This window comes from Vicugna pacos, chromosome 1, assembly GCF_048564905.1.
Source record: "Vicugna pacos chromosome 1, VicPac4, whole genome shotgun sequence".
NCBI lineage: Eukaryota > Metazoa > Chordata > Mammalia > Artiodactyla > Camelidae > Vicugna > Vicugna pacos.
The window spans coordinates 110463274-110751631 of NC_132987.1; the positions used below are offsets into that span (position 1 = coordinate 110463274).

A 288358-nucleotide genomic window follows, 5' to 3' on the forward strand; every position below is an offset into this window, starting at 1 on the left:
TCAGTTTATCGCTCTCCTCTCCAGTTTTACTATGAGCAGTGAAGAGAAACCAAGCTGCCCTTTCAAATCCTTTGCTTAGAAATCTCCTCGGCTAAATATCTAATTTCATTGCTCACACTGGAACATAATTCAGCCAAGTTCTTTGCCGCTTTATAACAAGGTTTGCCTTGCCTCTGATTTCTAATAACTTGTTCCTCGTTTATGTTGGAGACCTCACTGAAAGTGCCTTTAACATCCATACGTCAACCAGCACTCCCTTCAGGGCAATCTAGGCTTTTTCCAACGTGCACCCCCAGCCACTGACTACTACCCAGGCCCAAAGCCACTTCCACGTGCTTGGTATTTGTTATAGCAGCACCCTACTTCTCAGCACCAGAATCCGTATCAGTTAGCTTCAGCTGCCGTAACAAAATACCACTGACTGGGTGGCTTCAACGAGGAAAAATTTACTTTCTCACAGTTCTGGAGGTGGGGAAGTCCAAGATTAAGGTTCCTGCTTATAGCGCTCTTCCTAGCTTGTAGATGGTCATCTTCTTGCTATGTTCTCACATGGATTTTCTCTGGATACAAGCAGAGGAAAAGAGAGCAATCTCTCTGATGTCTCTCCTTATAAGGAAAATAATCCTATGAGATCAGGGCCCCACCTTATAACCTCACTTGACCTTAGGCACTTCCTAAGAGGCCCATCTCCAAGTATAATCACACCCAGGGGTTAGGACTTCAGCATATGTCTTTGGGGCAAACAGAAACATTCGGTCCATAACACACACCTTAACCAAAAACAAAAAACAAAAAACAAAAAAAAACAAGAAACAAAAAGCTAAAAGTAAAATGATGGATGAAGCTGAAATATGCTGAACATCAAACAAAACCTAGCATAGCTATACTAATTTCACACAAAGTATATTTTCAGGTAAGAAGCTTTATCAGAGAGGAAAAGAAATGTTCACAATGATAAAGATTCAATTAACCATGACTATGCAATTCTGCTGAATCCGGTCATCTATTAACGTAGGTTGAAAATCTATAATGCAAAAATTGATCAATCTAAAACAAAAAAATAGAGTGTTCACAATTGAAGTGGGACATTTTAACACACCTCTTTCTGTAATTGATAGAAAAAGCAGACAAAAAGAATATGTTCGGGCAGAGAAGACTTAACATGAAAGTAATCTTTAAAAGGCTAGAGCCAAAGCAAAGAAAAAGATAATATACGCCCTTAGTGACCCAGAATTACTCCAGATAATATCAACAGAAGGTGTGGCATAGTGGTGGAGGAAGAGAACAAAATGACCTGCGAGGACTCTAAATTACTTGCCTGGTTCAAGGGAAATATGGACACTGAAAAGTTTCAGGACTCAAGAGAAAAAAAATACATATGTATGACAATGGGCTTAAGCAAGGAGAAACCACCATAAGAATAAAAACAGAATGTATCGCTTTTCAGCACAGAGAAGAAAACTAATCTAGCCAATGAAAAGTGGGAAACTGAAATGACAGTCACAAACTTCTCCTCTTAAAAACACACCCTGATGATTTATTTTAAGTAGTAATGCACTTCCCAGCTCCCCTGGAACTGTTTGAGCTTTGGGGGACATTATTTTACCTCTCTGAGCTTTAATTTATTCTTCTATAAAAGGAAGTTGTTATTCCATATAAAGAACTTCGCACAACGTCAGAGTAAAAGGCGTTCAGTAAACATTAACTACCGTTGACTATTCTTACTAATTTTTACTATTATTGTTACTACTGTTTCTACTATCATTATTCATGTTTCTTTATAGTCTCCTGAGTCCCTGACATAATGAACTCATGGTAAGCGCATCAACATTTTTTTAGTTTGACTCATACAAATAGATATAATTAGATCTTACAGACGGGTAGTATTTCTTTGTAAGAACAGATCCAAAGAAGAGTTTGTGTGAACTCCAAAGTAAGTCACAAGTAATAGTATATGGTGGCACGGCTATGGAGCAGAATGCATTAGAAAGTGTCAGTTACAAAGACTGATTTGGGTGTGGAAGTCAAATTCTTGCTCAATTGGAGTAACTTAGAACAGAAAGAGAAGAGCTTATTCTTGTCCACGGCTTGGTGGTAAGGAGTCAGGAAGCACATCACTAACTAGGTCTGTACCTCAAGCCCCTACATCTTCACCTCTGTTTAATTGATAGCAAATTTCAATTTGAAGTCGGCTTTGCATATAATCGGAGCTCAAGAAGTATTTTATCAATTTATCAACTTTGATCACTTTGTCAGTTTAGCAATTTCAATCATTTTATCAACTTATCAATTAGGTCGTACATAGTTTGCCACACTTTTTCAGATACCAAGCATGTCCAAAACTGACTTATCAGTATCTGATCTTTAGAGAGACACTACTTAATGGAGGAAGATTCAAACCAAGGTTTTCTATTATACGTTATGGATGAACAGAAGAAAATTTGCTTTTATTATCAGTCTCTGCAAAGATACAGTGAACTGTTCTTTCAAGAAGCATGACTTGAAAATTTAGTAGAACACTTACTGGAAACAAGAAAGATGAACACCTGAACAGGCTGGAAAATGCATCAGAGATAAACGCCTAAGCTCGTAGCAAAATGGCCAGGAAAGGAATGTTAATGTTAGTGTGGAATACACAATGGATTCAGTTATTAATTTTCCCATCAAAGTTTCACTTCAAAAAACAAACAGTGCAGACTAGTCAGTGTTTCATAATGGAAAAAAAAAAAGGCATACCTTAGGAACTAGCTCACAGAGATATTTTCGTTCCTTTGCTTTGTTTCCCAATTAATCTTTTGACTATTTTGTGCACTTCCTTTCCATCGGGAAATACTCTGAATCTGATCTGATTGTTTTCTTAAACCTATTTCGCGTGTGCAAAATACTTTGGTATTTGCAAATTTACAAAATGTTCTCAACCTCAAGAGAAAATAATAAGTTAGAGTAAATTAAAACAAGTCCAACTCATTAAGCACATTTTTTGAAATCCCTCAAGTGTAGGAAGAATGTAGGTAGAAGAGAACAACAAACAGTTAGGCTTGGGCCAGAACTTAGAGAAATCTCTGAAGATGTCAAAAATGACTTCATGTGAATAGTTGTGTTTGGGTTTGTTTTTTTTTTTCCTGAGGATTTCTTTTTTAAAAAGTTGGGGGGGGGGGGAGAATTGGAGAAGAGTGCGAAAGAGACAAGCTTATCAGAATTCAAATCTGGCAAGGGTATTTTGGTGTAGTGAGCCTTCCCAAGCCCAATGAGCTTACCTTTATAATCAAATAATTCGATTCCTTTCAAATCAACCAGAAGGAGCCATACTAGCACTGGGGGTGAAGAGAAAGATGAACAAGACTGGGTTTTCACCCACACAAACTATTTGAGAAGAAAAAACTGGTTAAAATACACAATAATATTATAATGTTGTATAAGACTATAACAATCATATTACAAAGAGGATTTCCAAGGTCATCTTCTCCCAGAAGTCCAAAGGAGATCACCTCTACTTCTTGCCTGTTAAATCCTTCCTATCTTTCTGTTCCTCAAGGCGACTTTAATCCCACATCTGTTTCATAGTCTACAAAACATTCCAGCTTGCTTGTTGTTAATGCTGCCAATATGATTCCATTACAAATATCCTTTGATTTTAGTTCTAAAAATGTGGAAAGAGTGTCTTTCGCCCAAGGAAGAAGGCAGCATAACATGCAGGGGCAACAGAGAATAGTGACTAAGAACAGACTTCAGAGCCAGATGATTTTGGTACACATTTCAGGATCATCAGTGGGCAACTTTGGGATTGTTATGTAATCTCTCTAAGCCTCAGTTTCTTCATCTCCAAAATGGATATATTAATAGTTCCTACTTCATAAAGCTGTGAGCCTCAAATGAGGTAGCAACTGTATTTGGAAAACTAGTGGGCATAAATGTTAGCTACATAAGCAAAATTAGAAATGATTAATGCTTGATATAGGCACATTCATTCATGCATTCGACAAATATTTCCTGAGTGCCTATTCTGTGCCAGATACTGGTCTAAGCACTGAATACCACAGGTGAATCAGACAGACAAGGTCCAAGGCCTCATGCAGCTTCCATGGTCATCTCAACAAGAAAATGGGCTCCATTAGGAAGAAGAGCATCAAATACTATTTTGTACCTCCCATGGTGCTTTGCACAAAGTAGATAAGAGGGGTTTATGAGGAAATTATAGTAAGTGGAAGAAGAAAGACATGATTCAAAAATCTTGCACTCCTGGGCAAAGAAAATAACAATTATGTAGATAAACCAGTGGTATTCTGCTACGATCTGAAATCTAGTCCTTTAACATTTCTTAAGTCTTTGAGTGAGGGTGTAGCTCAGTAGTAGAGCACATGCTGAGCAGGCACAAGGCCCTGATTTCAATCCCCAGTACCTCCATTAAAAAATAAACAAATAAAACCAATTAACTCCCCCAGTCGAAAAAAAAAAAAGTCAACTCCTTGGTAATTGAGAATATAATGGATTACACAAAGTCTCCACTGCACCATGCCATGTTTTGCTCATGAGGCAGAGGAATGCATGGAATGGAGCATACTTCTGGATTGTGATGTTCAGCCAGGTGAGTCCAGATCACCCTGGGTTTCATGGCCGTTCTGTCTGGAGCACCTGACAGCCAATTGGGAGACTCGGCTTTGCTCCCAGTCTTAGAGCCACAGGAGGTAATCACCTGGCCAGAGTGACTGCAGGAGGCCAGGGAGGCCCTGGAACACCTAGCTAAGGAGTGTTCACTTCTCTAAGATGAGTTATTATGAAAACACATGTTCCTCTAGGACTGTAATTTAGTTCATTTTTATTCACTCTTTACAGTAAGTTACAATCAGATATTTTCTTTTTTAAAAAAAGAACTTCAGGAATTTCTAGTCTAATTTTAAAAATATGTCTTGTTTGTTGAAAAAAATTGGAAGCCATAACTTTGCACACCTGCACAGTCTTTCTAAAGAGCAAGTTTTGGGAATTGTGGAGAAACTTAGAGGGAGTTTGCAAAGCATTGGCCTGGTAAGTCAGGAGACCGGGGTTCTAGTTTTGACTGCAATTAAGTAGCTAGCTGAATTTAAGTGGAATAACATCTCTGGACACCTGTTTCCACATCTGTAAAATAAGAGCTTTTAGGTTCCCCTTCCACCTCTGTTTTTTTTAAGTATTTACTAAATAAACATGAACCATATGCCCATCTCTTTCACACGGTATTAAAAACCACTTTGTATGATGGTTACATTTTACAATGAGGAATTTAGGGCTCAGAAAAGCTTATTGACGCAAAGCTAAAGAATACGGGGCAAAGGTGTGATTTAAGGATATCATCTGACTCTAAGTCACATTCTCTTCTTACCAAACTACAGCTGTCTTTAATTTCCTGGGGTGTAAAGTGGCTCTGGGTTGGAGAAGAAAGAATGGCCCTGACTACAAAACCTCATTGCCTACTTGACCCTTCTGCCCAAGGTGCTCTGTCACCTCCCGGTAGGAAATCTTCTGTTTTACATTTGTGAGGTGAAGAGGTTAAAAAGTTGAGTCTCACCTAGAGACAGTATGTGAGTTTCACTGAATGGACACTCAGAAGATATGCTCTCAAATAAAAGTCTCTGTCTTCTTTCCACCTGTTCCCCAATGGTTGTGGAGAAACAGAATCAGAAAATAGGATGGCATATAGATCAAACTCAACTGCAACAATCTCCCAGGAAGCATCAGACACATGAGTCGTTGTGCCAGTTTTATCTACAACCCCAGCAAAATTAAGATATCTATCCATTCTCCCTGCTGAAGGTATAGTCTCTTCATTACCACCCAAGTTTGGGTTAGGGGCAAAGACCCACCCCATGGCCAGTCCAGTCATTGGACTACAATGTGGCCTGGCCAATAAATGTTTACCAAACAGAGCAGGATGCCTATACTAGGAATCTGAATAGTGAAATACAGAAAAAGTGGGTCATTTGGTAGCCACAGAGAAGACACTGGATGTATAGTGTCTTCACAGGGACGTGTAGCGTCTTCATATTGAAGCAGAGCGTCTAGAGGAGAGGGTATAGCTCAAGCGGTAGAGCACGTGCTTAGCATGCAACAAGGTCCGGGGTTCAATCCCCAGTACCTCCTCCAAAAATAAAAAAAACTACTTACCTCCCCCCCGACCAAAACAAAAATAATTAAGTAATACAATAATAAGGTGGGGCATCCAGAGTGAAATTACTAGACACATAATTCTGAGGATCCCATACTTGTGTTAGGTTCTAAATCATTTCCCAGTTTCTGTTCCATTTCCACAGTGACTTTTCTACTATGAACCCTGCACTTGGGTTTCTGAGACACTATTTTTCTAAACAATATATATATACTGCTACATTAAAACTTTTTTAATTGTTGGAATAAGTGACACTCTAGTCTTTACAACCAAAAGAACTGAATAAAACTTTGCACAATTATCTTATTGTACTATGTACTGCTAAATTCTATTTAGTAGACTATAATTCTACTTAGTAGAATAGAAGTCTATTTGGTAGATTAGTAAACCATTTTTTCACACTATATGCTGCTTAATTTTGCGATGTCAAGTAAGACTGAAATTAATAGGGATTAAGTATCTAGTTTGCTGATTCCTAAGCCTAATTTATGATTGCTGCATTATATTGCCTGTCATTCTTTTGGCTAATCTGACTGGCTCAAATATAATCATTGAGAATCTTAAGAATTTAGTAGGACATACCAAGAAGAGACATCTAGTACCATGCCTTATCCATCAACCCGAAGATTACTTTCTTCTAAAACCAATTCCATATTCTCTAGGAGCAAATTTGGGGCATTTGGCTTTTGTCCATCCATATCTTCTATACCAATGAGAAGCTGGGTTATCTTTTCAAATGTGATGAAACTATGTGTAGAAATATGTGTATTGATTATTTATGAAAGTAATAAATGTTCTCACACTAGGTCAAGCAAGCTTCTCTTTACGGAAACTCTTTGGCCAATAAAGTTGAGCCAAAAAATTTCCAATCTCGGACTTACTCAAGGCACTCAGCCCTGTAAATTTCATTTCCATCAACAATAATGAGTTCTGCATGCTTTAGAAAAGAACAAAACACTTTGTTCTTTCCCTGAATTCTGACTCTCAGTGTCCCTACTGCCCCTAATGCATCTAGCTCTTCTGATGCTCATAGGAACCTTTGCATGTTCCAATGTAATGTTAACATTTCCCTCATTGGCTCATTAACTGCCCTCCAGTGCAGGTTAACCAGTGAACCCAAAAGAGGTCTCCAGTTGCTCTGCAAGAGTGGTGAGCAATTCTCACCCTGCACTTCAGCCAACAAAAATGTTGGGACTCTTTTTACAAGCAACAGAAGTCCCAGAAGGCTACATGATTCCATGGCATAATGTATGCAGAAAAATAATAAAAAGTTTTTATGGCTCTGGGAGAGCCAACTGATCTCAGTAATGCCCCAAGGCAGGTAAATGTGGTGTGTCCTCACGCAGCCTCATGCCTTGACAATGTTAATCTAGAGCCCTGAGGCTTGAAGTGCTATTTGGGTAACCACTTGCACTAGGTTCTGCGTAAGTGCATTTATATGGAATTGGTACCTTACCTAAGAAATCAGGAGAATTATTTATTTGAAGCATGAAAGCTGTTAGTTTAATGAAGGGGATGTTTTTATACCCTTGGTAAGCCAAGAAGTATACCTTCCATTTCCCACTGGGAAAGAAACAGGACTTTTGCCAATGGAAGTCCAGATGGATATTAGCCTCTGGCAGCTGACTTCCACCCAACCTACATGTTCCTTGAAAAGCTTTCCCTACTCCCTGATGGGTTCCCTATATACATACCACAGTGATAAATGTACACAGTGGTAGTATCAGAAGTGGGGAAAACCTTTCAAAGGTTGCCATTTCATCATAGACCATGTTAGATGGTCAATATTTAACACCAAGCAGGAGATGTTGGCTGTGGTAGCCCCTACAAAATAAAGTGAAGAAATGATGGTGGAGAAGGATGATCCAAGTAATTTAAGGAGAAATCCTTCTACTCAGAATCACTTATAACGTTTACTCACTTACTGAAATTTTAATGCTCATATAAATTTCCTTAATATACAGATTTGCTCAGGCTGAGGGTCAAACCGTGAACATCATGTTCTAGGTGATATTTGGCATGCCCAAAACGTCATGGAGTATCCAGAAGACAAAGTCTATCCTTGTCTTTTATCAAATATTCATCACTTTGCTTTTGCATTTATACAACTATATATGTATGTGTATTAGGAATATATGTGTACATATACACAATATGTGTATACATATACATGTTATTACATACCATATTATGTTTTGATATATACATAAATACACATAATACATATGTATATGTATTGGTATATATATTGCTACATACATAATATATGCATATATACATAATATTAATACATAATATATATGCATTGATATACATTTATATATATATTCCTCATACATGCATATAGTTTTTTTCTTCACTGAGCTCTAAGATAACCACCACCTAAAATACAACTGCTTACAGATACTGTTTAGTTTCCTAAGAGTTCTTGAGCCTACAAACATTAATCTGGTCCAGGAAATTACACTGGCTAGATGCCTTCATGAAACATTGACTAAATTTCAAAAGAAAATCTATTTCTTCAGAAAAAAATAAAAGATGTCATGTCCACGAGGTCTTTGTGAAAAGACAAAAAGGTCCAAGTGGTTCAAAACTATCCTTAATGCCTGCAAGTAAAAAGGCACATGTATCCCAAATGTTGAAGCTGTCACTTCCATATTTCTAAACCACATAAATTCACCAAGGTCTAGGCAGCTCTAGCTTATTCGATAGCATGTTCTGTTCTCATCCAGATACAGTTGTGTTAGTGAATCCAGAGGTTTTAGATTTTTCCTAAGAGCTTCAATTGGATGATTTCATGCAGGCAAGCTGCCTCTTCTTTTTCATTCTAAGCCTTCGCTGGGAGTATTCCTACACCAGGAGAAAAATACATTTTTTACTTTACCCTAAAATTAAGATTTTCATAGTACCAATGTCTTCATATTTATAGATCACATTTCCTTACTTGGAAGAAAAGCAACAAAATATGTGCAAATACCACGTTCAGCCACTACAGAAAACACCACCTTTTTTCCATACAAAAATGTCACCTTTGAGTATTCCCTACAATCCCTTAGGCTTTTCCTCCAGATCTTTTTTCAAAATCTTACAATTGAACTCAAGATTATGGAGAGCAGACTTTTGGAGGATGTGACTATAAAAAAATGGAGATATTAATTTTTAAATGCATTAAATGCATATAAATAAACCCAATAATGCTCTCAACTGCATTTATATACTTATTATTCAATAAATATTAATTGGCATGTACATAATCTATATTTTGTTAATCGCATCATTAATAGAATGATCTGTTTAGAGCAGCACTGTCCAAAAAAAATAATATGACCCACATATGTGTGTAACTTAAATTTTCTCATTTCACATTCAAAAAGTACAAATCAATTGAAATTTAATACTATATTTTATTTTATTCAGTATGTCCAAAACAGTAACACTTCAACATGTGACTGATATTTTAAAAATTATTAATGAGATATTTTACATTCTTCTTTACAAAATTCACAGTGTATTTTACACTTGCAGCACATCTCATTTTCCACTGGCCCAATTTTCAGGGCTCAGTGGCCCCAGGTGGGTGGACAGTGCAGATCTAAAGCATCCTGGATATTAAAGGGCTGGATAAGCACTGTATGCCCACTACCAGCTTCCCCAGCTTTCCATGGGGCGTCAGTACATGTTAGAACTTAAACTAGCCAGTCTTTTACATCTGCCATGCTTGGGGCTTTAGAGGTTTGAAACTAGTGTCTAAATAACACACACACACACACACACACACACAAAAGGAAAAGAAAAAATGAAAAAAGAAACACACTGAAAAGGAAACTTAAAATTTTTTAATTAAAAAAAGAAAACAAACAGAAAGAAACTAGTGTCTAAAGTTTAAATTGTCTTTAATTGGTATTAGTTGTACCATGTTAAGAAAACAAAATCGATGGTGATTGAAGTATCGTTTCCCTATTGCTGCTGTAACAAATTCCCACACTCGTTGGTTTAAAACAACACAAATTTATTATCTTACAATTCACGAGATCAGAAATCTAAAATGGGCGGGCAGGGCTGCGTTCCTTCTGGGGCAAATCCATTTCCTGGCCATTTCCAGCTTCTAGAAGCCACCTACCTACCTTGGCTCACTCTCTTCCTCCATCTTCAAAACCAGGACCATAGCATCTCCAAATCTCTCTCTCTCAATCTGACCACTGCTTCCATCACCACATTTCCTACCTTTGCTCTTACTCCGCTCTCTTCCTCTTAGAAGGAGGCTTATGATTACATGGCGCCCACTTGAAGAATAAAGGATAATCTCTCCCTATCAGTATCATTAATTTAATCACATATATAAAGTCTTCTTTGCCAGGTAAGGCAAAAGAGTCACAGACCCTGGAGATTAGGGTGTGGACATCTCTAGGGGACCATTAGTCTGTCCACCATGATTGAATATGTGTGACACAGGTCTACAGGTAAAATTTTGTCACAACACATCTAGTTACGATATAGATCTACATGTGACAAAAACTAGCTATGTCCTTGACAAATCTTTACTGTTTCAAGCAATATTTCATAAGAATAAATACATAGTACAATAAATATTAGACATACTTGGAATCTGTTTTTAATAAGTAGGATTTGACAGTTTTAGAAGCAACTTAAGCTGTGGGGAGGGTTTAGCTCAGTGGTAGAGTGCATACTTAGCATGTGCAAGGTCCTGGGTTCAATCCCCAGTATGTCCGTTAAAATAAATAAGAAAACCTAACTCCCTCCCACCAAAAACAAAAAACAAAAAATAAATCAAAGAAAAAATACATATACCATTTCTTTTTTAAAAAATTAGGAATTTAAGCTAGAATTTTGTACCTTTTGATCTCCTTCACCCAATTCAAAAAGTATAAAAGGTCAAAAGGTGAAAACTTCCAGGATAATGACTCCTAGAAACTGCCAAATCCTACTTATTAAAAACAAATTAGGAGTTTGGGATTAACATATACACATAACTATATATAAAATACGTAAACAACAAGGACCTACTGTATAGCCCAGGGAACTATATTCAGTTCGTGTAATAACATATAACGGAAAAGAATCTGAAAATATGTATTTATGTATGTATGTGTCTAACTGAATCGCTTTGCTGTACACCTGAAACTAACATTGCAAACCAACCGCACTTCAATTAAAAAAAAATGCCAGGCATGAAAGTTCTGGGATGTCATGTACAGCATGACTATAGGTAATAATACTGTAGTATATGTTTGGAACTTGCTAGGAGAATACATCTTAAAAGTTCTTATCACAAGAAAAAAAAACGTGTGACTATGTGAGGTGCATGGATGCCAACTAGACTTATTGTGGTGATCATTTCCCAATATATAGATATATCAAATCATTAGGTTGTACACTTTAAACTTATACACTGTTCTGGGGCCATTATAGCTCAATAAAACTGGAGAAAAAAGAAGTAATTTACATTTATGCTCTGATGACTTAGGGAAAGTCAAGATAATAGGTGCCTGAGAGAAGGCTGGAGAGAAAACTCTCCAGGTGTGTATTGCCTAGTTTTGAGCTGCTTTTCCAAATTTGCCAGGATAAATCCTCACCCATGCTGCCAAAGTAATTAGTACCATATCTAGCATAAATAAGCCATAAAGGTAAACTTTCTCAAAAGAATGCAATAAAGTTTTTGATAGGAAGCCTATTCTTTGCTAAATTTATGTCATGAAGTAGAAAACACTTTAAATCACATCAGTAAATTTTTAATGAGAATAATATGAGGAAGGCATAGAGCCCAGGTCAGAACATTTCATAACTTCAACTATAAGTACAATTTTCTTAAGAATAACAACTACTTTTAGAATACTCCTTTATTAGCGATCAGTACAGGCAAAATGATCGTTTGACTTACAAACTATTCATTGACCCCACTGGAATGCTGTGCTTTTAAGGCTGTCTCTTTAACTTAACCATCTTCTGAGGTTCTATTTGTAAACTATAATTGAAATTTTAAAACATGTGTTCCTGAGCTGCCTGGAACACCATCTGAATTCCCCACCTGACTTTTGGTGTGTGCCTCAGTCTCCAAGTATCTTGTCCTTGGGGGATGTATTAGTAAGCTAGGGCTACCATAACAAAATACCACAGACTGAGTGGCTTAAACAACATCTATTTCTCACAGTTCTGGGCTCTGGAAGTCTGAGATCAGTCTGAGAACTGTTTTTCTGGCTTGCAGATGGCTGCCTTCTCAGGATGTACCCACATGGCAGAAAGAGAGACAGCAAACTATGATGTCTCGTCTTACAAGGACATTAATCTCATCATGAAGTCCTGCCTTCTCATGACCTCATCTAAACCTAATTATCTCCCAAAGGTCCCACATCCAAATGCCATCACCTTAGGGGTTATGGCTTCTGCACAAGAATTTGGATGTAGGTACCACAATTCGGTCCACAGGAGGGGATACACAAGATCCAGGCAAAGAAGAGCCTCCGAGTGATGATACATGCTCTGATCAAAGTCAGCCTTTAGTCATCCTCCAGTTCTCCCAGGGGCTTCTTCCAGGCTGGAGACAAAGTAAGCATGATTACTGCTGAAAGCTCATTTCTCAGGATCTCTAAACATTGCTTCAATGTGCAACCTCCAAAGGGTGTTTCCTACCCAAAAGTGTAGCTTTGCAGTTAAACAATTACATTCTTAAAATGATGTCTATAGAGATTGAGTTTTCTTGAATCGACATCTCTAAGGAGAAACCAAAAGCCTACGTAGGAATACTACTTTCTTACCTACTCTTACTTTTTAAAATATTTTTTATTTTTCTTGACATAGAAATGGGTAGGGTAAAGTTTCATAACCCAGGAAAGAGATTCAGTTTATGGCTTTTAAACTAAAATATTACTGCCTAAAAGAGAAGTGAATGATAAGTACTCATGATAATCATTTTCATGAAAATTCAGCTTCAGAAAGACACTGAATTTCATTCATGGTTTGTCTTTTTAAAAAAGGAAAGGGTAATCATAAACCATAGAGGTTAACTGGAAAGGTGGTCTATTTCTGTGCTTTATCCTGTATAAACACAATATCATTATGACTCCTGTTGTAAATTTCAGTAAAGTATGATTAACACGACAGCAAGGGTGCCATTAAAATGTGAATATTAACTTCCCAATAATTTCTAGAAACTGAAATGGAATCTGGCAATAACATGACATTTTGACACCAATGAAAATATTTTATGTAGTTATGTAAGCGATAAAAATAAATGTTTTATAAAAATTTACCCAGAAGGACTTATAACTAGGAAAAACAATCATAATTAACAAGTTCCGTAAAGTACACAGCAGCCAAAGATAACTTTTAGACCAGCTGAAGGTGATGAGGTCATTGCTGGTCCTAAGTCCGTAAGACCTGAACACCTGTAGAGATTTTTTTTAAAGCACTTAAAGGAATTAATTTTCTAACTACAGACAGGCTGAGGGAGTCTCCCTCTTCTATGTGACTATTATGCCAAAGTATCAGAACTGAATGCATACTTCAGCTTTTCTAGCAGCTGTTCCTATGGTGCAGAAGTAAATGTGTAAACTCTACCAGTACCAGCTGGAAGAAAAAGACATGAATCTACTCTTTCTGAATGTATTATGGAGTCTAGACTTTGTTTCCAGAATAGAATGTGTCCAAAGCAACCAAATTTAAGAAGAGGGTTGTGAAATTATCCACTGGATGAGTAACCATCTTGACAATTCAACTGGCTGATGCAAAGAGAGCTGTACTGGCAGGTGACCATACCATGTACTCTGCTGGCTGTGTGGTACTGGAGAGATTCTTTTCAACATTTTTAACTGAGATTATTATAGCATGAGAATATTAACAACAGCAACATCAGAAGCACAAAAACCAATTTTGTCAAACATATTTTTTTCAATATGTACATCATTGATCACTGTATTTATAAGGTCTACTGAGTATTTTTAAGTTGAATAATAATTATGATAATAGTAATAATAAAAGAAGGCATTTCATTAACTAAAACATGCTTATCTTTTGACTCTACTTTTAACCATAATTTTAATAAAAATATTTTAAATTATACATCTAAGTCTAGCCAAATATGAAAAAAATTTTTTTTAGTGAGTCTTTTTAGAGCAGTTTTAGATTCACAGCAAAACTGAATGGAAAGAACAGAGTATACCCCCTTCCCCCACACACATACTCCCTCCCTACTATCAACATCATTTGTTACAATCAAAGAACTTACACTGACACATCACCATCATCCAAAATCCATAGTTTATATTAGGGCTTATACTTGGTATTGTACATTCTGTGGGTTTTGACAAATGTATAATGACACGTATCCACCATTTCGTTTCATACAGAATAGTTCCACTGCCTTAAAAATCCTGTAAGTTCTGTCTATTCACCCTTCTTACCCACTAAACCCTGGAAACCATTGTTATTTTTACCGTCTCTATAGTTTTGCCTTTTTTAGAATGTCATACAGTTAGACTCATACCATATATCACCTTTACAGTTTGGCATCTTATGTATTTAAGTTTCTTCCATATCTTTTCATGACTTGATAGTTCATTTCTTTTTAGAGTTAAATAATATTCCATCGTCTGGATGTTATCACAGTTTATTTAACCATTCACCTATTGAAAGATATCTTAGGTGCCTCTGAATTTGGTCAATTATGAATAAAGCTGCTATATACATCCATGAGCAGGTTTTTGTTTGGGCATAAGTTTTCCTGCCCTTTGGGTAAACATCAAGGAGTGTGATTGCTGGATCATATGGTCAGAATATGTTTAGTTTTGTAAGAAACCACCAAACTGTCTTCCAAAGTGGCTGTACCATTTTGCATTCCCACCAACAACGTATGAGGGTTCCTATTGCCACATTCTTACCAGCATTTGGTGTTATCAGTGGTTTTTGGATTTTGGCCATTCTAATAGATGAGTAGTCATATCTCATTGTTTCAATCTGAGATTTCCTAATCACATATAATGTTGAACATGTTTTCATATGCTTACTTGCAATCTGTATGTCTTCTCTGGTGAGATATCTGTTCAGATCTTTTGTTCATTTTTTAATCAGGTTATTTGTTTTCTTACTGTTGAGTTTTAAGAGTTCTTTGTGTATTCTGGATGCCTGTATTTTATGAGACGTGTCTTTTGCAAATAGTTTCTCCCAGTCTGTGTCATAGTGTTTCTTTGTTTTAATATTCTTTTTAAACAAAAAATTTTTTGTAGGGTGGAAGTAATTAGGTTTATTTATTTATTTATTTTTAATGGAGGTACTAGGAATTAAACCCAGGACCTCATGCATGCTAGGAATGCACTCTACCACTGAGCTATACCCTCCCCAACATCGTGTGTTAAGTGTAGTGATCAACTTTGAGGGGTTGATGCTTTATGAAAACAAAAAAGAAAAATTGGAAGGAATTCTCTGGTTGTAAAGATTTGGTGGATTTTGAAGATGCACTAAAAATGATCTATCTTCAGTTCATGCATTATTTCACTAACTACTAAACTATGGTGGAATTAACTGAAATCCTCTATGGAATCCCCTTATATCAGCATAAGACTTGGAAACTAATCAAGGTTGGTGCCACCCTTGGATATCATGAAGAGAGCCAGGTGCAATTTGTGGTTTCTACTAAAATGCAAGCCAGGCTAAAGTGAGACAAGAACCTGCTAAATGTTTCTTGCCAGAAAAAAAGAAGGGTATTATCTTTTATGCAAGAGGCTTGTACCAAAGCCTTTTTAAGAGAAGAAATATACCTTGTTACAGTATGCTATTAGACTCCATTGCCTCTGAGAAAAAAGAACTTTCACTAGGAACACAAAATCAAAGTGCCTGATTAAGCATTTTTTTTCTATCAGCTTTATTATCCAACATTTAAACTATTATTTTATTAGTTTACTTGGACGATTAGTATTCGACATCAGAGCCCAGTGACATGAAATTTATGTTTCCATTGTTTACGCTTACTAAAGCTTGCTATTAGTGAAAACAAATATATGTATGTGTATGCATGAGTGGGACATTGTGCTGTATACCAGAAACTGACATATTGTAACTGACTATACTTCAATAAAAAAAAAATTGATAATAGGTAGTGCTTCTTTTTTTTTTTTTTTTTTGAAGTATGGTTGATTTACAATGTTGTGTCAGTTTCTGGTGTACAGCACAGCAATTCAATCATATATATATTCCATTTATATTCCTTGTCACTGTAGGTTATTACAAGATATTGCATATAGTTCCCTGTGCTATACTGTAGGACCTGGTTGTTTATCTATTGTATATATTGTAGCTTGCTGACTAAGCATTGGATTTCACTACCACACCACCAAAACCACTAATAGTGATGGTGCCAAACACCCTTAAAATAGCAAATGTAAAACATCTCTGAAATAAGAAGGCATTACCACCACATACCAGAACATACAGAGAATCCCCATATATCAGTGAGGGTTTTGTTGCATACAACAGAATCCACTCTAGTTAGTTCAAACTAAAAGGAATTTTTTATAGGATATCCAATTGGTATTATAATCATTGCAAGGTTTTAAAGAAGACCAGCTCTAAACTGAACTTCTAGGAACACCTGCTAAAGTCACATTACAGAACTGAGCTCCTGGCACTGCCACAGTCAGGAAACCATGGAATCAGGGATCAGCTGCTACAGTTGCTAACTCCAGACCCAGAATCCATATGCCCCCATCCTTAGCAGCAAAATGAAGAAATTTTGCTCTGCTTCTCAATACCTATGAAGCTAGAGGCCTAAGACTAAGAATCCTGCCACAGTTGTTGCAGAAAAATCAAACTCTTCTGCAACTTTGCTTGCCAGCAGAAATAAGAGGCAAGAAGTCAGCCTCTGACTCTTCCATTATGCCTTTCAAATTTTATGTGGTTGTAAATAACTGGTGGGAGTTAAATTTCATCTAAAACTGGAGCTTCAGGGGAATCTCAAAAACATAGTTTTGAGGGTTGCAGCCTCAGTAACTCAGGAAAATTTGCTATAAGGAAGATGGAAAGGATAGAGGGAGTGAGGTGATAGTGTACTACTCATCCTGAAAAAAGAGCAGGAAGGATGTGACTGTCAGAGGAAAGTCAGGAGTAATTCCAGGAGAACATCAAGTGTAGAGGATGGGAACATAAGGAGTTGGAGGGAGTCCAGGAGCAACCACCAGCCACCCTCAACACCATCAACATTAGAGCTACCTCAAACTCCATGCCTTGAATAGATAACAGATACAGACTGGAGTATTGGATGTGGGTGTTGGGTCAAAGGCCATGCTCAAGAGAAACAGGAAGCTCCCCTTCCTTAAGAGAAGTTACTGGTGTGCCCTGCCTCGTAGCACACCTTATCTTCTAAAATCCCTGGAGGCTGACTGTAGTATGCATACTGCTTTCATACACAGGCTAACAAAACCTCAACTACAAAGATGAGCATCCAACCAGAAATTAAACATCTGAAGTAAATAAACACCATGAAAGAGAAACATACAACCTAATGAATAAAGGAAACCACCAGACAAATTAGAATTTATACAGCAAACAAATGGAAACTTCAAAAAAAAAGTACAATTGAAAATCTCATAGGGATGAGAATAGATACTACATCCATGAAACAAAAGATTATTACTTTTTAAAACCCTATACTGGGGGAAAAAAGGCTTGCCAAATAAAAATCTGAATAGATAAGACAAAAAGCAGAATATATTCAACTAAAGAGATAATGTATTAGCTGACAACCTCAATCTCCCTAAAAATGACAAACAGATTGTGTAGAGGGTGCTGTCGTGTACCACCCAGATTTCCCCTTAGGGACCAAGGCACTCATTCCACCACCTGTTGGCTGCTGACAGCTCACAGCCAAGCCTCTCTCCAGGAATTGCCCTCAGGAAGGAGAACTGTCTGCTCAAGGTTATGTCCTCTCCCCAAAGGCACACAAGTCCCCTTGCTTGAATTCAGGACAGTCCGAAGGTTCATCTCAGCTCCAGAACCCCAGGTAAGTAAGGTCAGCTGCGCCCTTGGTTGCAACTGCATCACAGCTCAACTTCTCCCCTTACTCTATCCTGCTTCTCTCTCCCTCACAGATACAGTTTCTTAGAAGACTTTGCCAGTGAACTTCCTGTACACAGATCTCCACTCCAGAGTCTGTTTCAGGCCGCCAAATCTAAGACAGGCAGAATAAACATACCCCCCGCCCCACCCCGATCCCTTTCTGCGCTCACGCTCAGCGTGCTGCCGTCAGGTGCGGCCTCGTCATGCAGAACGTTGCCGGCGAGTTCCTGGACCTGTACGAGCCGCGGAAATGCTCTGCCAGCAACCGCATCATCGGCGCGGAGGACCACGCGTCCATCCTGATGAATGTACTGAGATTCAACCGCCAGTTAAAAACCTACGCCATCCACAGGGCTACTCACAGGATCGGCGAGTCAGATGGCTCCATTCTCCCACTGGCCAAGGCCAACGGCATCATCTCAAAGAATTTCTGGAAAAGATCATGGATGTGGAATATTTGTCATAAATAAACAGTGACCCTCCCTCCCCCCAAAAAGACCCGAAGATATCTAGGTGTATCTCCAACTTTATGACTGGATTTCCAGGAGCCAAGAACAGTGAATGAGGAGAGTTAAAATCAAAGAAAAACATAGAAATAGATTTCCCAGAACCGATGAAAGAGACTGATCACATTGAAAGAGTCTATCAAGTATTCAACAAGATAAAAATTTAAAAAAACAAAAACAAAAAACCAGTCGAGTGTTCTCCAGAGAAACAGAACCAGGATGTGTACATATAGGAAGAGTTCTATGTTAAGGAATTGGCTTGGGTGATTACGGAAGCCAAGAAGTCCCAAGTTCTGTAAAGCGGCCCAGCAAGCTAGAGACCCGAAAGAACTGATGGCGGCAGTGCAAGTTCAAAGGTTATCTGGTGCAGAATTCCCTCTTGCTCTGGGGAGATCAGTCGTTTATTCTATTCACTTTCAGTTTATTGGATGAGGCCTATCCACACTATGGAGAGCAATCTACTTTACTCTAAGTGAACTGATTTAAATGTTAATCTCATTTGAAAATACCTTCAAAGAAATATCCAGAATAAAGTTTGACCAAATTTCTGGGAATGATGGCTCAGCCAAACTGACAAATAAAATAAACGATCACACATAAGGATATACATATGAATATGCTCCTCTTACCTTGAGTCTTTCAGAAAACCAAAAATATACATTGCCAGGGTCAAATTAAATTATCTATAAAGGAGTAAGACTCAAGATGGCATTACATCTCATCAGCAGCACTGGATGTTAGGTAGCCACTGGAGAAATATTTTCAAAATTCTAAGGGAAAATGATTCTCAGTCTAGAAATTTTTATACATACTAACTACTTCTTAGGATGAAGAGTGAAATAAAGATATTTGGGACAGTACCATCAAAAATAATTAACAGAGGATATATTCCAGCTAAATATGAGTCCTAGGAAAAATACAGACTACTATAAATATGTGGATCAGAGAGCCAGTAAAATAGTTAAATTAAAATCACTGTTAGCTGTTTTTTAAAAAATCAAAGAGTATCATCTAAATTCTCAGGCGATCTCAACATGGGAAGTAGAATTGGGAGACATTAGGAGAAACAGAAGTGAAAGCCTGTTAGGATGTTTATCTTTATTAAGAAAGGATATGATGCTAATCAGTAGCTGAATCGTGAGAAAATAACATCTTTGTGTGTGAGTGTGCATGTGTGTGCACGTGTGTATCAAAGTTTAAGGGGGAGGGGGAGGGTATAGATCAAGTGGTAGAGTGCACGCTTAGCATGCATGAGGTTCAAGCCCCAGTACCTCCACTGAAAAACCAAACAAATAAATGAACCTAATTACCTGCCCCCTGCAAAAAAAAATTTTTTTTTAAGTTTAAGGGTAAAAAAATGACAGTGAAAAAAGAACAAAGGCATAGCAAGAAAATGGAAAAAAAATATAGCAGTGTTGTGTTCTTAATTTTAAGCAACTTTGAATTCACAACAAAAAACAGTAAGCAAGACAGAGACATTTTATAGTAAGCAAGCAAGACCTCAGTTAAGACGTATCAATCATAAATATCAAGGCTCCAACTGGCGTATAATGAAAATTCAAAAACCAAAGCTACCAAAAACATATAACTAGACAAAAGTAGTCTAATAATAAAAGACTTTTTATTATATTTATTATAAACATTAAATAACCTCATTCAGGCCATAAAAATCAAGTATATACAAAATAAGATTCTAGAATATCCAAAGACCTAATTAATAAGGTAGATCCAATTAATATAGTGAAGTCTATACTTTAAAACCAGAAAATAATCTTCAAGAAAGAGAGTAGAAAGACATTTCTAAGCACACTACAAGAATCAGAAGCTTTAAAGATAAGATTTAATAAAATTTTTAAATATCTGTATAGCAAAAAATACTGGAAAACAAAATCAAAATGCAGTTACAAACTGAAGGAAAATAATTACCAAACATATATAAAAATTTCTAATTAGTAGACATTTTGTATTTTTTGCCCAGCATCCACAGCAGCACAACAATTTTGCTCTGGCAGACCATTCTGGCTCTCTGGTTGGTAAGGCCCCACCTTGGGTACCAAGAAATGGGGGAAGAGATCATTTCCTCCACATAGCCACATGATGATTCAATCATTAGCACATGACCTATTCAGAGCCAGTAAGAAAGAATAAATGATAGGATTTCTGTGCAAGCAACTGGAAAAAAAGATTCTTCCACTGAATTTGGTGATATGAAGCTGTAAAGAGGCAACCATCTTGGTATCAAAAGGAAGATTAGCTTGAGGATGAAGTTGAAGGGCAAAACTAAGGAATGAACCCCAAAGTCTGGTGCCTAAATAGATTAGATAGAAATAATCAGAATGCTCAATGTCTTTAAATATATTGGGATGGTGGGGTGGTGGGCAGGCAGGGGTAAACAATTAGAAGAGAACTTGAGGCTGAATTGTGATATGTAGAAAACTATGCAAATGAAAAAGTAGTTATTACTAGGTGTTGTGAGTTGAATCGTATTCCCTCAAAAGATATACTGAAGTCCTAAACCATCCACCACCCTTATCTCTATGTATGTGTTCTTATTTGCAAATAGAATCAAGTTAAAATGAGGTCATACCAGAATAGGTAGGGCCCTAAATCTAACGACTGGTGTCCTAGTAAGGAGAGAAATAGAGCAATTAAGACACACAGGAAAGAAGGCCATGTGGACACCAAGGCAGAGACCTGAGCTATGCTGTCACAAGCCAAGGAAGGCCAAGGATTGCTGGTCACCCCCAGCAGTTGTAAGAGGCAAGGAAGGATTCTTCTCTAGAGCCTCCATAGAGAGCATGGCCCTTCCAACACCTTGACTTTGAACTTCTAACCTCCAGAGCTATGAAAGAATAAACTGCTGTTGTTTTAAACTACTTAGTTTGTGGTAATTATCTATAACAGGGCTAGGAAACTAATACACTAGATAATTACTAACTTTAAGGACAAGCAAAAAGTTGCACAGGAAAACAAATGTAACTGGTATAATACACATCCGTTTTGAGTAGCATTTATATAAATAGAATAATGTAAAAAAATCATGACAATCATATCGAGAAGATGAGGTAAGAGGAACTGGTGATCCATTTGTTTATTTGAGGCAGGAAAACAAATTCTTCTATCATGAGAATGTTACCTGCTACCATGGGTATGCAACAGATAATGTTAAAGTTGAGAAATTAAGTAATATCATTATAAGCTTAGTATATAGAGATATGGGAATAAATGGCCAAAGAAACAGCTAAAAGTTGAAAATGATCACCCCTAGGAAATGAGACATGAGAAGCTGGGTGTGGGGTGCTAGAGTGGATTGTTTCTTCATAATAAGCATGTTCAATTATTTATCTTATGCATGTTACCAATTTTGATAAAAATAAAAACACAGGGGAGGAGATAGCTCAGGGGTACAGCATGTGCTTAGCAGGCATGAGGTCCTGGGTTCAATCCCTACTACCTCCAATAACAAAATAAACCTAATTACCTCCCCCCAAAATAAATAAATAAAACAAAATAAAAAAGGAAAATTAAGCAAAAATGAACAGACAATTCACAAAGGAAGAAACTCAAATAAAGAAAATATGAACACATGCCTAATCTCAATTAGCAATTAAATCAATTTAATTTAAAATAAACAAAAATAAATTTAACAATATTAAATTAAATATTAAAATCTGCCACCAAGAGGTGACAGAAATATCAATAAATAAAATTAGTTTGGGGAGAAATTTGGGAATTTGAAAATGTCTAGTAAAATTTAAAATGCGTATATATTACAACCCTGCTGATCTACTCCAGGTTGAATTCCAGGAAATTTCTGTAAAAGACCAGAAAAATCATGTTTAAGAAAGTTAATTACAGTGTTCATAATAGTGAAAACCAGGAAAAAACTAAATGTTTACCAGTTGATATTTATCCATTCCAGATAGAATTGTTTTATATTTTCAAAGAATAAAAAAACTGTATGGCAATTAACTGGAGTAAACTAACTTTACATAATAAATCTCAGATAATGTTGAGTAAAAAAAAAAAAGAAATTGAAAACACAGTATGTCCAATCTACTACCAGTTACATAAATCTGAAAACATAAATAAATCAGATGTTGTTCATGAATATATGAACGTAAAAGCTTAAAAACATGGGTTAGATGCATACTAAGTCCACAAGAGAAGATACTTTGGATTGAGAATTACAAAATTGAACTGAAGGTGAGTACACAAAGAACATCCATTTCATTTGTAATATTTTGGTTCTTATATTTTAAAACTATTTTAAGGAAACATGAGTATACTAACAATTGTCAATTCTGGGTGGTGGGTATTCACGATTTTTAAAAATGTCATCCAAGTACTTTTCTGTGTTTTTATTTGTCAAATTTAAAAAACTAGATGTAAAAATGTTTTATCGGGAAAGAAATTTCAAAAATCAACTCAAAAAGAATGAGTAAAGTAACTGAATAGTCAAAATAGTCAAAAAGTAACTAGTCTAGTAACCTACAGAAGGTGCCCCAAAACATCAGAGAACTACCCACTAAAAAAGGCACCAAGCCCAGTTTTATAGGTAAGTTCTACCAAATGTTCCAGAAACAGTGACCTAAGGACAGCATAATCCTGATACAAAACAGAGCCAGATTATTAGCATTCCAAATTCAGCAGTGTATTAAAAGAAAAATGCATCATCTTGTTTCGAGTGAGGTTTATGAAAAGGGCACATTCCTAACCTCAGTAAGACAATTTTTGTAATATACTACAGTAAAAAATGAAATGAGGAAAAAAGCTTTATCTTAAAACTCAAAACTGATAGTTCAGCATTTGTAAAAGAAAAAAAGGTAAAATTTAGTAACCATATGTATTTGTTCAAACGTTTGCAAATTACGTAGAGAAGAAAACTTCTAAAGTAGAACAAGGAAAGAAACATTCCCCTCAGTCAGGCACAAGAGAGGATGCCTCTACCCAGTGCTATCCCATAAAATAAAATAAATCTTAATATTCTAAAGAAGAAAGCAAATGTCAGTAGTTGCAGATTATACAGTATCTAACCAGAAATTCCGAAGGCATCCACCGGCAAACTGTAAGCGAGGCGACTCTCCGCCCCCCCGTGCCCCGCCCCCACGGCTGGGCCCGCGCCCTTGCATGTACGCATGCGCACTTGTGGCGCATGCGCGTGGGTCGGAGAAGACAGACATGGCGGCGCCCAGTTTCCCCACGCCGCTGTACGGGCATGTGGGCCGCGGCGCCTTCAGCGACGTGTACGAGCCCGCGGAGGACACGTTCCTGTTGCTGGACGCGCTGGAGGCGGCGGCGCCTGAACTCACGGGGTGCGAGGAGGGTGGGGGGGTCCCCGCAGGAGAGGTCTTGGGAATCCTGGAGCGGTGGCGGCGGAGGACGGAGGAAAGGACTGTGGCGCCGCCCTCCCGAGAGGAGGCGGTGTCGGCCCACTTGGCACTTGGTTGACACCAGCACACCGCAGCTGACGATATTCCTGTAGATACACTTAAAACATGTTCCAGGGATCTGCTTTTGCCGAAATGGTGTTTTTGTTTCAGGGACTCCGTGCCTCCTTACCACAGCAGGCTGTACCTTTCTTATCAGTTGTTTATCAGGGAAATAGATGCCCCTAAGGCCAGCGAAATTGTAACGTATTCAAAAACAGGACGCTCTGAAAACACTGCATCTTGTTAGTAATACAGTTTTTAGTAAATATTATTACCTCGTGGCGTCATTTAATTTACTCAGTACATAAAAGCATCCTCTAGCAATGGAAGGGAACGAAAACGAAATGAGGTTGTGAAATACTGGAGTAGGGAGGTGTATTTTAAACCACTGAATACTTAACTGTCTAGCAACAGCCATTAGTCTCATGTGGCTACTGAGCACTTGAAATGTGACTAGTACTGAATTTTTCATTTTTAATTGTAAAAAATTTAAAGTTATAGTCAGCTAGCAAACCTGTAGAATATATTCTAGCAGCTAGTAAGTATTAATGTTGACTTGTTGAAGTGCTTACTATAAATTTTAAATTAATAAAAAGAATGAGTATCTACGCTGTCAGGATAATTAGATTTATTTTAAGATCAAGACTTGAAATGGATTATCTCAGGATGAAACAAACAGCTGTCAGACTTCAAAAATCCGTATTGTGTTTATTTATCCCTCTTGGTCAGACTTTTCCATGTATGCCCTAACTTTTATTAAACTTGTTTTTCATTATAAACAATGGAATTTGGGGGTTTACTGGAATATAGAAGGGAACAGTACTGTTTTATAACTTGTCTTTTATTCTCAAGATATCCCAGAAAAATTTACAAGCACAAATTGCCTTGCAAAGTATGCTGTAAAAGGAGCTGATTGTGTTTTAAAGTCTTGGATATTTCTGGTCTTGGAATTCTAATTATTCATGAGGCTATCATAGTTATTTTCAAATAGAATCTGCCTGGGAAGATTCAACAGACCTTCTCAGAGCACATTAAAGGCTTGTGAAATGGTTCCCTAAGCCCTAGAGTTTGTTGTTTTTGAGTAGTTGTTTGGGAGGTTAATTGCTAGAGAGGCCCCTAAGTCCCATCAAACCTATTTCTGTAATGGGGATAATTAGTGCCTTTGATGTACATATAAGATAATAGGCAAGGACAAATACGGTAGGATCAAGAATTTATTATATTCAATAGCATTCTTAAGAGTATCCTTAATATTCTAAGATAAGATACTCAAGTATTTTCCCAATTCAGTGTAGAGCTATACAAATAGGGAACTTCCTTGCTGCTCTAAATCTGTTATCAATAGAATGGGGGAACTTTTCTTCCCCGGGGGTATGTTAATGGATTTATGAATTACTTTAAAATGATACAGAAAATATCTTTCATGAATAAATACTGTAATGATACTAACCCTATCATTTTAGGGAGTACCAAACTAGCGTTCCTTGTGGGAAGGGCTGATGTCTTCCCTATTAATATTTCCAACCCTAAATTAACATTCCACAGCTTGTATGTAATGTTTTGTAAAAATTAACTGAAAGCCATCTATTATAATACTATTTTACAGACTTAAATTACACACCCAAGATTTTGACAGTTGTGAGCTCTGCAGTAAATGAGCACAAAGTGGTTGTCCGAAAATAGCTTATTATAAATTTATTTTGTATTTCCATATATTTATAGGTGAGAGATGTTGCTGAAGAAATGGACATTAAAAGTAGCATGAGTTATTTTCTGTGATGTGTATTTTAATGCTATTGTACTAATATTTGTTTTATTTTGGTTTCCTAGAGTAGAAATATGCCTTGAAGTAGGGTCAGGGTCTGGAGTGGTATCTGCATTCCTAGCCTCTATGATAGGTCCTCAAGTTTTGTACATGTAAGTGTAAGTATACAAATTCCATCCACATCTCACTCTAAGAGATTCACTGTGAATATGACTGATTGGATGAAATCATTTTTCTAAGTAGATAACATGTATCCAGTAGTGTCTATTTAAGTATATATAACAAGGACTCAGGTTGCAAATTATGCTTCCCTAAAAATTAACTTCATGTTCATAACTGTTCAATAATGCTATGGAATTATAGAAGCAGCATAATAATTTTAGGTCATCTCTAAGTTATTATCTTAGATAATTTGATTACCAGGAAAAATTGGAAGTTCCTAAAATTTCTTTTTAGGAGATTTTAAAATATAGAAAATAAAAAGAAGAAAATAAAAATAACCTATAAATTTTACCACACATAGTCCGAGTGTGTTTCCTTCATTTTTTTTTTCATTTCCCATGTTTTTCATTTAATATCATTTAGTATCATGAGCATTTTCCTTTTTAATTTCATTTTTGGTAGCTACATAGTATTCCTTCATTGGATTCATAATTTAATAAATTCCTTCAGCTATGTGTACATGTAAGTGTATTCTACTATTGAACATTGTAACAATATAACAGTCTTTTCCCTCAGTATAACAAATCTTGGTTCTTTACTAAAGCATTCTAAGTTTTTTCTAAGTCTGCTTCATGTAAAAGGAATGGGCTATTTGAATTTTTGTCCATAGATATAGGATATAATTTTTTTCTTTTCTTTTTATAGATGCACTGATGTCAACCCTGAGGCAGCAGTGTGTACTCTGGAGACAGCACGCTGTAACAAAGTCCACATTCAACCAATAATTACAGATTTGGTAAGCTGTTAGTCTTCTTGTCCAGTACTTTAATGATTAATTTTCTTTTCAGGTAAGTTAAGGTCAGGATGGTTTAGGTCAAGGAATCTTGGATGATTAATTAGTTAATAAACTTTTAACCCACTAAACAAAATTAATTCTTGACTAATATAATCCATCTTTTCCGTAATTCAAAAAAACTTTCTATTGACTTATACAGATGAGATATCTTTCAGACAGAAGTGAAGAGAATCTATCAAACTGGCTTAAATAATAAGAGTAGATGGCTTCAGACACAGGAACTCAAATGCTGTTACAGGCATCTTGTTCTTAGCTCTGAACTTCTCTCTAATGGCTCTATTCCTGGGCAGTCTTTCCCTTCATAGGAACAAGATGCTTGCATGTCCATATCTTATTTCTTAGAAACCCCTCAGGGAGAGCAACACTTTCTGTTCAGTTGCTCTAGCAAAGCCCCAGAATGAGTACCATTTGTATCAACTTCGGTCACGTACCTATCTCTCCGTCTCTTACTGTGGTCAAGGGGGATTGAAATACGAACATGATTGGCTTAGGCCTGAGTCACAGGGCCACTCCAGCAGCTGGGTTGGGATAAACCCCACCCAGACCACTTGGATTGAGAATGAGAGGATGTAGTTTCCCCAGTGAAAGTCAAGGAGGCGTAATCAGAAGAAAGGCTGAATGAGTCCTGGGCAGGTAAAAACAGCAAATGACAACTGCAGAACCATCGTTTTAAGTGACACATCATACATTTTTCAGTTGCAGCTTTTAAAATATTTTAGATTATATTAGTAAGTCTTGGATAATTTTGAACTTTTTTTTTCAGTTTTAAATGGGAAATGCCTTTTTATAAGCAAAAATCATAATAGCATGCTCAGGGCATAAGGAATATAAAGTGCTTTCCGTACTTCTTGACCTTTATTATTCTTATACCGATAAGGATATTTAGCTTTTCTCCTTCTTAAACTTAGAAAGGATTTAGCAGCTTAAAAGGAATTAAACCAAAGATTGAAGAAATTCTTTACATTTCACTAAAAGTTATTACTCCCATTAGAAACTAGATTATCAAGAAAGGTACTTAGGTGATTTACTTATGAAGATAGTGTGGTGATTTTGCTCTTTAAATTTTTAAGTTGTTTCTTTAATGTGTCCATCGTTAGTAATAAATACATGTTTTTGATAGAGCAGTAAAACTTTAGAGATAGAAGAAATTCAGAATATCTATTTTTGATAAAAGGTGGAAACAGGTGAGGTACATTTTTGAAAGTCGCATAACTTAGAAAATGATAAACCCAGAATTTAAGCCCAGATCTTCTGATAAACCCAGAATTTAAGCCCAGATCTTCTGATGAACATGACTGGTGGCAGTCACTTCTGAAGCTGTCAGAATCCGTTCTGTGGGTGAAGTTGACCATGATACAGAATGTTGACTTGCGGCAAAGAACGAACGAAGATGTAGTTTGAGCATGGTCATTGCCACCTGTTTACAGAACTCTTACATTCCTTACATTCAGAACACTGGACATAGGTTATCACAACTGTCATAAAAAATAAAGTCATTGTTTTGGATAACTGAATTTAACTGCTTACAAAGTAGTACTTTTATTGTATTTCACTTTTAGGTTTAGAAGAAAGTCTTTTTCAAATGTCTTATGCATTTCCTTACATCCTTAAAACAGTGAACATAAATTTCCCTTTTTTGATTCAGGGTTATTAATATGAATTATTATTCTGTACTATATGGGGTAATGACTAAGGTTTTTTCAGATGTTTCCACCTTTACACTCAGTAGCTGTAGCCTGCAGTGATTTTGAGTTTTTATTTCTCTCCTCTTTGTCTTCTTTTCACTTGCTTTATGTTGTCATATTTCGCCCGTTGATACCCATTGATAGTGCTTCCTCTCTCTTTTCATATGCCTTGTACTAGAATACCAAACAATCAATTTAGTTAGACTTAGATTTAAGCTAAGAGTTAAGGGGCTCTGATCAGTGCCTCTCAGACAAATAAAGTATGTTTTGCTGTGTGGATTTAAAACTTCTTGTCAGAGGTCTTCTTTGCTTAATTCCCCATTCTTGGGTATATTCTCGGGCTGTGAGACTGTCTAAGAGCTGGATATGGATGGGTGAGGGATGCCTGGAGATAAACTTTATGTCCAGTCCACAGAGACTTTCTTATTTAAATCCATTTTCTTTTTAACTCCATAATTCGGGGGTTTTTTTTGAATTTCAATTTGTTCCTTTATTTAGAATCCAGTGCTGAAATGGTATTAGTATATAGTACCTCAGGGCCATCGTAAATAGTTACAAAGCAAATTCTTTTCTAATTTACATACTCAACATTTTCTAGAATATTACATTTTTGAATTCTTTTTACAATTTGGGAAACTTAATTTCTTTATGGAATTGAAAATAAAGCTTTTGGTTATTTCAAATGTACTTCCTCATGCTCCAGTGTTATTACTAGATAGAACAGCAGATTAACTAATCATCTTTCTACTTGCAGACAAAGATACACCTGAATTACTTCCGCTAAAATGTTTTTTTCTCTTTCAATTGAGTAAAGAAAGACAGTTACCTTTGAAGAGTAACTTCTTTTCAAAGGTACTATTCATGTGTTCTCTCTGAACTGTATAGTTAACAGTTAACAGGCTCATTAAGATAATACAGGTGGGATTGCTTTTAGAAACCTGGATAAAATGGAAATTCTAAGGCAGTTCTTCACAGCCTAAGTAGCTCAGTGATTTGCCCAAGACTTAGATGGTATTACTGAATATTTTAATTTTGAATCACATAATGTAAAAGCTGTTCCCTCTTGAATTCCCTTTCAGCCATTTGATTACATCTAAGAGAAGGTCTCAGCTTGGTGCTATTCTTTAACACCTTTTAAACACCTACAAATGCCCCTTTAACCAAGAGAGAGCGAGTCTGGGTCACTCTTAGACTGGCAACAGTAACTGTGACAATAACATGTTTTCATTTATATTGCATTTATTCTTGTGGTCATTTCTGTTTTCAGGAAGTAATACTGATTGTTCATTTACAGTACTAATGTAAGTCTCCCTTTATAGCAAATTTATTTAACAAAAAAGGTCCATTTAAAAAAAAATATCCAGTAGACACCTGTGCACATATGGGAAAAAATGTGGGAATGTTAATAAAATAACTAACACTTTGGACACTGCCTTGAGGTACTTCAGTTACTCCATCTCAAGAAACAGGATCAGAATTCGTGGCTAAGGGTCAGTGTAAAGTAATAATTGAAGGAAATGGCTTTAGGGATGAGAACTCATCCAGATACAGTGTTTTTCCTTTACTGTGCCTGTGAAGGTATAGAATGACATAGCCAGACATAGTCTTTTTAAAACTTAGTTATTTAATTCAGTCAGAGGAATACTTTAAATGGCAGTTTGCCCTACATGCACTTTCTTTAAAAAGACATATTTCATGTTGTTCCATGGAGATTTGTACTCACATGAAAGATTTATAAAATGCCAAACAACTGATGTTTTTGTTGTCTCTTCCCACCATTTTCAGTCTTTTCTTTGATATCTAATTGTTTCAGTCAATACATTTACAAGTAACTAAAGAAATAGGAATCAAAAAAAATCTCGTCTTATGATATTTTTGTCATTTAGATATATTTTCTGTCATCTTGTAAAACATTTCCTTTGATAATAGGAAATAAATATCTAAGTTAGCAGCTGTAACTTTAAAGTTGTGTATAAGTCTGTGCAGAATATATGAGAGCTTGCCTCCTTATTTTATCTTCTGAAAGTGAGCCCAGAGTATAAATAAACATGTGAGCTGTTGAAGAGCAGAGGTTTTCTTGAACATTTATGTTCATCCTGATAAGTATTTTTAATTTCCTTATTTTTATGTAATTGCATATAATTTTTATTTGAATGAAAATGTAAAAGTATCTCCATTTCTGTCTACAAGTTTTGATCCTCTAACACATTTTTTCCTAAAAACAAGAGTATTTTTAATGATTGATTGATTGAATTCTGAGCCCAGCTTAAAACTCGGACTATTTTGAACATTTAGGTCAAAGGCTTGCTACCAAGATTGAAGGAAAAAGTTGATCTTCTGGTGTTTAATCCCCCCTATGTGGTGACTCCACCTGAAGAGGTAAGACAGAAGACAAAATCTAAATTACTAATATTTTCAGCTATTTTCTGTCTAAAATCAAATATATTTCATCATACGACATCAGTTATCAGGTGCTAATTAACACAAACTGCTCTGATTTTACTCATAATTGTCAGTAATTAGGTACTATTGGTAGACATTTGAAAGGAACCTAAAACTGATGGAAATACAGACTGTGACCCCATCCATTCTTTAAAATCCTATCCAGATCAGGCCATGGTGTTTAAATTCATATATGTGTGTGTATCCTTTATCATGAATAACAAATTTATAAAACCGAAGATTTCTAATCAGTCTTAAATTCACATCGGAATTCTTTCTGAAAGTCTCAGGTTTCTTCCTTTCACAGGTATCAGGAAGTAGTGGGTGGGGAACCAGTTCTAATTTCAGGTGGGAAAAAGAAAGAACTTTGAAATACATGATTGTAAAATTTTCAATAATGAAGACATAAACACCATATTAATCATTTCCCAATTTAAGGAGAGAGTGGTCAAAGCAGACAAAGTTTGATAATGGACTAGTGTTAGCTTTCCTTTGAGTTTTTTGATGAGCACTCTCTGGCAAGGTGGATGAACGTTACCGTCACCTCTGCCAAGATGGGAAAGGTCCGTGTTGCTCCTGTTACTACCAGGAGAAGCTGTTGCTCCTCTGAGGTATGAATTCATGTGAGAAGGGAGGTCATTGTCCTAAGGTGAACAGCAGTTGAGAGAAATGCAGCTTAATAAAACTCTTTAGGAAAGCATTATGGGAGTAAAAATCACGAGTGACAAAGATGTTTCAGTCCAGTAATCTTAGTCGTTGAGATCTCACTGAGAAAAAAATCATTCAACGATAGAATAAAAATTTTAATTCACAAAAATATGTTGCATCTTTATTTATGATGGCAAATAATATGAAGTATATATGTAACAGAAGAAAAATAACTAAGTAAATCATGGTTTATCAGGTCGATAAGCTACTGGGAAGACCACTGGGCGAAGGGTAGACTCTGGGACCATGGTGACACGAACGGGCTTCCTTTCTCCCACATTCCGTCTGCTCAGCTACGTGCTTGCTGGTGGCTGCCGGGATGTATAGATGACTGAGCTTGGGCAGTGTCGTGGGCTTTGTCACAGTTCTAACAGCGAGAACTAGTGTCATAATTTCTACTAGCTGAACATTTGGCTGGAGAGCAGGATTAAAATGCAGCACAGTAAAGATTTCCTGGAGCTAAAATACATGTCTTACAGTAAAACATTAGGAAATGAATTAGAAGAGAATGTAGTTTCTGTCAAGACTTGAATCAGTGGTTTGGAAACCTTATGAAATAAATATTCCTGTGCATAGAGCATGAAGATAAAAATAAGGAAATTGTGAAGGTGAAAGTTAAGAGACTTAGAGGTTAGATCCAGGAGACATACAAATAATCAAAGTCTGTGCATATAAAAAGTTGTGGCTTTACTTACGATTACATCCCTAAACGTGAGGTTAGGTACTTGTGGGTTCGTCTCTGTGACCTGTGAAGGATCACAAGCTGGCACAGCAAGGCCCAGGTAGCAGGCAGCCAGCAGACCACCAAACATGACTCCTCCTCCGACGATGGAAGCCTCCTCTCTGTGGCCTGTAAGAATGTGATCGGTGCCAGGCAGTCTTCCTGGAGGGCCATCTCTAGTGCAAGCTGCCACACCTGGCTGAGCGTCCCTGGGGAGACATGTAAACAGGGTCCAGCACAGAGGGCTCCTGGTCTGCACTAAAACAGTGACCAGAGACAGGCTTGGCAAAGGCCATCGTCAGCATGCAGTCTGTCCACAGATCACTTTACCCTATGACACATCCAGAGAACAGGCTCCACCAATATACCAAGGAAGAGGAAGACATGAGCCCCTGAAAAAGGGAATCCTAGGAATGGTAGGAAAGAAAAGTCTCCAGGAGAAAAGTCTGGACAAAAAACAAACTGATAAATTCCCTAATAGGATTAATTTTGTGGAAAATTATATTGAGAAGCTTATGATAAATACGTGAATAATTTAAATTAGATACCAAAAAATTAAGCAGATGAGCATACTGAATGCCCATAAGTAGCTAAATAAGATATGATACTTTTTCCACCATAAAATATTATGCAGCCCTTAAGACAGTGAGTTAGAACTATACCTGATCACATGAAGAGCTTTTCATAAGGTATTGTTGAGTGAGAAAAGCGAGATACAGCTAAGAATGTAGATAGAACCCTGTCTTTGTAAAGCACAGACAAAAAGGAAAAAGAAAAACAGTGTGTGTGTCTATGTAGAAGATCGGGGTTGGGGTGGTGACAGATGAGCAAAATACTAAAAGGGGAAAGTACAGTTTTTTTTTTAAACAGGTATGTGAACATATTTCTCATTTTTGTAAAATTATATATGTACATGGTTATAGGTATAAATTATTTTTAATGGGGAAATATATGCCATGATAAATGAATAAAAGCAGAATGTACAGTTGTATGTAAATAATTTAAAATATGGACAAAAACTATTGAAGGGATTAGAAAGAAAATAATTGTGTTAGAGTTTAAGTGGTTTTTGAGTGATTTCTTCAAAGTTTTCCTTAGTTTTAAAAACAATATACAATGGTAAGGATCTAAAGATTTTTAATACTATATAAACTCTCATGGGTTCTATTTCTATTATATAGTTAGATCATTATAGGGAAAAATGCTCCAGGGCACATTTATATAATAAATGGGCTCCTAAAAGAGGTTTATGTGATTCATGCTCCAAGGGATCTAGAAGAGAGCTAGACGCTGTGGTACATTTTGAAACTTTGTTTCTGGGAAGTGAATCTCTTATATACAAGTTCTCCCTTCTAATTCCTTCCTAATTATTCTATATTAAGTACAAGAATTTAAACATGGTATTAGTAGTAACAGCTATTATTAAGTCCTTAACACATGCAGGGCACTGTTCTTAAACTTTAAATATACGTCCTCATTTATTTCTAACTATGAACAAAAATAGTTTTTTATCACTCTCCGAATTTTACAGATGAAACTTGTTATTTTTATAATTTCACAGATAAGAGAGGAAACCAGTTCACCCAGATTACAAACTTACACAGGGTCCACATGCTAGGAAACAATGGGGCTCAGCTTCAACTTTCATACCGTCTCTTCATCAGCAGTAAAATGCAAAATATATACCTATGCGGTGAATGTTACCTGCCAGAAAGATTCAGCTTTTTTAATGTAACTTAAGTAAAAACAGAAGAATCTGTCTGATTGGTCACAGGTAGGAAGTCACGGGATAGAGGCGGCGTGGGCTGGTGGCAGAAACGGTCGCGAAGTCATGAGCAGATTCTTTCCCCTGGCTCCAGACCTCCTTTCACCAAGAGGGCTGTTCTTCCTGGTTACCACTAAGGAAAACAACCCAGGTAATAGAAACCGGTTGATTTTTCACCCATTTACTTTGCTAAAATCGAGGTTAATTATGTCAAAGACTGTAATTTATTAAGTAACCTGGACCGTTAAAGAATGTGCTCACTCACAGCAGCTAACACAGACACAGCATTCATGTTGAAAGATGAGAAAGATGTGTAAGAGGTCTATTTTTCTGGTTTTAAAGACTATTGTCTTTTTTCGGGGGGGGGGATAGTTTTTCCCCTAATTTATAAACTAATATTAAAATACAAAATCTGTAATTTCTTCTTCTCCCACCTCACCCTCACTACTGTGAACCTTCTCACCATCTTCTAGTCTTCATGTCCTTGACGATTCTGCTATATGCTCTTTAGTTCATCTGAAGTTTTACCACGAAAGGTATCTCCTGATACTGGTTTTTATGTCTCAGTTTTCAAACTGCTGAATTGACCCTAATCTTTCTTCTCTTTTCTGTACATCTCAGGCTTGCTTTTTATCTCCTACATTATATTCTCAGCCCCTCAAATCACATCATGATTACTAGGGGGTTTTTTGTTTGGTTGGTTTTGGGGTTTTTTATTTTTTGTAACTCCATTTTATTAGTCTAGTCTCTTTAGTGTTACTTATTTGAAAAGGGAAGATTTTGCTTCTTTCAGTACTGCTAAAAGAAATAAGCTACTTCAGTTACCATGACTTTTCAGTGTCACCACGTGGTTTGCCCATACCCTTGTTGATGTCTTTCATCCACAAGGAAGGATATAGGGCAGGCGTTAGAGGCAAGCAACTAAAAAATGGATCATTTACTGTAATAACAAGTATAAGTAATGTTTCTGTTGAGTCCAGGGTAGGCTCATACTGCAAAACAGTCATTCAGTCTGATTAGAATTCTCAGCAACACCTTGAAAATACAGAGTGCTCTCATCTGTCTGAAATCCAAGTTTACTGTACTAGAAATTACATGGTATATGCTGTTTTCTCAGATGAATAGAATTTGTAAATAGCCTGCATTTATCATCTTATTAAACTGTTTAGTGATCATACACACTTCACCAAATAAATTAATGTTTTATTTTAATCTTTATTTTAGAAGACATTTTGAAAATAATGAAAACAAAAGGTCTACAAGGGACCACTGCACTTTCCAGGCAAGCAGGCCAAGAATTCCTTTCAGTCCTCAAGTTCACCAGATCCTAGTCTACAGTACGTGCTTCTTAAAGCTGAATGCATTCAACGTATTTTGAAACTGGAGTCATTTCTTGGTTAAGGAGTAAAACTGTCAGAAATCTCTCATACAGAAAAGGTGGAACATTAGGGCGTTCCTTTTTACCTAGGAGTCAGGCTACAGAAATATTTGCACAAATGCAAGTAAATGTATATATATTATATGTACAATTTGCATTTTGTATATTACTATATATGGAGAATATATAAAATATAAAAGTTATATATGAGAGGATGTTCATTTCAGCATTACTTGTAATAGTAAAGTCCATCAGCAAAGGGATATAAATTACAGTCTATTCATGTTACTGAACTTGAGTGACATATACAGCTATTAAACACAAGTCAGTCCTGAATATACTGAACCAGAGGGGGTTCATGATGCCCTATTGAGTAGTGAAGAGAAGCAAGTTGCAAAATAATATTAACCTATGTGTTTATTTTTGGAAAACAGGGTATTTATATGTGTATATAAGAAATTCTGATGGCAGGTAACAGGTGGAATAGAGGAACCTTCATCCTTTTGTAGTAGCGTTTTGTACAATAATGTATTACTTCTATATTAAATAAAAATTTTTTAAATTTGCCTTTACTCGCTTACTGTCTCCGTTCTCTTTCTGTTATTTATAATGGCTTCTGCCTCCTTTCGTCCCCCGGTCACATTTTTCCTACTTTTTATCCTGTGTCATATATTTCTGTTTTCTTCTTGCATCTTTATTGCAAACTGCTTTCGTTTTTCCTTAGACTAAGGAGAGTTGTATGTAAACTCACCACTCAGATTTATCACATCTTTAAGAGCACACATATGTCTTTTAAGAAATTACTTCTGCTAAATTTAGGAACCTCTTCTGTAACTTCCCCACCATTCAGAACGTAGAGTTGACCCTTAAACGACATGTGTTTGAACTGTGAGGGTCCACTTATATGCATATTTTTTCCAGTAAATAGCATACTACACTACTTCACAATCAGTGGTTGGTTGAATCCTCGGGTGCCGTGGAGAGCTGACTATAAAGTTATAGGTGAATTTTTGACTGCAGTGGGAAGGAGGGAGTTGGCACCCTAATCCCCGTGTTGTTCAAGGATCAACTGGATTTATCAAAACCAATGAGCAGGACTGTGTAAGACCAGAGTGGAAGGAATCTCAAATTTATTTTTATTTTTTATTTTTTTTAATTGACGTATAGTCAATTTACAGTGTGCTGATTATTTCTGGTATACAGCATAATGTTTCCATCATATGTATATGTATTTGTTTTCATATTCTTTTTCATTATGGGCTACTACAAGATATTGAATATAGTTCCCTGTGCTATACAGAAGAAAATTGTTGTTTATCTATTTTATATATACTAGTTAATACTCCCAATTTGAAATCCCAATTTATCCCTTCCCACCCCCTTTGCCCCTGGTAACCATAAGATTGTTTACTATGTCTGTGAATCTGTTTCTGTTTTGTAGGTAAGTTCACTAGTGTCTTTTTTCTTTTTTTAGACATATGACTGATATATGGTATTTTTCTTTCTCTTTCTGGCTTACTTAGAATGACAATCTTCAGTTCCATCCATTTTGCTGCAAATGGCATTATTTTATTCTTTTTTATGCCTGAGTAGTGTTCCATTGTATAAATATACCACAGCTTCTTTATCCAGTCATCTGTTGATGGACATTTAGGTTGCTTCTATGTCTTGGATATTGTAAATAGTGCTGCTGTGAACATTGGGGTGCAGGTGTCTTTTCGAAATAGAGTTTCTTCTGGATATATGCTCAAGAGTGGGATTGCTGGATCATATGGTAAGCTGATTTTTAATTTTTTAAGGAATCTTCATACTGTTTTCCATAATGGCTGCACCAAACTGCATTCCGACCAACAGTATAGGAGGGTTCCCTTTTCTCCACACTCTCTCCAGTGTTTATCATTTGTGGACTTTTTAATGATGGCCATTCTGACTGGTGTGAGGTGATACTTCATTGTAGTTTTGATTTGCATTTCTCTGATAATTAGAGATACTGAGCATTTTTTCATGTGCCTGTTGGCCATTTGTATGTTTTCATTGGAGAATTGCTTGTTTAGGTCTTCTGCCCATTTTTGGATTGAGCTGGTTTTTTTGTTATTAAGTTGTATGAGCTGTTCTTATATTCTGAAAATTAAGCCCTTGTCATTCTCATCTTTTGCAAAATATTTTCTCCCATTCCATAGGTTGTCGTTTTGTTTTGCTTATGGTTTCCTTTGCTGTGCAAAAGCTTGTAAGTTTAATTAGGTCCCATTTGTTTATTTTTGCTTTTATTTCTGTTGCCTGGGTAGTCTGTCCTAGGAGAACATTGCTGAGATTTATATCAGAAAATGTTTTGCCTATGTTTTCTTCTAAGAGGTTTATAGTATCTTGTTTTATACTTGTCTTTAAGCCATTTTGAATTTATTTTTGTGTATGGTGTGAGGAATTGTTCTAACTTCATTGATTTACATGCAGCTGTCCAGTTTTCCCTACACCACTTGCTGAAGAGTCTGTCTTTTTTCTTCATTGTATGTTCTTGCCTCCTTTGTCAAAGATTAACTGATCATAAGTCTGTGGGTTTATTTCTGGGCCCTCTGTTCTGTTCCATTGATCTATATGTCTGTTTTTGTGCCAATACCATGCTGTTTTGATCACAGTGGCTCTGTAGTATTGTCTGAATTCTGGGAGGATTTTTCCTCCAGCTTTGTTCCTTTTCTTCAGTATTGCTTTGGCAGTTCTGGGTCTTTTGTGATTCCGTATAAATTTTAGGATTATTAGTTCTGTGAAAAATTTCCTGTGTAATTTGACAGGGATTGCATTAAATCTGTAAATTGCTTTGGGTAGTATGGCCATTTTAACAATACTAATTTTTCCAATCCAAGAACATGGGATATCTTTCCATTTCTTTAAGTCACCTTTCTAGAATTTATTTTTTAATTTGGCTACATTCAGAATCACCTGCGGAAGTTTTTTTTTAAGATTATAAATTCCTAAACCTCACCATAAATCCATGGAATACTTTGCTGCTCAGACCTAAAAACTATATTTTTTTTAAATGTACTTCCCAACATTCTTTAAGGCAGCCTGTCCAATTTTAGAACTATTGCTTTAAATAGCATTCTCATTTAATCCTTAGGACAATCCACAGAAAGAGTGGAATTAACATCCTTTTATGTTCATAAAGTTTAAATAATTTGTTCAAAGAAACACAGTAGTAAAGGGTAAAGACAATATGGCAACATTTCAGACTCAGATCTGACTCCAAAAGCTGTCTTTTCCTTTGCTTATGTGCTCTGAGCAGCAAAAATGTCAAAGTTAGTATTTACTTAAATCTAACATCTGTAAATAAATTCCCCTTCCCAGAAATAGAGCCATCAGAATGAAATTTTCTAATAAACAACCTCTTACATCCCAGGGGGGGAAAAGAGATAAATAATCTTAGAATTTTATTGTGGGTTTTTGGTCATAGTTTTGGGAGTGAAGTCTTGAATATTTTTTCAATAACATTTGAAATACTTTGAAATTAGTATAGAGGACTTCCATCAACATAGGAAACTAAACATAGAAAGGCTATGTAAAAGACATCAAAAATTTCACATACATAGCTGTTCCTGACTGAGCTGCGTCTCCCCTGACCCCCACCACTACCAGATTCATATGTTGAACCCCTGGTTTAGGACCTCAGAACGTGACTGTATTTGGAGTTAGGGTCTTTAGAAAGGTAAAGTCAAATGAGGCCGTTCGGGTGGGCCCTAATCCAATCTGACTGGTGTCCTCAAAAGGAGATTAAGAGACAGCAGGGATGCTTGCACACAGAGGAAGGAGCGTGCGAGGACACAGTGAGAAGGAGAGGCCCACAGAGACAGCAGACACGCTGGCACCATGGTCCTGGACTCCCAGGCCCCCGAGCAGTGAGGAAGTAAGTGTCAGCTGTGTTGGGCCTCCAGCCGGTAGCGTTTTGTCATGGCCGCCCTAGCAGACTTAATAGCCCAAGACTGGGAAATACCCACATTCTGCAAACAAGAGAAAGCAATACTAGTGTGAAAAATGGGTACTGATGTCCTGGTGGTCAAGAGAAATGTGGCCCCAGGCCTTTAGGAGAAGAGCTGCAAATCTAGCTCCCTTGGCATTAAAAAAAAAGCTGTTAAATATTTTTAAAAAGAGGACCCATAAAACCACATTATTTGGCCCCAAGGAAGCAGAAAAAAATTGACGTTGGACCTTGAATGGAAAGAAAAATAGTAATAATTTAGGAGAAATCAGCCCTCACATCTGTGTTACACTCTGTTGTAGGATCTAATTTACACCGTGTAAGGTAGCAATGTTAACATGAAACAGTTCACATTAAAATTATCTAGACCATTGATCACCAAGAAGTTAAGCTACAGTCAGTGAGAGCAGGGAAAAAAAAAAACAGAATTGGATGCCCAAAGAATACAGAGAGTGGAATTGTTGTATAGAATATTTGAAATGTTCAAAGAATTAACACAATCACAGAAAAGCACACAAAAAAATACTCTTCGGAAAGAACAAATTCAAGGCAACTTTTAAAAATGAGAAATAGAATTCCTGAAATCAAAGACCACTATGGAGAGGGTAAACCATGAACAGGAGAATCGATGAACTGAAAGTAATTCACAGAATGCAGCCCAGAGAGAAAAGAAAATATGAAAGAAAAGTAATAATTATGGAGGAAAGAATGAAAAGGTCTAGCAAGTGAGAATCCCAAAAAGAATGGAAGAGAGGGAATGTTTACAGAGATAATGGCTAATGTTTTTCCAGAACTGACTTTGTAAAAAGAAGATGAATCTTGCAGGCACAAACAGGACAAAGAAAGACCCACACCTAGACATCAGTAGTGATACTACAACACACCAGAGGCAGAGACCTTAGAAGGCAATGAGAGCGGAGGTACAAGTCACTGTTTTAAGCAGGGCTCAGCAAACTGTTTGTAAATAGAATTTTAGAACAGAGCCATGCCTGCTCATTTCTGCATTGCCTGTTATTATCCAGGCGGGCTCTGAGTGTAATCACAGTGTATTATAAGAGGCGAAGGGAGATTTTAATAGAAGAGAAGGCATTATGATGATGCGCTACTGTCTTTGAAGGTAGAACAAGGGACCTTGAGCCAAGGTTTGCAAGGAATGAGCCCTGGAAGCTTGAAAACACAAGGAAATGATTCTCCCCTAGAGCCTCCTGAGGGAGGGAGGCTCCGCTGACACGTTGACTTAGAGCTACGTACATGCATATGGCAGGCAGAATGCCCCCCCACCTCCCCCCGCCATAAAAGATGCCCTAATCCCTGGAACCTGTGACTATGTTACATTACATGACAGAGGGGACTTTACAGATGTAATAATTAAAGCTATGACCTTAAGATGGGGAGATTTAATTCTAGGTTATCTGGGTGGGCCCAGTCGGCTCACAGGAGCCCTTAAAAGCAGAGAACTTCCTCCAGCTGGAGTCAGAGGGTGTGGATTGAATTTGAGAGGAGCACACACACAGGAGGTTTGCGGTTTCAAACATACTGTTAAGTTTTTTTTTAAGCCGACTGATGACTACATTAGTATCCATGTTATCTCCAAAATAGCAGCATAGAACAATAAATGTTAATTTCGGAGCGTCAGAGATCTGGGAGCAGTTTAGCTGGGTGGTTCAGGCTCAGAGTCCTTGAGGTTACAGTAAAGTGGTCAGCTGAGGCCGCAGTCATCTCAAGACTCAAATGAGGATTAATGATCCACTTCCAAGATCACTCACATGGCTGTTAGCAGGAGGATTTAGTTCTGAGCATGTGGGCTTCTCCATAGGCTGCTCACATCACGGCTTCTCCCAGAACAAATGATCTGAGCAAGAGAGACCAAGATAGAAGCTGCAGTCTGTTATAACTTTATCTCAAAAACGACATAACATCACTTCTGCGGTATTCTGTTGGCCATGCAAAGCACCACCCCCGCCCCCCAGAATCTCATCCCGTTACAACATCAGCGCTACGTCTGGAATCTCATCATGTTCCTAATCGGTCAAATTCTCCCTTGTTTGTAACCTATAGCACCAAACGGGCCTGTTCTATTTAAAGCAGTGGACGACTGATGTGCAAGTGAGCATAGTATCCTCAGACGGAGGTCCCAGGAGGTGCTGAGTGGCACATATAACACGGCAGTAGTGCAGAGGGGCCTGAAAAATCAAGTCCAGGAGTGGCTGAGACCCCCTCCGGCGTCGTTCCTTGAGCACAGCTCAACTGCAGCAACTCTCTATCTGTAGACCTGGAAAACAAAGACCAGTTTTCTGCCTCACCCAACCTCAACATACAGTGGTGGGCCAGGTGCACAGCAACGGCTATAGATATTCTTGTCCAAAAGGTGGGAAATGAGAGACACTGAGGCATCACTGTTAATGGCACTTCTGAAATTCAGGCGGGCAAATGTCGGCATATCCTTGGTTAGGAGTCATCCCTGCTCCTGCCCAGAAACGACTCTTCGTGGCTCTTGGTTCCACCCTCCGAGCACTAGGTTCTGTGCTCTGATTTATCTTTTCATTTTCGTTAAAGGTAGTACTTGCTTGTGTCTGAGTAGTTTTCTCAAGCCAGGCCCTCCTTACAGATATTCAGAGGTCCAAAACCTCTTCATTTTGTGTGGCCTTTGTACCTTTGAATCCAGGGTGTATTTTCACTGAGGTCATGCTCTTTAAAACCTCGAGGTTTTCTGAACATCTTTTTGGCATTAACTAGTTTAGATAAATGTCTCACACAGAAATCTTTTCAAGGTAAGCCCTTCTCTGCCTTGGGCTTCTGCTGAAACACCCTAGGCTTAATGCCCTTGCGCTTCTTAGAGGCCCTGTTGTTTAAGAGAATCTGTAAGGCTCACCCTGAAAATCTTCAGAGAGGCTTTATTCTGACTGAAAATACCTTTGCTCTTTCTGAGGTCTGAGTGAAGGATTTTATAGTCACACCTTTAACTTCCTCCTTAGGCTGTGCTTTCCTGTGCCCTGAACTTGATTTGGGCTCGATGGCAAAGTGAGAACAACTTAGGCTGAGTTTACCTGTCATTCTCACGGGTCTTTAAACTCCAACTAGACTGGCTTAGCTCATCGGCATAGGCTGTAGACTGGACAAGAAAATCCTCGTGATTTAAGTGAAGAGTGGGAAAGGAGTGAGTGGAGCCCAGGTCACCAGGGAGACTTGTTTCTAACCTACAGCCCTTGGCCGAGGGTCCTGTGGGAGAACTTCCGCAAATGGGGCAGCAGTAACATTCTGGGGAGTGGACTATCGCGTGAAGGCCCATCAGCTCCATGAGCCGGCCTCAGTGGAGGTTCTACAGGGAGCCCTGCAGGACACTGCGCTGTCAAACGAGGTGAAGGAGCTGAGATTTTACCCTCCTTGTAAGCTCACAGGTTAGCCTGACAGTTTCACTGTTGGCAGAAGAAAGAAGGCTTCTGGGTCAGAGACAAAGAACTTAATTACTCAGCATAACAATTAGTATGAGCGTCATCAGCTTCTCCTTGCCCTGAGTCCTACGGGAGCAATGTGGAGGGACCCAGATGGATACCTGCATACCCAGTGAGTTGCATTACAGGAGAGAAACCCTGAACTTTGGGCACCCTAATTTTCATTATGGGCATTAAGTATGCCTTCTCTGTTCTGTGCAGACACTACGTTTATTAGACTGGAGGGTAAGAATGTCTGCTCTTTATTCGAGAGGTGTCTTCTCTCTGCTTTGGAGAGACACTATCCCTATCTTCCAAAGGATGTTCATCATACAAATATTCTTGAAAAGATAATCCAGAACAAAGGGCAGTTAGTGTTTTGATTTTGAAACACAAGAGACCCATGAAAAGTTATCTTCCAACGTGCATTTTCAGCCAAGTAGGGGAGAAACCAGGGACTGGGAGCAGCGACTGCACGTCCACAGGGCCTTCTGCTGAGACACTGCGGTGAATTTCACAGCTCGTGTGGCAAGAGTCCCAGGGTCTTCTGGCTTAGAGGTTATTTCTCCTGCATGACTCTGTCACAATAGGGTGTTGGTGGGGATTTCTGGTAAAAGCATAGGTCCTTTTGGTCCAATCCTATTCAAGACAAATAACACCACAACGAGGTACACTAAGTAGTGAGTTTCAAATGGGTGACAACTAGGGAAATTAAACCATTGACCATTGTCAGAATTCAGAACACATTAGTAAGACTCCTGAAGTTTGGTGGCACAACCAGACCTTCTGTTGCAGCCTTGAGATGCTATTCATGTTGTGCTGATCTAGTTCAAGGGCTGGCCTACAGGTCAAATCTGGCCCACCACCTGTTTTTGTGAAAAAAAGTTTTATTGGACCACAGCTTTTCCTTCATTCATTTACTTTTGTGATACACTGGCAGAGTTGAATAGTTGCCCATAAAGCCTAAAATATTTACTACCTGGCCCTTTACAGAAAGTTCGCCAGCCCCTGTTCTAATTAATCAGGGAGAAAACAGAGCAATGCTTCCCAATCCTTGACTGCACATTGCAATAGCCTGAATATATTTCAAAATATATTCATGCCAGGGGTCCCAGCATAAACCACTGAGTCAGAATCTTGAGGGATGAGAGCTAGGAATCGGTATCTTCAAAACCCCCCATATGACTCTAATATGCAACCATGGTTGATAATCACAGGGAGAGAGGCTTTGGTAAGGGATGCCCATACCCTCCACAGGTACAGTGATGGCTGCAGAAGTCTGAGCAACTCCCTTACCTCAAGAGCAAAGGAAAAGGGGACACACTGGCAAGGGTTGGGCTTGCCCTGAACTGGCCCCAGGGATACAGACACTGGATCTAAGAAGAGAGCCTGAACCAATGGCCATTGCATCCCTTGGTTTGGTGCTAGCTGAGCATCTCACTACAGTAGTTCACACAAGACTCAACATTGACAAATGGTGCCGATCTCTAGTCTCAGGAGGGAGGTATAACCTATGTTGATGGGCTAAGTCAGCCCTTGAGCTGGATAGGTCTATTCCATTTATGGTGCAAGTAATCATTAGTGAAACATTCAAATGGAGGGCACAAGATGCAGTGGCTGGCATGTGTAACACGGCACTCGTGCCGAGTGGGGCCAAGCATGCCACAGCTAGGAGTGCTAGTACAGAGAACCCAAAAGTGATGACACAGACTTTGAGAGCTGTCGGAAAAGGTATTACAGCTTCTGTCTTCCTGGCTTGGATCACTCACTCACTCTGGAGGAATCCAGATGCCTTGAGAAAACTCAAGCAGCCCCATGGAGATGTCGTGTGGGGAGGGGCCACACGATTCTGCCCACAGCCATGTGACTGAATCATTTGGAAGAGTATCCTATCCTCCAACCTCAATCACGCCTTCAGATGATGACTGCAGACACAACCAACATCGTGACCTCAACATTGTGACAGACCCCAAAACAGAACCACCCAGATGAGCATCCTCAAAGTCATGACCCACAGAAATTGTGTTAAAAAATAAATGTTTGCTGTTTTAAACTAAGTTTTGAGGTGATTTGTTACATAAAAATAAGTAACTAAAAAACCCATCAAATAGCTTTCTATTCAGTCTTTAGCTTTTTAATTTGTATCATGCACAGTTTTGTCAGATGTTGGTTGTATCTTCAGAAGAATGAATATCCAAGAGATTTATTTAGGTTCTTGAATTGAATTTTAAAATTTTTGAACCAATTTTGGCATTGACTTAACTGATTTCTTTTGACATATCTGATGACATTGATACAAAAACTACATCATTTAACTACAAAGTTCTGCTAATGAAACACACTAACAATGATAGTTTTGCTTTCATGTGTGAAACAACAATTGGAACAGAAAATCAATGAAATTACTTTAGAATAACTTGATTTAAATGAAAAGCCATGCTTCAGAATGATACATAAGTTCAGTTTTTGCAGTAGCATATAATAAAATCATTGTCTTTGAACAGTCACTTTAAAATAATTATAAATTTTTAAAGTAGACAGATGGGGCAGCTTATATAGCAGATTTGCTGAGTTCTGATATCTCCCTGTCTCCCATGATTATTTGTTTATTTTATTTATTTAGTTTTATTTTTTAATATCAGCTTAAATATTTCATAGTTCAGTTAGTATAAAGTGTGTGTGCAAATTAACTACAGGGCTATTTGGTAGAATATCCCAGTATGGATGCCGTCATAAATTATACAGTCACTGCAACCAATTTCAAAGTAATTTCTGCTTCATAGCTTTCTTAAATCAGAAAGAACAACTGTGCCCCACCAGAAGCTGTATGTGCATTATCTCCACCATGAGGATTTTAAGGTATGTCGGCAAATTCTTTGATACTCCTCCCTTCAAAAGATGGAGCCTACCTTCCACCCCTTGAATATGAGCTGGACTAAGTGATTCACTTCCAAGAATGAGAGTGTGCAAAGGAAAAACAGTTACTATGACAAGGTAGAAATAATAACCACAATGAAGTACATGTAGGAATTTATTCCAAAAAGTGAAAATAAAAATTAAAGCCAAAATACTTCCTATATTTTTTTAAACAACAAAAAATTTAAACACTCAATTTTAGATAAATGAGTCAAATTAACAGTCATATTGAAAATTCTGAAATGAAAAAGTACCACTTAGCAATACTTGTGGAAAATGGTTCAAGTAACAAGAGAGATACATCCCTCAAATGCATCTATCAGAAAACAAAAAATGTAGAAAATCAATGAATAACAAGAAGTTACAAAAAGAATTAGAATAAACCATCACAAAGTATAAAGAAATAGTGGAAAAATTAACTGAACAAAGCAAAAGAATGAGTGGTTAAACAAAACAAAAACCTGTTCTCTGGAAAGATTAATTAGATAAATCTTCAGTTAGGTTGATCAAGAAAACAAAGATACACAGCACAAATAAATAATATTAAGGATGAAAAGATCATACTTGCAAATACAGTATAAATACTGAAAATAATAAGAAAATACTATGAATAGCTTTATACCAATACTTTTGAAAACAGATGAAATGAATAATGTTCTAAGAAAATAAAAATTACTAACTTGTGAAAAAATAGAACATCTTAAAGAGTCTACAACCATTAAAGAAACCATTCCACTCCAGAAAATAAAAGCACCAGGCCCAGGTAATTTTACCAGTGAGTTATACCAAACATACAAGGACCCTAACTCATTTATATTAGTTACTATATCACTAATATACTAGTATATCATTGATACCAAAACCAAACAGAAACAACATAAGAAAATTATAGGTTAATCTCACTTATGAATATAAATACAGTACAAGAAAGATTATCTTAGGGTGATTTCATTTGTAAACAAAGGTGCAAAATTTGAAAAAAAAATCTTTAAAATCCACACATATATTACTAGTAATAATAGTATTGATCTTGACCATGTAAGGTTTATCCCAAGAATGCAAGGATGGCTCAACATTAGAAAATCTGTTTAGGTAATGACCACAAGGATGGGGGAGGGGGGAAAACTTGTCATTTAATTAGATGTAGAAAAACTATTTGCTTAAACTCACCATCCATTCAGGACTTAAAAATATAAGCAAATAATAAACCTCCTAATACAGAGTATGTACCTCAAAACTATAAATATGTATCACATTTAGTACTTAAAATATTCTATTTAAGAGTCAATCAAAAAACAAGGAAGTTTGCTTACTGAGAAGTCTTGTCTGCATAGTGAGATGAGAAAACAAGATGTGAAATTCTATAGGACTGGCCTCAGAACTACTGCCTTTTGTGTTATGTAGGGAAGAAAGGGTATTAAACTAAGTGCTCGCAAAAAAAATGTAACTACTTAATTGTAATCATGTGACAGCTAAAAAATCCATTTCTAGTACGATATGTCAAAATGTATATTCTTTTGATGATAAAAAATGTAACCTCTACATGTCTGTGTGGGTCTAGTTCTTTTAATATACTTCAACCAAAACAGACTGCAGCCAATTGAAAGCAGAGGCAGATGTGAGAATCCAGCTGTCTTCTATCAAGTCAGACATTAAAGAAATTTGCAGAACTTGGAAAACAGTGTTGCCCTTTCTTCCCTTAAACATTTGATTTTGGAAAATATAATTATTTGTCATAAAAACAAGCCAGTTCTATGTTAACAAGTGATGGATTTGTTATTGTTATTGGAAATAAATGAACAAATATGTACTTTTTAAAAAAAAGAAAATGTAAACTTCTCACTTCGTAAGAGCTATCAGCTCTGTTAATACGGAAGAATCAGGTTTTGACTACACAGGGTGCTGTTTGATTTCTCTTTCTTTCCTGGCAATGCTAAAATCCTAGTAACGCTAAAATCCTAGCAACAGAGCCTTTAGAAGGTCTGGCCCAAGCAGTAGAGCGATTTCCTCAGCAGTTCGAGCACCAGGACTTATTGGCTCACCTGGAAGGTAGTTTAACGTGCCATTCATGACAGATTTTCTAGCACCAAATCTAAAGTTAAGAAGTATTTTTAAATCTCTCTAAAACCACCAGCAAAGAAACTGTCTATTAGGTCTGTTTAACTCTGGTATGGGAACCCGCTGCCAGCCTTTTACTTACCATCTTCCAGACAAGTGTCTTCAAACTTTATCGCCTGCATACCTCTAAACAAATTTTGGGAAAGAATGTACCATTTCATGTATTTTTAACTTGACAACTAAAATTTTTCATCATAAGTTTAAATAAGCGTAAAGAAGATAATTTCCAGTGGCATACTATAAATACTTAATTTTTTAAAAATGGAAAATGTACCATTCTTTTAAATGTATCTAATAGAATCTAAGTACTACAGCAATTTGATTCCCACCATCATCAATAAAATAATACATGGAAGTTCTTCAACAGTCATACATTTAACATCATTCATTGGATCTGTATTTTTCTTCTACTTCCCTTACAGATTTATAGTATATTTGAGTGCTTAAAATAGCTTATGTATCCTCCTATAATACTGTTGTATAATAAAAATATAAATATAAATCAAAAAAATTTAATTAGTTTTCCATAACCAGTAAGCTGTAGGTATTAAAAATACTTTTCTAGATTGTAATTAAATCACTATTAGAACACAAAGGATAAAAACAAACATTAAAATTTTTATAGGTAATTAAGCATAAACTATTTTAAATCTCACTGGAAATTCATCTCATATTAGAGTTGAGACTAATATGTAGTTTCATTTTTTTAGTTTATAGTTCCATGGATATATACACATAATTTATAGCTATATATATTACTATTACTATATATAATTACTTATAAATATGTAACTAAAATAAGATAGCAGTTGGCATAAATTCTATTCCTATTTTTCCTATTTATAGATGAAATCACTGAGAAAACTTTTCATGTAAACAAGTAGATGAGAATGGAATTTTGTAATAACAATCTTTTTTATTCAATGTCATTGCATTCATTAATTTTTTCTGAGTAATATGCTAAACATGAAATAATTTTTGATGATTTATTGACTGACAGCTCTAGTAGGCTTTAATTTTATCAAAAGTAATATGTTCAACATCATTAGTCATTAGAGAAATTCAAATCAAATCCACAATGAGATAATATTGCATACCCACTAAGATGGCTATAATTTTTAAAAATGCAAAGTAACAAGTGTTGGCGAGAATATGAAGAAATTAGAACCCTCATACATTGCTGAGTAGGGATGTAAAATGTGGCAGCTGCTGTGGAAAATAGTTTGTTTTCTCAAAAAGTTAAACACAGAGTTACCACCAATTCTACTCCTATGTACATACCCAAAAGAATTGAAAACAGGTACTCATAAAAGTACTTGTACACAAATGTCCAATAGAAGCACTATTCACAATGGTGAAAAGGTAGAAACAATCCAAATGTCTATCAATAGAAGAATGATAAGCAAGATGTGGTCTTTACATGCTATAGAATGTTATTCAGCTATAAAAAGGAAGTACTGATACATGCTACAATGTGGATGAACCTCAAAACCATGCTAAGTGAAAGAAGACAGGCATAAAAGGTCACATGTACAATTCCATTTATATGAAAAGTCCAGAATAGGTAAATCCACAGAGACAGAAAGCAGAGTGGCTACCATAATTAGGGTGGGAGGTTGGGGCGTGATTGTTCAAAGAACTAAATGCTAATAACCTGCCCACTTTAAAATGGTTAATTTTATTTTATGTGAATTTCACTTCATTTTTAAAAAGTAAATCTAGCAAAAACTATATAACCAACAAACCTTTTAAGAATTTTTTTAAAAGCCTCTTTCTCCAGAGTCTTGATAAAAGACCAACTGTCTACAGCCAGTTAACAAGTAAATCAGAACCAATTTAAAAACTAATCAACAGTAACCTGCTTCAGTAATCTTGCTTCTGGAGGCCAGTCATTCAGTGACAGTCTCATACTTTTGAAGGTCAACCAGTCAACAATAAACTTATCACTAAATCTTCTGAAAGCCAGCTGGCCAAAATATCTTGCCAGGATAACCATGTTTGTAAGGGTGACATCAACCCACTCCATCTCTGTAACCAACACAACACCTAAACAATACTTAACTCAAAAACCTTATTGTAAAATTAGCAGTTGGATTTACTCAAAATGACAGACCCAACCAGCCTAACTCTCCATTTCTTAAGTAATACAGTTTTTGTTTCAGATATCAAGTGGTAATCTTGATCCCTTCCTTGGATAATTCTCACATTGAGATTATTTATAAAACTCACTTGACAGTATCTCAATGGATCCTTGGACCAACAGGAAAGATCAGTGGCCTCTTGAGTCCCAAACTCCCAATAGTCATCACATCTGCTGCCAGGTGAGTTTCTCAAAAACAATCTGAACTTTGGCTAGTTTCATTAAGCTCTAATTGCTGAAATTGCTTTATCTAAGACTTCTAAACAAATGTATCTTCGTATAGGTCAGTACAATTCAGTCTGTCTTTATGATAATCAGACCCACTGCTTGGTTTGCTTTCACTTTCTTGCTCATCTGTTTATACAAATTCTTGTCTCATGTGTCTCATGTGTCCCTTACTGTCTTGTGTCTGTTGAACATATAAGGAAACGCTTCATAGGGAACAGACAGAGAAGCATAGGCGAAGTCTCCAACACAAGTTGGCCCTAAAGACTAAGGATCCATTAGACTGCTGACAGCTGGCTGCTAAAATGACTGGCCAAACTGCGTTTGTACATAAGATACACAAGAGTACTCTCCAAGGCCTGGCAGTTTGTGAAAGAAGTTCACTTTGTTTCGTCCGTATTTCAGGATCATCAGTTGTTGGGGTCACTGATCACACAGCTCTTTCCTATCCTCTGCTTGGTTAAAGAACCTCATCTATCATAACAAATACGCTTGACTAATGCAGTGCCTTTTTCTTGTTTGTCACTGATCTGTCTGTGTCAAAGGCACAACCTCCTCCTGGCAGAATTTTCAGTATAATCCTAACCCTTGTCCTGAATTTGATAAGAGGAAAAATTTTGCTAAAAATGACTTAGAATTACAATAGCTATTAGAGTGAACTTCTGATATATGAAAATTAACACATTTCAAAGGAGTGCTAGAAAAATTAGAAAACAAAACAAACAAACAAAAAGCCTAAATCATTCAACAGTCAACTTTTGATTGGTTATGCTGAGGCCTCAAAACAAAACAAGGACTCTTAGAAAGTCTCTGTCAAAGAAACACAATTTCTCCACCATTTAAACCTTCTGAAACCCACCCTCCCTGCACCATTCTCTCTACACGGCTGTATCTTTATCATTCCCTTAAACCCCTTCTATCTTTCTGCACCTTCTCCTGCCTCCAAAACAAGAATCGTTTTCTCAAAGTGTTTAACAGAGATCAATTACATCATATAATATCCCTTCAAAACTATTAGACTAGAAAGCAAATCTAAGAAAACTGATATTTGAATCTTGGCCTAAAGTCAAGTTGAGAACTTTAATTATAGATTTTCTTAATCTTAGGGAGATAAATTTATGCAGAATTCAGTTAGATATTTATTGCCCTGGACTACCAGGTCTGTACCAACAATTTCACTTAATTATTGGCCCCTAAGATGGGAGCACAAAGGTTAAAAGCAGCAAAAACAATGACAACCAAAAACCCCCCAAAACTAGGAGATGGTTTATAATTCAAGAAACGACCCTGAAAGGGTAAGCAAATAGGAAACGGACTACATCAGACCGTTTCAGAAGTCTTTCCCTCAGAGGTAGATTGGACAAAAACTCAAAACTGTAAACAAACAAAAAGATAAATAAGTAGCAGACTCCAAAAACAGACTCAGAAAAAAAATTCAAACCATATCCTTCAAGAGCTAACTTCAAGAGCTAATATAAAGACAGACAGGTTTATCCTTTTTTATTATTATTATGTTTTGAAAGTAGACTCAGAAATACCAGTTTAGATGATATCCTAAACATCTCCTAAACATCTCTGAACATTTCAAAAATCTAGAAATCAAAACAAACTTCTGACCTTAAGATAAAGTAACTGACAACCAAAACAAAACAAAACAAAACAAAAGGCTTAAAGGTTCTCCATTCTATAAGAATTGGGCAGCTATGGTTAACAGTAATATGGTTAATAAGCAGAAAGGCCATGGGAAGAATTAATGTCCTGTAATGACTAAAACATAGGAGAACTATCTAAAATCTCTCCAATGCTACCACAGGATACATTAGCATTTAACAATTCTCCAACTTTCTTCTAAACTCCTATGGAGAAAGCTCCATAGATGGATGGACAACAATGTACAGATACAGGTAAGTTTATCTCCTAATAATTCTAGCACCGTAGAATGTCAGATCCCCTCAGAATACTAAAACCACTCAAATAGTTGAAATGTCCAACAATCTATAACAATTATTTTGGGACCATTATCAGAATACAGTACTTTCTTCCTGATACAAACATTTAATAGGTAAGGTACTGCTTAATAAATGGAACTGCCAGGTAAAATTTACTGCAGAAGTATTATTTTTCAGAGTTCTAGAAAATGCTACATATTACCAAAATATAGCCAATTTTAACATATTACTGCCACTAGGTATGATTCAAAGGATAAGCTATGATCCTAGAATTTCTACACATGAAAGATTCTCAAGGTACAGGCAAAGTACCTATAGCTGAGTTTAAGAGTCCAGACTGATTCTTCCTAGATTATCATAAACCTTCCTTTTTGTATGTACATAGAAGGTTAGGCCTGCACTGTCCAATACAACAGCCACTAACCACGTGTGGCTAATGATCACTTGAAATGTGGCAAGTATGACTGAGAAACTAAATTTAAAATTTTTATTTAATTTTAATTAATTTAAATTTCAAAATGGACACTAGATCCAGTTATTGGAAAACCTTAAGTGTGTTTGGAAAAAAATTGGGTTATGTGAATGTACTTTTTTCACTGCAAATTTTCTGAAATCTAAATATGGATCGAGTATTCCTGATGAAAATTTCCTATCTAAATTGAAATGTGCTATAAATTTAAAATACCCTGGATTTTGAAGATGTAATATGAAAAAAGAATGTAAAATATCTAAATTTTTTATTGATTACATGTTGAAATAGTATTTTGGATACCGAGTTAAATAGAATGTTATTAAAATGAATTTCACCTATTTCTTCTTACATTTTTGGCTACTAGCAAAACTTAAAATATCATATGTGGCTCAGGCTGTATTCCTACTGACTGGTGCTTGATTAGTCCATGCTCTAAGGCAATGGTTGTCATCTGGGGGCAAAACTGTCCACCTAGGGGACATTTGGCATTGTCTGGACATTTTTGGTTCTCATAACTGGGATGTTGCACTGGCATCTAGTAAAGAGAGGCCAAGAACACTGCTAAGCATCCTACAATGCATAGTACAGTCCCCAAAACAAAGTATGCAGCTCAAAATGCCAACAGTACTCAGGCTGAGAGACTCTGCTCTATAATGGTTTTTCAACAGCATGACATACATCAAAACTCTGTCACCTCTTACAGCCTATCCTTGGAGCCAATAGCTTATTTTCTCTTGTATTGAGGAAGTACAGCCCGGACTAATTAATTAGTTGAAGTATCTTCAGAATCTGTACTTAGTGCACCTTTAAATCTGATTGTATCAACTACAGATTTGATATGTACAAATCTGACCTACAGATTTTGATCAACTACAGCTAACACCACAATGCCGAATGACTAAGATCAGGAACAAAACAAAGACATCTGCTCTCACCACGTCTGTTCAACACTGGAGGTTCTAACCAGATACCTAATAAAAGGCATCCAGATTGGAAAAGAAGTAAACCTGTCTTTGTTGCCAATGACAAGATCTCGTACGTAGACAATCCTAGGGAATTCACACACACACACACACACACACACACACACACACACACACACACACACACACACAATTAGAACTAACAAGTTCAGCAAGGTTGCAGGGTACAAGATCAATACGCAAAAGCAAATCTGATGATAGCATATAATGTACATTTTCACTTTTTCCTTCTTGTTTTACCATCAACTGCTGTAGCCCTCTCTAATCCAGAAACTCTCTTGACTTTAGCTGATGAAGGAGATTCTCATGATTATGGTTCTACAGTTCAAGAGGTTCATGCCCAGAACAGACATTTTGAACATTACTACTAAATTCTTAACAGCTGTTGCTTGTTAATGGATCTTATCTTAAAGAAAGAAAAAGAACGAAATGAACAATATCTGTCTATACAATAACTAATGTTTTTTAGCATCTAGTACTTAACCAGATAGGCTCAAGTGGTCAAACTTGTGGTCTTCTAGAGGCCACATCACATTGCTAAAAATGAAAGAGCAAATCAATATACTATCATCAGTATTTCTGAAATAGTATACATCAATTTGGAATGCCATGGAAACTGGGGTTTCTTAACCTCCTCAGGTACCCCTATAAAATCTGGACAACAAATATACAAATTATTTGATGACTTGGTGCTACCTAAAGAAGTTGGTGTCCTTAAAAAGAAAACCACAGTTTAAAGAAAAAAAAATTATCAAAGCTATTGGAAATAGCTCACCCCCATGCTCAACACTGTTTAACACCCTGCTCAGCCCAAAGTCCTTTTGCAAGGAACTTTTATAAAAGAGAAAGAAAAACATTCATAGAGAAGTTCGAGGATTCCATCATAAATACACAAAAGTTTTGCCTCTAATTTTGAAAACCAAACAAATTGAGAATAACTGACTACAAAACCTTAAGGATAAAATTTGGCAAGGCCAGAAGTATCTCCTGGTCGTACCAGATAAAACCTGATAGACACTTGCCAAGTTTTTCCATAAGACAATTCATTACAGTAAGAACAAAATGGCCACGATAGTAAACAATCAGGGGGAAAGGGAGCTCTTGGATAGTGGAGGATGTAACTATCTAAGAAAGGCCTTGAAAAAGAGCAAGAGTAGAAGGCTACTCACCTACCCTTCAAGATTAATTATGAAGCTGTTTTTCAAAGAAAAAAATTTTGTGTAAAATTAAAACAGATAAACAGAGCAGTGGAGTAGAATGCAAAACATGCACCAGAAGATTTGGAAATATAAGACAGAGGTACTACAAAATCAATGGCTGGACTATTAAATAAATGATACTATGAGAATTGACTACATGAGGTAGGATTTCTATCGTAACAACAGTCACAAAATTTAGTTTCAGGTGAATTAGGTTTTTTTTGAAAATCATAACTTTCAGAATTAAAGATCACAATTTTTTTAAACCTCAGGGAAGGAACAAATTTTTTAAACCTAACACAGTAAAGGTTCAACCATAAGGAAAATGAATGATAAATTGGAGTAAATTTAACTGAAAGAGTCTGTGTAAGATGGCCACAGACTATGTTAAGGTCAAGCCACATACTAGAAGTCTAATAAGAGACAAAGCATTAGAATCAGTAAGAATATATGCAATCCAAGAGAAAAACAGACATACAGATAATATATTCATAAAATAATAAGCAATAAATATATGGAGTGAAGCAAAGATTCCTGGTAGCCAGGGAAATATAAGTTAAAACAAAGAGCTACTATCTCACAGCTCTGACTGGAAAACTTAAAAAATCTGGTTAAGATTAAGCATTTTGGTGACGAGATAAGAGTTCTCTTACACTGCCACTGGGAGTGCAAACTTGCACACTACATTGGAGAGCAGTCTGACAACATCTAAAGTCCCAGGGTTTACATCTAAAACCACAGAGTTATCTACTACCTGAAATTCCACCTGGGGGTGTATGTCCAGAGTATCTAGCACATTTGCCTGAGAACACATTATCAAGACTATACACTTGCAGCACAGTTCAAAAGGCAAAAAATAACTACTGAAATGACGATCAGTGAGGGAAATGGAAAGCAAAGTGACAGAATATGATAATATACAGCAGTTATGTTGAGTGAAAAACACAGTGAAAAAGCGAGTTACAAAAGAACACTTAAAATAGGATATCATAAACTTTAAAAAAACTGCTATATATTATTTATGGATATAAACATGTGGTAAAGTATAAAACCTTAAATAGGAAGAAGTCACACCAACTTCAGAACAGTGGTTAGCTTTAACGAGGGAAGGAGGAGATGGCGTCAGGGAGGAGTACAAAAGAGTAACACTTTATTTCTTTAAAAATCAGAAGCAAATATGGCAAAATAGTTTATGAAGAGTACAGGGCATTTATATTATTAGTATGTATATTTGAAATATTTTGTAATTTAAAAGAATTTTAATGGGCACATATGGTATAACAATCAAATAATAACAGTAATTATTCACACCACAAAAACCTGTCAAGTAATAACATTATTTAAGCCACAGAAACTTTTGTACATACATTACAGCATGTGATAAATAAGAGTTAAAAATAAATCCTAAAATTTGCAATTTACATTAGGGTTTTAAATTAATAATTTTGCTAATGGGCTTTGAATCTCATGCAATTTTAAAATGTCCTTATGCTAGAATTTTAAGGGGATGCTCTCAAGTTGTCAAAGCTATATAAATAAACTTTAAATAATGTGGTATTCTGAATTTCAGTCTTACTCTGGAAAGCTTTTTCTTTAGCATATAAACAGTAACAAGCTTTACATTTATATTTACAGGTTTCAAAGAAATACTCTAAGAGTCCTAAGTATGAAGAGTAGGTGTCCTACACTTACAGTGTTTCACCAAGAACCTGATGCCCTAAATAACGTGGAAAAACAATGCTCCATTATTCCCTTTTCTTTTCTATTTTGGGCTAGGGTCAGAAGCCAAGACATACCAATACTGTAAAAGTTATAAACAAAGGCCTATTACAAAACCATATTTAAAAGAAAGGTAACTTTCACAGAAGAATAGCACAATCCTTTGGGTTTACTATGTCAGAGAGAGACATAGAACGAGACTATTTTAAGAAAGGGGTTAAGAAGAGGTAGTAGAATTTTGCTATTTGTACTTCGCTTACTGCCTCCTTGAGTCTCAAAGCTGTAAGGTAATAAATACTACAGAGAAGAACTGCGGAGACAAGACTGGGCAGGCCACTGCATCTGCAAATACAACTCAAGACCTTCAACTCACGTAAGACTTCACTCTCCACTAAAATACTCTGACCACACTCACACTGTTTCAATAACAACCATTCTACCCAGTTGATGGTGGGCAGTAATTTTATTTAACATGAGTTGCTTTTTGCCTAAACGTTTGCAACAGAGATGATGAGCTGACCTTTCAAGTAACCTTGCTATTAGATACGTTACTATTTCCCATGTAATGGAAGACTGCAATAAAATTATCCCAGGTTCCAAACTTCCACACTTTTATATTTGGGGCACAATTTTTAAGGGCAATAGTACTGTGGTAAAAGGCAGGTTTTTACCTACTCCATTTCAGCCTGTTATACTGAATTTTACTTAGTATTAAAATTCTTAACTTGCACTTCTGAAGACTGGAAAAAATTAGCTCCCCCCAGATCTCTAATTTAGTGTAACTTTAATCAGTAAGAATAGCAAAATTTGCTTACAAAATTCAAAGCCTCCTACAACATGTTATCTTCCGTTTTTCCACCATTCTTAAATTTCAGATGTAACTCATTTATTTCTTCCCTCTTGACAGAGGAATAACTACCACTCTGCTTCATGAATGAAATAATCTAATCCCTGTTTCTCCCAAATTCTCCCCCTCTGAAGAAGACTCATTCCAACTGAGTGATAAATTCACTGACAAGTCTGCTATTCAAATTTCACTAATACAAGGAAATTCTTCTACAGCAAAAGGTCAGTGTCATGAATTTAATCTCTGAATTTCATAACCCTTAATAAATGGAGGCACCTTAAAGTTCAGTTTATACTCTTTATATAGAATTTCAGAGCATGCTTTAAATAGCTTAAGATAAGCTATATTAATAGCTTAATGTCATTTTATCATTAAAATAATCTACAAATATCAGAATACTAATTTTGTTGTCATAACTAATAAATACATCTTAAAATATCTGTAGCTGTAAATCAACCCTCTCAATTCATTTGCCTCACTTGGACAGTTCTAAAACACAGATCATCAAACTGGGTTTAACAGTATAATACAGTTATACAATGCTTTCACAAATTCCAATTCTGTAATTTAGAGGTTTTCCATATTTATTTTTAAATATACAAAGAGATTAAACTATTAATATAAATATTTTCTCTCAAATATGTAATATTCTTATGTAAAAGAAAAGGTTTCCAAACATTTACAAAGCAATCTAAAGATAAGTAAACCTGATTTTACGATCATTACATTAACCAAAATAATTTTCCAGAGAAGGTCCTATTTAAAAGTAATGCTCACTGGCCTCCTCACATTAACACTTCAAGATGAATCCAAATCCATTGCCTTTGCTTGATTTACTTCAGGGATCACTTCCAATGGGAAAAAAAAAATCTCAGAAAAACGTCTCACGACAGAGTGGACAAGTAGATTTGTTGCTAGACGTAAACCATTTGTACTGAAAAAGAAAAGTTTATTTAAATGTTAAGAGAACTTTTTAAACTGTCATTTTACATATAAATCTAAAATAGCTTTAAAATGATGAAGTAAAAAAGGGAGAAACTGAAACGTCTTTTCCCTCTGTTCATCTCTAAAACCAACACGACTCAATACTCCTTCCAAAGGCCACACTGCACTGCTTCCCACCTCCACTCAGGCACACAACCACGAAGATCCATGGGATCCTCCATGGGAAGACCTCCCATGAAGCAACTGAACATAGGGCAACTCTCTTCCCAATACGATGTTTAAAAAGAGCAAAAAAACTCTGATGCCAGATGGCCCCGAGGTCTAACTTTTTCAGTCTCCTTTACGGTGTAGATCTTATGAGACCACCTATTTTTTGAGTTCTGAGAGCAATTTTAGAAACAACCACTTATTAAAATGCTTTGATGCCACCTCTCTCAATAAATCACTAATTATCTTTCACATATTTTTGAAAAATCATTTTTAATATGTCTCTCATTAACTACAAGTAAGAGATTAATAGCCACTGTTATCCAAGGTTAGATATCATACATATATAATTATACATTAGATATAAATAAGTTAATTTCTCTCCAGACTTACCAAGCAAGCTGAATGGAACTTTTTCTTGCATGTTCTACAGGCTTTTTTGGGAAGAGAGTAGTTGAAACCGTGAATGACTGAGAAACAGATCATGCAATCTTCAACACCCTCAAAACGTTTGTCTACATTATTCTTCCATAACGCTAAGCCTTCCATAATACTTCCATTCTGTTAATAAGAAAAAAATAAATTTAATAAATTAATAAATCAATATATACTGAAGATCACCAATGTTACTTTTATTCAATTTCACAAATTTTAAAGTTGAATTATAACTTGGAGAAAAGAAAATCTGCTTGGCTACATTCATAATTCTAACTTTTATGAATACTGGTTTTTAAAATGACTTTCCAAGTTTTAGGAACCAGATATAATTTTTTTCCATTAAAGGCAGACTTGAAAGAAAGGCCTCTATCCTAATTTTCCAGTTTTATTGCCTGAGCTTGTTGTTCAGTAAAACTCTTTGAATAATTAAGTCATTTAGATCAGTTCTCCTGAGTTTTAACTAAAAATAATGAAATTAATTCTTACCTTCTCAAATGCTAATCTGTTCCAGCTCTCTAATACTGGTGAATACACTTGTTTTAAAATAATTTTTCTTTACTGTAGAATGCCTGAGGTACACATCACAATGTATAAACAGAACTAGAGAACGCTTGTACTTTGTTTAAAAGGCACAGGTACTGGGATTACTCTAACCACAAAAGGAGACTTAAATTGCTACGTAGCTCAGAAGACATTCATCCATCCTGTATCTTGCAAAAAGATTCCCTCTCAAACAATTCCGTTAATACCATGTATTGTTCTATGTCATCTACAATGTCAGTGAAGTAAAGTCAGTTCTTCTCAAATACCAGACAAAAATGTTGTAGAGCCTTAAAAACTAAAACAGCTTGGCAGGTTCAAATCATTTAGGCAGATATCTGTGTTATCCAACAAACTATGATGTCCGTTTCTACTTAAGCAGAAGAGACTACTGAAAGTTTTATTGCCCTCAGATAGTAAATCAGCACTATCCCTCTGGTTTGGACACAGAAACTTACTTGATGGGTGAGGTATGTGCTTAACTGGAGCATCCAGTTCCGCCACTGCTGAACAGCCACTCCAACTCTTTTCCCACTTTCTACTGTTATTGAACCCAGTGGATAATTTGAAGGCAGCTGTATTATAAGTTCAATAACTATGTCCTCAATTGTATAAGTGGCCATTACTTCTCGCGTAGTAGCCCGAGCTTTCACCTGCAACACAAGAGGTTAATATTTTTTTTGCCGAATTTCTTTTCTTTGTTTTCATTCAGAAAACACCTTGGTGGGCTGACTACTGAAGTATGAATAAACATGTTCAGTTTTCTGACATGAGATATTTAATAAAGAGGCTCAAATACCTGATGTATTTTATAGTGTTGCTATGACACTCAAAGATATTTCCAAAAGAAACGCACTGCTCATAAAGTATGTTTTATTATATTAGGCTTGTCATATCATAAATAGTATTTGCACAGACCAATAACAGAATGGGTTATTATTTATTATTCCTTCTCTTCCAAACCAAGAGGATCAAATACCACTTCTGTTTAGAGGTCTCCCAAGTCTTTGTCTACCAGAGAATTCTCTTGAGCTTTAGAGTCAATCAACAACTGCCAAAATATTTATACCTGACCTTGATTCTCTTACTAGCATTGCAAATTCAACATAAAACACAAATTACCATCCTTTACAAATTTATTCTTCTGGCATTCCTATTTCCAGGCTATAAAAACCATAGCATCATCTTAAATTTCTCCTTCTACTGAATCCCAGATATTAACTAGTTGCAAGTTTGGATAAAGCACCACAAAATTCCTCACACCCCTCTACTTTTAAGGACCATTTCCACTGATACTGCCTCCCTCAGGCCCTCCTCATAATGCCCACATTAACAGTCTCCCTAACTGGTGTTGACGTCTGAAACTCAAGCTCCCTGCCAAAAGACCATGTTAGAGATTCAGTTAGAGCAGTTTCATAGATTAGAACTCTGACAGTGTCACTGCCTCAAAAGAAAAATTCCAGAGGCTACATAGGACCAAATATTTTAGACTGTTGTTTGAGGCCTCTCCCAATATGGTCCTAATTCATCATAGAAGCATTTTATTCTCTATTTACCTTCAGGAGTTCTACCCTGTATGAATACTGGGCTATTCATCATTTTGTAGGCAATCACAGAAACTTTATTCTCATCTCCAAGCTTTCTGCTTTTCCCATATTATGTTCTGTAAATTAAATGCCTTTCCCCTCATTTTTCCCATAACAAAATCCTGCCTACCTCAACTTTCTCCATAAAGTCTCACCTGAACCCCTCAGCCAGGTGAACCTTTCCCTCTGTGAGCACAGAATACTCTCCCTCATAATGTGCCACTTCCTAGTTTCCAATGCAAAAAACATTACTGGTATCACTCTTTTCCCTGTATTAGATTATGTTATTACAGGACAGGTATCTGACCTTTCTAAACTGTTCATTTTGCAGGTGACTGGCATACAGTGCCTCGCATCTGTAGGTATTCCAATATATATTTCAAAGTAACTAATGAATGCTCAAAAACCTTTAAAATTGTGAATCATTATATTGTACACCTGTAGCATATATAACATTGTACATCAACTATACTTCAATAACAAATAAACCGAATAAACAAAAAAGGGGGTAAATGAAATTATAACATTATTTTGATTTAATTTGAGATTTGATACCCAAAAATCAGAAAACAAAGTAGACAATTTCTATAAATTCTGAACCAAGAGCTATAACTGTGATGATACTCACTACAACTGACAGACATAACCAATATTCAAGCAACTTTTCTAGAAAAAATTTAAGACAATACTAACCGTCATGCCATTAAACAGTTGTGTACTTGTTTGCACAGAAGATATTTCTTGAAAAGAAAGAACATTGCTAACATACTTGCTTGTAAATCTATCTACAATATTGAAAACACGTTTCTCACTACTATTCCACCACAGCCTAACCATGGCAGGCAAGTCTTTTAATGTCATGTGATAGACTGAACAAGCCAAGTGCGGAATGTGGTATGGAAGAGTTGAGGTATCTGAGGAAAAAAATAAATTCTTAGTTAGTAAGATGTATTTCTTACATGGAATAACAGACTAATCGTAGTATTTTCCTTAGAAGATCATTTTTAATTCCTTAACACTAGTGCCAGAGCTCATAGAACAAACATACCCAAGAAACCAGAACTCGAATATTAGCTGTCTCACACATTCAAAACGAACAACCAAAATGGCAAAAAGAATGAAGATCCCAAATGACACCGAAAAATCTGCCCAGAAATGGCACTCTATAAGTTTCACATGAAAAATCACAAATACAATGAAACACACATACTTTTTAAAGGAGGAAAAATTAAAGATTCTTTTTCTTATAAATTATGAAAAAGAGTTTGCTGGCCTCCTTTACTCTCACTGATGTGTTATGCAAAAGTCCTAGAATCCCACCTCAATACTCAACAAGACGAAGTTCCATCCTCAGATCTCCAAGGCATTTAAAAAATTCCTATTCTCAGGAAATCACTTAGATCACTTAGAACATTGTGGTCCAGCTAGATGTGTGTTTATCTATCCGTTCAGCTAAAATGTGGGCTCCCGAAGTAAAAACAATAAATTTTACTTACCTTTTTTCCCCAGCTGATGACTATTCATTTACAGGCCAATAAGACATTATCATATAACAAATATTTGTTTACAGAGTAAAAGATAAGTCTCAACAAACTAAGCTTCAAAAATTAAATTCTTAACAATCTTAGCCACTCAGTCTAATTCTATGTCCTATTTAGAAAAATATGGAAAATCTCTCACTGCAACATTTTCATAGCCAGGACCCACGTTTGGGGTTACTCTCCACACCCTCAGGATAAGGCATAATATAACCTAATCTGAACCTCGTCTCCAAGAAAGAACACAAAAACACATCATACTGACCTCTAATACTCAGCTGGAGCTCTTCTGTAAAGAAAGTTTTAGGGTCCTTACTGGAGAGCTCAATAGCTGTCTCTGAAAAGGTTGGGTTTTCTGGCATCAGTCTGAACAGGTGATAGAGCAATTTATTCAAACTTTTTGTTTTTCGAAGGTACATTGAGTATAGAGCTCGAAGCTGGTGGAGAGTAAAGAATTTGTTAGTAAACCCAATTAAACCAAGATAATCAGTAGATACGAACAGATCAAAGTATAGGAGATTGTACAGAATACAATACAAAAATGCATTCATCTGAACACTGCAAATTAAATGGAAGAGTCCTACAAAATACATGGCACAGTCTAACTTTCCAAATGTGTCATCTGAGGGCACTGTGACCCTCCTCATAAACTAGCAGGAGTTGTCGCTCTCTCCTCATTTTTAGACATCTGCTTCTAACATCTTTTTCAAACTGTCTCCGTAAGTTCTCCCCAACTTGGAGTCTCTGAGCAAGGAAAACCTATTTGCCATCCCCACAGATAACCCACTCACTCTCTTCCTAAGTCTTCCATACATTCCTTGCACACCATAATCCCGAATCTTTCAACATCCTCCTTAAGACAAATCCCATTTTTATGGCTGACCTCACCCTATATCAAACATTGCAGCATCCCTTTATGACAGCACAAATTAGTGGTCCAAAACGTCCTGGGGTTTTCTCACAGTTGTTTTATAAATCAGGAAATTTCCCATAAAAATATGGATTTCTGATTTCTTTTTTAAAAAATGGGAAAATCTAGCACCACTGGGTGCACTATAGGTTATCTGTGTGAGACACATGCTTTAGACTCATTCCTCAATAATATAGTTTTCAGTTGTTTGCATTTACTTTGCAGCTCTTGGTATCTGTACCTGTTTTTAAATTATTTCTTCCACTATACCACATGTTTCCTCAAAGTATAAAGAAATCATTTTCTGAACACTGTAAATACTCAAATACAAAGATCAAGCCATAGATTTGGAATTAATTCTTAAAATATTGATCAAAGTACCTTTATAATGGAGAAATCTGGAGGGCACTACCTTTACCAAGTAACCAAAGTTAACACCACCAATAAAAGGAGACATGACATTCTGTGTTCCTGAGGTGATACACTCAGAACACACCACCATTGTGCCCTAAACACTCTTGCTGAAAAGGAACCAGAATCTAACCATGAGGAAATGATCAGACAAATCCAAACTATAAGATAGTCTACAAAATAACTGACCTGGTGAATGACAGGAAAGAAAAGTAAAGTAGTTGTAAGTTAAAGAAATATGACAGACAAATGCAAATGTGATCCTTGACTGAATCCTCAACAGATAAGGAAATAAAACTATAAAGGACATTACTGGGACAACTAGGAAAATTTAAATACAAGTTAGATAATATTATTGCATCAAAATAAAATCTGAGTGTAATAACTACATTACATTTATGTCGAAATACGTCCTTGTCCTTAGGAGATACACGTTTAAATACTTTTCGTAAAGTATTACGATGTCAAAGTAAGTCTGCAGCTTACTTTGAAGGAGATAAGCATAAAAAAAGTAAACAGAGAGAAAGCACGTGTAAATGTACCAACATGTTAAAAATGTGTGACCCTACAAAGAGGTTTATGACTTTTTGTCAAATCATTTGCCCACCTTCTCTGTAAATCTGAATATTTTTCAAAATAAAAAGTTGGAAGGAAAGTAGAATTTTAAAAAAAAAAATCATGTATATCACATATATATTTTAATATGTATCAATGACCCAGAAATCCCACTCTTAGGTATACAACACAAGAGAAATGAAAACATATGTCCACCCAAACATGTATGCAAAAAGGTTTACAGCAGCTATATTCAAAATAGCCCCCAAGTGGAAACAACCTAAATGCCCACTGAATGACTGGATAAACAAGATGTGGTAGAGTCATACATACAATGGAATATTATTTAGACATAAAAAGGAGTGTTATACTGATTACATGCTGTAATATGAATGAATCTTTAAAACATTACGCTATGTGAAATAAGCCAGATACAAAAGACCACATGTGTCAGGTACACAATTGGCAAATCCATAGAGACAGAAAATAGATTAGTATTTACCAATGGCTGGGGGTTTTGAGAGGAAATGGGAAGTGACTGCAAATGGGTAAGGGTTTTTTGGTGGGGGACGAAGGTGTAGATAATGTTCTAAAATTAGATAGTGGTGATAGTAGCACAATTCTGTGAATATTAAAAACACCAAACTGTTTACTTAAAATAAGTAAATCTGATGATATGTGAAATATATCTCAGCAAAAAAATTAAACACACATAGCTTTGTTTCCAATTTGATCTGATTCGTTAGTTTTTCTGAGAAGAAAGTTAAAAATGGCCCAGATTAAGAACCAAAGTTTTAAAAAGAAATTCTCAGCTTTTTTTAGGATTCCTTTAATTAGCATTATTTAATGGGTTATGCTGGTTTATCTGTTCACAGCTCAGTTCAATTTCCAGGCTCAATAAATGCTGCTCTGCAATTCTGTGTGCCCCCTCCCCAACTCTGGCTTAATGGAAAAGATGACGTGTGGCCCCATTCCTAATTTGTAAACATAAGATAACAAGAACAAAATTCTTATACATAGAAACTTCAATTGCTGCAACTTTTTAGAGATCAACAATATTCTAAGAAATGAATGTAAAAGGCCAATAAGGAGCTCTTGAAATATATCATCAGCAAATTAAAACCAGCTCAGATCACAAACATAAGTGGGAGGCCTGAAAAGAAATACAATAACTGACACATCTAGATCAGTGCTGCCTCTGTAATTTGATTTTCCCCTTAGATAAACAAATGCAAAAAAAAAAAACCCGCTATATTTACATATTCCACGGTATGGGTTAGTAGCAACAACATAAATTACAACTAAGAATTCTGAAAAATCACATTGGAAATGAATGCCATATTTAGTCACTCTAAATATGAAGTGACTGTCTTTTTGTAGTGACCTGTCAAAGAAGCCATCTGCTTTATTCAGCTGATTCAATCAGTGTTTGAAACTTTTTAAGGTGGGGATCTGTCTGAAAGAATGGGGGGTGGGGGGAGAGTAGATTTTTCCAGCTTCCTTCCAGGACAAGACCTCTTTTTCTTAAACATGAGACAACAGAGACATCTAGTGGCTACTGAAATAATTAAAGCCAAATAATTATATAGGATATTTTCATCATTTAGTGATAAGTTTGAATTACATATGGTAATATTCCATAGATCTTTCTCTAAACACTAATTTTCAAATAAGAAAAATTTCCAATGATGTATTAACTGACATCTCCACAAGAGTCAGAAGTTGATCAAAGGAAAAAAATAGCAATATCCAATTCTTTTGAAACTATTACTACGGTTGCACAAAATTAAATTATAGAAATCTGGTTTCCTGCAATAAAAGGACTTGGTGTTTACAACCAGTTAGACAAACAGTTGATGTAAGCACATTCCAGAAATTACTTTTACAAACTCTGTGTGTGTGTGTGTGTGTAAAACTGTGGGAGGGTGAGGAAGTAGAGCAGAAATAAATTTAGCAGAATGTTTGAAATTAGCCAGATAAGATTAGATTAAAATGTGAAGCATTTCCTCTTTTTTTTCCCAAAAGGGAAAGCGAGGGGTTTAGGATAGTAACAGAGAAATACATATAAGACAGAACTGTCAAAAGTTGTCTTATTTACCTGAGATGAAGCAGCTTTGAAGAACGTAAGTATTAATTTCCAAGTGAGGAGATATCCCAGAACATAGCAGAAGTCTTCACTCAGTGGCTTAATAGTAACTATCTGTCCAACAGGAATACACCCCAAAACATTTTCTAGTAAGTCTTCTTGAGTGCTAAGGAGAGACATCAGTGCTGCCGGTGGTGACCTAAGAACAAATGATTAAACACCACAATTTTCTTCATTAACTCATCCCTTAACAAACAGATATTATGTATAAATTTCAAGTATCTTAGGAAAATGTTTCTCTGTTTTCCAAAAACCATTTTAAAAGTCCCTCTTTATAGATTCATTTTTGACTCATAATTTCACATAAAGCCAATCATAGAATCTGAAAGACATAAAATGTTATACAAATATATACATATTTTCCTATTTATAAATCTATAAATATGTAATATAAAATATAAAATTTTATATTTGTAAATATATAAAACATGCTGTAAAACATGGATTCTAGAGGTTAGCACTTAAAAGACCCTTTTAGAAAACATATACTTCAGCCTTTTGTTTTACAGACAGAAAAAAAAAATCACACAACCAGAGGGGCTAAATGATTAGTCTGAAGCCCCTCGGTTAGTCAGGGGAACCATTAGGGCTAACAAGTCCTACCACGTCACTTATCATCCTATAAAGGGTAAAAAGGTCGTAAGGCTGGACGCCTTTTCAGCAGATTTAACATTCACAAGAATCCATGACAATGTGAGTTAATTTTCCTCCTTACTGGAGCACTGTACTCATCAACACCTGGATGAGCTTACAAGATTCTCAGAAAGTGAAATACTTGTGTGTGTCTCCTGTCAGAGTCTCTTCTCTATGACATTCTAGCTCGGTTCTCTCCTTCCACCTCTGTGAGCTTTCTTCCTTGGTGGCTTCCCACAACCAGTCCATAAATAAGTCTTCTTCAAGCTTCTGCCTTTAAGTTTTCACCTTCACCACCACCATCTCACGTACCACCCCTTCTCTATTCCATACCAACAGTCACTAGATTTTACAAAGAACAGCTCTCCACTTTCCACACTGACCTACATGCACTGCTGTAACTTCCAGAATGGTCTCCACCTCTGCTGGCTTCTTTGTACAGTTTGTGCTTTATACTATTGCCACAATCAGCTGGTGGTATCCCATCTTCTATCGAATAATGCCCCGATTCCTAGAAAATGTCATTCTGAAGGCCCTTCATTACCCTTTCAGCTTTACCTGCCACTATACCCTTCCTGCCTACTCCACATATACTCGTTCATTTATTCTTTTATTCAACAAATGAGCACTATTCCTGACTCTGTTTTAGGCCAAGAACCTGAATGCTGTGAATACAGTCAGGAATAAGAGACAAACATTTCTTCCTTCACAGAGCTTATATTCCAGTGGAAGAAGATATAGACAATTAAAAAAATGCTAAATAGCAACTACTCAGTGTTCCCCCAGCACATCCTGAACATTCATGCCTCAGTGCCTTTGTACATGGTGTTCCCATAACTTTCCCCTGCCCTGCTGAAATGCTATCTAACCTGAAAGGTGCAGCATAAATGCCTCTTCCTCAAGAGAAAGTCTTCCCTTCCTGGGCACAACAGTTGTGTCCTCCTAACATCCTAACCTTTTCCTTAGCACTTGGCAATCACTGTCTTCTGTTATAGGGTAATATCATCTAAATTAGATTATAAGCTCTTTACAAAATAGAACATTTACTTCACAACGTATTCTCTCTTCAACATTTAATTAACACTTTGCACAAAGGGGTACTCAATAGATTTTTTAGTTGATATATTCCTTCCACAGCTGCCATGTGGCTGAAGAAAGTTTTCACTAACAGAGGCAAACTGAAAATGATTTAGGAACAATTAAGAAGAGAGAGTTGGGGCAGGGGGAGGGTATAATTCAGTGGGAGAGTTCATGCTTAGCATGTAGGAGGTCCTGGGTTGAATCCTTAGTATCTCCATCAAAAAATAATAATAAATAAATGAACCTAATTATCTTTCCCCCACTAAAAAAAGAAGAGAGTAACTGTCTTTTTGGGTGAGCTCTAAATTTCATTCATATCTTACAAATAAATTTACAAGATCTGTTGAACAAATATATACTCCAATTTAGAGCTTTTGTACTGCTTCTGTCTTCTACAGTCATGAAGATGGATTATAAGAATTTAATAAAATAAACTACAGATGGTCCCCACTTATGACGGTTTGACTTAGAATTTTTCAACTTCACACTAGTGCAAAAGTGATAAGCATTTAGTAGAAACCATACTATGAATTTTGATCTTTTCCTAGGCTGGCAATTTGTAGTCTGATACTCTCTCATGATGCTGGGCAGCAGTGGCAAACTGCAGCCCCAGCAGCCACGTGATCAAGAGGGTAAACAACCGGTACACTCACAACCATTCTGCTTTGCACTTTCAATACAGTGTCAAGAAATTCCATGAAATACTCAACACTTTATCATAAAATTGGCTTTGTGTTAGATGATTTTGCCCAACTGTAGGCTAATGTGAGTGTCAGAGTACGTTTAAGTAGGCTAGGCTAAGCTGATGTTCGGTAGATTAGGCGTATCAAATGCATTTTTGACTCAACACTATTTTTGACTTAACGATGGGTTTATTGGGATGCAATCCTATCATAAGTCGAGGAAAATTTGTATTAAAAAAAAACTTACAAGGCTGGTTCTTCTTCTTCATCTCCGTAAGACTTTAGATTATCCTGATCATATTGTGGGAATTCAGGCATCAATCTGGAAGTTAGAATATTCTTTTAAATTATATTAAACTGTTCATTGTTAAATCATGCTTTAAAAGCAGAAAGACCAATACTTATTTTGTTACGAGTACATTTTTTACTAAGTTTTTTATGAAATAACTACCTATGGCCAGGGCTATCTAAATGTAAACTGTGCGTGGAGAAAAGTGACCTAAATATGAAAAACTTGACATCCTTGTTACTGAAATACAATCAAGTTTACTTTGTTGTTGTTTTTACTTTGACTCTTTTTAATGACGAAGAATTAAAACTAAATATATATTCTATTTTTTTAGACCATCACAACATTGATTCAATTGAAAGAATTCTTACTTGTATAGCATATGATAAACAGCAATTTGCACAGGCCGAGCTCTGTAAAGAAGTAATGGGGCTAAAGTATTTAACAAAGTCTGGAGATATTCTGGCAAGTTTGTTTTTTGGCCAGCAACCAATCTTGGAGGGAGTTTTTGACTCAACAGTTGATCCTTTGGGATATATGTTAGTGTTTCACACATGGGCTTCAGCATTGCATTCTGGAAGGATGTTTCAGATGTATCTTTGCTTTCTCCTGATGACAAAAAGGAAAGGAACATGCACATCCCCAAAGTGAGTAATACAGCTTGACTGATTCACAGACAACTACATGTTATTTAAGAAAATGAAATTAAAAACTTGACATTAAAGCACTCCTAACTAGGAACATGAACTGAATATACATTTCAGATATTCTCTGAACTACTCAGATAGTTTGGATACCTCAACTATTTAATAACTTCAATGATCTCATTCTAAAAAATAAATGAGGTTTGAGTTAAAATAATCTATTCAGGTTATCTGAATTACAATTACTTTAATTTTCAATGGCCTTTGGATATTGTACCATTTTTTAATTCTTGTCTGTAAAGCAGAAGCATATATGATACTTCTGAGATGCCTAGCTTTCTCTCTGGCTCTTGCACTATTTTATATTGTGTGACTTAAATATCCGAAGTTTTTTTTTTTTTCCAACAAGTCATTTTCAGTGAATCTCACTATGATTCCCTTTTTCACTTGCCTGTAACAGTCACCAAAAGAGGTAATAGCAAACTGTGGATCCCTTGGGAAAAAAATTCTTTCCATTCACTGATTAGATTTACAGGAAGGCTGCCAGTGGTATCCAGAGTTGTGGAATCAAAAAAAGCACTGAGTTCACAGGCCAAATCACAGCTGACACAGGCAAACAGTTGTACAAGTGGAACAGAATACAATGCCTGATTCTCATTTGTTGTCTAAAAAAACAAAAAGTAAATGGGTAAACAGACTTCTTCCAGCATACTACAAATCAAGGCAATAAAGAGAAGTCGCTTTCATTTCTCTACATTTAAAAATAAGAAGCAGTTGAAATATATAGTCTTAGGAGACATTTATATATTTTACATCAAAATAACTTTTTTTCAAATTAAGTATCAGGAATTAGAATTGATCCATTTATTTTGAAATTTTTTTAAATTTCTACAACCATAAAAGAAAATAATATCAGTTACCACTTACCAAGTTAAACACATTAAAAACCACATTTATAATCTTCTTGGGAGCCCTACTAATTGGGTATTATTAAGTTACTTTAAAATAAGGAAACTGAGGCTTGACAAGGTAAAGTTTAATACTACACAGCTAACAGCAGGCAAAGCAGAGATTCAGACTAATTCAACCTTGACTGACTTGCTGCATTAGAGCCCACAAGTATTACACACCTGGTTGCTGTGGGTCATAAAAAGAACATCAATTCCCCCTGAATCTGCCTAATTTTTAATGCATTACTCTGGCAATACTGAAATAGTACATTTTTAATAATAACTTAATTAGAATCAAAAAGACCAAAAAAACTTGTCATGAAAACATAAAACCTTAAAGGGCTGTGCTGCAATATTAAAATGAGCTAATGAAGAGAACATTTTAAAAGCAGTTAGCAGATCTGGTTACTGAATGATACTGGCAGACAAACCTCAATCATTTTACTGTTCTGTCAAGTAGTAGCTGGTGAGGAATATATCTATACAGTGTTTAAATGTTTGCAAAGGAGCTAACGACAACCATCATTTAAAGAATATTAGTAAACAGCTCTAGTACAGAGATATGCACAGAGACCCAATAGGTGTGATGACGTATCAGGTTAATTTACCTCCAACCAAGCCAACATGGAGCACATGATAAAGTCCCATTCACTCTCTGCCAAAGGAGATGAGCAGTATTTCAAAAACAAGGAAAGGAATCGGATTATTTCTATATTTACACCCAGTATCTCTGGACTTACTTCTGACAGATTGCTGTGATAAAGACAAAAACAAAACAAAACACTGAAGAATTATATACAATTAGAAAAACGTAAATCTTATATACTTAGACTGACTTAAATGTCTTTCATCCTATTACTTTACAAAATTGTGACTATAAGATACACAATCTGAGTCCACTTCATATATACAGGGAAAAACACAGTATAAAGTATTACCTACCAACTGAAAAGAAAAATATCTTCATGATCTTTCTTCCAGGTTATCAGAATTTTTAATATACCATGTAATAGCTCTCCATCATCTATACCTCTGGTTTGCAGACAAGAATTGAAAATGGCAAGATGTCCGAAACCTCCTAAAGTAAAATTAAAAATTAAAAAATTAATTGTATTGTTACTATTAAAAAGAGAAACTCTACCTTGAAACAAGTTAAAAACTTTCTTCAGAAGTTTTTAGGTTAAGAGCTCTAAAAATTAGGGCTTATATGAAACAGTCAAATGAGCTTATAAATTCCACAGGGCAGGGACCCTGTCTCTATACCCAGCACCCAGCACAGAAAATCAAGTGTGAAGAGGGGGGAGTGAATGACATTGTGCATTAGCTAACCTATGGTGTTTTATTGTAAAAAGTATGCCCTTTCTCATTTGTTGTCCTTACAGCACTAATGTTTGTTTATTTATTATTATGTCAATTAGAAAGTAAGCTCCATGAGGGCAGAAACCCTGTCTGTGTTACTTGCCACTGTACATGTCCCTCTAGCACGATGCCTGAGATGAAGAGAGACTCATTTTGACTGACTGAATGAAGTATGAATAAGTGAACACATGGTACACTGCTAGATGCTGGGGAGATAAAGCTGAACAAAATCCAGTCCCTGACGGGACTCATCTAGCAGTCCTGGCAGACATAAAACAAAGTAGAATGTAAGAGGGCCAAAAAACTGAGAGCCCAGAAGAGGAAACTAGGTCAAGTCAGAAAAGCCTTTCCTAAGTTGGTATATGGTATTTCACAGGCACAAAGTTCTAACAAAGTAACAGAATGTTCAAAGTTCAGGGCAGAAGCAAAATAGGTGAAACCGGAGAAATTGGTTGTGATAAGATTGTAAGATGTCTTATAAGCCAAACTAAGGACTTAAGGTTTTTATTCTGTAGACAAAAGGAAACCAAGGAAAAAGCAAAAATAAATTAATAAATAATAGCAATAGTAATAATGTAACCTTCCTTTAAAGGCAAATAATTTTTTTTCTTCTAATCTTCCTGACAAAATGTGAGGCTCAAGTTTAAATAGAAACAATTGATTTTCTAATAACGAAAAAATATTTGTTAGCTAACTGTTTCATCATTTTCGCAAGAAGAGCAAAATTGGCTGTCAAATCTCAAAAACGTTCCCCTTCCTGTTGCCCTCTGCACAGCTGGACAGTTTGTGGTTTGTGTGCACAGCACACAGTTGTGTGAACTGCAGTCCTGTCTCCTGCCCCTTCTCCCTCTCTGCCGTTCTTCAGTTATGACCTGTGCTGGAGAAATCACCTGCACTCCTGTTAGGTAATCCTCTCTTCTATGCACAATCAGTTCACCTGCATCTCTGTTCCAGAACTGCAATCCCAACCTAATCCCACAGTTTAACTATGTAAGTGAACTCAACAGTAAAGCTTAATGCCACAAAAATTTATTTATAACATCAGCTGACCCTTCATGCTACCAGGGTAATTCTTTTTGACTGTTTGTTGATGGACACACTCCTTTTCCACTATTTCAGACTTCTACTGCCTTTAACATCCACAATCCAGTTTCCACTTATTAACTGACCTAGACAGACATGAAGACATGAAGTTCCCAGGCCCCTCTCCATCTCCATCCATCCTACACCTCTCTTCATCTTGTCTCCACCTATATATACATGACTGGTATCTTCTGACTGCTCTAGATTCTATCCTACACGCCCTCCCCTCTCATATTCTCAGTGGGAACTATCATCAATTATTCCCTGTCTCTATCTTCTATTCCTCCACCTCCCCAGCAACATGTATTTCCCCTTTGACTTTGTGTTCACCTCCAGCTTTCACCTCTTTGTACACTCCTTCCCGCCAAACACTCAGAAGAGACTATCTGCCTCCACTTTCTCACCACTATCATTCCAACAATGTCAAAGCCAATAGACACTTGTCAGCGCCTAATTTTACTTGCCCTTCTGTGGCATTTAATGGCTGATGAATATTACCTAAAACTCCTCTTTTGCTTCTCTTTGTCTTTAGTCCTTATTCTCAAGTGTCCCTCCACCCACTACCCCTTAAATCTACTGCTGGTGTTCCCTTGATATTCCTTCCACTCTTCATTCTTGCTGAACAAGATCATTCTCATTTACAGACTATACTGCCACCTGCATGACATGGGCTTTGGAAGCAGCATTTCCATCTAGCCAATAGCCTATTGCTTACTGAAAATCTCCATTTGAATAGTTATTCCATAGCCATCTTAATCTATTGTGTCTAAAACTGAACATTAGCTGCCTATACACTCCTTTTCCATCCTCCTCCCAACCCTCAAGTCTCCTACAGAGCTTCCTATAAGGCCTAACAATACTTCCATCTACCCAATTCAGAAGTACAATCACAGAGCCCCATCAATTCTATTTCCTGTCTCTTTCATTTCCATCTCTGCTCTTCCATTTGTGCCTTGATTCAAGTTCTATTTCTCATTATGATTATTCCAATAGCTCCCTATATGGTCTTCTACCCCTAACCTCTCTTCTCTCACATCCACCCTATACAGTTAACAAAATAATCTTTCTAATATAAATGTGGTAAGTCTTACTACTCTTCTACCTAATTTGGGCCAATAACTCCTTACCTCCTACCACTTAAAGTCCGAACTCCTTAACCTACAAAACTAGGCCTTTATGATCTGTTCCCTGCCATTTCTCAAAATCCATATTCTTCTGCACTGTAATACTCTTTGTCTCCAACTTTCTACCTTAAATGCCAACCCAAATGAACTATCTGTATTCTTCTATGTTTGTGTGTACCTGGAATGCCCTTCCCCAACTATGTCCATATGGCAAACTATCCTTCATCACTCAGTTGAAGTATTTCTCTTTGTGCAATTGCCACTGACATCTCAAAGCAAAGGGGAAAACTCCTTTTCTTCCACTTTCACACATACGACATCTTATTGCTCCATCAGCTACCATATAACTCTACGTCTGTCTTCTCTACACAAGAAACTGTCACATAGCCAGGGCTCAATAAGTGTTTATTCAATTAATAAATAAATGAACTAATAGAGTAGAGAGTATCCAAAAAGTTTAAAACATAACAAAAGCTATTCCCTCTTTTGTCTTTATAAGTGCATCATTGGTTGACTGAAAAAGCTATATATGGAAAAGAAATGATTGGAGGGTTATCAGTGGTTGTAAGTCTTCCCTTAAGGCTCTAGCATTTCTGTACTGCAAAATGGTAACAGCCACTCTCCAATGACACTCATCCTACTGAATCAACTTGTTTTGTAGCAAGAGTATAAATTAGGAAAAATCAGCTATAATTCATCTCTGCTAGATGCGGATTAAGATACTAAGAAATACTTCTTTTTGGCAGGGAAGGGTGTAGCTCAGTGGTAGAGCACGTGCTTAGCATGGACAAGGTTCTGGGTTCAATCCTCAGTACCTCCATTAAATAAATAAACAAATAAGCAAACAAATCAACCAACCTAACTCCCTCCCAAAATTTTTTAAATTAAGAAATACTTTTTTCACTTCAAGCAATAATTAAATTAATAAAGTATTTATTACCAAGCAACTAACCATTAGTACTGCAAACATCTTCCTTGGTCCAGGCCAAAAGGGCAGGGATACACTGAGCAATGAATTCTTTCTTGTCTTCTTTTGACAAAAATGGACAGAGACTTTGAATGGTATGCATATTACCTTCTGTTAGTGGAAAAAAACTGTTTAAAGGAAAAAAAAAAGGTATGAATTATATTTATTCTAAATTTTCAGTTATTTCAGAAAGCTCCTCTTATCTAGACTAGTCAAAAAGACTAATATTTCCACAATATAAAATAATTGTATAGAAAAAGAAAAGAAAAGAAACTATGAAGAGATTGACAATTGTTGATGCTGGATGATGAAACTATGGATATTTTTTTTCCTGCTTCTTTTTTACATTTTTTTTTTAAATAAGCATTGTAACTTCCCCCATTTATGATTTTTTTTAATTATACAAACAATACATGATTATGCTCTAAGAGTCAACTGATTCAATTTAAGCAGTACCAGTTGCATGTCCTTTGTATGAACTAGTATTTATATATGTGCATATATATAGTTGGGTTTTATTTACCTATGTGTTGTATTATTTGCCACTTATATACTTAGTAGGTGGTTTTGTCAGAAAATGTAGGTATAAAGTATTCCTTTTATTTTAAAGCTACATAACTAAACCAAAAACAAAACCAAAAATACTGCACAGTATAATTTAACTATTTCCCTATTAGTGAACATTAAGGTTTCTTCCCCCAAATTTTTATTCTTACAAATAACGCTGTAATAAATGTCCTTGAGCAGATACAATTCTGCATATGCACAAATACCTCTTTAGGCCAGATTCCTAGAAGCAGAATTGCAGAAATCAAAGGATTTGAATGTATTATATTTTGATAATTTCAAACTGGTTTTCAAAAAAGCATAATCAAGTTTACATTTTCACCAAAAATGTACAAGTTTGACTGTTTTGCTGCACATTTAATGAATCTTTTTAAAATTCCTGGCAATACGGTAGATAAAATGTACTACTTTTAATTTGCATTTCTGTCACTATTAATAAGGCAAATCCTTTCATATTTCACATTTCATAAATGAATTACCTGTGACTGTTTCACCTATGAATTACCTGTTCAAGTCCTTGACACATGCTTCATTTTGAATAGTTTTATTAAGAAAAGCTATATATTATGGATATTAATTCTTAATATACAAATTTTCCTTCCATTTTGCCACCTGTCATTTAACCTTTGCTTACTGTATTTTTATCATACAGAAGTTTCCTTTTTTTTCCTTTTTTAATTGTGGTAAAATACACATTATATAAAATTTATTATAAGTGTACAGTAGGGTTAAGTTCATTCATACTGTTGTGCAGCTTATCTCCAGAACTTTTTCATTTCACAAAACTGCAACTCTACCCATTAAATAAGAATTCCCCATCTCCTTCCCCTCAGCCCCTGACAACCACCATGTTACTTTCTGTCTCTATGAATTTGACTATGCTAGGCACCTCATATACATGGAATCATTCACTATTTATCTTTTTGTGACTCATTTATTTCATTTAGCGTAATGTCCTCAAGGCTCATCCACATTGTAGCATGTCAGAATTTCTACATTTTTGTTTATCCATTCATCTGTTGATGGGCACAAAGTTTTATTTTTACAAAATCAGGTATCTATCATTTCTTCTACAGATTCTGGATTTTTGTGCTTTGCTTAAAGTCTTCCCTATGCCAAGATTATACAGTCTCTTATTTTCCCCTAATACTTTTACAGATCTGTTCTTTTTAGCTTCCATCTGGACTTCACTTTTACGTAAAATGTAAGGGAGTAGGTCTCCCTTTTTTTTCAAACACATATCCAGTCTTCCTAACATCATTTATTATTGACTCATCTCACAATTTGAAAGAACACTTCTATCAAAAACTAAATTCTCATATATGTGCAGATTAGTTTCTGGACTCTTACGTTCTGATCCAGTGATCTGCCTATTCACCAATCTCATACTGCTTAATTACTGTACTGGTAGGGCAAATTCTTTTCACTTTTCTCCTTCATAACTCTCCTAGCTATTCTTGAACATTTTTTCCTTCAAATGCATACTATATTTAACACAGTTTGTCAAGCTTTTCAAAAATGTTGCTGAAATTTTGACTGAGATTACATTGAAATTATAGAAACAACCATTTTTTAAAATTTATCTTCCCATCTTCTCTTGTGATCTTTACTTGGGTTTTTTGGGGGGTGGGAGAGTTGTTACATTTATTTCTCGGTATTCATAGTTTTATTGTCATTGTGAACAGAATCTCTTTTTTCCTATGCCTTTTTAAAATTGATTATGACTGGTGAATAAGAAAGATACTGATTTTTGTATGTCAAGTACATATCCATTCCATTTGTAATTAGTTCTAACAGTTCTTTAGTTAATTCCCTATGACTTTTATAATTAGAGAAAAGTTTTAAATTATACTGAATAAAAAAGCTAGTATCAAAAGATCACATGCTGTATGATTCCTATATATAACATTCCTAAATGATAAAATTATCTAGAAAGAGAACAGATTAGTGGTTGCCAGAGATGAGAATGGGAAGAAGGGAGGTGGCCGTGGGAAAAAAGGGTAACACAAGGTGATCCTTATGAAAAAACTAGTCTATATCTTGGACTGTGGTGGTGGTAACACAAGATTACACAGAACACACACAAAAACACGTAAGTGCAAGTAAATGTGGTCAGTGGATTGTATCAACGCCATCTTCTTGGTTGTGAAATTGTACTAAAGTTATGCAAAATGATACCACTGGCAGAAACTGAAAGGTACATGGAATTTCTCTGTATTTCTTACAACTGCATGTGAACCTATAATACCCATTAATAATTGAATTCAAAATAATAAATTAAAAAACTAAAATAAGATTAAAACAAAAATTTAACTTAAGATTCTAATTCTACTGTGCCAAAATACATGTGTAAACATATATAGGTATAAATATATATGTATAAATATACATACATAATTTCAGAATTCTTCTTGGTAAATCAGTTAATTCAAAATGCCTTGGTAAATTTCAGCTAAGTGTTAATCTGAATGCTCAGCTTCTCTAGTATAATTAACTCTAGCAAATCTCTAGTATGTCCAACTCTATTTCTTTGTCCCAAGAACACATCTATTGCATTTTTAGAATAAACTTCAATAGGATGATCCTTATTTAAGAGAAGGTAAGTTAACTTTCCCTATCACTTCCATACAGCAAATAAAGTAATGGAAAAAGGATGTTGGGGAGGGGAAAATAATAGATTCTGTCGGAGAGATTTCTGAGGAAAAGAGAACAACTTTATGAAATGCTAATTGTTTAAAACAGGTATACAATTTCACAACAAAATTTTATAAGGTTTAAAATGCTTATTTAAAAAGGTGTGTTCCTCAACCTAAAACAATTAAAATTGTTTTTATACTCTTTAAGTCTCATTTTTTTAATTTAATTTTCTCATCTCCTAAACCTTGATTTCCTGATTCATTAAATTTTTTTGTTAGTTTAGAGTTGTCAAAGTAACCAACCATAGTAAATTTCAAAAAAAAAAATATTTTGAGTAAGAATACCCTTCTTTTCTCCTATAATGCCATTTTACTTCATCAGATGAAACACTTCGGGAAAGGATCAACTTAGCAATGATAAGAGACCAAAGGGTGCCATTCTCCCTGGATCTAAAAAAGGGAAAAAAAAAAATCCATTTTGAGAGTGCACTTAAGATTTTTAACACTGTTACCTGGATTCCTTTTACAGAATTAAACAGAATTAAATAAATTGTTTTGTGAGGGTATCATTTCACACAGTCCTTCTGCATCCAAACAGCTGCTGTTACCAAAAGGATTGGGAACTTAGGCTTCCAACACCCTTCATAACTGGTACTGGGCTCTCATCCCAAGGCAATCCCAAAGCCCTCTTAAGTCCTGACAGAGGACATAACCTTAAAGAATAGGCTTGAGGACCAGAGGCTGCAGCTGAAAGGAAGACATCTTCCAGAGGACACCGAGGGTGGCAGCAAGTTGAAGAATCAAAGAGTTATTAATATTTGCTGAGGCAAGTTCTGAGTGTTAAGTATGTGGAGTGGGATTGGAGAGGAAAACCTGGGGCCTCTGATTTTCAAAGAAGCGTATGAAAAATACTACAGGCAGGTGAGAAACTCTTCAAAAGAAAGCAAGTCAACATAGTAATTTCAATAAGCTAAGTATCTAACTGCTATAAACTCTACAACGACTCTGTTTTCATACCTACTTCCTCATCTGAGGGAGAAGGTTTGTGGTTATGATATTAAGACACACCTGCAACAACATGCAAGGTGAAAAGGTTAAACTTGAGAGTAGCGGAAGGATGGGTCACATATGACAAATTAAAACAACTTCTACAGGTTTTCATTTCTTTGTCATCTGCCCCTTGAATGTATTTATTGATTTAATAAAACAGGCAAAGTCCAAATATCTCCCCAGAAGAGTAAATCAAGTACTTAGTGTCCACAAAGTATTCATTATTAAAAATTGGGATTAGTTGTGGGGGAGGGCATAGCTTAGTGGTAGGTAGAGCACATGCTTAGCATGCCCATGGTCCTGGGTTCAATCCCCTATACCTCCATTAAAAAAAAAAAAAAAGAATTGGGGTTAATTTAAATCAACCTTCTGATTCAAAGATTACCATCAAGTGGGCTTACCCTTTACAGACACAAAGCCATTAACTAGCAAAATAGTCATAAAAAAATGGAAATTGAAAGGGATTCTTACCTGTTAAATAACAGCTGCAAAAGGCCAGAAGTATTACCAAGTCCACATAAGTTATCATATGTAATATTCATTTTCTGAAGCATTTCACAAAATCCAGTTAGAAAAATAGGTGGATTGTCTAATTCTTCATACCACTGCAACGAATAGAGCAGTTCTGCAACTGACAGAGTGGACAACACATTATTGAGTGTACTTGGTGAGCAGACCTTTCAATTGTTTTCACTTCTCTGCCCCATTTTCTAACATCGCTGTGCTCACTAATTTCAAAATATCTATGAGCTGATTTTCAACTCTTTGATGTTCAATGACAATGAAAACTGAGAATATCTGATACAAAATACCACTCCTCTCCCAAACCTTACTCAGTTCCTTTTCTGATTAGTTTAGAATGTGACAGGGATCTGCATTATCAGAGATACACGAAGAACTTCCTACTATTTTTGCCACAAACGGTAAGAAGTTGCATCCAGGATAAACAACTATGAGATCCAAGACTTGAGAAGTTTAAGACAATGTGTTACGAAATGGGAGCGAGCATGATACGGTAAACAACAGGGCACGGGCTTCGATGACGGACTAGTCTGGATTCAAATAAGCTGTACACAGGTCATCAACTAGGACACTACAAATCTACCTCACGGGACTATTGGGAGAATCAGGTGACCGAGTATCACTAAACCTGGCCTATCACAGGTTTTTAGTCACAACTCTCCTTTATAAAGCCAGGTATGGATTTTGGAGTCAGGAGACTTGAAACCTGGCTCAAAATTTAATCCCATCCCTTGCAAGCTTCAGATCAGAAAGTCAGCAATAATACCAGCAATGATAGGGTTAATGAGAAGATTAAATGCATAATGCTGTCAGTTTGTAATTAGTAACATAATTAACAAAAATAAATTATTACAAAAATTACTACTCTGGGGGAAAGGGGTGTATAGCTCAGTGGTAGAGTGCATGCTTAGCATGCATGAGGTCCTGGGTTTAATCCCTAGTATATCCATTTAAATAAACAAACAATTAAGTAAATAAAACTAATTATACCTCACTCCACCCCCAAAAACTTACTACTCTAATTTCCAGGGTTTTTTTGGACAGATTCACTCTCTGAGTAAAGTAAACTGCAGGCAAACCTCCTTGACCTCAGCTGCACATGGAGCTGGCTCCCTGTAAGGTGTCCCCGTTTTCTTCCACAGGATAAAGACTCTCCTCCACTAGTAACTGTACTCAGCTGAGGGCTCACAATCAAGACTGACAGGAATTGTACAAGACCTCCACCTTTCCTACCATTCTGTACAGGTCACACTGCTACCTACAATTCTACATCATTTCCTGGAATGGGGGAATTTTTTTAATCCTCCTAAAATTCAACTGCTGACCCTCCACTTGCTGGGAAAAAAAAATTATAGCCCTATAAAAAGGTAGAGTGATTCAAAAATTAATTGAAAATTCAGAATCTTTAATGAAACACAAAACTCACTTAACCAATTTCTTTAGGGTCATGTGCCACAGGATCTGCTGACACTGATGTCAGGCCAGGTTGAGTAACTGACCTTATACCAAATTCTGCCCTACGGCTAACAAGATTAGAGCAAGGTATTAGCATGCTGCCACCCAATTCACGATTTAACATTCGTCTCTTACATGGCCTCAAGTTTCTCATCAGTAAAATCAAGAACTGAAAATTCTTGAATCTTTAAAGATTTAAATTAAAGTATAATCAAAATTATTTCAAAATTACACCATGATTATTTCAAAATACGTATTTATATGTATATATCTGAATGCTCATATATACTTACTTATTTCCTCAAGCTCATTATTTTCTAGGACTATTTCCTTTTTCAGTGCAACTAATATCATTTTGCTCAATAATGCTGAAGTACACAAATGGCTGGGAAGTTTCTTTGTATCTTGTTCTTTAAAATCTGTTTTGAAACACTCATAATTCAAACTCAGTCTTCCTTCTAAAAGAGGTCTATGCAACCACTGTAAAAAGAATAATTAAATTATATACAAAGTCATTCAACAGACTAAATTATTTACTACCTATGCAATTAAGACAGGGAGCAAAAATGAAGTTATTGGAATATTTTCAAAATGTTATCATAATAACTTCAAAAATAAAGTCATAGCTAATTTATTAGTAAAACCACAGAAGTTTGGTTTCCACTAAGAAAATTATCAACATGTGTATTTCTTTAAGACTCCTTCAGGAACAGAACTAGATCTATTCACCTTGTACCACAGCAACTGCTGAGTGTCAACTGGTTGTCTTGCAAACAGCAAAAATATGACTATTCAGAGACAGAAAGGCTAAGTAAAATACTCATTTCATTCACTTCTTTTTCCTTCCCCAAAGTATAACAGAAATATTTAAGCTTGCATGAAATTCAAACTTCAGAATAAAGCACTCTGTAATCTCAAACATACCTGCATTGGAAGAGACTGTCTCATCTTTTCCCATTCACTGTTATCTGGCATTACACTTCCAATATAAACTCTCAGAAGGTAAGTATCTTCACTCTCTAAAAGCGCATTTAGCAAATCATCAACAGCAGACAAGAGGACTTGAAGACTGAAAATAATGTGAAGAACTTAACTGCTGTAGTTATGCTATGACCAATTTGAACACCCTGGTACACATTAAATACTCTATGGCAGAGAATAGCTTACCTGAACAAAAAGACAGACATAAAGGTAAATGACCCCTCTGCCCTCCCCCTGTGACATACACACAAGCAAAGAGGGGATTTAATCTAATAGTTATCACTTGAAATTGAGTGCTCCTTCTATTTCAGAATGAAAGGGACATGACCTATTTCAGATCAGTTATCTCTGAAATACAGCTACTTTGTTCCATGAAAAGAACATGATGGTCAAAAAAAAGATTTACCCAAACCCAGTAGCTCTGGATGCAGTCTCTCGGTTTTCACTTTTATATATGGATTTAGATATGACATGTGAAATATGTTTGCAATCAATCCCCTACAACAGTGGCTACTAGACCCCCCCAAAAAAATAAACAATGAAGACCAATCACTGTCTGTGATGGCCAAGAGAGGTTATGATTACAATCCACACCAGCCTAAGACAGGATAGCAGCATCACCACATCACTGACCATAAATTAGGAGTCTGGGTGCAGTCTGCTGAGCAGCTCGTGTTCAGTGACGGTCCCTTTGCTGCCCTCTCTGAAGACAGCGGGCAGAGTGTGATTCCAGCAGACTGCAAGACCAGGGATGGGCAGGGCCTGGGTCTCCTCTGGCCAGTGTTACAGCCCTAGCAACTAGCACAATTCCTAACAGAGAACTTGCTCAATAAATACTGGTTGTATGAACAAATATGACTGAATAAATGCAAAAAAAAAAAAAAGGAAGAAAAAAAAATTAGGAGTCCAGCAGATATGCTACAACAAATCATTTTCAATTAACTGAGTATAAATGGATGATAATTAAAACAAAATCCTTCTGGAAAAATCTGTTTGGATCTTCTCTTAGAACCCTACAGATTTCTTACATAACAAGTCATTTTTCAAAGGCACTCACGGAATCTTAAGGATAATGATAAATTATTAAAGAGATATTGTTTAACTAAGCACAAAAAAGGGTACCTTTTGATATCCAAAGATGAAGACTGAACTTGGTTCTTCAGCCACAGAGCAGACAAACGTAGGAAGGTACTCTGTTTATATGTGTCACCAGTTTGATGGACCAATACATTCACACCAGAAAGCCAAGTATTTTTCAGTTTACAGATAAGAAAGTCTAAAACCAAGATGTCAACAGTAATTTGTATCCCTCTGAAGTTACTATAATCAGTACAAAATGTCTGAAAGAACTCACTGTAGATCTGAGATTATTAAGGTAGCATTAAGAAAACATAAAATTACTATTCAGATGCCAAAACAAAATAACTATGTCATAAATACGCAATAATACAAGCTAGCTCATGTCATATAAAATGTAAGAATAGTAACATTTTTAAAGTTAGCTTTTTTCTGCTCTGAACTTATTTATAAGAAAGTTGTCCTTTTGGAAAATTGAAAAATATTATATACCTTTTCCAAATACAGAAAGTAGTATTAAAGAAAGGGTTGGGGAGGAGCACTCTCCATCAATAGTAGTTTTTAATATTCCTTTCGTAAATAAGCCTGAATTAACCCATAGGACACAAGAAATATAGTCCTCAGAACGGTAATCTCAATTTCATTTTAATATACACCAGGATTAAATGTTTTTAACTATTAGAGGAGATATTAATATCCCCTGTATGAATACGGAAACTGAGGCATCAAAAAATTAAGCAACTTGCCAGAGCTACTGCATGAAGCAGCTAAGATTCTAACTCATCTATCCAACTCATCTGTCCCCTTCCAAAACTGTCTCCTTGAAAACAAGTAAGAATTTTAGATTAAATGTCTACATATATCTTAAGCTTGTTTTCTAAAACTGGAAGTGCTTAAGATCTGTAGCCCTTTACTCAAAATGCTTTCAACTTTCAAACATATTATGATTCAATTAATAAAGCCTGGGCACTTACACTATGAAGGTCAGAGCCGGAGATTCCCAACAAAACATTTGAGCAGTAGGCTATTACCTGGCAAATGTGTTTTTTCTTTGCTCTGAGCACATAACTGAAAGAGAGTTAATAATAAATCTTCAGCTGATGGCATTAGCAAGCATCCTTTTGCTGAGCTGAAATAGTTATAGGCCACATCACAGATAAAAGACACTGATGAGTCATTATTTTCAGCTTCTGAATATTTCTTTGCTTTGGATAAAGTTTCATGAAGTTTAACAATAATTCTTTCAACATATACTTCTCCAATCAAGTAATCTAAGAGAAAAAAATTCAAACAGACAAAATATAAAAAAATATTAACAGTGTATTTTTTAATACTTTACTCTGGGTTAAAATTTCACCTTGGTCTTTCTGTGTGTGTGTGTGTGTGTGTGTGTGTGTGTTTTTAAACTGTGTTTATATATTACATAAAAGAAAATTGTATCAAAAAATCAATCTGTTCTCTCTTTCATAAAAACCTTCACATCAAAAAGAAGTTTTAAATTAAGTTAAAAAAAATGCTTGGCAAAAAAAGAGTGAACAGATAAATTCACTAAAGCTAAAGCAAAATCCTTTAAAATATAAAGCCAAAAGTATTAAATACCTTCCCAGTCATGCTATTTAAGGTGCTTAGAAAATTAAGTTATCTGAATGAACCAAGTCTTGTTATTCTCAACTAACACTATGCAAACTGAGCAGCAAGGAATCCCCCAAAAAGGTGGAAAAATTACTCCCTCCCTACTGAAAAACAAAAGCCGTATTTTTACCTACCATTTTGAACATGTTGGGATAATACTAAGCTTAAAAGAGTCCATTTTTCTGAGAAGTAAGATTCAGAAGATACTGCGGATTCCAAGTCTTTATTACAAAGATGATCTGCCAAGGCTACCAATTTCTCTCCAAGGATATCTCCTTTTAGCCAAGGAGTTACTAAAGCATATTTATCTGAACTAGAACATGCCTAAAACCACAAAGTTAAAGCAAAGATTAGAAGCAAGATCAAAAAGTGTATCTGCCCAAAATAAGACTTGTACCATACTGCCCACCTTCACCATCACAGCCCCAACATTATCACCCACTCCCCCTCCTCAAGTTTTAAGGAGGCTGGTATCTTCAGTACTCCCCACTAAGCCTTGCTTTGTAAACGTCCATGCTTTGTTCATGCTATCTTCCCGACCATAAAATATTCCCCCTCTTCTTTATTTATCAAAATCACATTCACTACTTGAGAATCAGAAGAAATCCCACCTGCTTTATGAAGTCTCCCTCATCCATGCCAGCCCATACTCATCACTGCTTTTCTCTGAATTTCTAGAGCACTTACTGGATTGTATTATTATTTATAATGTTTCATCTGTGTTTGCCTTGTTTCCAATGAGATTGTAAGTTCCTTGAGAGCAGAGACTGTCTTAAACTTCTTTGATACCTGCTATCAACACTGTGGATATGTTCAATGAATAATGAATGGATGAACTTTAAAGACAGATTTTAAAATGCTCTATAAATATTAAATTTTTGTTCATTAATTTTGCTAAAATTAAAGAACAATTAATATACAATAGTGGTAAATTAATATGAAAAATGGGACTCATTTTTCCCCAAATTCTCTGAAATAGTTACTGGGGCCAGATATCTCACAGCACCTGGTTTATTTTCATGGGGTGGGAAAGCAAGGAAAAAAACTGTAAATCCACCCCTAAAAGCATGGTGATCCATGTTCCCAGAGCTTCTTTTGCTTTAAGGGCTGAGAAGAAAGGAATTTGCAACTTGGTTCATTTCAAAGCAATCTGGAAAAAAAAAAAATCCAAGTGCGGATTGGGTAGTGCCTGAAAAACTATTTACTTCTTTATTTAAAAACTTATAGGTAACCAGAGCTTTTATTTTAGCTTTACCACTATCCTGGCTTTATGACCTTGGACAAATCTCTTAACCAACCTGGGTCTATTTCCTAGTTTTAAAAAATGAAGATTAACTCAGAAAATCTCTAAGCTTCTTTTCTGGTTACAAAATTCAGGCTTGTTTTTAAAGAAGCTGACTTTAGGACTCTGCTCATAAAGTTTGGGGTTGCATAAGAACAAGAAAAACTGAAGTCAGGTAACCATAATACTGGCTGTCCTAAGATAACCTACTCAATAAAACAAATTATTTTATAGAATCCTACAGAATCCAGAAAATCAACTTCTAAATAAAACATTTCTCAGGTTAGCAAGACTTTTGAAGTCCAACTTCTCAATGTTTTAACATATCCACAGAAAGAATCTGAAGCTTTAAGGGGTTGAGGAGGCTAGTTAGTTACGGATATATGGGAGGTAAACACTGGCTGTGAACTTCCAAACACCACCCAGGAAGAGGAGTCTTCCAAACAGATGTATCTGAACTACCTGGCAGATACATTCCTAAGCTGCAAACGGACACATCAATCCTCTCTTATCAAATTACTAACTACTCTTGCTCTGATTCTAGACTTATCAAGCAGCTTTCTCATAATTTGGCTTTTCATGTACACTGTCTATAAGGAGAAAAGGAACTGGATAAACTAATGCAGATGGTGTGCCTGATAATTTACTATTTTTCAATAAGAAAATTAATACTCTATTTTTTAAAATAAACTATTGTGGGAAATGGGGAGTTATTGTTTAATGGGTACAGATTTATAATTTTGAAGGTGAAAAGGTCTGGAGACTGGTGGCACAATAATGTGTATATATTTAACACTACTGAACTGTACACTTAGAAATGAGTAAGATGGTAAATTTTATGTTATGTGTTTTTTACCATAATTTGAAAAGATGGGAAAAAAGAAACTTGTAATCTAAAGAGTCATCTATGTAAAATTTTTAAATAATGAAAAAAGGCCTAAAAAAGGAAAAATTTTAGGTAGCTAGTCACAACAACATGTCTATGGTTGGAAAAGTATTGCGTTATATCATTTACATCCGCATTAGGAAAGACACATAATTCATTTTAAAAATTTTCTAAATTGTTCATGTTCCTTGATTTCTTTTCATTATTCTTCTCACTAATCTTCTTATTTAGTCAAACAGCAATTAAACAAAGGCTGGAAGACTTTAAAGTTTACCTGTATAATATTACAGGGTGAAACAATTTCTTGGTGTGTTCTAGTCAAAGCTAGAACCACTCAATCCATTTATATAGAAGAAAAAATAACCAGGATAAGAGTAGAAACCTATAACCTTAGTTTAAAAAATAAACTAAGATAAAAGATAAAACATTTAACTCTTCCTTTGTTACCCACTAGAGAAGAAACACTGGATTTTTCCAGAATCTGTTCATTCTTCCCTGATGTTCCTAACCAGAAATATAATACTATAGAAAAGTCAACACCATAAGTCTTCGCAAATTATGAGAAGAAAGTTACAATATTAAGGAAGTTCTCTAACATAGAACATCTGACCACATACTAGTACCTGAACATGATTGCGGTTTTAATTTTTCTATACCTATAAATACAAAAAAAAAGAAAAATCCCTAAGGTACCTTTTCAATGACCTGAAGAATAGAATTCCATTTCAGATCCACCTGAAAGAGGAAAAAGAGAAAACAATCTGCTAGAAGAAATGGTAAATTGTAAAACTTTTCACAAATAAATGAAGTGACTATGGAACCACCACAAAACTAAAACTTTTTTTGGTAAGTCCAACTTTAAAAAGTATGAACTGAAAGAACCTACCCTTTTATACCAAGCTTTAGTACTCTTCACACACTTAATGAACAGCTACCAAGAAGTCTCACACACTTTCCAGTCACAATTAAGAATATATTGCTCGTCTCTAAATTGACTTTCATAGTCAAGAAACAATCCCCAAATAACCCCCACTTCAGGTCTCATTCTATTCATGTACAATTAGTGCGAACTGTAAACCATTATAGTTTTAAAAGATACACAATAGTAATACCTCAGTTAGATCATCCAAGACAGCTTTTCTTTCCATATTACTATCACAGCAATGGAGAGCACTGTACAAAATGTCCACCAAAAAACCGGCATCCTTCCTTTGATCTTCATTTAACCAACCTATTATTTTCTGGTATAAAAACTGTACTGCGGGATTTTTTTGTGCAAGTTTGGTTATTTCAAGAGGTTTGGCTTTGACAATACTCTGTTTTTCATCACCTAGTAGCACTTTAAATACTTGGCTTGAAGAGAAGGAGTTGAGCAGAGTGGAAAGAAACCTTAAATGTTGCTCTGACTTCTGTTCATTGACATAATTAATACTCATCTCTGCTAGTTTACACACTAAATCTTCCAAAGGTTTTTTCCTCAGCGGAGATAGAAGGTCTGAACAATTGTGAGTGAGAGAAGGTTCAGCCAATATTTCAGAGCCTTCGCCGTTCTCTCCTTCTGAGGAGACACATTTTTCATTCTCTTTGTTACTCCCAGGCATCTCATCAGCAAATTTAACCTTACCAACTTTTTTATTTGACTTCAAAGAGCTCTTCGGCTTTTGAAGCACCTGTAATAGGTTAGAAACACTCAAAACAGACTTAACATCAGCTTCTGGCTCATTGATTTTCTCAACACAGATCTCTGAAAGTCTTTCCCAGAAATTCAGTAGCACTTTCTCCAAGCTGTGAGCCATTTTATCATCTTTTTGCAAATCTGCTTTGGCTTCCCATGAACTTAAAGTTTCTGCCAAATGATTAAATAGCTGCCCATCTTGCAGTCTTGGGTCTTTGAGGACTGCATCAATAAAAGGAATCAACTGAAAGAGAATGTAAAAATACAAAAGTTCAGTTTTCAAGAAAAATATGATTTTAACAAGGTATTTTTAAAACATTATGAATTTTCATATTTAGTAACTGAAAAATGTGAATTTTTTACCCAGAACTCTGAAAACAGCTAACTTGAACTTGAAGATCTTTTTCATATTATACAAAGAGCCTAATGATTTCACTGCATCCTCCCTGAATTACTTCTTTAATGATATAATCGACCAAGATTATTGGTTATTAACAAATAATAGTTTTCTTTGCACTTTCTGAACTTATTCAAGTTCTTTGCTTTTTTCTAAGCCAAAATAAAAGACATATAAGACACACAGAGTTCAGAATGCTTTCTCTTAAATTCCAAACAAGAGAAGTTAACTACCTGAGACATCATCTAGGATCTGGCCTTATATAATCACATTAATCAATTTTCTACCATAAGGAACTGTATTTGAGAATCTGCTCTTATCACTGGTTCAAAAAGCCAAGCATGGTTGTTCACAAAAGAATAAATGTATTTGAGTATTTTAGAAGGAACAAGATGATAATTACATACTTTAAACTAAAATACAAAAGACTGAAAATTGCACCTTCTAAGTTTTGTTTTGCATTATTGCAACTTTCTAAAACAGGATTTGTACGTCCAGAGACTGACTAGTACTCAGGCGTTATGCTATATGCTAGCAACTGACAGCATAAAAATTATTTATTTGGTCAGAAATACACGTTATTACTTAATTTATAAATTATAAAAATAAAATCTTTGCAAGGAAGGCTAATTAATACAAATGGCAACAAGACAAAATGAGCTTGATTCTTTATAGTTAGTATGCAAGGACATTAATGATTTTTACGTTATAAATACCTGATCATTGATGAGCATCTTTTCCATCTCTTCCTCACCTAGGTTTTGCTGCATTATAAAACGTAAGCATTCAAAAAAAGCAGATATTACTGCTGAGCACTCGGAAAAGCTGGTTTTGGTTCTTTCTGTTGACAGCCTAAGAAATAATAACTGTGGCTTATTCTTTCATGAAAAAGAAAATAAACAATTCAGAACACCAAAATAAAGGCATGGAAAAGGTATCATGCAAAAAGAAGAGGATTTTTTAAAAATAAAATTATTAAACTAAAAACTACAACAACAAAAATACAGCCCAATTAGAATATAAACTTGAAGAACTGTGAAAAAAAGCCTATCTTCAAAAAGGTATCAACAAGAGATAACATATTTATTTTCTGTTCATGAACTAATCCACCTGCAAATTTCAAGAAAGGACTTAACCAAAAAAAGAAAATAGTGCAGTGAAAAAAATTTTTTTTAATCATTAATAAAACTGGGTATCTTTTATTTATTAAGCTCAACAAATACACTAAACATTTTAAGTGTGACTTTAAACAGCTATTATATTTAAGTCTATGAAAGTTTTAGAAACTTCACTGGTTCATTGTCTCATTTGGGTATTTGTATTTATCAATGTACAAAAAAATGGCTCATGTGAAAAAGATCCAGGGAGGGCGGGTATAACTCAGTGGTAGAGCACATGCTTAGCATGCATGAGGTCCTGGGTTCAATTACCAGTACCTCCACTGAAAAAAAAAAAAAAAGTTTGAAAAAGATCCTATTTCCACCAAAGGGCCTTACCATAATTTATCTCACTTTCTGTTGCATACTACCACTGAAGACTTGAAAGTACCCAAGAAAAGAATTCCAACTGTAATTCTCTGAAAACTTTAAAAGTGTTTAATGAACAGCACAACAATCTGGGGAAATTTAAGTAAGACAATAATATATATATCATTCTACACATTCATGAAAACAAGAAAAAAATCTCTTTTGATTTAAAGGTCAAGAATTTAAATCCCTTACCCTGCAACAAGTGAGGTGAGAAAATTTTTGAAGAAATCCAACTTTGGATCTGTAATGGACTGAGGGAGTTTGCTGATAAATGGCAGAAGATAAGGATATATGACAGTAGCCAGACCCCGACCTCCTTCACGAACCACAGCTGACAGCTTGGGAAACACACTTTTTTTTGCATTAACATGAAGCCAACAGTCCTTACCAAAAAAAAAAAAAAAAAGATTATGATGATATTTAGAGATCATAAACATACATTTTCCAGTTAAGAGAGAAGACATATAGGCTCTCAAAAATAAAAGTCAAGTATTCTACCTAAAAAGGGTGAAAATCTCTTACCACCATTAAAAACTAAAACTCTGAAATTATAAGAAATTTATTATAGTAATCACATATCCAACTGGCTTCCAGGGCAATATTGATAAAAAATAATTACTTAACTTATAATATTTCTATTAAAGTTGCCCTCTAAAAGGGACAGCAATATTTAATCTTAAATATAAGGTTCTGATATGCTGACTTCATTGGGCCCAAATAAGGTTTAGCGAATAATCAATACTGGCTGAACTGAAAGAAAAATAAAAACTCTATGTCATTTTATAGTCAGTTTATGATTTATATCAAGTTTTGGATTAAATATTTTATTTCCAAGAAAGTATTTCTCCAGTAAGTTTTAAATATTATAATCTGGTAGGCTTTCTTGGATGATATCTAAGAATTCTAAAGTACAACTGAAAAACAGGTATTCCCAGATGGACTAAATGTACCGCTCTTACATACCTCAATAGTCGTAAGTGTATAAAGTACAGCTTCCCAGAGAGCTGGGCATACAGTGGGGTCACTGTCATCAATGCTAAGAAGAACAGACGGGCTCACTTTAGATGCTTCTTCCTTCATCAACTGTGGAATACGCTGGCACAAAGCAGAAACTAACTCAAAATACGCTGAGCGGATCTAAAAGAAAAAAAGGAAAGCTGAATTAAATTAAAGTCTAGTAAAGCTATGATAAGATTTTTTTATTTATGGGTAAACAACAGGTAGGTTTATTCATATTAACCCTCCTTCCAATAAAACTAAAAGGGCTAGAAAAAATACTTTCGAACATCTTCTTAAGAATATCACACGGCTGAAAAGACATTAGGAATTACCAAGCCAAAAGTGAAGGTGGAAAGAATCCAACTTTCTACCTCTTTGGCTAAAGCAAATACAAATCCCCTCCAGTGTCAGACGCCTTCATTTGGGGGCTCAAGTTATTCCTATGCATATACTAGCCAGTACAAAGTTAAACACAGTCAAACAAAAAATAAGATAGCATGATCCACTATTAGCAGAAACAAAAGAAAACAGAAATACGAGGTTTTATTTATTTATTAATTTATTAATGGAGGTACTGGGGATTGAACCCAGGACCTTGCACATTCTAGGCATGCACTCTACCACTGAGCTATATACCCTTCTCCCAGAAAATTGAGACTTTAAATCTAAGAATTATCTGTCAGTTATAAACAGCGTATCAACATTGTTTATTATTTTTATGGAAACACAAGTTTAAAGAAATCTAAAAGGATTAGAAAAAAGACAGCAGATCTGGAAAAGAACAAAGCACAATTCCTAAACTAAAAATAAATAAATAAAAGCATAATTTATAGTTTAAGAGCATCAGACTTAACATTGAGAGTCTACAACTATTTCCATTCAAGTTAGGAACAAGAAAAGGATGCCTCTACCACTACTTTTATTCAACATGATGCTGAGGACCTAACTAATACAGAGAAAAGGAAAAGAAAAGAAAAAAAAAACTGGAAAGTAATGCAAATAACTATTATCATACCAAAATAACAGACTATAAAAAAATATTTTTAAGTCTGAAGACAAACTACAAGAACTAACAGGAGTTTGGCAGAGTTGCTGAATACAAAATTAACACACAAAGTATAGACTTCCTATACAGCAGAACCCAAAAGAAAATGTAATCAAAAAGAACACCCATTTCATGATAGTAAGAAAATCCATAAAGATATGTTTAGCATGAAGCATATTATAAAATAATGTTTTAGGATGGCAAGGGCCTAATATAGCCTCAACAACTGAGAAAAAGAAGAACAAAGTTGGAGGGTTTCAAGACAAACTATAAAACAGTAATAATCAAGACTGTGGCACTGGTGTAAAGACAGACATAAAATGTAATGGAATAAAGAGCCCAAAATTAAAATCCCACATACATGGTCAACTGAGTTTTGACAGAGGTGCCAGAGTGGGAAAAAATAAAGTCTTTTCTACAAATAGATACATACATGAAGAAAAATTTAACCTGCATCTTTATGCCATATACAAAAATTAACTCTAAACAGACCTAAACTATAAAACTTCTACCATAAAATATTAAAAATCTTTGCAACCTTGAGGTAGGCGAAAATTCCTTAGTTAAGACACCAAAAGTATGAGCCATAAAAGAAAAAAAAAAAAGATAAACTGGACTTCAAAACAGTCTCTCCAAAAACCATGAACAAAATAAAAAGGCAAGCCACAAACTAGAAGAAAACATTCATGATACTTTATCTGACAAAATACTTGTATCCAGAATAAAAAAAGCACATCCATAACTCAAAAATAAAAATCAAAACCCAAATTTAAACCTAGGCAAAAGAATATGGAGTAATGAGAGTTTGATATATTGACCTTTCTGCAAAGAACTATAGATTCTAAACAACTATCTGAGGGCTCTGAAGACTGAAATACACAATTTGGAGGGGGGAAATCAAAACTTGGAGGAAGCAGTTCACACATGCTGAGTTCCCATTTTGCACAGCTTTGCCCTGAAGGTGGCTGCAGTGGCCACCACCAAGGCACAGGGGCAGCTACAACTCCAACAGAAAGCCTGAGGTCCTTCTGGTCGGAGGAACTGGAAGAAGAAGGAAGGGGAACCCAGGTTAACCAAGGATGCAAGAGAGTGATAGGAAACTTTAGAAAGGAGAGAACCAAAGAAAAGAATCCCCACATTCTGTGTGTAAACAGACTATATCTACATCTGACACCTGAACCATGCACTCGCAGGATAAACTGAAAGCAGCTTTAAGCTAAGCTTAAGGAACTGAACTGAGATATAAGATGTTGCCCTCTGTGGGCATGATAGTTTGCCGTTTGAGTCTAACCAAGTTGATTGCCCACTAACACAAAGACATCAACACCCCCTGGAGCAATATAAAACAATCCAGTCTCCAAAACATAATATTCCATGATACAATCTAAATATCTACGTATAGGATATAATCTAAAATTACTCAACCTATAAAAGTTAGGAAAATGTGATCCTATCTCAAGGGATAAGACAATTAACTGATGCCAATCCCAAGATAACCCAGATGTTATTATCAGACATAGATTTTAAAGCAGATATTATAACTATATGCAGTGACTTAAAGAAAAATATGGTAATAATGAATGAAAAAGCAGGAAATAAATACATGTCAATATACATTTGTCCAAACCTACAGAATATACAACACCAACAGTGAATCCTAATGTAAATTATGGATTCTGGAATGATGTATCAACGGAGGGTCATCACTTGTAAAAAATGTACCACTCTGGTGAGGGGATGTTGATAGGGGGAGGATATGCATGTGAGGGGCAGGAGGCATATGGGATATCTCTGAACTTTTTCAATTTTGCTGTGAACCTAAAACTGCTCTTAAAGTCTTTTTTTTTTAAACACATTAAAAACCATTCAGATCTTGTAGTAACCTATAATAAAAAATATGAAAACAAATATATGTATATAAATGTATGACTGAGACATTGTGCTATACATCAGAAACTGACACAACACTATAAACTGACTATACTTCAATAAAAAAAATTTTTTAAAAACCCAGTTTTATTAACTAACATATATTAAGTTCAAAATACAGCCAATGTTTTCTAACAAGTGTAAGTGGAAAGTAGCCTTTAAAAATTGTGTAAAAATTAAAAATTTTAAGAATCCTTATAAATAAGAAATTTCATCATATAAGTAGAAAATACAAAAAACAAATAGAAATTCAACATATTAAATAAAAAATGAGCAAAAAAGTTAAATAGACACCTCAAAAAAAAAAAAGATACACAAATGGCCAATAAGCACATTAAAAAGATGTTCGATATCACTAGCCAGCAGGAAAATGCAAACTAAAACCACAATGAAAAATCTCTACCCCAGAGGTCAGTAAACATATTCTTTAAAGAGCCAAAAAATAAATATTTTAGAATTTGCAAGCCATATGCTCTCTTAACACTGCAATGTTAGCATAAGCAGCCACAAACAATATAAAAACGATTCACAAAAACAGGTCATGTGTGCCAGATTTTGACCCATGAGCTGTAACTTGCAAATCCCTGATCCTACACCCATGAGAATGACTTAAAACAATGGACAACGTGGAAGTAAAGATATGGAGCAACTAAAAAAATCTCATACATTGCTGATAAGAGTGTAAAATAGTACAACCACTTTGAAATACTGATACATGCAACAACAAGGAATCTTAAAATCATGCTGAGCAAAAGAAGCCAGATACAGAGTAATAAATGGCTCCATAATATGAAAATCTAAAAAGACAAATCTAATCTGTGACAGAAAGTATATCAATGGTTGCCTGGGGGTAAGGGAGAGGACTAGCAGGGACACAAAGTCCTCCTTTCGGGTGATAAAAATGTTTTATACCCTGACTTTAGTGGTTACGTGGGCACGTACATGTAGATGAGTGTGTATATCTGCCAAAACTCATCAAACTTTATGCTTAAAATGGCTACATTTTATTGAGTGTAAATTATACCGTAATAAAATTTGTTTAAAAGATTATTCTAGGGTTTTTTTAAATACCTGAATAAATTGAGAGATGTGATAGTAGCACCAGGTTCAATAACCTAAGGACAGTCAATCTTCTCAAACCATTCAGTGCAACCCCAATCAAAATTCCAGTTGGATTTTTTTTTTGAGGAATTCAATAAACTTACTTAAATTTATATAGAAGAATAAAGTTCTAAAACAACTTAATCAGACTTGAAGATGAGAAAAAGAGTGACTTACTTGAGCAATTACTAGGACATATCATAATGTCACATTAACAGTGGTACTGGCATAAGAAGAAACAAAGATAAGAGAAACAAAGAGATCAGAAGATAAGAGTTTTGAGAAAAACTCATGAACACACGGGAATTTAATGTACCATAATGGCAGGACCATAAATCAATGTGGAAAGAATTAACAGTTTACCAGGTGATGTTAGAAAAAGTGGCTCACTATACATGAAGAGAAATACAACTAGATCTCCACTTAATACCATATAAAAAGGTGGATTATTGATGGATTAAAGATTTCATATGAAAGGTAAAACTATTTAAAAAAAGATATACCTGTCAAAGAAGATACAGCTATTACAAATATAAGAGTATCTTTAAGAGTTAAAACTGCTTTCATAAGGCAAAAATCAGTGGGTTTGATTAATTTAAATTAATATTTCTTTATAACAGAGGACACATGAAAGGTAACAGAATAGATTATTTACAATGCCTAAAAATGACAAAATGACTAATATTGAAAATATACACAGAACTCCAGTAAAATAAGAAAAAGAGAACTCCAATGGAGAAAAAGAAAGATACAAACAAGTAGTTTACAGAAGAAACACAAAAATCTAAGAAGCTTATGAAGAGATGCTAAAAGTCACTATTCAGGAGAGCAATTAAAATAGATCATCTGAACTCCTTATTAGACTGATAAGGAACAGCGCTGGCTAGAATACAAGGATACAGAGTATTCATCACGTATTGATGGTTGAGTCTAGAGTAACAAGCCAATCAGGGGAGCAATCTGGCATGCCTTCAGCAAATTAAATATGCATATACTCTTTGACTCAGTAATTCAGAAACTGAATTTCAGAAAAAGAAATTCTCACAGATCTGGGGATACATGAAGATGCTCACTGCTGCCTTGTTTGTGACAGTAGGGAGTCAGAGGCAATCAGGATGTCTGTCACTGGGAAAACAGACAGGTAAAATGGAATGAATGCAACCTTCTGAATATCATACAGCAGTTAGAAGCCATGGACCAGATATACATAAAGGAATGTGATGGATTTAAAGGACTTTATTACTTTTTAAAAAACTACTAAGTAGAAAGCAATACATGGGATGAAATATAACACAATATAATTTATGTGAATTAAAAACACATGCAAAAGGTCTGTGATGAGCCTAACAAAAAATTAGACAAGCTTCATTTAGGCATGATGTCCAGTGCTGCTGTGTGGGAGTTCAATGTTAATGAACCAATACTACACATTAAACAAGGTGTCTTTACACAGACACACGTAAAACAAGGTTACAGACTGACCAACTGTCAAAAATGTTGTGACCAGAGACTCACAGGAACCTAATACAGTATTCACTAATTTCAGTGTTTGTGGGACTTCCCAGAACATAATTACCATAAATAACAAGAATCGACTACACAAACAAAAGCACAAACGTTAATCACATTTAGATGGTCAGCTGATGGAGGCAGAGAATGAACAAAAAGAGACAGAAAGGAAAAATTAAATACTTCAATGAGAAGAGCCTTGCACACACCCCACAACTTAAAAGTGCCACAAATAGTGGAGGAGGATGGTTCAACTCTGATTCTGAGGTCTCCATTACCAAATAGAAAAAGTGAAAATACAGTAACATTCTAGTGAGAGAAACAATTCAGTTCTACCACAAAAATGTGTTTTCAGAGTTTTAAACATAAACAATAAACATAAAGCATAAATAAAAAGTAACAAGATCAGGAGAACAAAGGAATCAGAGAAATGTCTTAAAATAAAAAAGATTAAGATACCTGAGGTATACTGTGTTTTCCATACTTCCAAAACTTATTCTGTGATAACAGAGACTTAAACTTCTCCTCCAGAGAATCAAGCTCATTATCAGGTAAGAGGCAGAGCAATTTCTTTAATGCCAATAAGGAACAAGTTACAACCCGATAGAATTTAGCTTCTCTCTCTTCTTCTGGAACAGTTCTTGATGTAAAAAGAAAATACATATACATAAGGACTGAGAATAAGACAAACTTACATATTTGGAACTTCTGTTTTAAATGTTTTATTATTAAATATCTAACAAAGTCGCTTTATTTCTATGATCATTCTCCCTATGCTAAGCGCCCCCCAAATACAAACATACATAGAATTTTAATCATACATTTTTCAAATAACACAGGATGAAAGGAGATGAAAAGCCATGGCTTGTAATAACTGTGCAAGTACACTGCTCTCGGCAGCAGTTAATAGAGTGATTCCAAATAAATAACACTGCCTGTAAGATTATTTTCCCTTACGGACTTTTATAGTTTGATTAGAACATAACAGTAAAAAATAAATGGAACATTTTACTATTTGTTCAATAGAACTACTCATAATTAGTCAATTATTTTCAACAAGACCTTAAAATGGTTCCTGCTATTCATGTCAAAAGGTAAATGTGGGAAAAAAATCTAAAAACATCTCCATAAAAGAACCAAATGTATGAGCTCCCAGATAATTCAAGTTAAATAGTGGGATAACTTGCAGGTAAAGCCACTTAAAACAGAACCTGGCATATAGAACTATACTGAGTATTGTCTTCTCTATATTTAGAACCCCTTTTTTTTAAGGTCACATTGAAATTATCATCTTATGACCTAAAAGTGAAACACAGTTTCACTTAACCTGAGTTACACAGATACCATACAACTTACTGTGGGTCACTGAGTGTATCAGGCGTTTCTTTTATAAGATGATCCTGCAGCACCTACAGAGGGGAAAAATCCCACAGCCATGAGATTTTATTGAATTGTCAATGGTGAAAAGACAGAGCATAAACCTCATCTTATCTAAAAGTTTTCATTCCCTTCCCCCAAAAAGCAGCAAAATTAAGTAGCAAAACTAAAACATATGAACTCAGTACCTATTTTTTTCCTATCAATCCCCAAGGTTGGCTGCTGTTGGGGTAAGGAAGGATAGGGTGCTATTTCCAAACACCTCCCATATCCATCCTGAGGGCTTTTCCCCTAAATTCTCCTGGTCTCATGCTTCTCCACTCTTCCTGCACACAGCAGTGAAGTGAACGGGATACCCGATTAGCAAGTTTGGGAGAGAATTCAGCTCTGCTTTCCTCGCCCCCCTTTTTTGAGCACCTCCCTGCTCACAGAGAACAACACACACTGTTCTCTGCTCTATCATGGAGGAAGGTCTAAGGTTCCATTTGAAATGGTAAGTCTGCTTAGTTCTGGGGTACAGTACTAGCAAGTATATTGCTCCAGTATCAATTTTATCAGCAATAACAGTAACTAACATTTATTAAGCTTTTCCACCTGCCAAGTATTGCTTTGAGTACATTTCATGCATTGACTAAATTAATCCTCACACAACTCAATGAAGTACAAGCTAATCTCCACTTTAACAGATGAGGAAATGGAGGCATAGAAACTTGCCCATGGTCAAAAACCTCAACTAATGTCAGAGTGGGACTGAAACCCAATGATAGGACCCAAAGTCCATGTCCTTATAGATAGTATGACATTTTGATCTTCATTTGCCTAACTCCTCTTTAACAAATTGCTTTTTCACTGGGGAAAGTTCAAACCCAGTATCTGTATAACTGTGACATAGATGACTAAAGGGAAAATAATGGAGGAAAAAATCCACATACTCAACGATCAGTTATTCATCCATACAAAGCCAAGAACAAAAAACCACACAAACAATGAACAGCCAAATTAGCTGTCTCAAAATTCATTTTCTAAAGCTCTTAGTGTCCAAACTCATGATACTTCATCCTCATCACATTTAGAACTCGGTATTTTAAATAAACCAATGATTCTTAATTTACAGTTGGGTTAGAGAACTCCCTTTGAGAATATGATTAAAGCTACAAACGCTCACCCTAGTAAAACCACCTTGGTATGCCAGAAAAATAAATAGAAGAACCAAGAACTCAATGAGAAACTAGAATGCATATATGTGCAAGTATAGATACTGGGTAAGAGATGAGACAGGAAAGGACTAGACCATGCAAGCCCTGTAGGCCAAGATAAAAAACCTGGACTTGTAAGTATAGTGGGAAACCACAGAAAAGTTGACTAATTGAAAGGAGGCAGGAAGGGAGAAAGGAGGGTAAGGGAGAGGCTGTGTAAGTAGGATTATACATGGGTGCTATGGAAATACAAGAGTACTAAATAAGGGAATGAATGCAAGCATAATTTTTTTTTTTTTAAATCCTCACTTCTCCTCAATGGAGAATCACAGTCCACATACTTTTACTTCTTGGTATAATACTAACAAACTTGATTGTTTTGTTTTGTTCCAGTCCATATAATAGGAATAGCAAATAAGGAGGGAAAAAATGAGGAAGAACAGTATTAAATACAAATTGAAAGCCACAAAAGTTATGGCTGGTATCAGTCTGGCCATGTGTTGGAGAAATGCATATCTGTTAATGGGAGTATAAATCTGGCCTTTTGAAGGGCAATTCATCAGTATCTATAAAAATGCTAAATGTTCTCATACTTTGATCCAATATATGGTTACCAGAAGTTCTGGTAATTCTCACTCCCACAAGGTATAAAGAGATCTGTCCAAGAATGTTCACTGAAGCACAGTTTTTGTTATCATAAAAAAATGGGCGAAGACCCCAAATGCATATTAAAAGGAAGAAAGTTAAATAAACTGTAGTACATCTCTACAAAGGAATACCAGGATGATAGATCTCTATACATGTACTGATATGGAAACACGGGGAAAAATAAGTTTAGATTTAATTTTTGGATATATTCTTTTTTTGATTATACATTACAAAGCATATATCTAAGTTTTTTAGATATGATAAATTAAGATATATTAAAAAAGATGGAAAATTAAATAATTTAGAAAAATCTAATCCAAAAAGTTAATTATGTTTAAAAAGCCAAAATGCTCATTTCTGTTAAACATCATTTTAAAAAGGCAGTCTTCCTTTAAAAATATTTCACTTCTCATTCCCTCACAATGCTTGTTAAAAGAGCTGCCTTTGTAAAATGCCTTACGTTCCCTTAAATACTTTAAAAAAATAGATACAGAATGGTTCCAAGGACTTACACTTGTAATTTCATCCTTACAAAATGCTATGGCTTCAGGTTGCTTGCCTGGAGGGAAAGCTGCTTCAAAGGCATCTTTCGCTGCACATGCAGCTGGTGTATAAGTATCACACTGAGCCATTAGCCAGTAGCCCATTAAACTTTTTAAATAAGGAGCCAAGTGTTTCTTTACTTTAAGGATAAGTTTTTCAAAAGCTTGCTGTGTGGCTTCTCGAACCCGACGATCATGATCCTATTGAAAATATAATATGGTTTAAAACAGCTCTAACCCATAAAAACAAATACAGACATTTCTGGCTATGCTATGATGACCCATTAATAAGAATTCACCTATAAGCAGAGCTAAACTGAAACCAATCATTATGTGAAAAAATGTATTAATTTTTCCTTTCCCCACTTTCCCAATGAGATAAAAATGACTGCATTCAAGAAAGAGTCATGGCTAAGCACTGAATAATTAAGCAATTCATTCTCATTCTTCTGTAGCAAACATACAAAGAAATTACATTGTCAGAATTTACTATGACTGAAAAGCGTCTGGGTAATTCTATGCTAATGACCTATTTTCTGAAAACACAGACTCCCTGTACACTTTTTACAACCCAAAATGATCCAATCTGCATAATAACACTGACATAACATTTCATAACCCTCACTGAAAATGAATCATGTAAATTTGACAGTCTCTACAACTTTAACCAAAATAAAACAAAACCTAACAAAAACAAGAACAAAAACCCACAAAAGAAATAAACTAGTAAAGTCTTAATACTTACAAGTGAAATTTTGCAGAAAATTCTTGGCCAGTATGGAAGAACTCCTTTTACAATTTCTGTGTCTCTCTCTGTACACATGGTTCCAAATTCCTGCATAGCCTAAAAGTAAAATGTTAAAATCATTAAGGATCCACAATCATAACGTTGGCTACTGATTATATTTATGCTGTTTAGAAACTCAGTCTATTTTATGTAATGTGAGAATGCATTGTTTCTGCTTGTGCCATATGCGACTAATTTGAAGAATTCCTTCACACATTACTATGGTAGAAACTTTTCAGTTGTTTAAAAAAAAAACATAAAACATATACAAACAGAAAACCCCATTTAAAATTATAGGGTCAAAATTACATTCCCTAACAGGAAAAAAATGTACAACCAGAATTCTAAAGTGATTCCAAAAAGTGCAGAGCAACAAACTAACTTAAAACCCAGAAAATAAGTGTAAATTGAAGTTTGTGTCAGAAAAAAAAGTACAACTGTAGAAGTACTTATCAGTGATAACTAGTTCTTCATTTTTCTTTACATAAAAAATGTCAATGACATCTTAAGAAAAACATTTTCTTGATCATTTTAATAGAAACAATAAAACTTGCTTTTAGTTTTGTTGTGACATCTTTCTTAGAAAGTTTCCGCAGCACCATTCGGAAATCAGAATCCACAAGACTGTCTATTTCTTCAGCTCCTTGAATAGCAGGGACATAGCCTAGGTCACTCTGAAATGTTCCAAAACCAATAAATCCTGGCACTGTTCCCTGTTCCTTGGCAAGAAGTTCTGCAGCTCGGCCACTGTTTGAAGGCTAATAAGAAGGGAGGGAGAAAAGAAGTCAGAGTCCAGGAAGAGTTCAAAATTTAACTTTGAGTTCTTTATTTTTTTAATTAACTACTTAATTTTTTAGACCAATTCTTTTTTAGAGTGGTTCTTTAGGTAATTCCCTGACAATTTCCACAATGAAACAAACTTTTATTTGAGGATATTTTTCCCCCAGCCTAATATTTTACCTATTGCAATGTTCCTCAAAGACGAACCTTTCTGTCATCAAGAATTTATCAATAATGACCCTAGGAGTTATTTCCTGGTTTCCTAAACATCAGAATGCTTTTAAAATTGTGATTACAAACCATTAGAGGCTCATAATATCAACTTAATGGGCCACAACCACATTTTAAAGAAATAGACAAAATTTTAAAAATCAGAATGCATCACATACAGTAAGAATAAGTACTGTTTTACTAAAATTTTTATTTCCAACTTTTGTACAAACAGTATGTATACACACATATGTGTACTGTGTAATGATGTAAAATTAACTCATAAATGGATTACATCTTTTCATTCATCCACTCATTCAACAAACATTTATTAAGCAACTACCATAGGGACAAGTCTAATGATAGCTACTTCTACACCAGGAATTCTTTACGGGCAGACAATCATTTCCACATACCCAAAGCCTAGCTGAATCTCTTTAGGCTAAAATAGTTACAAATTATATTACTATAGACATAAAAATCAATACAATGGTCAGGATATAAGATACACTCCTTTGTTTTGAACCATAGTCAGTGGTTTGTTTGACTGATACACAGTACAGTAGTTTCCTAATACTTAAAGTTAAGGGGTCTGTTAGGACAGAAAAAAGAAAATATTTGAAATGTTGAAAGAAATTAATGTATTCATTGTCATTTCAGAGGAAAATGCCTTAGTTCAATGTCCAGAATGATATCACATATAAACTCATCTGTTTCTTATTTCTCTGTAAAAATGTCTAAAAATCCAAATGTGTGACTCAGTTTGCTCACACCTAGCAAAACTGCGTTTGGGAAACTCATTTATCAAGGAATAATCATCTGTACTACTTTCTAAACTGAACTGAGTGAACAGAAATGAAAATGATGGCCTAAATTAATTTTTTTCACGACAGTAGCATTTAAGACTAATTTTTAAAAAGATTCTCTATTTTAAAACTTTATTGAAATGAATTAACATTATTCAGTTCACCTTTCTCAATACTGATACATGAATAAAGAGCAATAAAGGAAGTTAGTGAATTACAATATAAATCTGAAAACTAAATATGATGACATTAAGACATTGGAATTTTATGTATAATCTTATGTGTAAACAGTTTTATTATGAAACAGAATAATGAAATAGTATAAAAAACTAACTACTGTTAAAAGCTCGAGGAGTCAAAGCTAAATTGCAATTGACCTGAAGACCAAAGCTCACAGTGATAATTAGGTGCAGAAGAAAAGTATCAGATATCTAGTTTCAAAGTAATAAATTATTTTAAAATATACTAATTGTATCTTTTTCAATGTCTACTTTTAATTTAAAATGTAGTTACTGTTTCTTGCTACTTCCTCTACTGTGGGTTACTTATACCCACAGTTCAAAAATTAAGAACATTGATTCTATTTCTGGCAGTTAATTTTCCTATAATACACCTACTTCATTCTTTTGTGCCTGGTTTCTAGAGGTATTTGAGGTGGCAATCCTGAGTCTACAGTTTAAAGGCCAAATTCAGGAAGACTTACAAAATCTTTCACCATCTGGCCTCAATCTCCCCAGTCACCTCCTCCCACTCTTTTCTTCCTTTATCCCACCTTCCACCTCCCCTCTCCCAATTTTGCTGCCAACATTTATGGTCTAGTCCCAAATTGAATACAAAGTCCCCTGAATATGTTATGCTTTTTCACAATTTGGTTTTTATTGTATAATCTTTTCTCTGCCTGAAAACCTTTCCTTCCTTTTTATTATTTGACAAACTCCTACTTATCCTTCAAAACACATTCATGTTTTCCACATTTGCCTCCCTTGGGTCAATCACCATTCTTTTCTGTTCTCTCACTTTCTTCTACTGATACCTCTATCATAATTCTTTAATGTAATTATTTGCTTATCTATGTCTATCATCCAACTAATAGCTAAGAACAGAAGAAATTTGTCTATCATCTTTGAATATATGGCATTCAGTATTCAAATTTCCTGTTGAAAAAATGACTGCCATTCTGAAGTTCAAATCCCAACACTGCAACTTCCTGATTACACGAGTTTAGGCAAGGTAATTTCTGTAAGCCTCAGAATCATCATCTGTAAAACGAGGTAACAGTAACTAAATCATTACTGGGGTGTTTCCAAGATTAAATATGAGGTTTTAAACCATCAAAATAATAATTGATTTCAGCAAAAATCATCAAAGGATGTTAAAAACCATTGAAAGTTTATGAGAACAGGTTATTCCCAGTCTCAAACTACTACTCTAGTAATAATAATTTGTTAATAGCCAATGGAAAGAGACACTTATACAACAGACATCACCTTAACCAAGCGATTAAACAAATACGACCAATAATGGTACAAACAGGCATCACGTGCCCCCATGTTGTGAGAGGCACTGAGAAAGACACATCATCTATGAAGCTTTTCTGTCAAAAAAATGTCTAATCTGAATCTAATCACAAGGAACAATTAGACAAATCTACACTAAGTAAATCAATTGCCTAGACTCTTCCAAATTGTCCATGTCATTAAAGAATCCCCCTCTAAAAAAAAGAAAAAGCCACTTGGAAATTGTCTAGATCTAAATAACTAAATGGAATGAGTGATCCTTGAATGGATCTTGGATGTTTTTTAAAATGCTGTATCTAAAATAAAAGTTACAGAGAACAACATTGAGATGATTATAGAAATCTGAATACAATAGTGTATTTAAATAGATAATATACTGAAGTTAAAATTTCTGCATGTTATAATTGCTCATGGTTATGCAGAAGAATGGCACTGTTTTTAGAATATACATGCTGAAGTATTTAGGAGTTAAGTGTCATGATTTCTGCAAATAATTCTCATTTGGGTCAGCAAAATACATATATTTAGAGAGAGAAAGCAAACATGACCAAAGATTAACAACTGGTGAACCTAGGAAAAGAATTTGAGTTGTCACTCTTAATATTTTTGTAACTTTTATTCATATTTGGAATGTTTCAAAATTAAAAGATTGAGAAAATTTAAGTGAAAAATAAACTAAATGAAAACGCAAGTGAAGTATTTAGCGGAGTACTGACACAAGGTAAGTTACTATTATTATAGTTGATATTAACCTCCAAAACAGATTAAGAGACAGATCTAAGAAAATATGGTACTGAGATCACTAGAATTGAATCAGAAACAGGAAAAAAGCATCCTCATAAAATTAGACTGTAATATAACAAACCTAGTACCATAAAAAAAAATCTCATTATAATATCTCTAAGAGTGTAGCTTTAATTCATTTTGGGGTCTTCTCTTTAGTGATTTTGTACTATATGCCAATCCTTGTTCTAGGCTCTGAGGATAACAGCAGCAGATAAAAACACGCGTTCATAATACTTATCCTATATCTATATCCTAGTGTAACAAGACAGAAAATGAAGCCCGACGGTAAACGAATAGTATATTAGAAGTCATAAGAGTAATGGAGTAAAATAAAGCAGGAAAGGAGAACAGGGAGCGGGGGAGGGCTACAATTTAAAATAGGGCGATCATGGGAGACCTCACTGAGATGTCTAGGGCAAAATTTGGAGCCACCTAACAAAAGAGCGGTCGGGGAGCCTGCCAGGCAAGGTCAAGACTCGGTGAAGATATCAGTGTGGACAGATGGAATGAGTGAGGAAAAGGGAGTTGAAAATGGGGTTGGAGATGGAAAGGAGCCAGGGCAGACCACATACCATGTACACCATCGTAAGGGCTTTGGCCCCCGAGGGATGTGAGGACTCACAGCAGGTTTTTAGCAAAGGAGCGGCATGATCCGAGATACCCTGCACACCTGGCTCACTTTAACTGTTTCTTACCCAACTCCCTTGTTTCCAGTGCTACCTACCCCTTCTACCCTGGTCAGGTAACCTTCCAGCTTAAGATGACACTGAACGTATTCTTAATAAAAACGTTAGGTGTGGGGGAGTGCCCGGGTAGGGACAGTTCTAGCTTGTAACATCTTTTCTCTCACGACTCCCCAGTCTGCTCATAGATAACCCACCCTGCCCGCAGGGACGCACACACAACAGGGAGGTCACACTCGACACGCAAACACACGCCTCCCCACAGCGGAGCTCCACACATCCTCCAGCCATGTGCGGGGCGGAGCCAGCCGCTGCGAGGTGGGGACTCCCGGGTCGGCCGGGCCACCGCGCACTCACCCGCAGGTTCCCCTTGGTCCTTTGCTTGTTCTTCCCGCCCATGGTTGCGGTCTCAGCCGCTCTCTCAGCCCGCAGCCCCCGGGTTGACACAGCCGAGCCACAACTTCCGGCCCCTTTCACCGGAAAAGGGCTCACAAGAACGACTTCCCCTGGCCCTCCCCTTCCGTCACCCATCCCGCCCTCCTGCCTCCCCGCTTCCGCTCCCGCCTCCCGACGAGTCCCTGAAGGTCTGCAGCGGAATACGTCACAACTAGAGTCACGCCTACCTGGGTGACGTCATTCCCACCCAATAGGAAGCCAAGCGTTGGACAGACGGCGCCAAACCCTGCTTTCCTTGCTTTCCTTGCTTTCCTGCGGCAAGATTTGTTCCTTAGCGGATAGTGAGTTGGCTTGAGCCATAAGAGAGAAATTTTAATACAAGGGTGGCAGTAGAATGACATGGTAATGGTTGAGAGAAGACAGAAAGATGTTAAACCTTTAATGCATTTTATTTTATGCAATCTTCACCATCACCTGGATGTTGGTTAGAAATGCAGACGGTCAGACCCACTTTGGGACTATTAAATAAGATTTTGCATTTTAACAAGGTTCCTAGGTCCTGTTAAAATTTGAAAAGTAGCGCTATAAGCAATATTCTCTAAATCCGTCCCCCGCCCTTTTTCTTCCATATCAAAAAGTGTTAAATGTGCAATTTATAGAAAAGAGTAGTGTGGTAGTCTCTACTAAAATTTGAAATTTAAAAATTTTGTTGTTAGTGCTTTCACTTCTCAGAATCACACTGGAAAAGCAAGCACATGTTCCTGGTTATTGTCTCTCCTGTCCACACAATCAGCCCTTTATACTCAATTCCATGATCCTGAGGTCTTGCCAACTATTTCTCCTTTAGTCAACTGACTTCCTGTTCGGCTCCATTAACGGGGGACTAGAAGGAGAGTGAAAGAGAAGAGGAAGGAGAAGGGACTTCCTCCATAGTGTAATCATCCCAGCAGCAGCGTTTTGCCTCTGCAGCAGCAATTGGCTTAGGTAGCAGTTGTTTTTGGTCTGATTTTTTTTCCCCCCAACAATCAGAATCAACCTTATTGTGCACGTCAGGTGTACTAGCAGCAGCCAGGCAAGACCCACCCCTCCGGGGTCTGAGTCCTAGCTGCACGGGACCCCTCCTCTGAGCTCCTAAGACAGCCAAAGTCACCCGCTTCTCAGAAGTCACAGCCCCAGCACCATGAGGTCACTTCTTTGAGCTCCAGAGACCAGCTACAGCCAAGCACCACCCTCTCTTCATAGACTTGAACTGAGCTACAGCTTTTCAAGGCCCTCATCCAATCAGCTAACTTCAAATTACCCGAAACTTTTCTTTCCTTCGTTCCTTTCCTAGCTCTAAGGATAGAAGTGCTGTGCAGTGGTTACCTTTATGTTACCTCAGGATTCTCTTTTTGCTTTTCTAATCCCTTTAAACAAATTTTCCATATTAATTTTTTTCTCTTTAAATAATCAGTGAAGTTTCCGTTTTCCTGGCTGGACCCTGACCAAAAAATTCACTCAATGGAAAAAAAAATGCATTCAATGAGACATACTGCAGGATGTTCACTAAAACATTAATAGCAAGATAACTGAAAACAATCCACTGTCTATCCATTGGGGAATGGTTAAGTAAATTATATCTATTCTATGGATTATTAGGCAGCAGTTGAGAGAGGTTTATCTATACATACATGGGAAGAATTATAAGACATCCTTTTTTTTGTTTTAGGTTTATCTTTAGAGGAGGTACTAGGGGTTGAACCCAGGACCTCGTGCATGCTAAGCATATGCTCTACCACCGACTCGCCAAGACATTTTTAAATTGAAAGCAAATAGAGTAGTATCAGAGTATGATACCATTTGCCGAAAAAATTTATTTAAAAATATCATGTATTATATGGATACATATGTGTTATATAAATACACAGAAAAAAAGCCTGCAAGGATCATACCAATTTGATAATTGTAGCTAATCCTTGGGGGAAAGAGGTGGCAAGAAAAGAGTTTAGGGTTATGAGTTATAGTCAAAGGAAATTAAGCCTTCTTTGTAAGATTTTATTTTATACAAGGAGACTGTGTTCATGTATTGTGTAATTAAAAATAAAAATAGGAGGATGGGCGGGTATGACTCTGTGGCAGAGTGTGTGCTTGGCATGCATGAGGTCCTGGGTTCAATCCCCAGTGCCTCTGTTAAGGGAAAAATAAATAAATAAATAAATAAATAAATAAATATTTAATCTAGTTGTTTGTATATCTTACATTATCAGTTACACAAATCATAGTATCCTCATTCTTAAGAGTTATACACTATAGTTGGGAAACAGCTTAATACATAAGAACAGCACTAGATATTATGCAATTCACTGATAGTTTGGGTGTCACATATCAAAAATGCTACAGGAAGGGGCGATTAATGCACTGAGATAGTCAGAAAAACTTCCTGGATGACTTTAGCCCAAAGCTTGGACAAAATTAGGAAGAGCAGAATGATTATAGAAGGTTAAATGATACTGGAGTAGAGAAAGCATTCCTAGCCAATGCTCCAAAGTCAGAAAACCATACAGAAAACGATTGATAAATTTAAGTACATTAATTTGAAAGTTTTTTTCCTGTGTCAGAAAAATTTGCTTAGACCAACTTAGGAAATATCTGCAACAGTAACTAGAGATTGATATGCCTACTGTTAAAAAAATTCGTAAAAATAAATATTTTAAGGCTGCCAACATAAGTATAAATAAGACATAAACAGCAATTCACCAGAAAAGAAATAATTGACCAGTATACATATAAAAGATATTAGCCCGCACCAAAAGTCAAATGACGATAACATAAAACAATGTAGTTTTTTTTCCATTTATTAAATTGGCAAAGTGATAATAATCAGTATTGGTAAAAATCAAGAGAAAAGGAAAGGAAAGAGAAAAAGACTTCCAATTTTCATTTCTCCACCTTCCACAAGTGCAATTTGGCAAGGCAAATCCAGAGCTTAAGAGTGAACTTCCACTGCTACCTGAAGAGTACAGCACCTTTATTTTTGAAACCAAACCAAAACGTTAACATCTCCTGACCAAAGCAGTGAACTGCTGAAATTAATTACTGTACACTCAGACAACTGAATACAAAGCGGTCTTTGAAAATAGTGGAAAAATATTTAATGTCATGGAAATGTTTACAATTTAATGTTTAATTAAAGAAGGCAGATACAAAACAGCATGTACAGTATGATTTGTTTAAAAAGAAAGAAAGACCACATATACACATATACAAAGATAATACACTAGAAAATAAAACGTAAAACCAAAATTTGCCTTCTTCGGTGCAAGATTATCATGGGTGAGGTTTATTTATTTATTACTGAAGTATAGTCGGTTTACAAAGTTGTGTTAATTTCTGGTGCACAGAATAGTGATCCATTTATACATGTATGTATTTATATTCTTTTTCATTATTGGCTATTGCAAGGCATTGAATAGAGTTCTCTATGCTATACAGTAGGACCTTGTTGTTTATCTGTTTTATACACAGTAGTTAGTTTCTGTAAATGCCGAACTCGCAATTTATCCCTCCACCCTGCCCTCCTTGGGTGAGTTTTAAATCCAGTTATTTCTACATTTTCTATAAGTCATCTTTTCTAATAAAAATGTATTATATACATTTATTTACATATATTTTGGGAGGGGGGAGGAGCAAGAGAGAACAAGTTTACAAAATCCAAAATGTCAAAAGCTTCCGGGGGATGTGGGGTGGGGGGTGGGGGGTAAGCCTTCAGTAATTCCCTAGTTAAAAACAGGGGTATATACGCTGGACCTCGAAGGTGTCACTGGGTCCTAGGGAGCATCATTCCTCCTAATTATCCCGGCAGTTAGCAACATCCGGGAAATTCCAAGAGAATGAAGATCGATGCCTTTTTTTCCCAAAAGATAACGATTAAAAAAAAAATGTCATCTAGGGACCAGAGCAGAAGCTGGCTGGGTTGCACGATTCCCGGCTGAAAGACAAAACCGCAGTGCAGGGCTCGAGCCAGGGTCAGAAACCTTCCACCGCATCCGAAAACACGGCTCCCAGCTGCCCTTACCCGACATGCTCACTGCCCAACGCGAACCACGCCTCCGACCCTCACGGGCTAGTGCTTCCGAGCCGCGCTGAGGAAGGCGGGGCGCATGCGTGAAGTAGCTGTGCGCCGGGCGGTCCCGTGCTTGGCGATTGCGGGGTCTTAGGAGGAGGCCAAGGCGTCCGTCAGGGTCCAGCGCACTTGGGAGATGCTCTGGACTGCGGTGTCCGTAGGTAGCCAGGCACCTGCCTTTCATGCTGAGCTGGAATCTTCCCTCCCTGGGCCCTCCTCCTCGAAGGGGTCCGCTTTTGACATTTCATAGGAATGACAAAGGACGTTAAGGCCTTCATCTCTACCCCAACCCGGTGGGGTCAGATTGCCAGATTGTGCTTCAGTGGAAGGCTCCTTGTGCCCTTATGCAGAATTTTTATGGGCTCAACGTGTACTAAGTAGTTGTAATCATTGTTTCCGGGTGTAAGGGGCGGGCAAATAACGTACATACACCTGTCATATGCCATCAACTCTTGGCTGCCTTGCAGCTTAATGGAATTTTACGAATGATACATTCTGTTGAGTTTCCCTGATATACAGCTTTCTTAAAAAAGGGAAAAAAAAGTCAGTTTTTTATAAATGCCGAAAGTAACCATCAGTTCTGCACAGCAGCAGATGCAGGTTTTTTAAATGCAGTTAACGTACATATGGTAGGACTGGCTTTGACTTCGTTACTCCAACTTCAGTTAACTTGGATTTGTGGGATTAATTTTAGAATTTTTAAATTTTGTTTTACTTAAGAGTACTATTGCTTGTGCAGTAATTACTTTTACAAATAAAAATCGACATGTAGCCAATGTTTCCTGTCCACATTTTTGCTTTCTATAGCTCTTCTAACTTTTAAACATAATTTGATTTGGGACTAATAGTTTCTTTAAAGAATTTATCATTATTTCTTTATAGATGATTCGAGTTCAAGGTATTTTTCAGATTAACACATTGACAAATTGTCATTGTGCAGTACATATATATACAATCATACTGTACAATTTTACATTTAAAGATGTGTATGTATGAAGTCTATAATCATTGGTAGAAGTCTAAGAAAGCTATATTGCCTATTCTAACATTTAGCTGTAGTTTCTTACAGCTTTCATTGGGTGTCTTACATTATATAACGTAGGCAGGACCATCTAACTTGCTGTTCTCTTTTTTGATGACTAATACTTCCATCCATTTTCAAAAATATTGATCAATCATGAGGTTAGAAAATCTGTACTTCTCTTGGTCACTATGTTAATAATCTAATGTCTAAATTTGGCAGGTCAGGGGTGGGGGCTGGGGGTGGGTATAGCTCAGTGGTAGAGTGCATGCTTAGCATGCATGAGGTCCTGGGTTCAATCCCCAGTACCTCCAATTAATTAATTAATTAGACAGCTCTGTCTTGGAAGAAAACCTGTAAAGTTACATTATTGTAGCCTATGTTTTTATATTACACTTACAATCTATATATTGGTACATAGCAATGTATTATTAAAATAACGTACAAAAACTAAAAAAAGTTTTAGTAGTTGAGACCTGCTAAAAGTAACATGTGCATCATCTGATCCCTCTGGTGGCCTCTAGGGATGTTAGTCTCATGTTCTGTGAGATACTTCATCCAAATCTGAAGTGGCGGGGGGAAGTCAGAAACAAAATGAACAGCTGACCCATCTGGCTGTGTGGCAGCAGCTGAGGAAAGACTGGCATTTCCAGGGCAACTGAAGGGCAGTGGGGAGGTGGGCAGCAGGAAGGGACTCTCAGGAGGCACATAAGGTTTGCATTCAATATAGGCAGTGTACTATGAGTACCATTTGGATTCTTATTTGTGTTTATGTTTAAGATCTATCCACATTGCCTTGTTAGTTTCTTTTGATTTCTACCTAGTGCTGGATAATACGTAGCATAATGTACTTACTGATTCACTTAGTGATGAGCACATAGGTTGCCTCCAACATTTTACTGAGATAAACAATGCATTGTTTCCCCTCCACCCTGTTCCTCTAACCAAGTCTGACTCCAAGGAATACTCAACACATGGTACCAACCTGAGTGCTGGCAATTAGTAAATATTTAATAAGCACTTTTGGGACTGATTTATGGAGGGCCTCAAAAACCAGATAGTGTGTTGATTTGATTATAGGTCAATTTGCTGAAAATAGATTTACAAAAAGCCATTTCCACAATGAAAAACCTGTCCAAATCCAATTTGCCAAAAACGAATGCTCTTAATTACCAATTTGATGAATAGTTGGGCCTTGTTAAAAAGCTTGAGCTCTGCTTGTGCTTCAGAGCCTTCTGTGAGGCAAGCCAAGGGGCAGAGTGTAAGTATACAGAAATAGAGATAAACTGCAAACTCCAATTTAAGAAAAATTTCACCTATCTTTCTATTAAATGGCTGGGGTAGATGCGAAACTAATGCTTTGAGAAAAAGCTCTTCGTCAAGCTGGCTTTCAATTGCTAGTAACAGGCAAAAACATATAAATAAAACTGGTTTTATTTCATAATAAGCTGTCTAGAGATAGGCAGGGGCTGGTGTTGGATCAGTAGCTCAACAACATGAAGACTGGCATCTCTGTGGCTCTCTGTGGCTCTCTTGGCCCTTCCTTCCCTCCTGGTTGAAAGGACTACTGCAGATTCAGCCATCACTTTGGTGTGTGTGACAGAGAGGGAAGAGGTGTCCTGACTGCATCAATCATTTTAATTAGGAAAACAAAAGTTTTCCCAGAAGTTCCTTGGCCAAAGCTGTGTTCCTAGGGCACCCTAGCTGCAAGAGAGGCTGAGAGAGTGAGCATTTACTCTTTCCAGCTTCTTTAGTGGCAGCAGACAGAGGAGAAGGGGGTTGAGAATAGGTGGCAATTTGGACCACCAACATTATCTTCCTCAAATATAATTAACCTCTCTTTCAAAATAAGTAGTTTATATGTTGAGAAATTTCTATCAACAATTTTAAGATTATAATTTAAAATTCATTTCTTCATTCAGTCATGACATATTTTTAACACATGTATTTCAGCTATACTATTTTTCCTCCCATAACATTCTAGAATGGAACTAAAGTAAAATGACTTAATCTTTCAAGAAAGAGTGGGGAAAAATCAAAAGACTAGCTGTGACAAAACACTTTTCAACTACTCCTCTGCTCAGTTATTGTCCTTCCACACCAAAGAACATCTGGAAAACATCCCCACATCCTCTGGCATTCAGAAACTGATATAGCTGGCCAAAGTCCATGTGGTTTCCTCTGGCTCCATTCACACTGAATACTTTTTCTTCAAAAACCGAGAATTTTCTTTGTCTTTCCATTTCCTCACTTGTACCATCCAAAGGAATGTCTTCTCGATGGCGGATTAAAATTCTCTTCCAATTTAATTTTCTGAGTCTGAAAAGAAATTTTAAAGTAGAAATTCTGAAAATGTGTTGTGTATTCTTAGAGCACTGAAAATAGAAGGTATGCAAAATAGAAGAAACAGATGCATCAATGCCTTTTCCCAGAAGTAGAGAAATCTACTTTTATCTCATATGGATTTTATTTTAATCAAATGTGATCCTGGTCATTATCCCACCCCTACACTCATTTATTGGTATTATCACTGCCTCATATCAGCATTTTAGAAGTGTGGAAATTGCTGAATGTCCGACTCCCGAAAGGACTTCTCAGAAACTCATTTAGGATATCACTGGATAAATGAGATTAGAAATCCCCTTGTTTCACAACTTACAGCATCGCTAAGATGAGGGAAGAATCAGATCCCTAGAAATGGAGGGGATGGCAGACAGCCTCTTGGGCAGGGGCTCAATTTAACATTATCTACAGAACATCTCCTATGTGCATTGTGTCAGGCAAGGGGAGTGATGCTGACTGTATGTGAGTAGTTTTATCTACTGACTTGAGACTGAATCCCCATAAGACACAACCCCAGGGACATACTGATTTCCACATCTCTAGTACAGTGTTTAGCACTAAAATTATTGACAAGGCATGCAAAAGTTATGAAAGCAAACCTTGACCAGAACTCTTCACAGGCACTTTGTGGGCCTTCCACACAAACAACACCAGGTTTCCCAGGCATGCTAAACCCAGACAGGGAAAGCTCCTTTGCCCACTCTAGAATATTCTTTCTTTTGCATTTGTTATAGATGTGATGGCTGTAGATCCACAGTCTCGTAAGAATAAGGTCGACTGGCTGGGCTGTACTTCCTGGAGCGGCCAGAGGTGTGATGTCTTTGCTGACATAGCCAGAAGCATGTTCTCTAACCCACTCTGTGGCATTCAGTATACAGACATCTCCGAGACAATTCTTTTGCAGATATGCAGTCAGATCTGTATTCAGCTGAGTCTGCTGGGATCTACTTAATAATACTGATCTGATGGAAAAGATATAGGATAAAAAAAATTAAATCAATTTTCTTAGAACAGAAAACAAACTTGCTTTTATTCTAAGATTCATTTTGACCTCTAAAGTCGGCCAGTTTCTGTAACGTACCTGACAGTAATTTCAGGCAGAACTGCAGGGTATTTAAAGGGAAAAATACAGGCCAGAGAAAACATCACCTGATTTTTTTTAAAAAAGAGAAAAAAAAGTATGTTCTAAGTGGTGTTTTAAGTTGTGACATGTTTCAGTTCTTCCAAAAGTGAAATTGAATTACCATTGCTTCCTCAGATACGTCCACATCCATATTGATAGTAAAGTAAACTTTTGAAGATCGTCCCTCCATTGTCCTCTTCTCAATACAGTCTTTCAGTTCTGCCAGAGCCAGCTGGTCATTCACTACGAGCTCATTCTCACCAGGGAACATGCTGGCTAGCAGGTCCACCTCAGAGAGCTGGGCCTCTGCCTGCTCAATCTCAGTCATTTCTGGATATCTGTGAGCTTCTAAGAAGGTACAGGTAAGAGAGGCATTTACACGTACAATCTTGAGAGAACTCAATACATCAATATGGGTGCTTCCTGAAAACTGACTTGATTTTTCTCACAAAATATGAAATGTAATCATTTTCCTGTTATTCTACTTTCAGATGTAATATGCTGAGGAGTCAAATGATGGGACAATCCAACGAGAGCCATAAAACCCTCATAAGAACCAGGCACCAAATTCCTCAGGATCGAGGTAGTTGGTGTGGCATCTTGAGCTACCACAGTGAGCAATTTCACTGAAGTAAACTAACTGTGTAGTCAAAAGCCACATCAATGATACAATTAGAAGTGAAGCTCTGTTACCTTGGAAACGTAGAATGAAAAGAATAAGTAAGAGAGAGAGTTATGTGGATCGTTAATTTTTTTTCTCTTAATGTCCATTAGTTCTTAAAAGCAGAAGAATGTGAAAAAGAGAAAATAAAGGCTAATTATCCCACAGCTCAAGTAACCCATGTTAACATTTTTTTTAAAGTACACAATTATAAAATTCAAATGGTAGAGAAAGTTTAAAAGAATGTCTTTCTGGCTGGTGAGCATTTCCCCATCTGTCTAAGTCCCCAATCTAAGGAAGAGTTGTTGGTGTTTTGGAAACAACATTTTAAGCATTACACATATACATGTATGGGAAATACATGCTGGTATAATGTGTAAATATATGTACAGACTGAAATACATAATTAAAATGTATCTGCAGGGGATCATATATACACATATTTTCCCCTACTTCTTATCCCTCTTCTCCCCCAACTATATTTTGGAGATTTATTCACTGTCAGCATGTAGTGATCTATCACACTACATTCTTTATAGTGGTTGACTGTCATGCTGAATCATATAGATATGTCATAATTTAATGCATTCTTTACCTATTGATGGGCACTTGGTTTGTTTCCACGTTTGCTATTATGTACACTTCTATAATGAAAGTTTGTGTATGTATATATACAGAATTCAGTGAACTGTGAATACTGTGTATTCAAGGATAAGTTTGTAGAGATGGCTTGTTGGATCAACAGGTACAATATTTTAAGATATTGCCAAGCTGCCTTCCAGAAAGTTATTACATGGAAGTTTAAAATTTTCACATAGTCCTGAAGGAGATTTAATAAGGAAACTGTGGATGTGCCTGCACGCGGGACATCTCACAGAAGTGGCTGGACTTATCTGAAAACAGAAATTCCTGCCAAGTGACCCTTCCTCTTCCCAGGAGGAACATTGCTTGCAAACAAGGATGTTTATCTGTTCCTCAAAAGGAACAGGCCTGGGAACAGGAGGGTCTGAGAACAATAAAGATACTTAGGATAAGGAAGCGAATAGAGGGGTCTGGAAACAATAAAGATACTTAGGATAAAGAAATGACTAGGACGAATGTCTTAGATGTAGTGCGCTTGCGTCAATTTAAAAAAATGCTGTCTCGCGATGCTTAGTACGGGTTCGGATTGCTCCTTTGTGTGAGGGGTATAAGAATAAAGAAACCCGAGCCTCGGGGGATGTTTTTGCACCACAACTGGTCAGAGATATTTTGCACCACAACTGCTCAGAGACTTTTTGCACCACAACTGCTCAGGGACTCATTTCGTCGGGCACATTTCGTCAGCCACATTTTTGTGATTCATTTCGTCGGCAACATAGTCCCCCCTTTAAAAAAAATCTAAATACATAATCTTTTTAGGGTGTTTTATATCTGTGTGTGCCATTTGTGAGTTTTTATTTTTAAGGAGGCAAACTCACCAGCCTTTTCTGGACTTCTGGACTTTGAATCTTTGTTAAAAAAGTCTTCCCCACTCCAAGGTTATAAAGGTTACTAAGATGCTAATCAAATTAGGATTTAAATTTTTTTTAATAATTTGATAAATTGATTTTAATTTCATTTGCAAGAAAAAGTGTGGAGATTTCTAATAAAACATGGAGGCTGAGCACATGTATTTATTTCTTTTTCTCTCTTTCCACCCCATTTAAATGAGAGTAAAGGAATAAGTTCTTAAACACAAAGGAAGAGGAAATAATAGATAAAAGCTTGGAAGACGGAAAGGGGTGAATGAGTTATAACTAACTTAGATTTCCGCTTTCTTCCTTCTATTAACTACTTGGTCAGGTGGGGAAGGGAGCTGCAGAACTTCGGAAAAGCTAAGAACTATCAACACCAGGTACCTTAGAAAACAGCAGTGTGTATGTAATAGAGAACATGAATTTATTGAAAGTCTAGAGGTCTGACATGGACCTGACATGGGGCTGACACTGACACTGCGGTGGGGTCCTTGCTACTGCCTAGCAGGGAGTAAGGTCCTGGGGTCCCAACTCAGATTTTTTTGACACCTTCCTGACAAGAGGTTGGCATTAGGTTCTTATTACAGCTCTATAAAGGTGAGATCTAGGCTCCCTTTGCTGGTGTGGGTGAGGGAGAAGCCACAGTGTTTTCTGTGGGATTTGCCTGGTGTAGAGCATTTATTATTCAAATGCTTTCTGTCTTGCTAGGCTGCACCTTTCTTGATACTTTTTAATTCTAAAACAATGTATATACCTTAATTAAGAAATACTTTGTTGCTAAAAAATGCTAATCATTATCTGAGTCTTTAGCAAGTCATAATCTTTTTGCAATAGCAACACCAAAGATCACTGATCACAGATCACCATAAGAAGTATAATAATAATGAAAAGTTTTTAAATATTGTGAGAATTACCAAAATGTGACACAGACACAAAGTGAGCTAATGTTGTTGGGTAAAATGGACAGACTTGCTCAAGGTTTGCCACAAAAACACAGTATCTGCAAAGTGCAATAAAGTCAAGTGCAATAAAATGAGATTTGCCTGTATATCCAAGTAGTAGAAAATTATGAGATAATGTAAAAAATGTATATTGACATCGACATTCATGATATGTGTGGTTACCTAAAAAAGTAGACTGTAGGACAATACAAATAATTATAAATTTACTATTCATTCTTATACCGTCACACATATGTGAAAAAATCAGAGAATTCACCAAACTGTTAAGAGTTGGCTAAATTTGGGTAGAAGGCAGAAGAGAAGGACTTCTGCTTTTCAATTTATATGCTTCTATATTGTTCCATGTTTCATGATTAGCATGTAGTACTTCCAAACTTAGCAGAAAAAAAGAAGAGTTATACTTCTGAAAAGCAAAGCTCAATCCCATTGCTGCAGAGGACAACATGGCTTACCTTCTCACAGAGAATTTACTCTGTGAAATCCAACACCATTATTAAGGTTAGTGCTGTCTTCACAGAATTCTTTCTCGTCTTTGGTAAAGGTTTATCGAGCAGCTATTGTGTGTAGAGCTTCACTCCTCATTCCTTCTTGGAACTTTCTATTTACTCTGAAGGTCAGGACTTATATCTAATAAAATATAGAACAACAAAGGTAAATGACCAGTATAGGTATTATCATGGGGATTAAGTGTGGGCATGATCAGTGAAATGGGGCATCAGGAAAGATTTGAGGAAGGTGGCGGGCTTTGAGGTGAGCCTTGAAGGACGGGTCAGACTTAGACAAGGGAAGGAGGAGGCATAGTGGAGAAAGGAGAAAGGTCTGCAAGGCAGGAAAGCACCAGAACAACAGCACAGACTGAACCTGTCCCTTCTTCACAGGGCCAACTACCAAGGCCTAATTCAGGGACTCATCATTTGGACTAGTTACTTCCTGTTTGTCCCCGAAACTCATTCTAGGCCCTTCTTTTCCTTGCCCTGGACTCTGGGCAGCTGACCTCCACAGCCTACAGCACCCACCCCTGCCTTTCTTGTGCTTGAGTTTAGCTAATGCCCCAGCAGGAAGTGAGAAGCTGGGAGGAGAAAGAGGCTGGGTACCTTTCTTCACTACTCCTTCCCTGCTTTGCTGGGATTCTGGCAATGGCTGTGACCTCCTAAGACCTCCTAAGAGCAGCTCTTCTTTCTCAGCTCCAGCAGAACTTTCAGCGTAGTTATAGTCATGGCTCACTTAAACCTGGCCACACCTCTGTAAATAACTTCTTTATTACACAGTCTCTTCAAAGTTTCAAAGTGCAGTGTATGTCTGTTTCCTTCCAGAACCTTGACTCCTCTTACCTGGACTCTGCCTCTAATATCTCTCCATCAACCATCAACTCATACTCCACATTGCCATTATACTGATCATACACATTGTCTAATAGAAGTAGGCTGAGACAAGCTAGAGAGCACCAACTATCCATTAGGAAAACCCACATAATTGGTGATTGAGCAACAGTGTTGTGGTCTGGGAGGATGAGGTGGGGGTGTGTTAGGTTCCCGGAGGGAAGACATACTGGCTGATGACCCTGATAACTTGCCAATGGAGTGAACTGATCCCAGTTCACCATCTGGCAGTTAGTTTCACAGACTCAGTAGCACGAAACGCCGGCACATTGCATGTGGATCCACTTCCCAAAGGCTGCCTTGCGTAATCCATGATCAAGTCCTCTAAGAACATGTCTGTTTATTCAAGTCTTTATTTCATCAAATGTAGTTGGGTCATTTTCTTAATATCAGAAAATGGTATTTGGTCAACAGTGTAGCTAGTTCACCGTATGGTACTTTTAAGGAGCAAAAAAAGTTCTTCCACTTAAAAAGAAATACAAATTACTCAGAGGTATCAGATCAGTAGCTGCAATGGGTCCTTCCAAAACACACCAAAGTTGGGTGGAGGGTATAGCTCAGTGGTAGAGTGCATGCTTAGCCTGCATGAGGTCCTGGGTTCAATCCCCAATGCCTCCATTAAAAACAAACAAAACTAATCACCCCCCAAAATAAAACATAGTTTAAAAAACACATCAAAGATTATGGGAATGATTAATGTGGTGGGGTGTTAATTAATGTGGTGACTTCCTCAGGATTCATTGGACACAAATTAGGAAACTATGAAGCAGTCAGTCTTGCATACATTGGGATGTCTCCACACACTGGAGTATAAACCAATGCCAACACCTCGTCATTCCTATCCCAGTGTGTTTTCAACTTATGTCCTTAAAAATACCTTACCAGGGTGTCAATGCCATGCTGGGGGAAAAAAAAAACTACAAAAAGCATTTTGTGCTTATTTAAGTTCTTGAAATGATGAATGACACAAATTTCAACAGGTTTCTTTAGGGTGACCATGGGTCATCCTATTGTCCTGACTGGTTTAGTATTTATCTTAGACAAAAGTGATCCCATTTGGACAATAAGTTATACAGTATACTTTTTTGTGCGTGGTTTCTCTGAGTCTTTATTGTTGGATGCCAATATGCACCATGGATTTCTAAGAGGGGGGTTTAATATGCACAGTATCCTAAACCTGTCTGATCCCGAGACATTTTCTTCCAGACTTAATGATATTAGCTGTTCTCTACAATTAAAGCCGCACACTCTTCCCTCCTTTAAACACAGTATTTGCTTAACTCTCCAGTGACTTCACGTATTTCTATATTCTACTGTTTTCACTTGACATCCTAACTTAGGAATTTGCTCTGTTATTTAAAAAAAATCTTCACAAATATTTAAAATTCCTGAATTACTGAAATTCCATAAATGCCTTTTACAGTTGTGTTGGAGTTGAGGAAACTAGGAAACAACTCTTTAGATAGTTATTAGAGGAGGTGAACTTGCTTTGGTTTTTCATCATCATGTTTTAAGAACATACCCTGTGACCAGACTGCCAAGATGCAACTCCTGGCTCTGCCACTTATCAACTGTGTGACCTTAGGCAGGTGGCTTAATTTTCTGTGCCTCAGTCTCATTTCCAAAATGGGAATGATAGGGTTGCAGTTGAGGATTAAATGAGGATGTGTGGGAAGTGATTAAAACAGTGCCTGGTAACAGAGTATGTGCCGTCAGAGTGCTTGCTATTACTGTATTGTAAGTATTGATATTATTATTATACTCATTCAAGAAATGTTTCTTGAGCATCTATTGTGTACCAAAAACTGAGATTATAAAAACAGACAGAAGTAACAAAAAAAACTCTGCTGTCAGATTTAATCTAGTGAGAGAAGACCATGACAACAAAAAGCATACACATATATATGTCTAGTGAATAACCGTTATAAAGAAGATAAAGAGGATAAGGTGTAAGTTGGGGGCGGGGCATGGTTCAATTTTACATGGGGTTTTCAGGGCTGGCCTCTCTGCTACCATGACTGAAGGGAAGAGACTTGAAGGCACTAAAGAAGAAATCCAGGTGTTTATCTGGGCAGAAAAGTTTTCAAGGAAAAAGGAATAGCATGTTCAAAGTCCATGAAGCAGGACAGTGCTACACCAGGTGGCTACAGCAGAGTGAGCAGGAGCAGGGTTTTAGGAGACAAGGTTAAAGAGGAAATAAGGGGCAGTTTATGTTGGAACTCTTAGGGCATGGCCAGGATTTGAGAATTTATCCTGATATGGAAGGCCACTGGCGGGGGGGGGGTTTGACTAACTGCTGAGAACAGTGTAGGGGAACAAGGATGAAAACAGGGTGACCAGGCAGGCACTACAATAATTGGAGGAGAGATGATGGTGGCTTGGATTAGGGTGTGGTGGTCAAGGTGGTGAGCAACTGTTCATGTTATGGACATAGAGGAAAAGCAGAACCAACAGGATCACTGATGAATTATACATGTGATATGTAAGAATAACTCTAAGGCTTTGAGAAACTGGAAGCATAGATTTGTGATTTACTTAGATGGGGAAGATGGTGGCAATCTGAAGCGTGGTTTTAGACATACTAGGTAACCAAGTGCCTTTTAAGACATCTGTTAAGCAGAGATGTCCAGCAGACAGTTGGATGTAAAATTATGGGATTTATAGGAGATCTGGCTGGACATAAAATTTAGGAAGTAATCAACATCTATTTTAAAACATGTTTGTTTAGTCACTCAGGGAGTGAGTGAATTTGGGAGAAGCCCTTATTAAGGTTAGAGGTCTAGAAGATGAAATGGAAGCAGCAAAGTATGTGATCATGGGACGCAGGGGTGGACAACTACGGGAGTGAGGTCACAAGTGACTTGTCAAATTACTTTCGTAGATGAGATTTCAGCCCCAGAAACACCTTTAAGAGAATTTTCCAACTCAGGATTTTAGTAAATTCTGTAAGAAGGCAGAACGTAACTTTAATTCCCTGATCGGAATCCTTTTTAACCTTTTTGTTTTTAATCAAAGGGCAGAGCGGGTCCGGCAGCGTTAGGTCCTTACATTCGCTAAGATGCCGGGGCCACTACAGAAGCCCGGCGCGCAAGCGCCGTTGCCCCTAACAACTGACAAGGTCGTGGGGGTGAGGTGGGCGGGGCCAGGAAACTCCGAAATCAGCTCTAACCAAAGAGCAGTGAGCAGCCGTAGGAAGGCGGCGCCAACAACTCGCCGAATTCCTCGGAGGTGGAAGGGCCCCGGCGGCGTCCGAGCCCCTAGTCCCGCTGGGCACCAGTGGACGGAAGACTCACCTCGAGACATGGACCTCACCGGTGCTGTAAGCCCGGGTTTCCTGGCTGCACGGGCAGCTCAGTTCTCATCCGCAGGGAGCCTCACAACTCTAGGCCTAGGCAACCAGGCGCCTACAAACCGCTCTGGCCGACGGCCTGGGGAACGTGAGACAGCGCACTGCCGGCTGGCGCATGCGCGCTCGCGGCGCCGCGCGTCCCGGAAGGCGGAGCAGCGACCCCAGGGATTCCTGGGCCCCTTTTCGTGCTTCTCCGTCGCAGAGTTTTTATTCTACCCCACTGGCGTTTCCCGGCTGCTGCCACTGAGAAGCACCGGCATATTTCCTGGGTCAGGGGATTGTCCATTAAAATAACGCTCCTCAAATATGAACTGATGGGGGTCTGTCAAGATTCTTGGTATAATGCAAATCTGGATTCGGTAGGTAGCTGTGGGGTCGGTCCTACGTTTTGCAGTCCTAAGACCTTCCCAAGCTGTAGCGATCCTGCTGGTCCCTGAACAACACTGAGTGCCAGGGTATTAGGGAAAGGCGAGCGTGAATAGTGGCTGTGGCAACCTTAGGAAAGACCATGTGTATGCACAGAAATTTATCCTGGCTAATAAAAGGACAGTTTGAAGGCAATTCCAACACGAGAGCAATTAGCAATATTTTTCTTCACAAGCTAAATAATGCACTTTTGGGGGTTACATATTCATTGTAGAAATCTCAAAGATAAGATACATAAACACTGATACTCATTGATGTCAGGTACTGTCATTGCTAACTTCACATTTTTTTTTAAACGAAAGTAAGATGAGTGCAAATGTCTTCATAGCTGCATTTTCTACTTGGTGTCTTGTGAACATTTTTCAATGTCATTATATACTTCTTTTTCCTCCAACTTTTATGAAAAATTCCAAGCATACAGCAAAGTTGAGAGAATTCAACATTGAAGCAGTGGAGCAATTCACAAGGGAAGGAGAAGGAGGGAAGTGATTTTGCTCCCCAAGGGACATCTGGTAATGCTTGAAGACATTTTGGGTTGTCACAATTGGAAGGGTGCTTTTGGCATCTAATGAAGAGAGCCCAGGGATGCTGCTGAACTTCCCACAAGGCACAGGGCATCCCCCTACAACAAAAAATCCGCTGGTCCAAAACGTCCGTAGTGCTGACCTAGATGTTATCACAGTATTTTGCTCCACCAGCTTTGACATATATCTAATTCATCCATCAGTGCCAACTATTTTGATGAATTTCAAAGTAAATTGCAGACGTTAAGTATACTTCTCCAGATGTACTTCAGCATGCATAATGTTAGGATTCAAACTGCTTTTTTTCTTTTGAAGTAAAAATGAAGTGTGCATCTTAAATGCATATTTGCTGAGTTTTGACAAATACATACACCTGTGCAACTCAAATCCTATTAAGATACAGAGCATTACCAGCACTCCAGGATGTTCTGCCATGCTACTTCCCAGTCAGTCCCCACCCCAACCCCCAAGAGGCAACCACTGCTGATTTTTTCCCCACCATAATTAGTTTTGCTTGTCCTAGAACTTCATAGGTGTACAATCAGGCAGTGGGTACTTTTGTATAAGGCTTCTTTCAGTGTACTATTTTACAGATTTATCCATGTTTTTGTGTATATAAGTAGTATCTTTTTATTGCTTAGTGGTTCCATTGAGTGGCTATACTACAGTTCTTCCATTCTTCTTTTGATGGAAATATGGGCTGTTTCCAGCTTTTTGGCTATTATAAGTAAGACTGTTATGAACATTCTTGTACATGCATTTTATTTCTCATGACTATATTTCTTCAATAAGTATTTATTAAGCACTTAATATGTTCCAAACACTTCTAGGTACTAGAGATATAGCCATGAAAAAGACAAAGATGTCCCATCTCTCAAAGAGCTTACATTTCTTGTTTCTATGTATTTATGGGGACAGGCAGTTAGGGAGGGGAAAGAGATAAATATATAGGTAAATACAAAAGAAAAATACCAGATAGTGATCATTGCTGGACAGAGAAGTAAAATAAAGTGATGTGAGTGATTGGGTGGCTATGTTACCTAGGTTGCTCTGCCAATTTCTTTAGAGAAAGCGACTTTTCAGCATTCTAGGTAGAGGAAGCAGGTGGTGAAATGGTCCTAAGGCTCTGTTTTAGAGTAGAAAAAAAAAAAAGCCTGTGTGCTGAGTAAGGAGAACTTAAAAAATATCAGAAGTAAAAAGCAGGAGAACCAGTCTCCCCATCCTCCTCCATTTCACCATTGTTACTCTGGCTGTGAAGGAGAGCCGGGCTGGGCTAACTCGTAAATCTAAGTGTAACAAGTGTCGGTTTACTGATCTGAGTTCTGCTGGGCTAGCTCATAAATCTAAGTTAATAAGTGTCAGTTTGCTGATTCCCTGCTCTTTTTTTTTTTTTTTTTTTGCTAGCCAGCTGGATTTTCAGAGAAACACATCTGGCCTTGAAATGTTGGTTTGCTGCCTCCCTGCCTCTACTTTTGTGATAAGCGTGCTGCTAAACCTGTTCCACGCCTATTGGCCGAATACCCCAAGCTTGTAATTAACCCTATAAAACCTCATGCACACGTTTTGGAGGTGCTCAGAGCTTCAGAGCAGAAGCACCTCTGAGCCCGCTGGTGTAATAAATCTAAGTACGCCAACCCTCAGAGTGGTGCTTGTTTCTTGGCTGACCTGTCGTTTCCATAACATGGCCAGTTTAACAGGTTAAGATGCCACTTTCTTAACCTCCTTTTATATGATTGACTAATAAGGATGAACATTTCTTCATATCATGTTCTTTTACTATCAATTACTTGTTTATACCTCTTGCCTTTTCTATTGGCACCTCCATCTTTTTTTTCTAACGATTATTTTGTCTTCTGCATAAGACTAAACTCCAGGTTGAGAAGGCCTATGTTTATTTAATTCACTTCAGAGGGCTTGGGACTCACATATTTTGAACAAGTAAACTGTAAATATTTGTCAATTTTACCCTCTGACCACACGGTTAAAGACAATTTACATAGTTAACTTTAGCAGTCGCTAGGACATAACTAGGGAATCTGTGTGAAATTTAAATGGCCCCCCATTCAGGCTCCACATATGATGTGTTTGAGTAAGATAATCAACCAGGAGACTCCAAACCACCAGGCACCCATACAGTAGAAGCATTTAAATAACCCCCTAATGACACAAGAGCAGGGAAAACTCAATGCCGTCAGATTTCCGGGTGCTGACGCATCTAAACTTCCGGCGTGAGCCGCGCGCAGGCGCCAATTAACTAGCGTTAGTGCCTCCGGACCCTAGGGCCAAAGCCTCTTCCCACAATGCCGCATACCGGAAGCTGTTGCTTTCTAGGGGTCACGCTGGCTTTAGCTCTGTCGCTCTCTATTCGTCACCGGGAAGAAGACGGAGCTGGCTGCCCAGCCCAAAGGCCTATTAGGGGATGCAGTTATGGGCGCTGTTGCCGTTGGTGAGTTCTGCTCCCACTGCCTCGCAGTCACCACTCTCATGACTTCCTGCGCACCGGGAGCCCGAAATTCCTGCCCCAACCTTGTTCTCTTCTCGAAGGCCCCTCTTCCTTAAGCACGTTACCGGGCCTCGGCCCGGTACCGCGTTCTCATTGGCTTCATGTCCTGTCAGTTCCAGGAGCTGGCCAATGAGTTGCCGGTGCTGGCGCCCTTCTCGACCTGGTGGACCCCGAGGTTCCCCCGTGGGTGCGGAGCAGTTGGAAGCGAAGGAGAGGTGTGGCGGGCGCCACGCGGCCAGGAGCACCATACGGGTGGGGGCTGGATTTGCTGCCGCCTCCGTGTGGTGGTTAGTACGACACGCACAATGTGTCACCTAACCGATTCAGTGCTACCTAGGGTAGGACAGATCTATTCAAAACTTGAAAGCCGTGTTTAAGTCCTGCTGACAGTTTTTCCCAAACTCTTGCATTTTTAATGGAACCCAACAATCATGGGAAAACTAGGAGGGCAGAGAGGGAAGAGAACTGGGCTAATTCTAGAGCCGGCAAGACCAGCTTTGATTTAAATTTTGTGTGGAGTCCTACGAAGAGTAATTTGGTTAATAAGGTAATGCTCATCTGGAGTCTCCTGAAAAATTTAATAGATTTGTTTATAGCTGATGGTCCTCACAGTACTCTCTTATCACGACTCATTAGATGTCCTTTATAGTTGTCAAAAATTTATTGGAGCTCTTTACACATCATTGAAGCAACCCCCTCCCCTGCTGTCCTCTGCCTGCAGCAATTACAGTTCGTCTTTCAAGTTTTCCTTTGGAGTCTGGGCTGCTGCAGTCCTCAAACCAGATTTGCTAGTGCTGTCTTCACTACTGCAGATTTCTTCATTATTTACCTTTTTCTTTTTCACCGGACCTTGTGTGCTTCATTCTTATGTACCTACCTTTGCACCTTGTAATCATCCTTTATGCTTCAGGTACTATTCTCTTTTTCTATTTCAATGCAACTATTTATTTCTTGGTCTCCTATATACTAACATTATGCTAGATGCTGTAGGCAATTCAGATGTAATGCCTAAAACCATTTCTTTCTCTTAGAACTTTAGATTGTAGTCTAGATAGAGAAATAACATGTATCCAGGTTAAAAAGTTAAAAAGCAGTCCGTTAATCTATCTGATTAGGGTGCAAGATAGTGTACACTACAAACGCTGGGAAAGTTCAGTTGAGAGGTTCATTTAGAGTAGAACGGTTGCCCGAGGCTCCATTGATATGGAAATCTTGGAAGATTGGGAAGTTTTGGATAGACGGAAAGAGAGAACTCCCAGCTAGAGATCAAAGGCACAGAGGTGAGGAAGGCAAGATGTTTCGGAGTAGAGGATACCGAAAAGACAGGCTTGATTCTGTCTTGTAACCGAAAGATCTGCGTTTTAGTTTCACCTCTGCCACCGTGTGATCTTTCATCATTTTGTTTCTGAGTTTTCTTCTTGAGCAAAATACTCCAGTTAAAGGGTTTTGTGAAAATCAGATGGGATAATGTTTTGAAAGGGCTTTGAAGACCAGAAGGATCATATAATTACTTAAACTTTAGTGGTTCTTTGTTGAGAAGTAATGAAAGTCAGGATTACTAGAGCACTGGGGATAATTTCTAAGGGACCATGACTGCACAGCACAGGAGGGTGGGCTGATAAACAGTTAAATCCTTTGAATCAAGAGAGTGATTTGATGAAAATGCCATTATTGGAAGGCGTCTGGTATTGGAATGCAGCACAGATTAGAGGGAGTTGGATGGAGGCAAGAACTTGGGTGCAGTTCTTTTCCCCTAAAATCTGCAATTCTAGATAAGATAAGTTATGTTAAATATTATTTTAGGGTGAGAAAAGTACATAAAATATACCCTCTCTTTATATATACCCATATAGTTCTGTTATTTTGTTAGAATTTCATTCATTTATTTTATAAATGTGGAAACTTGTTACATTTTATATTATCTTTGGAAAGGTTATCAGTTATTTGCTTTGGCACTCATTTTTCATACCAGCCTTTTGGAATTACCTCTAATTACATTAACCCAGTAGGAGCTAAAGGAGGAATAGTTCTAAAACTCTAAGCCAGGGCAGGATCACAGTTAACTGGGAAGTGTTTAAAAAACATGTCCCAGATCCTACTTTCCACTTACGCAATCAGAATTTTAATAAGCATCTCAGGTAAAATAATCATTATACTCATTTAAATGATTCTGACACTAAGTTATTCTAATGTATGTAAAATAGAACTTACAAAATCATTATTAAAATTAGGTAGATCTGTATGTACTTCAGTATTTTTCATGTTTTCTAATATTGAATTGTTGACTAAAGAGATGAAGATTTGGTAGGCAGCTAGATTTGTCATAGTCTTCTAAACTGATTTAGGCAAATGTAATAATGTAAGTGGTTGAGAATGCAGATATAATCAGTTTTCAGCTAATATCCATAGGAAATCCTGGTGTGGAAAATGCAGAGCAGTGAATCACTTTTAATATTTGGCTTTGAAATTATTTTGTAAATTTTCTTACTCCCTCTGGGAGATTGTTTTCTTTGAGAAATTATCAAGTCTAATTGCATTGCCTGCAAGAGCTAGGAAAGATAGCTAGAAGAAAGGGAAATTATCTTAACTTTCAAAGTGCCACCACCATTCCGCATTTGTGTAGTGAGAAGTTGAATCCCTTAGTGTAAAGTACTGAGACTTGAGATCTGTGTGAGAAGACATAGGTTCTTTCCTGACCTGTATGTTTATTGAAACCTCTTAAGCTTACTAAGAATCAGCTTTCTAAGTGATGAAAAACAAAAGTAATACTCTCCTATCCACTTCTGAGTTCTCAATGAAAATAGATGATACATGTAAATGGTCTTTATAATTTATAAAGTATGATAGAACCACAGAATATATGTGGTTAGTTATATTACTTTCTCCTACAGAACTGTAAAACATACTTTTTTTTTTTGTCAAGCTAACTTTATCTTGTTTTCTAGATTGTTATTTTGTGTCAGTAAGTAATCCATAAAGTGCCAACATGGGAAAGAAACGGACAAAGGGAAAAACTGTTCCAATTGATGATTCTTCTGAATCTTTAGGTATATTTCACCAATTAAATCTTTAATGTTTGTATCCCTAAATGGGCATATACTTTAATATGTAAAAATGGGATCAAAGTGTACATTATTGTTCTGTAATTTGGATTTTAAATGTTTGTATTGCCATGTCATTTAATAGTTTTTATAACATTTTTAATAGCATGATATTTATTGCATTGATGTAAAAGACCATGGATGCATATTTCATGATTTATTTAGGTAATCCCCTACTGTTAAAAATTTAGGTAATTTTTAACTTTTCAGTGTCATGAATGGAGTGATGGTAAACATTTTTGTAGCTACAACTCTGTGCACGTTCAGTTATCTTTTTGGTAGAGATCTTAGAATTAGAATTGCTGAATTAAATGGTATAAATATTTTCAAGGCTTTTTTGGATCTATCAGCAAATTGTCCTTCAGAAATGTTTTACTAATTTACAGGGCTCTTAGCAGCATAACAAAGTGCCCATTTCTCTAAACCTTTACTAACATATGTCAGTATCGTTTGTAAAAATCTTTGTTGAATTTGCTAGTTGAAACAGTATTTTCTTTCTTCAGTTTGTGTCTTTTGGACTACTTACTAGGATTTAGTATTTTTTCACATGATCTCATCTGCATTTATATTCAAGTTCATTGGATATAAAGCTATTGTGCTCCTTGATGAATTTCTAAACCTCCTGGGGACCTGAAAGAACTGAAGCCCTTTCAAGTGCTTGCAAAACCCATTACTGACCTGGCCTCAATGGGGTTTTCAGTCTCAGGTCAAGCTGCTGATTTTTACACGTGTGACTGCCGTTCTGAGCAGACAGTAGGCACTTTTACATTTCACACCTCCATCCCTTTGTTCATGGGATGTGGCCTTTTCAGATTGTTCTTTATACTATGAAGTCATAGTTTAAAGTGTGAGCTTTGAAGTCAAAAGACTTGAGTCTAGATTCTGACATAGCTTCTCAATAGTCATGTGACCTTGGGCACTAAATCTGAGTTTTCTCATCTGTCATTAGGATGGTAGCATCTTCCTTCTAGGGTGGTTGTGTGGTTTAAATGAGATAATATATGCAGATATATAGCACAGTGTTAGTGCTTCATCGATGTGAGAAGTTTTTGTATCTGTTTATACCTTCCAAGACTGTACAGACATTACCTCCCCTGTGAAACTTGCGTTGACTTTAGCCTTTTCTCCTGAGGCTGCTATAGCACATTTTAGAGATTCTTGTACAGTTTTTTCTTTATTTGCCTCTCCTGCCAGAATGTGAGCTGCTCAAAGGAAGAGCTGTGAGTCGGTCACTTTTAGGTTCGCTGGCATGTGCCACGGTGCCGGGCCTGCAGTAGTTGTATTGTTGACTGGATGATGGACCTTCTCTACAAACCTTTTACAATAAAGAGAATAATAGATATGGGAAATAGATTGAAGTGAATTTGGGGTGGTGGTGGCTGTACCTAGGACTTCAAAAAGCAAACTTTCAAATTTATATAAAATCTCTTTCTCACATAGTCTCATAATCAAATATCAAAAATTTGTAAGTTTTCAGATTATCTGACAATTTGTTTATAGAGTAAATTTGTTTTTGAAGTTGAAATCAAGTGTAAGTTTTGAAATGAACTGAAAAAGTTCACATTTTATCTCATATATTTCTTTATTATTTGTTTTGATAGAACCTATGTGCAGACACATCAGAAAAGGATTGGAACAAGGTAATTTGAAAAAGGCTTTAGTGAATGTGGAATGGAATATTTGCCAAGACTGTAAGACAGACAATAAAATAAAAGATAAATCTGAAGAAGAACCGGAAGAAAATCCTTCAGTTTGGCTGTGTCTTAAATGTGGCCATCAGGTATGCATAGATTTTTATTGATATGAGGGTTTATTAAACTCTTGGAACTTATTTTAGAAGACACTACCTAAAAGAACAGTATGGGTGACCAGAATGTCAGCATAGGTCCTGTTCCCTGGGGAGCAGATTCTGAGACTGAGATCTGTGTGTGGGTGCTTTGCTGGGGAGTGTTCTCAGTACCACACCAGGAAAACAGTGCGGGAAGCAGGCTTAGGCAGAGGGAGAGCAAAGAGGCAGTGCTGTGACCCCTCAGTGAACTCTGACCTTCAGAGACATCTTGAATTGAGGCAAGGGGCCAGGCCTTTGCACCTGTGCGTAGACCAGTCATTCGATGTGGGATCTTCCTGGGGAGGAGTAATCTTGGGCAAGGCTGCTTCCTTCCACTGAGGATAATTCCTGGGGATGGACAGACGTCGCTGTGAGCTGTCACCAGGCCACATTCCTGGCAGCTGGAGAAATGAATACCTTAGAGGGGTGGGGTGGAGTGGTATCTGGGTTACAGAACAGTTCACAGGTATTGCCATGGTACTAAAGGTCAGGGCCTCTTTGTCAACCTTAGTGGTGGTTAAGTTAAGTTTATATGCTCAGAAACTGGGCTGTTAGGCAGTGGTAACGTTTTATAAAACTATAGTTTAATATAGGATATTAACAGCCAGGATATTAACATTGTTACAATTCATCAGTCTTAATCAGAGCTCCCCAGTTTTACTTCTCTTCATTTGTGTGTGGGGATATGTGTGTTGTGCATGTGCATATGTGTATGTTAAGTTCTGCTCAGTTTGTTGCCTTTGTAGATTTGTCTGTCCACCACCTCAGTCAGGATACTGAGTAGTTCCAGCATCACATGGATCCCTTGTGTTGCCTTTTTGCAGTCATGCCCACTTCTCTACTGCCATTCCTCCCCCTATCCCCTTGCAACCACTAATCTGTTCTCTAGTTCTAAAATTTTGTCATTTCAAAAATGTTATGTAAATGGAGTCATGCTGTATACAACATTTTGGGATTGGCTTTTTTCACTTAGCATAATCACCTGAAGGTTCATCCAAGTCATGAGTATTAGTAGTTTGTTCTTTTTGATTGCTGAGTAGTATTCCATGGTTTAGGTGTACCACAGTTTAACTGTTCACCTGTTGAAGAACATCTGGGTTTATCCCATTTTTTGGTGATTATGAATAAAGCTGCTATGAACATTTGTATACAAGTTTTTGTGTGAACTTAAGATTTCATTTCTCTGGGGAAAATGTCCAAGAATGCAGTTGCTGGGTAATGTGATAATTAAATGTTTAGTTTTTAAGAAACTCCCAAACTTTTCCAGAGTGGCTGTACGATTTTATATTTCTAACAGTAGTGTGTGAGTGATACACTTTCTCTGCATCCTTGTCAGCATTTAGTATTGTCATAATTTTTTATTTTAACCATCCCAACAGGTGATATGTCATTGTGGTCAGACACTTAAAAAATTTATATGTTAGCAAAGAACATATTTATTGTTTATTTGTATTTGAAAAGTTTCATTGAATCTGTTAAAAAATACATATGGTGGGCATGACTATATTTTGCTATTTCAGATTTTCCACAGTACATTTCCTATTATAAATTTTATTTATTTTGCTAGCTTTTTAATTCTTAAGGGTAAGACGGTGTCAATATTCACTGTTAACTTTCGGCCCAGCAGAGTTTTGTTTTGCACTGTTAGCAAGGGATTCTCAACTGTTGTCTTAAGATAACTCATCTCATTTTTAAGTTTCAAATGATGTTATTATTTTTAAAGTGAACATGAAATTTAAACTCATTTATTTTAGAATTAAAATGTTGAGTAGGATAAATTAAATCAGTAGTTTTGATATCATAGTTAAATGATTAACAGCCATTGATCTATTTTTAGTAGCTACAGTTGAAACAGGACCACTTATTGTAGTGTCAGTCACCCAAGGGAGTTGGTGGCCTGGTTCAGATAGATACACAGTGAAGATACATTTCTTAGCAGTGATTTAATCAGCTGGAGGCAGACAGGCTGTTTTTTTTCGAATATGCCTATGCATTTTGTAGGTGAAGATCTCCCATTTACTCATTCAGTTAATGCTTATTGACCTCCTTCAATTTGCTAAATTTTTTGGGTAATAGATTAATTCTATTTTTCATGCCTTCAGGATTACAGTCCAGGGAAGAGAGGATATCAGCATTAACAGCTTACTATCAGGTAGAAAATAAGGAATGCCACCAGGAGTTTACATCATGTTTTGTAGAAGTTTGTTTACAGGAAGGATACAGTGTTTTCTCATCTGGGAGGATAAGCATAGGCTTCTGAGAGGAAGTGGCCTTTGAACAAGGTCCTGAAGACTGGGTGGGATTTGATCAGTGGCAGAATACTTAGGAAGATGTTAAGGAATCCAAACTAGCCCTAGTGAATGACTGCATTAGCATGGTCTAGTTGGGACTTGAAAGGACACGGTGGAGAGGAAGAATACTTTTAGTGCATGATTTTCCAAATACTTTCTTCCTTAGGTATCCTCTGTTGCCTATTCATATCTAAGTTTTAACAAAATCTTGGCTCTCTAGAGTCTAAAATTTTATTTTCAAAATTCTAAGAATGGCAGAATATCTTGAGCCACTTGTTCATTATAGATTATGAATTCTCTTCTGGTGAATTTTTGTGGCTTTGAGGTTTATGATTATAATTCTCTAGGGCTGCGGCAGAAATTCTCAGGAGCAGCATGCCTTGAAGCATTATATGACACCAAGATCTGAACCCCATTGTCTGGTTCTTAGTTTGGACAACTGGAGTGTATGGTGAGTTTTAACTCCTGTGCCATTTACTGGAAGTTATTTGAAATATTGGAGAATGGAGGTGTTTGAAATGCTTAAGGAGCAAAGAAGTTAAAATTTTTGTAGTATTTGTTTAAATATGATCATTTTCAGAAGACTAGAGAGTGTCATGTTATGAGAAGCTTTTGCTGAGTGTTGTACAGACACAAAAGTTGTAGCTCATGGAAGACTTAGGAATTTTCATCTTTTTTCTTGTTTGTGATATTACAAAGCACTTGGTAGATTGTTTTTAGTTTAAACATTAGAACACCAAGCTTAAATTCTAGATAAACAGAATATAGAAAATTTTCGCAGTGGATTTGCGTGAAAGTAAATATCAGAGTCATATGTATGTTTCCTGTTTCTTAACGTTAAAATAAAATTTTACATCTTTAAAAACCATTTACACAGCACTGTTCACTGAACATCATTTGTTAATTACGATGATATAGCTCTGTATTTTGAAATATGTCTAGAAAAACCTTTGACTTTAATGTTATAAATAGCTATTTCAGTAGCTGTTTGGAGTTTTTCCACAGTATTCATATGTAGCCATATATGCTTAGCCATAATTTGGGCTAACCTTATTTAATGGTAAACCAGAATTAATGTGGATATACTCTTCTTCAAGAAAACATAAACTTTTTATTTTCAGTTTCTCTAGTAGAATAATTTAAGAGTTACACACTTTAGGTTCCATGAATTAAAATTTGTCCCCTTTTGTGGTTGTCAGTTTGTCACTTTTCTTCTCTGGGATCTTTTGGGTCACAGGTGTTACATATGTGATGATGAGGTCCAGTATTGTAATTCAAACCGACTGGGTCAGGTGGTTGATTATGTTAGAAAACAAGCCAGTATTACAGCTCCAAAATCAGGTAAAATCATTTGTTTCTTAGTATATACTATAATGTTGATTTGTGTAATCCACTGATGTTTAGATTGGTGTATGATAACATTATATATAGCTGAATAATGTTACTTATGGTTGATTTCAAACTATGAAAAGTATTTTTGGTTAGGAAAGTAAAACAGTGAGAATATAGATAATTATAAGGAGTTAGAATTAGAAGGGAATCTGAGAAATAATACAGTCAAAGGTGATGAAAAGTCTGGACTAAGTAGTGGGTAGTAATGCCCTGGTCCCATACCCTGGCACAGGAGCTGAAGGGAGACCTGCTTATAATGAGTTTACTTGGTTACATTTGTTTGGATGATGTAAAGTGCTTGTACTGCCTTCAGAAGGCCAGATACTTCTCAGGGTATTTTTGATATGTAATTAAATTAATGGGGTTGGTTTTCATCATCTGGTTTGAGAACTTGTTTAGATTTTTACAGTCACAGAGGTATCGTTTGCAGAGCCAGAATTGTTTGTTACTAACTTCAGGATCGGTTTTTGACCCTCAGACCTCATTTAGAAATTCATTTCATGTCCACATTCTTTATTTGATCGCTTTGTACTCTGATTTCACAGGGTAAGATATGCTCATTTGTTAAAAAAAAGACTTTTATAAGAAAGGGATTTATACTGAAACATATACTGTTTGGTTTCATTCATCAAAGTAATGCTTACATCAGTTCTGAATATTTTTTGTTTATTGATTTTTCTCTCGACAGTAATTTACTTCTATTTATAAGAAAACACTTAAAATCAGACAGGTGGCAAATAATGATATTAGGTGAAATTCACAAATTCTAGTCCCAGGTATAACTTTACATTTGGCATGGCTTTGTTACACATTTTTACAAATCTTTTCTTTTTCTTCTTTTTTTAAAAAGCAGCAAAAGATAATGGTAACATTGAACTTGAAAATAAAAAACTAGAAAAAGAGAGTAAAAATGAGCAAGAAAGAGAAAAAAAGGAAAACATGGCTAAAGAAAATCCTTCCATGAATTCTACTTCCCAAATAACTGTGAAAGGACTCAGTAATTTGGGAAATACATGTTTCTTCAATGCAGTTATGCAGGTGCCAGTGTTAATTTTTTCCCCCTTTAAAAAAAAATCGAGTGTATTTCTTGTATTATTATGTACTTTTGCATGTTTGTTACTTAAAGTATTGAGTTCCCCCATCCCCAAAGTGATTTACTTCTGTCTTTAAAGAAAACTCAAGGAAATGTTTACATGACAGTAAAACACTGCTGAGCACTGGGGTGCAGTAGAGCTCAAAACAAACATGGCCTCTGCCCTCACAGAACTTTCCCTTGTGTGGCGGGAACACAGGAGAATGGAGTCCTTGTTACAAGTGGTGATAAGTGGTGGTGGTGGTGGGACAGCAGCTTCATATTGGGTGGTTGGGAGAACGCCCTTCTGATGTGATGAATAAGCTCAGAACCGAAGTATTCATGAGCCAAATAGAGTGGGGAGAAAAGCACACCATTACTTTTTGTTTCCCAAGAGAGATATAATAAAAATTGCAGTGCTGAGAGAGATTTTCTGTTTTGGTAGAATAGACTCTTGAGAACTATGGATGAATTGATTTGCCTTTAAATAATTCCCCCTTTCTTTTCCATCCTGCATTCCAGAATTTGTCACAAACACCAGTGCTTCGAGAACTGCTAAAAGAAGTAAAAATGTCTGGAACAATTGTAAAAATTGAACCACCTGATTTGGCACTAACAGTATGTACTTTAAAGTTTTCTTTTATAATCAGTACTTTATCTCTCTGAATATCCACATTTTAAATTATTTTGAGAATTGGTGCTCATGTTCACCTTTTTGGTTTGTTTTGTTTTACTTTGTTTGAGGCTACCAAGTTAAAGATATCAGGCTAGAAGGAATTATAAGGGGCCTTTACATTTATGTGCTCTGTGTGTGCCGTGTTCTGCTGTGCTCAAGTGTATGGCTTCCTTCTTGGGAATGCTGTTGGAATTTGTGAAGCACTAGGCATATCTTATTATTTTTAACATCTTTTAAAGTGACTTAAATGCTGTGTAGCCAAGTGAATTTTACCTTAACCATTTTTACTATCTACATTTTGCTTTGGCTCTTTCAGATCTTAGGTAATAAGTTCCTGCTGATCTAAAACTAAAACAGTACAACTGAATTCTTTATCAAATAGTCTATGATCAGAAACTCTCCATCTTCTGATGTACATTCTGAACTCCTAATTGGGACAGCTCTTTCGGGAACGGTGGCAATATTGGTTGACTGTTACATTTTGATAAATGATTCCAAAATTTGACTGAAGAAAGTAATTTTTATTCCCATATTCAGGAACCCTTAGAAATAAACCTTGAGCCTCCAGGCCCTCTTACTTTAGCCATGAGCCAGTTTCTTAATGAGATGCAAGAGACCAAAAAGGGAATCGTGACACCTAAAGAACTCTTTTCTCAGGTCTGTAAAAAGTGAGTATCCACTTTGATTGTGCTTTCAGTGCATCAGTAAGATGCTGAGCAACAGTATGAAAAAATTAATACTAGAATCAGTTCATCAGATATAGTAAAACATAGTTTATTTCATTTGGATTTAAAAAATATGTACTTTATTTGAAAATTAAATCTATCAAGGGTGTTGTTGGACTAAACAGAAATTCTGAGAAGCTAGAACACTCCAAGATTTGGGATATGATCCTAAGATTTTATTAAAAAAAATAGTTTCATATTTTAGTAGACTCACCATGTTTTTTCTTTTTCATTTTTCCTTTTCCCTGTAGAGCTGTGCGATTTAAAGGCTATCAGCAGCAAGACAGCCAGGAGCTGCTTCGCTATTTACTGGATGGAATGAGAGCAGAAGAACATCAGGTTAGCATATTTTGACCAGTGTATTTTATAATCTAATCTTCATTAACTTGTCTGTCATTTGGTGTCTTAAGGGTTATTAAAGCAATGAAAACTAGTTGTTTGAGGCTAATGTATTAAAAAATATGTTTTTTTCCTACATCAGCCTTTTCAACCAGTATATTTTAATTTAGAATGAAAGAAGGGAATTAGAAATGATGCTCCTTTTCACGGTGCTCTGCTTGATGTTTACAGCGTTACTGTTCTTTAAGGTTCTTTGTACTGGCTGTACCAGGGGAGCTACGAAGTACTGGAACTGTTTCTCCCAGAGCGATTCCCAGTTGCAGTGCACCTCTCCTCATATTCTGAGTGTGATTTAGCACTGCTTTTTGATGCTAGGAAGTATTTTATTTCCTAAGAGTCAGGGAATATTTGTTGCATTTTAAAATTCTTGTTAATTGCCAGGATGTAAAGTAATTTTTTGAGGATGTGGATATATAATTAATAACAGTAATAACATAGTGATAACAATTTATTTTGTTCTGACTTTATGTCAAGCACTGTCCTCAGTATGAATTATCTTACTCAGTCCTCACACCCTTTCTAAGGAGTAGATACTGTTACCATTTTCTCACTCCATAGATTCTGAAGTTAGGGTGTAGAGGTTCAGTACCTGGTTCAGAGACTCCCAGGACTGATGGAGCTGGCTTTGAGCACCTGTCTCAGTAGCTCTTGTTTAACCACTCTGCTTCTAGGATGTGACATTTCAGTGGTCTTTCCAGAGGAGCTGGGCATGCTCTGAAAAGCTTTGGTTTGAGTTGGTAAAAATCTTGAAATGATGGGACGGTGCCTTTGTTCAGGGGTTAGTGATTGTTTTATAGGTATAATTCTTTTTAGCTCCTTGGTTAATTTTGAAAACGTGATTTTTAGAAATATTAATTTTTATTGAGTAATTTTGGAGAGCTAATTCTTGATCACTTTCTTGACTTGATTACATATTTTCTAAGGAAATTAACTATAAAATTCAAAATTTAATAGTATACATATCCATTTTATTACTTTTAGAGAGTGAGTAAAGGAATTCTTAAAGCATTTGGTAATTCTACTGAAAAATTGGATGAAGAACTAAAAAATAAAGTTAAAGGTAATGTCTGACTTTTTGAACTAAAACACTATAGTTGAATTCCTCTGTTCTTTTGGACAAGATTGCTGGCAGATGTATTTCGAATCCACAGTTATTAACATACAGTATCTCTTTATCTCTATTGATTTTAAAAAATTATTCAGTACTCCAAAGATGAATACTTTAGGAAAAATTTAGCTGTTGGTATATTCTTTTTTATGTAGTATTATGGTGAAAATATTAAAGATAGCGCTAAGATAACATCACAATTTATTTTTCGAAAGCTTAAGACTTTATAATTAGCAGTAATATGGGAATTACACCTTTCTTTGTGAGTCTTCAGTTGGTTTATTAATCATGGAGCCAACTTTATTGTTATGAGGCATTTAAAGATTTAGGAAAGTCTGAAGATCTATCCAGTAGGACTTTCTGTGATGATGGACTGCTTCCATATCTCTGCTGTCCAATACAGGAGCCGCATGTGTCTACAAGCCCTTGAAATGTGACTGGTGCAACTGAGGAGCTAAATTTTTATTTCCATCTAATTTTTATTAATTTAAACTTAAATGGCCACAGTGACTAGTACCTACTGTGCTGTAATGCACAGTTTAGAATCAACACATAGCAACTCTTTGCCTCCTTGGTGCCCTTGGGGCTTGCCTGGCTGTCAACAGAGAGAATCATGCCTGCTCGCACTGTCTGTTATAAAATGTGTTCCTCGTAAATGGACATCTGTCATTTGAATAAAGCTTATGGATTTCATGTATTTAGAAAAGTGGGTGACTAGGTAGTACAATTATGTCATCTTAAACTAAACATATCAAGGTTATTTCCAGGAACATAGGAAAATAAAAGGATTTTGTCTGAAACATTTTCCTGAGGGCTGTTTGGTTTTTGTTTTTGTTTTTGTTTTTGTTTTTGTTTTTGTTTTGATTTTAAATGGAGTTCAGTCTTAAGAGTTCACAAAGCAAGTTACTCCCCAGTTTGCTGCCAGTGTTAGAATGTTAGAGCTGGAAGTGAGCTACAGTATCGTTCAGCCTAGCCCAGTCCGCTCATCTTACTCATGGAGGTACTGATATGCTTACTGTCTAGAGATTAGATAAGAACTTTTTTCTTTTTTATAATATATGATTGTGTTAAATTGTGTTATGCTCAGAAATAGAGTATATGCTGCTGAAACAGAGCAATAGAGCAGCATAAAAATAAAATTACACTAATTATGAATAGAGACAAATAAGTCAATGGCATAGGAAATTAAAAATAAAATTTTAGGGTTAGATACATAAGTGAATAATTTTCACTTATTAATTATATAAGAGTAATTGATATACTTCTTTTCTCCTTATAGATTATGAAAAGAAAAAATCAGTACCAAGTTTTGTGGACCGAATATTTGGTGGTGAACTAACTAGTACGATCATGTGCGATGAGTGCAGAACTGTAAGTAGATATAAAGCAGACTGGATTTGTTCATTAATATTAGTACGGTTTATCAATTGTTCCTCTTAAAAACAGAAATGTCTGGTTTCATGAGATATTCTCTTTTGAACTGTCCAAGTAGGCACAGTTTTCTCTTGGAACTATGAGTGCTCCTTATATCAGGAAGAAGTTAGTTTAACACTTTATTTCCCCTAACCCAAAGTCCTCAACACTGTGATTTTTCATTGCGCTTTTTTAAGCTTTTACTAAAATAAGACATTAAATTATTAAAATAAAGGCTTAAGAAAGTGTCCTCCCCTCCCCCTTGCCCCATGATCTTAGTACATAATGTTTAAACTGAATCTTTTCCTTCCTTTTACTTTTTTTTTTTTTTTTTTTTTTTGGTTGGTTAAGGTCTCCTTGGTTCATGAATCTTTCCTTGATTTGTCTCTGCCAGTTTTAGATGATCAGGTAAGACTACTTATGTTATTTAAGTAGATTTTTTTCTTTCCTGTGTTAGATTTTATGGAGAAGGGTTTGTCACCTTTTCCAAGTTTGTATGTTACTAGCCCATGCATTGAAAATTTTTCTGAATGTATTTGAGATAGAAGAATTTGAAAGATTTGAATAAAGAATGGGATACTTTTTTTTTTAAAGAGTGTGTCTAGAATTATTTATATATAATACTTTGATTACATATAGGGAAGAATTTTCTTCATATTATAAATTACTATTTATTTTCATTATTAAAGACTAACCACAAATCCCTTACAGTCTTAAGTTCATAAATGTTAACAGAGTATCTCAGTTTTAAGCCATATTAATTTAGTTCCAATCAAGTCATAGTAGGAAAAAAGAGAACATATTATGAATATTGGATAAATCATTTTTCAACTTCTTATGAATTGGGGGTCCCTTTAAATCACTGTTAAACTTGATTAAACTTGATTAAAGCCTTACCTAACTTACTCTGCTTTTTGTTTCTTTAAAACTGTCATTGACATTAAAAGAAATAAGAGAATAAAAGGAATACCTGTAGTGGGACATGAAATTCACTTATCAACAGAAATTCAGCTTATCACTTATGCAGCTTTCTAGTGTTTAGAAACAGAATTACAGCATGATACAGCATGTGTCTAACGCAACTCATTATGTTTCTTCCTGTTACACTTGTTTGTGAAATTGCCTTCTTTTACTATTTTGTTTGTTTGCTTATTTTCTCAGCATGTGATTGCTTTCTAATATTTGAGATGGATGAATTCTGTCCTGGATATATTTTCAAACATTGTGAAAAATAAATCTAATATAAAGTAGGAGTAGAAAACTATTTAGGTAACATTTCAAAAGATTGAAGAGATTTCAATCTCTTTACCAATAGTAGTTGTAAAGTTTTATTTTTGGCCCATTTTCTCTCCATATTTCAAGAGTGGTAAGAAAAGTATAAATGATAAAAATCTGAAAAAGACAATGGAGGATGAAGATAAAGACAGCGAGGAAGAAAAAGATAATGACAGTTACATAAAGGAGAGAAATGATATTCCTTCAGGAACAAGTAAGCACTTACAGAAAAAAGCAAAGAAGCAAGCCAAAAAGCAAGCCAAGGTAGGTAAATAGGAAAACCATACTTTGCTAATTTTAATTTTTGAAGTTTGAATAACATCAGTAGACATGTCTGTCATATTATGTACAACGGTTTCATTTGCTAGTTACAGAATTAGCTCATTTAGTGTTCTCTGCAGTGAAATTTCTTTGAATATATGTGAAGAAAATATGCTTTATTTAACCCTGCATTACTTGTGACAACTTTTCAAAAAAAATTTTTAGTTCATTTTTAATAATTTTTTCAGTTGTTAATACATTGATATTCAAAAACTTAAAAATATATATGTAAAAGTGTACAGTAAAATCCCCCTCCTTTTATGACATAGATATTACTTTCATTTGTTTCTTATGTGTCCTGGAGTTTATTTTGGAAAATGTGATCAAATACAAATATGTAGTCTTGTTTTCCCCTCCTTTTATGCATACTCTCCTGGACCTTGTTTTTTGTTTGTTTTACTTGATTAGGTCTTTGGAGATCTTTCCATTTCAGGACACAAAGATTCCTTTTAGACAGCTGTATAGTATTCCATATTAGTAGCAAGCATGCTACTAAATATAGTATAATAGATGTACTATAGTTCACCTAACCATTTTCCTGTTGATTTAGGTGTTTGTAATCTTTTGCTTTAATGGCCAGTGCTGCTGTGAAAAACCCTACACATATATCATTTGTAGGGTTCATTTGGAGAAGAAAGATTATATTTGTAGTATTCATACATTAATTGCCTTCCACAAAGGTTGTACCAGTCTATATTCTCACCAGCAACATACGAGGCTTGCTGTTTCTCCTTATCCTTGACAGCAGTGTGTTATCAAGCTTGTGGATTTCTGCCAGTCTGATAGATAGTATCTCAGTACAGTTTTATTTTCCATTTATTTTAATGTAAGTGAAGTTAAGCACGTTTTTATGTTAAGGGCCATTTGTGTTTCCTTTCCTTTGAAGTATTCACTTACATCCTTTTCCCATTTTTTGTTCACATGTAACTCTATTTTTAACTGAAGCATATCAGAAAATATTTATGTCCAGGACCCTTTATGTTGCCCTTCAGTCTTCTGGTTTTACAGATTAGCCTCACAGGAACTTTCCTTTTAGTTACAACCCAAAATGCTAACCCCTTGAGTCTTTAGGCATTCCAGTAACAGGAATCTTGATGAAATGCACCACCGCCTCCCTCCGCATCCCCAGAAATAGGCAGCAAATGGCAGACCAGGTGATTTAAGCAGGTGGAGGCTTCCACTGTTCTCTGTGCATGTGGCTTTCTTGCTTCCTGGCTAACTGGGGGCCATTTGTTTCCCCGAGTGTTTTCCTCCGTCCTGCCCAAAGCAGTTCTGTGCTTGTATATCCTTGAGTTTTCGGTTTGTTTTTTTATCTCTTCACTGGAACCTTGATCCAGTGATGGTAACTCGTGTGAATCCATCTCTTCCCAGTATGTATGTAGTCACTCGCTCCTGCTTGGGTTCAGCTGCCTTACTGCTCTGTCTGGATCACTTCCCTTCAAACAGAGACCATGTCTTGCACATTTTTATTTGCCCCTGTGTAACAGTTTTTTGATGATTGGTGATGGTTTATTCCTGCTTTCAATCAAAGAACTTCTTTATAAATCTATTTGATCCCTGACAGTAAAGGGACTTCTAGGCTCAGAATGCTGAGTGAACTCTTCCTTAGTAACTTAATTATTTTTGATTGATGAGCAAGAGAACCTGAGGTGATATGTGTACGCTTTGTCTCTTCCTCTCTCTCATTTTTTTTTAATGTTTTATATACTTTTTACACAGAACCAACGAAGGCAACAAAAAATTCAAGGGAAAGTTCTTCATTTAAATGATGTCTGTGTCATTGACCATCCTGAAGATGAGTGTGCAGTTGAGCTGTCACTTCAGGGAGAAGTGGATATTAAATCCAACCATATCTCACAAGAGGAAGTTATACATAAAGAATATTGTGTTAATCAGAAAGATTTGAATGTCCATGAAAAAATGATAGAAAGTGTAACTGACAGTCAAAAGTCCACAGAGGAAGCTGATATGAAAAATGTCAACATGGATAATGACCTGGAGGCTTTGGCATCTTCTCACACTGAATGTACCAGGAATTTAAATGGTGCCCATCCGAGGGAAGGGAGCAATGGAGAAGTGGACATTTCCAGTGGCTTTAAGAACCTTAACTTGAATGCTGCTCTTCAACCTGATGAAATAGATGTAGAGATTCTGAATGACGGTCATACTCCTGGGACGAAGGTATATGAAGTTGTAAACGAAGACCCAGAAACTGCTTTCTGTACTCTTGCAAACAGGGACGCTTTCAATACTGATGAATGTTCAATCCAACATTGTTTATATCAGTTCACCCGAAATGAGAAACTTCGAGATGCTAATAAACTGCTTTGTGAAGTGTGCACGCGGAGACAGTATAGTGGACCAAAGGCAAATATAAAAGGTATTTAGATTCTTTCACAGAAAGTCAGATGAATGTTCAAGGGGACGTTTTGCACTGCCCAGGTAGAGTGCTGCTGTTTTCATTGTTACCAGGATTTGGATGTTGTCAACAAGTTCCCTTTTCTGTGTAAATACTTTAGTAGACGGATGAATAAGAGAACTTTGTTGAAGTGGCTCGTACTCTGTGGCGTCCCAGTGGCAGTTACAGTGGGACAGTTTGCTCTCTGAATCCACTCGCTGTGGGCAGAATCATCCCACTGACATGTTATCACAGCAGGATTCCTACAGGTAGTGGCTGTTTCTTTGTATCCTTGGTTTCCTGTCAGCATTTGTGATGCCCCTATCTGCTTTGCACCCAGGAAGCCACACTAATTCATCAGTGTGCTAACGTGACATGCCCAGTGCAAGGTACTAGGGGACAGTGCTTTCTTAGAATCTTCCTCAAATCCAGAGCAGGAAGATCCTGGTAATTCCCTCCTGCCTCTACCTTTTTATGTTTTTGGAGCTTCAGTAAGTGGAATATGGAGGGATCATGGATTTCTAAGGATTCTTACTAGAATTGTTGAAACACTTAGAAACTCTACCTTTTCTTTATTACATGTCAATATAAAAAGTAAATTGTTTTGATTTTACAGCAGTTCTGTTTGCTTTAGAGCAGGCATTAATGAAGTGTGGTTGACAGGCTAAATTTGGCCTGCCTCTTGTTTTTTTGTAATCCCGGAGCTAAAAATGTTTTTTATAGACAAACATTTGAAAATGATTATTATGGTAAAAATTTCAGCTTTGAACCCCAATTATCTCTCCAAAAATAATTCAGTAGACTGCAGTTGTACTCAGTTATTTTTATCACATTTTGAATTCCATCAGTAAGCATTTGTGGAACATTTTCTCTCATGTCTAAATACCTATAAAATATCCTTGGCTTTACCTCTTGGTCCAAAATGCTGAAAATATTATTTGATTCTTTCCAGAAAGCTGATCCTTGCTTTAGGTGTTTGAAGTGATTTTGTAGCAGGTGTGGCTGCTTTAGGAGTCTAAAATGATTCTCACACTGCTAAAATTTCTTTCTTTCTATAGGTGAAAGGAAACATGTGTACACCAATGCTAAAAAGCAGATGCTAATTTCTCTTGCCCCTCCTGTTCTCACTCTTCATTTAAAGAGATTTCAGCAGGTACCCCTCGTTTGTTACCTAAAACTGGTTTTAAATATGTAACAACTGCTTTATTTGTTACTGTCTCAGTGTATAACTATGTTTCTTTGGTTTTCTGTTACTTCTTAATTCTAACTTCAAAGAAGTAGGAAAGTAAAACATACATGTTGTTCAGACAGAAAGGAACTGACAAAGACACACGTCAAGGTGGAGAAGAAATTTAGGTACAGTCCTTCCTCAGATTTACTAGAATTCATGTAGCTCATTTTAGTAATATTAACATCTTACTCTAACCTTCATTTCAGGTTAAAAAAAAGACTAGTTTACTAGTTATATCTCGCACTTGGAAGTTTTAGTGATGTTTTTCTGTTTTGTGTGTGGTATCTTATTTTTACTGATCCTTGGTAAAAAGTGTTGGTGCCTTGGATTTTCAACATTTTGGTGACTCCCATCTTTTCTGGAAGACTTACACTATGAGCGGTGCAAGTTGCAGGCAGATTCAGCTCCAGATTCCCAAAGTCCCTTGAGAACGTTTTCTCTTCTGTAGTTGTTATGAGCTTAACTAATTGAATGGTACTCTATCAACAGTTCACTAAACTTGGTTACAGAATGAGGCCGGGAACATGCTTCACAGAAAAGTATTCTGCTGTTGTTGAGTTTTAAGCACTCAGAATCTCTGGTCTGGTCTACCTTTTCTGGATGGCTGAAACAGAAACATTAAGAATTTTCTTAGAGGAGCAGCTATCTTAATGTGTTTGTGTGTGTCTGTGTTATGCACTTTGCAAAAACGGATCAACTGGCAGTCAGTTACTGGTCAGGGAGACAGAGTCTCCTGCGAAGATCGCAGTGGGGCTGGGTGTTAGGAGAGCCTGGGCACTGGAGTGGGACTGCAGTTTGCTTAACATGTACAACTTCTCCTGAAAAAAACTTAATCTGTTATCCTTTTTTTTTTTTTCAGGCTGGTTTTAATCTACGCAAAGTTAACAAACACATAAAGTTTCCAGAAATCTTAGATTTGGCTCCTTTTTGTACCCTTAAATGTAAGGTAGGTGAAGGTAGTCTTTTTGGGAAAATCTTTTAAAGGGAAATCATAGCTTATTACCAAATACCCGAGCAGCAACTCACATAAGTATGCAGTTGATAAGAACTACTGAGTAGACTGTGTCTGTGATCTTTGTACCTTCATCATTTCAAGATCTGTGACAAATCATGTTGAACATTAGGTGGTTATTTCAGTTCAGCATTTTTTAAACCCCCATTATCATGGCAGATGTCTTGGGACTGGAGGCACAAAACTAAAGATGAGCAGATACATTAATGGATAATCTCAGTGTAATGTGGTTGAGTGTTAAGCTTGGTGTACACAGAGCAGAGGTGATTATGCACTTAACCCAGCATGTTGGTGGTTCAGGGAAGGCCCTGTGAAGTAGAACCTGCCTCAGCTGCTCCTTAAGGAATAAGACTCAGTTTGATGCATCAAGAGGCAGCGAGTTCCCCAGGCAGAGGGAACAGCAGGGGCAAAGGCAGAGCAGGGTAAAGCGGCCTGGTGGGCTCTGGGGGCTGGCTCTGTAGGCATTTCCAGAGCTTGTAGTACCAAGTCTCGGAATCGTCGGGAGGTGAAGCCAGGGAAGCGAGATAGGAATGAGGTTTTGGAAGTCTGTCCTGATGAGGAAGTTGGGCTTTGTTAGGTATACAGTGGGGAGCCCCTGAAGAATTTAAAGCAGTGGGGTGACACAGCCAGATGTGTGTATTACACAGGTTCCTTGCTGAAGCAATGGAGGCCGGATTTTAGGAGGAAAAGACTAGAGGCAGGGGGGTTAGTTAAGATAGGCTGTTGAATTAACTCGGTTGATAGATGATGACAGCTTCAACTAGGGCTGGAGATATGGAGATTAAAGGAATATTTTAGGAGGTAAAATTAATGAGACTTATGATCTATTGCCTCTGGAAGACGAGGCAGAGGCCTTTAAATGGGTGCTGAGGGTGGCACAGAAAGAGCTGAGCGTGATTGCCAGAGCCTGACATGAGTGGGCAGTCGGGACTGCTGTGAGTTGGGGGAGAAACAGAAGAGGAGGAGCAGGATGGGAGGTGGGGAGAGGAATAATGAGTTCAGTTTTAGAAACGTTTTCATATATGTTTGAGATATTCATGTGGCTGTGTCTAGAAAGCATTTGGACGTACATGTCTGAGGGCCAGGGCAGAGAGGTTGGGGTTGGAGGTAGGACTTAGACATCAATACATAGGTGGTGGTTCAAACTCTGGGAGGATAGGCTCTCTTGTGTAGAGCACGGAGAGAGAAGAAGAGATGGCTATGACAGAACTCTGGGGAGCATCTGCGTGTAAGAGGCGTAGGTAGACGAGGACACCACCAAGGGCGTCAGCGAGTCTCCACGCTGAGGAATTTGGAGAATCAGAGAAGCTGTATTGTTGTTCTGTAGTCAGGTTTTAAATACTTCAGTATAAATGTATTAATAAAGTCTCAACTTCCTGTGCAAAATTTGAAATGATGGAAAGTCCCCCTTCCCTCCCACTTTAAATTCTCTATGAAAGGTATTTCAGAGGTGGTGGCTAGAATGGATTGTGATTATTTTCATGTTGTTATCATAGGGCAGGGCCACTTTTGCTGGTACAGACATACTTCAGAGATATTTTGGGTTCTGTTCCAGACCATATTAAAGTGAATATTGCAATAAGGCCAGTCACACAGATGTTTTGGTTTCACAGTACATATAAAATTTGTGTTTGCACTATACTGCAGTCTGTTAATTGTGAAATAGCATTGTGTCCAAAAAAAGTATTTATCTTAATCTAAAAAACACTTTATTGCTAAAAACTGCCAACCATCATCTTGGCTTTCAGTGATTTGTAATCTTTTTGCTGGTAGAGGGTTTGAGGTATTTTGAAAATTACCTGAATGTGACACAGAGACACCAAGTGAGCAAATACTATTGAAAAAAATGGCACCAATAGACTTGCTCAACACAGAGTTGCCACAAACCTTTGACTTGTAAAAAAATTTCAGTATCTGCAAAGCACAATAAAGCAAAGTACAGTAAATTGAGGAATGCCTGTGAACAGAAAGTTGGATTAGTTCTGAATACACCATCATCAGGAATCCATCTTTTGCCTAAAATGCCATTACCCCGTGTTCAGGTTTTGGGGGAGGACTAAGTGGCCAGTGTCAGAATAAAGAGGAAAGGACTAGAAAGTATTTATGGATTAGACAGTATAGAGGTCACGGTAAATTTTTCAGGAAGTGTTAGTAACTTAAGTAGGTTGAGAAATGAATGAGAATAACGGAGATAGAGCAGATAGGTACGTTAGAGCCTTTGTTGAAAAGGAAAAGTAGTGGGTTAATGAGGATTTTTTAAGAGTAGGAGACCTAATCAGGTTTCTAGGCCAAGAGGAAAATCTAGAAGATGAAGATGTAGAAAAAAAGAGATAACTGATTGAGCAAGACCTCAGAGGAGGCCAGGAGGGCTGGGATGAGGGCACTAAGTTGGAGTCTCTCTGAACAAAAGGGAAAAGATAGGGGCAACTTGCAGTTGGGTAGGTAATGTCTCAGTTTTCCTGAAGTGGGAGGTGAGGTCAACTATGGAAAATAAAGGGGGTTAATGAGAGGCTGCAACAGAGTGGTGGAGGTTTGGTCCAGTTGCTGTGAAGGACCATCCATGGAAGAGGCAGCTAACTAAGGACACATCGTAAGATTATATAGTCACATCGAGGACCTAATGAGGTAGAAAATCCTGAATTTACTGGTCTGCATGTAGCAGCAGTAGCTGCTGTCTCCTGGGTTGGGGAAAGTGCACTGTAGGATTCAGGGTTGGGTTATTTGATGAATTGGATGTGGTGGCAGGGCTGCTGATGGGTGTTAAGAGACTGTAAGAGTGATAACGTGTGCTCTAAGTTCTCCAACTTTAATGTGCATGTGAGGCACTTGAGAATCGATAGATGGGGGCGGGGTCTAAGATTCTGCCTGATAAGCTCTGGTCGTGCTGATGTTGCATTACGCTTTGAGTAGCGAAGAAAGATTTTAAATGGGAATGAAGCCAAAAGAGGCTGGATAGGCCAGGAGAAAGGATTCGAGGGTCCTGTTACGTTGCCTAGTATAGGCGAGATGAGTTGGAAGAATGAAAGAATTATGGACTGAGACTAGAATAGTAGTAAGATTTTTGAAGTTGAAGAGTTGAGTGATGACTGGTTCTAGAATACAGTCCTGGCTGTGGTTGGCTGAAATGGAACAGCAGTGAAAATCCTGTGAGGCTCATGGATGGACACTGAAATCCCCGAGGACACTGACAGGATTTGGGGTGACACATAAAGGTCTTTAGCGAGTAGGGAGGTGCAGGTGAGAGATGAGTGTAGGGACAGCACTATTGAAGGACAGTGAGGCTTGTTCAGGAAGACTTTTTACCAGAGAACATAATGGAGTAGCTGTCTGTCCGCAAGTGGCTCCCAGTTGGAACCCCTCTCCCTGCTGCCGGCCAGCCCTGGGGCACACGTGGTCTTCAGAGAATAAGCAGCCTCTGTGCTAGATGGAGAGTGGGCTCTTGAAAGGGTGAATTTCTCACCAGATCTGCAAGGGGCATTTGGAAATGTAATGGGTGGTTTTGGGTGTGCCCTAAATACTACCCTCTTGTTGTTAAAGTCTTACATTTTGGGCTGAAAAGTAGGATGAGTTGTTGAGGTATTTTGGAATTACCTGATCCCAGACTCCTAAAGAAATCTTGGCAAATTCAGTTTAAGTAGGTGGGCCAGGAAACTGTGACTGTAGCAAGTGGCCTCTGCTTTATGGTTCTTCCAGCAGGGCAATGACAGTGGCAACTTTCTAGTAAAAACATGTTAAGTGTGACACTACTCAGTAGGCTGAGAAAGGGGAAAAAACAGTCAAATTCAGACTCATGATTTCTGCACTCTTGAAGATCAGAAACCCTTTGTGTAGTTTTAAAATTGTCTTGTGACGGGACCTTCATAAATGGAACTAGAACTAACTTCTGAATTCTGTTCATTTTTGAAGAATGTTGCTGAAGAAAACACAAGGGTACTGTATTCCTTATACGGAGTCGTTGAACACAGCGGCACCATGCGCTCAGGGCATTATACCGCCTACGCCAAGGCAAGAACAGCCAGCAGTCATCTCTCCAATCTTGTTCTCCATGGTGACATTCCACAAGGTAGGAGGTCCTGGAAAATTCTGGTATTCAGCAGATATTTACAGCAAAACCAGAAAATGATAAATTTGAATCTTTCCATTTATACTTAATTTTTTTTCCTCTTGACAGATTTTGAAATGGAGTCAACCAAAGGGCAGTGGTTTCACATCAGTGACACACACGTGCAAGCTGTGTCTACAGCTAAAGTACTGAACTCGCAGGCTTACCTCCTGTTTTATGAGAGAATACTGTAAGTTTCAGAACGTGCTTTCTCTGGAAACATGTTTATGGCTTTTATAATGGCTGTAATAATAATAAAAAAGTAAAAACTAACTGTAAATCATGTTCACTTAAAATTAAATACATGACAGAAGAAATCATGTTTATTGAAATACTGAAGGGGAAATACCTAAAAAAGTGGTTTTGTATTGTCATAGTGGTTTTTATTCCTGCTTCCAGTTTCTGGAAGGGACTCTGAATTAAGTCGTCTGTGCTTATTAATATATGTCTGGGTGGTGGTTTGCAACACATCAATAAAATGAATTACCCCCCAAACTTGTTTTATTACTTAGAAGATTTTAAGTTGTACTAACATACCCTGCTAGGTAACATTAGAAGTTTCAGACTGACTAGCTAATGAAACTTCAAGTGTTAGTTTAAAAAGTAATTTTTGAGCACAGATATTTGACCTTAGCAGTAGTATATAATTTGGGAGAAACATAGATGTAATTCTTCTGAGGCCACGTACTGTGCCTAAGCTGGGGTGTAGGCTGAATTCTGCACTCGTTCTGTGCAACTGTTACTCAACCCAAGGATGACATTCATGGGTATCCCCATAATGCCAGCATGCCAGGAAAGCCTGTCAGCTGTCTTAATAAATTCCTTTTTTGCTGTCTTAATAAATTCCTTTTTTGCCCAAGCCAGCCAGTGTTTCCAAGTGGCATACAAAAACCTGTCTAAACTTCTGGCAAGGTTCTTCATTAGGGTTTCTTTGACGTATCGCTCTTAACCTTTGAGTTTGTCTCAAAGACCCGGACAGCTTCCAAATTCCTTTGAAATACCAAAAATATATATATAATTTCAAAGTGCTATTCAGGGACCCTATATAACCAGCACATATAACAGCACACGTTCTGTAAAGTAAGTTAAATTAACTTTTTACAGTGTTCTTTGTCTTTTTCAGAACTCCGTTTAAAAACTGACTTGCTTGATTTATACGTCAGGAGATAGATATACTTTCACTTGCACCGCAAGTATCTTTGTGCTTTGCTACCAGAATATATGTGTTTTAAGTCAGCTATTCAACACATCATTCAATGCTATTGAAACAAGTCACTTCGGTTTTAGGGATTTTCAGAGTGGCGGGAAAGATACTCAAAATCTGGTCCAGGGACTGACAGACTTCCTACAGGCAGTAAATGTTGCATGCATTGCATTACCACTTGGTCTCCGTCACAGAAATTCAGCTTGGGCGCTCCCTTGCAGAAAGCAGCCACAGACAATACGTAAATACACAATCATGGCTGTGTTCCAAAAAAAACTTAAATACATGCCCCTGATAACTTATGTGACTTTTAACTTACATGACTTGCCGTAAGTCCCACAGCTAATTTCATTAACAAGGTTGAGACAAACAGATCATCTAAATCCAAGAACAGTGGTCCTCAGACAATGAGGCTTTGATAGTAACAACATGTTTATTGTATCATCCAGCAGAGGATACAAACACAAAACACTTCTTAATTTAAGGAGAATATGAAAACACCAGGCAATTCCTAGGGTACTACTACAAATACAACCTTCACCTACAGCAAAAACTAGGCCATTCAATCATTTTGGTCGTCATCCCAGTCTTTCTTCCCACTTGGAGGCTTGGGCCCACCAGCTGGTTTTGCCATGATGATCTGCAAAACAAAATCCACAAATATACTTACAAACTCAAGCTTCAGAGTGAAGAGAAAGAGTATTTTTCTAGTAGCTTAATTCAATACTAAGCAACCATCGCCAATGAGCAATCTGTTAACACATAGTGCATATGAAACACTAGCATAACGTTTGTTAGCTTCCAGCAGTGACAGTTTTCTGCCTTTGTGGACATTAACGGCAACTTAAAACTCACACACATGACTGAAGGGCATTCTAAAACACACACTTCAACAACCCAGCGAGCTCAATGTGAAAAATATTTGCATGCATCACTGGTATAAATCAGTCAGTTTGGCACCTGATTTGCTTTTTATATATGAGATTCATCTTGCCAACCATCTTTATCCCAATTTCCTTGCGGTTTAGGAGCTTTAGGTCCACCTGCTAGTTTTGCCATTATAATCTAAAATGGTCAATACATAAACATATCAACACAAATTTTCTAATACCTGTAAATGAAAACCATTCAAGTGCAGGAAGTATGTGTTCATAAACAAACAAACAAAAAATCCAAGCACCTAACTGCCTGGAAACTCACATGCCAGAAGCCTCTAATTTATCTAGAATGCACTAACCCAACATTTTCCAAGTATGACCACTTAGCATTTTTAAAGAATTTATGTTTGGGCCAAAAAAAGGGGAGGGTGGTAGCAGCTTTGGGCTCAAATAAATTCGGCATAAGTTCAAGTTAGTTGGCTTTCCTCAAAGAATTCTCAAATTCTGATATACACACTGAATCTCAAAAACAGATACAGTATTCAGTGCTTCTCAAATGTGTGATTAACAGATCTTTCTGTATAACATCAAGGGGCTTAGCTTTTGTCTGAAACACCACAAACCGAAAAATATCTTCACCACCACCTTCAATGGATTTCCTACCCCCTTTAAGAAGCTTCTTTCTTTCCTTAAACCTAAACCTGAAATTCTTCGAATAACATTTTAGCAACTGAGGGTAAATTCAGGCTGAATTAAAGGCATTAAGTATAATTTTAGAACCTAAGTATAGTTCAAGAAAAAAGTACCTAAAACAACAGTTATCAAACTTTAGTGGGCATCATAATCACCTGCAGGGCTTATTTAAAACAGACTCTGGGCCTCTCTCCAGTTTCTGACTCAGTGGATCCTGGACTCTGTATTTTTAACAAGTACTTAGGTGATGTCGACACTACTGACTTGGGGCCAATTTGAGAACTAGTGAAGCAAGCACTTGAAGAAAGATTAATCCAGCCCTACAACACTGTCCAGTGCTTAAAACTTGATGTACAAGTCCCTTTTCAGAATACATACAATACAAAATTAGGTACCACTATCTTAGAGTACAAGTTCATTATAGTAATACAAACTGGTTAGTAAGTCAGATGGGGTCTTCAGATACGTTATTTTGCACACAGAGCGCCAAGGGCACCTAACAATGAACATTCTCCTAGGGTAAAACAAAACAGAGCCCTCTCAATTTAAAATCAAAATTCAGAAGCACCTGTGTGAGCAGGGCACTCTGTTATTAACAATGTTGTCTTGCTTGGATAACAGTCAAAAAGTTCCTTAGGAACTTCCTCCATTACAATTTCTGTTTACTGCTTGCTTCAATCTACTTAGCTTCTCCTGTCTCCTTCTATTTTTGGTCCTCCTTTTTATTCTTAGCCACACGTTAACTTACAGAATAAACATTTCATTAAAGCTCCCATTATCTTTGTTTAAAACTCGAAAAACATATTCTTCCACTAAAAGCTATCTAATACACGGACATAAAAACACCCTACTAATAAATCCAGTACATGGACACCTGGCTTCTGTTTGATTATTTCCAGTGAGTTTGAACTGGATCTACAGTTCCATTTTTTATCATCTCACCTAGTAAAAAGTTCTTCCTTTACTGAAACGAAATTTATTTTGCTGTAATTACAACCAACCGGTCCTTACTATGCTGAGAGTAAGTCTAATTTCCTTTCCACTTCTATTTAAAATTCACTTCTCCCAGGATTAATTTGGTATGATTTTCATTTAATGGATTTATACTGTGTCCCTATAGCAATTAAAATACTACTAAGTATTTAAAAATAATTCATTTTAAAATAATCCCTTCTAGAATTTTGTAGGAAACTAGATTTCAGTAACTTTACTAGAAAACACATTTCGGACCATTACATAAGAAGGGCTGCTTGCACACAAACACCGCAATACCATGAGAGTGAATCTGACAACTGAAATGGCTGTGTCCTGGACAGGCAGTGTACACACAGGGCTATGCCAGACACAGGGACGATTCATGTCTTGGAGCACGATGACACGAGATTTCATCATGCTACTAAGAGTGACACATATGTAAAACTTATGAATTATTTATTTCTAGGGTTTTTCACTTAATATTCTTGGACTGTGGTTGACTTGTGGGTAAGCTGAAACCACAGGAAGCAAAACCACTATACTGTAGTCTGCAGTTTCTGCTTTGGGCTCTATGGCCCTTCCACATTCCATATTAATATTACACACTAGACTTCCTCTCCAGATTACTTGTACAAAGGGATTCTTAGGCTAGAAAGTCTTAAAAACTATGACTCTAAATCAGATTTGTTTTACCCATTCCAGTTCCCAAATGGCAAAGGATTCTTTCACTGGAAAGATCTTCATTTTTAAATTAGCTGAAATACATTCAATACTATATTTCTATAACAGAAGAAAAAAAATACAAATTCTCTTTTTTTGGGGGGAGGGCATTTCACTTTGAATAGAACAAAAACCGTGCTATGTTCTAGTTCCATGAGAATATACTTTAAACTATATAAAAATTAGTGTTTTTAAAGATCAAAATCTCACTTCTCACTCACCTGATCCACCCTAAGTACAGTGACGGCAGCATTAGTGGCCAGCTTAATAGCCCAGTATTTTCCCAGGTAAGTGTCCAGAACACCAGCTTCCAGCATGTCCTTCACAGCAGGAACTTCAGCCTGTCAACACAAAACTATTTTCATTCTTTCATGTTAAGTGTTTATGTGAAAATATTTATACTCAGTAATAGAAACACATGGCTACTTAAATAAAACTAGAACAAGTAGCCAGGAAAAAGCACTATCCTATATACACTATAAAACAAACTTGACTAAAACAGAAGGAAAACTAACATTCTCTGTTGGACAAACTATATAAAAGCTAATTGTTATGAAAATCATTTGCTTACAAATCAGAACATCTTCTGATTTTCCTTTCAAGCCTATACGTCTATTTTTAGGTTGTGGATTCCCAAAACAAAATAATCACAGAGTTGTTTTCTTTTTTCCAAATACCTCAATATCTAATCCAACATTTTTATTTCCTTCTTGATGTACTGCGTAAAGTTTAGAGATTACTTCATTGGCCTTAACTCCAGAGTTTTCTGCCAGTGCCCGGGGAATAGCTTCAAATGCCTCAGCAAACTTCTTAATGGCATACTGTTCAAGTCCAGGGCATGTCTGAAACAAAAATGTGATTACCGAATTTTATTCAAGCAAGGACAAGAAACTCAGTTTATACAGAGAAAGCCATATACCTCTCCATATGACGTGATCTGTTTGGCTAACTCAATTTCTGTCGCTCCACCTCCGGGTACAAGACGTTTATCCTGTAACATGTAGTTTAAAAAAAAAAGTCACTAAGAAGCAGTTTCCAGTTTCCTCATCTTTTTAGATTCTAGTACTCCACCAGACTAGTTTATAATCAATTACAAGTTTTATAAAATTCAAATTCCATAAAAATGGAGTGATATGGACAAACAGTCTTAATGCACATAATGTCCGGTATGTGAAAAAGGACCAAAGACAGGAATGGGACCATCACTGCACATTATCTGTATTTCCACAAATGCAGCACTGATGACAGTGCTGAAGCAACTGCAGGTACATCATCACAACTGAAAACTACCATAAACTATCTCTTTAAAATAGTTAAAAAAAAAAAAGGCCTTGATTTGCTGTTTATTCCTTTGTATGTTTCATTTTAGAAAACTATCATATTCATCAGCAACGGACATTTAAATGCAGTCTTAAGAAAAAAGATGCTTTGCTTTACATAAGCCATTAATTTTTTCATTTGAAATTCTAAGAATGTTCAGCAGGCTGCCAGCTGTGTTTCTGAGGACTTACAAATTAAGGCTACTGCTAATACTGACCCTTGTGAGAACTTTGAAGGTATTAACACCATCATCTACAGCCCTTTCTACATCATCCATCAGATTGTCTGTAGAGCCTCGAAGCACTATGGTAGAAATGGCACCATCTTCCTTTTCTGTTAATAAATTAAATATATTTGGAAATTAATGAAAGAAAACAAACACCCCACACTTCACATACTACATGTATCTTACCATTACTACTTACCATGCTTAAAAACCACCACCTGCGTATCTCCAACCTCTGAGAGGTAAACACTGTCACAACGCCCCATTTCTTCAAGGACAGGAGGAGTCTGTGAGAAAATGACTCTTGTAATAAAAATAGTTCAAACAGGTTCAGCTATCTTTTAATACCCAGAACACATACCAATCTAGGAAGAGCTGTTGCACCAACTGTTTTACACAGTCTTCTGAGATCCCATTTTGAGTTCAGCCTTTGAAAAAAAACAAAGACCTTAATAGATGTTTTATTTCCATGAGAATCACAGTAAAATGCAGAGATTAAACAGGAAACTGTACACTGGGCCCCAATTCACATTCTTTCGACCCTGACGGTTCAAGCTTAGAATAGGCCTGGACTGCACTGTGCAAATCCAGTCACAGGTGTTCATGGCATTAATCTAAAAATTGGGAGAGTTCAAGTCTCCATAGGATGTCAAGCTTATAGTTCTAAAACACTAATGAACCCTGGTACATAGGAAATTTTTGCTTTACTTTGGGCAACTGTGTTTTGTGAGAAAGCAAACAGCGATTTACTCTGCACGTTATACTAGGTTATAGGACAGGTTGGAATGGGTATGGATTTAAAGTTATGTTCCTGACCCCACGCTCTAGCTGACAGTGTGTATCAGGCTTGTGTCTGGTCTCTTAGGCTTTTCCTCTTGCCTGGAATGCTCTTCCCTCTTCAACTAACATCTGTTGACTGGTCCGTCAGCTCTCAGTCTAAATAAGTTTTCTCAGAGGTGCTTCCTGTCCCCCTAGACCAAGTTAAGTCCTCTTGCCATGTGGTCTAATACATTATATACTTTCCCCTTTAACAGTCCTCACGGTGTGCTGAATTTGTTCAGTGTTTCACCACCCAAAAGCTATTTACAATCTAGGTTAACAGAATGCCTCTCTCTCTTACCTCACCAACATGATATTGTATTTGTTTGCGCAATGAAGAGCCATGTCTGCCACTTTGCCACCTGTTACTACGACGTTTGCACCAGTATCAGCAATCGCTTTGACTTGCGCATCCATGAGATTCTCTTCTCCCTTGCTGAAGTTCATCAGTTCCTCAGCAGTCTTTATCAACACAGTTCCCTAGCAAAACAAGAGAGGATTTTCTTTAAAAGCCATCTCACCACTCTGGGGTTCAAAGTCACAGAGTAACATTTTACTAAAGAAATAGCTTAAAGATCTGGGAGGAAACATGAAGATAAATATGCACATATTACAAAGCAGAATACAAAAATCTGTGGAATTAACAGAAATTCTGCTCACTCCTAGATCAACTCTCCCCCAACTCCCAAAACTGGTACACCTGCTCTCTGACAGGTACTTTGGTGGAAAAACTGGAGAAGTACTGCACTTTTAGATACATGAGGCAGGTGTCCCGGCACATGTGTTTTGATAAATGTCAACTAGTACCGAAGCAACTTCATAGGTCTCAAACATCTTCTAAACTGTTCACTAAATGACCAGCCCCATCCCTCACCCCAAGCCTGTGAAACTTTTAAAACCATCAAAACTCAGACTTCAAAAACTGCAGGGATAAAATCAGCAGTGACCTATAAACGTATATATCAAACTTCTTAAAATGTATTTTTAAAAACAAACTTCAAATTACAAGTTATTAACTTCAAAGTACATTACCATGTTTCTGTTTCAGGATGCTACAGAATTTCAACATTTTAAAAAATATTTTAATGAACAGCACAAACACTTATATTCTCTTCAGTGAACATTTAACTTGCTCAATATGTAAAACTAGAAGTCAAGAGCTGTATATTAGTATATAAATACTGCCACCACCTAATGTTTCAAATTTTTATTTAGTATTTGAATTAGATATTCAAATACAAGTCTGATTAAAAACATACATAACCCTGCACTTTTCAATAATTATGTGGTATTCACTGGTTTAAGAGTAAACTCTACCTCAAAACTTACTTTAGAATCAAAACTACCTGAAAGAGCAACCTCAAACTTTTACTGCTTCAAGGTTTTGAAACCTACATACCTTAGTTTCCGTTATCATGCCATCAAAAGGACAAGAGTACACTGCTATTTTTGCATCTTTGACAGATGTTATATCACCTTCAGTTTCCTTCTTAAAAACCATGCCATGCAATACTGAAGAGGAATAGACACCAGAGCCCTAAAAAGTTGGGTAACAAAATCACCAATGATTTCATGAAAATAACATCAGGGCTAAGTTGTTGATTCTGCATGCACCAAAAGTATTTGTTTTTAAGTAAGGTAAAACACCAAGGCGGTAACTCCTGGGGATGAGTGGGGTGGTGGACACAAAGCACAACAGTTTGCTCAATGAAGGAATCACTGTGGGAATGAGCCACTACTATAGTTGGGGGTCCTTCAGTGTATGGGAAAGAATAAAAGCCAGAGAACAACTGCTCTAAGCCATTCATTCACCCAGTACTTGGTGCTGCTATACCAGGCAAAGCCAGTCCTGGGGACAGAACAGAGATCAGAGCCAAGTTTCTGATCTCACAAGCTCACCATGTACTGGGGAAGGGGAGGTAGGATATGGAGAAAGTCAGAAAACACAAAGCATGTGTATAAACACATACGCACTTATAGCTAACAGTTACTCAGGCTAAACTCAGCTACACTAACTTAATTATCACATATCAATGCATAGCACCACTAAAATGACAAGTTTTACTGTATCAAGCACAGACATTTTTATTAAAACCATACTCTTATACTCTTATTTCACTACTAAAAGTGTGAATTTTATTATTATAGAGCAACAGAACAATTTCCATCTCATTGAAAACTGCCTTCTAAGCTGACTGTTATAAGTCAGCATATACAAAGAATGCAAAGTTACTGTTTATGTATTATTCTCAACCTTCCAGCTGTCATGGAAAAATGATTTAACAAGATCATACACTGATATACATTTAAATTTAATAGTAGTATTACAACCTAGCAATAGAGACCCAAAATGTCACAATGAAAGCAGGGAGTCCTAAGTGTCTAAGACCTACAAGGCAAAATTTAGATTAACAGATTTGTTTTTTGGGGGGTGGGGAATTGGACATATGCAGATAACATAACTGCATTTTCTAAACTTACCAAAATCTTACAAATTCTGATGTTATCAACATTGAAATGGCCGGAATCAGGAAAAATAGATACTGTTAAGAAAACAAGATGTGTCAAAGATGTACTGGAATAAAAGACGTAACATCTTAATCACATTAAGACACTTTTATTTTGGATCTTCTCATTTACTGATATTTACTCACCACATGCCTGAGCAATAAGCTTGGCCAGAAACACTTCATTACCATACTGTTTACTCATCACGGACGTATGAAGCAGAGATGCCACTTCGTCAACATCCCGAAGATTTTTTGCAGAACAACATACTAAGTCAGGAAGAATCTCATGGGCTTTCCTGCAGGCTATTTCATAACCTTCTATGACCTTAAATGTAAAGAGCAAAAACGTTTCTTCAAAAGACATAATTTTGACATGACTTAGCGTAGCTTATTTTGGTAACCCAGTGAATACGGTATTTACTTTCAATATAAAAAGACATAGCATACGTCCAGAGCAACATTCACAGCAGAGCCTGCTAGTTAAGAACGCAGGCTTTGGAGACAGCCTAAATTTGAATCCTGTCACTTACTAGCTACTTGAACAAGATTTTTCTACTTAAGACTCACTTTTCTTATCCAAAACAAAATGGGATTAATTTTAATAGGCCTCACTCATAAAGTTCTTGTAAAGAAAGAATGAGATACTGCACGTTAAGCATATGCACTACAATGCCTGGCACAGAGAAAACTGCTCAATATTAGCTATTACACCATAGTAATGACTTTTATTTAAATTTGAAACAATAGGTACATATACATAGGCAAAAATAAAACAAGAGTATAACACAAACACTTGCCTCTGAAACTGACAGGCCAATTCTCAACAGCTCTTCAGCTAACTCCAGAAGAGCTCCAGCAAAAACCAGAACAAAGTTTGTGCCATCCCCAACCTCCTGCTCTTGCATGTGAGAGGCCATTACTATCATTTTTGCAGCAGGATGCTGGACCTGGTAGAAGGGGTATGAATTTAAATATCAAGTTAAAAATTTGATCTCCCAAGCAATATAGATTTGTTCATTTCCATTTGTTCTTAAATTAATAGACTCCAATCTCCCTGTGGGCCATGTGATGACACTGCTACACACTACTTACAGTGTGGTCACCAGAAGACAGTCCAAGTCCTCCTATGTCTATCAGCACAAAAGCATCACTATATATAAAAATAACTTCAATGGTCACTTTTTTTAATGGTCACTTTTTTTAATGGTCAAACATCCAGTATATACATCTACATACGTAAAGTTTAGAACATTATTGTATGTTCACTAAATTAAAAACAAAGTAATTCCAACCATTATATCTAAGGCATTTTCAAAAAAAAAGGCTTCAGAAGTGCTAAAATAGATGACATTTAACTTGGTCAACAAGTCTCAAGTCTATGTATATTCCCATCATAAGGGGTTATCAATTACGATTTTAAAAAAGAGGTATACAAAATATTTCTTAAAAAAAAGTGTATCAAAACTTTAAATGGCCTTTCCTTAGGAGTTAGATGCTTTTTAATAAATAAGGAGTAACAACTGATAGGAGTGAGAACGAAAAAACTGACACTACAGTTTGTTATGAAGACGATCTCCCTGTCATATTTGCGTAACACATGTCCTGAGAACATCACAGACTACAGCATTAACCTTCACCATGACAAGCCCCTCCACAAATATCTAGTGGAATTAAATTTGCTTTGCTCAACATTATTAAAGATTATAACCTATCTGCAGAGTTTTGTTTAAAAGGGTTAAATTCTGGTGCTTTAAGAGCTAAGTTCAGGGAAATTCTGGGAGGTGGAACATATCCTCCAATTACAAAGCAGCTGGCTGACGAATGGTTGTGTGTGTGTGTTCAGATGCCAGACTGCCCTCCTCACTCTGCTGGCATTATCTATTCTGCAGACTCTATAACATCAACACTAGCAGGTGAACAAAATTCCACCAACTGTTTTATTTTCACAAAGACAAACAAATGGTTTAAAAGAGAAACAAAAAACCACTATTTTTAAGAACCAGTTGTTTCTACATTATGCAATAATTTACTCTAGCGTCATTATACAGAACAAAACAACATTCAACTTGATATGATTATGAGCAAATATACTTTTATCACAAGTCTCTAGATAAATTAGTAATTTAGGAGGTTTTCTTTAATTTGAGTTGCTAGAATGTTACACATAAAGAGGACTATAATTAGGAAAATCTGTATAATAAATTGTCAAGCTGAGGGGAAAAACCATTATTATCCAGTCTGAAATAAGAAGTTTCTATATGTTAAAATATACTGAATTTTTGCTGTCACCAAAACATTTCTTGGCTTAAAACAAAAACAAAAACTTACTTCTAGCTCTCTTAAAATAGTTGCTGCATCATTTGTCACAAACAACTTCTCCAGGTGGTTGATAACCATTTTGTTCATTCCTTAAAAATAAGTTAGAAAAAGAAACCCACTATGATTCAAACCCTTCTCCAAATACCCCAGGGAAATCTAGTCAAGAAGTGTAACTCTGTATCCATTCCTTAAAATAACCCTGTGAGAACTCAACACATACTGTCCATTCTCCAAGATGAACTCATAGCCCTACTGCTTTCCCTGATCGCACAGCTGTATTACTTCTTCCCCTTTTAATCTATTACATTGTTTACTAGGGAGGATGCCAATTTTGGCACATTTTTATTTGATAAATACAAATTATATTAACATGTGCAAACACCAAAATAATCTACTTAAAAGTATATTTACTTTTTTGCTTATTCCATAAATCTGTTATCAAGTAATTCAGTTGACGGTAGGAGGCAAGACAGAATTCTTCTCCCTTAAATTATTACATAAGTTCATGTAAAAGAACTGTTCCACATCTGTAACAATAAACATTATATATTATCTCAATGGGGAAAGCACTGTAATTTTTCTACCCTCTCAATATGACAAAAAGTAACATTCTGATTCCCACTTTTCTAAAAGGATCTGAATTGCTGATTAACGATCCCTGTACTGGTGTCACCGAACTATGAATTTTCAAAGCCATACTGCATTATGGCTAAAACTCAATTTACACATAACACCCCCAGAATAAGTCTGAAAGAGCTAGTAAACAAAATTCTCTTATTGTATCTCTTAAAACATGAATTAAGAAATTACCATTAGGCCCGTATGCTGTACGAGTTGTCTGAGCCAGCTCCTTGCAAGCCTGTATATTTCTGTACACAGCCTCTTCTAATCCTGAAAAATGCTGTAAAACAAAACTTCTGATTAGACAGGACAGTGAAACACAATTAATTCTTCATCTGTAAAACGGGATAATAAAATAGTACTTGCCTCAGAGGACTGTTAAGACTATTAAGCAAGACTTATGTATGTAAAGCATGGTGACTGGTATTCACAAATGATCCAGAAATGTACTCACTATTTGAACAAATAAAAAATGACATTTTTAGGGACCATGGGTACCTACTTACACATTAAAACACAAAGACGGTAATTTTTTAAAATGTAGTGAAAACTGCAAGGGAAGAGTGCTAACACTGATTAAAGAAGGCATACGAGCTATTAGAGAGAAAAATACCTTTTCAGAGATTATCAGTACTTTCAAAAGTTGAACTGCGGTACGAATATTTACTGTGTTAGAACCTGAGCACTGTAAAGCCAGCAGTTCTATAGTCACTGGGAAGTAATGTATCTGTCCCATAAATGTTTAGGGACTAAAGCACACAGATTCTGAACACTCTCTTGCAACTGCAACACAATTCCAACGTGTACATTTTTCTAGAGCTGCTTTGCCCAATATAGTAGCCACTAGCCACAAATGGCTATTTGAATTTTAAGCAATTAAAGTTAAAAATTCATTTCTTCAATTACACTAGGCACAGTTCAAGTGCCCAGAAGCTACATGTGGCTAATGGATAGCATATATCGAACATTTCCAGCATTGCAGAAACAGACAACACTGTTACGAAGTGTAAGGAGTGTCTTTTTAATAGTCATAAAAGGGACTGTGATCCAAACAAGGTTAACAATCACTGCTTTTAGAAGTGTTTTCAGAGCCACAGGTGAGCTCCAGCATTTAGCCTGACCTTCTGCCTTACATCATTGTTTTCCTCTACCTCCATTCTCTGAAGAAGTCACCTCTGATCATAAACCAGACCCTATCAAACCCTTCAACTATTTCCCATCACTCTTAGGATAAAATGTAAATCCCTTGTCAGGTATACAAGCCCCTAAACACTCTAACTCTGACCTACTGATATAAATTCATCTCTTACCATTCCTGTCTTCCTTTGGTAAGCTTCATCTTCATCACCTTTCTCACTGTTGTCTTTTAAGAGGTCAAAGTCATTCCATCTTCAGGGTCTTGGTGCTTACTGGTCCCTCAGCCTGGAACACTTCTGCCTTTAATCTTGGCTGTTCTGCTACTAAGCACCAGGCTGAAAGTTCTTTCCTGAAAATTGTTCTATCTGCAGCAGCACCGCCCCTCCTCCTTTTTTTTTTTTTTTTGGAGGCAGACTCTCTTATTTCCTTTCATTATTTGAAATCACCCTTCTTGTTTATTTGATCATTTACTATTTCTGCCTCAGAAGAATAAAAACTACAGAAAGTTTTCAGCCTGACTTAAAAAAAGTCAACAAATATCATTTTAATCAAAGCCTTTTCACCAATATTTGCGCTAACTCTTGTTATTTACTACACTCATGTTATCCCAAAAGTGCATCCTTCCAACAAGAACCTAGTTTCCTAAAATCGATACCATAATTGGAGCCATACCGATGGCTTTAAGCAAGCACAGAAAATCTGGGAGACAAAGAAACACAAGAGATACATTTCTCAGTAGTGCTTTAAGATGTTTTTTCAAAAACCATGCCTTTTAAATTACGTTCCAGGTCTCCCCGTAAAACAAAGCAGTTTTATTTAGGCCAGGATATCACTTATCCTGTGGTTTACAACTCTGGTCGTTACAACTCTTTTCGTCCAGCTCCTCAATTTAAAGATGAAGAAACCAAGACCCAAAAGAGTCAATTTTACACCAAGCTAGCTAACCTAAGTTGGGACCAGAACCCATTCGGATTTAACTAGTGTTTCTCCTGCTATAATGCACTACTTCTGCAAATTAAATGGGGGAGCCCTCTGCTGCTCATTTGGAAAGAAGCTGCCAAGTACTGGTCCTTGGCCCTCTCCTCTCCGGACCACCGACTCCGTGAACTGTGTTAGTCGGTTTCGCAGTCCCCAAAGCAGGTTCACCTGGTTCACCCTCACACTACCCTTCAGGTTGGTGAGCTTCATCAGCCCCGTTTTAAGGAAGGAGGGAAAATGCACGCGAGGCCTTACCCCAGTCCGGCCAGAAAGTATGAAACGCAAACCCTGCAGCCTCTTCCCTCCACCCTCTCCGGGGTAGGTAAAGAACCGAAAGGCCCGCGGGCCTCCGCGGCCGAGCCCCCGCAAGAACACCTCCCTTTCTAGAATCTTCTCTCCTCCGACCGCTGTGCCGGGGAGCACGCCCGGCCCGTTAGTAGGCCCTTCTCCTTCACTGCGGCCGCCCGCAGCCTTACGCCGACTCTCCCACCTCACTCCCGCTTCCTCCCTTCCTTACCTTCGCTCCTTCCTTGAGCATCTGGGCAAAGCCCGGGGCCTTGGGGACGTGAAGCGCCATGGCCAGTCTGCAAGGAGCCGCTCACGCGCCCAGTCGGAAGACGCCGCAGGAAGCGTGGGGCGCGCACAGCCTCCTGGGAACGTAGCGTACGGCGGCCTCACGCTCCTCCTCTCCAGCCGGGCCCGCCCCTTCCCCTAGCCGCCTGGTCTGAAGCATCGCGAGAAGTAGCAGTTCGCGCCGCCAGAACTGAATTGACGATCCTCGATCTGGTCGATCGATCGGGCGGGTCGCGGGGCTCGCCTCCCGTCTTCCGGCGAACGCGTGCTCAGGCTGTCCGGCCACAGCGGCTCGCTGCCGGTTTTTCTCTTTTCCTGGACCCTGCGGTTGGGACGTTTGTTTTGCCAGTTCTGACTTGGAAGCTAAGCCTTCAAAGATTAACTTCCGTGTAATCTTCCAGATCCACCCATATTATTAGGGCTGGTGTTTCCCTTCCCCCTTTTTCTCCGAAGCAGAGCAGTTGTCTTCACCCCCCTAAATCTGTAGGTGGGCTTCGGCTGTGACTTGGGCGCTGTGGGGAGCGCTGGGGACTTGAAGGTGTTAATTAAAATCTGTCAGGGTCACTGCGTACTGAGTGCTCATACGTGCCAGGCTCTGTTAATTGCTTTACGTGCGGTATTAGCTAATGGTCAGTCGTAACGAGTTAAATCTGATTGCTTCCAGTTGATAGAAAGGGAATCTGGAATTTAAAAACGGTAATTTGTACAAGATCATAGCGCTAGTCATGTGAAAGCCAGGGTTCATGCCCAGATTAAGATGCACGTTGTAAACCTAATTATATTACTATTTTCTGCTTTTTTTTGGACATACTAATCCCTTTTACTTTACCACAGATCTTTAAAACCTGACCTCTGTGTCTTCCCACATCAACATGTGGCTGATTTCAAAGTGACTGAATGTTAGTAGAATAATTTTAAGAATGATTTCACGCAGAGAGTGTGGTACTAGCTCAGTGGTTGAACGCATGCTTAACATGCACGAGGTCCTGGATTCAGCCCCCACAGTACCTCCATTAAAAAACAAACAAAATCATTCCTAAAAAAAAAACCAAACAAACAAAAAGAATTTCACACTATGAAAGTAACCCACTCTCTTTGTAGAAGATAACATGAAATAAAAAGCAGAATGTTTGGCTTGACTTTTGTTCTTGGGTACTTGCAAATAACTTATTTTCCTTAAATTGGGACAGATTTAATGTGCCTTAAGGAATAATCATATGTGTCAAGTGTATTATAGGTTTTCCAGTGAGCACTTAAAATACATAATTATTAAAATAAAAAACTACTTTTTGCTACTTCAAATCAAATGGTATGTGAACTATTTGTTGGAAAACATTACAAGAGATCAGTGATTCTCAAAGTGTGGTCTGGGGACAACACAAGATCTCATGGATTAGATAAGAAACAAGTAAAAATTCATCTAACTCAGCATTGCTTACAAACATAATCAACACAAAATAAAACTGAAAGGGATTAAAAATGAAACGAAATCTTGAATCATAGAAAATAACCTGAATATAAAACGATAGCTGAATCAAGTTTCCATGGAAAGTTTATAATAAACAAAAATTGATCTTAATTTTAGTAAATTAAAAAGGAAAGGATTGAAATCAAAATCTTTTTGGTAATTTATCAAGAATAACATTGATTTAAGTGCTAAGAAGAATGGTTTTTAGATGGAAATTCGTTGATTTTGTATTGTTTGGGTTAAACTGTGTATTCATAATTACAGAATCACAGCATCGTGGGCAACATTTCCAGTGGATCCAAATAGTAGGTCAAGTATTCTTCGCCCAGAATAGAAAATAAGTGCAAATCCTTACTGTGGCTTTGAGGCCTAGGTTCTGGTTCCTGCTTCTCTCACTGCATCTTTGCCCTCTTGGCCTTCCTCTCAGTCTTTTGGTCCCAGTAGCCTGAATAGTTCATCCTGTCTTCTGCCTAAGGGTCTTAGCCTCTGCTGTTCTCTACCTAGAATGCTCTTTTATCCCTTTTTGGCTGAGTTAGTTCTACTTTAGTAAACAGACACTTCGGCTATAAAAGCTTCAGTGACTCCCAAAGTCATTCTCACAGCTTCTGTGCTTCTCCTTCAGAGCACTTAGCAGAATTGTAATGACTAAAAAATTAGTTACCATTTTTCCCAGCTGGTAGGATTGCATGGAGTAGAGACTTAATGGATGGCTGAGAGCGTGCCCAGAGAAGAAGACCAAAGAATCGAGAGATGAGGTCTCTATTTGTCCCTTGCAGATGTAGGTGCTGAGAACCAGAGAACAACACAAAGCAATCAAGAGGGTTTTCCCAGGAGTTTGCAAAAGGTCTAGGAGTCACACAGTTCGGTCCCTAGCATTCTCAATGCTCACAGTGAAAGGGAACGGGACGCTGTGGCTCCCATCACCAACCCCTGCCTCTGGTTTATAGAAAAGCTGAAGTCTCCCAGGCCTCCCTGTGTCATAGAAGAGCAGGCTCAAGCAGTTGATTAGGACAAGCCTGCAGACAGTGGGGGATGGCAACGACTCTGAACACCTATCTCAACCATTAACTGAGATTATTCTTTCAATGTCCCTCAAAACTTTCATGGCTGAAGAGAATTTTTGGAGATGGCTTTTTTGGAGGGGATGCTGGTTCCACCAGATGGCAGGCATTCTGGTTAAAAGCAACTTTCCTTTTTGTTGCCCCCAGGCAACAAAGCTGTTGCCTCCAGGATCATACCCCTGCCGCTTCCTCAAATTGAAACAAATTACTCTTAATCTAAGTCTCTGGAGGCAGCTGCAGAGAAGAAACAAGAACTAGTTATGTAAAGGAAAAGCCCAGCTGGGCTAACAAGCTAAGTCACAAATCTAAGTGCAACAAGTGTCGGATTACTGATCTGAGTTCTGCTGGGCTAACTCATAAATCTGAAGTTTAGTGTCAGTCTATTGGGCTAACGAGCTCAGTCACAAATCTAAGTGTGATAAGTGTCGGTTTACTGATATAAGTTCTGCCGGGCTAACTTGTAAATCTAAAGTTTAGTGTCAGTTTACTGGGCTAACAAGCTAACTCGTAAATCCAAGCTCAACAAGTGTCAGTAATGTGATCTGTTCCAAATTGATAAGCTCCAGTGTACTGATTCCTTGCTTTTTGTTGTTTGAACGTTATTGGCTAATAGCCCCATACTTGTAATTAACCCTATAAAACCTCATGTTCACGTCTTGGAGGTGCTCAGAGCTTCGGAGCAGAAGCCCCTCTGAGCCCGCCGGCGTAATACATCTGAGTACTCCAACCCTCCGAGTGGTGCTTGTTTCTTGGCTGGCCTGTCATTTCCATAACAGTTAGAACTGACATATGGCAGAGGATTTGACTTCAATGCACCTGGAGCCTCAGTATACCCTTATTGTAATATATTAACATGCTAAATGACACAACCACCAGCTCCATGACAGCTGACGATTGCCATGACAACAACTGGGAAAGCCATACAAGGACTGAAGAACTCGAACAAAGGCTGACTGCTCCATCACACCGGGGAGGGGGACATGATGGCAGAAACCTCCCATAAAAGTCCACGTGGCCTGACCTGGACCGGAGCTGTCCCTACCAGTGATTTTGGCTGATGGCCCCCTTCTTGAGCACCTTTTCCTCCCTCGGTTGCTTTTCTTTCCTCTCCCTGCTGAGCACTTTCCTTCCTTTTTCTCTTTTGAGAAAAAAAGCAATTTTTGCTCTCTTCTTCTGCCTCAGCTGTGAATTCTTTCCATCCAAGAGGCTTTGGTGGGCCTCCTAATTTCGGGGTCTCACTAATGACTAACAATAGGAACTTTTTTGGCCTGATTAATTTCTCTGATAAATCAGATGAGATTTGCCTCCATGCATGTTTTGCCCTTATCAGCACCTACTGTCTGCTTGGGTGTTGGGACAATATTTCTGTCATTTTGAGCTTTAATTTATTCTGTGAATCCCACAGCAGGAATAATCATTCAAACACCTGGTCTGTTAAAGAATGGATGAAGACATTCTTCAAATTTCAAACCATCAAAAGACAGATTTATCTTCCTATGAGCCATTTCTCTGGGAACGTGTTGAGTGGTAAATTCCTCGCCAACTTCATTTGCATACGGAGGCTGCTCATTCTGAACGGTAACCCATGGGATAAACCTGGAGAGGTCACTTCCCTCTGAGACAGGAAGAGGGCAGAGCACAGCCATTCAAGTAATGCAATAGCAATTAACATCAAAATGGTGAAAGATTCAACCCTCAGTAGGCCTTGAGGCTCAAGATGATGGGAGATTTAACTTCTAGCAGATCTTGAGTTTCATTATATGCCCATTGCAGTATATTAGCATAGTGAGTAACATGCTCACAGCCGCTGTGGCAGTCCCAAGGCTAGCCACAAGAGGTCAGAGTGGGAAATGGTTAACTTCCTGGGAATCCCAGCCCCTTCTGCAAGCTACTTAGACTGGTCCTTCCACTTATTAGCATATGAAGCCACCAAGCCCATAAAAACTGGCAACACAGCGCCTCGTGGCAACCGCTCTCCCTCCCTCCCTCCATTCGTTTGGAGACGGCCCGCACCCTGTGTGTGGAGTGTGTACCTACTTTTACTCTAATCTGAGCACCCAACCCCCACAACTCTTGGCCTTTCTCTTGCCTTTCAACGTATCTCTCTGAATAAATCTACCTTTACTCAACTGTGCCTCGCTCTTGAATTCTTTCCTGCGTGAAGCCAAAGATCCACACTTGGTGGGGCATGTCCCAGGGGCTCAACTGAAGCCTGACACATGGCCCACCTAACGCCCCACATCTGTATTCCTGCATCACCTCTACTCTGGGAGCAGTGGTAATCTGAGTTAGGCTCTTCGAGGTTGCAAGGAAACGAAATGCTGAGATCATTTTAAAGGCTGTGGTTTATTAAGGATTACAAGAAAATAAGAAATTGCACAGCTGTCCTAGAGCCAGATGACTTGTCATGTATACCGCTATAGGTTGGGTGTCTCTGAGTTATCATCTTCATAGCTTAGTTTATCTCTGTTTCTATGGCTTCCACCAATGTGACAGCTGCTTCTTTTCACCTCTTTCGACTGCTTTTTCTTCTTCCTACACCTTAGCTTTGACTTGCTTCCTCTCAGTTTCCCCACCTCCCTCAGGTGGGTCTTTGTGTGTTTCATACTTAAACATCCCAAGAAAAAAATATCTGGTTGGTTCAATGTACTGCTGTCTACCAAAAAGCCCCCAGGTCCTGCTGAATTGCCATCAAGGATACTACAAGCCTCTGTGGCTGCCTTGGCTGAAGCAAGGATTCCTCGTGCTCTTAATGGTGACCAGGGGGCCAGGATCATCTGTAACTTTAGTGTAAGGAATGCTTTGTGGCTGTTTTGTTCCCTGATGAGCCCATATTCAGAGTTTCGTAAGTAGTCCATTCCATTTGTCAAAGGCTATGCTGTAGTTAGTAGCTTCCTTAAAGTCTTTCTGGATCAAGGCAAAGTAAAAAATAATAACAATATTAAAATAAAATAAAGTGTATAGTTAATCACTCCCTTTTTATTACCATTCTGAGAAAGGAAATCTTGGACTGGATGAAAGTGATCATTTCCCCTTTACTTTAAAAGTTGGCTTAGGCTCCCCCAGTGCCTATTAGTGCCTGACCATGACTGAGCTGGTTAGGTTATGGGGCTGAGAAAGGTGAAATGGAGTGAGATAGTGCGTTTAAATTCTATTAGTGATGCCTTAGATCACTAGCGATTGATGAAAGCTCTGTTGTATTAGGTGACTTGAGAGAGAAATTTCCCTTCAGCTTTTGTGAATGGATTGTCCATAAACTAAAACTGTGTTTATCAGTCCCTCTTTTAGTAAAATTAGAAGTTACTGCCGTAGTTTCTCTGATAGATACGCTAAATTGGCACACTTGTGCGGCCCTGCATTGCAGAGGTCAGAGAGCCAAAACTGTACTTCCCAGGTTCCCTTGCAGTTATGATTCAGGATATAAATAAGTCTCCACCAATTAGAAACCTTCATGTGAGGGTTGGACGGCCGATAGGGAGGCAAAGTCTATTTTCATGCTGCTTTGGTAGTTCTGCCAGCCAGCAGACCAGGAGAGGGTGCAGTGCTGGCATTACTATTCCAGCAGGGACTCTATCAGAGGGGCAGCTGTGGCGATGGCGACAGCTTCCTCATCCTGGCTTCTTGCTCTCTACATCACAGCTGCGGTGGTGGGTTCTTGATCTCAGGCTGTCCAGTGGTGATTCCTGATTCCCACCTTTCTGATCATATAAGGTGGGTCAGTTCTGTGACATCTGGGATTTACTCTTGGAGGCCCCATGGATTGCTTCTCCATCCATGGTGGATTTTTGAAGTATCTGACTCCTTGTATAAAAGCACTTTCTGTTTATAATACCTGGAGTGGTTTCTGTTTCCCACGTGGGATGCTGATGGAGACAATTTCTGTGTTTATGAGTGTTAGGAAGCTAAAAACAGTCATGGCCTGGCTTGTGAGCTGACATAGGGGATGAAATTCAGAAATCATTCAGGATCTTTCCAAATCTAATTTTCATGCTTGATTTTTTAAAAAATTTGATTTTTAACAATTAATTCTTTGTGACTGGCCCAGAACTGAGAGTCAAAAGATTTGCGATTAACCTGAATGAGGAAGATTAAAGAAGCCCCAATATCTAGGAATGTGAGAGACTTCCCTGCCCTTTCTTAAGTTTACAATTTGAGATACATTGCTTCTCTCTAGGACATGCAGAACACAAACAATTCTTTTCATAGTCTTACTGATTAAAAAGTTTGAATATGTTACCTGGTGAAGATTTTCTGTTATTAAAATTGCTTACAGTCTGCTAATAACTGGTCTTTCTAACTTTGTTGTAATGCACCATAGTACATCCCTCTCCTCCCCTCCTCTTTGAAAAAAGATAAATTCTTTATTCTTTTTGAATTATGGATTTATCAGATTGCTTTTTTAAAAAAACATTTAGCCAGTTTCCCATGATAAATTGCAAGCCTGGATTTCTCAGGCCGATATTCTACACAAGGAGCAAGCTTTTGACAATGTTCTTACACAGTAGTAAACCTTTCTGCATATCTTATGCAGAAATTGTTCAAGAATAAGATAGGATTGTTCACAGCTTTTACAGCCGTTTACTTAGCTTTTGGCTCTATGAATAGGAAACAGTTGTAGGTTAAACTGTACAATATTGAACTCAGTCCTGATTCTTACATAGAATTTGCATCTTAACACTAGTGCAAAGATCTGGGTTTGGAAGAATTAATTGAATAATTATTTTAGGATGAATACAATATGGATTTTTGACTACCCTCTTAGTTTTTACTTGTTTCTTAATATTCAGTATTACTTATGGACGAGCCAATTGAATCCCTCCCTACTTCCACTGAGAGTAAAAGTAATAAGCATTATCTGCTAATAATATCAAGCTCTAGACATGATTTTAATGGTTCTATTTTCTAATATTACATAAAAGATTAGCTTAAATTCAGCCACCATGGTAGTTAGCAATTGCTGTACCATTTAGCGAAAAAGAAACCACTCCAAAACTTAGCGGCTTAAAACAATAGGTACTTTTTATTTCTCACAAGCCTAGGACTGACTGGACACTTTGGCCCATCTGGACCAGGCTTTGCTGTATTAAGCGGGGAACTGTCTATGTATCCGCCTGCAGTCAGCTGGTGGGTGGGCTGGGAGTTAGTAGGTTAGGAGGCCTCCACTGGGACCCTTCTCATCCTCCAGCAGATCACCTGGGCTGGTGCTCACGGAAATAAGGGTTCCAAGAAAGCACACAGAAATGTGCAGGTACCTTGTCAAATTTACTACTGTCCAGTTGGCCAAAGTAGGTCACATGGCCAAGCCCAGAGTCAGTGAGGGAAGGCAGTATCAAAGAGTGTAGACACAGGAAGCTTGAAAGTTGAGGGCAAGAGTGCCGTCAATCTATCACAGCCACTCAACCCCAATCATCCTTTTTGCAAGAGTTTTCCAATATTGACTTGCTTTTGCATTCAACAATTCCACTCAGAAAATTATCTTAGGAAAATATGGGAACCAATATACGTTGTAGGATTCCGTAGAAAGCAAAATTACTTAAATTAAAATTTTTGTTGGTATGTTACTGAGATTTGTTTTTTCCTTGAGCCACAGTGAATGACTGTTATTATCTGCATTGAAAAGATTCAGGCTAAAAATTGGCGTGGTCGTTCTTTTTGTTGCAGAATTTGGGTGTCTTACTTTTCTGTTTATTTATGTTCTGAGATAAATGCAGAACATTTGGGAGGACATGATATTGGTACTTTCTAAAGGTATTTAGGGTTTGCCTTGATTAGTTCCTCAATTTTCTCTGCCTTATTCTCCTACACAGAATATCTGCATCCTGGGTTCTAGTTTGAGCATATAAATTTTAACCCTCTTTTATCCAGTTCTTATCAAAATCCCAATTGCAAAAATCAAAGTTTGAGGGAAATTCCCTAAATGCCATGCAAGTTCATTTAGATAATACATTTTGCCCTTGGATCAAGCTAGACCATCAGTGTTCCCGTTCTTTGGAAAACTGAGTTTGACAAAATGCATTTTGGTATCCTATCATCATCTTACAATAAGAGATAGTAAAGGAACAGCCAAATGTATGGGCTCTTATGTTTACTCTAGGCCTGTTTTTATGGATGTCAAATATTTCATTACATGGTGTCCTTTTAATATGACCTGTGGGGAAAACTTATCATTCAACCATTGTTTATTTTATGATCTCTATGAATCTTACAACTTTTTTTTGTTTCTCTCTTAAATTACTAGAAACTTTAAGCCAATGGGTAGCCCAGATCTACCAAGTGTCTAGGATTATGGTGTGCCATTTCTGTCTCCTACTCACTAGTTGGTTTTTATTCTTTTCTTGCTTGGTCTTTCTTATTTTGCCCAGACCATCTCAACTTAAAAAAATCTTTATTGATTTTACTTTTTTATTTGCCACGTCAAATCCTTTGTGGAATGAGGTGGGGTATAACTATATTTTTTTAAAATGCTAGTTTACAGATTTACAGATAGTTTGAAGATGATTAAAGGAGTTAGAGGCCTTAGTTCAGAAAGACTTATTTCCTTTCTTTCCTTCCTTCCTTCTTTCCTTCCTCTCTCCCTCTTTCTTTCTTTCTTTCTTTCCCGTTCTTTCTTTTTCTCCCTTTCTTTCTTTCTTTTCTAGTTGAGGAAGAGGATTTACATTTTTTGCTAGAAACACAACCACACTATAAGTAGCATAAAACCAAAGTATGAAACAAGCTTGAGACCTTCTTACATTACTGTGACTTGATCCCATTAAAAACAGTAAGTGGTACACACACTAATTGATTCATGTAAGATGGTCCCCAGTCTCTTTTACTTACTTAGTCCATGAGCTAGTTCTTATTTTCGTGGTTGGATTAGCAAGGATGCTTGATGGTTCAAATGTTTATCAGCCATCGTCATTCTCACTTGTCCTATTCTTAATGTTTTGGCTATTTTTATTACAAATAAAATACTAGGATTTGCATTCGGGTCAGTCATTAGTCTTAGGGGAATAAAATTAAGAAAGGATTTATGTGTCTATTTATGTCATGGTTGGCTAGAGCAGTTATGTCTTCCTTTTGCCGTCTGACCGAGCTGTTTTCTGTTCCTTGACAGATACTCTTCTGACTCTCTTCCCAGCTGCACTGCTGAGGTGCAAGTTAAATCACATCAGGAAACCTGATGAAGAAGGAGGGTAAGGGCTACCAAAAGTCCCTTTCAAAAGATCTTTTTATCCTCCCTACATGGATTTTTGACAACTTAGGGAAATAGTCTAGTAACAGAAATTAACTTCCTGAGATGAATAAAAAAATTTTTTTAGAAAGAAGAGATACGAGGCAATATGTTTAGAAAATGTAAAAATACACAGTCACCTATCTCAAGATGACTCTCAAACTCTGCAAAAAATTGCAAAGGAAAAAGGATAAAAAACTAACAAAGAAGAGACCTGTCTCCAAGCGCATGGGCTTCCTCCTCCTTTGAGCTATGGAAGGACTCTTCCGCCCGTACCTGGGGCCTTTGGACCAAGAATCATAAAATAATGCCGCTCAGTCCCATAAGCTTTGTTGTCTGGTCTCTCAGAGCAAATGAGGACAGCTGTGGGAAAGCACAAGATAGGAAAAGTCAGACCTACTGATAAAAGCAAGAAGCAACAGAAAATAGCCAGACAGACATACTTAAGGAGACTTGGAAACTAGAGAAACATAGTTGGGGCTATCTGGGGAAGCCGCTGTATGTATTGCATTTAGAGTGATTGCTGGCTATAAAGAAACAAAATTAGTAATGGTTCTTGAGTCTTGTTTAGACAGTCATTGAATATATGAGATGCACTTAAATTCTACCAAAAATGATGGCAAATTTTGAAACATCTTTTGGTTTTTGATGGGGGAGCTTCACTTGATGGGGGAGCAAAGGTATTTTCCTTGCCAATTCCTTCCCTTTTTCCTTGGAAAATTCATGTATAAAGGCAACCTCATTCTTCAGATATTGTATATGACTGAAAGGTTACTATATTTGACATGAACCACATGTTAATGACATGGTTAGTGTGTTGTTTGAAGCAATGTTGTGATGGCTTTGATGCCGAATCATAACTCTTTATCATTGTTTAAGACAACTCAGGTAGTTAAATGCAAGGTGACCCAGACAGTTCGGATAACTGCACCTTTAGTAGCTATGAGGGAAGTGGTGACAGATCTTACCGTGTGCCCTCCTCCAACCTCTTCTCGTAAGACTGACAACAGTAGTCCTCTACTTCATTGAAAATAGGGTAGAGAACATGTAGAAAAGCAGCAGAGCGAAATGTATCTTGGAAGTCTCTGAGTCAACTATTGCCAATGGTAACCTCTGAGCCATCTGGGGCAGGTCGGTCACCTATTTGTTGAGGTGTTGATTGAAACTCCGGGACGCTGGTTCTTTCCCTTAATACAAAACCAATTTTAAGCCAAGTCATTTAAGACCTTTGGAAAACTGACTCTAAAATAGCATGTGATATCCTGGGGGAAAAAATAAACCATGATTTAGTAAACACAATGATCCACAGAGTAAGGATTGCTTTATATGGTGTTCTCACAGAAACTGAAGGCACTGATGATCAAGTGTGGCCAGGAAGAAAACTCCTTGATGCACCCATGTAAGTTCCAATTTGAAATGGATTTCTTGATGTCCCCAGCCCAGTGTTTGCTGCCCACCAGCTCTGGGAAGTGGGTGGAAGGATTCTCACCATGCCTGGAAAATAGGAAGTCCACTTACCAGAGGATGTGCTAGGAGAAATTATGAAATGTTTATGTCATTTCATTGTGACCACAGCGTTTAGGAGTGCTCCTTCAGATTCATTTTGCCATAGGCAGATGGCAAAAATCAAGAATGGTGCACAGAAAAAAAAAAAAAGAAAAAAGAAGGGTGCCCAGTGCTGGCCTAAGATTTGACTTCAATTTAATTGATGTTAATGATTGTAAGAAAGATAATGTGGTAAAACATGCCCCACAGGGATGAGAATTTGGTTCCATGGTGATCGGCAATTGAGTCCTAGTTTCTGCTCCAGTCTTGTTCTTGTGACATTAATCTTGCAATATCTTGACCCTGAATTTTATAAGAATGAGCATTTTGGACCTCACCATATTCTGTCAGGGTTTAAGGATGATGGTGATGATGGGGATGGTGTCACCTCCTGTTGCGTGTTCACTGTGCCTTGTGTTCCCTGTGCTGGGCCCTTCATGTATGTTATCTCATTTAATCTTCACAATCAACCCGATGGAAAGCTCCTAATAACTTCACGTTGGGCTTAAAATAAAAAAAACCAAGCTCCGTACCAGGGCCTCTAGGGCCCAGGGTGACCTAGTTCCTATATACCTCATGTCCAGTTTCTTTTTCACTCGCACAGGCCTTCGTATTGTTCTTGGAACATGCCACGCTCATTCTCTCCTTAGAGCTTTCCTGCCAGCTGTTCCCTCTTCCTGGACCACTCTTCTCCCAGACCTCGGCATGAATGAATCTGCTTGTCATTCAGGTACCATATTAAATCTCACCTCCCAGAGACAGTTTCCTTGATAATTTCATCTAAAGAATCTCCTCAATACCTTTATTCACATCACTGTTTTATTTTCTTCATTACACCTAGTATTCTGTTAATTAATTAAAACTACCCCCACCAATGTAATGTAAGAATTACATTCTCAGGAATGTAAACTTCCTGAGAATTTGTACCAGACATATTCTTTATTATTATGTTTCCAGCTCTTGGAACAGTGCTTGGCACATAGTAGGTATTCAATCAATGAACGAATCTCAATTTTTGGATCAGGAACCTGAAGCACAGAGAGGTTAAGATATCTATTTTAGGCCACACAGCTTCTAAAGGCTTATGTAGTATTTATTCAGGCTTAATTCCAAAGCCCATTTTCTTAACCACCATGCTATAGGACACTGATCAAGAGATCTCTTTACATCAAACTTGGACTCATGTACAGGTAATAGCTGAAAACTAAACTTAGAGGCCCAGGAGAGGGATTCTGGTTTGTTTTAATCTACTAAGTTAATGCATTAAATAGTGCCCATATTTCTCAAAGTGCTGAATTTCAAGACCGTGCAGTCAGGAGAGAGCAGAGCTGTAAAAAGATTTCACTTATGTTCTAATAGTTCGGATCAAGATAGATGCTTTTATTTTTTTCAGCAGTTTAACTATGTGAAGTGAACCTTAAAAAGATACAGTTTAGGCTGTTCTAAATATTCTCAATTAAGAAGCTTAAGCATAAGCATGAGAAACAGCAGATAACAAATACTATCACTTTTTGTTATATTCTCCTGCAAGTGTTTATTTTAGAATATGTAATCTATTTTTGACAAAAAAGCACAAAGCACACAAGTCTGCAGGCTTGCATTACATTTTCGTCATGTTTTGAATTATGTGTAGAAATAAATATAATTTCTGGGTTCTTGTAAGCTCCCTCTCATAAGCTCTCCTTAAGTTATTTCACACCCTGCAAAGTTTAATTTAAGCATGCTAGTTTTATTTGATAGGTTAAAAGGAATTAAATTGGTTTTAAAATAGATTATGCTGCAAATAATAAAAATGCTAATAGGAAATGTATTCTATAACACTAACACTATATTTCTTGAGGCTACTAAAGCCCAGTTATTATCTTCATTACAGGCAGTCTTAGCCTACAATTGATCAATTTAGGAAATGAGTTTTGGTGATACAGAGAAAAGTGTGTGTGTGTGTGTGTGTGTGTGTGCTGAAGAAGGCAGGGACAGTCCACCTTTAGTGGTCCTGCTTTCTCTGATCTCATGATGATGTGAATTTTCCTTTGTTTCTTTGTTCTTTAGTTTGGAATCTCAGGGTGTGACTGTCCCAGTGAATCGGCTTCTTTTTTTTTTTTTGCATCATAGGGGGCTAACAAGATGCTGGTGCTGGGCTATTGGGCATAGGTCTTCCTGAGGTACCTCTCATCCCTGAAACAAGAAGCTGAGTAAGACTGTTCATTCTGCTTGGGGAAAGGAGGATGGGCTCCTGAGATCCCAAGTTGGGACTCTTACGGGTCTTTCCCCGTAAAAATACTGTTATATATTAGCTTGATAGAGTAGAAATAATGGTGTTATTAGCAGCCTGTCTCAGATACATTCTAGGTTACTGTGTATTTGTATATTTGCAAACTAGCCCAGGAGCAGATGAGAAAAAGATGTCAAATTCTAAACAATCAGCATATAAAACTGCCTCTGGGAAGATAAATCTTTTTGAAGTTGACGGCTGCGTATTATGCATTTGACACTATGAGGTTTACAGCCGGTGAATGTTTGTGGTCTTATGATTTCTTGACCTTGTCTGCCAGGTTGGTTTCAGACCCATGAATGAAGTATTAACCTTGAAAAGAAATCGTATAGAAATAAGCAGCATAGATCTTTAAGTTGAATTCGACTTTGTGCTTTCTGTCTTTACATAGGATTTACGAACAGGGTGTCTCTGAGCTATGCTAAGGGTGAAAGAAAGAAAAAGATGCAAGGAAAGAGGGAGAAAAGAAGGAAGGAAAAAAAAAAGGCCGGAGGGAAGAATAGAAGAAAGGGTTGGTGTGACCTAATAGCAGCTTTCACATTACCACATCTGTTTCCTTGCCCTTACTTTCATCATCATTGAATCCATCGTGAAAGCTGTAAGTGCAGTAATACGAAATGTAACCCATTCATCCATTTATTCATCTTCATTATTTTAACAGATTTCTCTGCCTGTTTTTGTCTCCAAATATTACTAAGTAGCCTGCAGAGGGTGCTCTTTCCTTAGTTTAAATCTTTCCAACTGCTTACCAAAAGAGGATGAGTTTTCTAAGATAAAAAAAAAAAAAAAAATTAGTGCAAAGAGGCGAAGGACCTACAACGCTCTTTTCTTTTCTCTTTCAAATGTTGCAAAATGGAATCTGTCAAAGCATAGGAGACCCAGTTTCTTATAGCTTTTTTACTAAAAGAAAAATCAAATCTTGGTGACCTTTTCTTTATGTGGAGCTGGGATTGTCAAGCCTGTGTCCTCCCTCGTCAGCTGATGTTTCTCAATTTGCCAAGTCTTTGGAGCTTCCTTTTTCCCTCACTGTGTGTGTGTGTGTGCGTGTGTGTTTATATTATTCCCTTCCTCCTGTATCAGCGTTGTCCAATAGAGATATCGTGCAATCTGCACTGGTAATTAAAAAATTTTTAGTAGTCACATTAAAAGTAAAAGGAAATAGGCACAATTACATTTTTTACACATATCAGGTGCAATTTATGTTTAAATATAATTTATTTACTCCAATGTATCTCATTTTTATCATTTCAATATTTAGCCAATATAAAAACATTTATCAGAAATTTTACCTTCCTTTTTCGGTACTAAGTCTTCGAAATCCGCTGTGTATTTTACACTTATGGCACATCTCAACTTGGTCTGGTCACTTTCAACTGCGTGACAGTCACAGGTAACCTGAGTCACACGTAACTGTATGGGACAGCATACAGCTACAACTTCCTTCTTTCTTTTTTTTTTTTTTTTTGTTTTGGCTTGATTTTTTTTTACATTTTTTATTGATTCATAATCATTTTACAGTGTTGTGTCAAATTCCAGTGTTCAGCACAATTTTTCAGTCATTCATGAACATATACACACTCATTACAACTTCCTTCTTTCATTCACCATTTCCCCAGCCCCAACCAAACTAGCAGGGAACAGTGGATTACAAAATGGGTTATGTATGTAGGGACTCACCATGTTTAATTATCTACTAGTTTGGATCATATAGGAAACATGACAGATGATCTGCATCCCTTTGATAGACTGTCATCTACCAGTTCTGAGATCTTTTTAATAGGATACGAATAATATTTCTTAGCTTGTCAGTTTTAAGTAGCTCTAATTCTATCACAGTGGGAGGTAGCGATTTTACTCAAAACCTTCAATTTAATTTTTCTGAGTGTCCATTTTCAAATGTATGATAATAACTACAGTTTATTGTGTACTTCTTACCTGCCAATGACTGTGTGCTAGCTGTTTACCCAGACGATTCCATTTAATTGTCTCAATAGCTCTTTGGGTTAGATACTGTTATTATCACTACTGTCTTAAAGATGAGGACACTGAGGATGAGGAGGGTTTGGGAGTTGGCCAGCGTGACCCAGTGATAACACGGAAGAGCAGGGATTTCATGCTGGGTCTGCAGGGCTCTGTATCCCAGCTTCTTTGACTTAATGCGTTGTATTTCCCAAGTTGTGGAGTCTATTACCTGCAAGTTTAGGATGTTGGTAAAGAGTAGAATTCTACAAATGGAAGAAATCCTAGAGTTCCTGTAATCAGATCTCTCTGTTTTATAGGAAACACACACAAACACACACACACAAACACACACACACAAACACACACACACAAACCCAAACCCAAACCTAAGGTCGAGGGAGGCTGAGTGGCTTCTCCTTTCACTATTCAGGTTTAGAATCCAGGCCTTCTGACTCCAAGCCCAGTGCTCTTTCCTCTGATTAGAAACATTTCCAGATTTAGAGTCCAGTTTATAGGACCATTAACGGTCCTCTCTAAAAAGGAGGCAAGAGGTTTCAAATTCTTCTCAGGGCAAAACAGAACTGACAGCAAAAGGTTTGTTTGGGGTCATTTGTCTCATCGTGACTTTGATTTGGCCTTGATCTTTATTTAGCACGTCAATTTTATGCTCTGTGACAAGTTTGGCCATGTCGAGAACCATCCAAAGGTCAGCGAGCTGGCTGCTGGCGATTGGATGCTCCCTCTGAAGCCAAAGTCTATTACTGTGCCGTGGAAATCCCCGGCTCACCTCTGCAGGAGGATTGCGTCCACTCTCTGGAAGTTGTGGGCGTTGCAGCCTTTTTGCACGCTGCTCCCTCCCTGGAAGCTTAATGCTGGTCATCAGCAATTCATTCTGCCGGGACCTGGGTCACGGCGGGTCGATGGCTGTCTGGTGTTCTGGGCATCTCTTCCACTCTCATTCAGCCAGTGATTCTGATTCTGTTTCACATTCTCATCAGCGGCTGTGGTCTCGAGGAGAAAGACTTTCTGAATTTCTTAATTGTGCTGTTTTTTTCTACTCTGATTTGAGTACAAATCTCCCCGACGTCTTGGCTAAGGCTCATAAAGCTTTTATTTCCATGTACTAGCTCATGCCAACATCTGTAAATAACCTTCCCCTAATCTTGACTATACAACACATTTTTCATATTCAACAGTATGTTTAAGTATTCCTACAACCCTTACTTCTCAGCCAAGATTGAATTTATTCCAAGAGCAATGATATTGTTCACAGCTAGAAATACCCCCTCCATAATCTGTTTAATGAAAAAATTCTCTTTATCTATGAAAAAGAATGATGTGGGTTTGAGTTCTGCCACTTACCTTGGGCACATCCAGGGACCATTATAAATCTCAGTTTCTTTACCAGTAATACGAGAACAATAATAATTACCTTCCTCATAGGATACATGTGAGGAACAAATGACATATATGAAAGAGCTCTGCAAAATGTAAACTATTCAAACCTTACTTTATGTCACAAGGTCACATGTTTGTGAACATGTGAATGCATATATGTTATGGATATGATTGTCTATATTTCATGATTTGGGCTTGGACTAATCTAGGTCATAGTTATCACTGTAGGGCAGTGCTTCTCAACTGGGGGCAATTTTGCACCCCAGGGGATACCTATCAATGTCTGGAGATATTTGGGGGTCTCATATTAGAAGGATGGTGCTGAAATCTAGTAGGTAGTGAAATAGGGCAGGACCCTGTGGGGGCTTCCCCCTTCATCATGTCCTTCACCTGCCGTGTCCATAGAAAAATGTTGGTCAAAGAAAAAGTTTAATCAAAGAAATAAGGAAACACAGAAACGAAGGGAAATAGTTAAGCAAAACAGAATAATAATAATTTAGTCATCAAATAAAGTCAAGGACCTTTAGTTCCGCCTCAAGGGCTATAGATAATATTCTGAGCCATATCCTTTGAGCTGTCTTATAGTATATCTCAAACCCTCAGCAGATGAGAGAAGTTAACTATATGATGACCAGACTGTAGCCATGACATAAGCTGCCACAATTCCAAGAAATGACCTCAAAGAAATGAGAACAAGTTGACTCTGGAACTGAAGATTAATTGTACTTAAAACAATCAAGATGACGCTGTTCAGACCACTGCATGACTAACTTCAAGATGACTGTCAGGGCTGACTGTGCTGTTCTGCATGTAGCCCCCTCCCTCTGCCTGTATACCTTTGAAACTCCCCTTTATAAGCTCTTGCCAACTGATTGTCAGCAGCAGGAGAGTTGGCCTTTGGACAGGAATCTACCCTCCCCTACCTGGTTGCCGGCCTCTGGAATATAGTAAACTTTCCTCTCCACCAACGCTTGCCTCTGTTGGCTTTTGAGCAGCGAGCAGCCAGATCCAAGTTTCAGTAACAGTAGAGGCCAGAGACTCATCTAAACATCCTGAAATGCACAGGACAGCCCCCACAACAAAGAATTATCTGTCCTAAAATGTCGATATTACAGAGTTTGAGGAGCTCCCCTTGAGAGCACTCTCAAACTTGAGCATCTGTCAGTTTCACCTGGGAAGGTTGTTACAGTATGAATTGCTGGACTTTATTCCTACATTTTCTGATTCAGAAGGTCCAGGGTGGAGTCCAGGGATTTGCATTTGTAAGAAGTTTCAGGTGATGATAATGTTGCTGGTCCTGGGACCACACTCTGAGAACCGTTGCTGGAGACAATTCCATCAGTATGCATTGGTTGATTTCAGGGGCTGCTTTGCTTAGCCTAGTGGGCAAACTAGTATTTTTACTTGTTAAATGGTGCAAAATTTGTACCATCTAGGGGAGGAATCTGGCTCTGGGACCAAATCCTTTGTGTGATCTATGTATAATTATAGGCAACTACAAGGCTTTGCTTGGCAGGTCTTATGGAGGAAACCTGCCCTCCTCACTCCAGACTCAGTGCATTACAGTTTCCTGGGGGAAGTTGCATGGAAGGACTCCACTCCCCTACCCCTGTGATTATATACATAGCTGCCCTCCTAGCCCAGGGGCCTCCATTCTGGGGCCTCTTTAATGTGTGCCTTGGCTAAGATACTTCTCCTTTTGACTTATCTTTCCATTCTGAGCCCTTCCTCCTTCCCCTTGCCCCAGCCAATGGGGTCCATAAATAGGCAGGAGCCTTTGGTTTAGGGCACCTTTTGCTTGTGGGCCAATTCTTTTGTTCTGCATGTCATGTGAACCTCACCTGTGCTGTTTCCTGGGACAAAATGGAACAAGGTGGAGCTGGGGCCTTTCTCTTTTGCTTCTTGCTTGCACTGTCGTAGTAAGAGAATAAAACCTTGATTGTTCTCTCAGTTTGAGTCACTGTACTTATTGGCCACGTTGAAACCTTATTGTTCAACAGCTAGTGTTAAATATTTTTCTTTACCTACAGTCTCCCCTCAACTCATGTGCTGTCAATACAAATGTTATGGTGCAAAAGTATCTGGTGTTACTGACTACTCCAGAGCAGTGACTCTCAACCTTGGCTGTATGTTGGCATTACCTGGGAATCTTATTAAAATGTGATTTCTAATTCAATAGGTCTGAGCTGGGGCTGAAGATGCTACATTTCTGAAAGTGCTGAGATGATGTTAATTCTGCTGGTGCAGGGACCACACTTTGAGTGGCAAAACTGAAGTTGCAGGGAAGTAACAATTTCATTAAGAGAATTAGAATAAATATATGCAGACACACAATCACATTAGAGTGATACCACTCAGTGTTATCAGCTGTTACAAAGATAAAATAATTGAGGTGATTTTAGAACAGCGGTGCTCCACCCAGGCTGCACCCAAGGAGCTTATAATTTTTAGCATGGAAACATATTTTTGGAAGCAGTTGTTTGGAGTGAGAAGTAAGCAGGATCAGAAGTCAAAGATCACAGTTCTGGCCTAGTAACTGGCATTCTGAGCTGTGGGATCTTAGAGATCTCCCAGCTTGATTCTGTTGGTTAAAAAGTAGAGATGAAAATGGATAGCGCGCTTTGACAATCTATTGACAATACTCACAGATTTGTTGTCAGTTTCAAACGAGGATGTAAAAGAGAAAACACCATTCACTCATTTGTTCATACCAAATATTCGTTAGGTACCTCCTCTGAGCCAGAAATTATTCTAGGTGCTGGGGAGGGCATCAGCGAAAAAGAGGTGTAGTTCCTGGCCTCATTCTCATGGAGAATGGAGTCTAGTGCAGAAGACAAGCATCACAGAGGTGATGATAATAAACTAGGGTAAGTGCTCTGATGGGGGAAGCACAGGGCACCATGGGAGCTCACAGCAGGTGAATTTCCTTATCTGGAAGTCAGGGAGAACCTCCATAAGAAAGGGATGTTCAAGCTGAGAACTGAAGGCAAGGGCTCCTGGCAGAGTGGTGATATGTCCTAAGGCCCCCTGGTTAAGAGCTCAGTGACCGGGGAGAATGTCTGAGCACGGCTGGAGCATGGAGAGTGAAGGAGAGTGTGGGTCTTTAGGAGGTTGGACAGCTGCTGTACTCAGGACACACAGAGTTGCAGGTGGTCGAAGTCCAACTGTTAGAGCTGGAGTGTAAAAGGGAAACTGTTGGCTGACTGAAGTCCATGAGTGGAGCTGGCCTCAAGGGGGTGAAATGATATCATCAGGTCTGTTTCTTTGCTCTCTTCCTCACCTCCATCTCAGAGGAGCTTCCTCCACATGGTTGGGAAATGGCAGGTCATGAGTAGAGGCGCTTCAAGGTTTACAGCATCAGTTCAGCTACGGCAAAGGAAAGTAAGGTCTCCTTTCTTCCAGGATGTGTGCAAAATAAGAGCTCTGATTTCATCATGTTATCATTCTAGGCCGGTGATTGTGGCTGGAGCCTGGGAGGATTACTGTGATTGGCTATCCCACCAAAATCACAAGTAGAGAGAAAGGAGTTGCTTTGATTAGAAAAAAAAAAGGGGCAAGGTGAAGCTGAAGAGACAGAACCAAAATAATATTCACTGCAAGTATCCAGTAGGAATATGGAGGGAGAATGCATGCCACAATAAGACCTTGAACTTTTTCCTAACTGCAGCTTAGATGAAAGGTTTGGTTCTGAATACATTGTTGAAGTGTATGTGGACTATATGGTAGCCAGCAGATATTTGGAGTTTACCTAAGGGAAAATGAGAAAAGAAGAAAAAGGAAGAAAAGGAAAAATAAAATAATTTCAAATAAATTGAAATTATTACTATGGCACTGAAAATGTGAGCTAGAACAAAATTAGAATTTATTTTCAATTTTAATATCACCACTGCAGTTCCCCTTAAGTTGACCTTGAAATGTCTGCCAAATACCTGTGGTTTGAAATTTCGGTTCTGAGGTTAGAAGACTGTCAGATTTATTACCAATTTGTTTTAGGTTGTAGCCTTCCTTCTGAGTCCTTTGAAATTAATTGTTTCTCCTATAGGCATTATGGTTAAGCACATGATATGTAGTTACCACAGCAATTGGTTTCACATGAATTAAGCAGAGGAGCAATATTCCCACTTAATTAAAACATGCAAGGATATAATTTAGATTATATTTACAGTTGGTTAAAATAGGTTTCCCATTAAAGTTATAATATTGGGATTAACAGAAGTAGAAGAGCCCTGATAATTTTTTTTCCCAGGTTTTAGCTCAGTCAACAGAAACTGGTAAAGCAGTTAAGATCAGACAAGATCATAAAAACGTATGTGAAAGCAAATTGTAGGTTCTGTAAATTGCACCTGTGTAATTTGAATGGATTATAGTGGAAAACATCTAGGGTGTAAGTTACCTAGACTTGCACCGTCGAATATGGTAACTATATACATTTGAATTAATTAACATTAAATAAAATAAAAAATTCAGTTCCCTAGTCACACTAGGCACACTTCAAGTGCTCAGTAGGCTTATGTGGCTACTGCCCACCATATTGGACAGCTACTGTAAGGAACTCTTTCATCATCACTGGAAGTTCTATTGGACAGCACTAAACTAGTCAGCATTGATAGGCCAAGTTCCCTTTTTTTGGAGTTGAATAAGCTAAATACAAAATTTAAAAGGGATTTTTCTCTCTCCTCCTGCCCCAGGGTAAGTGCTGTCAACCCTACCTTTAAATCACATTCTCAGATCTACCCTCTTCTCTCCTTTTCCATCGCTACCCTCTGAGTCCAAGCCATTATTATCTCCCATTTGTACAGTCACAAGGGCCTCCTGAATCACTTCCTCGTTTTCCTTCATTCCATTTATATATGGTCTCCATAGAGCAGCCAGGGTGATCTTTAAAAAACAGATCAAATGTAAATTTCTTTTAAAAAAAGGAATGCAAAGGAAGGAAATCAAACATTTATTGAATTCCCACTTTTTACACCACAGTGTGATGTCCTTTTAAGCAAACTATCTTCCTTAATCTTCATAATAATAAGTAAGGGAGGTATTTCTTCCCTTTTGCAAAGGTGGAAATTAAGGTTCAGAGAAAACAAATAAGTTGTCTGTGTTTACCTAGCTAGTAAGTGGCAGAGCTGTTGAAGAAATGAGCGAATGATCAGACAGCAAAGTCCACGAGCTTCAACTAGACTGACTTGCCAAACATTGTTAAACCCTAAAGGAGATTTGTTATTGGGTTTCCTTCTTTTGAGGAAGAGAGGGACTCTTTGTATCTTTATCTACTTTATCTGTTTATTTATCTGGACTTTGCATCCGGAGTCATAAGGACAGCAGTCTCCTGATCACAGGAGAGTCAAAGGTGTCTATTCCTTTGAAAAAAATGACAGGTGGAATTTTTTTTTGGGGGGAGGTGGAGGGAGGTAGTTAGGTTTTTATTTATTTATTTAATGGAGGTACTTGGGATTGAACCCAGGACCTCATGCATGCTCAGCACACACTCCACCCTTGAGCTACACCCACCTCCCTGCCAGGTAGAGTTTTGATATGGCTTATACTTGAAAAGTTTCCCTCCTTCACCACATCAGGTCATTGTCCTAGGGTTTAAGGCAGTAGCTCCCCACCCCCCCTTTTTTTTTGGTCTGAAGCATAGCTTAAAATACTAGTTTTTGAAGGCATCCAAAAAGGTTTGCGAAATTAAAAACAGAAAGCCAGTAAAAATGATAACGAAGCATAATAAAGAAAAACAACATCTCAGTATATGTAAATACAACCACAGATATACCTCACCCCCCTTCTATCTTCTGAGTGGCAGCACCGGGACATACAGGAAGCTGTTACTTTGGTTGCTTAAACAAAGAAGATTCCCAAGCCTCAGTGGTTTTGAACTTCCTTTTTGGGGGGTTGGATTTTAACACAAAACAACTCCATGACTCTTTCTCTCAAATGAGGCATCTTTTGCTTGCTTCCCTGGTAAGAGACCTTGAGCTCCAGGGGTCATACGACAAAATCAAGGTAATGAGGATATTTGTGTATGTTTCTCTTAGGATTCTTTGCCAGATACCTCTCTTATCACATAGGTTCAAAGTCTTCCCAGGTTTCCAACCCTGGGGCCATTCCGTGGCTTTAGTTTATGTTGAAGTTTCCCATCAGCACAAACTCTTGCCATGACGCTATTTACATTTTTTTCCCCTCCTTGATATACATTTTCCTCCCCTCCTTGATATACATTTTCCTGCAAACCAGTCTCAGCCCTTGTACCTATCCTCCAAGGCCATGCTACTCAGAGGGTGAGTGTCAGCATCAGTTCAAAGGATCCTTTAAAAACAACAGATAATTCCACTTCTGGGTATTTATTCCAAGGAAATGAAAACACTAACTTGAAAATGTATCTGCACCCCATCCATGTTCACTGCAGCATTATTTACAGTAGCCAAGACATGGAAACAACCTAAACATCCACTGATGCATGAAAGGATAGAGAAAACGTGATATATGCAATGGAGTATTGTTCAGCCATAAAAAAAGAGAATCTTGTGACATTTGTGACAGCTTGCTTGGACTCTAAAGGCATTATGCTAAATGAAATAAGTCAGATAGAGAAAGACAAATACTGTATGATTTCTTTTCTGTGGAATCTTAAAAAAAAAAAAAAGACCCTGAGCTCACAGATGCAGAGGACAGATTCATGGTTACCAGAGGGCCAGGGGTGGGGGTGTGTGTGGTGGTGAAATGAGTGAAGGTGGTGAAATGGGTGAAGATAGTCAAAGGTACAAACTTCCAGTCATGAACAAATCAGCCCTGGGGTTGTAACAGACGGCATGGTGACTATAGTTATACTGTGCTGTGTATTTGAAAGTTGTTAACAGAGTAGACCTTAAACCTTTTGTTACAGGAAAAAAATTAACTATATGTGGTGATGGACATTAACCAGACTTCCTGTAACTGCTTTGAAATATATACCAATATCGGTCACGTTGTACACCTGAAACTAATATAATGTTGTATGTCAATTATATCTCAATTGAAAAAAGGCTATTTCCTCTCCTTTCCTTTTGTTCTACTTTCAGAAATATTCTCCAGGTCTCCTCTCAGCAACAGCTACGGTTTACATTGAAACTATTGCTGTCCCACTAGAAAAACCCCTTTGAATGTCTTTAAATGCGTTCACTTCTCCGGACTGCGTTGTGTGATGTAAGCTGGGGAGCGCGCATTAGTCATTTCACGTCCAATTGCACAGAGAACCGCACAATAAACACATCCTCCGCGTGGGGGAGAGCTTTGCTGTTTTCCACTCTGCACTGACCGACCTTACCCACACACCGCTAATTTGAGAACCTCCTTTGCTCAGAGGGAAAGCTTGTCTGGATTAGAAAAGTCCTGCGTAGAAACTTGACACTGTCCTGGGCCGGGAGTATTTGGAATCACACACAGGAAAGGGCTGCGTACTTGGTGACCTGCCTAATGACAGAATGTGTGTGTGACCGTCTCTGATTACAGCACTCCAGGAAGCATCACCCCAAAAGTACGACTGCTATGAACCGCAGCGTGTCCTCTGGCTAATCTTTACTAACCGAGGTGGAGATGCTCTTTCTGCCTGTACCGTCTTCCCAACGGTATCCTTCCTGCAGTCTTTTAATGCCTTGGCTACTCCCTGGGCCATCCTCCGGGGGCACGTGGCTATCTTTGCCCTCGACTGGGTACATTCAATAGTTATTCAGTAGTTTCTGTGAATAACCAGCTTTCCTTAGTCAAACTCTGGGTCCCCTTGGAATACCCACACTGCATAAGACTGAGGGTGCATCCTGCCTGGAGTTGCCCCTTGACTGGAAGGCATATGGCCCTGCACTCTAGCTTTGTTGGAAGAGAGTCACATGGAGGGAGATTATGTTTTATGGTAGCACAGAAAGAATTTTTTCTCCTTAAAATATTGCTGAAGGTAGCTCTGTGAAAGTAGGTCCTAGGCAGTCCTTGCCTGGCTCCTAGCCTTTTCTTCCCACAAGTGGAGTCCCTTGAATCTCCCTGTCTTTTCATCTGTAGGCTCATCCCACTCCCCAGTGTCCAGGATCAAGTCGGACAGGGCTCCAGGTAACCCATATGGAATCTCCACTTAAACTAGAAAAAGCCATCGTCCTCCAGGTGAGCCAGGGCTTGACAAGCCTAAGGCTCCTTTGTGAGTACCAAAAGGCGGGCCTCTTGAAGAAGAAAGTCCTCCCTTCTCCAAGTAGACAGCATTCAGCAATTGGGTCATGGGTTGGAGAGCAGAGCTGACCCCCCCCCTTTGGTCTGGGGCCCTGACCCCCATCACAACCTGCACAACTACATGAGACCTTTGGTGGAGAATCCAGAGTTACAATACTAGGAATAGAATCACCACTCCCACTAGTTCTTCTCTAGCCTGATGCCCCAGCTCTGAGCAAGATTTTGCAGTAGGATTTAGGGTAGGCATGTGACCCAGTTCTGGGGAAGTCTGCTGAGGGCTTCTGGGGAAAATTTTCCTCCCTCGCCACCCCCACCTGACTATGTCAGTTGCCACGTAGGAATGTGGTATATAGAGCTGCAGCAGCCATGTTGAGACCATGAGGATATAAAGTTATAAAAACAACAGGGAAGCTAATACAAAGCCCTGACTAAACTAACTAATTGAATTGCTAAACTAACTAATCCTGCATCTAGACTTCATGTTATATGAGAGAGTAAATGTCCATTGGCTGAGTGTTCTGTTAATGGCTAATGAAAATATCTTATCTGATAAGGGAACTATGATTCGCCAGGAACTGTGCTAGATCTTCATAATGCTCATAACAACCCTAAGCAGTATGTATTGCTGTTCTCTCTCCTTCTGGATGCAAAGTTCAGAAATACCATGTGTTCTACCCAACAGCACTGAATTTCTGTTTTTTAAGATCCATAGTCTACAGTATTTTGTTACGGCAGCTCTAGCTGACTAATACACCTATTTTAAGGCTTTTGATACCTATTGCCAAATTGTCCTCAGAAACGTTGTACCAGCTGGCACCCTCACCAGTAGCATATAAAAATACACATTCCCTATACTTATACCAATACTGAGTGTAATCTTAGAAGACCTGAATTTGAATTGCAGGTCGACCTTTCAGTACCTGGGTATGTTGGGCAAGCCACCCTTCCCTCTGAGTCCCAGTATTCCTGTTTGTCAAATTAGCATAACAAAGCACCAGCTTTGTCGGTGCCATCTCACCAGGCCACTGAGAGTGCCGATGAGAGAAAGTACAAGAAGACGTTTTGTAAACTGTAACGTAAAACACAGGTGTTAGTGGTTGTGTTAATTCATCTTACTGCTTCAGTTGAACAAACTATAGAATGTTTAGGGGGTCAGATGAAACAGTCTAAAATAATTGTGCAGTGTTAAATTGACTCAAATGGTGTGAAAGTTAATCAAAATGAAACATGCGAAAAAAAAAAAAGGTTAGAGTCCCAAAGTTCAGCTTGAACCTGAATTCATTATAGGCTGAGCCCAAACCATTTACTGATTCTGGAAAAGTCACTTAAAAGAGTCCATGAACTTCCCTTTCTTCACTGCAGAATTATATTCCTGTGTTGCTATTTTGTGCCTTCCTACGAGGCTGACATTCTTAACCCCCATGGATCCTCTCCAAGAAGCCTCATCCACCATCCCATCTCCCAGTTACAGTAACCACTGGGGTTGGGAGAGGATTCTTATTCCCCTTTTGCTCTAGACCTTTCCTAGTGAAAGCTCTGTGGACATAGGAAGGGATCTGGGTACGTATTAAGTGCTTTGCGGTCCAAGGAAGAAGAAATCCTGTTATGCACAATCAGTGCACATTTGAGTAATGCTTATTTTAACACCCATTTAATTAATGTCATACTTACTAGTTCTTTTAGTAATTAATTTAATTTTGATTAGTAATAGAAAGATAGGCTTAGTCTATTTCCCCTTGAAATTAGAGAAAACTTATACATTTAAAAAAATGCTTGGCTGGTGAGGGGAGGGTAGAGCTCAGTGGTAGAGCGCATGCTTAGCATGCTTAAGGGATCTGGGTTCAATCCCCAGTACCAACACCTTAAAAAAAATAAATAAACCTAATTACCCCCTCCACAAAAAGAATTTGGGAGGAAGGTAAGGCTTAGTGGTACAGCGTGTGCTTAACATGCATGAAGTCCTGGGTTTAATCCCCAGTACTGCCATCAAAAAGAAGAAAAAAAAAAAAGCTTGGCCAGGAGGTGTGAAGACTTCAATACGTGCGAGACTTCTGACAAAACCCCATCTTCCCAAATGATTGTTCTCTCTTGGTCAACAGCTATAGACATAGATTCAGAAATGGATTTTGACTGGTGATTCCATATGTATTTCACTCTTCTGAAATCTATTTCTTGATTTCCAATTCATATCTAACTTAAGTAGCACACATTTCCTGACACAGAGTTGGTGTAGTCGTGATGCATGCTTATAAGTGATAATACAATTTGAATTTGGGGATAAACTGCAATTTATACAGTTGATCTTTGAACAGTGCAGGGGTTGGGGCACCGACATTCTGCACAGTCAAAAATTTGCATGAAACTTATAGTTGGCCCTGTGTATCTGAGACTTCTCTGTATCTGGGGTTTCCCATCTGCAGATTCAACCAACCATAAACCATGTAGTACTGCAATATTTACTGTTGATAAAAATCTGTATATAAGTGGGCCCGCACAGTTCAAACTCATGTTATTCAAGGGCCAGCTGTGTAAACAGTTGTGCCTGGAGCTGGCCCTAGGCTATAGGTAAAATCATCCAATTTCAGTTTCCTCCTAGACTTTTCTACTCCTCTTAGTTATAATTACTCATATGAACAGTACCCAGGGAATCCCAATATGAATATAAATCATCTGAGATATAACACTTAAACTGAATCCTCAACCTTTCCCCCCACAATTGAAACTCACCAAGTCAGGATGTTGAATCCCGAGATTCTCTGTGCTCCATAAAGTAGCAATGAATTAATCTTATCGAATAAGCCTCTCCCTTTTTAGAAAATAAAACAATAATTTTTCTATAAATTAAAAAATGTAGACATCCATGCATAGATGTATAAATATGATTAAATCTTGCCTCCACTTGTAAGTGAACTTCTTTTCCTTTTTGCTGAGTTTCCCCTCCTCACCTTGCTGGTGTCCCCACATCACCCAATACCCCTCCCCCCAATCCACATTGGCAAGTGTCCTTTCACATTTTCCTCCAATCTCACACAATCCTACCCAAACCTATACATGCATGTTTCACTATGTATATATTTTATACAAAGAAATCACATTATACACGCTTTTTTGCATCTTGCTTTTTGTTATGCTTCAGCTCCAGGTAATAATCCTTCCAAGCCAGATTCTATGGCTCAATTTCATTCTTTTGACTGGCTCTCGAACATTCCTTCATTTGAAAACACCATGATTGAATCAGCTGTCCTACTCCTGATGGGCACTCCCTTTGTTTCTCTTTTTGCCATTATGTCATGTACTCCGATAAACAGTCTTGAATATGAATCCTCAGTACTGCAGCTTTCTGTTTTTACAGGGTAGACTCCCAGGAGTGAGATTTCTGTGTGAAAAGGCAAGTAGAATTTAAATTTTAATTGCTGTTGTCAGATTCCCCTCCAAGAAGACATTAATCTAACAACACAAAACTGCGTGTTTTCCTTGTAACCCTGCCAACAAGAGATGTTATCTGTTTTTAAAAGGTTATCAGTCCAATGATGTATAAAATGATGTATGTGTATTTAATCTGTGTTTCCCTGACTGTTAGTAAATTGGAGCACATTTTGACTTCAAACCTTCTACAACTTGTAGCCATTCAAGTTTTTTTCCTTTTACTATCTTCCATTACATCCTGGGACCAGACACTAAACACAAAATTAATCTGAGCAAAGGTGTGTGGAGTTGAAAAGCATCATAAGGGCCTGACTTTGTCTCAAGCTGATCTCACACATCCCCCTCATTTTACTTTCTTGCTTGGTCCTCACTTCCAGAGGCATCTGCTGCCACTGATTCCTGAGTCTTTGGAAGATTCTGCATCATAGCAAGTTGGTTCTTGACTTTCGTGCTGATGGCTTACAACCTCTGGCATGCCAAACCATCTGTCACTCTCACATCTGGATACTTCCAGACCCAAACTTTATGTTGCCTCCTCTCCAATTCTCCATCTCCTTAAGGTTCTGTGCTCATTCATTATAAAACTTTCTGCTGTAGTTTTGGAAGGACTGAAGTTAGCTGCAATCCTCCATGCTGATAGAGACAAATCTTTATCACTTTGCGTCTCTCTTGTAATTAGTATATGGCTAGGATTTCTCTTTTAACCTGGTTTGACAATCTCTGCTTTGTAGTTTAATGATCGATGCTTTAGATTTTATTCCATATCTGGCTTTATATTTTTAATTTATTTTAGATATCTGTTTTTTTCTTTTTCCTTTCTTGGGTGGGTCTGACCATATTGCAATTTATTTCTTTTCCTTTGATAATTACTATACTTCTCCATTGTAGCTTCTCTTTTTGATCCTCATAACTACCTACATATTTCTGTACCATTGTTGGAAACAAGATCCCACTGATTTTTCTTATCAAGATGGACTTTATGCTTTACCGGATGCCCCTCCCATCTTGATGAGCTGATCCTTTTAGGGTACTTTTTCTCTTCCTTCTGCCTTCCCTCCCAGTGAATGAGACCTTTGGAGCTTTTTCTCTAAATCCTCCCTAACTCCCAGCTTCATTGCTCAACTCCAGTCCTGTTGGGTGAAATATTTGAGACCTTTTGATTCACATTTCTGTTAGAATTTCTTCTTGCACTGTATTTCTTCTTTAAGAGTCCCGTTTTTGAGAACAGTTCAGGGTTTGTTGTGTTTAAAAACATGGTATCTGGAGCCAGACCACCTGGCTCTGCCCCTTCCTTGTTTTGTGACTATGGTGAAGTCACAAGTTCATTAAATAACTTTCTGCCTCAGTTTCCTCCTTGGTGAAGTGTTAAAACTAGTGCTACCCTCAGGGAATTTGCGAATGTTTAGTTACTACATGACAAGTACTTAAAACAGCACCTCTTTCATAGCTAAATAAATGTTAACTTGTTAATACTTTTATACACATTCTTAGTTATTAAATCATTGTTCATTTACATATGTTATCAAGATATATATGCACCTAAGTGTGTGTGTATATATAATATTGGAGTGTTTATATTGACCTATCTATATGTATGTGTGTAGCTAAGTATGTATTCAAAGTTTATTACTCATTTATTTTTCCTCTTTTTATTTTCCCCTGTGCCTTGGAACTTCTATTATTTAAATTTTTTTAAAAAAATTGAAGTATAGTTGATTTAGTATGTTGTGTTAGTTTCAGGGGTATAGCAAAATGATTCAGTTATTTATATATTCTTTTTCAGTTTTTTTTCCATTATAGGTTATTACAAGATATTGAATGTAGTTCCCTGTGCTATTCAGTAGGTCCTCTGTTATGGTTTTTGCTCATAGGTAATTTGAATATAGACTTCTTAGATTGTGGTCATTTTCTCTCAAAATTCTTTAGTTTTCTTTCATGAGCTCTACTTATTTATGTGTTAACTTTGTACTTTAAGATGTTTTTCCATTAGGTATTTTATACCACTATTCTGAAACTCAACATGGCCTTCTTTTCCTCCAACTCATCTAATGAAATGCCAGCTGGAAAATTATAATTTTTAGCTCCAGACTGTTTTTGAACCTGAACTGGGTCTTGTTTCATTTCCCCCCAGGCATTCTCCTCCACCTCTATTTCTCTTGTCATGTGCAATATAGGAACAGTCTGACTGCTCTCTCTCTCCGACTTACTGAGCCTCTTAGGTGTGTCTGTTTTCTTTTTCATCCCCTCCCTGTGGTGTAGGTCTGCTTGTTGGGGTCTCCAAGTGGCAGCAGCCAGGGCTCCTGGGAAGGTAGAGCAGATCCCGGCAGACCACTGGCCATTGCTGAGACACTTGAAGAGATGGTCCCTTTTCCGTCTCTCTCATGCTTTCCCAGCCCCCAGATCTGTGAGTGCTTAACTCACCCCTTGAGGGGCAGGGAGACCATTTCCCTGGGGTCCCTCAATCCCTGCAGGCCAAGTTGGGTTCTCCAGTGCTGATCACCAAGTCCCCTTCTAACCCTTGGGAGGAAAGCCCTGTTCTGGCTCTCTCCTCGGCAACTCCCACAGAGCCCAAGGCCTTCCTTGTATCCATTGGCTCATCATTTGGCATTTGCATGATCAGGGGAGAAAAAAATGGTGGCAGTCAGTAGTGGCGGGGACGGGAATATTCATTACAGATTCTTTGAAAACAGCCTCCAAACATTGAAATGTTGGAAAAGCAAACAGAGCTTAAGAAGCTTCCTGGCAGGGTGAGTGGGTAAAGGTGGGACAATCAAAGGCCTGGGATAAGATGGGTCTTGCAGTGTGGTGGGAGTTGACTGGGATTCAGCAAAGTTTGTAATATAGTCATTCAGAATTGGTAGACATAAAGAGAGTTGTGAAACCAGTCAGGAAGCATAAACACTCATCTGATGAGCCTAGTTAAGGGAATTGTTGTTCTATTTGTCTATTGAAGTATAGTTGATTTACAATGTTGTGTTAGTTTCAGATGCACAGCAAAATGAGTCATTTTATATATATATATATATGATATATATATATTCTTTTTCAGATTCTTTTCCATTATAGGTTATTACAAGATATTGAATATAGTTTCCTGTGCTATACAATAGGTCCTTGTTGTCTGTCTATTTTATATATAGTAATATGTATCTGTTATCCCAGACTCCTAATTTATCCCTCTTTCCCCCCACCATCCCTCTTTGGGAATCACAGTTTGTTTTCTAAGTCTGTGAGTCTGTTTCTGGTTTGTAGATAAAACTTTTGTATTATTTGTATCTTTTTTAAGATTCCACATATAAGTGATATCATATGATATTTGTCTTTCTCTGACTTGCTTCACTTAATGTGATAATCTCTAGGTCCATCCACTTTGCTGCAAATGGCATTATTTCATTCTTTTTTATGGCTGAGTAATATTCCATTGTATATTTATACACCACAACTTCTTTATCCAATCATCTGTCGATGGACATTTAGGTTTCTTCCATGTCTTGGCTGTTGTAAATGATGCTGCTATGAACACTGAGGCACATGTATCTTTTCGAATTACAGTTTTCTCTGGATATATGCCCAGGAGTAGGATTGCTGGATCATATGGTAACTCTATTTTTAGTTTTTTAAGTAGCCTCCATATTATTCTCCACAGTGGCTGTACAAATTTACATTCCCACCAACAGTACAGAAGGGTTGCCTTTTCTCCACATGCTCTCCTGCATTTATCATTTGTAGACTTTTTAATAACAGCCATTCTGACTGGTGAGAGGTGATACCTCATTGCAGTTTTGATTTGCATTTCTCTAATAATTAGAGATATTAAACATCTTTTCATGTGCATGTTGGCCATCAGGAACTTGTCTGAGAAGGGCACGTTTACTCTAATAAAGACTAGTGACTGGTCTAGTGCTTTGATATATGAATTTTTTGAGGAATTTCCTGAAGTGCTCAAGTTACTAGCAACTTCATCTTCCAAGTTTCCTAGGATAGTAAAGTGATGATAATGTAGATAGTGAGCTGTGTGGTTGCAGATAATTTCTGTGTTTTGGGGTCCAGGTCGGACACCATCCCTCCATGCTCACCTGCTGCCAGCCACAGGCTTCATAGGTACGTCTTCAACTCTGCTCTTTTAGAGTCAGCATTTCTGACCTTTGGTTGCACACAGAGCAACGATGCCACTAAAAGGAATTCTGGGCCAGACTGGAGTGGCAGATTGTCCCACAACAGACAAATGCAGAATGGATTTCAGGTTGAGAAAGACTCTTTGGGAATCCTTACTCGGTCCCTGGTAGTTCTAAGCAGGGAGACAGGTTGGAAGACCTCTTAAGGAAACTGTTGTTGGTTCACTGACAATATTAAAGGTCATAGAGGTTCTTATTGACTAATCAGAAGATCACAATAGTCTAAGAACTATGGGATCCCATTGGTTTTGCCTATTCCAATCAGAAAATAATATGCAGTTTTATCAGAGAACACTAAGATCCTTTTTTTTTTAAAAATCTTTCTTGTGGTATGATTCCTGTAAACTACACGTACTTCAGATGTACAATTTGATGAATTATGATAGGTGTATACACCAATGGAACCACCACCACAATCAAGGTGGCTAACATTTCCGTCACTCCCCAGGAGATGCAAAAATCAAATTCCCAATTTATCCCTTCCCACTCCCCTTGCCCCTAGATAACCGTAAGTTTGGAGAACACTAAGATTGTTTAAAACCATTTATTTCATATGAGACTACACCATCAGTGACTGGGTCTGCTCAGTGCTGCTCACATGATTCTGGTCTGCCCTGGGCAAGGACATTTAGTGATGAGTATACTCAGTTTAGAATAGCAGCATTCATGGTTCTTTTTGGAGACATCATTCCTGCCCAGAGCTGGGTGGCTTTTTATTACTGACCTATATTTGGAAGTTAGTTTTACAGTTAATAAAACAGATGGGTTTTATTCTGATTTAAAAAAATCAAAAGCAGAAGGCAGAGAGAAAACTGAACAATAGCAAATCATCATCATCATCATAACAACAATAACAGTAACTCTCAGAGCCTGTATGATCAGGCCCTGGACTCATGAGGAATGTGCGAGCGCAGTCCATGCTCTTGAGCTCATGGTTTTTAGTCAAAGCGAAACACCCCTAGTTCCCTTAGACAGAAAATGAGGATGGAAAAGGTCTGAGCAGGAAACCCTGAGAGCCAAAGGGGACCAGATGCTTCTTTCTCAGGGGACACAACCTTTGACTCAGAGCCCTCAGGAAGTCTTGACTCTTTTCTTTAGTATTTGCTCCGCAGCTGATGCAAGCCTTTTATTTATGCTTACGCGTTGGACAACAGCGTAGTTCGGCTGTTTCCACGTCTATAAAAGGCAGCGCGGAGTGTTTCCTTTGATCTGACCCGCCCCTGCGGTGACATCGCCATCCCCGGCTAACTTGGTCTTCCCCATGTAGGGCTCTGGGCCCCACTCCTAAAAGCTCTAATTTGGGGATGGAAGCTGGAAATAGCCCCAAAGATATCCTGTTCAGCTTGTCATTTAAATAGCTAAGCCCCTGCCATGGCCATTTAAAACCCTCTCACCTTTCATTTAGTAAGCAGTTCTTTTTTCAAATCAGGCTTGTTTGTGAATGCAACATCTTTTTTTCTTAATCCACTGCAATTCTCCATCTATAAAAAGCATTGATTGAAGGAGGAGAGAGTGAAATCAACACTCTTTTTAGTAAACGACCTTAGTTGGAATTGGAGAACTAGCTGGGTGCTGAGCCTAATGGCTTCCCAGCATCTCCTCTTTGAGCACAGAAGCAGGTAAGGGGTGAATCCAGCTCCAGTAAAGGCTAGCTTTTGACCTTGGGCAAGTTAACATCACCTCTCTTTGCCTCAGTTTCTGCATCTGTAAAATGGGAGCGAGAATAGTACTAATCTCACAAACAGGGCTTGTTGCTTAATTTGCAGAGTCCTTTGTTCAAATTTCTATGTTATGAAAATGTTGGACCCCTTGTTTCAATTTCAGGATGGCAGGAGCAGAGTATTAAGCCAAACCTGGAGTCCCTGTGAGCATGGGGCCCACTACGGCTGCCCAGGAAGCTGGCCCTGCTCATAGGATCGTTGTGAGGATTAAATGAATTATTGTATTTAAAGTCCTTAAAGTAGTGTCTGGCACATATACAATCTATGGAAATGTTAGTTAAATCTAAAAAAAATGACAGTGGGGTAATCTGGCAACTGAAGAGATTATTACTAAGTAGCTCAGAGAAACAGCGGGTTGAAGGTAAAGCGAAGCTTAGACTGGGTCTGTTCTGTGACCCCTCTGCCTGATTTATTTACATATTCTTCTTGATCTGTTCAGTGAAGTCCATTCATTAAGTCAGCATTTTTGAATGTGTTTAATGTTCCATGCACAGTGGTAGACAGTGGCAACATGTAGCCCAAGAGCTTTGTTTTATTTATTTGTTATTTGTTCCTTTTATTTATTTATTTTTATTTTTTAACTTTTTTTATTGAGTTATAGTCATTTTACAATGTGTCAAATTCCAGTGTAGAGCACAATTTTTCAGTTATACATGAACATGCATATTCATTGTCACCTTTTGTCTTCACTGTGAGCTACCACAAGATCTTGTATATATTTCCCTGTGCTATACAGTATAATCTTGTTTATCTGTTCTGCATATGCCTGTCAGTATCTACAAATTTTGAAGTCCCAATCTGTCCCTTCCTACCCCCCGCCCCCTTGGCAACCACAAGTTTGTATTCTATGTCTATGAGTCTATTTCTGTTTTGTATTTATGTTTTTTTTTTTTTTTAGATTCCACAAATGAGCGATCTCATGTGGTATTTTTCTTTCTCTTTCTGGCTTACTACACTTATAATGACATTCTCCTGTGACATCCATGTTGCTGCAAATGGTGTTATGTTGTCATTTTTATGGCTGAATAGTATTCCATTGTATAAATATACCACATCTTCTTTATCCAGTCATCTGTTGATGGACAGTTAGGCTCTTTCCATGTCTTGGCTATTGTAAATAGTGCTTCTATGAACATTGGGGTGTAGGTGTCTTTTTGAAGTAGGGTTCCTTCTGGTTATATGCCCAGGAGTGGGATTACTGGATCATAAAGTAAGTCTATTCCTAGTCTTTTGAGGAATCTCCATGCTGTTTTCCACACTGGCTGCACCAAACTGCATTCCCACCAGCAGTGTAGGAGGGTTCCCTTTTCTCCACAGCTTCTCCAGCATTTGTCATTTGTGGATTTTTGAATGACGGCCATTCTGACTGGTGTGAGGTGATACCTCATTGTAGTTTTGATTTGCATTTCTCTGATAATTAGTGATACTGAGCATTATTTCATGTGCCTATTGATCATTTGTATTTCTTCCTTGGAGAATTGCTTGTTTAGGTCTTCTGCCCATTTTTGGATTGGGTTGTTCGTTTTTTTCTTGTTAAGTCATATGAGCTGCTTGTATATCCTGGAGATCAAGCCTTTGTCAGTTTCATTGTTTGCAAAATTTTTCTCCCTTTCCATAGGTTATCATTTTGTTTTACTTATTTGTTCTTTATTTACTGTGCTGTGGAACTCTAGAATAGACCTCAGGACATACTCTGTCGTTGGACAAGCCATGAATTTTTACTTTATTAAGCCATATAAACGTAGAAAATCAAGGAAAAGACATTGGGATCTTGTCATCAAAATATGAACAAAACTTGTAATGTGAATTATTTTAAAGATAAATGTAAATATAAATAATGTAAATATAAATATAAATGATGGATGAGTTTTCTCATGGGTTAGACCGAGGATAATTTAGGTGCTCTAAAAGACATCTTCTGGTTCTAACATTAGTAATGTAACCACATGGGCCCCAATTCTTTCTTACTGCATGTAGACACAACTGGAAAGGCCTAACTAAAGTTACTCTTTTTTGTTCTTAATATGCCCTTAAAGAAAATTATTAAAAACATCTCAGACCAATGGCAGATAAAATTTTCTTAAAAGTTTAGCTTAAAAAACCGAAAGGGAGTAGAAGGTACTACTCTGTCAAAATTCTGATTAATCTTCATTTACTTTTTCTGGGTAAAAAGGGAGAGTCGGGCTTGTTCATTGTGAATTTCAGAATCTAAATTTGGAAAGAGAATTCTAAAAGCATGCTCATTAAGCTCTGAAGAGAGTTCTTTTAAGATTCTGAATGTATAAATCATTGTACCATTTGAAGTGTGAATTAGCTATAATTAATCCAGAGGGCTTTTTGAAGCAATAAACTTTTCTCCTGTTCAGGAATGTTTTTCTGATATATAAATAACTTCCATTTTCATGGAACTCAGACCATAAAGGGCCCTGCAGCACAGAGTTGTCCAATTTGAATTGCTTAGATTAATCTGTAAAATATCACTTTGATTCTTATCTTCTTCTGCTCACTTTGAGTAAGGCTTTTCGTTGGTTAATAACACAGGCTCTCATCTCAAACACAAAAGCCTTTGTGAACTCTGTCCTGACAATTGATAGATTTCTTGTATTTAGTATGTTCTCAGATCTCAGAAGGAGATAATCTCCTGTCCTTCGCTGGGATTTTTCTGTTCCAGGAAAATGTCAGTTTCTATTTGTAGATGCTTCTAGGAAATCTTCATTCTCCTTTAGCTGGAGCAGTGACGGTTAGCTACCCCTGCTCCGATGGACTTAACAATGCTATTTCAGTATCTCATTTGAGAGGCTGGGCAGCCATTCATTTGTGGTTAATACTGTAATTCTTAAAATGTACTTTTAAGAAGGGGATGAAAATAACTGAAGCTCCATTTTAGTTTGAGTGCTATCACTGCTTAAGCACATACAGAACTGTCAGCAAAATGCTGTTTGTGTTGAGCAACTCCCATGAATTGAAAGTAGCTAAGCTAAAAAAGGGGAAATTGACAGGTGTCTTATTAGGCCTTAGCTATTAGTCATTTTTGTATCTGCCCAAGTAATTGACACTCCACTTCTAAACAAGGAGTGTGCATTTGCATGCTTTCAGGAAGAGGTCTTGCTGGGTGATTCGAATCCACTATTTTAGGATGTGATGGCTTAATTTGAAAAATGTTTTGATGAACAAAACATGATCTCTTCCTTGTCACTTTTCTGGATGTCCTCGAAGTTCACAGTATAATCAGGGACTGAATGGATTTTGCTCGAGTACGAAATATCTGATGACTAAGGGGGTTTGGCAGGAAAATTGGAGGTAGCGTTGCTAACCGGTTTCAATAGGGAAAAGAAAAGGGATTATCTCCATTCTGTTATTTTCTTGTCGATTGCTGTAAAATGTATTTTTGGTTTGTGACAAACCAGTTGACTCTTTACTGAATCGAAACTAGAGAAAGAATTCTGCAGATAATTTTTTTTTCATTTTGGGGCTGTTCCACCTCCTAAAATTAAAGAATTTAGAATTGTAAAGAATTTTAGAGCATCAATTTTAAATCTCTGCCTGCCAGGTGAGAAACTGTGGTCCGGAGAAGTGAAGTGGTGATCTCAATGTGGCTAAATTAGTTAGAGACAGAACCAAGATGCAAAGATCACTCAGTCTGATGCCATTTATGGAACTAGAGTCCTCTTTCTCCTATGTTTGTGTTAGTGACTTTTTCCATAAAAAGGTGAATTGCTAAGCCATATCCCACTCTCCATCCACTGCATTTCTGTGTCATTCGACATCTGACCTTACCTCTGGAAACAGGGAGTCTTAGACTAAGCTGATAATCAAATGGAAAAGTTTGAGTTGGTGACTTGAATTAAATGGCACCAACATGAAGCATAAAATGTTTCCATGCCAACAGCTTCTCGTTTAGATGATTGTCGCAACTTTCCATATGCCACTGGTCTTGGTGATGCTGTTCAGGAATAGAGTCATCCCCCAAAGTGACTTTGCCCTTTGGATAACCTCTGCTGTCTCTTTTCAACCACGTCTGAGTTCAGACTCACTGCTTCTTTACATCCTCAAAATACACAACTCCAGAAGCATTGGTGCATGATGTGGATTTCACCGAACGTTTCCTAGGAAGCTAGAGAGGACGGTTTCATTACATACCACCCAGAATAACTTAGACTGTCCCTCTGGACATCCTATTTGAAATTTCAGGTTAGTCTTGACATCCCATTTTCTGGTCTCCTTTCCTCATTTCCTCTCTCTTACACAGCTTTTAAAATCCCCTGTATTTTCTGGAGACGCAGCTCTGGTCTGAAGAGTCCAGGCACTACACAAAACAGCAGCCTGTGGTAAATAGTGAGCAGGTAGGTTCTTCAAACATGCCTTTTAGGGCAGGGGTGCCTGCATTCACTTGGTCATATCTCTGGCCTTTTGGTTATCGATTCTTCACAAAAACAAATCTACAGTTAACTTGTATCTAAGTCTGGCAGGTGACAAAATTCCAGATACTGGCAAAGTCAGCTGACATCTCTTCACTTTTCTCTTTGTGTCCCTGGCTTCTGTGGGTGCCTTCCCTACTAGATACTGTATCCCAGGTTCAATGGAGCTCCAGAAATAGTTACTGAGTTCCTGCTACAGACCAGGCACTGTGCACATGTCTTTGCTCAAGTGATTTAATGGGGGAAGAGAGTGAACCTGTAAAGAGATGGAAGCAACGTTCTGTGTTGCTAAGTGCTTTACATGCAAATGAATGAGGACCTTTGGGAGTACGGAGGGTGGGATGACTACCGAGATGGCCTTGATCTGCAAAGGTACAAAGTTGACACCAAGGCTAGTGTAGTGTTTGAAGCCCTGAGGGAAGTTCAGTGTGGCCCTGTTGTGGGGAGGGTGGGACATGAGATGAGCACAGAGACGACTAGGATGGATTTTGAAGGACTTTGAATGCCGTATGTTATCCTCCAGACAAGAGTGAGTCAACCAATGGATTTTTCAACATGTTAATTTTTATTACAGTTTTACACACTTCCGTCAAAAAGGCGAAGAGTTCTGCAAGGTTTGTTACCAAAAATCCTTCCAGGGCTTAGGCCTCCTCTTTCCCATCGTCTCCATTCCAGAGGTAAGGACTCTCTAGAGAATTCTGTGAGCCTTTGCCTCCCACCTCTACAAGACATGTTTGTCTTTCTTGCTTTTTTTTCAGTCTGGGCCATTATCTGTTGGCTTCTTACCAGGGAGGATCAGAATTTGGTCATTTTCTCCCCACACCCGTACATCATCACATACTCAAGCACCCTTCTTAAGCCACCTCCTTTCAACAGTATCATTTTGGTTAGATCAATATTCAACATTTACATTATTAAGGCCATGTAAATCAACTCACAGCTGAGGCAAATAGTCAACTACGGTTACTTTACTTTGCCCTTGGAGTTCAGTTTTTTGTTTGTGTGCTTTTCCATTTCTTGCATTTGTCACTAATTCCACTGGAAAACTCTTTGCCCTTCTAAATTTCTTCTCATATCTGTAGTCCCCATCAAGTAGTCAAACCGCTTTCTATTCCTACAGAGCTCTTTGGACCTGATGATCTGGGCACTGGAGATGAGCTGCCTTCTACTCCTAGCACACAGGGTCACCCCATAATCTTTCACTGCCATCCTGAAAGGTTATTTTACCCTTTCTTGTGTTGTCTTTCTGTTTCCTGTATCCAAGTCTTCCTTTTCTTGGTTTACTGTAGTAGCTTTCTGAGAAAAGTACACAGGATGTAAATGTTTTTTTAAGACATTCAGCCTCAGGCTTAATGGATAATTTGGTCAGGTATGGAATTCTAGGTTGGAAACAACTTTTTCCGTTAGAACATTGAAGATTAGCTCCATTTCCTTGCAGTCTCCTGTGCTGATCCTTCTGTATTTTTCTCCTTTTATGAACTGTGTGATCTGCTTTGATTCTCAGCTTTCCCTGCTTGAAGTTTGATTGAGTTCTCTCCGGTCTACGAATCACCTCTCACCGCTCTACCACCTGCTTTCCAGCTCGCAAAATTTTGTTTTGTCTTCTTTCCCGTTCTCTACATCCTTGTGGATTTATGCCTAAAAGCAAAACAAAACAAATAAAAACAAACAAAAATTCAACAACGAAACTTTACTGTCATTTTAGTAGGGTTTTAGACATAGAAAGTGTTGGAGCTACCATCTTTACCTGGAAGTTTCCTTAGAAATAGGAGTGTGGATCTTGGTTACTAGTTCTTAGAGCTCATAGAGTATCATTGCAGAGAAAGGCTGCAAAATCACAAATGCCCTTTAGCACACAGAATACCATGAGTTGACCAATGGCTCTGCACCTTTGTGCTGTCAAGCTGTGTGAGCTGGCACAGTGGGCAGTGGGAGTAATCTTGGAAGAGACTTCTACACTGACTTGGCCAGCAACCTACTCTATATTGAGACAGAGAACCACCTAAATACATGGATAGGAAATGTACTATTTAGCCAAATTCTCACAACTACTCCATTTCTACTCAATACAAGTGTGGAAGTGTGACAGAGGGGGATTTGGAATGGGAAGAGACAGAAGTTTTAACCAATGCAATTAAAATATCTCACTTTTGCAAAGTTTACAAGGACATCTGACCATTTGAGCCCACTGCAAAGGTCCTACTGGGGGCCTTAGAAGGTGTTTGTGTGAGTGAGGATCCTGAAAACAGCATCGGCTCAGCAGATGCTTTCCTCAGGGAGTGACAGTGATTCGGTCTCTCTTTTTAAAGGAAGGTGAGCAATGGCGGCCGTGTGGAGAATGATCTAGAAGAGAGTCAAGGCAGGTGTCTAGTGATGAGTCATCGCCCGGATGTTGTAAAGATCTCTGAGGAAGAATCACCCAGTTTGGTTGCCGATGCTGCCTAGAGAGGTGATGGTGGGGAAGTGCTGTTGGGGAAGGACTGGTGAGATAGGAATTTGTCCTCCCTCACTTTTACCTTTCTTTCAAAGTCTAATTGTCATAAACCCCTGCCCTCTCAAAGTCCCACTCTGCTTTCAAAGGTATTGTTTTGGTGGTCCTTCTGTACTCCTGCATAAATGAAGCTAAAACAGAGGATGCTGCTGCTGGAACAGGTGTAAACGTTTAGCACGAATCTCCTTTCTTTTTGTTCTCCACTCCAAAGGCAGAACTCTTTTCCTGGGCCTCAGTTTCCTCAAGAAGGAGTTGGATTAAGATCTAATTCTACTCTAATATTTAGCATTGTTCTAATTGTTAATTATATGGACTTCACATTAATTCCTTGCAGAAGGAGTAACTCATGGTTTTTATTCATTGGATGAGGTGATCAGATTTGTTGGTACCTACCAGTATTAAATTACTAAAATAAACAAACCTCTTTGTACTTCCCGAGGCTTGGCATTTCTCTTTCCTAAAGAAATGACTTTTTGAGACTCTCACTCTGGTAATAGGAAAATGCATCTCTTACAAAGGCAATTTCAGCCATATGCCTTGAACAGATTTTGGTTTGCAGGGGAAGAAATTTATTTTGGCAAACCAATTGGCCCCAATACTTTACTGGCTCTGAAACTTTGGACAAATTACTAATACTTTTGGAGTCCTGTTTGTTTCTCTATAAAACAGAAATAACAGTAGCTATCTTAAAGGGATGTTCTCAGCGTTAAGTGATGTCATATGTATGAAAAGAGCTTAGCTGAGCGGCATGTAATATTTGCCCCGTCAAAGTCATTTACCATTGCCATCTTGAAACTAGACTTGTCTTTGTGGGACACTGACATATCCAGCTTATGAAGATATTAAGACAGGATTTTGAAGTGGCCTTTTCTTTTCTTCCCTCCCTGCCTCCCTCTCTCTTTCCTTCCCTTCCCTCTTCCTTCCTTCTCTTTCATTTTTCAGTATGCTCAACATCAATTTATCAGTTTGAATAATAGTTCCCTCTCCACCCATGACACTGACCACATACTCTGCTCCTTTTCCACAGCAGTGGACGTGGGACTCAAACTTGGCCGAAGGTGGTCCTACCCAGGGATTCTGAGGAAGATACTTTATTTCTATTGGGCTTTAAAACTGGTAGGATATAAGTTTAGGCAGCTGGTGGCTACCTCATGGGACACTCTATCTGAGAATGATGTTGACATAGGAGAATGCTGACCCAGGAGGTGGAGAAAGACAGGTTCCTGATGTCTTTGTGACTTTGGATAAATCCACGTCAGAAACAAAAAGCTGCCTGTATTTCGTAGTTATGTGAGCCAATAACTACTCTGTTATTTAAGCCAGTGCTAAATAGGTTTTTGACTCCCGTAACTAAAAGAATCCTGACTAAGTCAGACCTAAAACTTCTTTTTCTCCCCTTTCCTCTCATTCATGAGGGAGGTTTGACTGGCATTTGGCCCTCTCTTGCAGTAGAAAACTTTCAAAGTAAAGACACACCCTCAAAGGGCAGAAAGCCACCATATTTAATGGATCATGGAGCTCAGTGCTTTAGATTTTTAAAAATAGTTCAACCAGTTTCCTTAATAATTTTAGTAAAGATGTGACCTTAAAATTGAAGCCCATTTGAGAAATGTCTGAAAGGCATTTGGGATACATCTCTTTAGGCCTTTCAATTTTAACAGGCTTGTGCTCATGGGTTCACATGGTACAAAACCGCAGTTATGATTAGAAAAAAAGGCGACAGATGTTTACAGACCAGGTGTTCAGCACTTGCCTTAAATGCATGCTTATTGTATGCAGGCGAAGGATGTCGTGGGCACTGCTCAAAATGAGTTTCAAAGCAGGTCACAGAGGAAAAGTCCCACAGGAACCGTCTTCATCTCTGTGGCCATGTGGAGAGGAGGAACACTGGTTAATCAGCACCAGAGAAGGAGTCTTATGTTCAAGCTGTGTGCACTTGCTTATTTTCAAGAAAGCATTCTGTCATATTAGATTAATGTGGTTAAATTCTCTTTTAACTTTGGTGTTTTATTTGTAGTCAGTCTGCAAACCTGGTTTTATGAATTTCATAAGAAGCTTATACATAGTTTTATGTGTACTTGCTTAGGTAACATTATTATTAAAATGATCTAAGTCAACATTGGAGTTTTCTTCCGGAAGAATAGTATTCACTGCCTATGAAGCAGTCCTGCGTTAAAAAAAAAAATTAAGCTTGAACTCAGTCAAGTTTCTGGGTCTCATTGTCAATTTGCAGGCGATCTAGAAGATAGAGAAGCGTATTAAATGACATGATGGAGGTGCAACTGTGGGAAACTCTATGGTTTTTAAAACAAATGAATTGTAAAAAAAATTAGTTGGAGGTAGTACTTACAGATTTTTTTAAATGTAAGACAAGTGGCAATCAATTACATATTTGAACCTTGTTTGGGTCTTTTAATTAAAAATAAACAACAAACCTAAAAAATAACTTAAGGCATTTGTGAGAAAACATGGAGGCTGAGTGTGGACTGGATGGTTGATGATGCTGGAGAAGTATTGCTGTGGCGGTCACTGTTTGGTGGGATGGTGGTTTTTCGTATGATAGTGCTACTCAGTTGCATTAAAGAAAGGAGTGGGCTTGCCTGGTGGGATACACACTGAGAATTTTACAGATAACAAATTCTTGTTTGCCTTAGGATAATATTAAAATGATAAACTAAATTTACCTGTTCTAGAGTCACAAGTTTTAAAACGGTTTTAGTAATCTTTCCAGGTTGTATCCTTGGGAAAGATGCAAATGTTGAAATATAAAATAAATATGATTTCAGGTAGTCAAGAATATTAAAGGAAACTTCATTTTATCTCCAAGAGTCTGATGTCTAAGTAATTTTAGAAATAGGAACATGTATGTCAAATCTAATCAACTATAAATTATAAATTTATACTATAAAACCATTAAAATTCTGTATAAGGTTAAAAAGGCAAAACAGTAGCCACACACACACACACACACACAGACACACACACACACACACTATATTATTTCAATTCAGGAAACCTTAAGTTTTCCTTTGCTTGCCTGTTGGCTAATTCTATAGGTTAAGGGTCTGAAAACTATGGGCCTATGGACCTTAGTTCAACTCTTGCCCACTACCTGTTTTGGTGGGTCCATGGGCTAAGAATGATTTTTATATATATATATATATTTTTACATTTTTATTGATTCATAATCATTTTACAGTGTTGTGTCAAATTCCAGTGTTCAGCACAATTTTTCAATCATTCATGGACATATACACACTCATTGTCACATTTTTTTCTCTGTGATCTATCATAACATTTTGTGTTTATTTCCCTGTGCTATACAGTGTAATCTTGTTTATCTATTCTACAATTTTGAAATCCCAGTCTATCCCTTCCCACCCTCTACCCCGCCCCCCCCCAGTAACCACAAGTCTGTATTCTCTGTACATGAGTCTATTTCTGTCCTGTATTTATGCTTTGTTTTTGTTTGTTTGTTTGTTTTTGTTTTTTAGATTCTACATATGAGCGATCTCATATGGTATTTCTCTTTCTCTTTCTGGCTTACTTCACTTAGAATGACATTCTCTAGGAGCATCCATGTTGCTGCAGATGGCATTATGTTGTCGGTTTTTATGGCTGAGTAGTATTCCATTGTATAAATATACCACTTCTTCTTTATCCAGTCACCTGTTGATGGACATTTAGGTTGTTTCCATGTTTTGGCTATTGTAAATAGTGCTGCTATGAACATTGGGGTGCAGGTGTCATCCTGAAGTAGATTTCCTTCTGGACACAAGCCCAGGAGTGGGATTCCTGGGTCATATGGTAAGTCTATTCCTAGTCTTTTGAGGAATCGCCACACTGTTTTCCATAGTGGCTGCACCAAACTGCATTCCCACCAGCAGTGTAGGAGGGTTCCCCTTTCTCCACAGCCTCTCCAGCATTTGTCATTTTTGGATTTTTGAATGACGGCCATTCTGACTGGTGTGAGGTGATACCTCATTGTAGTTTTGATTTGCATTTCTCTGATAATTAGTGATACTGAACATTTTTTCATGTGTTTTTTGATCATTTGTATGTCTTCCTTGGAGAATTGCTTGTTTAGGTCTTCTGCCCATTTTTGGATTGGGTTGTTTATTTTTTTCTTATTGAGTCGTATGAGCTGCTTATATATTTTGGAGATCAAACCTTTGTCGGTTTCACTTGCAAAAATTTTCTCCCATTCCGTAGGTTTTCTTCTTGTTTTATTTCTGGTTTCCTTTGCTCTGCAGAAGCTTGTAAGTTTCATTAGGTCCCATTTGTTTATTCTTGCTTTTATTTCTTCTAGGAGAAAATTTTTGAAATGTATGTCAGATAATGTTTTGCCTATGTTTTCCTCTAGGAGGTTTATTGTATCTTGTCTTATGTTTAAGTCTTTAATCCATTTTGAGTTGATTTTTGTATATGGTGTGAGGGAATGTTCTAGCTTCATTGTTTTACATGCTGCTGTCCAGTTTTCCCAACACCATTTGCTGAAGAGACTGTCTTTATTCCATTGTATATTCTTGCCTCCTTTGTCGAAGATGAGTTGACCAAAAGTTTGTGGGTTCATTTCTGGGCTCTCTATTCTGTTCCATTGGTCTATATGTCTGTTTTGGTACCAGTACCATGCTGTCTTGATGACTGTAGCTCTATAGTATTGTCTGAAGTCTGGGAGAGTTATTCCTCCAGCCTCTTTCTTTCTCTTCAGTAATGCTTTAGCAATTCTAGGTCTTTGATGGTTCCATATAAATTTTATTATGATTTGTTCTAGTTCTGTGAAATATGTCCTGGGTAATTGGATAGGGATTGCATTAAATCTGTAGATTGCCTTGGGCAGTGTGACCATTTTAACAATATTGATTCTTCCAGTCCAAGAGCATGGAATATCTTTCCATTTTTTAAAGTCTTCTTTAATTTCCTTCATCAATGGTTTATAGTTTTCTGTGTATAATTCTTTCGCCTCCTTGGTTAGATTTATTCCCAGATATTTTATTACTTTGGGTGCTATTTTAAAGGGGATTGTTTCTTTACTTTCTTTTTCTGTTGATTTATCGTTAGTGTAAAGAAAGGCAACTGATTTTTGAACATTAATTTTGTAACCTGCTACCTTGCTGAATTCTTCGATCAGCTCTAGTAGCTTTTTTGTGGACCTTTTAGGGTTTTCTATATATAGTAACATGTCGTCAGCATATAATGACACTTTTACCTCTTCTTTTCCAATTTGGATCCCTTTTATTTCTTTCTCTTGCCTGATTGCTGTGGCTAGGACTTCCAGGACTATATTGAATAGGAGTGGTGATAGTGGGCATCCTTGTCTTGTCCCAGATTTTAGTGGGAAGCTTTTGAGTTTTTCACCATTGAGAACTATGCTGGCTATAGGTTTGTCATATATAGCTTTTATTATGTTGAGATATGTTCCCTCTATACCCACTTTGGCAAGAGTTTTTATCATAAATGGGTGTTGAATTTTATCAAATGCTTTTTCTGCATCGATTGAGATGGTCATGTGGTTTTTGTCCTTTCTCTTGTTGATGTGATGTATTACATTGATTGATTTGCGTATGTTGAACCAGCCTTGTGTCCCTGGGATGAACCCCACTTGGTCATGATGTATAATCTTTTTTATGTGTTGTTGGATTCTATTTGCTAAAATTTTGGTGAGGATTTTGGCGTCTATGTTCATCAGTGATATTGGCCTATAATTCTCTTTTTTTGTAGTGTCTTTGCCTGGTTTTGGTATCAGGGTGATGGTGGCTTCATAGAATGAGTTTGGGAGTATTCCCTCCTTTTCAATCGTCTGGAAGAGTTTGAGAAGGACTGGTATGAGTTCTTCTTTGTATGTTTGGTAGAATTCCCCGGTGAAGCCGTCCGGTCCTGGACTTTTATTTGTAGGGAGGTTTTTAATTGCTATTTCTATTTCCTTTCTAGTGATCGGATTGTTCAAGTGTTCAGTTTCTTCTTGATTCAGTTTTGGTGGACAGTATGTTTCCAGAACCTTGTCCATCTCCTCTAGGTTATCCAGTTTGGTTCCATATAGTTTTTCATAATATTCTCGTATGATATTCTGTATTTCTATTTTGTTTGTTGTAATTTCTCCATTTTCCTTTCTTATTTTGCTAATTTGTGCTCTCTCTTTTTTCTTCTTTGTGAGTTTGGCCAGAGGTTTGTCAATTTTATTTACTTTTTCAAAAAACCAGCTTTTGGTTTGGTTGATTTTTTCTATGGTCTTGTTAATCTCTATTGTATTTAATTCCTCTCTGATCTTTATTATTTCCTTCCTTCTGCTGCTTTTTGGGGCTTTTTGTTCTTCTTTTTCTAATTGATTTAGGTGGTGGGTTAACTTGTTTATTTGAGATTGTTCTTCTTTTTTGAGGAAGGCCTGTATCGCTATAAACTTCCCTCTTAGCACTGCCTTTGCTGTGTCCCATAGGTTTTGAGTGGTTGTGCTTTCATTATCATTTGTCTCAAGGTATTTTTTAATTTCAGCTTTGATTTCCTCATTGATCCATTGTTTTTTCAATAACATATTGTTTAATCTCCATGCTTTTCTTTTTTTCTCCTTTGTTTCTCTGTTGTTGATTTCCAGTTTCATGGCATTGTGGTCAGTAAAGATGCTTGAGATAATTTCTATCTTCTTAAATTTGTTGAGGTTTCTTTTGTGTCCAAGTACATGATCGATCCTGGAAAATGTTCCATGTGCACTTGAAAAGAATGTATATTCTATTTTTTGGGGGTGTAAAGCTCTGAAAATATCCACCAAATCTAGTTTTTCTATTGTAGTATTTAATTTCTCTGTTGCCTTGTTTATTTTCTGTCTGGAAGATCTGTCTAGTGATGTTAATGCAGTGTTAAAATCTCCAACTATGATTGTATTCCCATCAATATCCCCCTTTATCTCTGTTAGTAATTCTTGTATGTACTTAGGTGCTCCTATATTGGGTGCATATATATTAACGAGTGTAATATCTTCATCTTGTATCACTCCTTTAATCATTATAAAATGTCCTTCTTTTTCTTTATGGCCTTTGTTTTAAAGTCTATTTTGTCTGAAATCAGTACTGCAACACCTGCTTTTTTGGCTTTTCCATTTGCATGGAATATCCTTTTCCATCCTTTCACTCTCAATCTATATGTGTCCTTCTCCCTAAAGTGGGTCTCTTGTATGCAGCATATTGAAGGTTCTTGCTTTGTTATCCACTCTGCCACTCTATGTCTTTTGACTGGAGCATTTAGTCCATTAACATTTACAGTAATTAATGATAGATGTGTGTTTATTGCCATTTTGAACTTATCTTTGCAGTTGAATTGGTATATCCTCTTTGTTCCTTTCTTCTTCCTTTTGTGGTTTGGTAATTTTCCTTTGTATTATCATGGATTTTATTTAATTTTTGTGACTCCCTTGTAAATTTTTGACTTGTGGTTACCCTTTTTTGTAAATCTATTAACCTATACCGGTTTTTAATAAACTGATAATAACATGATCTCAAACCCATCCTACTGTTAAAAAAATTTAAAAAAGAAAGAAAAAAAATTCTATATTTCCCTGCCTCCCTCTCCCACTCTCAGTGATTTGTATGTCTTCTTTTATAATTTTGTGTTTTCTTTATTTGTAATTCATGAGTTATCACCTTTCCAGTTGTACGTTTCTCATTTCTGTAGCATCCTGCTGCTTTTCTATTTAGAATAGCCCTTTCAATATTTCTTTTAGCATGGGTTTAGTGTTGCTAAACTCCTGCAGCTTTTTTTTTGTCTGTGAAACTCTTTATTTCTCCTTCTATCCTAAAGGATAGCCTTGCTGGATAAAGTATCCTAGGCTGCATCTTTCTTTCATTCAGGGCTTTGAATATATCTTGCCACTCCCTTCTGGCCTGTAGTGTTTGTGTAGAGAAATCAGCTGAGAGCCTTATGGGGGTTCCCTTGTAGTTCACTCTTTGCTTTTCTCTTGCTGCCTTTAGAATCATTTCTTTATCCTTGACTCTGGCCATCTTGATTATGATATGTCTTGGTGTGGGTCTATTTGGGTTCTTCCTGTTTGGGACCCTCTGAGCTTCCTGTACTTGTATATCTGATTCCTTCTTTAAGTTTGGGAAGTTTTCAGTCATGATTTCTTCAAAAACCTTTTCAATCCCCTTTGATCCTTCTTCCCCTTCTGGGACCCCTATTATGCGAAGATTGGGACGCTTTATATTATCCTATAGGTCCCTTATGCTATTATCATTATTTTTTATTTGCTTATCTTGTAGTTCTTCTGAATGGGTGCTTTCTGTTGCCCTGTCTTCTAGATCACTAATTCGTTCCTCTGCATTAACTAGTCGGCTTTGCACAGCTGTTAGATCATTCCTCATCTCTGTCATTGAGTTTTCCCATTTTGCTTGGCTCTTCTTTATAGCTTCAATTTCATTTTTGACATATTTTATTTCTCTAAGCATTATCTCTTTTAATTCCTTCAGCAATTTGATCACTCCTTTTTTGAAATCTTGATCTAGTAGGCTATCGATGTCTATTTCATTGAGCTTTCTTTCAGGGGATTCCTCTTGTTCTTTTAATTGGGAAAGGTTTCTCTGCTTCTTCATCTTGCTCATACCTCTCTGGCACTGTGGTTTATGGAGTATCAGTTGTCTATTTTGGATCTTAAGGATTTTATCTATCTAATGCCTATTTAGGAATAGAACTTAGGAAAAAAAAAGAAAAAAGAAAAAAAAGAGAAAAGAATGAGAGAGAGACAAAGATTTTTAAAAGAAGGGAGAAAGAGGGTTTGAAAACAATGTATAATGAATAATAGAAGAGCGGGTTGAAGCAGAGTATTAATCGGGTGGAGACGTCCTTTTAAAACCTTAAAAAAAAAAAGGGGGGGTGGGGAGATGAATATATGTGTTTGAAGCCTGTGTCTAATCAATAACAGGACATCAAAACCCAAGAGAAATAGAAACGAATTAAGAAGTAAAAATTAAAAGAGTAATTGAAAATAGAACAGGTAAAAACAGATTAAAACAAAGCAAAACAAAAACAAAAAACAAAAAAACAAAACAAAACAAAAAAAAACCAAAAAAAAAAAAAAGGGGGGGTTGTCGGTGTTCTCCTGGAGTGTGTGTGCTTTTAATGTGAAGTCCTTCTGTCTTCGTCCTGTTTTGGAAGCTCAGCTTGTTTTCATAGGCCCTCCGTTGGCGCCCTCTTCTGTGCTGCTCCCAGCACCTGTCGGCAAGCAGATCGCGCCTCCTCCTAACACGGGGTCAGATGCAGCTCTCCTCTGCTGCGGGCGGGCGGGTCACTGCCCCTCCGGATGCCGCAGTCAGATGTTGCAGACTGGCCAGGCAGGAGGGCGGGTCGTGCCCCCTCCCAGCACCTCGGTCAGGGGTTGTGTTCCTGCCCGACAGGCGGGGGGCCGCTCTCCCTCTGCCTGCGCCGCCGGTAGCTCCCTGCTCTGTGCGGCTGCCCGCTCTGCCCCAGCGCTCCGCCCTGGTCGCGCTCCGCAGGGGGGCTCGGGGAAGACCGAGGGGCAGCCTCGTCCCTGCTCCGAGCCAAGACCCAGCTGCTTGTTTGTCTTTGTGGAGCAAGTTCTCTGGGGGACCAGAATGGAAGGGTCCTATCTGCCCAGGGCTGTAGGCCCGTCTCAGTCTGGCCCTTGAGGCTGCTAAGCCCTTCGGTGCGGACGCAGGTTTCTCCTCTGCCCCCGCCTGGATGCTAAGCGCCAGAGAATATGGCGGCTCTGCCTGGGCCCTGCCCCTCTTCCCCTGAAAAGTTTCCGTGGGTTTTCAGAGATGGGGGTATGCACCCTTTCCCCGAGAGCACATCAACCTTGCTGTTTTATGGAGGGCCCAGGTTGTTCTGTCCTATACACCCACAGCCCCGGTGCCCAGCCCCTTGCAGTCCCCCGGAGCTGCCTCCGTGCAGCCGCCCCCGTCCTCCGCCCAGCTTGTGCAGCCTGGCCCTGCCCGCCGCTGCCGGCCCGCGTCTCAGGCTGGGTGTCGGGGGGACGCTCTGTGCCCGTTTAACTTAGTTCTGTCAGACAAGGGCTGCTCTGTACAGATCCGAGCCTCGGAGGCTCCCCCTCCGTCCCGCTGGCCTCTCAGTTGGAGAGGGGAGACCCAGCGAGCGAGCGCCAGTCCTCCTTTGCTGCTCCCTCCCCGCGGGACCCGTCCTGCGCTGCTTTGCCTTTTGTTCTTTCTTTTTTCCTTTTCTCCTACCAGATTTTTGGCGTCTTTATCTTTTGAAGAGGGCGATGATCTGTCGGAGTTCCGCAGGTGCTCTGGTTGGCTGAGTGGGTCTGTAGATGTGGGTCTTGGTGTATTTTTGGGAGAGGGTGACTTACGAGCGTCCTTCTACTCCGCCATCTTGCCCGGAAGTCGATTTTTATATTTTTAAATCTTTGACAAATATATATTTGAGAATAATATTTGGTAGCTTTTGGAAATGGTATGAAATTCTAATTTCAGTGTCCATAAACACACTTTTACTGGAATGCAGATGTGCCCATTTTTTTTTTTTACTACTTTTGTAAGCTAAGTTTTATTGGTGTCCATGCATCCACTGGTATGTCGTCTATTTCTGTTTCCACAATAGAAATGGCAGAGATGAGTAGCGTCTTCCCTCAGTATCCACAGTGGATTGGTCCCAGGACACCTTCCCCAACACCCAGATCCATGGATGCCCTAGTCCTGTACAGACAATGACCCAGGACAGTAGGCTAGGCTTCCTGGTCGCATCCGCGGGTTCTGTATCCATGGTTCCATGTTCGCAGATTATGCATCTGTGGGTTCAGGGAACCACAGAGGTTGAATCCACACATGCGGAACTCATGGATAAGGTGGGGCCACTGTAAATGCCACAGAGCCTGCATGGCTTGCAAAGCCTAAAATATCGACCCGCTGGCCCTTTACAGCAAAAGTTTGCCAACCTCTGTTCTAGACAGAAAAACTGAGGTCCTGGAGATGTGAAGCATCTGGTTTAAACTCACACAGCTTTTGGAGGCAGCATCATAATTCTAACCTAGATCTTTTAACTCTTCTAACACCTTTGAGTATGATTTTTCCCTATATTTTTGCCCCCTTGAAGTCATAATTTCTATTTGTAAGTACTTATATTGTCTTTTAATCATCAAAACTGCCTGTAAGATAGATACCATAATTATTCCTCATATTTGGGGAAATTGAGGCACAGATTAGTTAAGTAACTTTATGGAGGTCCCACACCAGCAAGAGGCAGAGCCTGGCTCTAGGCAGCCTGGCTCTTAAACACTCACACTGTTCTGTCTTTTTCAATGAGAGAAACGCAAAGCCTAGGAAAGAGAACCCACTCAGTGGTGATACTTCTAATCTTGCTCAGGTCGCTCTCAAGCTTTAATGGCAAAAAGGATAGAAAGTTGATCATTCTGTTCTCTTAAGCCTGAAAGTCAACTTGACTCCCAATCACCTTTAAAATGAAAGACCCTGACAGTGTCTGATCAGAAGTACTTGGAGGAGGGCCTACCCTGTTTTTGTTTTGGAGCTTCCGTCCTTGTTTGGTGATCTTTCAAGTTTGGGAGCGGATGACAACACCGCTGCAAGTAAGGAGTGCAAAGTCCTTGGGACTGTGGGAAATCTTAGCGGCGGCGTGGCTGGGGTCAGGGGCAGAGGAAGAGACCACCGCAAAGAACAGTGGCCTGAGACCAGCTCACAGGATGCGACAGGTCCTCCGGCTGCTTTCTTGGCATTCCGCTCGCAGTCCCCTGAGCCAATGGGAAGAATCCAGTCCCCTGAATCTGTACAGCTTTCTTGTGGTGCGTGTCATAAAAAGTTTGCCTGCCATCCATCGGACCAAGGAAATCTGCTAAGTTCTTGTACTCATTTGCTTAAGGATCTATTCACTTTTGTTTGTTTCAAACAGATGTATAAGTGCTTTATAGAACAGCAGGGTTAAGAATAACTTTGGGGCTTTTGTGTCACTGACAGAAGAAACGTCTGACATGTAGGAATTGTTTGTGGGGATGGAGTTGGGAGGGATGGACAGAAGAGAGGCGACTGAGTGGCAGAAAAAGAAAAGTTATCTGTCTCCGAGGAGACCCTTCCCCTGCCTCTGCCACTGTCAGGAAGCTATGCCTTGGATGTCCGCTGGACCTTCAGATTGGGATAGGGTGAGGCAGGAGTTGGTAAACTATGGCCTGAGGGCCAAATCCAGGCTGCTGTCTGGTTTTGTAAATAAAGTTTTATTGGCACACAGCCATGTCCATTTGTTTTCTGTTTTTGTAAATAAAGTTGGAGCCCATCCATTCAAATATATCTTGTCCAAGGCTGCTTTTGTGCTATAATGGCCGAGATGAGTGGTTCTGACAGTGACTGTAACAGCTCATTTAGTGTAAAACATTTATTATCTGATCCTTTATAGGAAAAAATAAAAACTGACCAATGGTTATAAGGGAAGACTGACTATTTCACTATCATGGAAAATTTCTTTTTGGAGACCACAGGTTGCATTCGTCACATAGCAGTGGAGAGCTAACTTTAAAGTATCGATGAAAATGTCTTTTAAACCATTCTCTGGATGCTTCACGCAAACATTAGCATTTCTTATTTAAATGTATGAACCATTGAGTTACCACCACAGCACAGCCTGGGAATGGGTATTTTTAAAAGGCATGAACCCAGTAATGAGGCAAATTTGGGAAATGCCAGCCTGGCACATACCAAGTCTTCCCAAAATGCTTCTTGAATTGTATCAAGAAATTGAGATCACATTAATGTGACAACAATCTGTACCATGAGCTGCTGTGCATTTTGTAGACTATAATTTAGAATCAAATCAAGGGTTCATTAGTTGAAAAACTCCTCAAATTCCATTGAAAATAACTTTCCATGTAACAGTAAAAATCCATTTACTGTTGAAAGGGGAAAACAAAAACTTACACACATTGCTTCTCTACGGAGACATACTGCTAACTGTTAACTGTTAATATTTTGATGTGCATACGCTATTCTTTCTGGACTGAATTAGTATAATTCTATTGAATTCTTAAAATACCATGTAGTTATTTTGGGTTACACTTGTGGGAAGGGATTTCACTTGGGTTTCAGATTTGTTGCTGTCTTGGAAGTGTTTAGATAAAGAGCCAAGAAATGCATCATTGCTCCCATGGGAACAGAAGAACTGGTGAATATTATTATTTAAAGCCTTGAATTTATATGATCAGGCTTGACCAGAGCACATTTAGCTATTCAGATGTATTCTTTTTGCTATTTTCTTGTTGTCAGCTTGTCCTTTACAAATCTTTTCCTTTGTAGCTCTTCACCAACTGGGCATCACCACACCACTGCTGATGTCATAGGATGCAGCTGACACTATGGGCAGTCCCAAGGATTGCTTTGAAGATACTGGGGAATTCTCTGGATAAAGATCTATGCTGCATCTGTCAGGTGCTTTTTGATAATATCACAAGAAGCAATATTTCCATTGTGTTTAGTGTGTAATTGCCTTTTTCTATTTCTGGGTGGTTTGCCAAGGGCTTGGATGACCAGAGCAGAGCAGAAAGGTGCTCCTTCATTTGAGGTCTTTCCATTCAGGGTCAGTTTCACTGGAATCCAGATGCTTCCAGTCACTAATTCCCTTGGCAATGTCACTACCAGCTTTTCTGAAGGCACACCTAGGGGCTGATTTGGGAGCCAGTGCAGAATCTGTATCTACTTTCGCATCCATACACACGAGATCCACAACTTTGATTTCCTTGGGGTTGAACTTAGGCGTCACGATAAATATGTCTGGTGTCGGATGAACCTGGATGCTAGACCATGAAGAAGGTTGTACCTTTGTCTCCTTCAAGCCAAAAGTTGAAGGCCAGACTAGTTCTTTCATTGCCAATAAAACAACTCAGCTTGGTCTCTCATACAGAGTGCATCCTGGTAGAGCAGAAATAGCATGGACTGAAAATTAGAAAGCCTGGATCTTATTTGGGTCATTATTCCATAATGATCATTTATCATTGAGGCTATTTCTTAAGTTGTCTGAGTCTCAGTTTGCTCATCTGTTAAATAGGGATGACAGTATTGACTGTAATTATTTCATAGGATTATTGGGAAGATGAAGATGAGATAGTGGATGAGACTCTTTGGATAAATTTTAATGCAATATGTAAGATGATATTATTAACCCTAAACTAACATCACAACAGTAATAATAATTCCTGGAAAGATTTGCAGTTAGAAGTGCAAATAGGTTTATATATTAATGCTTTAATCGTCCAAATCTGTGTCCCTTATTGCTGTGGATATAACAAATTAGCCTTTTATTCAAGGAGATCTGCCAAGTCCTTTTACTTATTTACTTAACATTTTTGGAGCAGTTTAAGGTTTACATAAAAAAAAATGAGTGAAAAGCACAAAATTCCCGTATACCCCTCCCCCCACACTTCTCCTCCCCTAATTTCCCCAAGTATTAAAATTCTGTATTACTGTGGTACATTTGTTACAGCTGATGAGTCAATATAGACACATTATTATTTACTAAAGTCTACAGTTTGTATTATAACTCTTGGTGTTGTACATTTTATGGGTTTTGACAAATGTATAATGCCATATATCCACCATTCTAGAGGCATACAGAAAAGCTTCATTTCCCTAAAAATCCATGCTCCACTTATTCATCCCTCTCTTACTTTCCATCAGTCTTTCCACCTCCCTGAAAGCTATTGATTATTTTTTTACTGTCTCCCTAATTGTTCCTTTTCCAGAATGTCATATAGCTGGAATCATGCAGTATGTAGCCTTTTCAGATTACTTCTTTCACTTAATAATATGCACCTAAGTTCCCTCCATGTCTGTTTGTGGCTTGACAGCTCATTTCATTTAGTCACTGAATAATATTTCATTGTCTGGAGGTGCCACAGTTTGTTTATCTGTTCACCTATGGAAGTTCATCTTGTTTGCCTCCAAGTCTTGGCAATTATGAATAAAGTTGCTATACACATCTGTGGGTAAGTTATTCCATGGGCATAAGTTTTCAGTTCCTTTGGGTAATTATCAAAGAGTATGATTGCTGGATCATATGGCAAGAATATGTTTAGTTTTGTAGGAAACTGCCAAACGGTCTTCCAAAGTGGCCGCACCATTTTTCATCCTTACCAGGATTTGGTGTAGTCAGTGTTTTGGATTTTGGCCATTCTAATAGTGGTATCTCACTGTTGTTTTAAGTTGAATGTCCCTAATGACATATGGTGTTCAGCATCTTTTCATATGATTATTTGCCATCGGTACGTCTTCTTTTGTGAGATGTCTGTTCAGATCTTTTACCCAATTTTTCAATTGGGCTGTTTTCCTATTGTTGTTTTAAACGCTCTTTTTAGGTATTGGATACCAGTCCTTTGTCTGGTACGTATTTTGCAAAGATTCTTCTCCCAGTCTGTGCATTCTCTTAAAACTCGTTTATCTTTAATTATTTAACCTCAACATCACCATCCAGCTAGTTTAAAGTCCTACCGAGCTTCAGTTTGATAGCTATGAAAAAGTTTGAACAGTTCGGACTCTCCCTTCCTATTCACCACTGAGTCGTCTCGCGGTCGGTTGCATTCGTAGACGGCATCGAGTCATCACGCCCAGCAGCAGCTCAACCTCAGACCTCACGTTCTTAAGCGGGATCATCGCTGCTATCATCTGAGTGTCGGCCCGAGGCCGGTCCCACTTGGCTGGGTCTCGGGTTGCTGATTGGAGCGGCCGACATTTCTGCTGACTGGAGTCATGCTATCTTTGCCAGTTTGCTGGAATAGACACAGACACCGATTGGGTCAGGCTGAAGACATTCCTGTCTTGTGAAGCAAGTCTGTTTGTATTTTAGGTTTGCCAGGACTAATGAATTAAAACATTTGGACTCTCCACAACTTGCTGTTTATCAATGCCTCTGACAGGAGGAGGGTTTTCTTTTGCTCTGGCTTTTTCTAGAAGCATGACAACATCCTGGCTGTTGGGAGAGGCAAGGAAAGGAGAGAGGGGTAGTGGAGGGAAGTGGAACAGGGAGGCCCCGTGGGACGCCGGGGTCTGGGGGACAGCAGGTAGCAGCGAGCTGACCTCACAGCTGTCACTGCTCCTCAGACTGTCAGGGGCTGCTATGCGGCAGGTGCAGCCTGCTCTCTTACTAGGTCTCTACTCCACAAAGGCAGCGACCGGCCAAGGCAGTGGCTGGCCCTGGATTACACAAGTGCAGACACTCCACTAAGTGAGGTAAGGCAACAGGTGTGAAAACCCAACTAAACACTCAGAGCACCAGCAACTTAACCAAAGCTCTGCTGCAGTCGAGAGGAGGGATCAGTGGCCCGTTTCCCCAGGCGGTGTGATGAAAAGGCAAGTGGGTTTAGGGGCTCTTGTGGCTGACACCGTGTGGAACTCAAAATCCACCCAACTTTGCCACTGCCATCCTTTGGGAGGCAGACAGATGTTCCCTGTTGTGTGGAGGGGAGGGGCTCTAATTAGCTGTGTTCGTCAATTCCACTTCCCGTTGCTGGAAACCCGACCAGAGGTCTATTTGCAAAATCCCAGAGGCCAGTTTCCACCTCTTGTGGTTTATTTCTTGGTGCAGGAAAGCACTGGGAGATTTAGCCAAAAGAGGGGTGAAGCTTTTCATCCTCAGATGTTATGATAAAATGGTTTGGTGATGGTACAGGGCGTAACAATAAGACCTTTTCTTTTGGTTACAACTTTACGGGGATTTTTATTGTTTGTTTTGTTAAATTTGAGACAGTCTGTTCTATTCCCTAGGAACAGGTGGCTAACGAGATGGTTGATTCTAAGCAGACGAGACTACACAGCAATGTATGTCAGAGCTAAGATAAAACCAATTTTGAGTCAAGTAACAGTGATTTTATATTACCCTTTTCTAGAGTCGAATGTTTCATGTTAATACTTTTTTTTTTCTAACTTAGACTGACGTGACTTAAGTGCTTTATGGTTCATTGCTACTTGTAGTGTTAAATGAATGGGCCAAATATGATTCTAACTGGGTGATAAACAGTTGCTGGTTTTTCTCCAAAGCTATACTAGGTGTTTAACATAAACTTGTTCTCTTTTCAAATACTGGGTGACTCTACATGTACATATGTCTAAATATGCATATGTGTGTGTGTGTGTTTGTGTGTGTGTGTGTATGCCTTTGCTTTGGTGCTATAAATGTAAAAACAAAATTCAGTGTTCTAGACACTATTTTTAGATAGAGAAGTTATGGGAAAGAATCAGAAACCTTGCTGTGAGAAAATGTCCTGATGAAACAGTTCCCAGAATCTCGCTCAGGATGGTTAAAGGGATGATTTACATTTTACCATTTTTAGAGACATTTTCCTTGAAATGTCATTAGAGTTTTTGGTTTACTGTCTCCATGAGAGGGAAAGTAGAGGGTTTAGGGGGAGCATGACTAAAAATAGAAAAGTTAAATATATGTGTTTAAATGACAAAGATATCACGTATTTATAATAATATCTTTTCCTAGTCGCATTGAAAAAATTATCAAACATCTAGGCTAAAATATATTTGGGCTAAATTATCTTATTATAACAAAGAAATATTCATGTGTTTTTCCTCAACCAGCCCATCTTCTCTGTAGCATGTCTTTCCATTAATTCTATTGTAGTTTATTAATTAAATGGTGATTTACCATGTGGGGTAGAACAACAATGAGATGCTTTTAGGATCTGTCTTTTTCTTTTGCTTATATCATACACTGTTAAGATGTACAACCTTAGAAATGTTTGAAAGGTTATCAGATACGTAAAGCACATACTATTTGCAACATAACTGTGGTATGTTTAAAAATATTTTTTGATATTTTTGAAATAATTCCATGATACTCATTTGTTACCACTCCCAGATCAATAACTCGGGTCCATTTTAGGCTTTTGAGTGTGAAAAGCTGTCTGATGCTTTATTAAGACTTCTTTATCCTCCTCAATTAAAAATAAAACATTGTATAAGAACTCAAAGGGCCAGGGTTGAACTGGTCAGTGTGAAAAGATATTAAAAAAGTGAGGTGGATGGAGATTTTGCTCCACCTTTTCTGTTTCATTCTAGATGTATTTCCAAAGCAAATGTTTTTCAAGCGAGAAGAGTTTTAAGTGCAGCAGGTGTAGGGAAGGAAAGCTAGGAGCCGGGAATGTCTTTAAAATAAGAAAGCAGTGTGTCCTAACTTTCCCCTCTAATTTCCAAAAGCCTCTGAGTATTCGAGGGATGATGTTGGGTAAGGTGACAATGGCTCTCTCTCCTGTCCTTATAGCTGGAAGACCCAGGGGAAGGCCAAGGCTCAGGTGCCCACATGATCAGCACCGCCAGGGTACCTGCCGATCAGCCAGTGCGCATCGCCTTCAGCCTCGATCATGCATCAGGTACGCTCCAATCTGATGGCTGGGGCTACCCCCGCCCCTTGCCTGCTGCCTCCTTGTCGTCCTCTTTTCTAGCTCCACAAAGGGCATTTAAAAATGCATGCCTGGCATGACCCCATGGTGGGGAACGTGATTTTTCATCGTGCATTGTTGGGGTGTGGCTTTCAGAAACGCCTCTAGTGATGCTTCTGTCTCCAAACCTTTGGTTGTTTGAGCACGTTTCTTCTTCTTTTTTACCTTCTCCGTGTTCATTTTCTTTTATTATAAAATTCACCGAGCTGTCACAATTTCTAACGAGAGCAAACTACGGCATCATTAAAAAAGCTGCGCGAGGAAACGTTTAAGAGCTGGCAGAAGCTTAGGTAATATAAAAATATCCCTGTCCTGGGTCCGGCAGCATTTCCTGAAGCCTAAGTTCCAAATGCTGGTTTCTCACTGGTGCTCCACACTTCCGCCTGAGTCAGCAGACTTCAGCTGGAGTGATGAACGGGACAGGTGAGGTGGGCCCCCTGGAAATAGTAAGGCCTGAGGTGAGCTGCAGTACTTAGGGCCCTTTGTCGTGGCTTCCTTCAGTGGCCTCTTAACACACAAGCTCAGTGGCCCACCTTTAATGGGGACCTCAGGTGGTGTGAGGCCACAGTGGTGAGGAAGGGAAGGCTCGGATCTCTTCCACTGGTGTCAGCTTTAGCTCTCAGTCTAATGTCATCTGTTAAAAGTCACACATAATTGCACACTCGAACAACGTTACCATCGAAACCTTGGGTCTTCTGAGGGTTGATTCTTTCTTTCTTTCTTTCTTTCTCCCTTTCTCCTTCCCTCCATTACTTCCTTCCTTCTTTTTTCTTTCTTTCCTTCCTTCCTTCTTTTTTCCTTCCTTCCTTCCTTCCTTCCTTCCTTCCTTCCTTCCTTCCTTCCTTCCTTCCTTCCTTCCTTCCTTCTTTCCTTCCTTCCTCCCTCCCTCCTGCCCCTCTCCCTTCCTTCCTTCCTTTTATGCTCTGGTAGGAAGGAGAGCTCTAAAAATTAATAGTTGCAAAGGGACAGGTTCCTCCCCTAAATAAGGCAAAGGAAGGATCCGGGCTCTGTGAAGTCTGACATTAGCCAGCCCATTCAGCCTTTACTATACCAGGTGACTATGGTGGTGGCCCCTCTGCCGTGGGGTTCCTGGACTGTGCAGCCCCCAGTGGAGGAGTTGTCCTGGAGTGGGAAGAGGGGAAGCCTTGACTTCTCATCATCTGTTCTTCCAGCACGCTTCCCACTGCCACTGTTGTACTAGATTTCCACTCAGGTTTGCCTTGAAAGACAGTGGTGGAGGGAGATCCTCCCAACCGGCGAAGCAACCATCCCAACACAGACACAACTACCGTTAACTGTGCTTGTCTTTGCGTTAGGTCTTCGTTTATATTATTTCTAATCTTTAAGATAACCATGCAGTTTAGGCATTAGTATTCCCAATCTGCAGAGACAGAGGTCAAGATCCAGAGAGCGCACTGTTGTGAGTAACAGGGTTATGATTTAAACCCACGTCCCTAGACTTGACTGTCTGAACTCTCCATTACCCTCTGCTGCATCTCTAAGGAGAAAAAGAAAACTGTGAGTGAAGGGAGAGAGAGTATGTGAGAACTCTCTGTACTTTCTGCTCCATGTATCTGTAAACCTAAAACTGCTCTAAGAAATAAAGTCTATAATTAAAAACAAAATGAAAAACAAACCAAAAAGAAAAGCTCCATTTGTTTTCATGCATTTCATAAATGCAAGATGTTGAGGAATGATCAGTGCTTGAGTGGCTGGCCCTCAAGACAGACACATGTAAGCCCAAAATCCAGGGAGAAAGATGACGTATAATTTTCTTCCTTGTGTTTGTGTCCCACACGAGCAGAACAAGTCCTGTTACAATCAACAGCATTACAAAGAAAATTTAGTATATAAATCTTATTTATTCCAAACAATATTATTTATATCATAATTTTGGGTGAGATAAATAAATGTATTGTTTCCTCATCTTCACTTTAACAGAATTTAATTTCGTGCAGAAAAGAGCCTTGGAGAGGTGTATCTTACTCTTTGGGTTGCATGAATAGACTCTTCCTTGAGGTACAAGATGTACAACTTGTAACTAAGTTGCCACCATCCCTTGATCCCTTTTGGCCCCTGACTGGGAACTCCTGCATGCTTTTCATCAGTCAATTTAGATTGATTTGTTCCAGTCTCTTTCGAATGTCCCAAGAATGCCCACTTCTGAAATTCAGGTTTTTTGGGACGGTAGTAGCTTCAAATAAGAAATGACATGTATTTCAAGTAATTCCTGACCTCTAGCTATACAAAAAAGGTGCTCAGGAAGCCTTATGAAGAAACTTCCAAATTTAAATTCTATTTAATGATCAGTGTGTCTCCATAGTTCTAGAAAGAGCGCCCAACTGGAGAACCCAAGGTAGCAGCTGGGGTTCTGTGTTTCTCAATCTTTCTTAAAATAATAACCTGAGAGCACCTATCCAAAACATACGTTCCATGCCCCTCCTCCACTGTAGCAGGCTCACAGCAAGGCCCAGCAGTCTGTCTTTCCCATGCACCTGAGGTTACGAGTGCACAGAAAGATGCTTCGCAGATATTTGGGGACACTCCCTCTGAATTCTTGAGTAAGGAGTGTGTGGAGTGCCACAGCAAGCAACACTTGCCATCACACACATTGTTCACGCCTTTTGAATTCCAGTGCCTATGCCTACAGACCGCACATTTAGGGGGAGAACAAAGGAAAACATCTTAGACTTTCATAATAAATGAGAAAACTAAGATAGACTCTTCGGGAGTAATTCTATATTATTGACTTTATTGTTGGAGAGTAAGCAGAGTCCGTGAGAAAGGAGAATTCTTTGCTTGTGAATGTTGACTTTTCATTTCTTATGAGTCTAACAGTGCTTATTCCTCCAATTAGGTTAGGGCCATTTTTTTGGGGGGGGTGCATATTTTTCTGAGATGATTTGGTGTCGAGGTTAAGGGCATAGGGCTTTGGAGTCGGTGAGCAGCGGTTTCCAGACCCATTTCCATCACTGTTTTTTCGCTCTTGGGTAAGTCACTCAACATTGCTAAACTTCAGTTTCCTATAAGATTTGTATAGTAATAATTCACAAAGTTGTTGTAAGAATTAAATAACACTATGTGGGTGAAGCATTAGCATAGCACTTGACACAAACTGGGGACTCAGCTAGCTGCTGTGTTTATGGTGATTGATTCTGGATTACTATTTTTTTTTATTGAAGTATAGTTGATTTACAACGTTGTGTTAATTTCTGGTGCATAGCATAGTGATTCATTTATATATATATATGTATATATGTATATATATATATACACACACACATATATATATTCCTTTTCATATTCTTTTTCATTATAGGCCATTACAAGATATTGAATATAGTTCCCTGTGCTATACAGTAGGACCTTGTTTATCTATTTTTTGTATAGTAGTGTAGTTTACAAATCCTGAACTCCCAATTTATCCCTTCCTGCCCGCTTTTCTCCCTGGTAACCTTAAATTTGTTTTCTGTGTCTGTGAGTCTGTTTCTGTTTTGTAAATTTGTGCCCTTTTTTAAAAAAAGATTCCACATATAAATGATATCATACAATATTTTTATTTCTCTCTCTGGATTACTTCACTTAGTATGACACTCTCCAGGTGCATCCATGTTGCTGCAAATGGCATTATTTTATTCTTTTTCATGGCAGAGTACTATTCCACTGCGTAAATTATACCACAACTTCTTTATCCTGTTAACTGTTGGTGGACCTTTAGGTTGTTTCCATGTCTCAGCTATTGTAAACAGTGCTGCTGTGAACATTGGGGTGCATGTATCTTTTTGAATTAGAGTTTTCTATGGGTATATGCCCAGGAGTGGGATTGCTTGATCATACAGTAAGTCTATTTTCAGTTTTTTAAGGACTCTCTGTACTGTTTTCCATAATGGCTGAACTAAACTACATTCCCACCAACAGTGTAGGAGGTGCCCTTTTCTCCACACCCTCTGATTCTGGAGTATTAAGGAAAGTAAAACCCTCTGAGCAGCTCTGTGTTTCACCAACATCTCACACTTCTACTTCCTGTCAAGATGGGGCAGGTATAACTGTAGTTCTGCTATACTAAATGGCACTTGTTTAGGGACTAGTTGTCCAGTTGGTGCATGGTGAGTGTCCCTGCTTCTGCTCTTATCCATTAGCTGAGGTTTACTTAGTGTCTACGTCTCTACACTTGGCCACAGGCTGGTGGGATGTGCAGAAGGGAAGGGCATCTTGATCATGATCTCTCCAATGGGTTTTATAAGTCAAAGACATTTGGGGGAAAAATCGGTGTCACCCAGAGGGGAGGGGAACAGTTTCTTGGAAGATGTGACACTCATCCTGGGCTTGAGAGCAGGTAGGGCATAGAAAAGATGTGTAGGAAAGGTACCATTTCTAGATACCAGGTATAAAAGAAAAGGAAGCTATACATCTTTTAACAATTCCTCTTCCTTTTCCCTTCGAACAGAAAGTATGAGCCAAACCCAAGAGTCAGAGTGCGATTTGTTCAGGAAATACTAAAACTCTCTTCAGCAGGAACAGAGGTCTGATCTGTGGAAGAATAACATGCTATTTCCTGAGCCCTTCTTTGAGCCAGGCATTGTGCTGGAGTCCTAAGTAGACTGTCTCTTCAGATAGCAGTAGATTAGAGTTGCCAAGCCAATCTTAAGTGTTCGATGAAAGAGTTTGGATTTGATCAGAAGCAATAGAGTGTCAAAAGTTCTTGAACAAAGGAGTAATATGATGAAAATGGTAAGCGTTCAGTTGGTGAGAGAGTCTGGAATGTGGAGAGATGAGAGAATGGAAGAGCCTTTTTATCACGGTGCACAGGGAAGGTGATTTGAGCATGGATTTGAGAATGGAATGGGATGACTGAATTCAGAGTACATTTTGAAGGAAGGGTTGAAAGGACTTGGTGACAGACAACCCTGGGAGATGGGAGATGGGGAAGTGATCATTGTTCATTGGCAACAGAATGAGCCACAAGTCTCCAAAAAGACTATGGACCTTCAGGGGCTTAAATAAAGGAAGCAAGTTTTTAAGGGGAGAAAGAAGTCCTTTAAAATACAATCACCATTTCTAGCCTATCATTAGACTCCTTCATTAAGTAACACTTAGCTAACCATAAGTCCTCGAGACACCAATGCTTGTCCTAAACAAACAAATGATGTGATTGGTATTACTTCCAAAAGGGGAATTCCAAAGAGTTGACTTTCTAAATCAGGACCTTTGTGAAGTTAGTTTTCCCGGTAGAAAATGTGAATAAGAGAAATAGGAATCCCACCTCTTGGATTATTAGAGAATCACTGGCCCTTCTCCAATTAGAGAGAATTTAGAGTTGGACAGATATGAGGACTGCATGCTAATTATTTGAGAATTTTCTTTATCTTCAGCTGAGTTAAAATCTGGCACACTTCCATGTAAATCTAGACCATGGCGTTCTTTTTTTTTTTTTAAGTTTTTGGTTTTTATCTAGAAAGAGTCAAGGACACTGGTATCAACCCAAGCTGGTAGCTTTCAACATTTTGTTTCAAAAAATTCTTTCAAGCTATTAGAATTTTTCAAAGCTGGGCATGAATTAATCATAAGACATATAGTTAGAAAAAAATCCAAGACCCATTCTGTTGGTGTCTCTTTTAAGTGATACTATTTTGTCTTCACACATCGGGTGTTTTGTGTAGCAGTGGGAGGTACGCTGAGTAGCTAAAATAGCTATCCTTGAACCTACTTTAACTGGGGGATTGTGGGAGTGTCTTTTTGTGTACACATGCAAAAGTGTCGCATTGTCATTGTCTCCTTCCTTCAACTTTTTCTACCTTTTGTACCTTTTGTGTTAATTTTCTCTCCCTCCTCAGGCCCCCAAAGTTTCTATACTTTCAATCCTTGTTTTAACTGGAAAGATTCTGGAAAACCTCATTCACACAAAGCAATCAATGAAAACTGAGGTTTATCTTTCTATCTCTCTCAGGGTGTACTTTTGAGTCTCCACAGGGAAATCAGTAGTAAGTCTAGGGGCAAAGTTCCCACTGGAATTCTACCAACCAACTGGGTAATGATGGCATCTGGAGAAATGGGCCAGGTGAGCTTCTTAGAACTCTCTGAAGTTGCGTTCCGTCCCGATTCTGACCCTACCGTTCAAGCTGCCTGGGCATGCAGTGACAACGATCAGCTGAAAACCCCTCGAGGGGGTGCTGACAGTGGGAGGGGGTCTCCTATATTTACAGCCTTTACAGAGCACAGAGCTGAGACCCATAGTAGAAATTTAATTATCAAATACGATAAAATCAATGACAATGACACAATATATATAACCGCTTTGAGTTTGTGATTCTGATATCAGGTGAAGATTCTTTGAGATACAAAGATATTTTGAGATACAACTGGATGTATTGGTTGGAATCTGTTGCTGAAGGCTGTTAGGAATGATCAGAAAGGAAATGAATGCCTGTGGAGTCCCTGGATGCTTGTTCTTGTACCATCTTGTCAGTTTAGTACAGGCAACAACTCTGGGGGAAGATGTTATTATACCCATTTTACAGATGTGGAAATGTTGGCCAAGGGAGGTTAAGTTACTTGCCTCTGATCAAACAGTTAATAAGTGTTGGGAAGGGCCAGGCCCTTCAAAACCAGGCCCTTGGGTTTTTTTTTTTTTTTTTTTTTTTACTTAGCCCTTTAGATGTAGGGTTCGTGTCATAAGAGAAAAGCATAAATGTTTCTGTCAGCACATAGCATCCCCAGTGATCATGGGAAATGATGGAGGAAAGTTCTGTTCTTATTGAGTAGGAAGGAAAGAAGGGAGAGGTAAACTGTACTTAGTTGTGTACTGAGAAATAAATATATTTCCAAAGGGCTTTTCTTGAAGCAGATGTTTCTGGCTGAGTGAGTATGTTTTTAATCTAAATAAGTCAAAATATTCTTCTGAAAGGATAGATCAGTAAGATTCACAAAATGATAGCTACAGTAATAGTAACGAGGCGAGTGTTTCTAAGAAACATAAAACTTGCCTTTAAACTGAATCAGATCTCTCCATGCAGAGAAATATCATTCAGTCTATTTGATGTATGATCTTGTTTGCCAGATAGCTTTAGGCACTGGTTTAGGTAACGTGGTGAATTTTGTTAATTATAAAGAATTGCTAGGTATCATACCACAGCTGTACTTTTATCCGTATCCATATCTATATTTTTAATTTTATGGGCCCTGAATATCCAGTGTGTATTAAAGGATTCATATGTCTGATGTTTAACAAGCAGGAAGCAAAGTTTCAAAAAGCTTTTGATGTGTCTTAAGACGATGTGATGCTTTAACAAGAACCAAGGTATCTAGAAATTTTAAAATAGTTTTTTTATGTATTATTAATGGGAGTTGGCAGCCTTATGTCACTTTTTTTATTTCTAAAAATAAAATGTGAATCTTGATTTAGATTTAAAATGAAAGTACTCAAAGACCTTTTAGACATAAGGTAACAATTTTTTTTACAGTATTTTATATAGAAAGTGTTTGCTTTGATAGGGAAGTAAAAGAGAAACCCTTTTCAAATTCAGATTTAAATGAAGAGAGTAAACCTGGAAGACCTGAGGTTATGGCCACACCAGGGAAATCTCCCTTAACTTGACATGGGGAGAACTCAGGAATTAGAGTCAGTGATCTTGACCTTGCTTGTTCTCTTTGAATTATTCAGATGATGAAGATAATAACCTTAAACCCCACCATTATACACATACTCATATAAGCACACACATGCACACAAGTGCCTTGCCTCCCCATCACCATCTCAGTCAAATTTATGGTGAAAAGGAAGGGAAAGTAAACACAGTTACATTAAGCTTTCACTATTGTTCCTGACTGTTTCCTAGGTGCCAGGCTGTAGGCTGAATGATTGACATATGCATTCTTGTACTAAGACAAGTTTCTGAGACAGGAAATATCACACCCATTTTGCAGAAGAGAAAACTGAGTCTCAAAGAGATTATGTTCATTGTCCACATTCACCAATTAAAAAGTGGTCTACTGGAGATTCAAATGACTATCGATCCTACTGAATTACACCGACCTGCTGTGTCCTTCGCGGGCAAGAGCCTTCACAGGCAAACATTTGCCGGGAAAGGTTTTGCGGGTGCCTCAGTACTGTAGCCACTGCCCAAACTCACTTGCCTCTTTTTTTTTTTGAACTGAAGTATAGTCAGTTACAGTGTGCCAATTTCTCGTGTACACTTGCCTCTTGTGTCCGTTTGCCCTGGTGCCCTGGAGGACAGTTTTCAGACACCAGCGCTCAGAGGCTGTCCCGTTGGCAGGGACAGCTACATACTATGTGGAGGCACGGTGCAAAAAATCTGGGGTTCCTTGTTCAAAAATTGTTAAGAATTTCAAGACAGTGCACCCTGATCATTAAACCGAGCACAGGCCTGCCTGGGTGAAGGGCCCCTGTGACGGCACAGGCACATTCCCACCATGTGGGCTGTGACTGCGGAAGTGTAGATGTGTTGAATGGATTCGGGGCCGGCTGCCTCTCAAGTTCCTGGGTGGGGAGAGGAGTGAGCCTTGGAAACGCTTTCTGAGTGTGACTTCTCCCTCTCCTGAGGTCTTCTCTGTGTGGAAACCTACACTTATTCTACCAGGGATTTAGCGTTTCCCAGCCTAGACACACCTGGGCCGGGGAGACAATTGACCCCAAAGTCCAGTCAAGACATTCTCTAGAACAGTTGTTCTCAGTGCGACTTCACAGACCTGGTCTGACTTTGATGAAGTTTTCCTCTCGGATGTGAAACAAAAGAAAGGACACGGCAGTGAGGCTGTATGTGAGTGTGTGTGCATGCGCACATGTGTGTGTCTATAAAGCTAAATGTGTCCAATCTAATGGACATGCTTGTATTTGAAGATTATGTTTGTCTTATGATTTTGGTGTTCAAATGTCCTCTGTCACAAAGAGATGCTAATGATCACAGTAGCTGTTTTGGAATCATCTTCACTGGCTGAATACAAAGTTGGCCACTCTAAGGACATGACTCCCAATATTTTGGGGGAAAATTTTGCTGGTTCATGAAATACAAGAGTGTGGGAACCTACCGAGCAGACAGTGAAGAACAAGGCGGCATGGTGAAGAACCCTGGGTCGGGAGACCCCCCTCTCAGTCTTATGACACTCCTTTCCCTCCTGGGGGCTCTTGTCTTCAGTGCTGCTCTGAGAGTCCGGGACCAGATGACTGCTCAGGTCCTTCCAGCTGCAGCATTTCTGAGAGCTCTGACCGTGTAGCTCTAATGACTAAACGACAGTGAGAATTTGGATGACAGACCCCATAGGTCCCGCTCAACTGATTGATGGAGAAACACAGACCAGACAATTTAAGGAAATCTGAAACAGAATACCACCAAAGCAACCCAACAGCTGCTAGATAGATACAGAGACAAGCCCATCAGAAAATGTACTATGGTGTGTCCTAATGGTTGGGATACCAATAAGAAAGTTCTATCTTAAGTACCATTGACTTAGTCACATCATGTTTGCAAAACAGGCCATGGACACCTGTTTATTAAAAGAATTCCTCTTTCATTCTTTCCTTTATATTTTGTCCTTTAACAAATTCCTGAGGATACATTTCGCTTGGTCCACCAAGCCCCCACAGTACCATTTTGAAAAGGAAGCTTACGAATTATTTTCATAATGCATCAAAAAATATGACAGTGATTTGCCAGTTCAGCATAGAAGCTCAGTCCCTGCCTTTAATGTAGTAGGCATTCAAGAAGTATTTGGGAAATGCAGAAATTTTAATAAAAGTGTACTTGCATTCTGATTTTATCAAATTGCAAACCTATCTAGCAACTATTCTCCTTTTTTTTTTCTTTTAAAAGCCAAATTTGCCAAGAGAGTGTCTTGCATAGCTACTGTACAGTCTCCTTTGTGCTTCTGGAATTGTCAAAACAAACTTAACTGCTGTTAGGAACTCTGATCCGATATCACTGTCAAAATGTTTTACCACGATTCGGCCAAATGTTTGCGGAACAGCTGTGCTACTAGTCTGCCTGAGTCATTTTCCTTCTTTCCTTTTTGGCCCAATCCTGTGATTCATCATTCTGCTTTTAGAATATTTGCCTATTTTTAAAACCAGTCAAAGAAGGCAGCCACTGTTTAAAAGTAAACACACCACACATCAACTTGGAGCAGCTTTGTTAGCAGCTTTTCAAGCCCTGAAATTTCTGGCTGGCAGGGATGCCAGCTCGACCAGATGGCATCAGGCAGTGAAACACAGGCCTGGCTTTCAAACTACGTCATCTCCTTACATCTGTCTTTGGTTTGCTTATTTCTGCTGCCATTTCCTGCTCAGATTAATCCAACCCGATCCATTCTTTAACAAAAGTCTTGCCTTTATTTTGTTTGTCTCTCTAAAACATCCGTCATATGTATATGTCTCTGTCAATCAATTAGATTGTTATTTCAACTCGAGGAATCCAATCTTAAGCCGTTACTTATCTGCAGAATTATCAGCCTGGTCACATCTATGTACCTCAACATGGAGTGATTATCAGTAATGACCGATTTTTATAATGGGCTTTATTGGTTCTGGGTCATACCAGGTATTTGCTATTTACTATAGGAAAGTAAATGAATAACTTTTCCCTCGCTTTGTTTATAATTAAGCAGGAAGGAATGTGACTTCACAGGGAACAAGGTGGATTAAGTCCCAGGAAGCTTTGAGTTCCACTCCTCGCTGTCTTTTAGAACTCTAGAATGCACTGTCTGCTCTGGCACCTCGTAGAAGTGGTTTCTCCTTCTAACAAGTGCCTGCTCATCTATGGTTATTAGGTTGGGATGCCAAAGTATCATATGTTCCCATTTACCCTTGCCAGATTTTCCTGGCCTTGAACTCAATGAGCTAAAGTAATCATGATGTTTGGGTTATTGATATTTTATTGAAGTAAATTTAAATGCACCTTAGATCAAAATCGGTTTTACAAACTATAGGTTTTTGTAACAAAGGCTACCTCCAAGGGTCGGTAGAAACAAGTGACTCTTTCTTTCTTTTTTTTTTCCTTTTTAAATATTTCTGTCTTTTGTCCATTTCTTTGCAAATGATGAGGTGGATTTAAAGAGTCACAGGATTTGGCAGAATTTGTCACCTCTGTGCAGGAAGAGAACACTGCAAGGGCCAAGGGATCGGCTTTCTTGGTTTCCTTGTGAGACAGCCCTCCAGCGTGCGGCGAGGGTCTTGGGAAGATTTCCCCATTTCTGCTTGTTCTCTGAAGCTGCGTAGTGTCAGTGAACCTGTGAGCATCCGCTGACTGGCACAGGTGTAGGGACAAATGGGTGCACAGTTGGTCCTGCATCATCATTGTCTTAAGCCTCTCTTAAGAGGGAGTATTATTATACTATTCTTGATTAAAATATACCGGAGGCCCTTGAGGTGTTTGGCAGAGGTGAACACTGTCCTTGTTTGAATTATCCTCCTGGTGATCATCTTTGATGCATTCCGAGAAATGTAATCCCTGACAAGCCTGGAGCTCCTGGTGTGCTGCGTTGTGTTCTGGACTGTGCCGCCAGCGAGCGGGGGCGAGGATGCTTGCTTCTGCACTGTGTGTGCCCTGCATCACTTCCCCTAGTTCAAGTAGAACTTCAGCAGTTTTTATCAATAAACCTGGTTATGGCGGTGAGAACCTAAAAACCATGCTCTTTCTTTCTAATGATTTAAAATAGATTTTGGTATTTAAATTATTCGGCTGGCCTAATTTTTTCTTATTCTCATAGTCATACCTGGGGTAGATGCGGTCATCAAGCAGAGGACTGGAAATGAGTGGCCACTGGACCTGCAGGGTCAGAGTCTGCTGGCAGGGAGGTTGTCCTCTAGTACCCGGGCTGGGGCAGCAGTATGTCCTTGCGATTAGGATAATCTTCTCTGAGGTTTCCTCTGACGCTTCTGAGAACCGCATCTTTTGATCCAGCAACACCTGCCAGTCAGCCAGGGGAAGGCAGCTGAGGACAGAGTTGCGGGCTGTCCCAGCTGGGGGTCTCCCGCATCGGGGCAGTGAATCAGGCTTCAGGTTGGGACTTCTGCCTGGTGCCCAGGGAAGAAACGCCCTGAACGGGTTGCTGCCTGTGACCCACCGTAACCCAGACGAAGCTCTGGTCAACTGCCTGTTGGTGGTGGTTTGTGGTAAGAGCAGAGGGCAGACCCATCAAAGCCTGCCACCCTGGGAGTCTGAGAGCAGAGCTGACACTTCTATTTTTCACTCACACATTCTCCTGCCCCATTGAGGTTGTCGTGGTCACCTCATTAGCACCTTGTTAAAGCACTTTCTTGCATATCATATTTTTTGGTTTTGGCTACTGTATGAGCCAAAGAAAGACAAGCAGTGCTTCTTAACTGGGGAGCTACTGGGCTGAACATTCGAGGAGTCTGATACTTGTTTGCAAAATTTTGCTCAAACCAGCTACGCAGTTTGTGCTTCTGTTTGTCTCGAAATGAGCAAAATTGTCTTCTGTGTTCTTTCTGTTGCCAACTGAAGTGATGAAAATCACCGAAGCAGTGTCCGCTGATGGTTTAACTCCACGAATCCAAAGTTGGTAACAGCAGGACAACTCACCCGAGAGAAATGGCTCTGTAGTGAAGAATCACTTTATTTTCATGTTTCAGATGATACACCTCCTGAAGACGACACTCCTTTGGTCTTTCCAGAGTTAGACCAGCAGCTCCAGGTAAGGATTTTTCTAGAGTGTTTCTTCTTTCCTTAGTTGCACGGAATACAGTGAGTGGAGAAGTGGCTTGACTGGGAAAGACTGGCTTGGAGACAGGGTGGGGGCAGCTGTCACGTCTGCAAGGTTTGCATTTCTTGAGATCCGAGGTCACAAAGCCCTCATGTAATATCCCTATCTGGTTATCTGGCTACAGCACAAGAATATCAAGAACTTAGGGGGTAAACAAGCCCCTTTTAAAGACTTCTGGAGCCTGGGGACAGGGCTGGTCCCTGCTCTCCTTGGCTGTGAATGTTTCTGGACGATTGCAGTTTCAGCCCATTTTGGATTAGTGATAAAGGGCAGAGGAGACTTGTCACGTGTGGCAAGACTTCATAATAACCTCCCTTTCTCTCCTTCACCCCCACCCCCTCCTCAGTTCCCTGACAACTTTTAATAGAATGTAGATATTTTAAGTTAAACCTGAACACTGTCTGGTTTGACCCATGGGAAAAATCTTTTGTGTGCAGTTTATGGATGATCTATCAAAGAAATTCCATTTCAATACACCTGAATTATTTGAAACCAGCTAATTTATGACATTTTAATTTTCTTTAGATGATATATAGTGATTCCAGAAAGATGGTTTTAGGAAGAAGTTCTGCCTAAAATACCTGGATCCTGGCTTTAGGTCAGACGTTCACCTGAGTACTTCACTTTGCAGTCACATTTAGACAAAGTCTAATAGGGGTCTTGAATCCTGCGCACAGACATTTGCTTACGTACCACATTTTTCTCTGAATACTGATTCTGAACACCTTTAGGAAGGATCTGCCACCTCCAGTTCCCAACAGGCCCTAACATTTCCTGTTATCTTAAACTCGGTAACTTTCCCCATTCGTGGGTGTGCCTGGTATCCTGAAATGATTTGAGTTTGGGGCCCCTGGACCTGAACAGCTGCAGAGGTGGGAAGAACCAAGAACGAACCCTTGTGCAACCCAAGACAGTGTCCCTTATGTTGGTTCCAGTTCTTTTTTTAAATTAAAAGAAAAATTTTTTTTGAATGGAAGTACCAGGGATTGAACCCAGGACCTCATGCATGCTCAGCACAGGCTCTACCACTGAGCTACTCCCCCATTCCCCTGTTGGTTCCAGTTCTTATCTCAGTGTCCAGCGCAGTGAATTAAAAACCTGGAGGCAACTAGGTCGGGTCTGAGAGCTCGTGATCCACTGCTGGGGTGGCCGCCCCAAAATCTACCCCACACAGCTAGGTGTGACCAGACCTCTTGGAGGACCCCTCATCTCACCTCTGCACGGTCCTGGGCATCGTCACAGCCCTCCAACAGAAAGCCTGCCAACAGAGCAACCTCAGTAATGTAGAGGTTACTGAAGATGGTCCAGGATAGGGGAGGTTATACTTATCACTATGCAGCTGTCAAAAGACAGCTCTGTTCTCCTCTAAAGTTTCCTCTGCGGCTATTAGCCGTTGCATCTCCTTCTCCTGTACCCCGTGCAGGGTCCTCAACCCAAGTCTCCTGGCTCCTGACATCTAACTATATCCCCCCGTCTCTCTTCTTCTCATCATGGAGGACAACTCAGCGGTTCCCCTGCTTTTCTGCCTGGCGTGCTCATGTGACACACAACCATCCTTGCTTGGATTCTGTCCTCACAGAAGGGCTGTATATGTGCTGCTGCTGATGGTGTAGTTAGGATTACAAAATAATTACTGTATATTTTTCCTGGTCAGAGTTTTTTTTTTCTCCCTTATTTTACTGTCACCTCAAAGCTATTTTATTAGCATAGAAGTTAGATGAAGATAAGGAGTTAACATCCTTTGAAAATTAAAGAGTAAAAGCACGTTCAGATTCTTATTCCCCATCAATGTTATGGATCATTAATTCTACTTGTTTGTATTGACAAACATTTTTTTTTCCCTCTTTGGGAACATTAGTGGTTTTCCCTGGCTCATGGATTATTCTTTACAGGATTCACAGCACCCCTGGCAATTATCCAGATATTTTTTTCTGTTGAAGCCTCACAAGATCCAGTTGAATTTGATAGCTTTAACTCCATTTGACATAGCTTAGAAATGAAGTCTGTTTAATTTTAATCCAGTGAGACAATGTCATCTACATTGATCTTTAACGAGTTAGGCAGTTGAGAGGTTGATTTCTGGCTCATGGGCTATGATCCCCCCCACCCCCACCCTAAAATATAGCATTGCTTTACCTCTTCATGAGCAGAGAGAATGCTCCCAGCACTACAACTAAAAGCATTTAAGTAAGTGCTTGTTTGTTGAGTGAAGAGTATGATTGAGTTTGTTATAAACACTTACCAGCCGTCAAGCCATCTGGTTAGGGTTGCCTCTGTCTAGGGCGATTATCTTTACCTTTATTCTGCACCCCAGGCCATGAGTGATTAAAATACAAGACGGTAGGGATGTAGAGGGGAACGCTAACACAGAAAGCTACATCTAAAAGCAAATTCTGGTTTCCATGCTTAGCACAAGCATATAAATTCAGCAGAAAGTCTCTGTACTGAAAGCAATGAAAATGCTTTATATACGAAAGGAACAATCTATTCCACGGAGCAATGTCTTTACATTCAGTCCCATGTGCTATCATCACATGATAATGGCTGTTGGAATTTTACCGACCATCATAATCCTCTACAGAAGGATGAAAGTTAGGTTACAAAGGCATATGAAGTGCCTTGTGGTTGTCACTATCTGAGGATGAACTGACTCTTGCTTATTTCTACTGGAGCCTTGTCAACTTGCCTAGTGAAAAATAACTGATGCCAGATGACCAGCTCTACTCTCAGCATATCCTCAGATTTAAATCTTACCCAAGCACATTGAGTACCACGAGGCAAGGGGTGTTTCCCCGCAGTGATCTCATTTGATCCTTGAAACAGTTGTGTAAGCGAACTGTTATGTCTCCGCCATGGAGATGAGAAACTCGAGGTCAAATTTTGGTTTACGTAAATTTGCTAATTCAGGCTAGGTCTCTGATTCTGAATCTCGGTCTCCTGCATTCTTTGACAACTTTGGTGGAACCTATGGACTGCTTCAATTATGTTGATAGGTGGAGATTTTTCTCTGGTTTCTGGTTTGCAAGGTTGCCATGATGTGATAGAACACCGTCCTGACTTTCCCATATCCATTACACGTTCCTTCATTGTGTATGAAATGCAGCTATCAAGTCATCTCTTTGGTAGATACTCTATCACCAATTTGACCCCCACGATTTTTCTCTTGCTTTGCCAAGAATGCGGGCATGTTTGAGCATGTAATTCGTGGTGCTTCTATTTTCGCAGAAGCCAAAAAAAGCCTGGGGCAAGAATAGCAGTGACAAACATCTCTCTTGATGTCTCTATTAATGCAAAATGCTGGGCAAGAGACCTTGGGGGTAAGGTAGGTGTTAAAATGAACATCTCTTTATAGGCCGCAGCCCAGGGACAGATGGTAGGTTGGTTCTATTTCACGCAGATTCCTTTCCTGGAACTTGGTTTCTAAATTCCTTGTGTCCATTAGGGGTGATATTTGGGGAGAGCCAGTTTAGACCATACAGCCCAGAGAAAGGAGACCCAATTCTGTGCTCACTTGTGAGAATGAATGAAAAATCATTGCTTTTCCTTAGGCCTCAGTTTCCTTCTATTTGAAAAAGAGGTAGTGACTGACCTCCCTCTCTATTCTAAAGGATGGAACAATTCTTTAGTAGTCCCAAGATCTGGGTCAGGGCCAAGTTTGTCTTAAAATTTAAGACCATATCGTCATGTTTTGGAGATTGTGGTTTGGCCTATAGATGATCCGAAGCTAAGCTTTGTGGTCTTAATTGCGCTGGACTGAGGAATATGGTTTTATAATCAGGTGGAAGACATGCTAATGCATAGATAGTGATTAACTTGCCAATGGGAGTGGCAACGACTGGGGTGTGGGCAATGGCGTTAGGTTGCCTGGATTTGGATCTCAGTTTCACCCAGGCTAGTTTTGTGATTTGGGGCATGTTATTCACTTTCTTCAAACTCCACTTTTCTGACATGCAAAGTGGAGATAATATCTCACATCATTATTATGGGAATTAAATGTGATAATGAATAGATCTAGCACAGTATTTGGCAAAATAATTGCTCAATTAATGTCAGTTTTATTCTCTGGTGAAACTGTTTCTTGAATGAAATATTTAAGCACTGGGAATGCCTCTTTGTATGTGTAAAATGAAATAAGAGAAGCATCTCCTTGGATTTTTGAGTTAGGGATATAGAGGCGCTAGGTACTTGGAAAACAATATGCTTTTTTTTTTTTTAAGCCAAATTGAGCAATAGCTTCAATCTCAACTAAAGTCCTCCCATCTAATCTGAGAAGACAGTGACAGGTGTCTCTGTGGTACACATTGAACTTGCTTTTTTCTCAGACAGAGCTTGGTAAGTCCAGAAACTGATGTCAGCTCCACAAATAAACAGTTTCGTAGCTTTGGTTGTGTACTATAGCATCTGAGAAGCCTCTCCAGAAACTTCTTTTAGGTCTTGCATCAGTGTATTGCCTGGTATCTGGGAAACAAAAATGGTAGAAAGTGGAGAAGTCTTAGCATTCCAGGATTCTGCGTGAACACCCACATATACAATTTGAAATTAGCCCCACAGAAAACACTGAAAAAAATGCCTGCCATTTTCTCTCTCACACACATGTCAAAAAGTATCTTACAGTTGTCTTTTGGCTGATGTGACTACACAGAAAACATATATAAATAACTTGGAGCTTGACAGTAATACCTTTAATTTAATTTTTATCTTTTTTAAAGGGTGTTGGTAATTAGGTTTACTTATTTATTTTTAGAGGAGGTACTGGGGATTGAACCCAGGACCTCGTGTATACTAAGCATGCGCTCTGCCACTTGAGCTCTACTCGCCCCTCTTTTACTTATTTATTTTGGGAAGCCCAGTTCGTTAGCATATGCGTTGTTAGAAGTGTTTGGGACACTCTTAGATTATCTCATAGCAATATCTAATATTGCTTAGGTCATTAGAAATGACTTAAATATTTCTTCATTCCAAAATTATGTAATGTCTAACATGTGCTAAGATCTGCGGTATAGTTATTACTAGTGCTGACTTTGCCCATAATGTAGATACAATAGACATGTGAGTTCTTAAAATATTTAAAAAATATTTACAATTCTAAGATAACAGAATTTTCAAATATTGCAAGTTGTCCTGACTGTGTTTTTCCATTTAGTTTTCAACACATTATGCTTGTTAATTTGGGGACATTAAAATGCAACATAAATTTAAACGAGACACCCCGTGTCCCCCCACCCAAATAAAGACAGTGCTGAAAATCAAGGAATAAATACAAAGTCTGCTCAGCAACTGTAGAATATTTAGCTGCCTAAATATATCTTCTGTGTGGGAAGCTGGGAGAGGAAAATTAAATTCTTTCATTTTTGAAGTGGATGGGGCCAGGAGTATTTGAAGAAGCCAAGGAGAAAACGGAAACTCTTATGCTGGCTTTGCCCCTTATGGAGAGATGCTTGGCTGGGTCCTTTCCCACGGGGCCCTTTCCAGAGGACTTAGTACATTTCGGGAGGAGCTTGCTATAACCCGATGGCCCGGGCAGAGAGCGGAGAGGGGATGGTGTGGCTCAAGCTGGCATTCTTGGAACAGGAGCCTGTGGTTTCTCTCTTACTTCATCTTGTTAAATTGGTCCTGATGATCGGGGCGGATACCAGAGATAGTAGCGGCTCACTTGGACAGCCATGTAATTTAAAGCCCTTGCAAGCTCGGGCAGCAGCAGGATGAGGAAGGGATGGAGGAAAGGGGGTGAAGAGGAAGTGCCTCCCCCCTGGGCTCTGACCTCATCCAAACCCCAATCTGTGTCTTGGGAAAATGTGTTTCAGAGTTGGCTTGAGACACTATTACAAGGATGTCTTAATTTAACCTTCTCAGAACTGGCTGAGTTGTGAGTATCCATGGCATCGAGCGTATCTGAAAAGTTGTTTCTGTGATCCTACAGGATGTGTGCTCTGGTGCCTGAAGGGTACTTCTATCTTTTCATTTTCAAATAAAGTATCTTTGGATTCCTTTTCTTTGGAAAGCAACATTTTATTCTTTAAGCAAGAGTGTGTGATACATGGGTCCAAATGATGGAAGGATGTAGGGTGAGTGTGGAGAAAAGGACAAGGACACTGTCTCTTCCTGATGCAAAAAGAAATTCGCTATCAGCGCAGAGTTTATTTACTGCTTGCCTGTTCCCAGCATGAGATTATAGGTATGAAAACTTCTTGGATGAGAACAGTCAGAATGGAGCAATAAGAACTGAAATAAAAATAAAGGTGTTAATTTTTATTCCCAGAAGTCAATAGATGCTTTTCATCTGGTTACCATAGGCCTTCTAAGGTTTTTTTTTTTTTAAGTTTTTAATGTGAACACATGTTAAGCAGTATCTTAAATCCACGTACAGCTGAGTAATTCACGAGAGCCAGTGTTTTACATGCCACATTGACGTAAGCCTACTAGTAGCTCCATTTTTAAATTGGAAACCTGATTTTTGTGCTTGAATTTTAGGAACCTGTTTCCTCAGGCAAACACTTTTATTCAGTGGACCCTGCTGGTTATATATTGTCTCCTATTTTGAGGGTTTATAAGACGGTAGGAGGAGTCACCTTGGTGAGGACTTCACGATACTACACACATACACACAAACCGACATTATATCATAAAACGATGAGAGTTTGCTGTGTCATATGAGACATTTCATTACTCTATAGTTTTACTTAAAAATTTTTTTTAACTAATTTTTTTTAAATGGAGGTACTGAGGGTTGAACCCAGGACCTTGTGTATGCTAAGCATGCATTCTACCCCTGAGCAACCCGCTCCCCCCGCCCCGCTATAGTTCTACTTTTTACATCAGGTATAAAATCTAGATATCTCAATACTCTTATTCACCAGAATTCCTGTTTGGATGAGAACATTACGTGTTTAAAAGATTCTTTGATGAATTCTTTGATGAATTTCCTGAGCTGAGGTCAATCTCCAGTGATGTCAAATGACTTCTAAGGACAGTAGGTCCTGCTGACCAGAGGACACTTTGATTTGTCCAGCGATGTTTGCGTTTAGAGGTCAATGGCTTTGAATTATAAAGAGGTGAGAAATTTTAAGTAGAAATTTGGGAAGGGCAGAAAGATTGGGTGCGAATGAAGTGAGCATCAGATAGGGAATCCTGGTAGCAAATGCTTAGAAAATGGACTTGGGGTAGCACAGGATCTAAGGATAATTTTTTTTTGCGTTAACTGTTTTTTTCATTGTGGTAAAAATGCGTAACATAAATGTTCCCATCTTAATCCATGTTAAGTGTACAGTTCAGTCATGTTAAGTATATTCACACAGCTGTGCAGCCCATCTCCAGAACGTTTTCATCTTGCAAAATTGAAACTCTAACCCCATGGGAATGTAGTTTGGTGTAGCCGTTATGGAAAACAGTATGGAGATTCCTCTAAACGTAGATTTATCATATGATCCAGCAGTCACTCTCCTGGACATACATCCAGAGGGAACTTTAATTCAAAAAGACACATGCACCCCAATGTTCATAGCAGCACTGTTTATAATAGCCAAGACATGGAAACAACTTAAATGTCCATTGATAGATGACTGGATAAAGAAGTTGTGATATATTCATACAATGGAATACTACTTAGCCATAAAAATAATAAAGTAATGCCATTTGCAGCAACATGGATGAATCTGGAGATTGTCATGCTAAGTGAAGTAAGCCAGAAAGAGAAAGAAAAATATCATATAATATCACTTATATGTGGAATCTAAAAAATAAAAAGACACAAATGAACTTATTTACAAAACAGAAACAGACTCATAAACAGAAAACAAACTTGTGGTTACCAGGGAGGGAAAGGGGAAGGAAGCGATAAATTGGGAGTTCAAGAATTGCAAATACTAATTACTATATATAAAATAAACAACAAGTTTCTTCTGTATAGCATAGGCAACTATATTCAATATCTTAGAGTAACTTACAATAAAAAAGAATGTGAAAATCAGTATATGTATGAATATGTATGACTGATATTATGCTGTACACCAGAAATTGATACAGCATTGTAAACTGGCTATGCTTCAATTTAAAAAAAAAAAGAAACTCTATCCCCATGAAAAAACAACTCCTCATTTAACCCTCCCTTCAGCCCCTGGCAACCAATGAGCTCATTTTACAATGTTGTGCAATATAACTTCCCTCCTTGCATAAGAAAATCTGTATTGTTCTTAAAAACTTTCATAAAAATTGGGAGAACTTGTAGTGGTGCTGAGTTAAGTGTCAGGCTGGGATGAAGACTTAGTTTGCAGGAGCTGGGGGCTGAAATGACAGCTGGCATCCTTTCACTCCCTGAAACACTGAACACTAAGGATTTTTGGCTTATTCTCTTTCAGTTGACACTACTTCTTAATTGTGTGCAGTCTTGGAAATATTGTGATGTATTGCATGATCATCCTGCTAAGAGCATATGAAGATACTGAATCTATCCTGAAATACTCCCTAACTTCCTGTACCCTTAGCATGATCCTGCTACTTGCACATAAAAATATCTTCAAATGTCCCACAATTAAGAAGTGCCAATAAAAACAGAGGTAATGAAAACCCTTCCCTGTTAATAAAAAGCACTGCAAGGTGGCAAGCCAAGGGGGGAGGAGAGAGGCCTCTCTCTTCTTAAGAAAATTATATCTGTAAATTTCAGTTTCCCTTCTTAATTATAGCAGCAAAGGGCATTTATCCCTTTCCACAGCTACTCTCATCTATACTCTTAGGTGTGCAAACACAGAGTCTCAGAATATTTTGGCTGTCGTGTAGGTGACTATGCTGAATTCGTGGTTCGGGTACCTCCATGTGGCAAGTTATGGGCTGAAGATAGTGTAGTTTATGAGTAGTTTATAAGGATGCGTGGAGTCTTAGGGCTTTCCTGTGCGCAAATCCTTTAACTGGGCACAGATGATTTACTAGCAGCTTGGCTAGGGTGCCCAGAGTAAATTACTATCATTTCCCCTACTGTCACACCTGGTAATTTGCCAGTGTAACAGGTGAAAATTGACGAGAGGGTGGTGATTTCTAGGACGTAGACTGGTGGAGCCAGGAGTTCTGAAGTCCTTTGGCAATGGCTTTATCTCATAGGGTGAGTTATCCTGTAATACGACTGGGCACTACTTTTCAGTTTTTTTTCACTATGGAGAAGGATAATGGTTCCAACAGGCTGAGTTTATGCTGTGAATGTGTTCGTGGGGCAGCAGGGAAAGGTGCCACCCAGTGTAACTATTATTAGATTTTTCCACGGATTTAGAATATGACAGATGTTCTGCATGAAGGTAAATTTCATCCACCTCTATGTCAAACTTTACTTCCTTTAGAAGATCTCTTCTCAGAGGCTTCCTGATAAATAAGAAGGGCCATCTTATTTATCAATCAGATTTTATAGAATTTTGTAGTACTATCTAGAATTTCTTTTGCATCCTGGGTGGGGTCGCTAAATATGACACCCAAAGAAATCTGTGTTCTTGGAGGACACAATGAGAGCAGCAAGTAGTGAGAAATTCATTAGTTCTCGTTTACTAATATAAAATGAGTGAGGCTGTGACCCAGACACATAGTTTACAAATAAAGACTATTGTGAAGAAAGGATTAGACGAAAGAGCCTATTTAACAATTAAGTCCTATTTTTCAGATGCTATGTAACATTTTTCTATAAATAATTGAAAAGGGTGCTTAAAAACCTCTTTAAAAGACTATTAACTAGTGTTTCTCAAGGTCGTGCTTTTGATAACATGTTGCTAATTAGAGCTTAGAGTTACAAACTCAGGGAAAGCCAGTTCTTAAAAAATAATTTCTGGAAATAGGATTTTCAGCATGTTACGATGAGAAAGGCTTGCATGCTGGCCTCTAATTCCCTCTTGGATGGGAGAAAAGCAAAGACACGAATCCTTCCTCTCTTTGGCTGCATATGTTATAAACATTGTTTCACTTGGGCTTTGGTCTTTCATATGGTTCATTCATCCTTGCAAGCATTATTTCCAGGTCAGCATCATTTCTTCAGTTTGGATACATTTCTCCAAAGACAGCCTTACTCGTAGGGCTACTCTGCTCTACAGAACGAGATTATGCCTCTGAGCTACAGGAACAGAAAGCAAGAGCTGATTGAAACAGACCGCTGAAATACTGCCCCATCACGAACTCTCTAAAGCAGAGTTTAAGGTTTCTGGAGAGAGGGACGGAATTACTAGGGGACGTATGTTCACTCCAGCACATGGCAGGTAACTGACATGTAGAGGGTCCCTTGGCTCTGGCTTAGGCCTGGGGATGCTCATCAGTAACACTGGAATATTGGACCACGTCTCTATTTGTAGTCAAGAAGAGTCAGCCGAAGTCTGTTCAGTGTTGATTGACAATGCTATTCTTGTACAGAAAAATCTCCCTCTGAAGAATGTCAGCAGAGCACAATGGTTGGTAACTTATTCTGATGCATGGAAATAGACTGATTTTTTTCTTCTTGTTTGCAAAGCCTCTGCCACCTTGTCATGACTCCATGGAATCCATGCAGGTGTTCAAACAGCACTGCCAAATAGCAGAAGAATACCGGGAGGTTAAAAAGGAAATCGCCCTGCTTGAGGAAAGAAAGTAAGTACTGTTCCCCTGAGCGCCCTCATCTCTGAACGCTGTCAGCTGGTCATGGACTGGGGCAGGGGCTGCGGGCGGTAGGGAAGGGAGAGGCTGAGCATGGGAACGAGAGGGGGAGGGGCTGGAGGGGAGGAGAACTGATGCTCTGTGGTTCAGGGGTTCCATGTGTGTCCTGTTTGATTCTAGAAGTGATCCAAATGGGACTATGCTAGATTAAATGCTCCACAGAGTAGTAAGAGGAACAGCAGGAGTGCTTTCTATTCAAAACTTAATTTTTTAATCAGCATTTTTTAGTTCAGGAAATTACAAATGCCAGAATACCACCTAGAGCCATATTATGTTCCCTGTGAATGTACCCAAAGGCCCCAGAGCTCTTTGTCTTGGGGTGAATTTTAATGCTTAAATGGTGTGAACCCATGTCAAGCAAAGAAGCCACTGGGATAGCTCTTTGGAATAAACGTAAACATATTAATTGACTAACTGTGTTTCATAGCCCAATAGTCCAGTAAGTTTTTATCTTGATAGCTTCTATTATCATTACAGTTCTGCTCAGGGAATTATGCAGTTCTATTAATTAAAGCACTCACTTTACTTACTCATAACTTTTTTGCTTCCGAATTTTCCTCCTTTTAATTGCACACAATCCTGCTGCTGTCTACGCAGGGATCTCCCTTCTTTCATACTTTCAAAGCATCAGACGTCTTTTCTTCGTAGCACTGGTCAGTGTTTTTTTTTTAAGGCTTTTTTTTTTTTTAATTTCCCTCTTTCTCTCTCTTTTTTCCCCCCCTTAATGGAGGTGCTGGGGATTGAACCTAGGACCTCATGCATGCCAAGCATGTGCTCTACCACTGAGCTATACCCTACCCTCTACTTACACGTTTATTAGGGAGATCTTTTGATTAATATTTGCATCTCCTGCTAAGTGGTAAGTGCCATAAAAAGGGAGATAGGCCAATATTATTCACCATCATATTCCTGAAGTTTAGCACAGTACGTGGCATGTAAATACTGAATCAATTTTTGTTGAATGAGTGACACATAATTCAAACATACTGTGATTCTATAACTTTCTGCATCTCTCCTTCTTTTTACTGGAGTGATATATGGTATCACTCCATACTTACATTTATATTTATTTATATTTATATTTATTTAAAACAATTTTTGAATGAATACAAGTGAAATATATTCTGTTTTGAGAGATTTATGAAATTCTTGGGACCCTCTGGAGACCCCCCGGAATGATGGCTGGACAGCGCAACACCGGTGGGGAGCCGTATGGGCTTTAGGTCACTTACTGTCAGACTTCCGTGAGCATGTTACCAATCGTTTCTTACTTCCTTGCTTTGTTGTGCTTCAGACATAAAGTCATACCTAGACTTTTGATTATAGGAGATTAAAAGATGTTCATGAGATCAGAAACACAATTTTTTCTTTCACATGTCTGAGACTTTTTTTTGGTCTAAGAATTTTCATACATTGGTTGGAATGCTCATTTGTACATTTACACACGATCTGAGTCCTAAAAAATGTTTCATAAAGGAACTCAAGAAGCTTATTAATAATGTAACCAGTGGTGAAGTTAAAGGAGGACTTTATAATCAGTAACCTAGAAATGTATCTCCCAGTGTGTGTGTATGTGTGTGTGTGTGTGTGTGTGAACTGTAATGTTGTGACAGTTAAAAAAAAACACCAGGTAATTATGTATTTATTTGTAAACACTTTAGATTGAAGGTGCTGGAGGACTTTGTTATTTAAATTAACCCCATGTGTGGCTCTTTTGCGGGGAGGGGCGATGTAAGATTTATCAACCAAATTATATGTTTTATAAGTTTATATTTTTATATGTTGCATTAAAAAATACAATAGGATAACAAGATGAAAGGGATTCATCTGGTCTTTTATTGAAACATCCCTGCTGTTTCTGCTAACCTAATCATACTTTCCTTCCCAAACCTATTTGAACTTTGATGTTTCCTTGAAACCATGATGTTGTCATTTTTTTCTTTTCTTTTTTCCCTAATTGGCTAGCTGTGAGGCAAAGATCACATTCTTTTTTTTTTTTTTCCTTTCTTTGATAAAGTCTCTCAGATTCCCTTTTCTTCATCCTCACTTCTACCATTTGAGATCGGGACTTATTACTTCAATCTTGGTCAAGGCAATATTATAACTGGTTTCCTGTCCATGGTTTCATACTACTAGAGAAGGACACCAGTTCTTGGGCTGGAATTCAAGATCTACCTCAGTATGGCCTTAGTACCTCTGCGGAATGTTCTAGCTCATCCCTCATCTTCAGCCACATGACCCTATTATTCACTTTTTCCTGCCTCGGCGCCCTTACTCCCACCAAGATCTCTGTCTAGAGTCCCTGCCCTTCCTCTTTGCCTGTCCAAATGCTCACCTTGAGGAAAGCCTGGTGCATTGCCTGGCCCCAACCTTCCCACGGTGATCAGCGCTCTTTTCTTTCGGTACTTTTTGCAGGCTAGTGTCATCAGCAGTTATCTGCTGAAGTTCACGTCCTGTCTTTCTGACTGTGTAGTTTTCTGTAGACCTGGATACCCTTTGATACCTCTTTGTATCCCAATCACTGAACAGGGGAGCTGCGTGTAGGGTAAAATACGAGTAGGGGTGATCTACACGGCTGACTATAGGTAATGTCCTCTGCAGTTTTATCTGTGATTTGTGTGGCCTGTATTGAACGTACAGAGTCAATATCAGCAATAAAGAATTACTCAGATAAATTGTTAAAATAGGAAGTATGGTTATATCTTATATTTATAAATACGTGAGCTTGGTCCTCCAAGAGTTATTGGTTATCTGTGTTTTCATTAACATTTCACTGAAGAAGAAATTCACTTTGTAACAGATATTTTCCTGAACAGCTTTTGTGTTCAAGCAAGATAACTTGGGCCAAATGGATTTGACCCAAGTAATTAGTTCTCCATTTTTTGATGATTTGGATGAGAAGTTCTTCCCCCTCATTTAATAAAGTGTGGCTGATTATGTTGCTTCTGGTGATTGGCTGGTGTAAGCTAGATGCACAGAGAGATGCTAACTCAGGTGTTTTAAGAGATTTTTGTTTTTTTAAACTGACATATAGTCAGTTTAGAATGTTGTGTTAATTTCTGGTGTTATACACACACACACACACACACACACACACACACACACACACACACACATATATATTCCTTTTATATTCTGTTTCATTATAGGCTATTACAAGGCATTGGATATAGTTCCCTGAGCTATACAGTAGGACCTTGTTGTTTATCTATTTTATATATAGTAGTTAGTATCTGCAAATCCTGAACTCCCAGTTTATCCCTTCCCCTTTCTATTTACTGGAGCCATGTGGGCACAAGTTAAGCTGAACTTCTCTCTCATCTCCAGAGGGGGTCTCCCTGGATCTAGTTTGTGAGACTTTTCAGAGGGGAGAGAATAGTTGTTTACAACCATTTTTTAAAATCATGTCTGTTGGGTAGATAAAAACAGTCAAACATTTTCTAGGATTACAAACTCAGCATGGAGTGAATTTAATTGAAACAATTTCTTCTGGCTTATAGACCAATGATGTACAAAAAGCTTGTTCTTACTTTCCTTGAAAATTTTTCTCCTCTCAACTGAAAAAAAAGATAATTTTATTGAAAGCTTTAAAAATTACCAAGAATTCTGACATCGTTACAGACCTCCTACTATCATTTTTGCATTTTTTTCTAGGCCTTTTGAATGTGCATAGATATTTTTTAGATAATTGCATATATGGTAACATAAAATGTATACATGCTTTTTCAATAAATATTATAAGTATTATATAATACATACAGGTTTTTTGTGTATGTAATGGAAACTCATGGAAGTGAGATGTAGATATTTTACAGCATTTGAAATTCATCACTACATTGTTTGAACGTTTTTATTTTTATTTTAAAATTTTATTTATTATTTATTTATTTATTTATTTATTTATTTATTTATTTATTTATTAAGGGAGGTACTGGGGATTGAACCCAGGACCTCGTCCATGCTAAGCCTGTCCTCTACCAATGAACTGTCCCCTCTCCTCTATTTGAATGTTTTTTTTAAAGTGTATGGTTAAACTATAGTTAGCTCTGCAATTAGATTTACCGTTAGTAAAAGTTGCTGTGTATTTTATCTTGCTCAAAGGAGAAACCACTTTATTGCTCTATGTATCAAAAATTGTGTTAGGTGCTGTGGTGTTTAAAAGATTGACTTAGAATGTCAGAAAAAGAGATAAACTCTTAGAATAGTCAGCTTGAAAAATGTCACATAACTTAAAAAAAATTTAGTGGTCTTCGGTAGACTCACAGAGTTGTGCAGCCATCATCATGATTTTGGAACATTTTCATCACCCCAGAAACAAACCTTGTACCCCTGAATAGTCACCTCCCATTCCTCTCTCCTCCCACCAGCCACTGGCAATTGCTAATCTACTTTCTGTCTCTATGGATTTGCCTGTTCTGGAGATTTCCGATAAGTGGAATCATACAGTATGTGGTCTTTTGTGACTGGCTTCTTTCACTTAGCATGGTTTTCAAGGTTCATCCGTGTTGTGGCATGCATCAGTGCCGGCAGAACTTGGAGACATTGTGGGTTCGGGTCCAGGCCACTGCAACAAAGCAAATATTGCAAGAGAGAGTCACACAAAGTTTTTGGTTTCCCTATGTATGTGAAAGTTCTGTTTACTCTATACTGTAGTCTATTAAGTGTGCGATACCATTATGTCTTAAAAAATGCACGTATCTTAATTAAAAAACACGTTATTGCTAAAAACACTGTTATTGGAGCCTTAAGCAAGTTGTAGTCTTTTGGCAATAATAACATCAAAGATCACTGATCACAGATCACCATTACAAATATAATAATAATGAAAAGGTTTGAAATATTGTGAGAATCACCAAAATGAGACACAGACATGAAGTGAGCTATTGGAAAAAATGGTGCCAAGAGACTTGCTCAATGCAGGGTTGCCACAAAACCTCAAATTGTTAAAAAAAAAAACCCCACAAAATCTGCAAAGCACAATAAAACAAAGTGTAATAAAATGAGGTATGCCTGTACTTCATTCCTTTTTAGTGTCAAATAATATTCCATTGTATAGCTATACCATATTTCATTTATCCATTCATCAGCTGATGGACATTTGGGTTATTTGCACTTCTGGCATTATAAATAATGCTGCTACAAACATTCGTATGTAAGTGTGTGTGTGGACATATCTTTTCAATTCACTTAGTTATGTACCTAGGAGTAGATACATCTGTGACTTCTTGGAGAAATGTCCATTCAGATCTTTGCCCATTTTAAAACTGACTTACATGTCTTTTTATTATTGAGTTGAAAAATGCTATGATAATTCTAGGGGCAGGCAAGACATTAGAAAAGGGTTTTCATAAGAGAATCAATCAATATCATTGTTTATTTTCATGTCTTTTTTAAAATACATAAAATGATGATTGAGGGAGCAACATCTTATTGAAGGGAATGTATCAGGTTGGGGGAGAAAGGAGCTTGTGTAATTTGTAAAGGCATCATATAGAAATAGCCCTCTTTGTCATCTTTTTGTTTTGTTTTTGTGTGTGTGTTTGGGGAGGAAATTAGGTTTATTTATTTATATATGTTTTAATGGAGGTACTAGTGATTGAACCCAGGACCTCTTGCTTGCTAAGAATGTACTCTACCACTGAGCTATACCCTCCCTCCCCTTTGTCATCTTGAAGCATCTATTCCATCTCTCCTGTGTATAAATGCTGGTAACAGAACACACATCATTTAAAAAACACAACAATGCAGTCTAAATCACTATTTAAACTAAAATTCTCCCCATTATGAAGATAGTATTTTATTACCTTATTATCCAAAACTTTTTAGCTCATGGGGGCCAAACTGCCTAGGATTTTATTTTTTCCAAATAAAAGTCTCTAGTCAACTTTAAAAGTTCCAAGAATCGTAGTAATGATCTTTCCAGAAACAAAGAAATATTTGTCCTCATAATGAATCCATTTCCCAACCTCTTGCAGCATAAAGAATCTCCTTAATTTTGGAGTTAGTTTCCACAAATCTTCAAAGTTCTCTTTACCAACTCATTTGGATTTTTCCTTTTCCTCATTTGTTTTAGCAAACACATTTTTCCAGGCATGTGGCTTAGGATGGGGACAGGAGCTGATGCATGGTGGAGCCAAGGTTATGACCTTTTCACTGTTGAGGTACATCACGTGGAAAACTATGTTACAGGTCTTGACTTCAGAAATAAGGTTCCTGTAACAATGGTCTTCTACACCTTTATCACATGACATTGAAGGGAATGACAGAAATGATAAACAAGAATTCAAAGGCAGGACCACATTCTAGACAAATATACCTATTGACTTGTTCCTCAGATCATCTTTTTATAAGATTATCTCTGTAGCTCGCTGTGCAGGGTATAATTATGAATTGCTAATGAATCAGCATCAATTTGTCTATATAAATAGGTCTTGGGCAGGAAACAATAGACGTTTTGACAGTATTCATTAAACAGATATATAACTGCTTATCAAATACATGAAACTAATTTAGAATTCTGTCAGTTGAGACTTGTTGATTCCAGTAAAGAAGAAATTATTATTGACTTTCTCTGATGCAAGAAGATTGGACTAGGCAATAACCACCATTCTTTTTAGCTGTAAAATCTGTGATTTTGTGATTTATTTTTCCTACCAGTCAAAACTAATGACAGATGTCCTCAGGAGTTTTAAATGGGCTCAGATATGGAACCAAGACAGTAGCCATCATCTTTGTGACACAGTTAATTTGAAAGGCAGAAAATAACAGGAATAGATAATCTGAAGGGTAAGGGATTTAGAGGCATGTCTCTTTCTATTTATATGTTTTACTGATCAATTTCCTCAAGAGAGTTACATAAGGAACTTTACTAATATCTAATTATTGACATTTATTACTCAAACTATCCTTAGAGGCAAAGAACTCTAAACATTTATTCAAAAGGGTAGGTTTGATTTGTGGCTGTATGACTTTTTCAGTTAGATTAAGCACTTTGAGTTTCTATTTCCTCATCTTTAAAATATGGTATTTGTCTCTGAGGTGCCTTACTCTTCAATTGTTTATTCAACAAGTGTTTATTGTGAGGCTTTATATTCTAAACGCCAGGGAAGATTCAAAGACCAACAAAAGCCCAAAGAAACTTTGTGTACATGCACATCAATGTTCCAAGTGATTTTCCCTTTGTCCCTGTTGGGCACTTTCTTAACAACGCCTGGATTTACTAAGTGGTCACCAAATTGGGTGCACAAGGCAGTCCATTGAATGCAGGAAGAAAATACTAGAAATTCTATTCTGATTTGCTCTTTATCTTTTTCCCGGGGTAACTGTTTATTTTGCTAGTTTCAAACTTACAGAAAAGTTGCAAAACTGGTATAAAGAACTCCCATATATCCTTTACTGAGTTCACTCATTGTTAAAAATTTCCCCAGTTCTGCTTTATTCTCCCTCCCCCAACACTGCACACTACTGGGGTTGTCTCTCTTTCTCTCTTAGAGATGGAGTATCTATCTATCTATATTACATGCACATATACAGATATATATCTTATTCTCCATTGCCCTAAATACTTCAGTGAGTATTTCCTAAGAACAAGGACATTCTTTCACTTGACCTCAGTACAATAATTAAAATGAAGAAATTTAGCATTGCTACAGTCCTATTATCTAATTCACAGCCCATATTTATACTGCTTCCCTTTCCCAATAATGTCCTTCACAGCCCTTGTTTCCAGTCCAGAATTGCACATTGCATTTAGTTGTCATTTGTTTTTAGTTGGTATAAATATGAAACTGTTTTTTAAAAAAACATTTTAAAGAGTACAGACTACCTATTTGGAAGCAATTCCCTTAATTTGAGGCTGTCTGGTGTGTGCACTTCTGGCAGGAATGCCACAGAAAGGATGTCATGTCCTTCGTGGTGCGTGCCACGTCTACCGATCTCATTACTAATGATATCAAATTTGGTCACTTGGTGAGAGTGGTCTTCCAGGTTTCTCTGCACGTCTCCCTGCAGAGGAGGAAGAAGTGTGAAATACCCTTGTATAGAGGCAAAGGAGAATTCACTTAAGTCTAGTTTAGGATTAACTGACACACAAAGGGGAACGGACCTGTTTTGGGTTGTCGTGCTTATTAAATCTAAACATGATTTTAGCCAGTCTTTAGCTTATTATTATGTCTATTTACATCAATGAATTATTTACACATATTTACTGAACATTGAATTTGTTTAAAGCATCATCACTGCAAGTTCCCTCCAATAACTTTAGCCTCTTCCTGAGTCAGGCCAGTACCACATGTAGGTGTGTTGCTTTGTAAATTAGGGTGACCACACACACACACACACACACCCCTATATATATCGAGAGAGAGAGAGAGAGAGAGAGAGAGAGAGAGTGAGAGAGAGAGACTAGAGAAAGACATGGAAAATAATATCTGCAGGAAACAATTGGAATTTCTTAGTTCAAAGAAGCCTAGTACAGATCGGTTAAACTCAAAAACAGAAAACAATAGAAGATAATAACTGAATTTGGAGGAGAAAGATTAGTAAGGTAAAGCTATGATTCTCCCACCCATAAGACAACAGGTGGCATCTTATATTATAAACTAATTTTTCTGTGTTTTTCCTCTAAAGTAGTAATTTTTACTTTTTTTTGGTACTCTTACAAAGATCACTCTTTTTGACTGTCAAAGGACTTATTGAGCTTTTTTGGGTATGTGTTTACTACTTTGGATATATCTAGTAGGGGGGCTGGAGTAGAATGAAGAGCTGTAACACTTGTGAGGCTGGAAAATGCAAGCAAGTCATTGGGGGCAAGCAGAGACGGGTAAAATTTAGAAGGGTAGAGTGACCTATTCTGCGTCCGCGATGCTGTTACTGTGTCATTTAATCTGTTTGCATTGTGTTCTGTGCTTCTTCCTCGCCTGGCCCCTGCATCTTCAGAAAGGAGCTCATTGCCAAGCTGGATCAGGCGGAAAAGGAGAAGCTGGATGCCGCTCAGCTGGCGCGGGAATTCGAGGCTCTGACGGAGGAGAATCGGACGTTGAAGCTGGCCCAGTCCCAATGCGTAGAACAACTGGAGAAGCTTAGAATACAGTATCAGAAGAGACAGGGCTCGTCCTAACTTGAAGTTATTCAATGTGAGCCTAAGAGTTTGGCGACTGCTGTGCGCTGGCCGAAAGATTTTTATTTTAAAGGGGTAGTGAGTAAAATCTATTGCTTCCCCTTATTATCCACACGGCAAACGTCTATACTAATGAGTTTAATGCTTGCCAGATCTAGTTTGAGAGAAGGGATCTTGTATTTTAAATCAGATAGTTGAAGGGAACCTATTATCAGTACAAATTTTCAGAGATCTTAATTTGTTTCTGAAGATATTTTTTTTCTTATTTAGCAAGATACGATCATGCTGTACATCAGGGTAGAAAATGATAGAAATAGAGTATTGACTTATTCACGAACTAAGAGTCATGGACAGAATTAAGCCATGAAACACACTAGTAAGATGCTCACTGTTGTCTCACATATGCGTGTTTTTAAATTTCACGCTGTTCACATTTCAACGGTGCTCCAATCTGAACCGTCAGAAATTTCTCTGCATATATTTATGTTCAGTAGAGTTAGGTTTCATCCCTCAGTGATTGGTTGTACTAAGAATAAATGGTTGCATATCATAAAAGCTTTCTCAGGAAAATATTAGCAGAAAGCATGTTTGTGCTAAAAGCACGTTTGCCAGTGCTAACTTGCTGTTGTAATGAAAAGTTGATAAGGTTGCATTTTCTTCACGCCACGTTACCTCCTGGTAAACATCTCCGCCTTTGCTTGTGTGTGTTCTGGGGGAAATAAAACAGTATTGTTTGGACATTACTTTGGTGAGTTCCCATGAAAACATCGGTAAAATTCTAACTATCACTCTGTTTTGAATTTAAGAAGATGTTTTGGCTCATTGATAACTAATAAGAACATATAAGTAAATTCAGGATCAAAGTTATTTTTTCCTTGTTCTATCTATCACTATATTGTCTCAAATTGATCTCTTTGTTTTATGTCCATTTCTATTCCTGTAATTTCTTTTTCATTAAACACGGATCAAAAGTGTCAGTCGGTATTTTGTCCCTTTCTTAACCTCCCTTTATGCTAAAAGTTGGGACTGACTAACCCCAGTCAGAATTTGTCCTTAGTTCTATTTGAAAGTGCCAAAAAAGCAGTGAAGTCCCTTTTCTTGGAAAGACTGCGTTTTCCCATCTAAATAACTCAGAGTTCTAATACAGAACATGATGCATTAGTGTCTTAAAGTATTTGCCCAGAAAACATAAAAGAGAATAGTTGATTAAAACAATAAGATGGCCTGCGATAGACCAGTTGACATCAACTGGGAGTGATTTACCCCCTCCAGGGACATTTGGCAAAATCTAGAGACATTTTTTTGTTGTTATCACGACTAGGATGGGGGCGGGGGGGCACTGGTATCTGGAGAGTAGAGGTCAGGGATTCTGCTAGACGTCCTGCAGCGCACAGGACAACATCACAACAACAAAGAATTGTTTGGCCCAATGTACTGCTGGCACCCAGGTCAATGTGTCCCAGGTTAGACTAATCACCGGGCAGTTGGGCAAATGCCAAGCGGAAGCACGATGCAGGGCAATGGGTTTCTTGTCCTGTGATGTGCTTCCATGAGGTCCTTAGCATCCTGACCCTCAGTTTCCTTATTTGTAAAACAAAGCTTTTGGATAGACATCAGTTTGAATGTTAGGACAGCCTATTTACACTTCAGCTGCTTTAGCATTTAACCAAAGGTGGAAGTCCCTATTATCCTGGTAAAAGCTTTTTTTTTTTTTTTTTGCAAATAATCCCAAAGCTTATAAATACTAAGATAAAGGAAGAGTTGTTCACTAAACTTATATAAATCCAGGGTTAATGGAATGGGAGGGTGAAGGGTAAGTTACCAACCTTTAAACACAAGGATTAGGTTTTGATTGCTGCCCATCTGATTACACGTATTAACAGATTTCAAGCAGTCATGGCACCTTACAGAAAATGGAAGGGGAGGGCAGAGAAATGTATTCCCAAAAATCTCTCTCCTTTATCAGAACGAAAATAATTTCACAGGTCAACATATTTGAACACACTTATTATATTAAGGAGACACTGGGTAAATCGTTTTCCTACCTGTGCTAGTCTCAGCCTGAATTTTACCATGTTTCCAAAAGATACCTATTCATGACTCAAAAGCAAGCATTTCTCTAGGTGTGTGTGTGTTTGTGTGTGTGTTTTAATTTTTTTTAATTGAAGTAAAGTTGATTTACAGAATTATATTAGTTTCAGGTATCCCACATAGTGATTCCCCATAGGTGCTTATGTTTTAAGTGGACTTTTATTCAGAGAAATCGAAAGGCAAAATGTCTTCTATTGTCATTTTCATCTTTTCATTCATTTGACAAGTTTCCTCCATCATATTTACCACTGCCTATCATCTGTATAACACAGAATCACTTAAGAATTTTCTACCTTCAAATATATTTACACTGTTCTTGCTATTAGCGATAATGAAATTTTATAGAACATTAAGAATGAGCACAGAGGTTGTATTAGTATTGAGATGAAGGTGTTTGCTTTAAAGTTAGAATTTAAGAAAACCGTAAACCACATTTTACTCTGCAATGGCCCTGCTAAAGAATTTGCTAGTTGTGGGCCATTTGGTTTATGGAGACATGAAAAGAATGTGGTTACACGTGACTGAAGGTCAAATCTTTAATCATTGGTGTTGGTGTCTCTATGTCACTCTGGCACCTGGGCTTGGATGTATCATTAACTCAGCACAAACAAAGAACTAAAAGGGATCTGGAATCCAAGTTCAATTCAACAAAAGTTTACTATCCACTTACCAAGTGTAGGGCAGAGTAACAATAATAGGGCTGCAAAAACACAATCTCAGCCTTCCGCACTTTGTGGGGCAGTAAATAGTCTTCCCAGAGGATTTAAGTAGGAGTTGGGGGATACTGAGAAATTCAGTTGGGAAGTTCCACTGGGCTCTGAACATGGGAGGGTTTGAACAAAATAAACATTTTGAAAAGATGAGTGAATGATGGGGCTGGACTTGAAGATAATTACCAGGGTTGCGATGCATGGGGAGGATGGAACTGAGACTAGAGGCATGAGTGCTGTTAGGAGGCGAACAGGAAGGAGTGTGCAAGAGGAGAGAGTGGGAGCAACTGAACTGGAGACACACTAGGAGGGTTGGGAGAGACATAAAGAGAAGTAGGATCCAAGTGCCCTGGGATGGATCATGAGTGTCATTGGAGCAAGATGAGGAGAAGTAATGTTTAATGAGCCCCTTCTGTGCCAGGCAATCATAGCTCTTCATATAGGTTGCATTATTTAATTCTCAGAACAACCTGAGAGGCAGATACAATTATCTCCATTCTCCAAAACCAGAATGTAAGGTTACATAATTTGTACAATGTTCCCCAGAACCAGGATTCAAATGCAAATTGCCTTTTTCCCTCCCTCCCTCCCTCTCTCCTCTCCTTTCCTTCCTTCCTTCTTTTCTTCCTTCCTTCCTTCCTTCCTTCCTTCCTTCCTTCCTTCCTTCCTTCCTTCTCTCTTTCTTTCTTCTATTTATTGAATACTTGTACTTTGCCAGGCATTCTGAAAGGTGTCAGGGACACAACAGCAAACAATAGAAACATGGATCCTGCCCTCAAGGAACTCTTAGTCTACTGAGGGAGGAAAACATTGACTTAAACACCTACTGGAGCAGTCTTAAATACATCTAAACATCCTGTCAAAATGTAGAGCCTAATTCTTCTCCTCTTCAGTGTGAGGTGAACTTAAAGACTTGTTTCTAACAAACAGAATAAAGCAGAAGTGGCAATATGTGACTTTCAAGATGAGAACACAAAGACATAGGGGCTTCCTCCGCATCTGCTCTGTCTTGGATGACTTGCTCTGGGTGAGTGAGCTGCTGTGTTCTGTGGAGCCTCCAGCAGGTCTATGGAAAGACCCAAGTGGGAGGCCACATTAGTGAACCTGGCAGATCCTCCAGTCCCAGGTGAGACTGCAAATGTCTGCAGCCTGCCTGACATCTTGACTGCAGCCTCAGTAGAGACTCTGAGTCAGAACCACCCAACCGAGCTGCTCCTGTTCCTAATTCTCAGGAACTTTGAGATAATAAATATTTGTTGTTTTAAGCTACTGAATTTTGTTTTTTTTTAATGCAACAATAGATGAAAAAAGATACAACAAATAAATGAGGTGAGTACAAAACAGAAAAGAAACAGTTTGTGAGTTTGTATAAGAAAGAGAATCTAAATGAAATGAAGTGTTTGAGATGGTTTCCTTAAGGTGTTGATGAGCAAGAGCCAAAGAAGCAAAGAGGGTAGGAGGAGGAAGGTGTCTAGACAGAGCAAAGCACATGCAAAGGCCCTGTGGCATGTTTGAAAACTTGGAGGGAGGCTGGGGTAGCCAAGCATGAAGAGGTAGGGAGGGTGTGATACATGAGTTTGCAGAATAAGGCAAAGCTAGACTTTGAAGATCACATTAAGAATTTTGCCCTTAATCCTAAAAACAGTAAGAAGACACCAAAGAATTCTAAGCAGAGGGATAACATGTTAACACATCATCTTCTAGGGTAACATGTTTTAAGAGTTTTCTTTTTAAAGTTACTACATTTTAAGTTGCTGAGAGTGCTTTCCTGTAGAGAGTTATTTATACCACACCTATTTAGTTAGCTCGCTGTATAGAACATAGGTTTACTTATGTAGGGTTATAATATACATTTTACTTGAGAAGTCATTTTAATGAATATTTTTCTCCTTAGAAAATAAGTAAACTCTTAGTAGTAGCATGTAGCCTGGCAGAACAGAAGACAGGTGGATTGCAGAAATCCTCATTAGAAGGCAGGATTATTAGTGTCACTCAGTTAAATATGTTCATTGTGACAGTGGAGGTAGATTCAGACTGTTTTTTACTGTCCATCTCATGTTTCAAACATCGAGTTGCCACACATCAAGCTGGTAAGAGAATATTCTTAAGCGATTAGAACTTTTAAGACAATATTTTCCACCTTGTCTGGGTTATTTTTCAAGAATGATAAAAATCAAAGACGGACGTGCGGATCACATCACAATGTGTGAAATGTACACAGGCCGAGATGAAATCACCCACAAAGCTGAGAGCATCAACCTTCGGCTTCTGCAAACACCCTTCCAGTTCTAATACTCGATGTTTTAATTACCTGGGACTATATTGTTTCCCATGGTTAGAAAAAAACGCTCTCTGAAAGAAAAATGTCTTGTACTCAGGAGAGTTTTATATTCTAGGGTTAAAATCACATCCATTTCATTTTGCTCCCTGAATCTTTGAAAATATTCCTAATCAGTCTTCATGTTTCCACATTTCTGAGACAGCTCCGGGGCAGGTAGATAAAAGGCGCGGCTTTTATGAGAGTAGATTATCGAGGTGATGATAATAACCATGAGGTGATGATAGTCTGAGTCACCCAAGCTGGAAAACAGAAATTTCCCTAAGGAGTCCATCTTTTTTTATTTTTTTAATTGAATGAAAGATTCTTTAAACTCTACCATGCTTTAAAATTTTCAAAAGCTTCACACACATGATTTTATCTAATCCTGTAATAAATTTGTCTTTTAAAAACTTTTCCTCGGCAGCTTTTGGACTAAGAAGTTTAAGATAAGAATTCTGAGCAGAAGGGCTGAGCCAGCATAAGTACTGGGGGAAGAGTTTTTCAACAGCCAAACGAGGAGGAAGAATTTGCGTCTGTGATCTGCTTCACTAACCGATTTTATCCATCACTGGACGTGTCTGGGCAGGGCAGCTCTCTCAGGTCTGAGTTTTGAAAAGGGAAAGATGAAGAGATAGTAGGACCAGGTAAAATGGTGCGTGAAACGGCTTTCCCCCTCAGCTTCTTAATTGCCTGTTCACTTCTCAAAAATGGAGTGAATGCTGAATGAGCTGACGTTCCCCCACCGTTCCTGTAAATAAGGATGTGACTCACCAGCCCTGAAAGCTCCAGAATGCCATAGAAACTACGGTGATTTGATTATTTAAAAATAGCTGGGAAAAGAGCGAGAAAGTGGTCATGGGTAAGCTGCAGTGCTTTCTTTCTCAAACAAATTTTAAAAAATTTTGTTTCTTTAAAAATTTTTTTCTTTTTGTTTCTTTAAATTTTTTTTAATGAGGGGGAAGTAATTTTAGGTTTATTTGTTTGTTTGTTTGTTTTTAAATGGAGGAACTGGGATATAAGACTTTTTCAAAATAAAATAAAAAAATTTTTAAATGTAACTTGTTATTGTGTCTAGCCCTAAGTGTTCTGAGAACATCTGGGCTGCTGACCAAATTTTAGGGTTTTGTGATTTCTGGAAATGAACATGGTGAACACAGTGGGCAGATCAGACCCCAGGCAGGAAAGAAGACTCAGGATTTACCACGGGGTCTTTGTGGTCTGCCTACAGCCCTATTTGATTATCTGTTCTCCTTTTTCTGTAAAGTGGAGACAGGTGAGCGTGGATGGCATTTGAATACACTGACCCCTACCCCCAAACTGTTACACAGCCATTGCAGTATTGTCAATATAGGTATTTAGGATGCTAAGAATAATAATAGTGTTAAGAATGGCAATAGCTTACATTAAGCCTACTGAACGGCAGTCACTGATCTTTAGCCAGCTGATGCGGAAACAGGAAACAAGGAACCTCCTTAGTATTGGCACAAAACCCCTCTAATTAAGATTTTCCAGCCAACCTAAGCATGAATTTGAGATTTAGGACTAAGTTGCACTCAGGAATCTTCGTTTCCTTTAAATCTGTTTTACCGGGTCCTGATGAGGGAAAGTCCCTTAATGATAGGACTGTTTACAAAGTTGGGGGCAGAGGTGAGAGACATCAGGAGGGCTAGTGAAGCCCTTGGGATCGGCAGCCTCAGGAAATTCTCTCCTGTGCCTTCAGGGGTGAAAGAGGGAGGAGGCGGTACTGAGACGTGGCAGGACCTGTGTCTGTCGGAGAGGGCATCCCCTCAACGCACTCCTCAAAACCTTGTTCTTTTGTTGGGGAGTGAGGCCACAGCCTGCCCAGGACTTGGCAGGGAGAAGCCAGGAGGATGATTACCTCAGTCTTTCTTCCTGTCCCTCCATCTTCTGCCAATGGCTCCCATTGGCCAAATTCAGCCAGAAACCAGAGGATGAAGGAGGCTGGTTGCTGTGGTCCATGTAGTCAGTTCCCAGGGCACAGAGCAGAGTGGGAAGTGGAGAGAGTGGATCTGTGGGGGCCCTGGGGAGCCTCCAGCGCACACAAGCAACAAGCAGAAGAGATGGACGTGCCTCAGAAGCTCATAATGAAAGCAAGACGGCCAGACTTGTGATTTGAATCCCGTGGTCCTTCCTAGTCATTTATAAAGCCCCCTTCAATGTCTGGAAAGGTGAACCAGGAGGAAAGCAGCTTCTCCTCCCTGGGGATGGATCAGGGGTAAGGTTGCCAGAGAAAGTACAAGATGCCCAGTTATACTGAATTTCAGAAACAGATAATCGATGAATAATTTTTTAGTATAAGTATGTCCTAAACATTGCATGGTACATACTCATACCAAAAAAAATTATTTTTTGCTGTTCATCTGAAGTTCAGTTTTAACTGGGATTCCTGCATTTTTATTGGATAATATTGGCAACCCTAATTAGGGAGGATGGTGTAGAGAAGACACTGCAAGTGTATTCATGTAATCCTCCCCCCACCCCCCACCCGTGTGCTTCACTGCAGTTTGTTTAGTGAGAAGCACGAGCCCTGGGCGTAGAAAGTGGTGTCGTGCTTCCAAACCCTTGTTCTTGCAACACCAGTGTTTGAAATATTCATAACACACAAAACCGGAAAAGGAGACAAAACAAAACAAAACACTGATTCATGGTCACATAAATTTGAGAAACACTGGGCTAAATTAAAGAGTTCCTGTAGCTTTAGGATTTCTCCTAGCACTTCATGCTAAGATGCATTGTGACACCAATGATAGTGTTTCCTTGCTGGATTTAAAAACCATCACAGCTAACAAGCAACAGGCTCAATATCCTTTTCTTCCGCAGTGACCATGGGTTTCCACTGAAATGCAGCTTAAATTTAATAAAGTAATTTTGGGGTCCATCATGTTAAAACAGAATTTCACCGTTATCTTTTAATCTTGCTTTAAGGTTTAATTTGTATCTATAACAAAAGTTTTAAAGCTCCCCATACATGTTTGCAAACTGATAGAATTCTATTGAATAAGAGATTGTGGTCCACTTGATATTGCATGGTTTTGCTTAGCTTAAAACGAAGCACCAATTAAAACCAAATATCTTCCAAGCAGGGAAAATTCTAGATTTTTCAGGGAGAAAAATGAGGATAAAAACATCAGCCTTCTCTGCCTCACAAAGTTATTTGTGGAAAGAAGCAAAGTAGTGTGGTGAAGGGCTGCACAAAACGTTACTGTGTGGTGATAAGTTTTATTATTACCCTCCCTGTAGAGTTAGCGGGCACACAGGTCTCACAGGTTTTCTGTCTTTCTTGTCATAGGTGTCTTAGTTAATCTGCTGTACAATCCATAATTCTGTCCTGTAGTGTGAAATGGAAGGAAAAGCGAGGTACACCAGTTAGGATTAGAATCAGCTTTGAAGGGCAGAGACCTCTGTCTCCCACAAACTATTACCACCAGATCATAGTGTGTTAAATACAGTGCAAGTTTCTTTCCTCTATGATGTAGAAGACTGGGGTTGCAGAGCTCTGGGTTGATACGCAGTTTCTGCTCCATAAAATCTTCAGGGCCTCAGGCTTTTCTGCCATTATTTAGCTATGTCCCTCATTGTCATGGACTAAGATGGTGGCAGCTGGAGGAGGAAGGGATGAAGAAGGGGATGGGCCTAGAAGTGGGCTGGGTCTCCTGGGAGCTGCCACAAGATACTTCCAGTGACATTCCTGAGATGGTTAATTTTATGTGTCAGCTTGACTGAGCCCCCGGGTGCCCAGATATTTGCTCAGACATTATTCTGGGTGTGTCTGTGGGGGTGACCTTGCATGTGATTTACATTTAAATTGGAAGACTGAATAAGCAGATTGTTCTTCCTGATGTGGGTGGGCCTCATCTAATCAGTCGAAGGCCTGAATAGAGCAAAAAGTCTGACTTTTCTGTGAGGAACTCCTCCTGCCTGTCTGTGTTGAGCTGGGGTGTCAATTCTTTCTTGCCTCTAGAGTTGAACAGAAACACTTGCTCCTTCTGAGGCTCAAGCCTGCTGACCTTCAGATGAAAACACCACTGGGCTTTCCTGGGTGTTCAGCTTGAAGATGAGAGATCTTGGGACTTGTCAGCCTCCACCATCAAGTGAATGAACTTTCTTTTCTATTTTCTTTTCTTTTTTTTGGAGGGAGAGATAATTAGGTTATTTATTTATTTATTCTTAATGGAGGTAGGACCTTGTGCGTACTAAGAACACGCTCTACCACCGAGCATACCCTCCCCCTGAATCAACTTCTTATAATAAATCTCTCTCTCTCTCTCCTATTGGTTCTATTTCTCTGTAAACTCCAACTAATACAATCTTATTGCCTGAACCTTAGTATGGAAAAGGGGGGCAGTTATAGGGGATGAAACATGTTGGGGTGCAAGTAGGAGATTCTGCTGCAGGAGGGAACCTCAACCCCTTCTGGGCACTTGTGAGTCAGCAGCAATGTTGGTGCAGACTTTTATTTTGGGAGCTGATCAAGAGTATTGCCAAATCTGTAGGCCAAGTTCTCCATCTATCAAATTGCACAGCAGTGCCTTCCTCTCTCCTACCAGATGAGAGTTCTTGGAAGATATTAATCATGTCCAAATGTCTATCCAGAATATGTTTAGTACAAAAACGTCTACAAATAGAAAGCTCTGTCACTTTGTGCGGTGATGTGCATTTATGTGCATGTGAGTGTGTGTGTGTTAAGCATGAAAATGGGATATTTGGTCTGTCTGAATGCCTGAAATGGAAGTAAGGGTGACTGATTTTGTACAGTAAGTGATGCACTCCCAGGTTGTTGGCATTTTCTTTTTCTTACACAAAATGAAATCTGTTAAGAAGAAGATTTTGACAGTGGTGCCAAATTCTTTCACTCAGTTCTTAGACTGGGGATTCTGAAGCCATTTCACTGGCAAGGGGCAGATGTCACCCCATTATTCGAGGTCTAGTCCTTGATTTTAGAAGCAGTTACCCAAGCTCTTGTCAATACTGTTAATTAACTTGCATCTCTTCTCAAGCTCTGCACAAGGACCATAGTTCCTGATGGTTGTTGCTCAAGGTCATTTCTTGCCTCCTTGTCCTTCTATCTCGGGAAGAGCATGGGATGATGGGGTCTCAGTTTGGTTTGCTATTATTCTTGGATCCTAACCTGAGACTATCAGAAAATCAGTAGGTGGAAAGTTGAATAAACACTGACTTTTAATTTATAATTGGTTACCAGACGTAAAGAAAGCTTTACTCAGCCTCAGGACCAATTGCATAATTGGAAGGGTCAATTGCAAAATGAAAATCTGGGGCCCCTTGTTTCAAAAGTTACTAAGAATCTCAAGATGGTGACCGCAGAGCATTAAAGCCCGTGCAGGGCCCTTGTGAGCGTGGGTCCTGTGCACCTGCACCGGTGGCACATCTGTGATGCTGACCCCACTTAGCACTTTACATTTAGCACTTTGATGTCCCTGAAGTCCCCACCAAACTCTCACCTCCTCCCCTCACCCCACGTCCTCGAATCTTTCCTTACCTCTGAAATCTTTACTTTGTCTAACACTGTGGGACACAAGAGTATCTGATGAGAAAGCACTCATTGGATTTAACCATGTTTGTTTTTCCCCTTTTTATTCCTGAACATCAGCGCTCACAGACATTTCTTGTCTTCGGATGCATTGTCTTAGGCAGCTTCATTGTCATGGATACATGGGTGGCGAACCTTCGTGGGGATGTTGGTAGGGGACTAATTTCTACCAAATAAACCAGGACTATCCCTCAAAGTCCCTTGAAACTTAACATGAAAAACGGCCTGTAGGAATCAGATCATCCACATGTAGTGAAAAGTGAGGGAGATGGGACGTACCTGGGTCATGAAAGATTTATGAGGCAGATGAGAGGCAGGTAAGTTAGACAATCAAAGTAGATTCTGCTTGTCTTATTTCCTGTGTATTAGGGCTCTCCAGAGAAATAGAATCAACAGTATAAGTAGAAATATACTCACGCAATTATGAAGGCAGGCAAGTTCCAAGATCTTCAGGGTGGGTTTGTAAGCCGGAGACTCAGGAGAGTTGATAGTGTAAATTCCAGCCTGAGTCTGAAAGTCTGAGAACCAGGAGAGCCAGTGGTGTAGCTCCTGTTCCAGGAAGCACAACTGGGACCTAGGAGGAGCTAATGCCCCTTTTTGATGACTTTCAGGCAGAAAGAATCACTCTTATGTGGGGGAGGGTCAGCCTTTTTGTTCTAGTCAAGCCTTCAGGGCACTGTGAGGCCCACCCACATCAGAGAGGGCAATCTGCTTTATTCAGTGGATTGATTTCAATGTTACTCTCATCTCACCCCCTCCCCCCACCCCAGAAGCACCCAGAATAATGTTTGACCAAATATCTGGGCATCCTGTGGCCCAGTCAACTTGACACATAACATTAACCACCATAAATACCCTGTCTTCACAAACTCTGTATAGTACTTCAAAGTCCTGTCTTCACACTTAGTGCAGAAAGCTAGCTCATCCTATTTGGCCATAACTGAAGATTTGATTAGAACAGGGCACGTTAGAAAATTAGAAGGTAAATTCTTACATTAACAGTTTACTGAGAGCTTGCTTTGTGCTACAAGCAGGGGCTGTGAAAATGACTAAGAACAGCTGATTAATCCAAAAGACATCGTTTGGGGAAGGGTATAGCTCAGTGGTAGAGCCCATGCTTAGCATGCACGAGGTCCTCGGTTCAATCCCCAGTACCTCCATTCAAAAAATAAACAAATAAAGCAAATATCCCTTTCCTAAGATTCAAACATAGCTCAGCAGGATTTCAATATTAAAAAAAAAAGATGTTAAGAAGCAGCTTGATTTAAGTGTGTTTCACCGGAGAACTTCCTTTCTTCACTTTTTATTCTTCTCACCAGAGATATGACTTTCTCTTCTCTAGTGACTGCAATTTTTTTTATGAGTTCGAACGCTATAAATGTCTCACCGCTGCTGTGCAGAATAGGGTTGGGTTATGCAGGAAATAGAGAATGTGTGGTGAGGGGAATCACCCAAAGAGGGCTAGAATTAGCTCTGGTTAGAGGCTCAGACTCTGTGGGGGAACAAGGGTTGGAAGGAGTAAACAGAGGGAAAAATAAGAAAGAAACTTGGATGGAGCAGAGACAGCGAGACTGAATGGAAGGTGAGGCGAGCCAGGACACATGGTCATTTTCAGCTCTATGTACTTGTCAAGAAGATGCTTAGATCACGAGGAGAAAAGAAACCAGCCTGGAGGTGATGTGGTAAGAGAGGAAGAAGAGCTGTCATCGCTGACTTCCTTGAGAAAATCTGTTAAGAAAAAGCTTAAAGCCTCGAAAGACAGTGGCATCTACGGGTCAGAACAAGCTTGAACAAAAAGAAGATTTGATTAATTCAGTAAACATTGATGCCAGGTTCTCCCTAACTATAAGCGTTTGTTTATGCTGCCCTCACTGCCTGGAATGCCTTTGCTCCCTGCCAGCCACTGGTTGACGCCTAATAATGACTAGGTCTCTTCCTTTCTGCTGTTTCCTCTTGGACCCCGGAGACTGGCTTTGATGCCTTTCCTCTATGTTCTTACCCTATTTTAGAACTTATACAGATTGTAATTGCCTCCTGACATGCCTGTTTTCCTGAAGGAGCTGGGAGCTCCTTAATGCATTGTTGTGTCTTATTTAAAGTTGTAGCTCCAGAGTATACTTCAATGTTTGGCACCTGGTAAGAACTCAATGGATCTTTGATAACTGAAAGAAGGAAGGAAAGAATGAACAAGGACCTCTTTCCTGTTATCTCAGTGACATTTAAGACACTGGTGGTAGAGCATCAGGAAGAGTGAGGTAGGAGTGGTGGTGAAACAAAGGAGTTGGACGTGGTTCCTGGCCTCAAAGAGCCTACAGCCTGGATAACACCTGTGACTCATGGTGTAATACAAAGCAAGTGACATAATACAGTACTCCAGCACAGGACAGGAGAGGCATCTGATTTAATAGATAAATATACGGAGTGCCCAATTAAACTTGAATCCTAGATAAACTACAAATAGCACATACATGTCTCATGGAATATTTGGGACATTCTAGTACTAAAAGTTATTAATCATTTATGAAAATTAAGATTGGATAAGACCTTTTGTATTTTATCAACCCTTAAAGAGAGGAACATGGCCTACAAGGGATTATTTTTGGTTTTTTTGTGGGGGGGGCAGCATAAGGGAGATATCAGAGAAAGGGAGATAATTCAGAAAAGATTTTTCTAGAAAAGATGGGAAGTGAGTTGAGTTGCAAAGGTGCAAGCCAAAACGTGCGGAAGTGCAGCTCAGGTAGGTGACATCTCAGGGGAAAAGGCAGTGGCATGTTCAGAGACTGGCTGGAATCTGGTTTGGCCAGTATGAGAAGGTATGAGCTGGGTGGTGAGAAAGCCAGGCAGTTGGTTGAGTAGGGCTGAGTGACTCCACAAGTGTCAAAGTCTCACTCTTCTGAGCGCCCCTGCCCCCTTCACCTCGGCCAGACTTTCTGAACGGACAGGATAGAACTTTCTGCCTGGGTGAAAGTTTCATCCTTACCCAGCTGAGCAGGGTTGGGCGTTAGCCTCTCTCTGTTAATAATGAAGAAGAAACACCAGGAACATTTTGCAAGGGTCATGAATTGCTCAACCATTTGCATTTTTTTTTTCAAACACCGGTGTCAAAACAACATCTCTAGTGAAGCCGAGGAAAAAGTGAATACTAATGATGACTTATCAAAACAAGAGGGATGGTGTGGGAAATGCAACTTTAACGGCATTTGTAATTTTTTTCCACTTTTTAAATTACAACATCCATTTAGCATTGTATAGTAAGTAAACATGGTAAATTTATGAAGCTATATGGCAAATATATAATGAAACAGACAAAAATAACTTATTTCTGATGCAGGAAAGAGATAGAAATACTTCTGTAATCTTACTGAGCAGCTACTGTTCTCCAGGTCACAACATATGTAATTTCCTTTAATCTTGACAATACTATAATACTATTGTATATATAAGTATATACAGCAATACTGTAACAATTGCTACTTGCATCTTGCTGAGGTTCATAATGTTTATTTGCTCATCTATGATCACTGGGCTAGCAATTAGATATTTTGGAATTCAACCTGATTTGACTCCAACATCTATATTGTTTCCATTACATCATACTTTGTAGACAGAGACCCATGTGTGAATAACAAGTACTGAGCACTATGACATATATGCTGTGGGAGCAGAAACTGGGGGACATCTACCTCTGTCTTGTGGACATCAAGGATTACTTTGTAGGGGAAGTGATCTTGAGCAGTGATTGACAAAATTCTCTCACCTTGTAATAAAATTAATAGCATGATGCAGGAATACTCACAAGTAAAAGAAGTATTAATAATTTTAAAACCAGATATTGCAGGTCATTCTAAAAAGCTCTCATGAGGTTTCTGTAATCTGTTATTAAGTGTTCCACATTGATGACACACACTTAAACTCTCATACTTGCTTCCTTTTTCTGTTAAACGCCCACTAATAACATTAGTCATAGTCATTAAATGGTCATTATTTATAATCTTCAGCTACTTATATGATTATAGTCTGGTACCGCTTTTGTTAGAAACACTACACATTCACATAGAAATATGTTTTAAATGTCTTTATAATTCTATAACCTCTGTGAAGAGTTATATAGTGGGGTTGAGTAAATTCCTCCCACATAATTATTCCAATTATATAAAATGTTGCTTACATAACTAGACTGGTGTTATAGTTGTAAAATAGTCAATTCTGCAATTATGTAAGGTTGGAATAAGTAACAAGAAAGGCCTGAATTTTAGCAACATATTCCCTAGAGAAAAGCTGGATAGTTCTATTACTATATTCAAAAAAATACAACTATCATAATAAGATACGAAAACAAAATGTTTTTCAATGTCTTGTGATCTCAAAGGACATTAATTAAATTTTAATTTAAAACATCAAAGAGAGTTAGTCTTGAATATGCTCTAGTGAGATGGGCTAATTTTGCTGTCCTCTTTTAACTTAAATCTGGCTTCCGAAACCTCTCTCCAGGATATCCTTTAGACAGATCTTAACTCCTTTTGGTTAAACAATTTGTATGTTACCTTAGAAGCTTTGCAAGTTTTTTTTTCGTGTGTGTGTGTATAGAAAAAACTATTGAAAAATGCCCAGATCACTGCTCTTAGTAACCTTAGACACCAAAGTTTGACTGATTTTTCTCACAGTGACTGTTCAGAAACCACAAGAAGAAGGTAATTTCTGGCCTCGGCTAGAAAATTTGCAAGGAAGTTACCTTATTTGAATTTCAGATGTGTTCCTTATAAATTTGAAGCTTATACTTATTAAAAGATAAATTTTCAGTGAGGATACAATGATGACTTTCATACAATATAAAATGAACTTGTATCAAATATTTTACTTAGGAATGAATGGCAGACCAATAGATTCTGCAACCGGTTCAAAAGTGAAGCACACATTTATAGCCAAAGATTGTGAAATGAATTTACAAATAGATGCAAAACTGGTCAAACTGGTCAATATCCACAGGAACACAATTTGCATTTTTATAGACAGGAATTGTTTGCGTTGCCATCAGTTTTCTCCACGTTCACTTCTATACCTAAAAGGTTGTGAAATAGCCTGGTCAGGCGCAAAGGCCTAGATGACCCGGACGGATGAGCTAGACAGGATACTTAGTAAATTTCAAAATCTTTCACATTTTTTTCTCATGTATTTTTTTCCTTTAAAGGGTGTTTTTAGTGCATCTGACATGTTTGTATTTATAAATAATTCAAGATTCAGAAATTGGCTAGTGAATAAAATTAATTGCTGGGGGTCAAAGATTCACTTCCAGGAACGTGGCACTGAAATTCATTTTGGATAACAACATAAAAATTAAAGATTCTTTTGAGGGTCTTGTATTAACGAATTATACTTTGAAATACAAATTGAAATATTCTGTTTTCTGTACAAGGCCCATGAAATGCAATATAAGCATTCTGAATGATTTGGATCAGTTACCCAGCTACCCCAATCTCCCTGTCACTCACAGATTCACCTCTATAATAATAACAACAAATAAGACCAAATAATACTAAAAACTACGACAACCAAGTCTTACCAACCCCTTGACGTGTGCCACTGTGTTTTATCTGTGTTTTTTTAGGTGTTTTACCTATAATTTTTAAAAATTGATTTTTATAACACCACATGCAGTGGGTATAATTATGCCTGTTTTATAGAATAACAATGTGTGCCTTTCTCACTCTAAGTCCCCTTTTTAATAAAGAAGAACAAATTTTAAACAAAGGTGTTTCAATGAATGAACTGAATTAGAGTATTTCAAAAGTAGCATGGTTCAGCGAACTAAGCAGCAATCCTTTTCCAGCTTTGGCTTCCTCACCAACTTGGCTTCTTTCTCCTCAGGTTTAAGTAATGGGTAGTGTTAGAGAACTGCTGATGTTTAATCTCTGGGCAATGTTCTGAGAACTCTCTCAAGGCATAAAAAACCTCAATTATTCTTTTTCTTTATGAGTAGAGAGAGCTGGAAAGGGCTTGAGAGCTTCACTTTAATAGATTTAGAGTCTGGAACTGTTGACTTCTCGTCATCCGGAGAGACAGCATCTGAGTGACATGCAATGAAATTACAAAACAAACATCATTTGGGGAACTGAGATACGATCTGGATGACCCACGTCAGAAAGCTAATTTATGTTCACACTTATCCTCTCTTCTTGGCATTCCTCTGTCTCCTTTCTTCTTCTTTGTCTCTTTTCTCTCTGTTGGCTTTGTATGCTTCAAGAGTCATTTAGTACCTGACTACACAAAGAAAGAAATATGCTATGTTTGACTTTTCTTCTTTTGCCTACTCTAGGGAACTAATTTTAGTGTCTGTTGTGTTTATTTTACAGATGACTCTTCTTGTCTCTTAAACTCTACCTTGCTCTGCGTTTTAATGTCCCTGCTTTGCATTGTGCAAAAAGGAAACCAAAAAAGCAGTCACTATACGAAGGGCACCCTCTAAAAAAAGATGGCTTCCCCCAACCCTGACTGAGCTTTCTCCACCCCACTGATGGAAAGGGCTAGAATAAGGAAGTAGCATGAGTCATTACTATTGCCACACCCTCAGGAAAACCCCCGCTCCCGCTTCCTCTTGTGCTGTCTCTACCCTAGGTCCTGGGTCACAGGCAGTAAGTTTTCAGAACATATATTCAGGAGTTTCCTGTAGGAACGTAACATCGATTTATAAAAAGAAGGACAGATGCAAAAAATCTTTGAAGAACAGAAGAATGTACCTGATCCAAACATTTGTTTATAAACTGATTGTTTGGAAGTGGGAATGTAGTTTCTTTTTCTTGCATATCCTCTAAGATTCTTAAGAGGACTCCTAGACTAGCCACCAAGCGTACCCTACGGCCAAGTGGCTGAAGTTTAGGTAGTGCTGTTTCTGTGGAGAAGATACATTCAGCTTTCCAGTTGGGTTAACAGGAATGTGTTCAATGAAATAAAAAGGAAACCTCTGGAATAGGAGAAGATATTTGCAAACCATACATCTAATAAGAATTAATAGCCAAAATAGCTAAGAAACTCATACAACTCAACAGCCAAAAAAAAAAAAATCTGATTAAAAAATGGATAGAGGAACTGAATAGACATTTTCCCAAAGAAGACATACAAATGGCCAACAGGTACACAAAAGGATGCTCAACATCACTAATCAACAGGGAAATACACCTCAAAACCACAATGAGGTATCACTTCACACATGTTAGAACAGCTATTATCAAAAGACACGTGATGACAAGTATTGGCAAGGATGTGGGGAAAAGGGAAACACTCAGCACTGTGAGAGGGAATGTAAATTGGTATAGCTACTAAGGAAAACAGTATGGAAGTTCCTCAAGAAATTAAAAATAGAATTACCATATGATCCATCTATCACACTTCTGGATATACAGCCAAAGGAAATGAAATCAGTATCTTGAAGGGATACCTTGCACTCCCATGTTTATTACAGGATTACTCATAATAGCCAAATATGGAAACAACTTAAGTGTTTGTCTATAAATTATTGGATAAAGAAGCTGTGATTTTATATATATATGTATATTATGTATGTATATAATTCAGCCATAAGAAGGGGGGAAATCTGCCATTTGTGACAACATGGATAGATTTTGAGATACTGTATGATCTCACTTATATGTGGAATCAAAAAAATTCAAACACATAAGGGTTGCTGTCAGGTGGTTGTCAGGAGCAGGGTGTGGGGGACATGGGGAAATGCTGGTCAAAAGGCACAAACTTTCAGTTATAAGATGAATAAGTTCTGGGGAATCTAATGTATAGCTTGGTGATTATAGTTAACAGTACCATATTATATGCTTGTAAGTTGCTAAGAGAGTATATCTTAAATGTTCTCATCACAGAAAAGAAGTGGAAATTACATGAGGTGGTGGAGGTGTTAACTAAACCTCGTGTGGTGATCATTTCACAACACATAAGTGTATCAAATTGTGACATCGTACACCTTAAACTTAAACAATTCTATACGTTAATTATGTTTCAATAAAGCTGGAAAAAATGAGGTGTACAATTTAGTGATTTTCAGTATATTCACAGAGTTGGGTAAATATAACCACTGTTTAATTTCAAAATGTTTTTATTACCTGCCAAAGAAACCCTGTACTTATTAGTGGTCACTCCTCCCTTTCCAGCCTCTGGCATGCACTAATCTACTTTCTGTTTCCATTGATTTGCGTATTGTGGACTTTTCATATAAATGGAATCATACAATATGTGGCCTTATGGATCTGTTTTTTTCACTTAGAAAAATATTTTTAAGTTTCATCCATGTTACAGCATTTATCAGTACTTCATTTTGATGGCTGAATAATATTCCAAAACATGGATACACCACATTTTGTTTATCTATTTAACAGTTGATGAACATTGGAGTTGTTCCTACTTTTTAGCTATTATGAAAATGTTGTCATGGATATGAATTTATACATTTTGAAGGCAGCATATGTTTTTAATTCTTTTGGACAGGTGTAGGAATTGGTATATATGTAGGAATTACTGAGTCAATTCTTTATGTTTAACTTATTGAGGAAATGCCAAACTGCTTTCCAATATGACTACATCATTTTACTTTCTCTCCAGCAATGTCTAAGGCTTCCAGCATTCCCACATCCTTCCCAATTGTTCTTATTGGTCTTTTTGATTGTAATCTTCTAGTAGGTATGATGTGGTATCATTCTGTGATTTTTATTTGCATTTCTCTAATGACTAATGGCTAGTATCTTTTTATGAGTATTTTTTACAAGGAGGAAATTCTTCCTCCTTTCTTAATTGAGTTCTTTTTATTGTTGAGTTGTAAGAGTTTTTTTTTTAATATATTCTAGATACAAATCCCTTATCAGATATCTAATTTGTAAATATTTTCTCCAATTCTGTGGTTTGTCTTTTCATTTTCTTCATTGTTTTAAACCACAAAAAGTTTTACTTTATATGAAACTGAATTAATCTATTTTTTTCTTTTGTTGCTTGTGCTTTTAGTGTCGTATTTAAAAAAAAAACATTGCCTAACTCAATGTCATGGTCAATTTTAAGGTAATTTTTATATGTGGTTTTATGTAGGGGTTCAGTTTTATTCTTTTGCATCCAGTTGTTTCAGCACCATTTGTTGAAAGGATTATTTATTCTTTGAATTGTCTTGTTATCCTTGCCAAAAATCAGTTGACTATCAATGTAAGGGTTCACTTCTGAACTCAGTTATGTTCGATTGATCTATGTCTATCCTTGTGCTGGTTCTACACTGTCTGAATTACTGTAGCTTTGCAATAAGTTTTAAAACTGGGAAGTCTAAATCTTACACCTTTTTTCATTTTTTTCAAGATCGTTTTATATATTTTGATTCCAATGAATTTCTATGTCAATTGTAGGACCAGCTTGTCAATTTCTGCAAAAAAAGGCAGCTGGAATTTTGATAGGAATTGAGTTGAATTTATAGATCAATTTGTAGAATATTGCCATTGTAATGATAGTGTCTTCTGATCCATTAATGTAGGATATCTTTGCATTTTCTTAGATATTAATTTCTTTCAGTGATTTCAGTACAAGTCTTATATTTTAAAAAATTACTTCTTGTTTTTTTATGCTCTTTAAAATGGAATTGTCTTCTTGATTGTATTTTTGAATTATTATACTTCACTTTAATTTTTTAGACACAGTTTCTTTTAGTTCATTAGATGATTTAAAAGTCTTTAGTTAATAAATCCAAAGTCTTGACTTTGTTGCATGGGCTATATATTCGTATTTCTTTTTTGTGTGTCATATTTTTTGCTGTTGAAAACTGGACATTCAAATTTATATATTGTGGTGGCTCTCAAAATTAGACATTCTCTTCTCCCCAGTATTTGTTGTTGTTGCTGGGTTTTGTTTTTGTTATTATTGTTGCTGTTTGTTTATTCATTCGTTTGTAACATTTCTGGACTAATTCTATAAAGTCTCGCTTCTTTGTTATGTGTGGCCAGTGAAGTCTCTGCCTAGTTAGCTTAAACTCAACTAATGGATAAACAGAGATTTCCATAACTGTTCTGAACCAATGACTCTCCCAGCCTTTGCTGATTGGCTCTATGTGTGTGTTGGGGTATATCCTCAATGATCCTGCAGGCTGTTGACAACTCTGCCTTAGCCTTTACTTTCTCCTCGCGCAGACCGTCAAGGCAAGTTAGCAATGAGAGGTTAGGACCTTCTTAGGTATTTCCTGTGCAAGCACACAGCCCCATACAGGGTCTTCAAGATTTCTAAGAATATGTGTGAGCTTTTCAAAGTCTTTTATGGACCTCTTATTCGCCAGTTGTTCTTTTTAAGTGTTTTGGTTAGTCCCACCTAGTAACATCATCTCAGGCAGCTGCAATATTAAGCAATTGTCACTGATTTTTTTTTTTCCAGCAAACTCCCTAGAGTTGGGGCTGTTGGCACAGAGCATGTTCTGAGTCAGTTTACATAAAGATAAGCCCTGAGAATGGGGATTTTCAATGAGCTGCCGCATTGGTCAAATCTTAACAATTATGGGGCTTTGGGGAAGTTCCAAATCCATTCTGCCCCGTCCAAGGGCTGCTGGGCTGCTAGTTTGCACAACTACCACAGTTGTGAGGTCTTCTGTTTTCAAGGTTACCGTGGAGATGGGAAAGGAAGATGGGATTAGGTCAAGTTACAATGCCACAAAACAGCTAGCTGTTCTTACCAAAATTCAGCGATTTTTCTTGATAAACACTTCTTGGAATTTCTCAATCCTTCGGTTAATTTCCAGCTTTTGGAAAAAGTTGATTTGGACAATTTTTAGCACAGCTTTTATTGCTTTTATGAAGGAGCAAATTTTTGAAGATCCTTAATCTGTCATTTAAGAAGCACTCTCCTTTCTTTTAGTATGTTAAAAGATAACTTAAAAAAACATAAAATTGTGATACACAAATCATATGACTACTAAATGAACACACGCTAAGGATTTTATTTAACCCATTACTTAATGTGGGACCCAGTGCAATATTACAAATTCAAGAGAGAATTAAAAGAAACACACACACACACACACACACACACACACACACACAGGGGCAATTGAGAATGCTGAAATAGTTTTACAAATAGATGGATATCTGGTTAATGCTTATAACCCAATGATCAATTTTATTTCACAGGGCTCAATTCACTTGCATTTCTAGAGACAGGAAATTTGTATTATTATCAATGTTCTACAACTTTCAGAGTCATAAAATAGCTGAAAGACAGTAAAAGTCAAAGATACACTAGAAGGGTAGATAGACAGTATGCCCATTAATTTTTTTGCCCACATCAGTCTTTCACAATTTTTTCTGATGTAGGAACAGAGAGTGGATGGTGTAGGGAGGAGCTGCAGCATGACTGGAAAACTTCTGTTTAACCCATGTCACTGGGTTGGGCATTTCTCGTCTTAATTACTATGAGCTGCTCTATTTCTGTTTGGTATACAGAAGACTGGTCTGTCCTGTTTGTCACTGTCATTTTCTAGCAGGTTAAACTATGCTGTACCATGTGGTAACCTCTTAGTTCTGTGACATGTCTTCCATACATTCTCCCATGACGCTCTTTCCAGTGTTTTCTACGGTATCCTCTCTCTGCACAACCCCATCTAATTAACCGCAGAGGCTGCACTGATTGGTGCAAAGGTGATCATTACTTCTTCCTTGATGCCTTGACTGTCTTTGAAAACTCTCTTATCAGTGACTTTCACTTAAGTATAGGTCACCACTTGCACTGAGCAAAGTAGTTACCTATGAACTTAAGAACCAGTGAGACCTCAGAACTTGTATTCAGAACCTCATTTTTCACAGTATAGGAAAGCTACTCCAGGAAGTATTAATAGGTTTACTATGAAGAAAGCATTATGCGTGATCAATTCTCTTTCTTGAAGATTCATAATGTACATTTGTGTTAAAGATGCTGAAAGCCTTGTAGTAAAGGAACTTATCCAACTGTGTTTAACTCAACATTTTTCAGACTTCTTTGAGCGTGGACCATTTTTATTGCTGGCATACCTAATTTCATCCAGTTTGGGGAAAGCAAATGTAGAAGATTTGAGGTGACGTATAAGACCATATATTTACAGATCCTCTTTCATTCTTTAAAGATCAAATAAAGTAAAATATATGAGGGCTGGTCTTAGACAAGAAAGCGTCAATATAAATGTGAATTATTTAGTCATTATGGTAGTTGAATCTATCACAGCTTTGTTACTCAAAATGTGCCCTATGGAAGCAAAGCATCAGATTACCCAGGAGTCTGCAGAATCTCAGGTCCTAATCCAGACTTATTTTATCAAAAGCTGTGTTTTGGCAAGATGTCATTCCGATAATCTCGAAAGTCTGAAAAGCACTGATGAAAGAACTTTGCATTCTTACACTTCCTGACAGAGGTTAGCTCAGTCTTTTCACCTCCTTCTCTTATTGTTTATTCATTTAGAACTCATTTAAATGCTTCCATTCCTGGAAATTCAGAACGTTTACCACTGATTTCAATCCAAACCTTTGATACTCTTTCTTTTCCCTGAATTCTAACATCATTGATGATTTATTTTTTAAAAAACTCTTGCTGGGCCTGGCACAATTCTAAGGGGAACATAGTAAACTTAGAAAAAATAATAACATTCCCTAAACTGTTGAACATCGTCAATTAGTTTTCCAAAGGCTGTCTTAAGTCTTCCTTTAATTTTAAGAAAGGGTGGAGGGGGGTGTATGAATGATCCTTTTTATTTAAAAAAGTTTCCTAAGAATTAAAAAATTTGCATATATGAAAAATAGTATTCTTTATCACAATAATTTATTTTCAGAAGTCTGGCACAAGAACCATATAGTGGTAGCCACAATAAACATCACACAAGCACATATACAGAATTCTCTAGCAGAATTGTTTCCCTATGAGCTTCAGTGCCCCAGGATGAGGTTGAGGTGTTGTTCTGTGTTGGCGGCCAGATTGCCTATAAAGAAGATATCTTTTCAGTCTCCCTATAATCCACCAAAATTTTAAAAATATAATAATAATCAGGATCTATGAGTTAAACATAGATTTTTCCCACTCTAGGCAGTTAAATAATATTCTGGCTAAACATTAGATAAAATTTCTGAAATCTGAACATATCTTCACTAGACGATGAATATGGTCTTTGATGACCTAATCCTCCAAGGTTTTCCAGAGGAAGCAGTTAGAGAAAAATTTAAGTTCTGGCAAAGATTTCTTCAGCTTTTTCTTTGGTAGAGAAGAGCTATATAATGAACTCTAAAATTCTCAAAACTCGTAATTTTTCTTATTCCAAGCAAATAAAAAGTCTCTAGTTTTATCAGCTTCTAAGATGACAGAATTCCAAAAATGTTTCTGAAACTTCTCTCTTCTTTAATATTAGCACGGATATCTGTCCACATCAGCAAATAATGTAGCCTTAACATATTAAAAATGTATCATGTAAAAAAGGAAGTGAAATTTATAAATATGGGAAAAGAATATGATACAAAGAAGTGCATTGTACATGCTTAGTAGAAAAACCATGAAAACGTCTGAGAAAAAGCTAAAAGTGTGAGGTCACTAACTCAACATTTTAAATCCCTCAGTGCCGAATTTTTATGGTTTGCAAGAATCTGAAAGGCATTCAGGCTTCTAGGAAAAAGTTTTGCAACATCGGATTTCTGCCCGTCTTTTGGCCCAAGAAAGGCTGTTTAAAAATAGAGTTATCAAGGGAACTTCGCTTGTCTCTAAAATGAGGAATAATTTTCTGTTCTCACAAGCTCCTGAGATCACATACCTTCATACTTTATAAAAGCTCAAATTCACTGAGGATTAAATTATTAAGAATCTAGTCATGCATAGAAAACAGGACTTGTTTACTAAGTGTCAAAAATGATTGGCTCTGAAACTCTAAAATAACATTGTCCAATAGAACTTCCTGTAATGATGAAAATATTCTATATCTACACAGTCCAATATGGTAGCCACTAGCCACATGTGGCTATTAACACTTGACACATGACCAGTGTAACTGAGAAACTATTTAATTTTTTAAAAATTTCTTCCTTTAAATTGAAATATAATCAACATATAACATTGTACTAGTTTTAGGTGTACAACATAATGATTTGATATATGTATATATTGTGAAATGATTACCACAATAGATTTAGTTAGCATCCATCACCACATAGTCACAATATGTACATTTTTTTTTTGAGGGTGGGGAAGGAGGTAATTAGGTATTTATTTATTTATTTATTTATTTATAGAGGAGGTACTGGGGATTGAACCCAGGACCTCAAGCATACTAAGCATGCACTCTACCACTTGAGCTATATCTTCCTCCCAATTTTTTTTCTTTTGATGACAACTTTAAGATCTACCCTCTTTTTTTTTTTTATTGAGGTCTAGTCAGTTTACAATGCTGTGTCAATATCTGGTGTACAGAACAATTCTTCAGTCATACACGAACACACATATACTCATATTCCCCTTCTTTTTCACCATAAGCTACTGTAAGGCATTGAATATATTTCCCTGTGCCATACAGTATAAACTTGTTTATCTATTTTACACATACCAGTCAGTATTTGCAAATCTCTTCCCACCCACCTCCCCTCAGCAACCACAAGCATGTATTCTATGTCTGAGGGTCAGTTTCTCTTTTATATATAAGTTCACTGTCTTTTTTTTTTTTAAGATTCCATATATGAGTGATGTCATACAGAATTTTCCTTTCTCTTTCTGGCTTACTTCACTTAGAATGACATTCTCCAGGGACATCAATGTTGCTACAAATGGCATTCTTTTATCATTTTTATGGCTGAGTAGTATTCCATTGTATAAATAGACCACAACTTCCTTATCCAGTCATTTGTCAATGGACATGTAGGTTGAGCCATGTCTTGGCTATTGTAAATAGTGTTGCTATGAACGTTGGCATGTGGGTGTCTTTTTGAACTAGAGTTTCCTTCGGATATATGCCCAGGAGTGGGATTGCTGGGTCTCATGGTAAATCTACGTTTAGTCTTTTGAGGAATTTCCATACTGTTTTCCATAATGGCTGCACCAAACTGCATTCCCATCAACAGTGTAAGAGAGTTCCCTTTTCTCCACACGCTATCCAGCATTTATATGATCTACTCTCTTAATAATGTTCAAATGTACAATACAGTATTGCTTACTACATTCACCATGCTGTACCTTACATTCCCAGGATTTATGTATCTTAAAATTAAAAGTTGTACCTTTTGACCATCTTCACTCATTTTGCCTACCCCTCCCACCCCCTGCCTCTGGTAACCACAGATCTGTTCTCTGCATCTATGAGGTTTTTTTTTCTTTTAAGATTCCACACATAAATGATACCATATAGTGTTTGTCTTTTTCTGTCTTATTTCACTTAGCATAATGCCCTCAAGTTTCATCCATGTTGTGGCAAAAGGCAGGATTTCCTTCTTTTTTATGGCTGAATAATATTCCTTTAAATATACATATATATGCCACATTTTCTTTACCCTTTCATCTATTGATGAACATTTAGGTTGTTTCCATGTCTTGGCTATTATGAATAACGCTGCAATGAACACAGGGTGCAGATAACTTTTCAAGACAGTGATTTCATTTCCTTTAGATAAATACCCACAAGTGGAGTTGCTGTATCATATGGTAATTCTATTTTATTTAATTTTTCAAACTCCAGTTAATTTAAATTTAAATAGCTACATTTAGCCAGTGGCTACTATGTCGAACGATACTGCTCTAGGAATATTTCCTTTCCTTTTTTAACTTAAAATTTGCAGTAATTCTTGTATTTCTTAATGTTATTCTCTGGTTCATGTATATAAGGAAAAAGACTCCTTTCTATCTCAAATGAGAGCAAATTTTGTAATAGCTGTAGTGCCATTGCTTAAGATACTTTCTTGGAAATAATAATATGAGTGGTCCATTAAAATGATATTATATAGGTGATAGAAATGATTAAGATAGAGGCAAGACACCCTCACAGCTGCAGTCTCTGGGGAAAACTTGACTGGTGTACAGAAAATGGATGGAGGAAAATCTGGGCACACTGAAAATTACACAAGCACAGGGAAGAAAAATCACTACTGTAGGTCTGCCATCTTCTGTGTCTAGTCATAGTACTGTTGAATGACTTTTACCAAGCTCTTTGGTATATTTTATCCTTTTCTGGCTGGCATTTAAAATTTGAAATTAGACTAATAGACAGTTTTTAGATGAATATACAGCTTCCCTGCCACCTGGCAAAGACCTCAGGAAATGAACTAGCAGGAGTAGTCAGCTCCTTGCGAGCTCTTTCCTTATTTTAAATGTAATGCTAGTGGTCTTTCTTAAAACATGATTTTTTTCTTCGGGCCTTTCCTTTAGAATTGGTTTATATATCATGCCAAGAGACCAGTCTCATTACTTAATAATTGTGCTTTGGATATAGAACCAGTCTTGAATGGGCTGGACTTTTTAGGAGGCAGAGTAGAAAATAATCTTCTTTCAACATCCCCTCTCAGATCCCCTTTTCTGCCTCGGGATAATATCCATCTCACAGACCCCACTTTCAAGTACTGCAAAGTTCAGCCAGCCCAGAGCACTATCAAACTCTTAATCACTCATCCAATTTAAACCTTCTCCCATCCCCCATAGTCTGCTGGGCCTGGAGGTCTGCAGTGGGGACGGGGCTGTAGGGTCAGCTTGTTTGCTCTTCCGTACCACCCCCTCTGCATTACCGTACTTTTCACCAGCTACCTGCTGTTTCTTGTGCCTCCAGGGTAGGTTGCTGGAGGGGGGGGAGCCTCAAAGGAGACAAAGCTTAGCTGGCTGGCCCTGCTGCAGTTTGGTGTTTCCGGCCCTCTGGGCACAGATACTTAAATGCACACTCAACTCTTTCTTTCATGCAGTGGTTTGTGAGAATGCCCAAAGGGCCCTCATGCTGCCTCATTTTCTGGCTTTGAATTTAAGACCTTCTGGTTATAAAGTAAACTCTGTGCTTAGATGACTCCTTCTGAGCCATGCTTTGCAACCTCCACTGATGAAGCACCTCCCACAGCCTTTTCTACAAAGGTAGCTTTGCCCAGTCAAGTAGACTCCTTCCATAGGGCCATTCATGACTTCTCAAGATGGTCACCTTCTATAAGCCCATCTAACCCACAGAACACTTGGCACCTGGCTTCAGAGTCCCAAGGTGTGGGCCCTCTCTTCACTTTGCTTAGGAGGGAGCTCTAGCCAGCCTTTCATTAGATGTTGACAAATATCCTCCCCACAAATCCAAGAAACTCCACTTCATTTCTTCCTGAGAACCTCCACTCAGGGCCCATGTTATTGCGGGGCTCAGGAGTTGCTCCAGCTTATCTGGCATCAGCTGTTTAGGAGTGGGAGACAGTGGGGTGGGAACAGTGGTGGTGAGATGTCATACATTCTCTTGTGAGACATCCCAATCTCTATAAGTGGTGCTCTCTCTCTCTTTTAATGAATATTGAGTGCTTATTTTATTATATGTAAGTTGAACAATCTGAACTGTCTTGCTTCCTCACCCTCTACTTGCCACATGTTTTATTTTTTCCCCCTCTTCCTCTCTCTCTGGAAGCTTGAAGAATCTTCTTTTTATTTTCCACATCCTTCATTTTCACCGTGTGGTTTGTTGTGGGTCTATTTTCACCCATGATGCTGGACATTCAGGGCATTCTGTCATGTCTTCCACTCCTGGCAAACTTTCTTGGATGATATCACTCACCAATGATTTCTTCCAATATAAGTGGTTCTCCTGAAGACCCTTATTTGGTGTATGCTATGGACTAAACATGTGTATCCCCAGATTCATTATGTGGAAGCCCTAATACTCAACGTGATGGCTTTAGGAGGAAGGCCTTTGAGAGGTAATTAGGTCTGGGTTGAGTCCTCATGATGGGATTAGTGCCTGAATAAGAAGAGACACAGGAGAGTTTGCTTCCTCCCTTTGTCTGCCGTGTAATGACATAACTAGGTGAGCTCTCCACCAGGAACTGAATTAGCCGGCACCTTGATCTTGGACTTCCCAGCCTCCAGGACTGTGAGAAATAAATGTCTGTTGTTGAAGCCACCCAGGCTATGGTATTTTTGTTATAGCAGCCAGAACTGACTAAGAGCCTGAGAAAGAGAGAGAAGAACTTTCACTGTCCCGTGGGGGAGGTAAGACAAACATGCGAAGACATCCTGTCAATCTCCTTACTCCTCCTGTGGTGGAGCTGAAGGAAGGTGGGGCAGATGTGTTTTGAGTCACTCCTCAGTGAATCATGTCCTGATATTATAATACTTCTCTTTAGGGCTTGAGATATGACACACTGTGAAAACCGTCACTGAACGGAGAGAATTAATTGGCATTTGGTGGAAGCAGTCTCAAAATTATGGGGGACATGATTTATAAAGAGCAAGAAATACAAATACATTGAAAGAAAACCTTTTCATAACCCTTAGGGGATGATGCTTAAAATGGAAAAATACTAATAGTCACCTCTTGTTAACCATGAATCACCTCCAAATAGTCCATATTGTACACTAATATGTGGAAATACC

General features: G+C 38.0%; 6 protein-coding genes and 1 pseudogene across 20 annotated transcripts; 4 read left to right on the forward strand and 3 right to left on the reverse strand.

The window, feature by feature from the left end:
• The first annotated feature begins 18405 nt into the window (after positions 1 to 18405).
• On the forward strand, positions 18406 to 19239 carry LOC102533277 (small ribosomal subunit protein eS21 pseudogene; annotated as a pseudogene).
• Positions 19240 to 23871: 4632 nt separating this feature from the next.
• HEMK2 (HemK methyltransferase 2, ETF1 glutamine and histone H4 lysine) lies at positions 23872 to 36194 on the forward strand. 3 transcript variants are annotated; one of them, XM_006209812.4, is made up of 6 exons: positions 23872 to 24023; positions 25971 to 26057; positions 26773 to 26863; positions 30904 to 30987; positions 34254 to 34395; positions 35469 to 36194. In XM_006209812.4, exons 1-6 carry the CDS (start codon positions 23890 to 23892, stop codon positions 35573 to 35575), a joined length of 645 nt encoding a protein of 214 aa, XP_006209874.1. In that variant the 5' UTR covers positions 23872 to 23889; the 3' UTR covers positions 35576 to 36194. The 3 variants fall into 3 exon arrangements, with proteins under 3 accessions (XP_006209874.1, XP_072824273.1, XP_072824283.1); XM_072968172.1 differs by having other exon boundaries at positions 25976 to 26057; XM_072968182.1 differs by lacking the exon at positions 25971 to 26057.
• On the reverse strand, positions 32665 to 107802 carry LTN1 (listerin E3 ubiquitin protein ligase 1). Of its 5 annotated transcripts, none has more exons than XR_012075990.1 (31): positions 107638 to 107769; positions 103053 to 103256; positions 102457 to 102555; positions 101682 to 101912; positions 99305 to 99357; positions 98408 to 98588; positions 92329 to 92502; positions 91558 to 91748; positions 90553 to 90688; positions 88877 to 89683; positions 88458 to 88499; positions 85731 to 85920; positions 84996 to 85235; positions 84010 to 84163; positions 82831 to 82975; positions 82200 to 82386; positions 80401 to 80560; positions 79225 to 79329; positions 75662 to 75804; positions 72086 to 72221; positions 71752 to 71896; positions 70645 to 70858; positions 69921 to 70158; positions 69508 to 69582; positions 66817 to 67003; positions 63108 to 63279; positions 61998 to 62218; positions 60177 to 60371; positions 59134 to 59301; positions 58378 to 58522; positions 32665 to 32688 (listed from the first exon to the last, which is right to left on the reverse strand). XR_012075990.1 is itself a non-coding variant. In XM_006209811.4 (30 exons), exons 1-30 carry the CDS (start codon positions 107677 to 107679, stop codon positions 58460 to 58462), a joined length of 5298 nt encoding a protein of 1765 aa, XP_006209873.3. In that variant the 5' UTR covers positions 107680 to 107802; the 3' UTR covers positions 56145 to 58459. The 5 variants fall into 5 exon arrangements, 2 of the variants coding, with proteins under 2 accessions (XP_006209873.3, XP_072824262.1); XR_012075992.1 differs by lacking the exon at positions 32665 to 32688 and adding an exon at positions 41366 to 41441; XR_012075993.1 differs by lacking the exon at positions 32665 to 32688 and adding an exon at positions 46039 to 48180.
• A 6413-nt stretch (positions 107803 to 114215) lies between these two features.
• RWDD2B (RWD domain containing 2B) lies at positions 114216 to 124195 on the reverse strand. Its single transcript, XM_006209810.4, has 6 exons — positions 124057 to 124195; positions 119837 to 120011; positions 116387 to 116613; positions 116224 to 116291; positions 115742 to 116104; positions 114216 to 115118 (listed from the first exon to the last, which is right to left on the reverse strand). The coding sequence occupies exons 3-6, from the start codon at positions 116591 to 116593 to the stop codon at positions 114884 to 114886; spliced, it is 873 nt and encodes a 290-aa protein (XP_006209872.1). The 5' UTR covers positions 116594 to 116613; positions 119837 to 120011; positions 124057 to 124195; the 3' UTR covers positions 114216 to 114883.
• A 3186-nt stretch (positions 124196 to 127381) lies between these two features.
• USP16 (ubiquitin specific peptidase 16) lies at positions 127382 to 152182 on the forward strand. Of its 6 annotated transcripts, none has more exons than XM_006209807.3 (18): positions 127382 to 127508; positions 130511 to 130612; positions 132268 to 132446; positions 135133 to 135236; positions 136023 to 136126; positions 137028 to 137215; positions 137772 to 137867; positions 138463 to 138593; positions 138902 to 138989; positions 140031 to 140109; positions 141437 to 141528; positions 141922 to 141978; positions 142933 to 143109; positions 144886 to 145546; positions 146623 to 146717; positions 147655 to 147741; positions 151714 to 151870; positions 151979 to 152182. In XM_006209807.3, exons 2-18 carry the CDS (start codon positions 130552 to 130554, stop codon positions 152101 to 152103), a joined length of 2481 nt encoding a protein of 826 aa, XP_006209869.1. In that variant the 5' UTR covers positions 127382 to 127508; positions 130511 to 130551; the 3' UTR covers positions 152104 to 152182. The 6 variants fall into 6 exon arrangements, with proteins under 6 accessions (XP_006209869.1, XP_006209870.1, XP_015099553.1 ...); XM_006209808.3 differs by having other exon boundaries at positions 137031 to 137215; XM_072968079.1 differs by lacking the exon at positions 127382 to 127508 and adding an exon at positions 127942 to 128112.
• Positions 152183 to 153527: 1345 nt separating this feature from the next.
• Positions 153528 to 166981, reverse strand: CCT8 (chaperonin containing TCP1 subunit 8). The gene is made up of 15 exons (XM_006209804.3): positions 166827 to 166981; positions 164384 to 164474; positions 163583 to 163662; positions 162052 to 162201; positions 161399 to 161579; positions 161226 to 161287; positions 160144 to 160281; positions 159046 to 159224; positions 158287 to 158353; positions 158125 to 158212; positions 157917 to 158032; positions 157299 to 157370; positions 157057 to 157221; positions 156601 to 156720; positions 153528 to 153753 (listed from the first exon to the last, which is right to left on the reverse strand). The coding sequence occupies exons 1-15, from the start codon at positions 166884 to 166886 to the stop codon at positions 153676 to 153678; spliced, it is 1647 nt and encodes a 548-aa protein (XP_006209866.2). The 5' UTR covers positions 166887 to 166981; the 3' UTR covers positions 153528 to 153675.
• Positions 166982 to 239220: 72239 nt separating this feature from the next.
• Positions 239221 to 260093, forward strand: MAP3K7CL (MAP3K7 C-terminal like). Of its 4 annotated transcripts, none has more exons than XM_031670972.2 (3): positions 239221 to 239279; positions 249820 to 249935; positions 258939 to 260093. In XM_031670972.2, the coding sequence occupies exons 2-3, from the start codon at positions 249844 to 249846 to the stop codon at positions 259117 to 259119; spliced, it is 273 nt and encodes a 90-aa protein (XP_031526832.1). In that variant the 5' UTR covers positions 239221 to 239279; positions 249820 to 249843; the 3' UTR covers positions 259120 to 260093. The 4 variants fall into 4 exon arrangements, with proteins under 4 accessions (XP_031526832.1, XP_072824292.1, XP_072824298.1 ...); XM_072968191.1 differs by lacking the exon at positions 239221 to 239279 and adding an exon at positions 248360 to 248439; XM_072968197.1 differs by lacking the exon at positions 239221 to 239279 and adding an exon at positions 248458 to 248629.
• The last annotated feature ends 28265 nt before the right edge of the window (positions 260094 to 288358 follow it).

Excerpts from the sequence above, each read along its gene's own strand:
- HEMK2 (XM_006209812.4), top strand. The coding sequence starts at position 23,890 with ATGGCGGCGCCCAGTTTCCCCACGCCGCTGTACGGGCATGTGGGCCGC. Across the intron at positions 26,058-26,772 it reads GGTCCTCAAGTTTTGTACAT|ATGCACTGATGTCAACCCTG; the intron begins GTAAGTGTAAGT and ends TTCTTTTTATAG. Across the intron at positions 26,864-30,903 it reads AACCAATAATTACAGATTTG|GTCAAAGGCTTGCTACCAAG; the intron begins GTAAGCTGTTAG and ends TTGAACATTTAG.
- LTN1 (XM_006209811.4), bottom strand. The coding sequence starts at position 107,679 with ATGGGCGGGAAGAACAAGCAAAGGACCAAGGGGAACCTGCGG. Across the intron at positions 99,358-101,681 it reads GTAAGGATGAAATTACAAGT|GTGCTGCAGGATCATCTTAT; the intron begins GTAAGTCCTTGG and ends TCCCCTCTGTAG. Across the intron at positions 63,280-66,816 it reads TCAAAGCTGCTTCATCTCAG|CTTCGAGCTCTATACTCAAT; the intron begins GTAAATAAGACA and ends ACTCTCCACCAG.
- RWDD2B (XM_006209810.4), bottom strand. The coding sequence starts at position 116,593 with ATGACTGAGATTGAGCAGGCAGAGGCCCAGCTCTCTGAGGTGGACCTG. Across the intron at positions 116,292-116,386 it reads ACGTATCTGAGGAAGCAATG|GTGATGTTTTCTCTGGCCTG; the intron begins GTAATTCAATTT and ends AAAAAAAATCAG. Across the intron at positions 115,119-115,741 it reads TGTGAAGAGTTCTGGTCAAG|ACTCAGAAAATTAAATTGGA; the intron begins GTTTGCTTTCAT and ends ATTTCTTTTCAG.
- USP16 (XM_006209807.3), top strand. The coding sequence starts at position 130,552 with ATGGGAAAGAAACGGACAAAGGGAAAAACTGTTCCAATTGATGATTCT. Across the intron at positions 136,127-137,027 it reads TATTACAGCTCCAAAATCAG|CAGCAAAAGATAATGGTAAC; the intron begins GTAAAATCATTT and ends TTTTTTAAAAAG. Across the intron at positions 146,718-147,654 it reads ATTTAAAGAGATTTCAGCAG|GCTGGTTTTAATCTACGCAA; the intron begins GTACCCCTCGTT and ends TTTTTTTTTCAG.
- CCT8 (XM_006209804.3), bottom strand. The coding sequence starts at position 166,886 with ATGGCGCTTCACGTCCCCAAGGCCCCGGGCTTTGCCCAGATGCTCAAG. Across the intron at positions 162,202-163,582 it reads CTATTTTAAGAGAGCTAGAA|GTCCAGCATCCTGCTGCAAA; the intron begins GTAAGTTTTTGT and ends CCCTTCTACCAG. Across the intron at positions 161,288-161,398 it reads GCTTATTGCTCAGGCATGTG|TATCTATTTTTCCTGATTCC; the intron begins GTGAGTAAATAT and ends TTTTCTTAACAG.
- MAP3K7CL (XM_072968191.1), top strand. Across the intron at positions 249,936-258,938 it reads GCCCTGCTTGAGGAAAGAAA|AAAGGAGCTCATTGCCAAGC; the intron begins GTAAGTACTGTT and ends CTGCATCTTCAG.